General features: G+C 38.2%; 4 protein-coding genes and 3 long non-coding RNA genes across 18 annotated transcripts; 4 read left to right on the top strand and 3 right to left on the bottom strand.

The window, feature by feature from the left end:
- Nucleotides 1-5,737: 5,737 nt before the first annotated feature.
- Nucleotides 5,738-54,710, top strand: NPNT (nephronectin). 8 transcript variants are annotated; one of them, XM_068187451.1, is made up of 14 exons: nucleotides 5,818-5,851; nucleotides 6,016-6,097; nucleotides 8,101-8,201; nucleotides 15,450-15,500; nucleotides 23,742-23,834; nucleotides 30,607-30,726; nucleotides 31,533-31,652; nucleotides 35,815-35,949; nucleotides 37,164-37,286; nucleotides 39,182-39,535; nucleotides 47,974-48,069; nucleotides 48,461-48,559; nucleotides 51,932-52,188; nucleotides 53,612-54,710. In XM_068187451.1, exons 3-14 carry the CDS (start codon nucleotides 8,114-8,116, stop codon nucleotides 53,705-53,707), a joined length of 1,632 nt encoding a protein of 543 aa, XP_068043552.1. In that variant the 5' UTR covers nucleotides 5,818-5,851; nucleotides 6,016-6,097; nucleotides 8,101-8,113; the 3' UTR covers nucleotides 53,708-54,710. The 8 variants fall into 8 exon arrangements, with proteins under 8 accessions (XP_068043551.1, XP_068043554.1, XP_068043552.1 ...); XM_068187450.1 differs by lacking the exon at nucleotides 6,016-6,097 and having other exon boundaries at nucleotides 5,738-5,850; XM_068187447.1 differs by lacking the exons at nucleotides 5,818-5,851; nucleotides 6,016-6,097 and adding an exon at nucleotides 6,566-6,720.
- A 1,242-nt stretch (nucleotides 54,711-55,952) lies between these two features.
- LOC137472397 (uncharacterized) lies at nucleotides 55,953-59,029 on the bottom strand. Its single transcript, XR_010998146.1, has 4 exons — nucleotides 58,788-59,029; nucleotides 57,969-58,109; nucleotides 57,343-57,451; nucleotides 55,953-56,402 (listed from the first exon to the last, which is right to left on the bottom strand). It is a non-coding gene; the product is annotated as an uncharacterized lncRNA (long non-coding RNA).
- Nucleotides 59,030-72,787: 13,758 nt separating this feature from the next.
- LOC137472399 (uncharacterized) lies at nucleotides 72,788-76,782 on the top strand. The gene is made up of 2 exons (XR_010998148.1): nucleotides 72,788-72,906; nucleotides 75,339-76,782. It is a non-coding gene; the product is annotated as an uncharacterized lncRNA (long non-coding RNA).
- A 3,092-nt stretch (nucleotides 76,783-79,874) lies between these two features.
- Nucleotides 79,875-170,278, bottom strand: TBCK (TBC1 domain containing kinase). 3 transcript variants are annotated; one of them, XM_068187455.1, is made up of 26 exons: nucleotides 170,148-170,278; nucleotides 165,816-166,050; nucleotides 163,324-163,396; nucleotides 147,578-147,692; nucleotides 145,997-146,070; nucleotides 144,862-145,003; nucleotides 144,303-144,363; nucleotides 142,984-143,045; nucleotides 142,174-142,235; nucleotides 141,663-141,811; nucleotides 140,604-140,742; nucleotides 139,107-139,206; nucleotides 137,167-137,216; nucleotides 136,657-136,786; nucleotides 135,744-135,842; nucleotides 134,485-134,547; nucleotides 133,518-133,644; nucleotides 132,906-132,956; nucleotides 132,105-132,188; nucleotides 129,796-129,881; nucleotides 122,962-122,998; nucleotides 121,418-121,579; nucleotides 107,428-107,606; nucleotides 94,462-94,637; nucleotides 91,431-91,590; nucleotides 79,875-80,535 (listed from the first exon to the last, which is right to left on the bottom strand). In XM_068187455.1, exons 2-26 carry the CDS (start codon nucleotides 166,006-166,008, stop codon nucleotides 80,425-80,427), a joined length of 2,685 nt encoding a protein of 894 aa, XP_068043556.1. In that variant the 5' UTR covers nucleotides 166,009-166,050; nucleotides 170,148-170,278; the 3' UTR covers nucleotides 79,875-80,424. The 3 variants fall into 3 exon arrangements, with proteins under 3 accessions (XP_068043556.1, XP_068043557.1, XP_068043558.1); XM_068187456.1 differs by lacking the exon at nucleotides 170,148-170,278 and adding an exon at nucleotides 168,778-168,927; XM_068187457.1 differs by lacking the exons at nucleotides 163,324-163,396; nucleotides 165,816-166,050; nucleotides 170,148-170,278 and adding an exon at nucleotides 158,434-158,464.
- A 145-nt stretch (nucleotides 170,279-170,423) lies between these two features.
- AIMP1 (aminoacyl tRNA synthetase complex interacting multifunctional protein 1) lies at nucleotides 170,424-202,725 on the top strand. The gene is made up of 7 exons (XM_068187468.1): nucleotides 170,424-170,543; nucleotides 186,232-186,365; nucleotides 187,115-187,228; nucleotides 189,453-189,611; nucleotides 192,099-192,310; nucleotides 195,608-195,776; nucleotides 202,476-202,725. Coding segments are annotated over exons 1-7 (957 nt in total). The 5' UTR covers nucleotides 170,424-170,541; the 3' UTR covers nucleotides 202,643-202,725.
- Nucleotides 202,726-204,692: 1,967 nt separating this feature from the next.
- GIMD1 (GIMAP family P-loop NTPase domain containing 1) lies at nucleotides 204,693-208,074 on the bottom strand. Its single transcript, XM_068187446.1, has 3 exons — nucleotides 207,934-208,074; nucleotides 206,204-206,625; nucleotides 204,693-205,018 (listed from the first exon to the last, which is right to left on the bottom strand). The coding sequence occupies exons 2-3, from the start codon at nucleotides 206,594-206,596 to the stop codon at nucleotides 204,752-204,754; spliced, it is 660 nt and encodes a 219-aa protein (XP_068043547.1). The 5' UTR covers nucleotides 206,597-206,625; nucleotides 207,934-208,074; the 3' UTR covers nucleotides 204,693-204,751.
- A 47,348-nt stretch (nucleotides 208,075-255,422) lies between these two features.
- LOC137472388 (uncharacterized) lies at nucleotides 255,423-287,915 on the top strand. Of its 3 annotated transcripts, XR_010998141.1 has the most exons (5): nucleotides 263,274-265,868; nucleotides 266,775-268,087; nucleotides 282,615-282,752; nucleotides 285,836-285,912; nucleotides 287,104-287,915. It is a non-coding gene; the product is annotated as an uncharacterized lncRNA (long non-coding RNA). The 3 variants fall into 3 exon arrangements; XR_010998143.1 differs by lacking the exons at nucleotides 263,274-265,868; nucleotides 266,775-268,087 and adding an exon at nucleotides 255,423-255,573; XR_010998142.1 differs by lacking the exons at nucleotides 263,274-265,868; nucleotides 266,775-268,087 and adding an exon at nucleotides 280,993-281,345.
- The last annotated feature ends 443 nt before the right edge of the window (nucleotides 287,916-288,358 follow it).

Genomic DNA, 288,358 nt, shown 5'->3' with positions numbered 1-288,358 from the left:
GCAACTAGTACCAGAGGATGCATGTCATTACACAACTATAGCTGAGCTTAGGCAAGCAAAGATACAGCACCTGAAACCAAATGAAACCTGTTTTTTCTGAGGGAAAACCAGAATCAAGAGTGATTTATTTATTTTCAGCTGATTTACTCCATCCTTGCTAGAATTCATGTAGAGATTCAGGTTCATTATGAGAAAAATAAAACAGCCTAAAGGACCAGATTAAAGTAGTGCTTGATCATTTCTCTCTGTAAAGGCGTTGTTATAACTTATAATTTATATAGGAAGTCTGGGTAGCATACCCACACTTGCCCTCTCCCTCCTCCCCCAGTATTGGCAAAGAGCCCAAGGCACAGGGAGGAACAAAGTTATGAAAACTGTTTGAGAGTCTAAGCTGGTACCTTAGGCAGTTGTAAATAATTTTCTTCTGGTTTTGCATCTCCCAGTGTATTTCTTGCTGTAAGGACCATAATTCATGAGCAGGAACAATTGAATCCATGCTGCACCAGATTATTTGCTGCTTTTGTCATAAAGACAATTCTGGTAACTTTTCAGGTTGATTTATGGCTCTTCCTTATATATTAAAATTCTTATACAACCCAAGAAGTCCTAGCTTGCAGTTTTGGCTCATGAAAGAGAAAACTTAGCTGAAGTTCATATTTTTTTTCAGGTAACATACAAAACTGCTAGCCTGCTTAATTCAATACAGTTCCTATTAGAGTTATGATCAAGAACATGTCTTCATGCAAATCTCTTCTGTTAATGTTACCTTTTTTTGTTGAAATTATAGCAGAAATTGTAAGGTTAAGTTTGGTTTCAAGTCGCATATTTGTTGTTTTTGATTCCTAAAAGCTTTTTAATAGTTATCCTCTGCATGACATATGTGACTCTTTTCCTGTTTTATTTTATTTATATTTTATTTAGTTATGGAGATTAATCTGGTGATTACATTTCTGTTTCTTGGGTTGTTTTCTTTTTTAAAGAATCTGTCATCTGCCTCTAATGTTGAACAAAAGGTTTTTATGCACCTCTTGCCCATGAGAAAAACAGTGCGCTATTGATCCTAAGTGTTGCTGAGTATGTATTTTCTTGCCATATAAGCAATATTTCTTTGGTAAATTCCACTAAGGCTGAATGTCTTGCTTCAGCCTCAGTTTTGGTCTCTTCCCTCTGACTGCTAAATGCATGTGCATGCAGCCCATGGAGGCAATCATGATTTAAGTGACAAATTACTGATGATGTAGTACGGTGTTCTTGTGTTCAAGCATTTGCCTTCCTGAGGAAAGCAGGCAGCATCAGGCATTGACTGCACGGTGTAAAACTGGACATGAAGAGCTGTAGCATGATCTGAAAAATACATGCTATAAAGCTATAGGAGCTGTATTGGACTCAGTGTATTGCTGAAACAGTAGAACCTTACAAAAATTACATGGAAAAAAGTGAGGCAAAGTAGACTGACTCCCTAATGAACAGGGTAATGTTAAATTTGGGGGGTTATCATTCTGATGCCCTGTGCAAAATACATTTGGTATCAAAATTGGTAATGTGGAGAGTTAGAAATCTTTTAAAATTATGTATGCATATTTCATACATATGAAATTTTATAGAGTTTTGAAAGGCAAATTATTGTTTATTCACAGGGGAAGATAACTTCTTGGCACTGTAATGAAATGCAGTAAATTTCAACACAAGTACTACTAATAGTGTTTAAAGAAGGATTAAGTATATGTGGAAAAAACTTACTGGAAAAAACCAAATTAATTTGGAATACTTCATGCAGAAAAAGTATGTGGAAGCTTTTGTACTAGTATCCAAAGCACGGGGCCTAGCTGTATAGAAGGTAATTGGATACTACAGTGTCTGACAGGTTGGATGACTTTCTTACACTTTCAAGAAGGTTTGCTAAGAGAGAGCTGGAGTATAAGAGTGATTTAGCTGATTGTGTTGCTGTATTTCCTTGATACCTTATAGTTTTATTATTAGCATGGGAGTCATAGCGATTCTTACCTACCATGTGATGGAGATAATATTTACTTAATACATTTTACCTTTAAATATACCACAGAATTGCATAACCCCAGAGGAAAAGTAGTGACATTCAAAGTCTCATGGGCACTTTGGACTTGGATTCTTTCTTTCTGTTCCATTTCTTAAGAACTATACATGTTACATTAGCAGCACAAATACAGACTGTGATCCTGCTTGCCATTAACTGCAAATCAAGTGGTTTTTACACAGGTCGTGGTGTGATTTGGTGACTTGGGATAGTGTGGGATTTGTGGTCAATTTTCTCAGCCTCAACGAGGATGAAATACCTAGAAAAGAGGAAGGATGGATTTGTGGTTTAAGTATGAAATTGAAAAACAGGAGATCTGTTCCTGATTTGATGACATTATTTGATTTATGGAAAAGTAATTTTTCTGTTCCTTAATTTTTCTGTTCCTTAATTTCTGCTTATGTAAATAGGAGTGTTATTGACTGATTCTGCTGAATAGAGGACTTGATTTATTAACATTCATAATATGCTTTAAGACAAGGAGGAAATCAATATTAGGAAAGTGGATTCAAAAGAACTTAGTACTTTCCTCAAAGAAGTTACTTGGCAGTAGAATACCCTGAAAGCAAATATCTTCTATTGGTGTGTTTTTGTCTAGTTCATAGGTATTTGTAAAAATGAAGATAAAATTTAAAGTTCTTTCTGTGTGATTTCTGTCATATCTACCATAGTCTATCATCTACCATATTTACCAATATCTGTCAGCCTAAAATATGTGCCACTTATATCTTTATAGCTCTTTAAAAAAAAAAAAAATATTGCCTGTCCAGATGATGCCAGGGACTATTCTGGAAACTGTTTCTGTTCTGTTGGTTTACCCCCTCGGAAATGGTTATAGCAACAAAGAGCATACAAAAACCTAGAGTTCATCCTGCAGCAGAAGTTTGGAACACTGAGACTGCTGGGTACAGCCTACCACAGGTGAAGTAAAAGTAGTGCTGTTAGAGAGGACCAGGTCCCAAGCACACAAGGTTTATTTCACTAGACAAAACTGCAAATAAGCTTGTCTTCTTTAGAACTGGGTTTCCGGTTGTTTACATGTGTTTTTAGTTCATGTTCCTTGTATTACCAGTTACATAAACGGCTCATGACAGCGATTCTTGATTCTTTAATGGAGTATATACTGCAAATATACCCTGCACTGTACTGTTGTGGATTTTTGAAACATCACTACTGTCCTGAGCAGTGCACTGCACACATTCCCGCACATGTAGTTAAACTGCAGTGTGCCAGATGTCACTCTGTCACACTCGCCAGAAGCAGCAGTTGCCCTCACCACCTTTACCCTCCCTGCAGCAGAATTAACAAGCCCCTCTCTCAAAGCATTTTTTCACTCTCTGCTGCCTTATCACCAGGATTCAGATTTGTGTGCAGTCAGATGTGCCTTCATCACTTATGGTGCAGAATACAGGAACAGAATATGTACCTGGGACTTGATTCCCTCAGAAGTTATAGATAATTCAGAACCTAATGGGCTTGCTAATGGCATGGTCAGCTGTAAGTATTTTCAACTCTTCCTCTGCTGTCAACACAGTGTATCTTATCAAGTTTAGGGTCTCGATTTGCATAGAAAGCTCTCAATCTGAGCTCAGTATACCCATGAGACTAGAAGTCTGAGATGAAGATCATGACTGATAGTGTGACTATTTTGGCACAAGACACATAAAGATAATTATGGAGGAATGGAGAAGAGTAAAAAAAAAAAAAAAAACAGGAAGGATCACTGTGCTTGCATAAAATGATCACTTTTTCAGGCAAAATTCACCTTCCTATGAGTTTTGACTTTTTTATACAGAAGGATAGCAGCATTGCTGTTCAAAATACTGTCTTCCTCTGTGTTTCTGCTTCATTGTTGCTAATTTGCAGCTAAAAACCTGACTATCATGTTATGCTTAACCAAGTGTCATACCAGTATCTTTAAAGAAACTTTTTGGACACTTGTTCTAGTCAATCATCTGAGTTCTTGGTGCACAGCTGCTGGACTTCTATAGTTAGTTAAGTCTTGCTGGACATCAGGTCAGCCTACCCGATGGCATCAGCATTTTGTCAGACGTTCATACTGCTTCACTAAACATAAGGCACAAAAGTGCTTTTTATTGTCATACTGCCAACAACTTCTCCATCTCCATCTTCTATACAGTATCTTGATACATACTCACACAACTTAATACACCTTTAACTGATCAAGAGATCTGGTTCTTTGACAGTTCACTCAGTAATCCTTCTACTGTAATGGATATGAGAAACTGCCTTGTTAAGAGAACTGCACTAGTCATGATGAACCATTGCCAAAACAAATGAATTCATAAGTGAGTGGATGTTCAGTTCCACTGAGGGGTATGGAAGTGTAATATGTGATCTTTCAGTGACTGGTTAACTGGTTTTCTGGGTTGATGTTCCAAAACAAATTGTAAAGGCAGCAGAAGTCAACCAAGAGCAGACAATCTTAATTAGAGTAGGCACCATGTCTGACCAGCACACCAGTACTAACATAGAAGAGAGCCAAACAGGCTGCTGAGGAAGTCTTAAATACTCAGTGCAGTCTGGAGAGATTAAATGATCTTACTGCCATTTGTGAGTGAACATGCCTTAAAGGAATAGTATGTGCTTTAAAATTGCTGCGTACATTAAGTACCATTATGCAGCATTGCATTAAAGGAATTGATTTTATGACATGTCCCTTTGGACATGAGAGGGAAAGTGTCGGGTTGCCCTAGACCTTAATTCAGAGTGATGTTCAAATGTTGGTTTTGGCACTTGTCCTGGACTTGGCAGTGGTGTAATTTGTGTACACTTTGTTTTTTTTTTTCCCTACAAGATGGAAAGGCGCATGCAGATGCTGTTGCCAGAAAGAAATCCTTGTGTTTATCACCAATAGGTTATACCCCCTTTTGCCCATTAAATCTTGAGAACGATTTCACTATGCAAGGTCTGTTATACCACAACACACATCCAAGAGAAAAAAACCAATTATCAATCAGTCAAGAGCTGGCAATCAGCTCTATATTTCAGCTAGGATCTAATACAAGCCAGATGATCTTCTGTCTTTCCCAAACAGCACTGTGTCACTGCATTCACTGTTTGGCTATCAGCTTCTCAAGTGAATGGAGGGAACCAGGTTTGGTCCTCAGTGCAGTTTTTATATCAGAGTCCTCTAAGGGGGCTCGGATGTTATCTGAGCACAGGTACCAGCACCTCGCAGAATCATCCCCTTGTAGCTTCTACAGTTGTTTTTTCCCCTGTGTCTGAGAAGTTCTGAGCTGATGCTGTGGATAGAAAGTTTATCATGGGGATTGTATGGTCACAAAAAGATGAAAAAAAAGAGGGGAAGGAGCATTGGAGGAGATCTGCTCAAATGTGAGCAGAAAGTGGTAAAACCATTCTGAGGAGAGGTGTAATTTTTGAAGGCTTACTAGCACAATCTGTATCTTGTGCAAAAATTGGCCACCTTTGTGCAGTATAACTTGAATTATCTGTGTTTAGAGGGTGGAAAATGCTCTGCACAGAACTACCAGCTGAAATCTGAAACTTTAAGTCATGGTTGGCATCCAACTGCTTTCTGAAGGGTTTGGCTTTGTGTTATAGCATAATCCAGAGAAAATCCTTGTTTTCTGCTTCTAAGCTACAGCCAGACTCTTGTAGGAACAGCTGATGAGCTTTAGCCTTGATGTAGGCACAATTTAAACAAATGCTGCAACCCAGTCCCAGTGCTTGACCCCATCTGACTGTAATCAGAGAGATCTCAGAACAGCTCTGACCCTAAACTGGTGACAGGCTGCTATTAGAAGTGTCCTTTGGTAGGTCGCAAAGCCATAGTTCATAGAAACCAAACAAAAATAAGGGCTGTATTTTAACATGTTAGTGGTGAGTACAGATGCAGTAATTGCTGTCAGTAGCGGTGCAAGCACATTGCATGCTGTGTGGTTAGTGTTTAAACTTATCACTTGCTCTTCTGGACACGGGCTGGACACCTGATGTCACACATGCCAACACCTGAGAGCTATTAATAGGAGTATTTGAGACAGGAAAAAACATATACACCTCGTAAGTCTTTAAAAAAGCTTTGTTGTTGGGGTGGTTTCGTTGGTAAAAGAAGGTCAAATCGTAACGCTCTTGGTTTAGACGGGAGCTTTGCAGAGAGGAGGGCGTAACCATCTTCCTTCAGGAAGTTCAAGATACAAAAGCTCATGACAAGGAAGCCCACCCTTCTCAGTGCCCTCAGAGCGCGGCTTGTGCCTCGCTGTCCGCAGCAGCTGGAGCTCGTTGCCGCTCTCTCCCGCCCCAGGTGTCCCACGCACGCCAGGTGCCCCTGGCAGGGGGAGGCGGCCCCGGGCGGGCCGCGGGCGCCTCTGCCGGGGTCGGGCGGCGCTGCCGCTCCCCGCGCCGCGCCTCCTCCGCCTGGCAGCCAGGCGGGCGGGCAGGGAGAGGGAGAAGGAGAGGGAAAGGGAGGGCGCCGAGCTCGCCGCCGCTCCGGAGCTGTGGCAGCGCGGCCGGCCTGGGCGGCAGCCGGACCCCCGCCCGCCCGGCAGCGGGAGCGCCTCCGCCACCGCCGCCCGCCCGGGGCTGCCTCGGCGGCCAGCGGAGCCCCCGCCGGCCATGGAGCTCTCCCTGCGGCTGCTCCTGGCGTCCTGCCTCTCGCTGGGGGCGGCCGGGGAATTTGACAGAAGGTAGGCGCGGGGAGAGCGGGGGCGGCGGCCGGGACCGGCCGGGCAGGGCGAAGTCGGCGTTCCCTGGGGGAGAGCGGAGGTAGCCCGGGCTCTCCCCTTTTAGACGCGGGGCGCTGTGGTGGCCCCCGGGCTCCTGCCTGGCACCGGCCCCCGGGGCTGGCTCCCGGCGAGGCGGGGGCGGCCGGAGCCTTCTGCGGGACGCGTGTGGCGCTGCCGATCCCCGATGCGGGCGGCGGTGCCCGCGGGCGCGGCCGGCCGGGGGGACGCAGGTGGAGGCGCGGGGCCGCCGGTGCCGCTTCCGGGGCTCCCGGCACGGACCTGCCGGCCGCCGAGCCTCCCGCCCCTGCCCCGTGCGCGCCTTGCTCGGCAGCCTAAACACGGGCTTAGGTATAAGATAAGTTTATTGCTCCGCCGGGGCTGCGTCCCGCAAGAATTAAAAACAAAGCGCATCGCGTGCTGTAGAGATAAAATTAGCTTATTGACGCCCGGAGGCACTCGAAGCATACGGCGGCGGAGATCGCGGCTCAAGTTCTGACACGAAGCTCGGGGCGCGTGTGCCCGCGGGCCGTGTCGCGTCGTGTCGTGTCAAGTGTCGCGACCGGCGGCGCTGCAGGGAGCGGGCACTGCGCCGTGCGGGGCAAGTGGCCAGCGCGACCCCCGCCCTCCCCAGGGATTCTTTTTGGTTTTTTTTAATAGGATCTGTTCAAATGCAGCGCTCACGGGGTTTCAGCCCGTCGTTTAAAGACATTACTGATTCGTGTCAATAGTTTATAGCTGCGTGAGGCCGTGGTATCTTTTCCTTGGAACAAGGGAAGACTACCGGTCTCCTTTTATATTTAATTTCTGTTTAACAGTCCAAGAAGCTTTTTTTTTTTGCGTTCTTTTTTTCCTTTTATGTTTCAGTAAGAAAACTTTGTCATATATTGTGAACTGAAACAATGCCTAAACTTTATGATGGTGTTTATTCCACACTGTAGGTTCTGTTTCAGACTTCTGAAGTTCTGTTCAGTGCCAGCCTGGGTGTGGCAGCAATGAGCATACTGCAAAGCATGTTAGCTTTTTCAGGCTTTGCTCAGTTATCCTAACTATCATTTCCCCTCTCCACCTGTTGGCATTTGCATTTTTTGAACTAAACAAAGTGCTAATGACAGAAATATCCCAAGGCTCAGCTGAGAGCACTTACTCTCTTCAAAGAAAGTAAAAAAAAAAATTATATATCTCTATACAGAAGAGGTTTTTGCTGTTCTTGTCTTTTGGGGTTTTTTTGGTTGGTTGGAAGATTAATTTTTTTTTTTTTTTTTTTTTTTTTTTTTTTGCTCTAGGATGATTTGAGCTACTTTTAAAATGTGTTACCAGACTTTGTTGAACTGTCTTGTACAGGTGGCCCAGACAAATGGTCTCATCTGCAGGACTGTGTCGGTTTGGAAGCAGAATTGACTGCTGCTGGGGCTGGGCCCGAGTGGCCTGGGGACAGTGCCAACGTGAGTATCACTGCTGCTGGGGCTTCTAGTCACTTGTAGAGAAGGCTTGTACACACCTAGTCATGTCTTTCACGTGTTCACACACATCCTTACAATGCAGGGCTAGGCTTTTGCACGTGTGCGCCTGACTGACTTAGAAGGATGCTGTCATGTTAAAATTCTGTCTGTTTTTAACAGTGCTAAAAATTATTGCAGTCAAATAAAGTAAAATGGAGTTAGGGCAATGAGAATTTGGAAATTTCTGTTTGGTGTCTGCTTTGTTTCGTGCTCTGATCTTATTACCTGGTGTAACTACACTGTGTAATGTTACAGGTACTGCAGGGCGATAATATTTGCATCCAAGAAGGAAACCAAAATTACTGATATTTCACTTAGAAAATTGATGGAAATGTTCCAATAAGTATTAAGCGCAAGTATTCTTTCAGTAAACCCAAACTAAGGGGATAAATCTGCCTGACAGCATCCTTTTACTGGGTCACATGTGAAGAGAAACATCTCTGAGATGCTCACATCTATCTAGACTCTTTGATATGACTGCAGGATAAACCAATAGATAAGTCTTCATCATTAACTACACCTTCAATAGGAATTCTGTGGAGGCAGCTAGTACTGTGTAGAAATTAAAATTGTTAGGAGCAATGTAGAGACTTCAGCCTGTTAAAGTTACCACCTTTGATACTGAGGATGCTTACTCATGTGTTTGACACTCATACGTGAGGGACATCCTGAAGTTTTGTCAGAAGCAAGCCTATAAACACTGGTCCTTAGCTTTTTATTATTTTATTTTTTTTATTTAGACACAAACTTATGTGGATGAGATAATTTTGTGCCAAGCCATTTCCAAAATAAAACAGGTGTTAAATGCTGTAAGTTCATAGTCTGCAGGGTAAATATTTGGCAAAAGATAGGAAAAGCCTTGGAAATGCAACTCTCAGCAAAGGTTTTGTTCAAATCTGTAAACAGCAAGACTGGTTTCTCTCTTCCCAAGTATGTTAGAAGCCCACAAGGTTAAAAGATACATAAGATGACTAGTAAAAAACTATGGAAAGTACTTCTGGAATACAACATTCCTGATACTGTTTCTTTGATGCAGAGTTCTCAGGTTGATACCTCTCCAGCCATACCATGAATAATTTTGATTTTTAGGGCTCTAATTGGTAACATGTAATCCTTTCCTTGGCATGAATATTTATGAAGAAGGAAGAAAACTATTTAGTAGGTTGATTGAGGCTACTCCAGAGGCAATAGGATCTATATCCATCTTTTGTGATGCAATTTTATTTGAAAATCGTTGTGTGTTTAAATGTTTGAGGCTATGAAGGTTTAACTGGCAAATATCAATAATTTGCTTTGTTTAAAACAAACAAAAACCAAGAGTCCAGACTAGTGTGTCACTTTTCTTAGACAAGTTGTCTTCCATATTGCGACCATAAATTATAGCTCATGTTTAGGTGAAAGTCAGTTTCTCATTATTACCAAATCTGATTTATGTTTGCATTTTTATGATCTTGGGAGACAGAAGTTGCATAAATTTATACTATCAAAAGATTCATAATTAAAAATTTGAAATGAGACAAAAGTAATAATACACAGAAAGTATAATTTATTTGTTGTTCTTTGAATTCTGTCAGTAAGCTAATTTTTAGTGCTAGCTTTTCCAGATACTATAAATGGTTTTTTCTTTTCCTTAAGGCTAAAGGTAGGTGAATGCTCACCTCCTTCCACTGCATTTTAGTCCATTATGCACAAATTTGTCTCCATGCGCATTCAGAAGACATGTAGATAGGTATTTTCTGGGATCATCTCCAGTAATTGGGACCAGACTTTCAAAAGAATACCATTATCACTTAGGTGTCAAAAAGCATTTTCCACCTTTTTTTTTCTTTACATACTGATAGTTTTTGAATTGCTGGATCAGAAGAGTCTCAAATATTTAGGTGAAAATTTTACTGAAACCATCAGCAGCTCCTTCTCTGTTCTAAATGGGAGTCAAACTATTGGCAAAATAAAACATGAAAATCTGCCCCAGTTGCGGGTGGTGAAAATTCCAGACATATCACAAAGCAGGAGATTACACTAAATGAAAGGGAATCTCTCTGGTGCTTGGAGCCAAATAGAAAATCTGTAGTCAGCTCTCCACCTTGGGAATGTGGCACCCAGTATGTAGGATTAACCTGGCACGGAAGACAACTTTTCTGGCCTCAAAGGAAAACTTGGGTATTTTACTGTATAAAGGAATATCACTGAAAATTTTCCAAAAAGCCAAGTATGTGATTATTTCCTCTGCTTTCTCCCTAGTCAAAGGTAAAGCTCTTAGCCCTGTCCCCAAAATGAGTGGCATAAATAGGTGTCAGACTTTCTCTACTAAATGTACATTTTCTTTGGTGTTTTAGTACAAGTTCTGTTTGCACAAGGAAAACAAGTGTAGGGTCAGACTTAAAAGTTAGCAGTGAGACCCAGTTTATAAATGTGTCTAAAAGAAGCTTCAAATATTTAGGCAATAATGCTGAACTCTTTATTAGTGAGTTGGAACTGCTGTTTTTCAAACCACCTTGAGCCATCCTTGGTATGTCTGGAACTGCTACAGCACCTTTGGACTCTCACCTCCTTACTCACCCATAATTTACCACACGGGCACTAATTATCTCTGAATTTATCCTTCTGACAACAAATGTAAGGTGAGAGCTATGCTGGAGCCAGAGTGGAGCAGGCACACAGATACATGATAGGGTGGTCCCAGTTTGCAGAGAAGTCTGAACTGTGATGAGTCAAGGCCAAGTGGTCACTAAAATACCTGGATGTGTTTTCTGCTGTCCAGCTGAGCTGCTCCACCAAGCACGTGTGGATGTGCCCTCTGCCCACAGCTATTAAGAAAAAAAAAAAGTGTTTGTTTAAACCAGCTGTATAATTTAATTGTTTGATTGTGACAAATGCTTAAACCTGAATGAGTCAGCTCTAGCAGAGTATGAGTGTGGTGCAGCTGATGAGTGTCTTTAAGGCCTTAAGCCTTGATGACTCTGTGCTCCTGATCTTCCATCCATAATCCATCCAAAGAGTTGCAAATGGAAACTGAGCTGTGTTAGCTAAACTTGGTTTTGTGAAGTGTGAAGATATTCCTTTTATGTCCCTTTGACTGGCAAAGGAGTGCACATGGAGCATAATCTTGCTCAGTGCTGCTTAGCAACCTCACTCAGCATAATAACTCAGCTGTCTTCTGCTCGTATAAACATGGAGGAAGAAGTTGAAATAGGGCCCTCCTTTAATTTACATTTCTTTCTTTACAACATCCTCTGTCTCCTCTTTACACCAATCAAGACTTGTGCACGTAGGTCTCATCTGTCTGTAAGCTTGCTTCCAGAGCTTGTCAGTGTCAGCTGTAACATCTCAGCCTGTAGAAATATTCACTCTGCAGTGACAAGAAATTCCCTTCCCAAATGCTCTTTCAAATTCCAGTAAATGTGCTTAGAAGGTGTCCTTCAAACTGAAAGAATCAAGAACTTTGAAACAGGTTGGATTTTTTTCCTTTCTTGCAGGTTTTGAACACCCAAGTGAGATCCATGTTTAGGCAGCTAAATGCATTTTGAGACTGATAAAAACATAGGCATGTTTTCAAAGGCTCTGAACAAATGTAACTCAAATTCATTGGCATTTCTTAGTCCTTGTAAATTAAAAATCCATCCACACTTGTTTAGTGGCTTAGATTTAGAGCTGTGCATATCCTCCATCATTAACATAACTCAGCAGCTTTTCGTAGATTTTGATTTGGTATGTAAAAGATTAATTCAACTTGGTGTGTAGAAAGGCTAATTTGGAAGCAACAGAAATTATATTTTAACACCAACTATTAGCTCCTATGAAATACCCTCATCAGTGATAGAGTTGATCCTTTATCCTCTGAGAGACTCTCAGCATCAATGCTCTGAAGTTAGATATTAAATATCCCACTTGAAATTAGTCCAAAAATCCCATGTTGTTGCCCAGCCTGCAGGATTTACTTGCACTTTAATTAGTAGGAGTGGGAGTAATAGCTGTAAGTGGGAATAATCACACAAAAGCCTACCTCTCTGAAAGATGGTATGTTGATAAAGTACCTGATGAAATATGTGTAAAAATAAGGTTGTTGTCTTGCTTTATGACTTACTGTTGTGCACACAGCTGAGCTATAACCCAGAGTAAAATTGAGGGTAGAAGGAGTTGCTTCTGAATTTCTTTTCTCAGAGCAGAGGAGGTGACTTCCTGTGACACAGTATTTTTGGTGAAAGCAGGTATCAATAGTGCATTTTTAATTTCTAAGTGCTTTTTCATTGTAAGGCAACAGCATCTGTGGTACTGAATGTGTTGTCCTAACCCAGAGCCCATTCAAGGGATTTTAAAGGACACAGGGAAAACCACTCATCTGTCTAGGTTCCCTCAAAACTGTTCGTAAAACTAATGATCTGTCTGCCTCTCTTTTAGCTGGCTGACAAATATCTCTGTAGTTCTTTCAAAAGCTATAAAAATGGTTTCTCCGTGTGTGTGTGTCTTTCATGAACAAAATACACCTGCTTTGAACCTGGCTGTGTGTCTGTTTGTAATTGATTTGTACACCAGTTATATGTAGTCAAGGTACACTACAGATGTGAAGATTGTTTCAAAACTTTAGGTGCAGTTTAACAGCAAAAAACTGTGGAAAGAGATAATACTTTAACATAGATTTAAAAAGTTAAGCAGGATTTTAAAAGAAAAGCAATATGAAGTGGCTTGAATTCTCCTTCTGCATTACAATTTGGACAACTCCTTTGCTGGAGCTGAAGGCAAAAATGGTTCCGTTTGCTGTGTTAACTTAGATACAGAAGAGAAGACAAGATCTGCAGGTTCTATAAACAAATGCAGATCTACTGTCAGATCCTCTGCCGACTGGAGTCTGTGTGACTGTTGGAGTCACACAGATTTTGTCTGATGGATAGAAAGTTTGACCAACAGAAGATGCTTAATAGGAATAAAACTTAACTGAACATGGGTTTGATGATCAGTGATATTTGATGACTTCACCCATTTTTATGTGTAATTCTCCTTAAACAGTAAGAAAATCTATGTAGTCTGTCTCAAGAAGGGGTGGTGAAGATGAGTGTGCTCTTTCAGAGAGCCCATCAGTTGTAACTCCATCTGGTTATCTCCCCGTGCTGAGGTTTGTTTTACCTAGGAAGCAAACCCAGAGTAGGTCAACAAAGTAGTTTTCCACCACAATTGGCTTAAAGGCCTAGGGACAGAACAGTCAAGGATGTATAAAGTCAAACCATCAGTTTACACCTCCCCTTAGCTTAGCATCATTAAAAAAGTGTTAATTGAAGGATGTCAGGCTGGCATTTAGAGTTAGCCAAACCTGGTAGAAAGCATAGGATTTCAGGAAGTTCTAAAGAGGACTTGCAAGAGAGAGGAGCTTGTACAAGATGATGTATAGCAGATGCAGGCATAACTGAGTGCTTTGCTGGGAACTGTGCATGTTGCTGCCTTCTCACAACCCTTGGGAAGGCTCTTGCAGTGTCTGTGTTGCTGCTGCTGTCCTAATGAGCTCAAAGGCTGTGTACCTGTTCTGTGTAATCTCTTACAGGGGTGGGAGGGGGAGGAAGCAGTGGCTGTGCTCTCATTGATGCTTAGAAGGAGATTTTGTATTGGTGAAAATGAAGTTGATGGGAGTTTACCCATATAAATCATCCAACACATCAATGGGAGGAGAGGCCATGGGCAGCTTAGGATTTCTGTTTCCTGCATGTAACATTGCTGTCAGTGGAAATGGCAATTCTGTATAGTCCAAGATGCACAAAAATAAAACCATGATTGTGTCAATAATGACCAGTGAAAACAGTGGTTTCTAGGAGGCTGATCTGCTAGCAGAAACATCCCCAAAGTCAGTAAGAGTTTTGCTACTGAATTTAGGGTTGCAAGATCACAGTCTGAATTAATGCTTTGTGTTGGCAGTGTTTAATAAATACTGATACGGAGCATGTCTGCTTCTTATAAAATGACTGATATTTTTGTGCATCCCTGGTACTTTTCAAAGAAAAGGCATTTTATACAGAATTGCAATACTGCTTTACACTGCTATTCAAGAATAAAAATGAGGTTTTGCTATTTTTATTCATTTTTTCCCAGTTTAGAGCCTTTATGCCTTTAAAGCATGACTTTACTGTGTTAAAGATACAGTATCCTTTTTCATTTCCCTACTGCATTCCTCATGAACTTCATATACAGATTAGTAGTTTTGCAGCCTGCTTTTTTCTAAGGAAATGTCATCAGTAATCAATTTGAGCAATTGCATCTTCTCTGAAAGCCCAGCAACAACCTGAGGAGCTTCCTTTCACTGTAACCAAGGATAAGGGACTTCCTGGTTAAAACTAATTTAAACTAGTATAAGTTGCAATCATAGAAAACCCTGAAGTGTTGGTCACACACTACTTAAAATACAAAGAGCTGCTGTTGCTCAAGTCCCGGCCTGCTATCACAAGGCTGTGTAGCCTAACAAGCCATGCTGCTAACATTAAATTTATTGGCAAATACATTGATTTCAAATAGCCTGAAACATATATCTGTGTTTTCATCTTATTTAAGTTGTGTAGCATATCTTGTTTCATGTGGTAGCAAAAGCTGAAAAGGCTTCTAAGCATCACTTTTAATTTAGATTACTTTGCATTTTTAAATGTTATAAAAATGACCAATAAATTTGTATGCCAACATGTTTATTGGTTGCAGATGTTCAGATATATATTGGGTGTAATTTTAATTGCTCTCAAATTAGCATCCAGATGCTAGGCCTTTGTGTTTGAGCTGTGGAGACACAGCATTAAATTAAAAATATATACTCATACTTAAATGAAAGGATACTGTGTCTTTAAGAAAAGCATTTGTGCTCTGTTGATGGAGGTGTTGAACCTGAACCGTGAAACATGAGAATTTTTACAGCTACTTGCTTATGAAGATTGACAAAGTGTAGTTCCTTAGTTGATTGAATAAGAATAGCATCACATCATTAATTACTCTTATGTATCAAAATGTATTTGTTAAATCTCATATTGAAATACTGATGTAAGGTATTTCCATTTTTAAATGTGTACCAGAATTTTTTTTTATTTCAGAAAAGCTCTGAATGTTGAATGTATGTAATTCTCCAGGAATGTAACAAGTTGATAAAAACCACAGCCAAGTCCATCCTCCTTACAGAGAAAAAAAAAAAAAAAGCTGGAATTTCTCTTTTGGATATTTGTTTTGCAGCATTCTACGTCTTAAGGCAGAGAATAGCCAGCCTAAGGTGCCAGCCCAAAGGTTAGCTGAACATATTTCTTGAAATACTTTTGGCAAGTTTATGACTTGGAGTTATGGCCTTGAAGTCATAAGTTTACATGAAAATTTTACTATGTGACAAGAAGGTAATTTTTTGGGTGTTTTTTTTTTTTTTTTTTTTTTTTTTTCATTTTTTAAAGCATTTGATTTGGGGAAGATGATGGGGGAAAGAAATTAACAGGGCTATTTTGTCCCAGATGCCTCTACAATGATACACTTACTTTCTAAAATACGATGCTTTTTCCTTTTCACTCCTTTTCTTTATTTTACCCTCAAGCCCTGTGCAGTATTTTTCCCTTTCTGCAAATTATTTGTACTACCAGCAATGCATTTACAAGCTGTCAGACCTAGGAGGCCTAATTTGCTTTCATGGCATTGAATCATGTGCAGTGTGAGGTTATTTTGGGATGGCCGAGGCACTTATTGCCCCCCACTGCCTGCTTTGCACTTCCACTACAGGTTGTCCTTCCCAGAACAGGGAAACTTTACAGCCCTTGGTCTCCAGCAGTGTAGGACCTGGCACACTAGAGCAAAATGAAATCAACATAGTTTACTTTGGTACCCAGGGCTGTAGTCTGTTTCTGCTTAGGAATTGATGTGTCTTGTTTGTTCGTGGCTCACTGGTGAGGTTCCAGACGACTGGAAGCTGGCCAATGTGACACTCATTCACAAAAAGGGTGGGAAAGAGGATCCTGGTAATTATAACCAGTTAGCCTGACCTCAGTACCCAGTAAGGTCATGGATGGGTTTATATTGAGTGTCATCATGCAGCACTTACAGGATTGCCAGGGTATCAGACCCAGCCAGCATGGCTTTAGGAAGGATAGGTCGTGTTTGACCAACCTGGTCTCCTTCTGTGACAAGGTGACCTGCCTGGTGGATGCAAGAAAGGCTGTGGTTGTTGTCTGTTTGGACTTCAGCAGGGCCTTTGGCACTGTCTCCCACAGCACACTCCTGGAGAAGCTGGTAGCCCATGGCTGGGACAGGAGCACTCTTTGCTGGGTTAGGAACTGGCTGGATGGCCGGGCCCAGAGAGTGGTGGTGAACAGTGCTGCAGCCAGCTGGGGACAGTCACCAGTGGTGTCCCCTAGGGGTCTCTGCTGGGGCCCGTTCTGGTCAGTATTTTTACTGATGACATGGATGAGGGGATTGAGTCCTTCATTAGTAAATTTGGGGGCGACACTAAGCTGGGAGCGTGTGTCGATCTGTTGGAAGGTAGGTGGGCTCTGCAGAGAGACCTGGAATGGTTGGATGGATGGGCAGAGTCCAGTGGGATAGAGTTTAATAAGTCCAAGTGCCGAGTCCTGCATTTTGGCCACAATAACCCCCTGCAATGTTATAGGCTGGGGATGGTGTGGCTGGACAGTGCCCAGGCAGAAAGGGACCCTGGGGTACTGGTTGACAGCTGGCTGAACATGAGCCAGCAGTGTGCCCTGGTGGCCAAGAAGGCCAAGGGCATCCTGGCCTGTGTCAGGGATAGTGTGGCCAGCAGGAGCAGGGAGGTCATTCTCCCCCTGTACTCAGCACTGGTGAGGCCACACCTCAAGTGCTGTGTCCAGTTCTGGGCCCCTCAGTTCGGGAAGGACGTTGAGACGCTGGAGCACGTCCAGAGGAGGCAACGAGGCTGGTGAGGAGCTTGGAACACAAGCCCTGTGAGGGACAACTGAGGGAGCTGGGGGTGTTTAGTCTGGAGAAAAGGAGACTCAGAGGTGACCTTATCACTCTCTACAATTTCCTGATGGGTGATTGTAGTCAGGTGGGGGTTGGTCTCTTCTCCCAGGAAACAACTGACAGAACGAGAGGACACAGCCTTAAGCTGCATCAAGGGAGATAGAGGTTGGATATTAGGAAGAAGTTTTTACAGAAAAAGCGATAAAGTACTTGAATGGCTTGGGGAGGTAGTGGAGTCACCGTCCCTGAATGTGTTTAAAAAAAGATTGGATGTGGCACTCGGTGCCATGGTTTAGTTGAGTTTTTAGGGCATGGGTTGGACTCGATGATCTTGAAGGTGTCTTCCAACCTAGAGATTCTGTGATTCTTGTTGCACTTCCTGTGGCAGAAGCGTGAGAGTCTCAGGGAGAAGCAAAGCACTCGGCCATTCATCTGTCTGTGATATCAGCTTTGTTACTGTGATACAGAAGTTACATTGCTGAAGCCAGTGGATGTTTTATATTCGAATAAACAAAATATCAGAAGGACTCAGTTTGTCTTCAGTCACTACACAGAGACACTCATGTCACCACACAGAGACACCGGTTCTACCTGTTGTAATTCCGTGAACACGTAAAAAAATTCAGGTAACAGGCATTTGAGAGGATAAGCACCATACTTTAAGCAGTTTTAGTGAACCACTTGAAATGCAAACACAAAGTTTGACAAAGCATGAAATATTTCTTGCTTTTCTAATTTTGCGTGTGTTAGATCAGACTTCTGCTGATTTTTAAAAAATAGTATTTAAGTGCATAAGCATTAGTTTAACTTCTACTGACTTCATTAAATCATATTGATTTCAGTGTTACCCATGCTTAAGTTATGCATGCTGTGTAGTGCTGTTCTGAATAGCAAGGCATTCATAAACCAGGGTCTGGATTTGTCTGTGTGGTTTAGAAACACATTTGGCAGCAGTCATAGCCAAGCCAAGCATTCACTGCAGTGAATGGCCCACACTGGTTGCAGTTTGTCATGTTAATGTGCTGTTACCAGAATCGTAAGTGCAAACTGAGTAACTGATTTACCCGGGCAAGTGTTGGAGTTGTGCATGAAAAATAAGGAGCCAGTTACTTAATGGAATGTATGTTTCAGACAAAAACTTGAACATTTTGACATGAATGTCACAAATAAGGGCAAGTAATTTCTGGAAAAATATTTAGGCATTAGATACTACCATTTTGTCTGATGTTATTGTCAGTTTCTAGTTACTGAAGTTGGTCAAGGATATTTATTATTAAAAAAAAATATATATAGTAAGAAGTGTTGTGCAGATGAAATTAACTGAAAATTAATACCCAGTTGTCCTAGTCAGGCTTATTAATCTCTGCAGAGATACATTCTGTGACTCTTAATTCACTTCTTTGGGAAGCAAAGTCACTTTTTCAGAAGTAATTCTCTAATATGAGTTTTGGGTATGATGTGTTTTTACCACCTTCTAGTAACTTTGAGGTGGGATAAGCTTTATGCATTCTATTGCAGTTGTGAGTAATTGAAGTATGTAGTTGAACAAAAAAGAAATATGCAACTCTGAAGGATCTACTATGATTTATTTTACAAATTAGCTCATACCTTTGGGATCCTAGGTCAAAATGACTGTGAATAAGGCAGTTTCATTTTCCTGAGCATGTTTATGTGATTGCATAATTTACAAAGAACTGCAAAAAGTAAACAGAGATGCAGCTGACTCTGAGGGAGAGGAGTACTATGGAACTTGGTGTTGTGGTCTGTGAGCACCACAAGGAGGAAGGCACCCAGGTTCAGGTGGAGTAGGCAGCCTGGAGGAAAGCTTATTTCACCTACATGCAAGTCTTTTTAGAAAGCTGGCAGTGGGGGGAATGTAAGAAATGATCCAAACATGGGAAATGTGTTCTGCAATCAGCAGTGTAAGAGGATCCAATAAAGTTTTGTGGAGCTGATTACACTATGTAATCATTTCTGGGCTGCTGCACAAATTACTTGCTGTGCCTGAGCAAATTGAATTTTAAGGAGCTGGGATCTGGAGTCAGAATAAATAGGGGGGCTGCATGTTACTTGGGAAGAGAGGGCAGAAACAAGGCCACTCAGGCAGATGGTTAGCATAGTTTGTTTCAGATGTAGGTATTTCTGTGCATAATTTTAGGCTTCAGAGAGATGAAAAAGAAGCTCAGAAATTGGGAGGCAAAACAGAGAAAAAGAATGTAAGAATTGTACTCAATGCTGTTTTAATGAAAAACATAGCTAGGAGTGTTGGAAAACCAAAGAGAATTTTAATTGCTAGACATAGTCCATTAAGAAAGCTCAGGGATTTCCATTGTTGGCCACAAATGAAGAGGAGTTAGTCAGGTAGGAACCAGGTAAGTGCAATCTTCTGGTTAGGACTCCACCAAACAGTGTTTGGTAGTCAGTTAAGAGATCAGTAATGTTAAAATTCTAGAAGAGAAGGAATAGAGGGGACATGTGGTAGTCACCTGTGTCCATAAAAGTGGGCAGCCTAGAGCAGAGGATCTGACCGAGTCTGAGGCGTACTTCCAAAGCAGTTGCGAGGGAACGATGTGCAGTGAGAAAATACCGATGAAATGAAAACATCCCCCAGCATTACAGACCCATAATGAATTTGTGAAATGTGTTTTTCATTTGTTGTATTTGTGCAACAATTAAAAATAATAATTCAGAATTGTTGAGTAATGCTTGGATACCACCAACAGCAAGCAGTGGCTCAGTAGATTGGTGGCTTCTGGCTTTTGCACGAGCATAACTTGTGCTAGCAGCGTATGCATTTCACCAGAAATTCTTTCTTCCACTCTCCCACACTTGAAAAAAAGGAAAAAACAAACAACCCATCATAAACCCAAACCACCCATTCACATTTCAATTCCTTGTGTTATTTTTACAGGAAGTTTAATTTGTTCTGAAGTTTAAGTGAGACTTAAAATGTGGTATTTGTCACATTATTTTGGAGGAAAAAGGTAGTTCTTGCCAACCTTGAAAATAGGCACTCAGATTTATTACCAAATAAAAGGCCCTAGGGTACCTCCTTGAAGTAAATGGGAACTGAGAGCAAATCTTCACATCTGACCCAACAAAAAGCATTTTAAACGATCCAACTGAAATGAATAATCATGAGACCAGAGGTTTTTTTGCTGATTATGTCTTGAATGAATTGGTCAATAATGTGAAAATGAAAGTTTAGTTATAGTTTATTCTATGGCACAGATAAAAAAAGCAGGACTTGACTAAAGATGAAAATTGCTGTGTTTAGGATTTTTTTCTGTCCATGTCAATCCACATTCCTACCCAATGGGAGTGCAGCTTAACAGCTTTCAGAGAGTAATCCTTGGAGTTGTGGTAGGTCTGCTTTGATACTGATTCAACAGTAAATTAGCAGTCTTGTTTTGAGTGGCACTTGTTTATGCCAGTATAATTTTTACTTTTGTTTACAACAGTTACTATTTAAAGAATAGAAAGTTTTTAATGATTTTTGGCAGCCCTTTTCAGAACCTTCTGGATTTCATTGCCCTATATTCATCAGAGAGTGACTTTCTCAACCTGGTGTAACCCTTCTGTCTACATTTCCTTTTTCCCTAGTAGGGAAGCAAGTGTTACATAACAGGCTGAAATTCAGGGACATGGATTATTTCAGTCATCTGTATTTTATTTCAGTAAATGTGGGTCACTTGGAAGGAGATGATAGTTTATTGGTTATGGAGGAATTTTTAAATTTTCAAGAGGCCAAAAGTAGTAATTGGGAGACTTTTTTTTCTCCATTACTTGTGAGTCTACTTGTTTTCAAAAAAATGCAGAAACTCCATTTGTCTGTGTGTGAATGGAGTGACTGAAGTATTCTGCTCTGTTGTATCTGGAGCTTTGCAAGAAAACACATAGAGTGGAGAATTAAAACACCCAGTCACATCAGCACATGTAGTGTATGCTCTGACTCATGCCAAACAGCTGAAATAGTTGTCTGCTATTAAAAGAAATGCTGAAAGTCTGGCTTAAGCTTATTTTTGTACCTGCATCTGGTTGTTGCCAGTGTTCAAATAGAGCTCATTGGGAGTCAGTGAGTGGATTTACTGCCTTGTTTGGGCAGCTTCTCCTTTGAATAAAGATTTTCATGCTGGAGATGGCAGGGCTGGAGCTGACCCATCCCTCTGGGCCTGGTCACTCTGGTAGTGGTCAGTAGGGACCCCAGCCAGGCATGCAGACTTGGCTAAACCATCTGATTTTTTAGTCCTGAGCACCCTGCAAAGCCCTGATAAAATTAATAGGAAGATGCACACATTTTATCCTGTGAGTGGCTTGGTTCCTCACAGGAAATGCTATCAGATTTATCTGTGGTATTGGCTGAGCTACAGATGTTGTTAAACTTACTGCAAAACCTTTTTCTCCTGTATGTAGAAATTCTTCACTTTTAATATTGTGTTGAATTTCAGCTGTTTCTAAGTAAGATTCATAATGCTGAAGTAGTCCAAGTTCATAGAATGTACTCTAACAAACAGGTTTTCCTCAAGAACTGTGTTTGGCAGCAAATAAAGATTTCCAAATACCCATTTAATGTGCAAAACCCCCAGTGTATTATGATGACTGTCTTTATGGACAGTGGTTTGCTAGTCATTTGGAAGCTTTCCTTGGAATAGTAGAGATTTTTGTCTTCAAGTATGAGATTTTTTTTTCTCTATTTGAGCTGCTGCTAATGTACAATCTGTACAATTGAGGGAGGGACCAAGGCTTTAAAAAAATCAGCCTAAAGTTGCCACAGGTTCTTCTAACAGTTACTGAACTGTTACACTGTTACACTTTACAACAAAGTGATCCCATGGTACTTCTTGTTTCTTAAAAAGAACTGATTTAAGTAAGTGTATCCCACTTCACAATACAGATCTTCTCTAAAGTGCAGTTGAAAATTCAAACAAGTTTTCAAAAACATATTTATAGTAGTTTCTCTTTATCTTCTGTAGATTAGATCACAACTTTTGTTTTTCCCTGATTTCTTTGAAGTCATTAAGTTGGCCTTCATAGTTCTCAGTTTGCCAGCATCACCTCTGATTAGACCTGGGTCTGTGATGCCAGGAAGATAAGGATCTCAGCATCTAAATAGACTCTTAAGAAAGGAGAGCCTTTTTTCCTGTTTATGGCCATAGTGATTAAAAGAGCGGAAAATGTTTCCAAGTACGATGTTCTAGAAGTGTCTCATGGTGGATCATTTGCTCTTCACTCAGACTTGTCCATTACCCAAGGACATACTTCCTGAAACATACCCTTTTAGTAGTCTGGGAAGCTCCTTTCCCTTACATTTCCATTGAGAGATGTTTCTAAATCTGAATCTCATTTCTCTGTTTCCAGACAGTGTTAGTTAGGGGAGAAAAAAAAAATCTTGCATTTCTGTTGCCTTTTAAGATACTCCTTAACAATTTTTTGGGAAGAGACTTCACCATCATACTAGGAAGATCCATCAGTAGCAGAGCTGTAGATTTTATGGTCTCAGGATATATCACCTATATATTATAGGTATATACCACGCTTAAAGAAAAAAAACATGCCTGATAATAATGGGAGTCCTGAAACAGTCCTAAATAAAGGCAGTCCTAAAACTGGAGCAAACTCCTTCTATGCTAACAGCTACTTCTCTGGATATATTTGTGGGAATTGCCAGTTCTGGATGCTTTGAATCTTATGGAGAAGATTTTCAGAACATCAAAGAAGTACAACCAAAACAAATATCTTGTTTCTTTTAAACTTTTGTTTAATTTAACCCTGTTGAACAGCTTGGCTAGAAGGCAAATTACATTTTTTGAGTGCATTCTGGGAGATTACTGTTAAATTATGTCCTTGAGACATCCAGTTTTATGATACCGCCCGTTGTTGTCTGATTATTATTGCAGCAGGATCTAGTTAGTCACTTGCAAATTCCAAATGATACTGTTACTTTATAGAATGAACTTTAAGCTGGGGTAAATAGATAAATCCTGGGTACAGGGCATCCAAGTTATGCTACCATCTGATTTCTGCCTATTTTGTGTCTATCTTGCTTTAGCAAGAGCTCAGCAGGATTGTGTATCTGCATTTTGTCATATAATGATAAACAACATCTTAGAGCATAGTAAATAATGCATTTTTCCAGTATATTTAAAAAGTAGGTTTAATAATAGAAAAACATTTCTAATGCAAAAGACTTAGAAATGCTGTTTAAAATTTTCGTCTGTCAAATGTTTTTCAGTTACCCAGGAAAATATTCCAGTTGGCTAATCCTACATCAGCAAAAATATATCTGTGCATGAATTCTTATATTTCTTCAAAAGCAATGCTTTTGTTACTTGTTATTGAAGCTTTGAAAGTTTGTTTTATGAATTTTGTTTGTGTCGTATTGTGAGAGGTGCCAAAAAATGGCTTCCTATTGTTTCTTGGAGTTCTGTATTTATTTTCTGAATATGGCATAGACAGTACTTCTATTTGTTAGTTAGTTGCTGTTTGTTTCAAAGTAAAGCACTGTCAGCTGTGACTGGAATGGAAAGATAACGAGTGTTCCTCTGTTTGCAGCCATATGCCAGCCAGGGTGCAAACATGGTGAATGCATTGGGCCAAACAAGTGTAAGTGCCACCCAGGATACACTGGAAAAACTTGCAACCAAGGTAAGAAAGAATTTATTTTTGAAATCATGGAAGTATTGTTGATCTCTGTAGCCACCCCCACCAATGCTGTGTGTGTCCCCTGTGTTTATAGAGCAATGAACTCATATACCAGGTCTGTTACTGCTGCAGCAAGTCTGATATTTGGACTCACTTTTGGAGAGAGATTGACATCTGCAGTGGGATGATGCAGGGGAAAAATTGCTGTCATTCAGAAGATACAAATGAGATTAATGTATAGGATGTAGTTACCTGCTCTCCTTAATCAGAAGCAAATTATTTAAACCTTATGGTCAGGATTGTTTTTTATAAAGTCACAATTTTCAGATTCGAATAGTGGAATAATATTTGTTTCATTAAAAACCTCATAATTCATACATTTTCATTTTAGTGTTTCTAATCTTGAACTAACCAGGTTGCATTAAACTGCTGAATGATTGGTGTAAAGATGAAATTTCTCTTACTGGATTATCGAGTTTCATTGTTTGGGTTTTTTTTTTTTCTCAAAAGTTATGTCCTAAGCATGTAATGGTATAAAGATCATAGAGTATAAACAATTAGAGAATTGTAATATGTGATTTTTAGACTTTGATGGCTAAGACATGTTCACACACAAAGATATCTCAATTATATCTCTTTTGCAGTTGTCTCAGCCAACAGGAAAATTCGTGCATTTTCTCAGTGCTGAGGAAATTATGGTAGAAAAGTGTGATATTTAGAATGATTTTCTTCAAGGATGTACTCTGATGTTGCTAAATTTCTTATGACATGTTGATTTTTAGACTGAGTTATTTTCTTTAAAAATAGATACATCTTTATTTTCAGATTTACTAATCCTTCTCAAACTGATGTGAAAATGTGTGTTGTGTTTTTCAGTTTTCTCAAAATTTTCCATCATCTCTTATATTATCCTGTCTTTTTTTCCCCTTACTCTGGGCTGACATTTTAAATTATGATTTTATTCTACATGTTTTCATCAGTCCAAAATCTTTTTAGAAAACAGTGCAGTGAACTAACAGTTAGATGTATGTGTAACGGATTTTATATGTAGTAAATAGTTTAACAATATTGAAAGAATGCGTTCCAAACTACTTGAGGCTTCAATCTTGAACTAAACTATTTACTTGCCACTAAATGCTAAGGAAGGAAAAATGTGATAGGTTGTCAAAGGAAGCACTTTGGGCAGTATTGATGAAATATTCTTGCATGGTGTTGGTGACAAAGCTGCCCAGCAGATGTAGAGGAGGTTAGTGAGATGCCAGCTGACTGTGGTGCCCCAAATGTGCACCAGTTCAGGTGGCTGCTCTCCAGCATGGTGAGACCCTTGAGCTGGTCCTGGGGACATGATCTGTGTTCTTGCCATGTGCTGATTCAGTGTTTGGATGAGACTGGAAAGTGTGCAGTGAATGCAGAGTCTGCTTTTGCTGGGAGGAGATTCAAATGGCACAGGATAAATGTGACCAATGTTATTATAGCTTAATACAGCACCTGCCCTGCTCAGCCTGTGGCCCATTTTCTCAATCCTGTTCTAGAATAGTAACAGAAGTAACAATGTTGGCAGAGGAGATGCTGGAGTTTCCTGCAGAGATGGAAGTGGTTCTGGGATGCGTGAATCTGGGCTGTAAAGTATGCTCATGTTCTTGGTGAAAGGCTTTCTTTGAGTACAAGCTCTGATAAACAGGCTTTACATCTCATCTGTTCATGTGCCCCATGAATCAGGCTGTTTTCCTGGGACTGATCCAAGAGATCAGCCCAGCCTCTCAGCAGAGCTGTTCAGCCCTGGCTGTGTGATGATGCTGGATGCTTGTCCTTTTCCAGTGGTGCTGCAGCTGCCGTGACAATCCAGACCTTGCTTTAGATCACTCAGAAGTTAAGACTACCTGATACTTTTTAAATTGTGTTGCTATCATCAGCAATCAAATTGCAGTGACTGCACAAGAGCTAACCATGTGTTCTCCCTACAGCATTCATATCTCCTGAATGGCTTTAGTGTTTCCCTTCTGGCTTTTTGATCCCAGCTTTGCAGGTGTAAGCAGTGAAGAAACAAACAGAGCCACGTGAGAGAAAATGCCCTCTGCCACCTCTCTTAATCTATAGTGATAATAGCAGAACTCATACATTCCAAATGTGTTCATCAGAAAATTGGTAGCTGCTCTTGAAGAAAATACAAATAATATTCAGTAAGACAAATACAAACAGTTGTAATTTTTGCTAGCAGTCTCAAGCACATACAGGTTAACTTTCTTTGGCTGGAAAAGGTTGTCTTTATTCAAAAAAATCTAAGGCTGTTTTTCTGTAACTTTCTATTTTCTTACCTTGTTTGTTCTAGGAGAATGATGCAAAGTTCACTGCTTGAAATTCTTGTCAGCACTTGATATATATGTATATTTATTAAGTGAAGTAATTAATATTGCCATATTTTTATTGTGCCTTCTCCCTATCCTGTGAAGATGTGCAGCTGTACACGAGTCTACTTGGTCAGAGCAGTGAAGCTCTTGTGTTCCACCCCTTGGATCATCCTGCAGGAAATGTAGCAGCAAGGGGTGAGGTGGTCCTGTGTTTCAGGTGTTGTGCTCCTCCTTTCTGCACGGCTTCAAACAGGAGTGCAATTTCTTGCAAAGGGGGTGGAGGCTGATAGACCCATCAATGGCTGGGATGTGAAAGCAGAACCTGCAGTGCCCTTAGCATGCAGAGCAAATAATTGGTTGTATTTCCTTGGTGCTTCCGTGTGTATTCTGAAAAGTTGGGACTCTGCCATACTCATGGTTGTCACTTGCATTTGTTTTTTTTTTTTTTTTTGTCTGCTCTTCTTTCAGAGCCTGCCTTTTTTCTTTTTTGAGTTCCTGTGTAAAGGGATAGTGATGGAAATTGTTTATCAGGTTAGATAATGACAAAACTGTGATTTAGGTGAAGTTGAAAGTTGTAGAAAAGGAGGGTTAAAAAACTTCTGAATTTGGCAGCTGTTGATTAATCAGACGAAGTGAACAGAACTCTTCAGGTGATAGAAATCTCTTATGAGGTTGACAGGATAGTGTGATTGCAACTGCTGGAAATGAAAGCTGATCTACTGTTTATAGTATGGTGATAGCAGTTTAGTTTTTCTTCTTGATTTCTGGTCTTTGACTTTCTATTTTCAGAGTTGGGTAAATGTGGTATTGAATATTTAACTTCAGTGTTGCCTGATCCAAGTTACGTGATAGGCAAAAAAGGCAGAAAAAAATCTTGAGTGCTGAGGTCTGCAGAAGCTAATTAAAAGAAAATAGCAGAGGGTATTGAATCTGCCTAGAAATAAGTGGCTAATTGTTGGGTGTGCACTGAAGTTGGTCCAAGACCATGGGTGGTGCAGTGCAGCAGTCAAAGGAGTCACATCCAGGTTTGCCAGCATAACGCTCTGTCCTTCCCTTGCACTCACATTTCATTTAATTTCTTTAGATATAAAATACTTGTGCTCAGCAGCTTGTGTTTGTTATAAACCTGCTTCCCATAGTGGCCAAAAAAGTCAGTCTACTTTTATGTACTCTACTGCCTTGAGTTACTTTGAAATCAAGAGTGCTGGTTTTGCATTGACTGTGAAATTGTAGGCAATGTGGGAAATTAAAAGATTGAAAAATGAAATTCTCAAATGCATGACAATGAGTGGACATTCCCAAAAAGAAATTAAAGGGATTTATTAAAATTTTTGGTAGTGTTGCACTTTATACTATTTTCATAGTATGTTACTAATAGGTGTCTATTTGTCAGTACCAGAGCTTTTATTTCTGTACTAAGAATACTTTGTATCAAGTGGTGGTGTAGAATTCGGAGTCCTCTAAAAGGATCCAGTATTTTAAGGCTCATAATGTAATTTATACTCTATGCAGGGTGATATAATGACAACAGTTGTAAATACTTATTTTCAACTTTGAGTCTGTGGTCATAACTCTGGAAGTAAGTGCATGACAGTTCTTTAGTAGTCAGGAGTATCTAAACTTAGGAGCTGAAATGCAGTGGAATTTAAACATTAGAACTTAACACAGGGCACTGTTAAAATCATGCCCCGTCAATTTAATTTCAGTGTTACTTTTCCTTATTCTGTCCCTACTTCTAGTTAAGTATTTTATACTTAGCTCTGTTATGCCTTTATTTTGTAAAGCGATTCTTTTTGTAGAAAATAGGAAGAATACAAATATTTTAGACTAAGAGAACTTTTTTTTCCTCTTACTTCAAAATGATGCTTGTCAGTGAACTTCAGTATATTCAATACAATGTGTTCCTTGGGGATACATTTATGAATTGAAATCAAATGCTAACAGAGTTTTTTAATGCAACAATGGCTTTTTTTAACAGACACATTGCATGTGTAATAAATATATTAATACAGCTATAATGTCTGTCAGGAACTACCTACTTGTGGTATGCTTTACAGAAAAAAGAAAAAAAATTTTGTGCTGCCAAGAGAAGTTTGCCTTTCAAAATGTGAGCTTTCATCTGCTTATTATTTGAGATTTTTATGTAGAGCTTTTTTCACACAAAGGTTTCCACAATGAAAACTTGTCCTTGCCCTCTAGCATAATCATCTACTCATCTACTGCATTTCCATTTGGCCTAGGCATACACCTGTAGTCACAACTCCTACCAGAAGACCTGCTTTCACAGGGAAAAATGTACTTTCTTCTACAGCTGTTTCTCTCAAACCCAGCAGGTATTTTCTTGTGAGTGTGGCATTGGTGTCTGCTGTGAGAAGTATACTCTCCTGAAACTTCTCCCAACTCCCAAAGAGTGAGAGCTGTAGAAGGGGTGCTGTCTCTGCAGCACGCAGTCCTCAGGAAGACTGCAGAGGTGGTCATCACTCCTTCATGCACAGGTCCAGCCCTTATGGCAATCTTTCCTCACTGAAGTCCTGCTTAGGCTCACCTGATCTACCTCACCACTTGAGGAGAAAGTATTCCCCCTCAGGTTTCCTGGAAAAATCTTGTCCAGCCTTAAGAGGTAGAAATGGAATATCACATCTCTTACTGCTACCCTCTTGCAGAAGAGGGGAGCAGGAAATTTTCTTGTCCTTAAACATGCTGTTCTTCCCAAGACCTTGGAAAATGAACTAAGGGGAAGGGCTCTGGGGAGGGCCATGTTTGCATGATGCTCGCTACTCCTTGACCCCATGAAGATGGAAAGAAAGTAGGTCAGAAGAAATAAAGTTTAATGATACATGTAAACACCGCTAGGAGCTCTCAGGAACAGCAGTGACAAAAGAGACAACATCCTCGCAGCTGAGTTTGGATTGCATCAGTGACTTGCAGTGTGATACATGTATTTTTCTCTTCATGGCTCTGCATTTTACCAGTCAAATGAAAGGGAATATGTTTCTCAGTTTTAGAATGCCATTTAAAAATATTTTGCCCGAAAAGAGTAAGGTGAAGAATGTTACTCTCACAAACCAATGGATTACAGAGTTTCAGGACAAATTTAAAATCCAAACATTTCGAACTTGTAAAATTCCAGGTGTAGTTGTCTAGACTCAATGTTTTCTCTGACTTCACCTTTACAGTGAATGTAACTTTTCTCACTCCATTTACTATGTAGACCCAGTTAAGTTTTCAGCTTTACTTCTGAAAAGCAATCAGTGAATTATTGACTTCATTGCAACCAGAGGTCTATTTATCTTTCTGGATCAGCATCTTAAACCTGAGCCTTTGCCTCTAGTCTACAGGAGGCATCTGTCACCTCCTCAGCTAGCATTTTATCAAGTGGCTACTCTGTGTGTATCTATGATATGATGGGAACGTCAAGACTTACTTTTCTGCTACGTGGATTGAGTGACAATTGATAGGATGGTGCTTAGTACTGGGAGATGGCTCTTTGAAAACTTCTGGAAAAAATGGCAATTCTCTTCTGCAAAAGACCGCCAGACAGTATGGTGCAATATTAGAGATGACGGTTGATAACTCATTTTCTTAGGTCCTCGCTGGCTGGATTTGTGAATAGATTTATTATTTTCATCTTTGTTCTCATCTTTGTTCATCACTATGCAAAAAACTAGCAACAATAATAAGTGACAAATTGTTCTGGCTTACTCAGACAAAATCAACACATATTCTTGGAAGAGAGTTCTGAAGGAAATCATCTTGTTTGAAGGTCTGTATACTAATATGGAAACTGTAGGCTGAATATTTTCAGTTCAAGCCATGAATTCTCTATTAAATTGTAAGTCTGAAATGCTAGCCCTCTTGGATGGTCCTTGACAAATATAGCTGATGTCAGATGCTTTCTTTTAGTATTTTCTAAATGATAAGATTAAATTTTCTTTGTGAGATTATTTGAAGTAAGTTGGCATCAGCTTTCCTACCTTCCTCAGCCACTAATTTTGAAGCATGATAGTGAATCACTGAATTGCTATCAGAATCATGATAGTGATTGCAGAGTGATGTTTGCTTTCTCTCTCCTCCTTCTTCTTCTGAGTGCTGCCTGGTCCTGGACATGGCATCAACGTGAATAGTGGCAAGATGTCGGTAGCCTAAGCTTGTGTGTTGCCTAATGAAGCAGCTGCACTTCATCTAATGCTGATATTGTCATTTATGAAAAGACATCTATGAAACCAAGCCAAATAAGCTGCTTGGCTGGAGGGATGAATGGTGCTTCATGCAGGATGTTTTGGATGCTTGCTATCAGCTGAGCTGTGTATAAAAAGCTAATTGCCATGTTTTTCCTTCCTTCTCCAGCAGCTTGAACTGGCAGTTTTGCCATGCATGCTTTGTGCATTTTCTTCTCCCACCCTCTTCCCTTGTGCCCTTCATTTCAGATCTGAATGAGTGTGGACTAAAGCCGCGGCCGTGCAAGCACCGGTGTATGAACACCTTCGGCAGCTACAAGTGCTACTGCCTGAACGGCTACATGCTAATGCCAGATGGAACGTGCTCAAGTACGGCCAGCCTTGGTGCTTGCTCTTTCCCAGCTTCTCAAAATCCCTGCACGAGTTTCCCCGGAAAACTTCTGTGAAATGAAAATGAGTCCTCAAGTAAAAGATTAATCTTGTTGGAAATTAGGTAGCTGCACAAGATGAGCTACTTTTTTCCTAGTTAAATTAGGCTAAAAAGCCAGGAGCAATTGTTTTGATTTTAATAGTTTTATTGAAAGTTTCCCCCAAAGCATTCTTTGGTGCTGTAAATCACTTTTAATTGGCCTTTGAGGACAAGGGCTTGCAGTTTTCATTGCAGCAAGACACCTGCATTTCTGCTGCCTTATGGCCTTATGAACGTGAAATCTTTAATGCTGCAGATGTTGGTTGTTTGACTGGTATAAATATTGTACTGCCATCTCTCTGGGGATCAGGTTCTTACTTGCTCCTATAAAAACAGTTACTTTGAATATCTGGACAGAGGGAGAGAAATTACCTTAAATTAGAGATACCCCATTTTTAAAATGGCACTAACTGTCCAGGAGAGAGGAGAGTCTGTAGTACATATTAGGCTTTATATTCTGGGGACTGCATTCAATAACACAACTTACTACAATTGTGGTAGTTTTTTTTTTTTTTTTTAAATTTTCTTAGAGAAGTAGTTTGTGGAAAGAAAAAATTTAGTAGCAGATATTTTTCCTCTTTAAAGGGTACGAGCATTTTCCCACTTTTATCATAAATATGTGATGCCTTAATTCTCCAGAATTTTCAGTCATTTTGTAGTACTGATCATGGTCTTTATCTAAATGTGTTCAATTATTTTTCTCCAGATGCCCTTTCTTGCCTGATGGCAAACTGTCAGTATGGCTGTGACGTGCTGAAAGGGGAGGTGCGCTGCCGCTGTCCTTCTCCAGGGCTGCAGCTTGGGCCTGATGGCAGGACTTGTGTAGGTAGGTGATCAAATGTAGATTTAACAGTTTTAATTTTTTTTTTCCAGAATGCTTTTATCCTTGCACAGAATGCAGTTCAAGAGAGTTTATCAGAGGTACATAGAATGCATAGAACAGGCTGTTTAAAATTGTTAATCATGAGAATAGTAATAGGGCTGTTGCTCAGGTGCCCTCATGTCAGAGATCGCCAGTGTTTTCAGTCCTGTAAGTTTCATTGTCTGCCTAAAGCCCATACAGACTCCTTGGTATCCAAGTCCTTGGCCCTTGCCACTCCTGCTACTGGGTCATTTTAAACTATTGCTAACTTCAAAATATCTGCCCGCATAAAAAAAGGAATGGGGAGATCACCTTTCCCTAATACCCAACAAGGCGGTGCCTAGCTCAGTGGGTAGAGGGATAATATGTAAAAATCATTGATATGATAGTGGGGCAAGGTGAAGATCTGTGCTTGTTCCTAGTATTAGTGGGATTGAATGTGCTGTCTTTCTTCCATACTGTCAAAACTTCAGGTTAAAATAAACACAGGAGCTTAGAGTGTATAAAAGTGAAATGTTTTGTTCCCACATTTGTGAACATGGAAAAGGTGCTTATGGTTAATCAGACTCTACTATGGTCTGAAGAACAGTGTGACATGTGATTTCATCAGTCATTAACTGTACATCCTGAGTGGGATATGATGCTCCAGTGACTTCATTATTTATATTCTATGAAGTGCTACAATTCCATAACCAGTAACACTGAAAGAATGTAAGAAAATGGGGATGTCCTAATCATGCCTTTGGGTATCTTGGCTCTCTACGGGGTAGGTGGTTCTCCAAGTGCCTGACCCATGCTGACCAAAAATTTGTTGGCAGAGAAAGGGACATACTCTAGATCTTCTGACGCGAAGAGCAGGCTCCACACAAAGTCAGAGGCTTTCTGAAGTGCATGATTTGCACATCTGTGTATGGGAAAGATTGGAAAGAATGGGAGGGAAAAAACCTACCCTTGTTGCATACTGAAGGGATTAAGTTGTGATGAATCCCATTGTGGATATTATGGCAGAGAGATCTTTGGAAGATACTTGTGCCATACATGCCATAGTGAGCTGAATGATTTTAAGTACAAATTCAAGAAAGGTACACCATGTAGAGAAATTTTCTAGAAAAAAATGCTTGCAATATTCTCCTAGTATGCATTTTTCTATTCAGGAGCATTTCATACTTTGAAATAAACATAACGTACTTTAATGCCAAAGACTAACACTCAAACCAGTCCTATGAAGCTCTGTGAGTTCTTCAGTGCAGTTTTTAAAAAAAACTTGTTTTTTTTTTTTTTTTTTTTTTCCCAGAAAGGCAAAGAACTCTGTACCCACATTTTACTTGGGTATGCATCATTTAGAATGACCTCATAACCAATTTGTAAATTTTCCATAAGAATTTCAGAGCAGCCTTGTACAATACAGAGAAAATAGTTACAGCAAGAGATGCCTGTTCTTCCTGCATCGTAACATAATGTTCTCCCCTTTTTTGTTAAGAAGTGATTATGACATGCACCCTGTGTTATTTCTCTATCAAGTTCGAGTTGCAGTAAATACCTCAAAGAGTTGAAGCTACTTGGGACTAAGGCTTTGCTTTTTGCTCATGTTTGTACAAGCTTGTCACCGTTGGGGAAGTTGTTGGCTCCAGCAAGGGTCTGGATAATGCTGCAGTACAAATAGAAGTGTAGGTGGTGGTAAGAAAATTGAAGTGTGCAATTCCTACAGCTCATGAAATCCTTGTTTGAGGAAAGTTTGAAAGACAGCTGGGAATGCAATGTCTATTTTTAGCACAGGTGGAAATTCCTCTAGGCATTATTCTATTCTTAGTTTAACACTTGCTGATCATTCCCTTGTTTAAAATATTCCTTTCAGACAATCAGTAAAGAGCCACCAATTTGGCTATAAAGGTAAATCGTATAAACTAAATGACAACAAAGTGAAAAAATAATTCAGCAAAATATTCAGTGAAAATATGGATTAAACAGCTAATTAATTGATTAATGACTCTTGAATCAATAAATCAATTGGTCTTGCCAGGTTTTTGGATTGGGATTTTAGTTTAATGAAATGAGCCATATACACATTTCATCTTCAAATGTTCTGAAATTATTTGAGGGCTGAAAATGATTTTTTACTATAAAATTATTTCCTTTTTGTGTGTGTGCTTAGAAAATTGAAGATGCAGCCTTGTAAACTTAAAAACCATGCTATTTTTAAATTAGTCTCAAGTTATTTTGTGCTTGAGTTGGTAATGTGATCATACTTGCAACAAGAAAGAGAAGCAATTCTGCTTCTCTGGTGGACACTGACCATCACACTCATTAGGTGCTGACCATCACACTGCCTTGTGTGCCTTTGGAGCAGCTCCCTGATGCTGAGGTGAGCTCCCAATCCCCCCTCCAAACCCTGCTTTTCATAGGAAGCAGGTATGAACCACAGCATGTTGCAGCAGGCAAAGGGAAACAGCTCTACACCTTTTGGTCCAGGCGTGGATTGACTTGAAAGAAGCCACAGTCACTGTACTGTTTGAGAGCTGCAGGAAGCTGATCACAAGCACTGGCATATCACCTTTTGGCTACTGATCAAAAAATGGATTTCCCCTCAGCAGTGAGCATCCACGCACCTCTCCTTATATGCAAGTGGAAGGCTGTTACATTTTTCCATATTTTTGCATCAGTTTTGAACAGTGTATTGATTAACAGTTCTGTCCTATATCTCTAGGACACATAACTGCATGCACTGCTGCCATGATTTAACATAATTTTTTGCCTTATGTGAATTTTCAGAAATGTGAATCAATATGAATATGTGCAGAGGAAAAAACAGGACTACATGCTACATTAGGTTTTTAAAGATCATAATCCATGCCATGATGAAGTATATTCAGTGGCTAATCTTGTTCTTACTGAACTACTTTTTGAAGCTGTGATTTAAAGATTAAAAAACCCAACCAAAACCAACAAAGAACAGAACTAACTCTTAGTACAAGAGTCTTAAACTTGCAGCCTTGAAATAATATTTTAATAAAGGGTAGAAAATTGTTTTTTAAAAATTGTTGAAAATTATAGCTTGTTGATTAAATTAAAATAAGAAACATGGTAGAGTTGTAAAACTTAGTAGCATATTTAAAGCCTAAAATGTTAACAATAAATTCAAATCAAGAGACAGATTTATAGGAAGATTCAGGCATGTGGAGACGTGCCCAGTATTGGCCTTGTTTTCTTTCTCATTGAGGCCTCTACTGCACCATTCCAGCAATGCTCCTGATGGAGAGAGAGCAGTCAGGAGTGTGGGAGCTCAGGGGCTGAATCCCTGCTATCCTCAGTAATTCTTCATGCAGATTGGGACAGTGCCAGCAGGAGCTACTGGGACAACCCAGCTGGCCAGCAACTCATGGCTTTAAGTCACTTCTTTTGGCTGTGGGAGCACAGCTTGGAGAGAAGCTGAAGCTCCATCTCCCCCACCTCAGGTAGCTGCCCTAACTAACCAGCAGCTTTGTGATGACATTTTTCTCTGTGCAGTGGAAGAGGCTCTGCCTTGTTCAGGTTTCTTTCACAAGAGCAGCAGGGCATCAATCACTCGGCTTTGTTTTGTGCTCTTGACATCGGCAGCTGAAGTGCTCCTTTTGGGAAAAGAATGGCATGGAGAGCAAAATCTTGCTTTCCCATAGATCAAGAGCCTGATAGAGCTGCAGAGCAAAGTCTTGAACTGTGCCCTGTAGATAACCAGCAAGCACGAGGAGCTGCGTGCGTCAGAAGCAGCCAGGCATGGCAGGTCTCTACCTCAGTGGAGAATTAGTGTTTGAACACTCAGCAGCCTCAGCTCGGTGTCCAAGGGCTGCAGAGTGAGTGGCAGCGCAAACAGCTTTTGTGTGTCAGCCTGACCTCGTCTGAGAGCTTCCCAGGCAGGCAGAGCAGCAGTGGGTGAGCATCAGCTGCTCTGTGGGCATCTGCCTGTGACCCAGAGCTGAGCTGGAGGGCACAGACAGAAGAAGTGCTCAGGAATTACTGCTGGCTGACCAAGGGCCATATTTATGAAAAATACTTTGACTATTCTTTAGCTTTCCATTATGTGAAACCAGTTTCATTTAGACAGTGTATTTTAACTGTTATTAAGAATAATACAGTTCCTTTGTTTTCACAGATATTGATGAATGTGCTACTGGGAGGGTTCTCTGCCCACGATTTAGGCACTGTGTCAATACCTTCGGGAGCTACATTTGCAGGTGTCATAAAGGCTTTGATCTGATGTACATTGGAGGCAAATACCAATGCCATGGTAATAACAAGCTATTTCTCATGTGCATGTAATAGAGCTGTGTATTTGAAATTAAATTAATGGCTCAAAGAGGAATGTTTATTTATTACAGCTGAAATGTTGAACCAGGTTGTTTTACACTGCATCAGTATTTTAAGAAAGGGTGGATTATAGAAATAAACTGTGAAAGAGAAGGCATGTATTTGGCCCACATTCTTGTAAGTGGTTCTTATGTGGAAACTAGTGGGGAGAACAGAGCTGATGACCGCAGGAATTCCTTTCCAAAACCTTTTTTTCCTCAGGGTTCACTGTCACTGGCAGTTGCAGGCTTGGAGCAGAGTATGAGCTTATTCTGTGTCTGAGCTGTAACGCTGGTGTGCTCCATAGCATGTCCCAAGATCCAAGATAAGAATATGTGCACACCCTACCTCCTCCCAACCCAGACTGCCCAACTTTCCTTCCCCTGCAGACAGATGGGGAAGAGGCAGGAGTTGGGAAATAACCTGTTTTTGTCTGGACATGAGACTGGAATGCAGCTGGTGTATGTCCTTCAACAAAGATATTCCCAGGTCACTCTGCATTAGTTTCACAGGGTATCAACTGGTTATGATTCTTTCACTAAAAAAAAAGATCTTGTGGAGATAATGAGGCATTGCTTTATGTTTAGTTAAATATTTTTTTTCAGAGAAATTTGTGTTCAGAGCGCTGGAATTTGGAGATTTTTGCTTGCATCGCTGACAATAAATGTGGATATGGCATATGAAACATTTCCATATGAAACTGCTGGAACTGTTTCTACTTGATGTAGAAACATCTATACAGATGTACTATATAGGAAGAATTTTATGAAGAAAAACCAATTTAATATCTGTGTGATTAAGAACATGCATATTCCTCCACTCAGTTTGTTTTATTCTTATTCTGTCACCTGTAAGAAGTGGTTGTTAAAATTGTGATCTTAATGATCTCAGCTGCAAACTTCCTATGGCATGTCTGAAGCTGATGCTAAGGTAAAAGCTGAGAAATGCCAAAGTTACCCAATAGTCCCTGTTTTCCTTAATGTTTGCATCACCACATTGATTTGTGACTGTCTATTTTCCTTTTCCCCCTGGCAAAAGGTTTTTTTTTCTTTTAATAGTCAAAATTGTATTAATGTTTGGGTTTTTTTGCAGGGATAAGCAGAAAGTCAGGTTTCTATGAAGCAAATGATTTTTAATGTAAATTTCCTGTTGCAGATATAGATGAATGTTCCCTTGGCCACCACCAGTGTGGTAGTTTTTCACACTGCTACAACACACCAGGATCCTACAAATGCAAATGTAAAGAAGGGTACAGAGACAATGGAACAAACTGCATACGTATGTAATGCTCCTTTTATAATAGAGATTCTGAAAACTTATGTGTCCCATTTTGTAAACTTTAAGGTACAGCTCTGTCAGGCTCAGTTTCTCTTAACTATTTTTAATACTAAATAAGGGGCTCGGGAATGTAGTTGGAGTTTTCTAGGTCTTAGCATGCCTTGGTAAAAATATCTTTCCCTGAGACATTTTCATAATTAGAAAGAAATTCACCTCTCCCTATTCACAGCTTGATTCTAGAGATAGCTTCAGGATGAGAGCAACTGAGTAAGCAGGGTAGGTCTGATCAAACAGTGCACATTACTCATACCCTGTTGTTATGTACACTCCACAACCGGCCCGTTTCAGCAGCTCACCCTATCCACTCCCTGCTGCTTCCCAGATGTGAGAAGAGCCAGGAGGGAGGATTTCTCTGGAAGGATTTGCTGTTGGAAAATTCCCTTGGCCACCTTTTTCTTGGGAGAAGCAGCCACCCCCCTGGTACAGAATAAGGTGTTGGAGCTCTCCCATATTTGACGTCCCACAGTAGTGTGCAGCTCTGTGGCATCTGCTGGATCTTTTTGATCCTGCATTCCTTTGTGGGATCTGGTCTTTTCTGACTTACTGATCTCTTTAAAGAGCAGCACCATTTTTCCCCTTCAGCTGTAGCTGTCATAATAAAAAGTGTTCTATCATATCCTTAGTGCTTGCAAGTATATGTGGGCACATTTCATGTGTGTTACTTAGGACATAGTCCCAAGGGGTGTTTTATATTTTAATATACTATAAATGTCAAAAGTGCCTGGTATTCAAAGGGATAGTAATAAACAAGTGGCCACAGGGAAAACATTTTTACCTGCTATCATCAAACAATTCACTGTTTAATAAATAGTATTTCTTCATGTTAACTGTGTGCTATACTTGAAGGCTTGTACACAAAATATGTGACTAGACTTCTTACTGGGCCTTTTAATATCTCCAGTGAGATATAAAAGGCTTATTAAGCAGTAGAAAACAACAAAACATATTCTTATGCTTCATGTCTTCAGAAACTCTCCTTGTGAGACTAAATTCAAATTTGTTGTCCTTTCTGAAACATTGGAGGAGATGGTACTGTGGGCACTGTCACTGGGGTGAAAGTGCTCCAAGGTCCAGCACCTCATTTTTGTGAAGGCTGAAAAATGTCTCAGTTTCCTGGTGTTTAGCAAAGGGAAGGATCTAAATGAAGGCTGGCTTGGTTCAGTCTCTAGAATGATTACTGCTTATTGACAAGGAGAAATGTTTAGAAGGAAAGATCTGCAAGAAGTTTCTTAATCCAAAGGTGTCTGGCCATCTGTGACCAAAATGGTTGTAACATCAGGGTCTTTGTAAACTTGCTTCCTGTCCTGATTACAAACATGGCGAGTTTAGAGGGCTGCTTAACCAATGGCTTCCTGCCCATGCTTTTTTAACCAGCATGCTTTTGTGTAAGTTTTGCCGACTTAGAAAGAGATTTGATGCTTGAGAGGAGGTGGGATGGAAGTGTCTTGGCCTTCAGTCATTCTAAATTATCTCTAAACTGCTGCAGTGCCAAGTATGACATAAAGGGATGTGATAATTTAGTAGTGCTGATGCTAGAGTATGTTTCTAACTAATGGAAACCTTCAGAAGAATAAAAATTATTTTATCCAAATGTATCTGTGTCATAATGAAATAGACTGTTATGTTTCTGGAATGAGAGGTTGAGATGCCCATTTTGGTCCCATTTTAATTCTCTTTGCAGTTATTCCTATTGTTCTCATTGAACCACCTGGTCTATATCACATATTCAAGGCCAATAGCACTCTCCCTGAGGGAGGTAGTGGTAGAATGAGTAGGATTGTTGATGCTGAAGACACAACTCCTCAGACCACTGCATGTACCTGCTTTTGTTACAGAAAGGCCAGTGACCAGGCCAACACCTGGGCCAACAACTCGTCCTACACCTGGGCCAACAACTCGTCCTACACCTGGGCCAACTCAACTTGCACCCAGGACAACTCGACTGACACCCAAGCCAACCACGAGATACATGCCAGTGACAAGGCCAGTCACAACACCAGTGGTGAAGCCTCCGCCTCCAACAACACCTCAGCCTACAACGGTGAGACCTACACTACCACTACAAAGAACTCCTCTGGTAACAACTGAAGAGCCTTCACGTGTTCCCATTGAAACTACATCTTCCCAAGGAGTTATAGATGACAACAGGATCCAGCCAGATCCTCAGAAACCCCGAGGAGATGTGTTCAGTAAGTAATTTTCCATATGCCTTTGTTTATCAAAACTGTAGATGAAAGCATGCACTATACTGTTTGGGATTTTTGGAACACTATACCATTGAGAACACAGAAATTAAACTGAAAATGATTGTATGGTAAAGCTGCACAAGTAGTTGATTTTATTACCTATCAAAAGTTTGGGACAGAAATTCTGAATCAATTAATCAAAAAAGTTTTTATTTCTTCCCCCTGAAATTATTGAGTATATTGTCCTTTAGAAGTACTTAATTATGCTTTCAGGTGAAAGTTTTAAGGAAATGAAAGACATTTTATTAAAAAGTATTGAAGTGCAACATAACTCATAAAGTAGTCAATGGATTTAAATTCAGAGACTTGAGAGTCCCTCATAAACAAAATATTACTATAGCTTTAAGAATGGTAAAGAAATGGGATCATACCTGATTACCTGAAGATTTCTATGTGACCTCTTTTGTATGGGTTCAAATAGTCTCAGATGTTCATGACTAAACAATGGGAAAAATGCATAAAAATAGCATAGAGGGTAATTTTCTGGACTGTGTCTGTGGAAAGGGAGGCATGAAAAGCTGAAGATAGTAAAGATTCTCATAGCATGAACACATGTAACTTTAGGAGCTCCTCTGAAGTCTACAGCACCATTGTGCCAGCTTTAGTGCATACCACGGGAGACATTACTGGCACTTACAGAGCTGTGCATAGCTGCCAAGAAATACTCAACACCCGATTTCATCTTTAGTTCTGTGGCTAATTTTAGAGACGGGGAGGGTGTTTTGGATCAGCTCTCCAGCTTGTTGTACAATAAAGCTGCTGAAGCAATGCAGTAGGAGGAAAAGTTTGCTGTCTCAGAGCAGGTGCACAAGCAATGTGGGAGTTTTTTTCTGGTTGCTTTGGCATCTGTGTAATAATTTCTTGGGCTTTGTTGTTCTAGGTCATTACTCAGTGAAATATTTTGTTCCTTGTCAAATAGTTTTCCCTGTGACATTTTATCTGCTGTAAACAGTTAGAAAATGGAGAGTGAAGCTGACAAAAGTTAGAAGACAAATCCTGGTACTGCTTGGTAGAGTGTACTTTTAACTTCATATTAAGTTAAAAATATGGAGATATGTTTAAGTGGAATTCTAAAAGGAAATATAATAAAGATTTATGAAGCTTAATCTAATAGGACCCAACAGTTAAAAATACAGTTTTGTGGAAATTGTTGTAGACTCCAGGATTATGCTTCCCAGGTCTCATGTTGCAAGTGTTCCCTGGAATACTAAAGCAGAGGGAGAGTTTTCAGCCATTTTCATGAAGTCATAACAATCCTCTGTGTAAAGCTTATTATTTACAATTAGTCGTTCTGTATTGTCCCTAGAGGGATTTGGAAGGTAATGTTTTCAATACATGTGTTTCAGATATAGGAGTTTGGAAAATAGGAAAGTGAAAGCCTTTGAAGTTTGGCTTGGTCTGACTGCAGCTTACATTATGGTACATATAACAAACACAGGACCTTTGCAAAGTGTTTATCAACTGTTGGTTTAGGTCAGCTGCCACACACTGAGGTTTGTGATGTACATACATAACTTCAAAGGCTTCAGTGCACAGCACAGCAGGACCGAAATGGGTCAAGCACCAGCTGTTCCTGGCCTCAGCAGGTAGCACAGGGACAGAGAGTCCTCGGATCAAGTCAGCAGATGTCAATCTTCAATACCATGTAATTTTTAAAATTCATTGCAAGAGACGTACTTGATTCACATATGTGTGACTGAAAGCATATTCCACTTGTGCTCCAGATGATGCTAGTACTGTGATCTTCAATGAAGCTGGTGTCTTTTTTTCTCCCCTCTCTTATTTTTTTCTCTCCTTTCCACTCTGCTTTCTGCTCTGTTTTTCTCTTCTGGACACTTTGAAAGTATCATCTAGGTAGTGGTCACCGGAGTTCTCTCCTACTTTGTCTAGAAGTGTTTGTGTTGGGAACAAAAGCATTTGTTAAGGATTTGAAACTTAGTTTAATGCAAAACAGTTCAATTTCAGAAGAACGTGCTACTTTCTCAAAGAAAGCATTGCTTGTAGAGTAAGGTGTTTCTTCACCTTTTGAATCCTGTTACTGCAGAGGTTTGTGGGGAAGAGCAGAAGTTAATTTCCTCATGTGGGACATTTAGAAAAGCAGGTAGAAAAGTTATAGCCCACACACATTACTACAGTGGGATGCACAGAGCCTGGGTCTGCCTCTCCTCAATACCGCACTTGTAAGGATATCACAGAGATACTTGAACATCCCCAGATGCCATCACACCAGGGCTCAGCAGCATGGGAGCATTAAGCCAGGTGCTGCATTCCTGAGCATTAGCCAGGCTGCAGACCTGGCTGCATGAGCGCTCTTGGCCCATGGTAAATGTGAGGTGAGGTGCGTTACCTGAAACGCTTTTCGCGTTAGCTTACAGATGTGTGCAGGGAGGGTTGAGTTCAGGTTCCTGCTGGCCAGCCCTGCCCCTGCTCCAGGTGTGTGGGAGAGCAGTGCCTGGCTCTGTTTGGCGGCAGCTGCTCGGTGTGAGGCACTGCGAGCTCAGGACGGCAGCGCTCCCACCGAGTGTAAGCCAGTACCTCTCCAAAATCATTCCTCACAGCCAGACACAGTGGTAACAACCATGGTGTTAAGGCAATACAGGATTTCAAACTGGAATAACTAGTAACATTTAGCTAACCTTCAACTGCTTCTTAGCTGCTAGCTGGATGTGCCAAGCCCTCCAAAAAACATTCATGGATTTTTCACTTGCCTCTATATTTCTTCAGGGAAGGGGAGTTTTGAACTATTTCCTTCAGCTTCTTTAAAGCTGTTTCTGTTGTAGTCTCACCTACATCAGAAATCTTAGTAATATTCCTGGGTTGTGGATATGAGCTAATTTTATTTTGCTTATTTAGGTTCATTTCCTCACATTAACTGCTTCTCCAGATGAGGTAGTAAAGAAGCCAGTTTGCAAAAATTAATTAGCACTGTGGTCCCCATATGCCTGCCTGGAAAGAGAAGCAAAAGCCTTGCTCTTTCTGCCTTTCTTTGTTCCTCACTAGAGAATACAGGCAGCAATTAGTAGTCTTGTAACTCTTATTTTCTTGGAAAACAGAGGAGAAAATTGATGTTAGATCCACTCAGGTCATGAACTAGGATTTAACCTCAGTTTCATAAATCTTCAAAAAAATTTGTGTCTTCTTAGGTGTCTGCTTCCTCCCATGTCTCCAAGGGTTGTTGTACTCCAAAGAGTCACAAAAGGTAGTGTTTTATCACACAGGGATCTGCAAAACCCAGCACAGAGAGCACTGTACCCAGCAACCACTGGCAGTTCTGTGCTCCCAGCCATTAGCATCTGCTAAAGACCTCAAAGTTGTGTTTTCAGCTAGGTTATCTTGGGATGCATGGGCATTTCCCTTCCTTTTTTTTCCCATGGGGCTCTGCAGCCTTAGCCAGACTTGGAGGAAGCAGCACTGCTTTGCTCTGCCATTGAATACGTGGTACTTCTGTCAGGGAATCCATGGCAAAGGGGCCATTGGCTGCTGCACTGATGTCCTAGACCAAATCCTGCCAATCCTGGTGCTCTAGGATTGCTCCACATCAGGAGAAGAAACATGCTTGGGCCAAATGGACTTTTTTTCTGCAAGCATCTCTTAAATTCTAGGGTTTTTTTGTTAGTTAACCTTTTCCTTGGTGAGTCCTTGCTCCTTCTTTTCTCCCTTTGTTGTTATTTGACCTTCTGTTCCACACACTGAGTCAACTTGACCTAGGATTTCACTATAGAGCTCTCTTGAATGTGCTGCTCAACTTGAAATGAGCTGAGAAATTGCTCTGTTCAGCAGTGACAAAGAGCACAAATGATAAAAATGTTGATAATGTTATTTAAATGCCTTTGCAATTTTTGAAAGGTATTGGATTGTTGCTTTTCTTTAGATACTTTACTCCTTTTCTAAAAAAGCCTGCAGTGACTCTGGGGAGCTGCTTTTTTAGAGAACAAAAAATTTTGTATTTTTTAACATGGAATTCCTACACTTGGCCTTTGAACCACTTAGTCAGATGCAGACAGTGGAATCTGGCACCAAGGATAATCTTCTCCTGATATGGATATGGGGGGAATGGCAATGAGAGAGGAATGCAGTGATAGCTTAATATTTAACTATTTCAGGACTGATACAAACTACAGTGAAGTACAGAGAAATCTTTTCTAGTTATAAGTCTCTAACAAATAGAACAAACTTCTCAATAAGACTGTGAATTTCTGCTACCATTGAGATCTGGATGATAAGCACTAAAAGCATAAAATTAAGGCATAATACTAAATATCAGTATAGCGAGAACAAACCCCCTTATCTGTAATAAAAGGCAGTTCAGCAGTTTTCCTTCTTAGTCCTTAGTGGAGCCGAAAAGATTGGAGTTAGGAAATGTTTCTCATAACAGCTATTAAAAATGTAAAGATTGGATTAAAACTGGATTCTTTCTTTTCTCCCTTTCAGTTACTGCAAAGTCCTTAGTGCAGTAAGTGCAGTTTTGTGATCCTTGAAGCTGTTGAAAAAAGGGAAATAATAAAAATAAAGAATAGGGGTTTTGTTATTCCTTGATATCATTAGAGTAGCATTATTTTACGACAGTATTTCATTTGTCTTCACTGTTCTGGCACCTTTTAAAATGTATTTGCCTTTATTTTTAAGCATTTGTGATAGGTGCTTTGTTCCTGTTGGTACTCTGGAGTTCAGTCATGAAATATAGGAGTCTTACAAGTCTCACCCTCAATCAATCTTCCAGCAAGTTTTGTCCCCAGATCTGATATGCAAGCTTCTGTACACTCTTTGTTTTAGCTGTGTTTCCCTGAAACTCAGTTGGCCCTCTGCACCTCCTGAATGGATGTTCATACAAAAACAGACAGGTCACTTTGCAGAAAACCTTCTGCAAAGATAAATACCAAGATGCTTGATTTCGGTAGAACTTATTGAGCCTTGTAACTGCCCAAGAAGTGCAAGATTGGACTGCAGAGAGGTGGCATGCTGACACTGTTGTGTCTCCTCTCATATGTAAGTAGTGCTGGAGAGGGTGCCACAGTCCATCAAACCACTTCCTAAAATAATTCTTACTGCAGAATTTGAACCTGAAGAGTTTTAAGAAATATATCCTGGACACTGTGGGTGTCTGAACAAAAGGGTGAAATGTACCTCTCTGTTGCCTCTTTTTTTTCTAGCCCAGCATATATCAATGTCTTCCCTGGAGGAAAACAGGACTTATTCTTGTTTTCTCAGTCTGACTGACCTCTGGACTACCCTTACTTTTAGCTGTTTTCTACTAGTTGTGTATGAGAGCTCATCACTTGCAGGATTTTTTTGCAAGTGGGATTTAATAGCTTTCAGTCGTAACTATTCAGTCAAAAAATCTTTGTCCTTTTTTCTTATTTTTAGTGAATGGGAAGCTTAGTCATGATTACTGTGCAGAGTGGAATTGTACTTAGAGTGCAAAATCAGTTTTTTCTGTAAGCCAGAGAACTGCATCATTAATAGTAGTAACAATTGCTAATAACATGAAGTCGCACTCCATGTTTTGGTTTTGTAACACCAAAACAGCAATTATTAGTTTATTGCAAACAAGCTGATATATACACATGTACTTTCTTATACTCCCAATCTCAGCAATTAGCAAGTAAATAAAAAAAGCTGTATTGCTTTCCCAAAAGTTAAAAATGCCCAAAAGATATCGCTATTATTTAATATTTAATAATCACAGTTATTTAATGTTTCCCCCCAGATTTGCGCGTCTATGAAGAAGTTAGCTCATGAACTTTGAGAATAAGGTAGTGTGGGTGTATTGGCTCACTCAGAGCTTATAAAATTCTCCAAGTAAAAGAAGCCAAGTTTCTATTTAACAAGCTTTATCAAACCATTGAAGTTAAGTGAAAAGCACACTGATACACTATATAAAGTACACAGAAAGGGCTTGGGAAGCTTGCAGAAAATAATTGTACCAAATACTTTCTCCCACGATCACCACTCAACATACTGGTTGTTGTGGCAAAAAGAAGTGTACATGTGGGTCATATTTAGAGTCCTGCATCTCTTATGGTAACCCTTGTTTCAAATTGAGTGCACATTTCTGTAATTAGGTCCAAGCACTGAAGAGACTCTATTAAAGCACTGCAACACATTCTTCTAGAAGTTAGTAAAAAAAGTGTTCAGAAAAGACTCTCAGGGATTTTTTTTAAATATTTTGCAGAGCTTTAATTATAGGCAGATATACCAACTTGAATTTGGAGAATTCTTTTATGTGTGCACAGATGTAACTCAGGTTTATAGAAAATATCAGTGCATTAGAAGTGGTACTAGAAGAAATAAACTGAAGTAGTTTACAAGGTAAGTTCCTAATATTTTTGCAGTATTTTCCATAAACGTGGACTGTGACAGACTGGGAAGAGGGTGCACAGGACATGTACCTTAAAATTGTGACCCCCGAGTAGTATCCTACAAACCTTCAAGCATGGCAGAGTTTCCTTCATGCTCTTTACCACAGTGCTCATTTAGAACCTTCTAATTACCTGCCTGTGAGCCTGTGGTCTGAGACTTGGTGCCTGCTGTGCTGTGCACAGCAGTTCTGAAGCTGACTTGTTCTCCATAACATAGAAAACAAACAGTGTCTTCTTCCCTTGGCACAGTCTGAGGTGAGGAAAGGCAAGGTGGTGCTCCCTGGGTGTGCGGCATAGGTGTGCTTGTTCAACTGCCCCACCTACATAATTCCGGGTGAACAATTGATTTATGTGCCTGAATATAATATTTATTCATAGATGTTCTGCAAAGCAATTATTGGCCTAGGTTGTGTGGACTGTGCACATTTGTAAGGTTTCTTTCATGTTAAAGCTCAAGGTTTTTAATCACATAAGCAAAACAGCCCAGGTGAAATGAAGCAGCAGAAATGCTATTTACAATCAAGGTATCTTTAAAAATTAACTGTCCTCTAATACCCAAGTCAGCCTTAAATCTGCAGCTGTTTTGAGCATTAATATCCTAGACTGCAAATAGACATAGTAAAAAATCTGCAAAGGACTAAAAAGAAAACAAAATAAAGGGAGACTTAATGATTCAAATAATGACTTTTATATTTAGGAGTTCATCGGTTTACTACAGATTTTGAGCTTTTTAACTATTTGTTTTTATTGTATAAAATTTTTATTCAAGACCTCTAGCCTAGAATAGTACTTTAAAAATACATTAGAGTTTGCTTATTTTGTCCTAGTTTCAACATTTTTTTTCTTTTCTGTCTTCTGGCTTTAGAGGAACTCTTGTAGCAGTGCTATTTTCATATTGACCTAGTGCAAAAGAAGTTCCTTCTTAACCTGGGATTTGATTTTCTGAAAGCAACAGTCCTTTCAGTTATCTTAATTATTCTTGTTCTCACTTGTTCTGTAGAGACATTAATAGTTATTGTAGCACTGCAAGTGGAAAACATGCCAAGTTTTTAATAGATAAGACACTTACAAATACCTTAGATGTCAGAGGTGCCTATAAAATCTGAGGACATGTCTGAAACATATTACTACTGTTATGAATAATGCATTAGACCTGCCTCTGAAAGAGGAATTTTCTAAGACAGCTCTATTCAGTGTAATCTGTTTATCTCTAGCTGACAGCTGTCCATCAGGCAAGAAACCTGCGTGAAACTTACACAAACTGGCACAGCATCTTCAGAAATACGTGGGAGTCTTTGTAGCCACCTGACTTTGGCAGCCATCACTCCCACAAAGAGCTCATAAATTTCAGGTTGTCCTGGATGCTGAATGTCAAATAACCTCTGGGCCTCTTAATCACTGATAGCTGTTCCATCTCCTCCAGCTGGGAACAGCAGCTGAAGTACAGGTTGTGCTGGAAAGCAAAAAATATAATTACAGTTGAATTCCAGCTTCCACTAGAGCTCCTCCTTCTCAACTGCCAGTACAACCCTGATAATTGTTTTGGGAGCTCTAATCCTTTGCAGATTGATGGATGTACCTTCAGCTGTATTTCAGAGGTTAAGTGCACTTGGGGCCTCTTCCAAGTACTGCTGCCTCCTGTTGAGGTTCTCCTGTAAATGTCTGTGGAAGGTTGTGTGAGGACTTTCATGTGGCTTTATTTTATTGAGAAACCACTATCTCTGAAAATGCATCTGGAGAGAAATAGTGTGTTTCAAGGTTAAAGCTTTCCTCCTTGGTTAAAAAGGAGCTTTCATTCAAAGGGCCTTTAGGAGATTTGGAATCACCTTTTACAGTGCTTAGGTAAATGTTACAACAGAAATCGTAAATCATGTAGGCATAAAGTTTATGAGCCTTTGTGTTGAATACAATTAAATGTATTGAAATCTCCAGGAAAAGCACAATGCCCAGAGCTGCTCTGCTGGTTTTTGTTAGAGATAAATTAGTGACCTACTTCCTTATCTCATTCATTTTTCTTCACAGTTCCACGCCAGCCTGGAGTGAGCAATAATCTGTTTGAAATACTTGAAATTGAAAGAGGGATTACAGCTGATGAATTTGAAGCAAATGATGACCCAGGTAAAGACCATGTCTCCTACTTAGGACCTAGGGTTTATGATGTTTTGAGATTTCTTGGTGGTTTATACATTTTTCAGGACTCCAACATCTTATGCCCCTCTTTTAAACTATGCTTTATAAAACCATGTAAAACTAACCCTTTGCCTATATGAACCTTACACTTTTATTTCCAAAAAAAAAAAAAATCACCACAAAAATAGCATGAATTGTTAATAATACAAGGGTCCTTTTTATTGTTTTAGTATTTTTGTAGCTTCTTTTCCTTGGGCTCCTTCTTCTGCATTTAATTTTCATACTTACTTGCTAGTGTCAGCCACATGGGAAATTGAAAACCAAAACAATCTGAATCATTTCTGGGTTTTTTTTCTGACCTCCTGCTCTGCTCTCCTAGGTGTGCTGATGCACAGCTGTGATTTTGACAGTGGACTGTGTGGATGGATCAAGGACAAAGATGATGACTTGCACTGGGAACCAGTGAGAGATGTATCAGGTAAGTGATCTGTGTACAATCACATCCTGCAGTTGAAGGCTTGAGGTTGATGACAGTTCTGCTTGAGGACAAATTACACAGCTTCTGTTCCCTTTAGTTCTGGTGTATATTTCACACTGATGCCTCTTCTGTGTATAAAAAGCAAAACTGAGGATTCCCAGTGTGAAAGAGCAATTGAAAATTTACACTTTGAGCATAGCTGACATCTTTAAAATAGGAATGTCTCCGAAGGAGTAGTAAACATAGTCAGCAAAAGTTTGTCTAGTCCACATTTTTTCAGATTCCTTTAAGAGAACAACTTTTATTTATGGTGAAACAAAGCTTGTTTTTCAAACTACCATGTAAACATAATTATTTCCCTATCACTAGCAAAATTATAGAAGGTACTGGAAATAGTCTTTGTTTTGCTGCCAGACATAATGTTCAACGTTTCAGATTGCTGTAGCTTGCAGTAGAATCGGATAAAATCAATCTGTATATAGGAAAATTGTTAAGCACCTTGAAGGCAGACAACTTAAATGAGAAACACAGAGGCTTCTGAAAAAAGGACTGTTTGGCAGGCTGAAAAGTGCAATTACACCAAACATTAGATGGGACTGTGTAGTGGCTGCTTGGGAGGCTGAAAAGTGACATTACACCAAACATTAGATGGGACTGTGTAGTGGCTGCTTGCAGGACAGGAGACTGGCATCAGCACGGGTACTCAGCCACAGGAACAGCCCTTCCCTTTCTCCCAGCTCTGCTGTCCCAGGAGGTGGGATGTATTTTGTCCCCTGTTGATTCTGGTGTGGTGCTGCGAGGTTGCTGCCCTCGCCTGCCTCCCGTTCCCCCAGCAGTGCCGGGGATTAGACACACATCCCTGGTTCCCCGTAATGATGGGATTACTCCATGCCCAAGGAGCAGCCTTTGAAGTGCACAAAGCTCACATGGTGTAGGGCTGGCAGGTGGCGGAAGGAAAGGCGCTCTCCAGCAGGACAATGGCACAGGTTAAGATGAGGAAGGGTGAGGGCACTGAGAGCCATTTTCCTCATGCACCACCCTGTCAGAGCTGTCTGGCCACTGACGGGACAGTCATTTGCCACCGCAGCAGGTGACATGGCACCTTTTCCAGGCTGTTTGGCTGGCTCAGTGGAAGTGCTGTCTTCACTGCCTGGGCAGGGGTCCCCCCAAACAGGCTGCTCTGATACTTCAGGAGCTCCTTATGACACTTGAAAAGCCTTGGGAATGACTGGGAGAGCAGAGCTCCTTCCTCCTGCAGATGAGAAAACAGGCAGCTGTCTCTTGCCTGCAGAGTGGCACTTAAAAAAATTACGTGTAATTCATACCTTTTTTGAAACAACAGATTTTAAAATTCATTTTTTCTACGTCAGTCACTCAAAGCATATTCATTATGTGTACTCAAAAATTGTTGTTACTACATACTAAATTCCAGAACTATGATTTTTAAGTGGCTCTTTTTGTCAGACTTCTTCCCTGCATTGCTTCCCAGTAGTCAGGGACAAGCTCAGCTTTTTATTTCCTGTGTATGTTCTGCTGCTGTTGACATTACCTGTTAAAACTAGTCCCTTGAAGTCACCCACCCACCCCCTCCAGTCTGGAATACCTTGTTGGAAGGATTTATTTTCACAGCTTGGTCCTGACTGCTTGCTTTCACCTTGCAAAGTTTGCTATATATTGGTTTATCAGACTCTGCATTTTGAAAGGTGCTGTGCTGAAGCATATAAGCTTATCTTGCATGCAGAAAATGCTGATTTGAGGGCACCTTTTCCTGCAGGGGCTTGCCTACAGCTGTGTTTGCTTTGTGCTTACCTAAATCTGTTTCCTATTGATTGGATTCAGCCACGGTAACTATCTGAAAATAATGCACTTAATAAGTCAGTACTTTCTTAGTGGTATAATTGTATCTTCAGCAAACAGGTACAGTTATTTAAACTCTATTATGCTTATTTTAGCAATTAGTGACCTGGCTGCAAAAGCAATGCATTTAAAAAAAAAAAAAAACAAGAAAAAAAAAAACCAAAACAAAACCAAAAACTCCCTGAGAAAATACTCACCAAAGGGTTTTAACAGATTCTTGGACAAATGGATCCCACTTCATGGCTAAATGCTAATCTAGGGGCCCAGACAGCAGCATAATACTTTGCTTTGTTAAATCTCATTCAGACTAAAGAACTTAAAAACTTATGTAGAAGTAGTGAATTGGAGACAAGGTTGGCTTTCCTTTTAAGTGTGTGACAAGCCATGGTACATTGTAATTAAATTTTACAGCTTTTCAAGGGAAAACATTGTGACTTTCAAAGAGAAGCTTTCAAAAAATAATGCTCTGTTTGAGTAGTTACAGGGAGACAGTTAAAAATATTTTTCTATCCTGTTTAACTGTGTATGTCAACCATATTACAAACACCCTATATTTCTAAATCTTTGGTTTTAACTAAGGAGCCTAAAAATGCCACTTTCTTAATAAACCTAAATTACAGGTGTCATTTTTTAATTAAAAAATAAATGTAAAATCTGATAGTGTAAAGAAAAAAATAATAGATTCAGTGTAAGATAAGGTTTGGGGTTTTTTTTTATTTTTTGAACCTTTTCCCCTTTGGTAATTTCAGATTTTAAAGGTTTTACCCACCTTGCAAAAGTTTTAATGAAAAGTACAAAAAACTCATACAGGTCTAGGTTTTCTCCAAGATGTGAAGTCTCATTTAGTTTAGTTTTGAGTGTCAGTATGAAAGGTGCCTTTTTTCTTTCTAGGTTTAATGGATACCTGAGAGCCTTAGCTTCTCAGTGTTTTCTGGAAGGCACCTTTACTTCATACATGATAAGAGATAATAATAGGGTTTTGAATTGAGTATGTATGTTCACCGACAACTTCCTACTGTTAGAATTTGGGGTTAAGAGCCATGTGGAAATCATTACTGCTTCTTGCTTTCTCTATCTAATCCAGATTAAGAGTTTAAATTACAATTAAATAAAAGAGGCTATCAAGGTTGCAAATGGATATGCTTTGAGATTTACCCTGTTAACACAGTTCCCAAACAAAAGGGAAGGGACAGAACCATAGCTCAATTACATGATAGCGTTTATTCTGGTCTCTGTTATCTATCCAACAGCAAAACATTGCAGCTTGAAAGGTGCATGAATTTGCACAATGCTTTAATGTCACTGTGGGTTTAAAATCATGCAGTGAGCAAGGAGTTGTCAGAAATGACGGAATACACGAGGTTTTAGTTTTGGAGAGGGGGGTATCGTTTACTTATTTATTTACTTATTTGTTTACTTATTTATTTTTAATAACTCTTGTGCATTTGGTCCTGCAACCTAGTAGGGTTAAAAAAGCCAAACAACCCCCCCAACTAACTGCTCTTTCCATTGCAGGGGGGCAGTACCTTACCATCTCTGATCCCAAGGGCAAAGAAGGAGGAGTAGCACATCTTATCCTGCCGTTGGGTCACATGGCTCAGGCTGGAGATTTGTGCCTGTCCTTTAGGCATAAGGTGCCCGGTTTGCATTCTGGTGCCCTGCAAGTCTTTGTAAGGAAAACTGGTGCTCACGGCCCAGCTGTTTGGGGAAGAAATGGTGGCCATGGCTGGAGACAGACACACATAACATTACGAGGAGTAGGCATCAAGAGTGTAAGTACTGATGATTGTGTTGCTTTTTTAGGTTTTTGCATGAAAAAGCTGAGGATACTGAAATGGTGTAGCACTGCAGCATTCATCTTCTGGGTTCAGTTTCACTCTGTTTTACTACTTTGATCCCTGCCAATGGAATCACAATACAGATGAGAGTTATTGTGCATTTTTTAAAATTAGTTTTATGCATACAAAAAAAGAAATCCCAGCTATAGAAAATATAGTATAGGCTACTCTGTCATTTCCTGAGCTACCTGGTACAGCCCATTTTAAGGGAATCACCACCTACAAAAGAGCAGCCTCATGGACAGAGGCATACTCTATAGAGAATTCAAAAAAATACCTGTATCAAGATTGCTCATGAGCAATGCTTTGAATAATACTGTGCCACAAAATAGGAAGAATCCCCTGTGGATTAGTAACTGGCTAAACCAGGGCAAAGATACTGAAAATAAGTAATTTTTGGTAATGCAGGGAGATTACAAGTGCAATCACGTTTTATGGCCCTTTAGCCATAGCCTTTAGCCGTGGTTTTATGCCCTTTAGCATGCCTGCAGCTGATCAGACTGAGGAGGTGAATGATGACCTAACAATGCCCACATCACAAAATGGTTTAGTGCAATCAAAAGAAGCTACTTGAAGTGCCATAGAGAATCTTTTAATACCTGGAAATTTTAGAAACATTGTGTGATTAAACTGGTATCAAAAGCTCATGTTATTCTTCAACCTCTGAAGGCAGTTTTTATTTCAGATCTGAAGAAGTGGCTTGGGTATTTCAGGGCCTGACTTAAATATCAGGTGCTCTGAAAAGCTCACACATCATAATGTTCATGATGGGAGCAGGCTACAAGACATACACAGTGTCTAGCTCTAAAATGAATATTAAGGCTGATATTAAGGCAGATAATTTTCTAGAAAATTTACCTCAGCAACAGTAGCACAGACACTTGACTTTGTTAGTTGTAAATGAGAGTTGGACTGAGAATGAGGACATTTGTAACAGATGAACAATGTATCTGCTATATTCTTACCCATTTTCCCCCCCTAAATTTCTCACTTCTGGCAGTCCCCCTTTGCACTGTCCCTTGCCTCTCCTGACCCCCTGGCAGTAGCTGTCAGCATGGGCAGCCAGGGCTGCTGACCTGAACCACTGGGACACTTATCCAAAGATCAGATACTTATCCTCTTAATTAAGCAGGGAAGGCCTCTGCCAAAGAGAAATCAGGAAAAAATGTGGAGGCTTTATTTTGTAGCTAATTAAAACCCAAAAGCAACTAAATGATAGTGATTTTGGAGGAGTCTACTGGAAACCTGAGGAAAATTTGAATGAAGACCAGAATCCTTCATCACACTTTTTAATGAATTATTTCTGTGTCATTTTGTTTTTCATCCCCCACTCAAATTGTTCTATTTCTCTTTCTAGGTTATTTTCAGAGGTGAGAAAGGGAAAGGAAGAACTGGGGATATTGGACTAGATGATGTGATCTTGAGGAGAGGACGCTGCTCTGAAGAGCATTAACCAAGACAATGGACCAGCAGTCATCTCCTCTTGCCCCTCTCATGCAATTCCTTCAAAACTTTGAAACAGAACTGCATGGAAAAGAAGAAAAAGTGGGAGAGCAACAACTTCTTAGTGGTCTGCTAAGTGCAATCTCATGGAAATTTCACTTAAATACATGGAGAGCACCTCCCAGGATTGAGGAAATCCAATCTCAGGCTGGTTCTTTCTCTTAATCCTTACCCTTAAATCATATATTGTTTGTAATAACTTCATTCCTTGTTAAGTCTGGTGAGTGCTCACAGAAAGAGCACTTGTGAAAAAGGGAGAATTAATTACAAATGGTAGCAAATAAAGCTCCATCTCAAAGTTTGTGTTAACTGACAGCCATTATCATCCCATAGTGCTATCTTTCATTGATTAATTTGTGTGAGTCACATTGGATTAGTGAAAGCCTGGACCTCAGCTTTGGCTTACTGCCACTGACCTTTGAAGAAAGGTTTTTCATATATGAAATAGCATTTATTTTGCTGTTGCATCTGTATTAACCAAAACCAGTTAGAGAGAGTAGGCCTTGCATCCTGTAATATTGCTACTGCTGTGTTTTGTGTATATGTGTATGGTTAACATATTTATATTTTCTAGTATTTACAGACTGTAGATGCAGGGTAATTGGCAGCTGTACTTTCTTTTTGTTCAAGACAAAAGTTCAGCATCTTCTTCAATACTGCTGGTCATGCCAAATTATCAAAATCAGTTAATGGTGCTCATTGAAAAATGCTGGTGCCATTTTTCATGCTGTAATGTCCTGAAGGCAAAAGACCAAACACTCACCCGATGGAAACTGGCATCTGAAAATGCTCTACAAGTTTGCATCCAGCTCACAAGCAAGCCCTAAAGGGCTCTCAGTCCTGCAAGAAGCTCCTGGTTCAGCTGAAGCAGCCAGTAGAGGTGGAACTTAGATCTTGTAAGGTTGAGCCCACTGACACTGCCAGGAATGATCCCTTCCCACAGGTGGCACAAGCCTATGCACAAGGGAAAAGGGAAGCTGAGTTAACACTGTACAAACCATTCAGACCATGAAATGACTCCAGTGGTCTTTGGCAAATGTCCATACTCTGCCCAACCTTCTGTATATAATAAGCATTTTATTCTTTAGAACTAGAACAACTATTAGCTCTAGTGGGAACTAAGTATTTATCAAAACTTTGGACTAATTTTATAGTTATGTATCATGCATGTGCTGTGCAGTTTCCCAGGGAATTCTTCTGTTCGGTTTGGAATTTTTTAAGTGGGCATCATCATCACTACTAGCAATTCTAAAATTGACAAAATAATTCAAACATTTAAGAAAATGACAAGAGATTGGTAAACTACTGCTAGTGATGCAGCCTTAAAGTTTCAAAAAAAATTATTAAAAAATAGATCTCAGTTCTTTTGTGAAATGAATGTCAGCTGCATAGCATGTTCAGTCTTTTATAAAGTTCACAGACACAAATTTGAGACCATTAGAGGTCATATTCCAAATCCCTGTTCCTGACAAAGTACCAAGTCTGAAAATATTTTTTCCCATTCATCTCTTAGGACAAAACATGGTGTATAGAGCAGAAATGTATGTGATCAAACAGAAAGTCTCCTGCAAAGCTGTATCAGGAAACATTTCAAAAAGGAAAAAAGCAATGTGTTTGTAAACATTAAATTTTAAACTATTTTGCTTCGAATATGATTATGATCTTTTTCTCTTACGTTATTTTGTGATATGTCAGAAATATCTGTGAATAGTTGAAATACCTTGTCCTTATTTTAAAGTAATCAGTAAAAGAGACTGTTACTTGCTACTAACTGGGAATCTTGTTTTCATTCTAGATAGAAAGTCTCAATTTTCATTGCAGTGAAACGAAACAAAAGATGACAATCCTAGAATGAAATAGCTCTTATTACCAGTTTTAAACATCAAAATACATTTCACTATAATAGGAAGAGAGCACTATATTTATTATTCAGAAGGAAGAATGACAATTTTCAACCTAACTTTAAGACAAGTCTCACAGGTAATTTAAGAGCTTCTGCAGTATTAGATGTCCATTTTACAAGAAGGAGCAGCTACCATAGTTCCTCACTCTGATTCAACCAGCACAAAGTGCTGTTAGATGCCAAGGAATATAAGATTGACATATTTTAGTCTGGTTCCTCATATTACTATGATGATTAGATTAAGATTCCCAGGATAAAATGGAACTCCTGTTGATGCTAGACTGCCAGTTTTTTACCATTTTTACAAATGTTTGCTAGAACCCAGAATCTGGATTAATTCAGAAGGTAGACAGCAATAAGTACTCAGATGACAGGGGGAGGATTAAGGTCTCTGTTTTATCGATGCATTTCATTGCTACAATAAAACATGGACTTGTAGAGCCTTGTGACAGTTGCAGGAAAAGACAGGAGTTCAGCAGTGTTTTTGAGCTCTGGGGGAGCTGTTGTGGCTGTAGGTCACTCACCTCCAAAGCTGGTTGTGCTGTGACTCTGTGTGTTGCCTTCTCTCCATCTTTTGGATAGACAAGGTGAGGTCACTCAGAGGTTCTGTTGTGAGGATCCTTCTCCAGTTCTTGCTCTCCAGGTGCTTGTGAGGCAGCTCTCTCCAGCCATACACCTCAGCCAGGACTGCCCTTTCCATATGAGCCACAGGAAAGGGATGAAAATACGGCCTGAGGTCCTCCTATGAAGTAGATTATATAGTTTTGAATTTAGTAAATAGGTAATAGAAATTCCTGCTTAGATACTTAAGCAAGCAGAAGAAATTACACTAAATTAACATGAAAAAATGTATCAAATGTTTAACCTCTTGCCAGTTTATAACTGAATGTTCTTAAAAGACATGTTAACTCATTTCCCCAAAGAGATTGAAAATAAGATTCTGTATAAATGACAGGTAGTGGGACCAGTGGCAGTGTGAATTTATGAATTTGCTGACATCAAAATCTGCAGAATGGAAGGGACCGAGACAAGATTTTTGGTTCTAGATTCCATTCTATCCAGTGCCCTCATCTCTCATCAGAGCCATGTCATTAAATCACTAGTGAGTAATTTTAGTGAAGCCAATTCATTCTGAAGAAAAGCTTCCCTAGGTTTCCTTCAATAAATTACCTGAGACTTGGACGTCAACATTGCCTTTACAATAGTTGCAGATTACAATAACTGCCCTCGTAAGACTCAGGTAGTCATAAGACAACAACCCTGAACAGAAGAACATTTATGACAGCAGCCTTCATCATCCTGCTCTGTTCTGCTGGAGAAAAGCTGCCACAGTAGCAGCTGCCTCCAACCCATGTGCCAGGGGTCTCTATGCACCCCATTAGAAGTTATTTCTCCTTACAAATGAAGCACAGAATTTATCAGAAAGATAGCTTGATCTAAAGTCTCTTGATTTCAGCAATGCATTGTGACACTCACCTTGAAAACTGTTCCATCTGCTTTTAAAAACTTGAAACAACAAACTATAACTGTCTTTAAAATTTTAATTGTGAATGTTACACATACAAAATTATTAATTAGCAAGTGAGGTCCAGTTAAATACTATGCAAATTTTTGTTTATATAGATCTATATCTCAAACAGCATATTATCAAAGTTTTCCTGGTGCTTTAAACACTTTCTTACCTTCTGTTTTATCCTGACATCCTGTAGTCACACACGACTTCAGATTTTCCACATCAATTAAAAACAAAAAAAAAAAGAAGTTGAACAATGCATTGGTGCAAACCTGCGACTTTAAAAAGAAATGCAAAATATTTTAGTGAGTTTCAGCAATGATTTGAAAGATCACTGCATTAACTTTCTAAGCTTGAGGAGATTCTTTTCTCAGACCCCACCTACTGCATCAAGCAGACCTAGCAATACATCAGGAAATGCATTTGGAATGTCTGTAATGCTCCATTTGTTTAAAATGCCAACAGACCAAACACCATCAAAGACAAGTTTTCAACAGTACAGACTGAACCACCTCTAGATTTCAGAAACCAGCCCCATGTAAGTTTTCAGGATTGTAAATCCAAAATGAATCAAATCACATTCTAGTGGCTCTGCTCTTACCAATTCTCCTTGTGCACTTGTGTGATCTCTTCCAAACCTGTATTCGGTGTTTGAGCAAGGAAGCCAAGATCCATCTGGCTCATGGAATGAGGATGCTTCTCTCTGTGGCACAGCCAAATCCTGCTTTCCTCTGACTATGAGTTACTACAGCACTTTGCCAGAATTTTTTTTAACTTAATACTTTGGATTTTTACCTTCTATTCAGGCCAGGAATAGTCCTCTATCACACTTTTCTCCCAGGTTTTAACTTGCTGTGCATTTCAGCAGCCCACATTCTTATTTCAGACTCTTATCCTGAATACTCTTGATATATTCATTTTGAGTTTGCCAAACACCTGTAAAGACAAAGTATTCTCTGTACTCAGAGAATGATTTTACTGCATTTGCATGCAACACCAGTGCTAAAGTTTGAGATTGACAATCTCAAGGAATTTCAGGAAGACACCATCACTGTTTTGATACCACGGTGCCCCAGCAGAAACAGGGGACCACATCACCTTTTCACTTGCCTTTTGCACTGCCCCCATTTTAGGTTAAAAAATGATAGAAGTGGACTCAGCAGACTTTTTCCTCTATCAGAATGGTTCAAGACAGAATTCCTTACGTGTGAAGCAGGACTACTGTGGCATGCATACACTCCTGTTCAGTACCAACATCTTTGAAGTGCAAAGAATAGGAAAAAAGCCTTCCAATGAAAATTGACTTTGATTCTCATACCCCTGGGTTCAAGTCTAGCACAAAAGTAAGAGCTCCTCCTTTGGGAACTCATGCAATGCGTGCCACCTCAGCTGGTGATAACACCACCAGAATCCCCAGCAAAGACCATCCTGACATCCAGCACAATGAGTAGAAAACTAAATGCAAATAAGTAGTGAGCAGTGCCAGTTATGTTTTAAATTAGGAAAATAACTGCAAGAAATTTGATTAAGAGGATTCAGAGGGGTGTCCAGGAGACACTTTGACTTCCAGCCCTCTGAAGTTCTGAGTTGGCTCAAAGAATGTTGTTATTTTACCTCAGTTTCCTGGATCAGTTGGAGGACCAAAGCTGTTGGAGCTCTTCAAAGTTTCCATGTCCAAGTGCTGAGTGTTCTCTCCGAAATGTGCATGATTCTTGCTAATAGTCTAGGTGACTCCTTTAAACATTTGTGAATACACAAGGTTTGAAGCCACTGGAACTGCTCACTAATAATAAAGTCCACAACTCTATGGTGCACATCATTTTACATCGGAACCACGAACCCGTATTTCATTAGAGACGTCATTAAACTGTGACCAATTCAGTCACTCTCCTGTCATTTGCCACTGGTTCTGTCCTGATTTTAAAGACATTACAGTTGGGTGAGCTCTATTACTGAAGGTTGCCTCTTAGAACTGAGTGATGTTTAATTGCTTGCAAGGTACATCAGGCAGTTTTGTGGGGGGCTGGGAGACCTCAGCATTCTGGCATCTTATCTGTGTATTAGCAAACAGCCCTGGCACACTCACTGTGAAATTCACAGTGAGCTGCTCTGCCAGGTTTTTTCAGAGTAATTTGCTTCCCAAATAAAGAGATGTGACTGGCTTGAAGAAATACCACATTAATACAAAAAAGTAGGCAGAGAAAGTACATGGCACTTTCAAGGTACATGGTACATCAAGGAATGCCTTCATCACCATATGGCCTTTGATCAGATTACACTGGCAGTTAGAGAGCTAGATGGGAATTGTAAGGATTCAGCTACAGCTTGGCTGCAGAGCTCCAGCCCACAGCTTCTCACAGAGGTTCTTCATAACACTGTTCTTCATCCTTCATTCAGCCTTCCCCTCCGAGGGTACCATTTCATCCAAAGAGTGTGCTTGGCATTGCAGCAAACAAAAACGATGCACAAACAATGACTACCCCTCTCTGTGGCTGGCTGTGACCAGGTCATCCCTAATGTGTGGAGCTCTCTTCATTTTTCTCTCAGGTTTTGCCAGAGGTATCAGCTAGGTTACTAAAAAGACACTGGGCGACTTCAAACTTTCATGTGCCCTAATGAAGGTAAGGAACTTTTCCCTCCCTGATATGGAAGTTTGCCTCCTCTCTAAAGAGAGCCCCATTCCATACCACCCTCTGCACTTGCTGCTCCAGCTGAAATTCCGTGTACTGCAACTGGGTCCGAGTCTGCAGGTAACAAAACACACAAACTCCCCCAAATAAGAAAATATCCTGAAGATGCAGCAGACAGATTGGAACTGCGACAATTCAAGAAGCAGCTACGCTTGAAACTACAGGAGGCACAAATGGGGAATGCAAGAAACCCTGCAATTTGCACTCAGCAGTACACAACTGCAAGACAACTGGATTCCATTTCTGGTCCTGAGCTGACAAAGACTTGTGAGTTTTCTGACAGCCAGTCTGCCTGGAGCAGCCTGGGAACACAGCATCTCCAAACCACATGAGGCTGCCAACAGCAACTACAAGGTAATCCTGCAGTATGCAAAACATTATCTGAGGGGGATTTTCAAACCTTGCTATTAAAAATATCCTTGGAATGATGGCTCTGTCCTGACACTCAGTACATACAACCCCTGCTTCATGTTTCAGTGGCAACAACTCCCTTTGGGGAAGAGAAAGGGAACTGCACAGAGTTCCTCATAAGGGAACTGCACAGAGCTGCAGCAGAACAGGCACAGGCTCCTCCAGTGGTCTCAAGCCTTGCCCACCAGCCTTTCAGTTGGGGGGGTCAGGCTGCTTGTGAGCTCCCTGAACACATTCAAGGGATGAGTAGAAATTTTCCCTGTGCACGTCCCCACACCCTTTTTCATATTGCTGTAAAAAAGGTGAGTAAACTCACCCACATGACAGTTAAGAGAAGTGAGCAAATGCTTATATTGTACACCCAGAGTAGGCAAGTGCCATTCACTTGAACTCATAAATTCTCCTGCCACACACTGTCCTCTTGACACTCAGCCACAGAGACTCAGGTCAGACAGCCTAACCTGCAACAGCAGCTAGTTCAAAGCAGTAACACAATTAAAAGCTTCCGTTATCCAGCATTATTGAAGGGGAGAAACTTTATTTACAGGTCTTTGACTTCCAGAAGCCAGGACCTTTTTCACTCATCCCTTTTTCACCACCAGAGTCAGGCAAGACATTAAAATGCTGCTCAAAGAAATTCACCTGACATTGTCTCCTGAAGGAACAGCTGGACAGGGCATCTCAAAGCTAAGAAACCCAAAACAGGTTACAAAGGAACTTGGGCAGTCATGACACAAGCAACTACATCACACACTGATGAATTCACCACTCTCCCTGAGCTATTTGTATGTGATTTATCTCAGCTTCTAGCTAATTTTTAACAGGCCCCTGTCCCTTGCCAAGCAGTTGGGAAACTCACTGCATGTTCTCCAGAAACAAACATCCGAGCAGCAGTTCAAAGTGGACGCTGTAAATGGAGTTTTGACTCAAAGTAAAAAATATTGTTTAAAATCCTATTTCTCCTATATCTGAAAATAGACAATCTCTTTTGCCAACATCAAACAATTGAAATGCAACATCCCTCCCTTCTCTATAACATTCTACTGTGCACTACAGTTGATTTTCTTCCTACCTAGGTATAACATGTCATTGCTATCTCATATGCAGACCACTGTAAGGGCTCCAGAGTAGATTCTTCTATTAAACAAAGCTACCAATATTCGAAGACTTTAAACATTGCACTTACACCAACACAAACCAGAGCACCATGAGGACAAGACAAAGGGAGAGCTCTTGCAGCCTCACATTTCAGGACACTACTACTTTGCTGCAGAGTTTCCAGCCTAGCCCACAATGACATCAACCTATCAAAAGCTCTTCAACAGAGCTGCCAGCAATTGTATGAACACTACACTTGAAATACTCTCACCTGTAAAATGCCTCCTCAAGCTGCCTCGTCCAGTTCCAGTCATTCAGACCGTTTGGGCTGGTGGAGAGGTTGTGTTGCTCGCTACCAGCCCCAGCTGAGGCTCTGACTCTTGGCAGGACCCAATCCTGCCACTACTGCCCCAGCTTCGGTGAGGGCTGGAGCCTCCAGCTGTGAGCAGATTCAAACCAAGTCTCTACAAATGAAACTGGAAGAATTTCTATTTGCCTCTGAGCCTTCCCAGCTGGGCAGTCGATGAAGAACCACCACCACCAGAATTTACACAGCCCATCAGGCCTGCCCTGCCCTGCCACAGTGCCAGGGCAGTCCCTGCAGGAGCTGGGGGTGCTGGGGGTGCACTGGACTCTCAGCAGGCAAATGGACACTGGTGTTGCTTCTCAGCATGACCAAGTCTTTGATCAAGCAGCCAGGGCTGCGAACTCAGAGCTGGAGTGTTTCTGATCTTGCCTGTGGTAAATGTGTGTGTGAGTTTTGGAGCTGCATGTGCTCACCACAGCACACCATGTGGGGGTACAGCTTCCCACCTTCTGTATCTCTCAACCCCCACACTAACTTTTCCTCTTCCTCCTCCTCCTCCTCCTCATAAAGCTTTCAGAGTTTGTCCAAAAGCATTTTACCCTCCAGTTTGTTCCGAGACCTCAACTTTTTTCTCTCCATCTTCCAGCTCTCTGCTGCTGCTGTGGTCTTGAGCTTTTGATGAAAAACAGGCTATCAAAGCCTTTCTCCTCAGCTGCATACTTTTAAGTTTAGGCCTCCCCATCTACAAGGAACATTCAAGTTAGGTATCAAGCCCTGCACCTGGCAGTGTTTTCCAGATCCTGCCCAAAGAATAATAAAGTTTCTTTGCCTGAGGACTTGCTGAACCCAAACACTGTTTTCCTCTGGTATGAGAGGCCAATTTACTTCTCGAGATAAATATTAAGCAAACAGGATTTTTTTGACTTTAGGAAAAAAGAAGCTAGAACATTTTCCTGCAGCCATAGTCACACCCCTTGTGCCTGTAATGCTGAGCTATTTTTAAAAGTTCATTCCTGTGGTATTTTCCTAATAGCCATAAAGCAGCAGGGCATTCTCTAAAACACACTTGGCTATTATTACTCCTTCTATGCCTTCTGACTATGACCTTCCAAATTCAGATAGATTAGCCAGCTGTCAAAAGAAAAAAAATTGTTCTCTTTGTAGCCTTTCCTGTATTGCTTATTTTCCCCAGGCAGCAGCTCAGATCTGGCAGAAAACCAACTTAGTTCCTGCCCTAAGACTCCATCACATTTTCAACAAGTCCATGTCCTGAATGTTACAACTTGGGTCTTCTATATACTAAAACAAACAAACAAACAAACAAAAAACCCAAAAAACCCTTGTATCTTTTGCCAGTGTTTCAACAAACAAAACCAGTGAACCAAACCCAAGTGAAGAACTGTAGCCCATCCATGTAATAACACTCTCAATACCCTAAAAAAGTAAGATAAATATTTTAAATTGACCAAGGGGCACCAACATCAGCCATTTAACAATCATTTCAACAATCATGCTGTTTCCTTCATCCAGGAGATGACAGGTAAAATGAGTCTGTGACCTAGCTAGTATTTTTTTAAAAAAGCACAGAATCCTCAGCAAATGATGATACAAACCCATATCAGCATGAAGACCTCTTGTTAAAATAGCAGGCAGAGACACAGAGCACTTAGCTGTTCTCTCTCCTCTGTATTTGTTCTCTGGTATAAAATGTAGAACATTTTTTCTAAGTCTGTGTAAATATAAACAAAGATTAAAATTAGGACAAATATCTCTTTTTCCTGATTTCATCGTCTGAACCCTCAATTACACTCCTCAGTAAGCATCTATTTTATATTCATACCCACAATTTATTTCTACTTGCTGGGGTCCATGCTGGGGGAGAGCACTCCCAAGCAATCAACCTTTCACTCCCAGCTCCTGACCCCATTTCTTTTTTTTCCATCCTTTTACATGTTGGCCTTCTGGCCATCTCTTAATGCTGAAATCACCTTTTTGCTGCCTGAGGCAAGAGAAAAGGCAGCACAACATACCCTTATGAAGAAGGGATTGCCTCTTGCCATGCTCTCTACCTGCCAGACCAAGTCTGCAGCCATGTGTCACCCTTGCTGCTGCCCTCAGCAATGTTTGTGAGGCCACAAGACATGGCAAGCTCTGGAGGAGCCCCTCATGGCTCTGGTTTGCATCTTGTCACACTCCCCCTGCTACTGCCAGCACAACCTTAGACAAAAGCCTCTTTCAAGTAAAACCCAACTTACTGACACACAGAGTCCCACAACTGGCAATGGCAGATTTTCAAATTCAAATTTTTTTCCTTGCATGTTAATGCTCTTTTCCCTCTACTCAGAGTCGCCACCTCTATCCTAGGGAGGTGATGAACACAAGATACTGTGAGATAATTGCAGGTCAGAGCTTCACCTATCAGTACAGTCCACCCTTGTCACCTCCCTCCTGGAACTCGCGCTGCAGAGACAGCACAACTAAGCTGAGCATTGCTGCTGCTCTAGGAAAGCACAGTCACAGCAATTCAGCTGGCAGCAAATCAGTAATAAAGGTTTTAGTTCAAACCATGCTGTTTGGTCATCAGCTGACATTCTGGCCCATGAATTCCAGCATCATTCATTTAGTCGGAAATTATATTCAATTCTCATGTATGTCAGAATCACAAAATTTACTTTGTTTCTTCCATGTCAAAGTTAAGGGAAAAAAGAGGTAGTGAGTTCCAGAGCTCCCTAAAGCCAAATGCTAATAATTGCTGGATGAGAAAACAACAAACCAAAGGTTATCAACAACCTCTATCTAGTTTCAGAAGGCAAACAGGAAAAAAAGACTTCAACAAAAAAGAGCCAAATTCCATGAAAAAAAAAAAAAAACTTTTTCCTTCCAGTCGCTATTTTTTGCAATAAATCCAGCAATTTATCTACATTTCCAGACTCTTTATGTGTTCTCAAAGACACCAGGAATTAAAAAATAAAATAAAATCAACTTTCAACCTCCTCTGAAGAAGCTACAATAAAGTGCAACAGCTAACAATTTGAACATGCCTCTAGCAGGCAATCAATTCCAACACTACATATTTATTAATATAGGGGGAACAAGGCATATAATTTATGTATATCCTTATATATGAAAAAATATATACCCATTTATGCATCCAGGTAACACATGTAAGAAGGGTCACTTGAGAAGTATTGCCAAGGCTGGTCAGTGCAGGACAGCCCAAATCGCTCCCTAGGGCAGCAGGCACTACATAAGAAGGAAAGATCTCCCCTAGTGCCAGGTTCTCCCCATTTCACAGGTGCAAATCCTCAGCAGTTTGTCAGGCTCTGCTTGTTGTAACAAAAGCCTTCAGTCTCCTGACATTTAAAAATGGTTCAATGAAACATAACATGAGCTAGTTAAAAATACCCTGCGGAGTGCGTACACACACCCACCCTGCTCTAAGCCAAAAATCACAGAAAGCAAAGTTTGTATGGCCTAATAGCACATCCTACCTATCCCCCCTCTCCTGCAGAACTCCTCCAAAGCAGTATCTGCCCTGTGCCTTGCCTGGTGTGCTTTGAAAGCCCCAGTGATCCCCTCTTCTGCGCCTGGTACAACAGGGCAGAGCCGGCACCTGCAGCGGTACCTGATAGAAACAGAGGATGGAGGGATCACAGTGCACTACTTTTCCTGACCTTCAGCCAGAAGGTTTGTTTTACCTAATTTAAAGCTCCTCCTCTTGGAGACTACCCAAAATGTCTTTGTTCAGTTCAGGTTGTGCCTTAATCACGTGGCCAAACTTGAGTCCTGGGGCTCTTTTGATCTCTCGTGCTTAATCAAACTGCTCGCTCACTTCACCACAGTTGATGTTGCTCTCAGATGCAGGGACTGCTACAAAGAAGAAAAAAATTATCAAGAAATAAATGATAAATAACTTCCACATGATGGTAAACCACCACCACCACCATAAGTATTCTGTCTCTTTGCTGGGAAAATTCTACATGTCACAGATTTCTACTACACAATGTCATTTTATATTAAAAAAAAAAAAAGGAAAAAAAAAGAAAAGAAAGTAAATTGTATCACCTACCCTACTGTATAAAATAACAGAAGGCTACAGACTGTGCAATGAGTAGCCAGGCAACCAGGCTTCCTGCATGACAGTTCTGGGATATTTTGATACTGTGCCAGAGGCTGGCAGCAGCCCTAGATTTCTTCCACCTAGCAATGCCTCCAGGCTGCTCTTCCTACCATGCAATTCATCACTGTTAACACCAGCATGCTCTGAATGCCAAGTGTCCAGCTATGGGTCAGGGTGCATTTCACACCACCTTTGTGCTGATGCCACAAAGTGGCAGGAGAGAAGGCATTGGGCTCTCAGACTAGAAAACAGCTAAAGAATTGATGGAGAAAATCCTATGCCACTCTAAGAGAAAGACTGATTTTGGAAAGTCAGTGGTGCCCAAACAGGTGATGCTACAATAATTAATACTTTTATACTGTGCCATTATGATCCATGAGAGATCTTACACTAGATGCCATATGAACAAGGAGTTTTTTCCCAGGGGAATCCCACTGCTATGCCATTTGCTTTAACAGACAAAAGCCCCAAAACAGTCTTCTCGTCTCTTCTTTAGGGTGTTTTTTCTGTGGAAAGATTATTTTAAAAAAAAACAAAAAACCAAAAAGACTTGACTCTTGCAATACTGTCCTGACTGGTACAATGCCATCCAAAGGAAACCTCACTCAGATGAATTCAGCACAGCCTGCTACCAGCACTTGAAGGTCTTTTCATTCAGCATGATAAAATTGTTTTTCTCCTGAGTGCAAGAGTTTCACTTCAGGCCCTGCCAAGGTCAATATGCAAGATAAATACTCTCCCCACTCATGGCCTAGTGGGAGGTCTCTTAAGCACCTCAGGATTGCCATATAATACATGGGGAAATATGACATCCAAAGTTTCACATGCTAAATCATGTCAGATTTCAGAATACAAGCAGGATTTTTCTTCAGCTACTCTGTTCTTACCCTCTCTGATACAGAAAGAAGGGATTCTCTCTAAATCTGAGATACTTTGACTCAGAGCGGTAGACAAAAAGAAATCAATATTTCTTATAGGAATTGCTGCCAGCAAAGGTTTAGCTGAACAAGAGCTGTCACATCAACCTCCTCCATGAAAAGTTAAGTGACTGGAACAGAGGAGAAGGAGGGTTGGGGAAGTTGAGAGAAACACCATCAGTCACTCACCCCCAAAACAGAAAGAGATCCATTTTAAGAATTCTCTTCCCTAGAATATCTTCCTTAAAAATCACTGTTTTCCCCTTAAAAATTGATATATCTTTAATAGCAATATTATCAATATTTAATTTTGTTATCATTTTGCCATTATCATGTTGAATTATCATTTCTCCAAAGGAACCCATAAGTTTTCAGTGTTTGGCCTGGAATGATAGAGTGATAAAGTGCAGTGACGTTCTCTGAAATGTATCTACTGTACATTTTATTTGGCAAAAAAAATGTTTATAATTCAGAGATCTACATATTCCTCAAAACATCTTGGTTATTCAATTAAGTTCAAAATGAAAGAGGAGTCATTCATAGAAATAATCTGTTAACTCAAAGCAGGAACTTTACACCTGAGGACACACACCAACACATGCATGAAAAGATGATGTGAGTTTGTCTTGGTTGGACTCTATCTGTACAGTTTGTGTCAATCTGCAGCATTTCACTGTCAGTACAGCTACTGCTGTCTGCACTACCAAGCTAGAACAGACTAATTAAATCTAGTTAACTCTGAGTCCCGACCCCAATGTGTCCAACAAACCTCCAGACAGTTAAGGAAAAACTTGCTCTTTTTAATTTTCAGTAGCAGTATGAACTATTGAAACTTATCAGAGATGCTGACATCTAAATATGCTTCACAAACTTCTGAGTTTTGACTGCTTCACTGTATTTCCTGAATGCATTATGCCTGAAATTTTCCTCCTCTGAATAACACAACTCATCTGTGTCAAAATAAATTTATCACCTATTAATTTCCATTCTTCTGCTCAGACAGTTATTTCACATCTCCCAGACAAGGGCAGTGCAGTGGAAGGGCATCAGGTTGCTAACCTAACATCACAGAGGAGGTTACAGCATTTCCCCCCCACCCTTTCAGTATGTGCACTTGGCAGTCTTCTGAATAGATTTCTGGCAAAAGATAAAACTGAAAAAATGTGTATGGTTTAAGAGAGCTCTTCCCTGAGTTCATAGAGCTAGTGTCCACTTTGACACTTTCAGTTTAAGGAGAGATGCATTTTTCTTGTTCTTCTGTAATTAATGAAGACTATTTCCTAAGAAACATTGCATGGGGAAGTAAAAAACATTTAATGGGGACATTATACCATATACAGAAAACATTTAATAAATGATTAAAAGTTGTCAATTTTGACAATTCCTTTTTCAAGAGAAAACAACAACCCAGAAAACAACAAACCTGGAAACAAGTATATTTTAAAGAAGCAAGAGGCAATTCTTAAATGAAACTGAAACCATGTATCTGACACAGCAGTGATACAGCTGGATAGGGCTCCACTTCTCGACCATCCATGTCAAAGATTAAAAAAATAAAACAAGTCCAGATACTTTCTAGTGTGGAGTAACTCAATCTCTGACAGAAAAGCTCTCCATTTGATTGAACCACTGCATCCGGTCTTTCAGCCAAATTGAACTTAGCTTTGCTTTCACCATAATTTTACCCTAGGCTGCTTCCTTGCTAAAAGCAGAGTGGGTGCATTTTTCCACTAGAAAGTAGAGGCAAAAGTGCAAAGGAAATGTACTTATCATCGTGCTCCCACACTAATGCCCAACTGAAACAAAAGCTGAGCAAATCAGTTGTTTTCTTTTTTGGTAAATCAGGTGGCCAGCAACAGCTCTCTCCCAGCCACACCTCATTTGACACTGATGTCACTTGCCAGCAGCAGCACGGCTGCTCCCTGAGACAGCACTGCAGTGTCTCATTAGGACAACGTTAATTTAATTAAAATGTCTTTAACACAGAAAAAAGCGATTTAAAAGCCTGTCAGTCATTTTATGCAGTTTCCCAACTTCTGTCCTTTGAATATATGAGCTCATCACAAAGCTGCCACTGATTCATCCTTTGGGCTATCAGACCTCTTTATGGCACAGTGTCTGTAGCACACAATGAGTAACACCCTCTCTACCTCGTACATTTACTCAGCTCAGTGGCAGAGTCTCATCCCCCAAACTACTTTAAAAAGGTTGTTTCTTTTTGAAATTGCCTTACAATGTTCTCAGATTACAAAAAAATCCTGACCAACAGACTTCAGACATAGTTCTTTTTAAAAAATACACCTACAGGATTCCTTCTGAAAAGGGAAGACGGTTAACACCTAGGACACCTGGTGAACACAAGTAAAATCTTCCTCACATAAATTCAGGTTAACAGCAGTTAGCATTGTAACTTGAAGAGCTATGCTTTGTCTATAGCTTTCATCCCTGAGCCTTGAGGGAAGGTGCTCCAGGGGGACCCCGGCTCTGGAGGATACCTGTTTGCAGTCCTGCACGTGGACATCTGAACGCTGAAACAGCCCTCGAGTCAGCCAGGATAAACACCACACTGAAGTCAGGAATCTGCAACAGCATTGCTCTTCAATGCCCAGTCTGGTAAAATTTCACACTCAGCTCTGGGATTGTGCTATCAAATGCCAGATTATCATATCATCCCACTGATTTGCACTGGGATACACTCCCTGAAATGCATCCAAGAAATGCCATGAAAGCATGCACATCGAAATGGCAAAAATAATAACCCCAGATAACAAAAAAGGGAGGTAACAAAAGGAGAATTCATTGCAGGAACAGCAGCCTATCAGAGCAATGACAGAAAATCAAGCCCTAACAGCACAGAGAAGACACGCAGAACAAACATGACTTCTACCACTGTGTTAAGGATCTGGAAAGACAGACAAATCAAACACGGGAGCACAAAGTCAAGTTTCCTCCTACAGTTCAGTATGGAAGCTTCTGGCCAAAACAATGTTATTTACTATAAGCTTCAGTATTGCCTCAGTATTCATTCAGGGGCTAATCAGACTCAAAGTTTTCTTCCTGAAAGTGACTGTTGTTTACTCACCATGAATCCTTATAAAAGACACAGGGTATGAGACACATCCAGCAAATACCCAGCTTGGATTGCTTCAATTTACTTTTCTTCTTCTGTGTCCAAATCTACATTGCTGCTTTTGACCAATGTTTTTAACAAGAAGAGTGCCCAGCTTGGTCCCCAGCTAAAAATGCATTTTGGTGGGGATCTTTGCTGAGTAGGACTATCAGATTTACTCCACTGTTTGAGCAGTTGTCTAAGCTACTACACTAAGCATGACATTCAGCTTGCTGCATTAATGTCAGATTTCCTGTGTGCAATTTTAACTGTAAAAAAATTTGGCATGATCATGGGCTGACTGAAAACAGCATTTATACCCTTGGAGGTGATATAAAGAGAAGAGAGACAATAACTGGCTGGCACAAAACAGAATCTGTGTCACAGGGGAAAAATGGATACTTGCATCCTTCAGGATTCTAGTTAACACCCAGCCTTTCAGCTCCAAGCTGAATGACTGCCACTGGAAGACATTGAAGTCTTGCTCCATAGTTGTACGTAAATCCTAAAGACATTAAGTGAAACAGCAGGATATAAAAGGTGGCTGGCCCAAAAACCCTGGGCTTGAAAAATCAACACAATCAACATCAGTGCTACTTCTGGTGAATAACAATTGACATAGCTGAGAGTTGTAAAAGAGGGGCAAAGAAATCCAAAGAGAGAATCTGCTACATTCTATAATGCTCATTTCTGCTACATTTTAAATTGCTCATTTCTCAGGATACCCTCATGTCATGAGTATGCCACAGGACACTTAAACAACTGCCCATGAGACATAAATGTATATCTGATCATCTTTTCTTTGGCATGAAGTGTTCTGCATGTCATGCTTTGGATGCCTTCCGAGAATCTGAACTGTTGGCTCACTAATGAGACGTGTCCCTCATTTATGCATGACTGGGCCTTAGACTTCTCAAAGAGGCCAGACCTACCTGAGGGGCTCTGCAAAGCAAACACCAGCTTCAGGAAAGGCAGTAAACACAAGAATACCTCTTAAACAAATAATTACACAAGCGCAATACTGGGGGGAACGGATGCATTCCAGACTCACACTAGTTGAGAGTTTCTGGATAACAAATTAGTTCAGCAACACTTGACATTACTCCCTTTGTTCTCTGTACATACTAAGTTGCTCCCATGTTGTCTGTAGTTAATGGATAGAATGTGGGGAGCTGTCTGTTTCCTGGAAGTACTCTGAATACTGAACAAAGAGTAGAGTTTCTACTCTTTTTTAATAGCAAAAACCCTTCCATGCTGACAGTATCTTCTAAATGCCTACACAAACATTTCATTTGACTTTGCAGGCCTCCTAATTTTCCACAGCCCTTCTTTCCCTTCTGAATGGGTATGAAGTTCCAACTTTTCCAGTAATACCTGACTGCAAGTCTCTGCCAATATTCTCCAGCCCTACTGATATCTAAAGAGGCCCACTTGGAGACTGAAGACTGGATTTTTTGATTAAGCTACAGTAAAATATTCCTTTTAATTAAGCATAATTTTGTATAATTAATCTCTACAGAAAGCATTAATTTACCTTGTTATCTGAGATTTCCCCAGAGAAAACCTTTACAGTTCAAATGATCTCTCCATGTATCATCATAAATCATTGTACCTTGATAATGCAGCCTGCAAGTACAAAGAGCTTCCCACACACTGGTTCTGTCAAAACAGAATAGATATGCCACCTACAGCCTACATGTGAATTCCAGCCTCCAGCAAAACAAATCCTGCCACAAGATGCTCCAATGTGAGCCAATCTGTCAGCATTAGCAAGGCTCTCTCTTCACAGCTCTGGTGTTTCACATATGTCAGCAACCCAGGAATCATCAGTATGAGCCAACTCAACAACAACCTGGTGACTGGGCAGTCTAGTTTCCCAGATTTGCCCTCTTTGGGAAACTGGTCCCTAAATTCCTGTTCTTACCTACCTATTAAAATGAAGGCTGTCTTCCATGTAGGTGGAAAATGAGGCAGGGGAAGTAGGCAGGCAATGACAGCCTAAGTTCACACACAAAACTGGGAGTGTGCAGGACAGGCCTAAGAAAGAACCAGGGTTAGAGACTGAGCATTTGCTGAATGAGTTTCATTGAGCAATGGACAAATTTGAGTAGAACATCTATTCTACTCAGCATCTTTGTCTTCTGCACACTCCTTTGTTTTCACTGACATGAGCTTTCCAAAATTTAATCACAATGTAACTTCAACTTCCTTAGTATGTCACTGGTAAAAGCTACAATAAATAATGGCTTTTGGTCCAAATACTGGTTTTTTTTTTCTAAATATTTCAAAAATATGCTTGGATAATTGTTACTTCTTCACTAAAAATAAGAACAACCTTCTAGTGGAAGCACTTATGTATGAGAAATCCCATGATTTCCCAAGCTCCATGATGATTATTAAAAAAACACCCAAAAGAATGCCCCGAAGTCCAGGCACTGAAATAGCTGGTAAAAAAAAATAGAAGAGGGAGGGGAAAAAAACACTTCTAAAATGTATTAAATATGTGTGCATTCATACACGAAACGTACTTACAGCATGATTCTTCTGGAATTTAATTTAGAGTTTTAGAGAGTTTGACATGGCCAAAGGTTACAAGCCTTTCTTTCAACCAGACTTGCCTGCCTCTTCTGTGAAGCTCCCACTGAACGAGACTGGAGGTGGGGGAGGATGATTACTTACTGTTTTGCACTCTGGGCAGGCTTTCAACATCAGCCAAAAAGTAATCAGCAATTACAAATTGCTCTGTGTGGCAAAGACCATGCTGAGCACTGCCTGAGCATTCTGGCTGCACACCACCTCCTCGCCAAGAGTTAATGAGATAATTTTTCTCCTTGGAAGACAAGCCACTTCTAAATCTGAGTAAAGGCAGCCTTTACACAAGCAGTACCACCCCTAGAGCAGGTGCTACAAAACAAAACATCACCTAATTGTAGTCTGCAGCTCCATCACTACAGGCAAGAAAGGCTCCTCTGACCTCTGACAGTAACTGCTGGCAAATGGGATGTGCTACTTAACTAGGAGAAGTTCCAGGATTGGTGTGTGTACTCTCAGGGCTGCTTACATCCCTTCAACATGTCTGTGGTGGGTGGCCTTTCTCCATTTTGGTTTTGTTTTTACCCCCTCCTCTTTCCCTTGAAGTACCATCATTGTTATTCTAACAACTATTCCTTAGTGTGATTAAGGCTCTCTGGCTATAGGAGGTATTTTTACTTTTGGCTTAATAAAAGCACCAATGTGGCAGAAATCCCTCAGGTCTTTGAGTGGATTCAGGCAAAGCTTAAGTTTTGCTCATCCCTGCTAATTGTTTCTATCCAGATCAGAATAAAACATTTAAGGAACTTAAACCTACATCTAACTTAAAGCAAGGAGTCATGACATTGTCTTGAACTTAAAGCAAGGAGTCATGACATTGTCTTGAACCTGAAGGTGCCTCTGATCATCTCTGTAACTTGCTGAATCACTAAAATAGTGAAGAAAGCAATCTTCATGCCTGCTAATATTTGAATTTCTTAAGGTTTCTTATGAAAAAGCACTCCCCTGAAGATTAAATCTGAAACAGGGTCAGCAGAGACTTAAAGAGGATTTTGTAATCAGTCTAAGATTTCACAAGGAGAACAGGTACAGGAGATTTTTTTCTCTTTTAATAAACTAAATGAGATCAGTAAGGACAAATGCCATCAATGAATGCCTCATTTAGGCTTGTTCTATTGCGCAGGCAGAATGGGTGGTCTGCAAAACAAGTTAACAACACTACAGAGATGGCTCTGCCAGCATTTCCCACTGAAACCATTTACAGTGTATGTAAATTCTGACCCTTTTGAGGACAAATTTTCCAAGCTGAAGTTCAAATTTTCAAATGCTTAGCACTGAGTGTGGAGGCCTGATTTTCAGGAACTTGGGTCCCATCTGGACATTTAACAAAGGGTTAAGATTTTTCCAGACCTCTATGTAAGTAACTTCTAAAAACTATGTAAGACTTCTAAAAACTGGCCAGGAGTTACAAGAAGCTGTTTCTATAGCATGAAATAACCTTTTCTTTATCTGATGCACACCTCATGGCACAGACACAAGTCTGATGTTTCTGCACAAAACTACAGAAATCCAGTGCTGTAGTAATCTATCAAAGTGCTGTAAATTGTGAAGAGGTGAGGCTCTGCAACAGGACAACACAGTACAGTGGAGATCCCATTGTTTAGATACGTTTAGATTACTGCTATGCTTAGATTGTTTAGATTATGTTTATGTTTAGATTGTTTAGATTATGAAATGTAGTATGTTTAGATTACTGCTACCCTGACCGTTTATTGCACAACTTTTATGTGCAACACATACAGTAGAGCTGCTTGAATTTTTCCAGTGCCTGTCTTTTCCCACTACTTAAAAAACAAAAAGAGAAACAAACAAACAAACAAAAAAGGCAGGCACCTTGCCTTTGCCAGAAGAGAAGGTGACAGTTCATGACAGAGTCTCAGGAGGTGCTCACCCGAGAGCAGCCCCAGTCCATGAGGGACTGGTGCCCCTGTAAGGAGCAGTGAGCAAGAGGCTGCAGTTTGAAGCATGAGCTCTATGTGTCAATTATTCTACCTTGCCAGAAAATAGAGAATAACTCCCTGATGCCTTCAGCTCTCTCCTGCTGTCCCCACTGGTTCACATCCATCACTACGAAGACTTCTCTCAGTGATTCATCATGGGAGTGATGGCTTTCCAAGGGAGGCACTGAGAGAAATCTTCCACTTCTCCCACCCTCCCATCCACTGTGCACAGCTGGAATCTCATTTCATTACAAGCCCGGGATTCCAATGTCAGTGGCTTCAAGCATTTGCTAATAAGGAACAAGTAGCTTCCAGGAACAGTAAACACAATGAGTGCATTAAAAACTCTTCTGAGAAAGAAAACTCATCACATGTTTCCAATAGGGAAGGTGAGCTAAAGGTAAGGCCCTATGAAAATCTGAATGAAATCCTGGAAGGAGAGAGGAAGAGCCTGTAAAGTGCACAGTAAAAGCACTATCAGGCAGGATGACAGCAAAGAAGCTCAGGTAAATAATGGTTTATCTTTAGGGCTTTAAGAAGAAATGTAGGGTAAGTGTATATAGGACCAAGAGACACAAAACATTTCAGAAGAAGCAATTAGAACAACCGAGCTCAGGCACATTGCAACAGCACTGGGTTCTAACTGTCCATTTTGCTGGTTTCTCCTTGAAAAGTAATTGCAAATTTCTCTCTGAAGTGACAAGAGGACTTCCCTGGTTTAGTAAAGCCCTTGGCTTAACGTGAATATGTGTGCACTGCACACCTATACAATTACTGCAAAGGAGAAATTTTAATTATTACAACCTCTTTGAGCTATTCTAACTAAGTTGAGAGTATTCTCCAAAAAGAGCTGGCAGTTTTTAACAAGCTTGTCAATTTAAAGTAAGCTGCTTGCTAATTATATTGTATTCATACACACATTGTAGCCACATATAGACCCATAAAGTTTTATAAGTAAGTTCTCCACGTTGCTTCCTCCAGGTACTTATTGTACATGGGGCATCTCTCTAGACCTTGAGTATGGGCATTCCAGTTGCTGAAGAGCCGCCACTGAATTGAGGACATATCCACACTGAGGACATGCAAAACTTGAAAACCAGCAAGTTCCTCTTTTGAGGACAATATCCTACATGCGATGTCACCTTTTTCTTTGAGGCTGGAGAAATAATGTTGTTTGAAATAACGGCTTTACTTAAAGCAAAGGTGTAAAATCAGAGATATTAGCTCATTCAAATTTCAAAGAACTTGAGAAAAAACCGCCACATTTAGGATAGCAACCGAACCGAGTCAAATCAAGTTAACTGACAAAATGGCAAGAATGTCACTTAACTATTACAGCTACCTGTTCTGTACTCTCAGTTTTACTCTTTTTGCCCAGCTCAGCTGAAAAAGGTTGATACCACCAGGCACTATTTCTCTCTAAAATGAGGTAATAACAGATAATTCTAGATAGACAAGGAGGAGACATTTAATCCTGCTTTAGTTAGGAAATATTAATTAAACCAGTGATCTGCAACTTTTCCCTGGATTGTTCCCATTGAATCCAATGATTACCATATTGCTTTACTGTATCTGCTCTTTTAGACAGACTACTATGTCTGGAAACCTGGTGTCTCTGCTCCTAAAGCACATAAAGACCTATAACCAGGGAAGGAAAATATGTGAATTACAGGATTGCATGCACTGGGATCTCTCTACCTTTACATGCAAGACCACGATTAGAGATTTATCTGAACATGGATTTATATTATGGGTAAACAAATTTTGGGAAAAGGCTTTACAAAAAATACTTACAAATTAATTCAGTGGTAATAGTACTCTACAGATTCTATGTTTTTAAAGTTTAAATTCTGTATAACAATGGTTTATTAAATGCTGATATAATGAGAAACATACAACAAAACTATCTTCAATTGCAAATGCTTATGGCAGTACAAGAAGAATTTTTAAACCTAAATGAAAGGAATACAGATTCTGTTGTCATAGAACAGAGACTATTGTCCAACAGGTATTTTGGGGATATTATTTAAAAGACACTACCAGTGGCAAACTTAAAACTTCATGGTTACGTGAAAAGTAAATGAAACACGAGTTCCAAACAAGCCTGCAGTTTCTGGCATCAGCTTTCTACTAAGTCTGGAAACCTAAAAGATTGACAATACCAGCATTATAAGTTTAGGATTCAAAGAGAAAGGAAAATCTGTAATTTTGCCAGTCAAATATACAAATCTGATGTTAGCTAAGTCAGCACAGATCAAGTTTCATTACTTCTCCTGATAAGAAACAGTTTTGGGAAGAATAATAATTCTTACAGTCTATTTTCACAAGCTAGGCCCAATAAAAAGAATTAAAAATAGCAAGATAAGACTGATGACAGTAAAGTTTCTAGTGTAACAATGGGAGAGGCCAGTCTGACTCCTCAGCATGAAAAGATAACTGGAAATGGGAGATTAAAAGGCCATACTCAGTCCCACACAATTCCCAGGCCTCTTAGTAACTCAGTCTGAACACTGTGAAAGCTAAATAAAGACATACCAATTTTTTTATATTAACTGAAGGAACTTGATAAGCTACTAAAAGTACAAACATAAATTAAATCTTGAAAAGTGATATTTTGTACAACATTCACACCCTGTAAATAAGAGCAGCAAGTATGTCTCAGGCCACAGAACTAAGAGGCTCTCACAGTACCTCCTTCAATAATAACATCAGTGATGCAGCTGCTGAAAAACTAAGCCATGTCATTTGGGGTTTTTTGTTTTATTGAGTTTTGTGTGATGCAGTTTTGAAGTCCAGCTAAGAGATACTCTAATAAACATTGTCCTTAGCTGACTAAAATATCACAGGAAGTCTAGATACTGATATCCAGAAGGTCACAGAAATAAGATCATACCACTGTGTGATGCCTACACAGATTATGAATGCACAAAGGCTCAGGCAACACATTGAAGTGCAGTGGTCTTGTCAGTAAGCCTAAGGATAGATTAAAACCGGGAAAATGAAGGAAGGAAATTTAACCCTCACCCACTTTGACAAATTATTTAGCCCTTAGCAGTTAAGAGGTCACCTTGGAAATCAGAAAAATAAATTATCTAAATAAAAGACTACATACCAGCATCTGCCTACCTGCTATGGTTACTGCTTCTAGTTCAGATATACCAGGAAGAGTCTACCAAAACACTCTACCAAAAAGGACTACCAGTGGGAAGAACAGAATTTGGAAGGGAAGACTTATGCTAAATTGAGATAACAACAAAACACCTCAAAAATCAACAAACCAGAAATACCTTAAGTGAACCAGATTAGTGAAAGTTAGAGTGAAGTAGACACTGTAACTTCCCTCCTTTCTGCTGCTTTGTGAGTTGTTCCTGTGCTGAACAGGGAAGGTACCCTGGTCACAGAGAACCTAGGCACCTAGGAGAAACCAGGATGATGAAGGGGAAAAAAATGGGTGCAGGAAAGGAGGTTTCTTGGATAAGTACAAATAGTTTTAGTCTTTGCTTCAAAAGAAGTGAACCAAACAGGACAAATATCCACTTGTAAAAACCAAATAAATCCCAAGAAACTTAGATGCAAGCTGCAATAAAAAGCTCAAAGGACTCGAAGGACTGTATGCTGTCTGAAGAAGGACACTCCAGTGTCAGCAGCAACTGTTTCATAGTTTAAAATGATCAGTATGTTTATGGCCGCCAAAGAAAATTAATTCCTTTGCATTTTTAAAAGCCCACATGGGTACCCTCTGGGAATATGGCTGTCCTGGCAGGAAGCTATAGGCCCAGGTGGCTGGGGCAGATTCAGGACGTTTTCAAAATGGTAGGAAAAAACAGACTAAGGGAGGATCATTTTCCAGGCCCAACAGTGGGAAATATTTAGTTAGGATATTTTTATGCTAGTAGCAGAAGACACCAACATGGAACATTGTTTTTTTTTCTCTTACTAAATATTTATGGCATCCAATTGCAGTCTAAAACAGAGAATGGTAGAGCTGGACAAACCATGCTTCTAGAAATGCACGTTAGGAAAACTCAGCCTCCAGAATTCTTTCATGAGCTCTACAAACCTTCTGCTTGCCCCACCAAGAGAACGAACACTTCCTCTTTCAGCACCTCTCACAAAGTCTCATCTTCCACAGTTTCAGTTCAAAAAACCCCTCCCAAAACCACAAACCCCCAAACACCAACATTAAAAAACTCCACAGAACAAGTGATCAGGTTGCCTGTGATTTACAGAAACTGCTCCCAACCTTTCACTGCCCACCTCTCAGACTTCTCAGTTTTGGAAACCTGTTGTGACAGAAAAAACAAAATAGTTAGCTGCTGCAATATTCTGTTTGCCAGATTAAAACTATTCCCAATATAAAATTCTCAAATAAGGCCTACAATAATCCCATCTCCAGAGCAAATCCCCATTACCCTACAGTGAACTTGTGGAAACTGCCTTGTTTCAGATGATGCTCTAATAAAAGAGCAGGGTGTCAAATTTACAATGCAAGCTGATATGTGACTGTAACCAGATGAACAGGTTTTGGTGTAATTTTGTTAATTTTACAAAATACACTTTAATCCTCACACTTCAGTGATTATTAAGCTTCATGTCGCACCAGTTTTTTCCAGCTTTAAAAATGTAAAAAGATAAATCTAACACTTTCTTGTCTTGTAAAACACATTCTTCCACATTCCCATTTAATTTCAGTGCCATATTGACAGTCTTACATTATCATAACTAGTTTTCCTGGAATAAATGTAATATTTTCAAGGAGCATTCTTGAAGACAGATTATTTTATTTTCCTAGTTTTCCTCCAATCTCCAGCATTATTTTTAGAATAATGGACCTGACAAGATAGCAAACTTAACATGGGATTTTGAGGGGGAGGAATAGGGTGTTGGGGTTTCTTTTCCCCACATCTCTTGAAAGGTTGTAGCTGTCTGAATCAAGTTTATTTTTAGCTTCTCAGCAAGAGATAGTCCAATTCCTGTTTCTGTCAGTGCTTTAAATGCTTTTGGCTTCTTACTGCAAAGTAATTCCCACATCTTTACTGCACAGCCACCTTATGTCCTTTGTGGAAGCCTGCTTTCACTCATCTGCAGCACTTGCATGCAGCCCAGTCCAAAAGCAGGCTGTCCCAATCTGTGAGTGCTCAAGTTCATGTTCAAGGACTTAAAAAATCCCCAAGAAAATTGACATCACCAGCTGAAAGAGTAGAGGGCCAAAGAAAACTCTCAACTTCCAATTCATACAAGACTGATAATTCTAGAATGTTTTCACATGAAAATTAAAATTGCAGTATTTCCTTCCAAGGCTTGAGATTCTAAAATGGAAGCACATTATTATTTTAAGAAGAAATTATTTATACTCCTAAGACACAGTATTGTTGAAAGCCCACCTTTCTGTTAACTGTAATTGTTCCAGAAATTGTTACATTTGATATGACTATAGAAATAGATTGTTAAATTCACCACAGAGTAGAAGAAATTTTCCAGCTTGTGATAGATTTTGGATTGAATCAGCAGCTGCTCTTACAGTGACTTTCAATTTGGGACACATCTTTATTTCCAAACCCGATGAAAAAAACAGTTTTTCAGAAATAAAGCAAGTCAGAAGATACAGCAATTACTTTTCAAATATTAAGGAACACACTTTTTCACACAATATTCATGTTACAGTTTCATTTTGCTACTTTCAATATTCACAGTAAAATACTTTTTCAAATAATCTAAGTGCACCTTAGAGGCATCAAGTGCCAGTTAATTTTGTTTCACAGAAATATAAGCCACCAAAAGCCAGGTAAGTTCCTCTCTCTCTGTTCAGACTTGCCCAAGCACTTCTGCACTGCATCAGTGCTGAAAGGGGTTTCTTGGAAAGCTTAAAGCTTCAGCTTTGATCAGTTCCAACTAAGCTCTATATTAAAGAACAAACACAAAACTCCTGGGCTCTACAGCTGCAGGATAAGACACTGATCACCAGGATAGCTTGTGAAGATGCCATAATGCCCTTTAGGTTCAGGATATCTGTGTTGTAGGTAGGACTTTCCTCTTGAGACAGATTGTCCTGAACGTTTACAGTCACTTAGATTTGTGGAGAAGGAACAGTGAGGAGACCAGTTGGCTTGATCTTGTTGATTCCTCCATCAAGGATGCAGACCCTTGGGTACTTGTTTTTCACTAGATGAGCTGCAAACTGAAGCAGATACATCATTAGCCCACTGCATCTCATAGTCCTTAAGTGACAATAACTCTGTTACATAAGGCAAATTAAACAAAAAATATCAGACCCTAGGAAGTTCTTTTTTTTTGCACCAACAAGTCCAACACAGGAGCTCAGGCCAGAGTGAAACAGCTGAAAGTTAAAACATGAAAGTGTCACACTAATAACAATGAACTTTATTTATCTCTGCTTAGGCAGGTTTTTACCTCATTCTAAAAAGACTGTTTAATCTCAGGGCAATCACTGGAGCCTCTTTCAAAGCATGAACTAAAAAATATTCTTCTGTACACTAGCTGAACTCCCAGTTCTTTTCTGTAAGTTCCCAAGGGTACAAGCATCACAGTTTGAGGGTAAACTCACTTGCTTACCTGTCAAGCTTGTCTGATGTGATTTGATCTCACAGATGTCAGATATGAATTTGGGGTCTACCATCTCTAATCTTTCTTGCTCCCACCAGTCTGCCCACAGGCAGGTTCAATAGTATGAGCAGGTATCCCCCCCACCATGGAAAGCCTCTCTCCTTGAGCAGTTTGTGCCATAAACCAAGCAGCAATTGCCACTTTCCACATAGGAACTCTGTGAAACATTATTGCACTGACAAAGATATTTTGTATATCAAAATAATCATGAGTAAAAAAAAAAATCAAAATTATGTTTCAGAATACCAAAATCCAAACAATATTTTGTGCATTACATGTTGAACTTGCCTTCTATATACTGACTACAACACATTAAAAAGCAAGCACCAAAATGGACTTATCAGTGAGAAATTAATAGTTTTACTTCATTTCCAATAGCTGTGAGAGATTGCTCTGCCATCCGAGTCTTTGAGACTGTTTCTTCAAAATTGGTTGTCAAATCAGTACCAGTTGTAAAATCCTTGAGTGCTTCCAACGGGCTATGTAAAACATTTGCAATTCCTTTTTTGACTCTCTAAAATAATTAGTGATGCTATTTGAGAACAAGTGTGATGTCCAGGTCGCTGCCTTTGCACAAACAACTAAATTACCGGCTCAGGAACAGCTGTGGGCACCCCAATCAAACTCAATACATGGGATTTCTTTTTTCATTTGCTTTCCTCCTAATTACCTATTACAGCATAACAGTGCTGAGGCAGAACTAGATATACTACACGATTACCTGTCAACATTTTGGCTGTTAAATTTATTTCAGGTGGCTGCCTAGGGAAGACTCAAAGTTCAAACATCTCTTCCCCCACCAGTTTGGGTTATTCAGTACAGGAGTCAAAGAATTAAATAAAACAATTCCTGCAATCCAGCAATCAAAGCAGCTGACAGTAAACTTCCACCATATGTGGATGTCAGCTTTCATGAGAAAAGTAAATGCTATGCTTTTGGAAAGGTACTTGGCTGCACAGGTGGTGTAATATGTAATATGCACAGAGACATTACTAGGAGAGCCCAAATACCTCGTTACAATCACAGTCCATAAAGATGCAGTGTGCAGTAGAGACAAAGATAGCACTCAGCTGTGCACACCATGAACTGCAAAAATAGTTAATATTCCCAGTGAAATACTCCTACCAGATATCTCTACTTCACATGGACATATCTGTCACCTCACAGTGCTCTCCACCTGTGACTAATGGACAGTGCTGTGCCTTAGACACCAACGCTGCTCAGAGCCAGCAGCAATGAAAAATGACAACAAGCCTTCAGGCTGGCAGGAAGCAGCACGTTATTTCCTGAGTACAATGTTCCATGTGTCAACAGAGATGTTCCACTCTCTGACTACTGATAACTTTAAAATGCTGATAATAAACTGTAAATCCTGCTCCAAGTGTTTTGAATGCCCTAACCCTAATATAACTACCATTCAATGTAATCTTAAAAGAAAATACACAAAAAAATGCCTTGTACCTGGGGTTTGAGCATTAAAGCCTCTGTCCCACTGTATTTTAGAACTGCTTTAGTAACCAAGGCATGTCTAAAAATAGATTTTCTTCACTGCATATGACAAGGTTACTTTAAAACTTTATAGTGAGGAATTTGTTGCTTCTTGCAGAGCCTCTGGGAAGCAAGCACAGCAAAATCTGGGGCCGATAGCAATGATGGCAGAAAGCACAAGATTATATACCATAAGATGAACTTAAGATGATATACCATAAGATGAGCTCCTTTTTTTTTATTTTTTTTTTTTTAAGTTGTCACAGAACTGTTTGCTGCTGTCTGCCTAGTTTCAGTGAGAAATGCTGCAAATACAATTCAAAATATTGCAGCTGAACATCCAGCCAGGGAAAAACCACTGAGCAGGAAATGTGCTACTACCAGTATCTCACTTCTGTGGGAATCAGCTGCGAGTCAGGGACCTAGAGGTACACTGACATAAGCTCAGGGTTCCTTCCAATTCTCAATATCAGCCTCCAAGAGCTTTGCTCATACATCTGCCCAGGCACTGCATAGAAGACTCCAGGTTTAAGTTACATGGCAACAGGACTTGAGCTGATTAAAGACATTCCTAGTTTTCCCTTCTGCCTTCCCCCCTTTTTTTTCACTGGAAGTAGAAATAGCAACTTTTGGCAAAGCATAGACTTAGAAATATTCTCTTACTGGCACAGCAGTCTTCTTTATTAAAGGTTTGACTTTTTATAGTTCTGTTCCTCTGAACATGTCTGTGCCACCCTCTCCCAGACAGAGGAGCCTGTCTGTTGCAGACAAGAACAGGAACTTGTTCACCATGTGCCTGAAATGTTCCAATACCACCTGCTACCTTGCCTTGCCAAAATACACTCCATGAAGCCACTGTTTTCAAAATACAGGGGAGTGTTATTTCTGGTGTACACACTGATGGAGGGGCACGAGAGGAAGGACTATTTGAAATAGCTACATAGATTTTCTCCCCAATTTGACACTCAGTTATGCCAAATAGCACTAGCCTGAATCAAAGAAATAAAGATTAAAAAAAATTAATATTTCCTAAAAAGCTGGGAAAAAAAATCAGCAATCCAGAAAGAGCAAAATTTCATGCATCAAAAAAATCCCAATGTTCTTTTGAATGAATACCCCAGACTTTCTACAGCAGAAACTGCCATCCTGGAATGCAAACAGAAAGTGTCAACTAGAAGCTTACTAACAGGCACCTGAATACGTAATTTGTAGTTTACTAAATAATCCAATCTACAAAGATGCTGTTAAGACTGAAAATAACATGGTGAAGAGATAAGCCCATGGGCTACATCATCCTCAGCAACCTGTAAATCATCTACATCTTATACACAGATGTATTGAAACACATAAAGGTAGTGTACAATTAAATTCCATTATACAGAAATATATTTCTGTAAATAGAAATAAGCAGTACTTTATTATGTGATTAAACTTTCTCAAATTTATCAAATGTTTATGTTGACATAACTTCTGAAATATATCTTTCCCCACACCACCAATGGATCACACTCCTCTGTAATGCTTCTGCTTTCATTTACACAAGACGACTTGTTGGGGGAAATGGGAGTTGTTCCTATCTGAGGAAAGGCTTCAGGGGATACTACAAGACTTTCAGCTTTTTACTTTCTGCTTCAGGTGGCCTTTCCTCAAAATGAGATTCCCAAGTTCAGTTCCTGTGCTTTCCCTGGTTGCATCTAATGTTTAAACTGAACTTCCAAATTGAAATTCTTCTTGCTGCTTTCACAGCAAATATTACATCTGAAAGGATGAATAAGTGAGAAACTTTTTTAATGACTACTATTTGATGGCTTTGCTGAAGACTTTGGAAACACAGTTCCTCTATTAACTAATGCATCCATCAATTCCACATAAAACAACCTTCTTGGTGAGTATAACTGAGCCAGAAAGCTGCAATTTGCATTTGAAAGTAGTCAGTTAAGACTCTTCATGCAGATACAAAAAGTGAGGCTTCCAGACAAGATCACAGGAAATTCATACCAAAATCTGGGCAAATATTAAACATTTTACCCTGCCTTGGTGATGCTCTCAATATAAATGGCATAACAGGACTGCTCCTTTAAGTACCATCAAGAACCTTAATGATCTGCACATTGGAGAATTTATCAAAATGTTTCTACTACTCTGTTCCAAGCAGCAAAAGAACAGCTTTCAAGTGCTGCATGTCTCATGCCAGGCACGTCTCGTTTTCAGGCTGTCCACAGCAGAGTGTGAGAACACAACAGCGGGAGCAGCCCCACTCCCAGCACCCTTCGGGCCAGCCACGAGGGCTGCTATGTACACATTATTCACTTTCCCAGACATTCTTGTGACAGGCTGTAATTAAAGGGCACACTGGGAGGGAAGGAGGAGTAACATACTGCACCAGAATACCAAAAATGTTGGCTGTGACAAGTGTTACCATGGTATAAATATTAACAGCATGCTCCGAAAGAGTCAGAAGGAAAATAGAAGTCGAAGGAGAAATATCAATCAAATTTTGTAGTATTCATTCATTTCCACAAGATTATTTCTAGATTTCACTTGTAACTCATGCTACACAAATCTCTCATGAATTGCAGTCTATTTTGCTTTGTGATTTCAGTCCAAGAGTTCACCTACACCTCTCTGAAAGCTCAACAGTCAAAGTGATCAGTTTGAAACTTTTTAAACAACACTCTCCATATGCCACAACACAGATCCAGTACACAAGATTATTTTTAGCCAGCTACTTCTTACATTAAAGGGTTCCAGATAAATGAAACAAGACTTGAACACCATGGAAAAGACAGAAGTCTAAAACTTCCCACATCAACAAAACAGTGCCTAGTTGTTGGTTGTAGTATTACCATAAACTGAATGGAAGTTAAAACAAAAAACAACACAGAAAGGACAACTTAGTGCAAACATGTACTAGGGGGTGGGCGGGGTGGAACACAGAACCAACTGCTCTAACAAGATCAAGGGAAAATTCTCTATATGTAGACCTGGCCAAAAAGGAACACTTTCCATTCCATCAGTACAAAAACACAGCAGTAACTTAAAGTACTTAGATGCAAAGATTTGAAAATAAGCCTAAATAAACAGGTAATAATAGCTGGTTTCAGAATAAGTTTTACTGAGAATGAAAGTAAGAGTAAACACAAATTTCTTCAAGGGAAAAATTTTAAAAACCTGTCTTTTAAATTTTCCACCTAGAAATTATATACATTGAAAAAACCCAGCTGAAAGTGAGCACTTGAAAATTAAAGTCAGTTGCAGATATTTAGCTGTTGTAATACCGCTAATTTATACTGAGCAAAATAAATACAGTGCACACATTAGACATGAATGGAAAATAAAATGAAAATACAGAAGGAAAACTATTATATTTTTCACTTAACAAAATAAAAAAAGCTGTTAGGGAACATAAATATGTAATTTTGAAAAGAGGCATAACAGCTGGCTTGGATATAAAAAAAAAAGAAGTAAGAGTCTTTGTGAAAGATTCTACTACCTCCCCCCAGGTCTATGATCTTGAAAAATGGTCAAATAAGTACTTGATAATGAAAAACATTTCTTTCTGATTTGTAGTACTTTCTCCTAACACTACCCAAACTGCAATTTTTGTCCAGTTTCTACTCAACCCCTCCTGCAGCAGTCAGTCAGTCAGTGAGTCCATCCTATTCAAAGGCTGGCTCAGATACAGCTTAGAGAAATGCAAAACAACATTGATCCAGATAAGCACTATGGATATTGTATTTGCCAAATTCACCAGCACCATTCTAGCTGGTATATCCTTACACAAGGTCCCAAACCTATAACAAATATTTGTAGTTCATTACCATCTCTATTTCAGTTATCACCATTTCAGATTCTCTGAACTGGAATACCAGGAAACACAAAACTCTGTCTCAGAGCTGAGAAACAACTCCAGAAAGTGGAAATTCTATATCATAATGCAGTAGCCCTAAGCAACATGGATACAACCTAATCCATGCAAGCTCCATCAAGGACAAGAGTACTCTTTCAGAGGTTCAGTCCACAAGGACTATAACCACTGCCAAGACAGATGTCTGGAGAAATTCTGGAGCCTGACAGCACCACTCCAAGATTCAGGTTCACCATTCTCCCACCTTTCCTGTCCTCAAGAGATTTCCCAGGTGATTGAAAAGAGCTGACACCTTGCTTGCCAGCATCTCTCAGACATATTTTCATAGGTAAAGCAAATCAACTCCATGATTCCAGAGGCATCCAAACCTCTGCATATTAAGGAATACAGACAAGCCAAACAACTCCTACATCAAATAACTAAAATTTCCAGTGGCTGCTACCACTGGTCTCAGTAAAAAAATTAAAAAGATAATCTATTTTGGAGTTCTAGAATTAGCCTGTTTTCCTTGGCACTTCAGAGAAAAAAAGAACACAAATTCTGCCCCTAAAATCTTGCATTTTCTCCCTTCCTCTTTCACAGCTGGCTGTGACAGTGAGAGATTTAGGTCCTCACTGCTGTACCTGAGGCATTCAGTGCTCACTGACCAAAGCCAGGGGTAGGGGCAGAGTGACAAGAGCACACCACAGCTCCTGGCTGGCAGCCCAAGTGTCTCTCAGGCTGTGTGGAGAGCATGTACTGGCAACAGCAGCAGGGCTGCTCTCGCTCCATGAAGGAAAGCATGCATACATTACACTTGCTGCAATAATAAAAAGGGCTAAACTTACAGAACAAAATAAAGAAGACTTAGCCATGTACTGGGGAGAGTTACAACCAGAACGATCGTTGCTGATTAACTAAAATGTTTCAAACTTTTCAAAATACAAGCTTAATCTCTAAAGGCAACAAGGAGGCTCTGATGATTCCAGTAGGCTCTGAGTCTGAATGCAGATGGGAGAATGGGGCCTTAACAAAACAAACATGAAAGAGCCATTCTGGGAATCATAAGGGGCCCCTCCATCCCTTCAAAGATAAGAGTTTTCATTCCAATTGTTCAGTCACTTTTCTGCAGAAACTATTTACAGGGAAACAGAGCCTAAAATATGTACAGTGGAAACATCTCCAGAAGTTTATTGCCTAATTTCTGTTTACTTGCACTCCAGAGATTTCATTAGGCCCTTCCAAATAAAAGTATCTGTCTTTAGAAGCACCTGTTCTTTAGTATTCTGTGCAATACCTAATCTTCAGATCACCCTATCAAGCTTCATAGGCATCCATTTGTGGTTTTAAGACTAGTTTATAACTGAAGAAATCATGCAAGGACTTGCTTCTCTGGCAAAGGCTTTTAAAAAGGCCTGGGGAAGATGACAATAAAATCACACAAATTCAGTAGTAACCAGACACTTTAACCTATGTACCTCAGTCTTCATATAAGAAGAAATGCATTTTTGACAGTGCGCTGGGAGAGAGGAAACACTATATGCTATATCCATATAGAAAAAAAACTTTTTTTCCAAGGTAAGAATATGTTATACAAAAAGAATTTTGAATTTGACCCCCTTCCTCTTGCCTTGAAAAGGGTCAGAAAGATCTCATGTAAAATCAGAACTTCTTGTCTTTGTTTTGGAGATAATGAATGTATTTTATCTATTAGCTTTTGCAATGCAGTAAGAATGACTACTTTGCTTCAGTAACTTACAGAAGTTGTCTAGACAATAAATTTATAGCAGCATAACTTATCTAGACAAAAAGTAATCGATGTAACAATTAGAATTTACAATTTAGAATTTATTTCCCAGGTATAAAGACAGATTTTTTTTTAAGCTTTGACTTACAGCTTATCTGTCTTCTTCCAAGCAGAACATAAATAAGTTGCTAATTATTAGACAGATTAAAGCATCCTGTATATTTTATTCTGTTATAGCATTTAGCTGACAATAAAGCACATATATTAAACCACTGGGGGAAACACATTTATTAAACAACCATGTGACAGAAGTAGAAGTATGCCACTGTCAAAATTAAATTGCTAGAGAATGATTTAGTGTCAGGTAAGGCATTTCTCCTCTTCTAAATTCAGTCAACATTGCAGTAATACAGACAAAAGTTTGAAATGGAAATAGATAATGGCTTAGCACATCAAAGCTGACTGAAGGAGGGAAGATGAAGTAATGTCACCCTTCCCTAAAAAGACCTAAAATAATCCCTGTTCTACATATGCACAACTATAATCCACCATTTTCCTTGCTGTATCTCTGACTTCCAAAGTGACAAAAATCAGGAGACATGTTATTTGTCCTAGACCAAAGAAGAAACTACAGTTGAACACTTATTACTCATTTAACTATTACAGTCCCAACTGTAATGATTCTTTGTCCATAATGGAATTTACAAGGTGCTTATCTGTCTATGGAGGTGGGAAAGGGGCATTCAACTCACTTCAGAGATGCTGCCATTTAACTTATCCAAAAGTTAAAGATCAAAATAGAATCTGATTGATGAACTCCAAAATTATGCCCTTTATGTGGAGGTTTCCTGCTGTTTGCAGAGACAAACAAATACCTGCTCAGTTACCAAATGCCCAGAAAAACCTAGAAGAAAGGCTGGCACCAAGTGAGAAGCACCTGAGAGGAAGGAATATTCTCCAGAGAAGTGTGAGCCAAACACCACCACACAATACCTCTTTTGCAATATCTTCATGCTGCTAATGGTGCATTCAGTAAGCCTCTTGTACATCAGCTAATATATTAATTTAAATTTAGGGTTAGTAGCATCAATGGCTTACCATGCAGGATTGCCCTGTTTTAATTCTGTACTAAGGAAGTGTTCAACTTGAACCAGAGCTGTCAGATCCAGAGGCACCATGTGACACTGCTGGCTTCCTTATCCTCTTGCTGAAACAGTGCTGTGGTGAAGCTTTCAGTTTTCCCTCTTACATCTCATATTCTATTCAGAATATAATAATTCTAGACAGCATTTTCTTTCCAATTTAATTTTTTTATCATCTGGCACCAAATCAAATGTAAAAAATAGAAACAGAAAAAAAGTACAAGAAGACTTTTTCTATAGGTCTGTTCAGTATACTTCATTTTGCTTTTTAAATTATTTTTAAGTGATGCCAAGTAGGCTGTTCATTTGAAGCACAATTAGAAGATTCAACCTTCTAATTAGAAACAGTCACATAAACAATTAGTGGTTTTTTCACACTTACATCTGCCTCTCAGTCCTATATAAATTTAAACTAAACATATAGCAATCTCCAAATTTTTAGTGGAGTAAATATCAGTGAACAGTTGTGAAAAATTCTCCCTTATGGCAGAAGGTACAATTTTTGGCTCATCTCATTTAATCTGGAAATACATATCTCTGTTTAGAAAATATACATTTCAAGTTGAGCATCTTATAACATGGACAAAAATTGGTTTTATTTCCATGCATTCACTTCTAAATTTTTTCCTCTGATTGGATTACCTAGTAAAATTTAAAAGGTAATAACTATTGCTCTTGTCAAGCCTTGAGCTACACAGCTTGGGTGTGACAGACAGTTCTATGCAGCTGTGCAGAGTAAAAATGAAACTGGCCTTAAAAAATTATCCACAAAAGAAAGGGTTTTATCCGCACAGTCAAATTGAGGCTGGTGTTATATGTACTTTAAAAGTGTGACAGAGGTGCTCAGTTCCAGCCAGTATTTAGGCTTTAGTATTCAATTAATTTGTGGTCAAACTGGTCAATCCAGTATTTTGTTACTATTTAAAGCTCAAAACTCTTTTGTTAGGAATTCAAGAACCCTAAAAGCAAATCAAGAGGCAAAGCAGCATTTCTTTTCTGTATTGACAATTCTGGGTCAACATTGTCTTGGCTGCAGCAAATCTGGGCTTAGAGGATAAGACAGCACCTCCCACGTGACTGAAGTACTTGCACTAAGCACACGGCAAGATTTCTTTAGCTGCACAGCAAAGGAAACATTTCATGTTAATTTCAAAAATTTTGAAACATTAAAAAAGATGAACTTGCCTAGATTCACACACAAATCTACATACTAATTACTGAAACTGTGTGAGAGCTGGTTTACAGTCTCTTTCATGCCATCTCTGTTACTATTTAAGAAACCTGATACATATCACAACTTAATTTTCTAGATGATGAAATGCAGTTTAATAAAGGGGATTTCTCCATAAAGGGGATTTCTCCATCTACTTACAACTCCCTACAGGTACTAAATGAACATCATGTGCTGGGTTGATGCTTCTGCTGCTCCTGACATTAAGACCTTTTAGTGATTCACAGTCCTCCTTGTCATATCAGGGTTACAGTTCATGTCCTTTGTGTAAACAGGCTTAAGAAATGGGTGAACTAAAGGTATACCATAATTAAGAGTGTGTCTGAAAAAAAAAGGATAACTTTCCTTCATATGAGAGAAGTATAGTGAAATAAATACTTATGCACTTTCAGTTGTTACTCTGGCAGTTCTCAACACCATCAAATATTTTGTTATAGAAAGGAATAGGTAAGTTTGAATATTCTTCCTGTCTAGCTAAAGACACTGACAATAAATATATCATACAAAAGTTACCAGTAAGGATCATTCTCCTCTTCACTGAGCACAACTGCAGGAACAAGTGATTCTAAAAAATTGGGAATACATTGTTTCTTACTAGTAGGAATATGAATTATATCTTATTTCTTTTGCACTTCATAATGAATCTGTCCCCATCCAACTCACCTTATGTATCCTTCCTAACTCCACAAAAAGTGAATGCAAGCCAATTTTGAAAGCTCTTACTGATGCACATTAGAAGTGCCGATGTCCCTTCTCTGGCATGACAGCAATAAAGATTTTAAATGTAAAGCAATTTCATTTCAAAATGGACCACTTGAAGGGAAATGTCTTTATCTAGTAGCAGAAATGAGCAACAACAAAAACACCACCCCAAATCCTGTCACAAAATTCTAATCTAAATTTTCCAGACTCTGGCATTTATTTTATTACTGCCATATGCATGCTATTGATGTATCTCTAAGGATAAAAACATACATTACAGCAATATACTTACAGCAGCTGTGTTCTTCACTGCATTTCCTACAATCACCACAACTCTTCCTTTAAAGCTCTGCAGTGTGGCAGTTGCTGGGCACTGGATGAGATCCCCTTCTGCAGTAAATGCTGATGCAAAAGGAACATTGATGCTGCCAGAAATGTGGCCACGGTTAAAGCTTAGGAGGATCAGTTAAGGAGTTCTGAAAGGCAGAGAAACCTGTGGAACATGAATAGCTGTAGGGTGAACCTGCTCTTCATCCTGGCTGCCATGATATAACACCATTGGTCTTTTGTGATACAGTATTTTGACAAACCTCATTTACTGTTTACTCATATGGAGAAAAACCTTCCAACACAACAGATGAAAGCAAGCACAGAATGAAGAGCTGTTTGGTTCAAAAAAGGACACAGCACAGCACTACAGAAAATGACCTGCTAAATTAAATACTTAGTACTGAAGAGCCAATATCCCCAGTACACCTAATTTTGTGGCTTTCACTTCAACTCCAGTCTGTTAAGAGGAGCCAAATACCAATAAGCACCTCTTCCAGAGGCATTTTATGCAAAAAGAATGAAGTACTTAAAATGAGAACCAAAACTAAACGGGGATTATCAGGAATATCCTCAACTTCCTGTCAACCCCCACAAGTCCTCTACTATTTTGATCCAAATTGAAATTCTAATGTATATGACCTCAGATTCCCAGACAATGAGCACCATGTGTATTATCTGCAGTCCCACTAAAAGCAAGTGTGTAATGGGTATTGAAAAGCAAACAACTCTGAGACACCATAGTTAGCTGTCCTTCAGTTTCAGAGGATGATCATTCAATGAGATTTTATAAACAAATATTGAATGTGAAGGTCTCTTAAATAAAAATTAAGTTGGACTACTACTACCTAGCTTTTTATTAATTTGAAAATGAACTATGGCCTTGACAAAACTCTGAATTACTTTCTTAGACTGTACACACATGCCTGGAACACTCCCTTTCCCCAGCTATAAGCAAAAACAGCTTTGAAGAGGTGGGAATCAGTAAAGTTCTGCAAAAATATACACAATGTCAAATATTGAGATCAGTCACTCTATTACTGTACTTGCAGAAAGCTAGTTAAATTTATAAAGAAATCCCAAAATTCTATTAAATAAATGAGCTGCTTTAAATAGGGGTAAGACTTAACTGACTTAGAGTAATACTAGCATTCGTTTCTCATTATTTATGTAACAGTTTCAGTTTTATGATCATCATTGTTATAGTGTGGGAAAAGCATGGCTATATAAAAAACATTTGAAAGAACAAAAGATGATCATGTACCATTCATTAATGTTGTCAGTTTATTTCTATTTTGAATGGGAAAATTATATCCCTCCTTCACTCCCCTGTGCCAATCCCATTTCCCCAACCCCATTTATAACCACATAACTCCCACTGCTATTGAACAGGTTCTGAAATGATCATCATTTAGACAGAAAATAACTTTGTATATATTTAGTTACTTAAACTACTGAGTACAGCTAGAGAAACATGACCTAGTCTTTAAAATAAGTTCTAATTGCTAAGACAATTAACAAAAAGGCCAGGATTTTGTGCTACAGACTGAGAGACCATAAATATGCAGCTATAACTTCAAAACAGGAATGGAAGGCTGCCAATATATCTGCTAACATGCCTAATGAAATAAGCCTTAGAAGAATTGCTGGCCAACTGAAACAGTGCTGGTAGGTCTTGGCCTTGCAAGATGAGATTCATTACAAAACAATCCGTCAGCTTTCGTGTGGGTCATATTATGAAATATGAAGCGTGTTTGATACTTGTTGGAAGTCCTCTCATGCTTTTCTCAAAGCACTGAGAAAACAAAGCGAAAGCAAAGTTTAGCATGACAGACATACATGGTGAAAAAGACTAAAACCAAAATATACAAAATTATCATATTTTTGAAACACCTCACAGTGGTCTGTCACATTTTAAAACACACACCACAGAAACGAAACATACAGTCTGATCCTATCTTATTTTGTTGAAATTTTGTGACAAACACAAAGCCTGTTTCCTTATTGCAAGAATGAACAGGACACTGAATGCAGTATTCTTCTGGTTTCCAATTTATGTTCAAAACTGCTGATAATTCGATAATTTTCTACATACCAGATATTCTCTTCTGCAAATGATATACTAACCAGTACACTCAAGGGCAATTTTACTACTACCAGGCTGCCTTTCTAGTGGCACTTCCTACCTGTTAATACCAGATGGGTATTAGGGTATCAGTCCACATATTATATAATGGGCAGCACATTTTAGTCTACTATAAACTTCAAACATACCTAAACATCTTTAAGAAGGACTACCCCTTCCTAAATGTAAACAATCCCAGTCCTGCAATTACCCTATTTCAGGAAAAAACAAAGAATTTTAAAGAAATAGTCCTTATGCAAAGAACTGTATAATTGTATAAATAACTTGAAAAGGAACACATGTGTAAGGTGTAGACAGGGTAGTGACCCTGGTAAAAACACAGCTCCAAAACACCTTCAAATCTTTCCTGCTTATCAGCTACTAGAGGACTTAAGTTAGGATGGCTACCTGGTTGCATTACCTGACATAGCTAAAAGGCACTCAACAGGAATCAATTTTCCACTGAGGGACTGGCAAAGCACATCAGCTATCAATTTTTCTCTATCTCATTTCCATTTAACTGGAAAGCCTCACACCTTTCCAAAATATTGGTCATTTTAAATGGGGACGGTCTGCTGACAGCACCTGTTATAAAGAAAAATGTAACATTAAAGCACTTGTGCTACTGGTACAAAGTGATTTCACTAAGCCCACAACTTACAGTGGGAAGGGAAAAATACATTTGTCCTCTGCCCTGCAAACCAGACCTCTCCATACCAAAAAGCCCCTGGCCATCAGCACTTGCACTCCAGCTCTACCAGATCCCTCTCTCTCCATTATGCACCATTCTAACACAGCAGCCTGCAGACAGTGAGGAAGCAACTGGCACAAGCAGGATTCAGCAAGGCCAGCACTCAGATCTGAAGGATACTCTTCGCTGTTACGGATGTCCACCACCAGCAGCTTCGGCTTGCTAGGCTTTGTTTTCTTTACAGGTGTTTTGGAATGGCTAGGTCCTGTCAACTCACACAGGTCTATCAGATCTTCTGCTGAAATTCGTGGGGACACTTCTGCTTTCAGGTCATCCAACTTGATGGAGTCCCTAGACTTTAAAAGAAAAAAAAATAAAATTAGAGGTGAAAGAATTAGAGCTATGGTTTTTTTTAAAAACTTACACTTATTTGACAAACTCCAAGTGTAACAACCTGGTTAGATGGAAACACATCTTTTTCTTTTAACTCTGAACTAGAGTTTAACTATCCATACAGAAAAGCTCCAGAGAAGTGCCAAATGCCTGACTACTACAGCTCTATCTTCTGATAGAAGTTGTTAAAATAGAAAAAACTGGTTGACAATCTGCGCAAAAGATTTCAGTTTGTGATTTGTTAATGAATTATTCACTGTGGCTGATGAGCTCACAACATCCACAGAACATTTCTTACCATGAGAAATTAAGTAAAGTGGCTAGAAAACACTTTCTGAGAAGAGAAACTGAAATGTCTTGTGATTGGAGCAGAAAATATGGCAGCTTGCCACAGAAATTGCAGGGATATCTCTAAAAGATACAGAGCTAGCTAAACACCAGTTATTACCCCAGCCCAAAGACCAAGCACAAATCAGGACATCAGAAATATAAGATTTATATTATACCTAGAAATATAGTAATTTTTTAATAATCACAAAAAATTGTCCTTAGTTTTGTGGAACAGGAGAATTATATATTAGATTGAAAAATGTATTTTGGGGAACATGACAGATTATGACACACCACACACCACACTCCTGATAGTACTCAAGCAACTGCATGATAATACCTGAAATTATTTTTCATAAGAGAACATTCATTGTGAGTTATCCCAGAAATATTCACAAGTACTAGAATTTCTACACTCCACATTTTTAAAGAATAACACACTAACAATTTTTTGCTTCTAAAAAAAATATTCCACTTCTGTTATCTTGTTTTAAATTGCAGTAATGACACCAATACATTATTTGCTTATAGCCCATGATTCAAGAGAACAGGAGTAGCACTCTGAAGGAAATTGAGGCATTACTAATTGTTATTAGTCCAACTGACTGTTGTTAGCCCTAGATTTTTTTTTAATTTTTAAACATACTAGTTCTTCATCTAATCTGAGGACTAGTCCAAATTTAGGGAATAAGCTAGACAAAACAGAGAGACACAGACATTTTTTTTTAGTTATGTCCCAGGAAAGGCTTCTTAAGACAGTCCAGCACAGTAAAGAAAGTTAGCCAAAAGCCCTCAAAAATTACAAACAAAATCAGTAATTCTACTTCAGGGAATATTACCTCACGCAACTGCCTTTTCCATTGTATATAATAATATTCAAAACAGAAGAAGTTACAAATTGCCAATCTCAATACTCTCCTTCCAAGTTCAGAAAAATAGAGTCAAGATGCTTTATAATCAGAAGAATACATTATTTCTGGATAATGTCTTATTTGTTTCAACAGAATAGTCAGGACTCAAGGGAGACCTGTATCCATAAAAAAACCAGTATGACAGGGCATAGCCAACTCCCAGTTGCTGCCTAAAGCCACCTCCCACCTGAATCGCTGAATTTTCCCAGGAGGAGTCCAAGGAAATTAACTGCATTAAAAGGGAGAAGGAAGAAAAAAGTCAAGCTCTTCTCACAAACTTCAGACTTGCCAAAGGAATTCAGCAGTCCCATGTCTAGTGGATTCACAGCAGACACATTTGGGAGATCCAAGAAAGGCATTAATGTAGAAAAAATACTGATTACATAAATACAGATTTGGCTGACACAGCTTCATTTGCCTGGTGACAAACTGGTAGACATTGCTATCCTAAAACAACAGCTTCTGCCTCAGGAGCAGGTTTGAGCAGCAACACCAAGGAGGGAAGGGAAGCAAGTCTGTTGCAAAGAGTTCAGTCCTTGAAGCAGGTTCACATGATTACAGGTAACAATAAACACTTGGATAATGAACTCAGTGAAACTGGCTGAGATGACCCAAATTAAGTCTACCAGAGAAACACGCACATTATATTGGACTCTAATTACAAAACCACTTCCTACTTTCATTTATACAACTTTTGTCTATTCAGCTGATGGAATGAATGTCTCAGGAAAGAATGGAACCTTAAGAAGAAAGCCTGAAATCTACAGCAGAAAATAAACCAACCAAAATTCCCATAATCTGATATAAAAACATTTTCTCTTATCTAAAAGCATAAAGCCATACAAAGTGTTTTACAGGTACACACTATCTGTCCTGCTAATAGGTTTTAATAACCAGGACAAGCATTCTTTCCCTTTAACTGGATTGAAATTAAGGAGAAACACATTCAGCTATGAATTTTATAACCATCTTTGCTTTGACCTACTATGTCCAGATCTGACTTAATGGTAGATTCAGTGACACAACATCTGTATATAGGCTATGAACAAAGCTGAAGCTTCTCAACAGACTTGCTGGAAATAGCATTGATTCAGCAATTCTTTCTCTAACAACTTTTTAATGAGACTAATTTATTTCCTTCAAATTGCAAACTGAAATATATGCATGTGCTTATAAAATAATTTTGCTAATTACTGAAAAAAATTACTACATCTGCTGTATCTGGTAACAACTATATTTCCTCTCAGGTACTTTTTCACAGGAATTTTCTAATGAACTGTCTGTCTGCACAAACCCAACATGGTTAACATCAAGCTGTCGATCCTTCTACCCCATCCTCACACCTCATCTTCATAACTACCATCCTGCTACAGATACTTTGAAACTGCAAGAAGCTACTACAGAAACTGGACTTGAGTTGGGACAGCTCTTCAGGCTGCCACATCCACTGAACACACAAATCTTGCAGATTCTTCTGAACTTTTAACACCTTTCCCACTCTACACAACAGTGTTGCAGCTGCTGTATATCATCACCTCAGTGCCTACCCTCTTTACCTCAGCATGGAGAGGTACAAGATAAAGGCTGACATTTTAGGCAGGAGTCTTCACATTTGTCAGGACTATTTGCTTCAATTCCCTGTTCAGGCTTTACTATGTCATTGCAGGCACTGCCTTCCAGCTGTGAAGAGCCAGAAGGAAAAGTAGGTGAAGGAAGGAAGAGGGTTCACTGTAAACCAAATCCTTTAAGTTAGGTTAGCTGCACTCAGAAAAAGTTTATGGCACTGATAGTCTCTTAGTAATTGTTTACCCAACAAGTTGCAAACAGGGTGTAGTATGCAAATGAGATTTTGATTTCAGCTACATTAAGTGGCAGGTGGGCACATCTCAGGACAGCTACTTGCAATATCCTGCTGAATTTATAATCTGTAAATTTTTTTTGTTTTAAACAATGAAGCATAATGATTACCTCACAACCTAAATTTCCCATGCTAGTAATACTCTATAGGGAGTACAGACACGACAAATAGAAAAAAAAAAAACCCAACCAGGATAACCACTGGGAAAAGCTTAAAAAAAACCTTAGAAGCTTATCACATACATAAAAAGCTTGTTTCTTCCTTTCAACTATCTTCCTGCTGTGATCTATTTACTCTTTTCCAAGGCAAATATGGTATATACATTCTAAAAAAATCTGCACTTTCTTAAAAAAGGCAAAAGTTCTACTTTAAGCACAGTGCCAGAAGGTGCTAAAGTTAAAAGTCCAGTTACAAACTTATGTTTCAGCAATTGTGTAAGAAACTGTATACTGACAATACTGAATTGAGAACTGCATATATACAGAGCATACTCATACTTGCTGTCATTACTTAGGAAACCTAAAAATTATCAGAAAGACACTCACATTTTCACACATCCATGTATCCACGAGTCTACATGTGCTAGGATACTGAGCTTACTACTTAAGTTGCCTTATCTGTTTTCCTGCAAAGAGAAACTTATTTTAGCATATTCTAACTACAAGCATGAATCTTGCTTTAGACTACTGAGCTATAAGCAACTGTTTGTCAGGGAAGACTGCTTAAATCAGCAGGATGGCAACAGCAGAAAGAGTACCTAAGCTGAAGTCTGAAGTCTCCTTGCTGCCCAGAAGTTTCTCTGACAACACCCTATGTTCTTTACTTTCAAAGCACTTATTCTTCTCACCCCATTAATTTTCAAATAGGCCTGGGAATTGCTAATCCATATGCATTTACTGCTCTTAGTAAGAAGAAATAGGCATAAAGAACTTAATTATTTTTGTTAAATATTAGGAATTAAAGCTACTTAACCCTTCTCAATTTGGAAGCCAAGTTTCAGAAAGATTAAAGCACTGCAGAACATGAGGCTGGTACAATCACAGCTCCTATCTCTTTTCCCATTAGCCTGTAATCTCTTACAGGCATTTCATCATGGCTATTAAATGAAGATATACACTTTTTTTTTGAGAAAATAGCCAAGGATCCTTAGTTCTGCTGAACCTGAATTTAACAGTCCCATCTGATAAACACAGAAGCTATAAAGGAACTTTCTAAGGAACTTTCTATCCACGGAAAGGATAGCTTTATCTGAGTAGATGCAGGGTTTCTCCCCTTTGTCTTTGAAGCTGGCAAAACTTAGTGCAGTTTATTTAATATATTAGTAACTTCAGCCTGGAAGTCAGTATAAGTAAAATCTGGGGTTCAAGCAAAATACTCAAACTGTCAAGGTCCTTCATGAAGGAATATGTTTCATGAAAGATGAAAAATTTCATATTTTTCCAAAATATTTCTGCAATCAGTGTATGCATGTACACAGAAATAAGACTACGAAAACATTTCAAAAACACTTTTAATAGTTTAAGCTCTCCACTTGCCCTCCCCACCATTTTTATTACAATTACTAGCAAAGGCTCATGCAAAAAGGCTTCAGTGTTTTTTGATGTTCAACTGCAACTTTATAAAGGAGGAACAGCCAAAATTCCAGATTTTAAGAACTCTTTTCTACAAATTTTCAACACTTGAGTGCCAATGTTCTCTACACAATGTTCTCTACCCTCTAGAAAACTGATTCTTACACTTAGTTCAGTCCTCTGTAGCCATCATATTCTGCTTCTCATATTCCCTAGTCATGACACTGGTGTCTACCTTCACTATGCTCCCTCTCTCCCTCCCTCCACTTCCTATTTAAGTTTGCTCCATTTTCATTTTGCAAGCTGTACTCTTCCACCCCCTCCACCATCCTGACTCCCCCACAAAGCCCCCTACTTCAGAACTCACACCTTGGGAAGTGCAAACATCAGCTTCCAGCCAACTGTCAATCAGAAACATCCTCCAAATGTCTGCACACAACTTCATAGGCAGTCTACAAAAAATGGAAGTGAGCTCAGCTGGCCAAACCAGCTCATTACTAAGGAAACACAAGGACAGGTCCTCTCAATGGAATCACATAACTGAGTGAATAAACTGAGTCAGCAGGGCTGGAAGACACAATATTCCCCTGCATGCAGCGAGGCAGACATGCTGCAAACTCACTTATTGCCCCTGATATGACACAAAAAGGTAAAAGCTGCTCACCACTGCATAGAACCATTTCAAAAGACAAAGCTGAGACATAATCCAGTTATGCCTGAAAATACCCATAGGATAACTTAATGTGCAATAAAACCTGAAGTAAAAGCAGGAGCAAGAATGATCTCGCCAGCCTTGAATACTTTCCATCAGTGCCTCTTTTTCCCTCTTGACAGATGCTCTTTGACAAGGAATTGTATTCCTTTGATTTGAGAAAAATTATTACAGTATCTTTAGGAAACAGAAACAGAGATTCCCTGGCCCTCTTTAAAAAAAAACACAACAAAAACCAACAACCAGAATTTAATAACACATCTCAATGCAAACTGCAACTACTAGAGGAATTTCCTTCATAATGTGATCACATATCTCACTTGGTCAGAGACATTGGAGTTAGACAATCTACCTTCTTTCATCTGTAGTTGCTATTTATTCACATACCTGTTTTCTGAACTGGCATTAACAATGGCAGCACAGCTCTAGGGCATTTTTAGTCATTTACCACTGTGAAGCTTGTCAAAACATGTTTGTTCAGGTTCTCCCTTAACTGGTAACTATTAAGATGAGTACTGAATTTGAGTAATTTACAAAAATTTTGAGAATATGGTCAGCCAGACAGTCACCCTGTAAGCTGTATGTGCTTTTCACACAAATCCTGGATTTCTGCACCATTCCAGCCATTTTAGAGACCTGGGCCCAAGCTTTGTTGAGCTATATGAAAATCATCATCAACAGATACATTTATTCCCATAAATCCAAAATGTACTCATTCACATTTGCTGGATGGGCTCCATGACTAAACTTTGGCGCAGGCTCAACTCTACAACCAGTATGGATCCTTTCTTCCATTTATGCTGTCACACACATTTCATAATCAGATTTTCCACACCTAATAATGTCAGAAGAGTAAATATATATACAGAGCTGTAACACTTTTACTAGTAGATTAGGATGGTGTTGACACCATCACACAGGTAAGGGAGCTGTACCCAGAAAGTCTTTTCTATCCTCCAGCTGCACTTCCTAATAAAGTTACATCGTGATGACACTGCATCCTGACTCAACTGAGAAAACACACAGCACCTAGCCTGGCCTGAGGTGCACTAAGGAAGGAATGTGAGGAATCCTAAATTCAAGACTAGCCTAAGGCAGGCTCCTACAGAGGAGTACGGTGAGAAAATGAATAGGGCAGGACAGAAGACTGAGGAGTAGAGGGAAAAGGCACCTTAGGCTGACATAACAGACCTCCTCCCCACATCATGAAATTTGTGTTAATAATAACACAATATAATAATAATATATAATAATAATATAATTTGTGCTAACATAGGCACACAGCACCGTGCTCCAAGACCTAACTTTCACAGCAGCAGTGTATGGCACACACAGGAGTTGCTGCAAGCTGGAATTAGAGTTGCTGTGAGTGGCAGGAGGTAGCTATAGCTGTGTACCTGGGCATGTTTGTGTGAGAGACAAATCATTAAGATCCTTCAGTCTACTTCTCCTCCAAAACTTGACTTCAAAAATTTCTCCCAAACTCCATTGCTTCTAATGCTACAAGCACACAAATAAAAAATGTAACACTAAGTGTATAATTCCTCACTGCAGTATCTAATTGTGCTTCAGAAGCTATTTAGATCTGTACTGGTCCTAAAGCATACACTAAACCCACACTCAGTGGGTTATTCTGTTACTTCTCTCCTAAAGTAAATTTACATAAACACTGTACTGCTCTTTCATTTTCCCTTTTTTAGATGCAGGCCACTTTTTATTTTTTTTAATATGGATTGTTTAACAAGGCATGAAATAAAACTTTCACTCAGGAAACATGGGTTTGGCCTTGGTTGCTAAAATAACTTATTTCAACTGTAGCACTCCCTCTCAAAGAAAAACGGAGTCAGTTGTAAAATACATGAAAAGCAACAAAATAACAACTGTGCCTTCAGTCAGCTACCCAGATTTCAAATCAGGACCACTAGAGCCTGAAAAATTACTAAAACACAGAGGTGTGTAATTATTTCCTAATATTCTCCTAGAATCTGATTTTAAAACAACTTCCAATTTGGGAAAAAAATTAAAAAGAACATTCCTACAAGATGCAGAGAGAAAGAAACAGCTAGATTTTTTTTTTTTAATAATTAATTTTACTGGTACAGTTACCCTTTCCCCCTCTTCACATTTGTTAATCAGTCATGGAATCCCAATTGTGGGAGGACTAAAAGGTCAAATGCATCCAGCTTTCAACTTCAAAGTGGGTATAATCACAAAGGCTTATGAGGAAGGACTAGTGGACAATCAGTGAATCCAGAACCTGAGCCTAAGGCTGCAGCAGAGAGTGCTCTGGCTGCTCCAACTGCCCCATTTATTTTCAAAGCAGATGAACGCATCCCAGAGAGATCCTAAAACCAAGTCTGTGCAAAACAAGCTTAGAATCTTTAAGTATGATCTAGAGTGACTGTCTCACAAACTATTACAGTCTCATATAAATAATATCTAAATCATTACAAACATATTCCTTTAATTCTGCCTCAGTTCAGCAGTATATTTGTTTCAATAAGTTTACATTCAATTTAAATAATTGCAATTTGTATTACAACTTAAAAAAAAAAAACCCACAACATTCATTAGACACTTCTGAATTAACATTTAACATCAATTATTTCCTGTGCCTTATATTTTGTATTTTATCCACTCTGGTAACTTAATGCCTCATCTTCTATGAGAAAAAGTCTTAAAACTATAGAAAAACAAATACAGATTTTAAAACCCAATCTGAGTACACAAGGTGCTAAATATGGCTTCCTTTAAATAATTTAATCTGCAGAACTGAAGTTCTGGAAGCAGAGGTTTCCCTACACTCCCCACTTCCTCGTAGCTGGCTGCCTGGCTTATGAGTATCAGAAAAACCTTGAAAAGCTAACCAATAAACAGAGAACGTTTTGAAGGCTGCAACAATTGCTAAAGCATTTGCCAGAATATGATGGGCTCATGCCTAATTAAACAGCGATCTGTTTATTCACTCACAAGAGAGTGACATAGAAAGTGTATTTTAACCAACTCTTCTAAAAAATGACAACCCCAGCTTCTCACTCAAGCTGTTGGGCAGCTACAACCAGAAGAACAGAAGCATCAAAGGCAAATGGAAAATAAATTAGAAGCATTAAGTGAGACCCTGATCAGTTAATGCTTCACACAATTTGAACTAAAGACAAATTTGAGTAAGAGCTTTCTATTAAGTGTAAGAACAATGGAAGAGGAAAACAAAACCAAGATCCACAAAAACAGAAGACAAAAGAAACCTGAAATGGGTCAAGGTAGTCAGAAGAGCCTTTAGGCAGAATATAAGTAACAGCCATTATGGACAGCATGAGCATCACACAGACATTTCTTAGCTTGTACACTGGAACAGAAGTGTTGGTATACACTACTGACCATGCTTCTTTCTGAAGAATAAATGGATTTACACACCAGTTGTTTAATGGCTTAATATAAAACTAACCAATATTTTTTTTTTATGGACAAATACTTCCTAGGTGTAGACAGGAACTCAGAAGCAATTGAGTGCTGCTCTATGACAAATAGGCCTGAATTTCCATCTGTTGGAAGTCTATCACACAAGCTATCCTTAATTACTGGCAAAGGGAAGTTATCATCAGGAAAATTTGCTCATACCATTTATGATAAAAACATGTTTTTCATATTTGTGTTGCTTGATCAAACCATTAAGACACGTTGCTGCTTAGGTACTTCTACTACTTCATCAAAAACAAAAAACTGGAACTGCTGGCATTTAAATTACTGCAAGGATCAATAATCATCTGGTAGAATTTTCTCCAGTTGAATGCACTAATTCCTCAACATCTCTCAGAAACTCCCACCCTTGCAAAGAGAATCAGGAGTAGAAGAAGAAGGCAAAGCTGTAATTGTATCAGTCTCTGAATTTCTGTGAGTTCACCTGCCACACGTGAGCAGATACTGATAGAGAAGCTGCAATATTTTCTCCTTTTTTTTTTAGAATTATGGAAGTAGCTGTAGAGAATATATGTCTTCCATATGTGTAATAATGGAGACACAGATACAAGCAGACAATTGTTATATTACAGTGTTATTTCTCTCTGTGACTCCTGGACATTCAGGAAAAATCCTCCAGGAGTTTCCAGGGTATGAAAGGAAGTTTCAGGAAGAGTAAGAAGAAAAAAAATCAACGGTGGTAACGAAAAGTTACAGACACAAAATTGAGTAGATTGTAATGTAAATTCAGTAGTGAATTTAAAGGGTTTTTTCCATTGTTATTTTTGACGTTTTATCTTTCTCAAAATAAACAATACAAACCCATTTAAGATGCACATTCATTCTCTATGGAACTATTTCCTCCTTGAGATTTTATCTCAGTAGATAAACTTACTGGCTGAGAGAGTAAAAGATTAAGCAACACACAAGTCCAGGAGGAAAAAAGAGAGCACCCAAGCCTATTTACAAAGTTGCAAATAGATGTCACTAAAATAAAAACTAAGCAATACTAGTGATAAGAAGCAGTTTTGTTTTACTGACTGCTGATTTGGAGAGAAAAATGCACACCCAGAGGGGAAATACTTCTCCTGTTATTATTAACCAAAGCACAGTAACATGCAGATACACACAAATATTTAAGTTGCCAATAAAAAGCACTTAAGAAATAAACTGAAGCAGCATAGAAAGAAAATACTAACAGAGAGGTAAGAGACAGCTGGTGTTTACAATTAAAAACACTAAACATTTAACGTTTCAAGAAGTCATAAATTACCTTCAGAAGGAAACCCACGACTTTCTTCACAAAGAATTGTTTTGTACCCTACCCACTTTCAAATACAGAGGTGACTCACAAATATAAAACTGGAGATAGAAATGTAGTGTAAAGTCCTTGTCCAAAGAATGACCAACTAAATAGGAAAGGAAACAGAAAAGTTATTTTTTAAGAGCTAAACTGCAGAGCAAGGACACAATGGTATTTTAGAAAATCCATTAAAGGATACTGTGTGTACTAAAGACTGAGCTCAGATTTCACCCCTTTCAAGTAGATAAAAAGTTTCCCCATGGCAGCAAACACCAGCAGAGGACATGTTTGAAGAAAGAGATAATTCCAGGATTAAGGTTAAAAAAACACCAAACAAGATCAAACCACACCACCTTTGTGTGTAAATAGTGTTTTTCACCAATAATTTCAATTTAGGTTTTCAATTTTTCAAATTAGGTTTCAATATTGCTCTAATCCCCGAGAAGTGTCATTTTATGAAGAAAAACATCCAAAAGTACTGTCACAAGTGAGAGGTAGCTCATTATAGACTCATGTTACACAGGACTTTCCAAGTCTGATCTATGGCTCCTGACTGAATCATGACATACTTGACTTGCATCTATCTGTCTCAAAATCTGACACACAAAAATACAGCACATGAGAGCAAACAATACATTTACAGACTATGATTTAAGATACGAACAGTCTTTCTTGTGTCCAAGAAAGTAGTTTCCTCTTTGCTAACATATTTCTGTATAGATCCCCGAACCTATACAGCTCTCTTTCATATGATGAGCTAAAAAAACAAAATACAGCAGTAACCAAAAGATCCAATATACTTGTGCTCCAAAAGTATACTTTTTACTGTATTTCTGTAGTATTTCTGTATACTACAGAAGTATTTCTGTATACTACAGAATACTGCAGTGCAGTATTCATATACTGCACTGCAGTAAATGAAGAGGTCTTTGCTGTTAGGCAGACAGAGCTAGAAATGAAAGAAAAGTCAATAGAAGTTCCAGTATTTATTTATCTCCTCTTTAACATACTAAAAACATTTGCTTAATTTCTTGGAACTTATGGGATGGATGAGCCTAATTACTGGCTTTATAAACAAACACAACTTCTGGAATGAAAATAAAATGCAATCAGGAAAAAAACACCCAAAACATTTCTCAGAAAACAGAAGAATACTGAAAAAAAACTTGCTTGATCTGAAATAAGGATTTTTCTCTCCATTACAAATACAAATCTTTTCACTGTTTATTAGTTCAGCAGACCAGGGCTGCTTTTTCCCATCTCCCTCTTTGCTATATCCAAGTGCTTTGACTCTTGCTTTTACACATTAAGGCACAAGCAAATGCTTAGAAAACACAAGACTTGTTTTTATTACTCTTTTGCCATAACATTTGGGAAAGCTAGCACATACACCAAATCATTTTCACTGGTAGCACTGTCAGACATCTGACCAGACTGCCAAGAGAGACTGAATACTTTCCTCGGAAGTTTTCTTGATCTGATGGATCGAAGCCCTGGGCAAACTCACCTGAATTCATTGTGGGACACATTTTCTGCAGGAATTTGTACCAGATGACCTTAGGAGGTCCTATCTGAATTACTCTATGAAATTCAGCCCTTGGCTCCTTCAGAAAGCCTCTCTACTTATCTCCAGAGCAGCACAGCAACAGTTGTGCTGGCTATAATTCCTCGATGACAACAACGAGTATTCCCCTGGAATTTCTTTTTTTTTCACCATTGCCTTTCTAGATTCACCTGTTGTTTCTTAAATCCTGTAAGATCTTTCAAATTTCGTTTTATTCTTCATTTGCATATCTGCACTTGCAGTCCTGGATTTGTAGCTAAGGCTTCCAGAAATTACAACAGAAATAAAATAAAAAGCAAAAACCAAGAAAATTACTGAACATCAAGCTCCAGTTTAAGGATTAAAAAGTAAAGATTCACTTGAATGACAACAACATTAGTTTCCTAGTAGTTAGGAAAAACAAATGGAAAGACTAAAACCTAACGCAATTCACCAAATAGACATAGCAGGTCCATATATACTTCCCAGATTTTTGGAATGCTCATGAATGAAATGACTGCAGGAGAATGTGGAAGGAGAAAAACCCCAACAAAATAAAATTTAATTTTTAAGGGACTAACTAGATTTATAGTGTTAAGAGGAAGGAAAGGACTAATTTCAAATCACCTGTATTCAGATAATGCAGCTGTCAAGAGAAACAGCCATTAGATTGTACTAGAGAGAGAGAGAGGAGGAAAATAATTTTGCTAAACTGGGTATCTATTTAATGCAGATATTCTCTTAGATACTAGTTACTCTTTGCTGAGATAAAACCAGGCATAACTCACCTACTAAACTCTCAGAGTAATGTGTGGCATATCCTTTACCTGACATGCCAAGATGGAAAAAGCAGCCAGAACTGCCTGCATCACTTTCCAGTCACCTATTTCTCACTGGCACACTGCTCTTTTTACTGCTTTTCTCCTATGATGAAGTTCTGCAGGCGAGTTGTGGACATTGGTGGGCTGTTGTAAGAGAACTGAAGGAGCAGGAGTTGGCAGAGGCAGGAGAAACACGCAATCTGAATAATCTGAACCGTCTCCCCTGCTCCAATTCCCACATTGCTTACAAGGTCATTGCGAGGAGCTTCCTGGTAATCTGCAGAGAAGCAGGACAGGGAAGAGCTCCTGGTGCCGTTGCTGTCGGCGGCCGGCCGTGGGGGCTGCGCATACTGCCGGTACGTGGCGCTCTTGGGAGTCCAGCGGAACAGGTTGATCGACTCGCGAACACAACGTTCAATATCGATCTCTGGAAGAGATTTAAAGGAAATGCAATAAATTCAAGAGCAAAATATCAGTGAAATGAAGTAACCCAGCTACGACATTGCCAAATACACATATACCCATCTATACCTTTGTCTGTCTCTCTGTCCCTTGCTCAAAGGAAATGTAGATTTCCAAATATTTTCCCATTCAAAAAGAAAAACACTCCATGTTTTTTTTTATTAAAAACTAGTAAAGACATTTTAAGAATTAATTTAATCTGTTTAAGGGAAGTGTATGACAACTTTAACTAATGCAAAGTCAGGACAATAATTGAAACCTAGTTGTTGTAAGGCAATGTAAAGTCTTTACAAATCAAACTATTGACTATTCAATGTAAATTTGTGCAGTTCATCAAAAGTAGATTTCATACAGTGCACAGACATCAGGATTTTTGGATCAACTAAATGTCTTATTTGTCAGTTAAATCCTACTAACAGCCAGATTGAAAGCTTTCAGCTACTGAATTTTGCATCGCCTGCCATTTTGACAAAGCTACATGTTATCTGTTTGCTGGAAAAACAGGGGTTTTCAACATTAATTTGTGCTAGATGGCAAACATAATGGATTGTTGTAAAGATTTTAGAGAATTTTTTTAAACAAACAAACAAATAATACAGTCCCAAACCCAATCAGACATTCCCAGTGAACCATCCTAGCTGAAAGAGTGAAGTACCATTGTGATAATATATTACTCAACTTGAAAGGAAAACTGATACCTATCAAATGAAAAGCATCCTAAAATTAGATATGGTCAATTAAAAAGCAGGAAGGTACAATGAAACACATATGTCAAAGAAAAAAAAAGTAAACCCATAGGAAACATATCTTTTGCAGCCTGCATGTATGTATCTTCTAACAAGATGTAACATAAAAGCCTTTTTCTCTTTTACCACTATAAAAGGACTGGTTGGTTTTGCACCTCCTGTATGTGGTCTCGTGAAGAGCAAAAACAATCCTAGCTTGCATTTCATGACAAAACTGGTCTAGTGCGACAGCCAAACAGCAGGGATATCAGTACTTCTTGTGTCTGTGCCAAGATCTTGTGTGATTCATTACAACAGTCAAAATTTAGATTAAAGCATCAGCTTCTATGAAGAAAACAGAGGCATTGTAGCCAGGCTTTATCTGTAGATCTCAAACAGATTTGATGTACTGCCATCAATCACTCATTGCCATCAGTGGATTTGATGCCTTGCCATCAATCTGGGAGCTACTCCAGAAACCTCAGTCATTAGCAGGGTGGTGAGCAGAAGAAGCTGAATTTGAAGCTTCGGGCAGAATAATCTAGTTGGATGAAATTATTGACTGTTTAAAAAGTGGAAGATATGACCTATTACTCTCCCATTCAAAAAGCTATCCATGTTCAGGTAGGATACAATCTGCAGCTGATGCTTTAATCTGGTCAATAACAGGATGCTTATGTGCTATCTTGCTTCTACAATTCTGAAAAGTCTGAGAGTAGATCTGTGGCTTACCCAATGTTAATTCTAGCTCTAAAAACCTTTTTGTGGATGTGTGAAAGTAAATCGCAATTTTGCTTGACAATATCAGGTTCCCTAGCTGCTTGGGATAATAGGTGTCACAGATAAATGGACTACGTGATGTCTCAACAGCAGCTAACAATTTTTCATTTCAACTACACTGTATTAGAAGGCTGTTATTCAGCATCATTCCCAAGGAAAATACACACAACTGGAGAATTTCAAACAATTTCTTAATTCAGGTAAAGAGAAGAGATGCCTTCCATTGGTTATTTTTCCTCAAGCTCAGAAAACACACAAAAGCACCATAGTTTCTGTTGCACTTTTTTCTACGTTTCTGAAAACTCATTTTATTTATAAAAAGTTGAGAATTCCAGTTCACGACTGTAGTACATTTATAGTGGGGCTGTGGTTTCTTTTCTTTTCTTTTTTTTTTTTTTTTTTAAAGAGACTGCTGTAATTGAGTTATATGCCCCATTTCCTGAGATTCTTAGCTAAGGAAACATTAGTAGTACTTCTAGAATAAATGATATGAATGTAGAATTTAGCTAGTAAAAAAAAATCTGAACAACAATAATTAATAGCAGGAGAAGCATTTGGCTGTGAGAGGGCATAATAGCCAACACATATCTGAAACTGAAAACAGAACTGGGGGATGGAATAAGAACACTGTTTACAGTAAAGCTATGAAAAAGCTGAAAGCAGAAATCGAGACTGAAAGTGTTAAACACTGAAACAGGTCAAAATATTTTTCCTAGAAACAAGCTCTGTAATTCCAAAAGAAATCCATTTCAGAGAACTGGTAAAAAGGCTTGGCCACTGGAGCAGGCTTCTCAGGGGAGTGGTCACAGCACCAAAGTTGACAGAGTTCAAGAAGCATTTGGGTAACGCTCTCAGGCACATGGTGTGAATCTTGGGGTATCCTGTGCAGGGCCAGGAGATGGACTCAATGATCCTTGTGATCCCTTCCAACTGTGTGTGTCTTTGTAAAAAACATAATCAGTTCTCACACATCAGGGCGTAAGTAAAAAATGTAGGAGTCTGTTCTGTGATTTTGGAATGCTTGGTTTCTCATTTCTTCCAAGCAGCATTTCAGGAGGACAGTGGGCATGGTTGAAAATGAAACTCCATAGAACAAGAGAGAATTTTTAATGGTTTGTGGGGGAAGCCATCAAAAGCCTAAAACAAATTTACAGGCTGTCAATTAAAAGCCTAAAACAAATTCACAAGCTGTCAATTAATTCATCTGCTTCTCGGTAATGCAAAATAAAAATTACAACAAGGCAATTTTGGTTTCCACAAGTAACAATAAAAAAGCCCCACAATGCCCCCCAACAATGTGCAAATCATAAGCACATGCATGCATATAATATGGGAACAGTCAAAATCTAGCACCCACAAGAGAGACAAGACTACGGATGGTGAAAGAATTTACTCAATTTACTCACATTCTTTTGAAAAAAACAATTACTTTCAGGATATTGGAGTTTAAGACTACATTAAACTGGTATAAATATTTACAGAATACTTATTAGTCATGTTGCATGAACAGGCTTCACACTTGAGTAACCTTCAAGCCCTTCTTCATGATTTGTTTGCAAATTTGGTTTAAGAAAAATCACTTCCCGTCAGTAACTGAAATGCATTGCAATCTTGTGCACCCTTGCTGGATAAGATCTTTTCTCCTCTTTTTGGCTAATAAGTAAGGGTCTGCTGCACTACTTCAATCCCAATTTCTTCCCATGCCCTTTCAAATATATGACAAATGAGTCAGTCTCTGGTGAAATGTCCATTTTTTGTTATCTCCCCAAGACTTTGCATTCACACAGCATTAATCCTGCCTGCACTCTTCCTGCTCCCAAGTCACTGCATTACAAGCCAGAAAACATTAGAGCTTCCACATTATTAGATACATACCATTGATATGTCAGAAGCATAAATATATCAAGTCAGAGCCTAGATTCTTGAACAGGAGGACAGTACAAATGAACAGCGACTACCTCAGCAGAACACCAGAGTACTTGACACTTGCAAACAACTTAGAAGAACACTCTTCTGAGAGCAGGGTCTGCATAAATCTCCAGGTGTGAGCAACAAATGAAACTAACATTTAGAAAGGATGAAGAGGGCATGCTCGCTCATGGAGATGTATATGTAACACCTCAGTGCTCCCCAGGATCCCAACACTGGGGTATTTTGTAGTTTAAAAATTATGTGCTTTCTGTTTTTATTAAGACAAATTATTTCATTGGAAAATATGTAATGAAAACGTGCTCAATAACATGGTGTCATTAAATATGAAGTGTGGAAAAAATTTAAGCCTGACTTAAAACATAATAAAAATACTATAAATATAAGTTATCATTTCAAAACTTACTACATCTTCAAACTGTTTTTGAAAAATTGCAGAGTGCCTATATTTCAAAAAGTCAAAGCTGGAACCCAAGTATCTTAGGAACCAAAGTCATAATTTCACTATCAAACACTATATTTAGGAATTCTGGCTCAAATGAGCTCAAGTATTTCACAGTCAAGCAGCAATCAAGCCTTACAGGAAACAATCCTATGGCAGCAGCTATTGCTCAGCATCAAAAGGCTGTCTCTGACATTTCTAAATATGCAAATAATACAGCAGCTGATAAAGGCAGGAGTAGAGAAGGGAAAGAAAAGTGATCTAACAGCAGCATCTTGGTTTTGCCATGGCCCCATCCTAATATTAAGCCTACTGAAATGTTTTGTTCCTTTTCCGAACTAAACTTACTGTTTATTCTAAGATGCTTTTAATTTTGCTTTTTTCATGCTGAACTGTAACTTCTTACCAAGGATGCTGCCTGCCTCTATCCACAGCCTCAACTGAAAAGGATGGCTCAGCCTGACACAGCTACTTTTAAAGCCATGTAAGTTTATTATTATAGATAGAGGAGAGAAGTAGATTGCACTTGAAACAGATGTTGAAAAAAACATCAGTTTAAATGCAATACACCTGTGACAAAAGCACACAGAATTTTTTATTTTTACAGCAAAACTGGGTGTGCATAAGTCATTCACAGCAAGTGAAGGAAAGTATGTAAGATGAATGGTTCTTTCCTAATGAAAATCCACACAGACCAAGTCTTTGTGTGCAGTTAATCAATTCCAGAGCCTTTTCCTTGGGTAACAGGATACCAGTTAAGAAACTCAGCCAAAATAAACTGCTTCTGCATTTTGGGAATAGACCAGAATTATGAGCTTGGTTTGACATCTCCATCACAAATACTTTATTACTGCCCTGCCACGCAACATCAGCTTTCACCACACAGCCACATAAATAGGCCAGAAAATCTCTGTGCTATGAATGCTCTGGTACTGAATAGGTCAGTCAGTTCAGCCTCCTGATTCCTGCTCTTAGAAGAAACAGAGGTGAAAGGCCATAAACTCTTTTTTCCTGATGACATAAAAAAGACACACTGAGTGTGCATATTTAAAAGGACAAATCTAGGAAGAGAAGTGACATTTGTATCCCACATCTCTGTATCTATTACTGTGAGAAGGTTATTATAAAGGAAAAGGTTAATGCAGAACTATTCTTTTTACATTATTTATTTCATGCATTGCAGGATAGTTGTGTGACTCCATACTTTTGTGGACAGCAGTAGAGAGAAGCAGCAGTAACCACTATGAATTATTCCCTAGACATTAGGGTGCATAAAGGGCAAACACAGATTCTTTTCTTACTTGTGACTATAAAAGTTCCTCTGACTCAGCAGTTCACCGGAAAAGCTTGCTAAAGAACACCTTCCAGTATGGAAACGTGATGGTGTCAGGATTGACATGAGCAGGGAAGACACAGAATTCCAAGTGATTGTATTAAGAGTAAAGCTTTACTGTAAGTCAATCACCAAACGCCACATGCTATGTCTCATTGAGAAAGACAGAAATAAAGACTGGAGCTAAGCTCTGACAAGAAAGCACTTTTTAAACTTTGTTAGGAGGTGTGCCAGTGCTGTTGAACAACAGCCAGTTCTACAAAAAAACAAATTGTTAGGATAGGACCTGGAGCAGTCCTATCACAGGGTGGGACACTGGCCAATGACAGAAGCATAGGAATTCCCAATATATAATGGAAATAGTCAGAAGGAGGCTACTATGCAACACTTGAGACATACACAATGGGAAATAAAGCAGCTCAGCAGAAAAATGAACATTACTTCATAGAGAGATAATAACCAAAAGATACATTAAAAGAAAGGTTTACAAAATTGTAGGGATCAGCTCAGAGGAGAAACTCATGGTGCCACCAACACAACATCCAACAACAGTCAATTTTGGAAGGAATAACGCTTTTTCGGCTTTCCTCTGTTCTTTTTGTTATAATATTTGCTAAATATCTGTTAAGTCAGTTTTAGAATCTGAAATACTAGTGAAACTTACCTTCTTTATCCTAAATCCTCGCTTCACAGAAATAACATGCAAAATACTGAAACTCAGCAAGCAAAAATAGAGATCATGCTGTTACAGGTTTCCATCTGGGTGGTAACTATGAGCTACATCGTTATTTCCCAGGTGTAATGGGTATAAACTTGTAAAAAACTCTACAGTCAGAAACTGTGACCAGGCCAAATGCTTATAAAGCTGATGACTCTCTTAAGAGCCATAAGTAGAAGACCTTTGCATTAGCTCTCCTGTTAGCCTTCAGGAAATTTGTAAAGAAATAACATGAAGTAATTCAGATTTTCTGCTTTTAAAATAAGAAGGAAATTCAGATAGTCCTGAAAAGGAGTACCTGTTGCCATGAATAAAGGATGAAAGCCTTTAATTTTACCTGTTCATTCCCATACCAGTGATGGAAAAACTCTGGTTAAAGACAAATACAAACAGAGTATTTAGATCTGCCTAATGAGTATCCTGAACCATGTAACACTCTGAAACTGCTAGAGCAAGCAACATCATATTCAGGATTGAAATGTTATTTCCCACAAATACAGCAACTGTAAACAGGAAGGATAACCATCTTGCTTATGTCGCCATACTTAAAACTGCTTTCATTTCCAAAAAAATGCTCTAGCCACTTGTCACTGCAGTAGACAACTTACTGAGATCCAAAACTTCCCGTGTTTACTACTAGTCAAGTCTGTTAGTGTTTCACATAGCAAAACTAATAGTTTTAAGTAACTAACAGCAGCCCAACCTTGTCAGTATACATTTTCTGAGTAATTTAAAGCTTGTAGCATAATTAAACTACTCATAAGCCACAGGAAAAAGTTCCCTTATTCTGTGAAAGAGCTGTTAACACCTCCATTTGAATTTACACATGAAAGCATTAAAGTACATTCAAGACATAAAAGTTTGTCATTTCAGGGTTGCATTCCCAGCAGACAAGTTTGTGGTTTACCAGCTTACATGACTGCTTACATGATTTGTCTCCTTAGAATGGTGCTATGCTTTTTTTAGCATGAAGACTGAAGAACTAGCAGGAGATTGTCTAGCTCCTTGCCTTGCTCTAAAGTGGAATGCAATGTGTCCAGCCTCTCCCCTCTATCTCCTACAGATGCTTGTCTATGCTTCTTACATTTTTGAAGTGACAGAGGTGTCACCTGACACACCCCTGCTGGTTACTCAGGTATTTATCAGCATTTTCAGAATGCAGGCAACATTGTTCACATACAATGGGAGTTCTTCCCAGTTGGGATACCTACCCTTCCTGAACAAGTTTTGCCCTTCAATTTTAACAATGCAGTCCTGAAATTTATTCCAAGGTTGCAGTATCAACAAAGTCTTACCTTTAGGTACAAACCCTGCTCTAGTTCTCCATATTTAGTTTTGGTCTTCCTGTTGATTTCTGCTAAACTCCAGAATACTCTTAGGACATTAGGAAAGAAGAAACTTGGACAGAGAGAATCAAATGCTTCATGCAGCTTTATAAAGGCAAGAGTTTAAGTGAAATTTTATGTGAAAGTAAATCAAAGGGAATTGACAGCTATCCCAAAGTATAAGAGCACTGAGAGTTCACTTAACCTCATTTCAAAGTCCTTATTTTGACAGAAAGATTTTTCTGGCTCTCAGCCTACACTGCCATTCTAATCTGTATTTAAGTAATGTGTATCTCTATTAAAGTGCCAGACATACACTCCCCAAATATATCTACAATCATATAGAAATGTGGTGATAATGTACATTTCAATCAAGAATTTTTAATACTGCATTATTTGTGCAGCCCATTTAGAAATTCTCCTCAATTAACAGTTAGAGAACTAAAGATTATTGAGCATAAAAATTATACCTGTACAGGCAAACAAACATATCTAGCATAACAAAATTATAAACAGATACCCTATGAGGCACCTTGCTCTGTCAGCAACATTCTCTGCAATTGTGAAAGGAAAAAAGTCTAGTACTCAGTACTGCTTTCTAAGCATGAGTCTAATCCAGAATCAGTTGCTATGCTTGTAGTTTCAATGGGAAAAAAAGGAAATATTTTCCCAAGACACCTTTGTAATGAAGAAAAAAAAAAATCACCACATCTAGCAACAAAGCTCAGATAACAGCAGCCAGACTTTTGTCAGTTCATGCCTAGAAATGCTAGTATGTTTGATAGTCTACCTTCTTGTACTTACATTTTATTGCAGTGTAAATATCTACAAAATCCTACATGACTAACAGATGGATTATTCTATTTTCTGAAGTGCCTTTTCACTATGGAGAGCACTATCAGGGTGCTTTCAAAAAACAGGGGGCATAAGCTGTGAGTCAGACTGTTTTAAAGACATGGACTAGGAAAGTACTACTGAGGAACTCACTTTTCACCCTTTTTATGAAGCACCATCTCTTGTGGCAGACAGCCCTTTGCTAAAGGATATATATTTGATTTCCTTCTGCCAGTGACAACTACAGACTACAGTAAATTATTTCAGTACTTTTTTCCTTTGTGTGTTGCCCACACCAGCATTTCTCTTTAGCCTCAAGAGGGTAGAATATAAAATCTAGAACTGTTTTCTTTGTGTCACAAGGAGTGGAAAAGGTGAATAATTAAAGAATTCACAGCTCCAGGTAAAACAACATCAATCTTAGAGAGTCTGACACTACCAGACAGCCTTGGTGAGCAGGTGTGCCCTAGCAAATCTCTCTGCTTCTGTCCCAAAACCAATAATCTTGAGGAATTGCATCATGAAATACACCTACATCTCCAAAAAGCCATCCAACATAGCAAAGATGAGCACCATGCTCAGAAAAAGATGCTTCCATAAATATCAGCCTGCCCTACATATTTCAAGAAAAGAAAACTAGGAAAAGTGACTCCCTTTTAAATGTCTTTTGATATTTCCAATCAATATTTTTGTCATAGTTACAACACCATTATCATGTGTATCATGTGAAAGAGACCAAAGCGCTGTTTTTCTTCAGCTATACTGCAACTTGAAAAAGTAGCCAGCTTCACTAGCTCTGCAGCAAAATACTTTCCAGAACCATATTCCATGAATGACAACAGAGCAATATGTCAAACTTTTGTAGCTGAAGTTTAAAAAGTTTCGTTTTAGAAGAGCTGTCATGGCTTCTATTCCTCAGAGCCTTAATCTAAGCAATAAGATCATTTTCAAAAGTGCATGAAAAAAGTCAAACCCTAATCAAAACATTGTATTATCTTTCTTACAGCTCACTGGACTATGAAAACCCACTGTATCTCTGTAAGTCTCTTTGAAGGTGGTGTTTTAATCTCTGAAGTTACATTTTCCATGGAGGAGAGGGGAAACAAATGGGAACAGGCACTAAACACCCACAAACTCAATGTGGACTCGGTGGCCAACTGTCATTTTTTCCTCTTATCAGATCTCTGTTAGCTAAATGCTGAACCACCAGAAATTCCAGTACTATAAAAGCATATGGATCACAGATGTGGGCAGACAAAGGATTTTTAGGAAGCAAAACAGCAGAAAGTAAAATGGTAGCTACCCAGGGTCAGAAACATATCTGAAGTAGAGCCCTCTGATATGCGTCTAATTTTGCTGCTGTCAACAGAAATACATTATTCAAAATTGCTCCATACAATCTTAGCAGAGAATTTCCACTATTTTTTAACTTTTAGTCCATTTATAAGCTGGATGCAATCCTTCTAAGCATTCATATGGCTTCCACCATCATGGGATTCAGCATTTTGGCATATTACTGGAATGGCAATGGATATAATAATTTTTCCCACATTAGAGAAAATCTGTTCCCTGGAGAATCATTTATGTCTGTGGTTTGACGATAGGCAGATCTTGCATCTTAAAGCTACATGCCTGTGTCTCACAAAGTTTTCAACTTCAACCATTTTACTATGGCTCCTCATTGCACTGGATTGCTTTTCTACAGTCAGTCTGTATGAACTTCCCATCTCAGGCCAAGGTTCTTCCTTTGGAAGCATTGACTATCCTGGAGTCAGCAAAAAGACACCTTCCTAAGGTGTACAGCATTACAAGAAGGAACCCTCCTCTTGCTCCAAAATTACAGAAGATGAGCTTACTGAACTAACATAAAGGGTTTGTTTGAGTATGTTTTATCTCATGTTTAGGCTTGGTATTTCCCTATTGTCTAACAACACCTGTCCCCATCTTTTCATCAGTTCTCAGAAGTCCGTAACTCATCTCTGTATGTCAGTGCTGATATTGGCAGTGATCACTGGAGGAAGATCTGTTTGCCAGGCTCTATACTGCAGCCATTCCAGGTGGGAGTGGATTGGTTTAAGGATCCTTCAAATGTCTGCAAAGAGCAGTATATGTGTCTGGATGCTTCCTAACAAAAGCTGCAGTAGACTTTGTACTACTTGTACAGTGGGTAATGAACTTGTAATTGAGTCAAACTGCAATAATCATAATTTTTGAGCTGAATAATGGACATTATCACACAAACTTATGGCAAGATGCTAAAGACTAAGCTATAAGCAAAACTGCATGTTTTAAAGTAAACTTATACAGTTGGTTCTCAGGGCATGAAAAGCCTTCTGGGTTGTAAATTTGCTGACATATGAGGTTAAGGGATAGCCAGACTGGCTTAGTACAAATAAGCACTGGTCTGAAAGCAGAGTCCTGTCTGTTGTTGGCACCTCAGGAATCTCATCATAGTAGTGTTACCCACACCATTTTCATATTCCTGACACATACTGCTACATGTCAGACTTACAAGAAAAACAAAGGCAATGCATAATGTCTTTGCTCTCTCTGCATCACCTGAATAAGACAAAATTTACTAAGTCTCAAAACTACAGGTAAAATATTAGCAGCAAGTCCAGGGCTGGATTTGTTTGTCTGTCTCAAATATTCCTAAATATTCTCTGGAATCTATATTGCTTGAATAAAGTTTGTACTTAACAGAACTCCTTAAACAGAAGGAAAAAATATGAAAGAATAAATGACAGAGAATTTAAATTTAAAACCCCCAGCACTTTGGGCTAGTAATTTCCTAAACAACCTAATTCTATTTATTTAGTATAGTAGATACTAGATAGTATTTCTATTCTAATTCTATTTAATTCTATTTGCTTATATGCCCCCTTCATACAGCTCTATGGGGAATGAACTAAGACATTTGTTGCAGAAGGATTTCCCAGTATTCTTAATTAGCCAATTATTTTGTCAAAATCTTCAAATATCTTTCCTAATCTGCTAGGACATTGTTTGAACAACATAAAAATAAATTAAAATTTTCAACAGAGCTTCAAAAAATAGCAAGTATTTCCCAATTGTATTGGCTTTATAGGTAACATATGGCCAAAGCTTTGAGACAAGTCCTAGAAAGGGTTTTCAGAACCAAGTAATCAATGCTGACGCAACGACCCTTCATTTTCCTCACATCACTATTATTTTAAAACAATAATTCCAATTGTGTTATATACTGTGCACTGGAAATTAGGCAGTGGGGTTTTTGTTTTATAAAAAAGAAGAAATCTTGAAAAAGTCTTCCACAAAGTTTCAAGCAGTAAAATAACTCTATCAGTCTGGAAAGGAAGTTGCTTTCACTGGAAGCCTGAAATAAGCCATTCCAGTGCACACAAAGCTTACAAATTACAGGAGTTTCAGACTGTTGAGCAACAATTGATTTTAATTTGAAATTATCATAAATGTTTTGAACAACATAATCTCTTCCTGGGAGCGATATATTTTCAGATGAAGGTTATTTGTAAATTACTTTCAGAAAATTCTCAGCCTTGGCACACAACTTATCGGAACCAAAATAGCAGAAGTCTTGTTTGGAAGACACAAGTGACAAAATGCATAATGAGTCAATACTTTTTAATCAGAAATAGGACTCAGGTCAGAAAGAAAAGGCACAAGGCCATGCGAATTATATGTTGAAAACGTTACTGATTAAGCTAGACCAACAACATTTAACTTTCAAGACACACTAGGGTTGTCTTTCACCCTTATTCTTTTTTCCCTTAGTAGTTTTACTAGCAGTATTTTATGGTATGCTTTAGTTTAATCTCAAAATATTCAACTGTGCCACTGTTGACATCCTAAATATCACAGACATCACCAATTTAACAACAACAACAAAAAAAAACCACAAAAACTTTTCAGAAACCTGTATTTCCTACCAGAGTATCAGCAAAGCCATCATCACCTAAAACCAGCAGAATGCATGTACCTTATATCACTACAGATTTTAGTGATGTTATTATATGAACACATATGTATTACAAGAACTAATGTGTTCTTATACATGACCTCAGCATAAAATACATCCACTGTCAATAAATCAGCTGATTTGCGATAAATTGGAATCTATAATTTAGCACCCTTCAAGAAGAAGAGAAACAAGGAGAAATTACCTTAGGCAAGAAAATAAGTTAAATATTAGTGGATCTGTACTTAACTAGGACATACAGCTAACACATGGGGGAGGAGAGGGCAGGGAGAGAACCAATCTTTTAGTTTAGCACTCACATTTCAGCCATCTGTAGATATCCCATTAAATCTACCATGAACATTTGAAATGACTAAACATACATATTGAAAATTAAAATTCTACTCTATAAGAAATGGCCAAAATAAATTTCTTATAAATTGAAAAATACAGTAGCAAATACATAGTACATACAGACTAATAAGTAGGAGAGAAATTTTGAAATCCAGAGCTATATGGAAGGGTTTACAGTGAAAGACAATTTGTGACAACAGTATTTAAAGAGATCACAGAGCTTCATTTATGATAACTCAAAGTTATCAACTTACTGACTAATGCAACTGTGAACTCAGCCTCATCTGCTCGGTACCATATCCTAGAGTACTGCTAACCTCTGTAAACTCTGCAGTTGTGGAGACTGCAACACTTAAGAAGACCTTTTAAATTCTCCTCCAAACTCCATTCTCTCCTTCAGTTCATCTGAAGAAGAACAACTTCTGTTTAAATGAATTATGAATTACTGAATTGCACACATGGATGTTCAAATAAAGTTCACTAAATCCATAATTAGCCCACGAATTACCCTGAAGTTAGAGTTATCTAAAGAAAAGCCACATATTTAAAACAGTGCCAACCTCTTACCTAAGACCTGTATTACATTACTAAGATCCTGAGCAGGAGAGAGGGAATTAATACAAGAACATAATACAAGCACGTTCTGAGTGCCCCAGCATTCCTACTTGTGTTACTACAAACTGAAATACATCTTTCAGGTGACATGGCTTACTCAGTTCAAATGCACTCTACTGTCTTAGCAGGTACTTGCTCAGAAGTAAGCTCCAAACTTTGTGGTTAACTGCAATGTATTTTTCTAAGGGAACAGTTTGTATGGATAGGTTAATCACCTCCCACTGAGCAAAGACACAGAATGTCTGCACAATGATCATGCAGACTCTGATACAGTTTTGAAAGTTATTCAGAGGGCTTTAAATTTCAAATGGAAATATTTAACAGAGTAATTCCAATGGCTTCCTATACTGCTTTCCCTAATCCTTCTACATTAATTACTTCCACAGTATAATTATGTTCAAAGGGAAAATAGGCTAAAACCAGCACCAAAGAGGAAAAGGACTATTCAGAATTGTACTCAATTTATTTAAAAATTCATATAAACTGATTGTGTCTGCATGTGGCATGACTACAAACAGTTGCTTCTGAATTAGTTTAAATAGTTTTAAACTTCACAACAAAATACTCCAATCTTCACCTGGAAATAACAATCCTACTGCATTCTTGCTGATGACAGCAAAAGACTTCAACTAACTACAATAAACTGTAGTTAAGATCCACACACTCTGGCAGCGAGTTTGCCTAAACCTACCATGATTTCTAAGGATATATTTAGAAACACACTGGGGAAGACAGAGAAAAAAGGAAGAAACAGTATTCTCTGTACCTGGCAAGTCTGAAAAAAGGAGAATGCACTCATTGAATCCATTAGCCAGAAGACGATCCCTCAGCTGTTGAAGTATGGCAACTCCGATACAGAACGGGAAGGAGGAATTTCCAAGCAGTAATGTATCCCACAAGTGAAAAATTTTGTGCAAAGGAAAGACATCTGCAAAATGAATAAGCACAATAAATAAAACTCTATAAGCATATACACTCAATAACAGAGTTATTGAATTGCCTATGTAGTTCTTTCCTCTCCCATCTTGAGTGATTTCTTTTTTATTTGGGAGCAAAGAGGACTCAACCTGTTTAGGATCATGTTTGTGTTCACATGCAGTTTGATTACTCCGTAAATAACAGTCTTCTTTTCTTAATGAATACTTGGAAGCATGTGAGTTTTCATATTTCAAGTATGTCAAGAATTAGGCAATTTATTTTTCTTTTAGTACAGTACGATTACGTATTAAGGCATGCATATCAGTTTTTCACAATAAGTTGACATTAATGAGTTCATCAATAAGATCAACTTCTTATAATTAGACAAAAAAATTAACAGAATAAAGAAAAAAATGGCAGAGTAAAAGAAAGACAAAGAAAAAAGCCTATTAAAAATAGCAAGATTTTATATATAAAGCTGAAGGTGGCTCTCTTAAAATATGCTATCTTCCAACAAAATAGTTCTAAGACTTTATTGCACTTGATTGCTTAAGGAAAACATCTCCTTGGTTTTCCAAATGTGGCGATTCTCACGAAGGGTATAGAAACAGGAACAACTGCAAGTACCAGGGCTTTACAGGCAAAATCTTTAGAAAATGCAATCAAGAATCTCACATTAAGTTCTCTGATATTTCATGAGAGAAATAATCTATCAGCTCTTCATTCTGTCACTTCTTTGAAACTTTAAATTCAACATCTGGCAATGTTGATATGACATGAAAAAAATCAGATTTTTGAGAAAATAAGCTTTTAAATTGCTTTCTATACTTGATTTATTGTTCTTTTTAATTAAAACACACCAAATTAGAAAGCTCTTCTTTTTTTCCTAATATACGTGCACAAATACAGTAAACTAGTGCTACCAGAATAACAGCGTGTCAATGTGCAACAAAAATACGATTATCTTCAAAAACAAAGTCAATCTCTTTCTTACATTATTTGAGTGATGGCAGGGGATGGTGGTGTGGCTTTGTTTTGCTTTTTAACTATTATTACATCTTTTTCCAGTAGATAACAGCTTCCTCTGAATACACCCTAAATACTGCATGTGTAAAATAATCCAGACAATAATAACAATGACAATATAATACCTATATAATAATCTAACAATAAAAACAATTCAAAACCACAGGAGAAATACTAATTATTACCAAATCAGGGCAGAAAGTGACAGCCACTGCTGAGTTTTCCACAACACATCCTTGAAAATTATAAGCAGCCTACTAAATGACCTATCATACCAATTAAGAAAGGCTTTATCTGGAAAAGTGAGAAAAAGTAAGCTTAAGAAATAGAAGAACACTTAATCAGAGGGAAAAAAGGCATACTCACGTGTAAACATTGTAAGAAACCAAGGAATCGCATAAAGCTGCCAAAGGTGGTGATGGGGGCAAGAAGAGAAAAAAAAGTTTTGAGAACTCAAGTTGTCTATGGCAGTTGTCAACTACATTAAAAATTGTCTATTTTGCATTAATTCATTTAGAAAGGAAAATAACTGCAGTGGCAGATCTATCACACAACTCTTAGCCTCCCAGAAACTTTTTTCATCCCCAAATTTTTCAAATTATTAGTTTGTGACACTGTATTGAAAACAGTAAAAAAACAATCACCACCCTTACTAGGCTGGTTTGCATAATATAGCCTCCAAAGTCTTAAAGAACTCAAAAACCTGCTCTACTAAACTGTTGCAATTCTCAACAATATAAGCAAAAATTAGCCAAGGATGCCTGAAAAAGCGTAAACCAATTTGATTTATTATATCTTTTTGACTATGGAAGAAAATGGTTTCATAGAAATAACTAAAAGTTCAAATCATGATTTTCAAGAGAAAAAATAAGCACCTCTGTCTTTTTCTGCTATGCTGGTATTTATTAAAACGCATACTTGCCAGTGAAGAAATTAAGGACAGTCTCATTCTCAGGAAATGCTCACTAACATCCAGGCATTTTGGGGCAGTGTCACCCAGAGGTGTCCTGCTTCAGCACTTACACCCCTACGAGGCCCGTGCTGCTGCAACAGCTACAGAAAACCTTTAATGTCTGCAAACTTTCATACTCATGACATCATACAGAGGAAGAGCGAAGCATTTATGACACCTTAAGAATTTCTAATTTTTCAATGATGCATTTAGCAAGGCAAAGGCAAGAGGATCTATTTTCCTGAAACATCAAACTGCACAGAAAGCTTCCATAAATTAGGAATGCAAGAGCGAGACGATAATTGTTAAATTTTACTCAGCTCATACATAGCTCATGTGCTATGAAGATTTACAGTTAAACATAAAGCTTAATATATTACTTTTTAACCCGTAAAAAAGTGCAAATTAATCCTCCTATTGAGCTTTTCCTGGAAGTAAACAAATGAGTAGCAGAAAACATAATTGATATTATGTTAATAAATTACTTCTTATTCCATAAACTCTGAACTGGGTTATGCTCTGACTAAATAATGTACACATTTGCTAAAACACCTTCTTAGCACAGCTCTAAATTATATTCCTATGCCTTCATCTGAGTGACTGAGATCTGAACCTTCCCTAAGCTAAGGAAGGTTCAATGACCTGTTCACCAGTTTTAACAGTCAGCAGGCTTTTATGAAGCTTGACCTCCAGCCCACCAATTGATTTTAAATGCTCAAAATCCAAACCAAATCAATTTCTATCACCATATTAATCTTATAATACAATCATACTATTTCCCTGAGTATATCTATGTCATGTTTTAAATAGATGGCATTCTAGGAATAATAACATATCTTGTTCCCTGAAATATCCCCTGCAGTGGTTGTGATCAGATAATACCTGTTTATCTACATGTTTTCATGCAATACCTGATGCAGTAGGAAAACAGAGTGTCCTGAGGTTCCTCTTTGCTCGGAGGTACCTATTATATAAACCACTTTATTTCCTTGATATTTAGAAGCAATTATTTCCTCCTTTTCATATATATGAATAAAATGTTTTACCAAAGCAGATCCTCATTTTCTCCTAATTTCACAAATACCTCTATCATGCATGCATTTACATAGAAATAAACAAGAAAATACATGAAATGTGAAATTTTGAAGATTATTAAAAGGTAATCACAAGGAAAATCACTGCTTTTCTCCAGACCACCCCCACCAAACCTATCAGCAGTGACATGAAAAAGTAGGTCAAACAATTTAAGTAGAAGGTGTCAGGCGAGCTTTTATTGAAGGGAGTTTTTCCTCTGACTTTAACAAAAATAATGCTTTATGACAAGGAGGTGCTGGTAAGGCCGAAGAGGTTGTGGATGCTGTTAGGAAGCAAGGAAAGGGAAGGCACAGTGCGGGTGGCATCGTGGGAAGGGAAGGGAAGGGAAGGGAAGGGAAGGGAAGGGAAGGGAAGGGAAGGGAAGGGAAGGGAAGGGAAGGGAAGGGAAGGGAAGGGAAGGGAAGGGAAGGGAAGGGAAGGGAAGGGAAGGGAAGGGAAGGGAAGGGAAGGGAAGGGAAGGGAAGGGAAGGGAAGGGAAGGGAAGGGAAGGGAAGGGAAGGGAAGGGAAGGGAAGGGAAGGGAAGGGAAGGGAAGGGAAGGGAAGGGAAGGGAAGGGAAGGGAAGGGAAGGGAAGGGAAGGGAAGGGAAGGGAAGGGAAGGGAAGGGAAGGGAAGGGAAGGGAAGGGAAGGGAAGGGAAGGGAAGGGAAGGGAAGGGAAGGGAAGGGAAGGGAAGGGAAGGGAAGGGAAGGGAAGGGAAGGGAAGGGAAGGGAAGGGAAGGGAAGGGAAGGGAAGGGAAGGGAAGGGAAGGGAAGGGAAGGGAAGGGAAGGGAAGGGAAGGGAAGGGAAGGGAAGGGAAGGGAAGGGAAGGGAAGGGAAGGGAAGGGAAGGGAAGGGAAGGGAAGGGAAGGGAAGGGAAGGGAAGGGAAGGGAAGGGAAGGGAAGGGAAGGGAAGGGAAGGGAAGGGAAGGGAAGGGAAGGGAAGGGAAGGGAAGGGAAGGGAAGGGAAGGGAAGGGAAGGGAAGGGAAGGGAAGGGAAGGGAAGGGAAGGGAAGGGGGAACTGCTCCGCAGCACGGAGCTCGGGACGCGCTGGGACCAGGAGCGCACGCAGCGCTAGTCAATGGTGCCCTCCAGCGGCCGCAGCCCGCAACAGCAGCGCGCCACGCCTCGGAACAACGAGCTCCGGGAAAAGAGCATCTCAACCCTTCGGTGCTGAACCAAGAAACCCAAGGGGGCTCTGGTTTTACTTGACACTTAACTCTCCGGAGCTGGGAAGTACACCTAATATGTAATCAGAGTAGCATCTGAGCAGCCTGAGAGTAATCCACATTAAAAAAAAGAGCCTGTAAAACCAACACATCGTTTCTTAGAGAGACCTTGAGAGGAACAGTGCCATAATTATAATTTTGCTTTGCATCAGGGAGTAATGCCACCCATGTTTTGCCTTTCCTTTCCTTGCTTACTAATAGCATTCATAACTTCTTCAGGCTTACAAACACCTCCTTGTCTTAAATCATTATATTTGTTAAAATCAGAGGAAAAACTCCCTTCAACAATAAGTTATACAGAAAAAGCATAACTTCTTTTTTTCTCTATATACTTTAGCTGTACCATATATTGCAGTTTATATGAGGTGCCAAATCCAAAGATAAAGAGGTTTGGGGTTTTTTTTTTTTCTGCTGTTTATTAAATGCCTGTTTCTTTTTTTTCCTGTTGATGCATGTGTGAAACAGAGTTGTCCAACAATAATCGGAATTTTATTTTGCTGAGTTGTTCTAACAACTGTCCTAACTGCTGCTTTTTGCTTTAATTTTCAGTTGTTAATAAAAACTAGTTTTTTGCTTTCTACAGCTTCTTGTGGGGGCAGGGGGGATGTGGAGAAGGAAATGCTGAGCTCTTCTCCCTAGATCCAGTGACAGGATATGTTGGAATAGTTCAAAGCTGCACCAGGGGAGATTCAGATTGGACATTAGGAAGCCTTTCTTTACCAAGAAGGTGGAAACATTGGAAGAAGCTTCCTAGAGAGGTGGTTGATGCCCCAATGCTGTCAGTGTTTAAGAGGCATTTGGAGAATGCCCTTTATCAGCACACTAAGTTAGCCCTGAGGTGGCCAGGCAGTTGGACTACGCAAGCCTTGTAGGTCCTTTCCAAAGGAAATTGTCTATTCTTATGAACATCTTTCACCTTCCTGCTCCACATTTGAAAACCAGACACATGTACTTAGCTTCAATCCTATATGGTGCCTATATGGCGACAATCATATATTTAAAGGCTTCAGAAAGGTGCAAAAGATAAGGCAAATTGAACCACATTTTTAGTATTAGATTCTACCCACCTATATGTACCTACACAAACAAAATTTGAAGAATGATCACGTTCTTCACAAGATAGAAATATCAGCAATTCATTTTCAGATAATTGTGTAACAGGACAGAGAGAGTACTTCAAGGGCAGGATTTTTAAGATAAAAACCCTATTACTGACACACTGACACCTCGTGTGTATCACCAAAACCAAGCTAAGGTATCTACCTGTGCCAAGCAGCTTCAGCACAATGATAATAAGGAACTGCAATCAGTTTGCCTTCTATGTTAGTGGGTAGATGACAACTGGGTCTACCTTCCATAATTCACAGCTGAAAGTGCTTTAGAGTAATTTATGGCAATCGCTACACTTTAAGGAACATTGTACACTTCTTTGTTTTTCTTCATTAACATGGTCTGCTGTTCAGGGTCAGAATTGGTCAGTAAAATAAGGAATGTGTTATACAGCATTCTATAGGGTGGGGAAGAGTATAAACTTCCAGAAAGTGAGCAAAGGAGAACTGTAAGATTCACTGTATATATTATCCCTCTATTTATATGTAAATCACATAGCCACAGCAATGTACTTAATCCAGGCACCACATCAGCTAATAATATTCACGACTCAAGCTTCAGCAGTGTTCAATATTCTGGGAGCTACGTGACCTGAAGCAAATGAGAAGGGTGCCAGGAACACAATCTTCCCTGCAGCAGAGCCTGCGCTTCAATGATGAAAGATTAATCAGGGTTTACTTTGATAGGATTAGTACTCAAGCACGAAACTCTGGTTCAGATCTCATTACTACAGTGCATATCCTTCACCTTGATGGATCCTGTGCTGCCTTGTTACAGTCACAAAAAATCACCTCTCTGACTAATCTAAAAGGCAGAACAACTTTTACTTACTAAAAAGAACCTGAACCCTGACAGATAATTCATAAAGGACACACTCTCTTCAGAGGTTAATTTTAGAACTTGCACTTTTATTCAATGCAAGTATTTATAAAAAATATTCCTTTTTTGCAATTGTTTACTATATTACCTAATTGTCTATAGATTATCAGGTTTAGATACAAGGCTCATGTACGACTATGTACTCTCCAATGACTAGCAGAACAGAAACTAAAATATAGCAAAACGTGATTCCAAACTATTCCGTCTGACTTGTACCTTGGAAGGCTTCAGTGCAGAATTATAACTGCATAGGCAGACACAAGGAGCTGCTGAAATATCAGATAAGACCCAAGATGGGTTGCTGCTGAGCTCTGGCACAGATTAGTAGCCCACACAAGGACCTGCAAGGTGGTCAGGAAAAGTACATCTCTAACTCTTTGGTGGGAACTAGCATCCTGGACAAAATACACAGGATAATTGTTCTGGTCATCTGCAGCCTCTAAAAAATAAGCATCAAATGCATTTATATAGTGATGCCGCAAAATTGATTCTCCCTCAGGAACTTAAATGTTGCTGTTAACCCTTGCACTTCATCTACCCAAATATTTAGGCTTTCTGCAGATAAATATTCCCCCTTCTCCTCACTTTCCTTTCATTTTCCTCCCACCTGTCCTCTTCAGATGTGTCATCTGAAATACATGTGGCTTTCTCAAACTCCTCTCTTTATTAGGCAATACACTGGCTTTCTCTTTTGCTCATTTTAACTCCACTGTATGTCCTAAATTTTTATTAGTCAAACAACATTATTAAATTAAAAACACTCTCTACAAATGAAAATATGTACTTTCTTTTCTATTACAATATTAATAAACAATATCACAATAAGTGATAATGAGTATCTGCCAGTCTCAAACTCCCACAAATTCTTTTAGGAATGATGTAAAATAAAGGACTTTCAGAGGCTTGGTCTTGCTGCTTTAACTTAAAATATTTCCTAATAAGCATAATGCTTTTCGGATAAGCTAAACTTTGTATTGCTTATAGAAGTAAAGCATATAAATTTCTTACTTATGAAATTTGCATTTCTACATCAACATCTCCTACATTCAGTTATCCTCTTCCATTTTGACCTCTCAGTCATCATCTGTTCTTATGACCAACTGGTAATTACCAAATTTCTAAATGCCAAATATAGAATGATATAGACCATGTCAATTAACGTTACCACTATGGCTTTGCCTAAATCTGCTTTTCAGAAACATCAAAGCTTGTAGGCAGACAAACATTTTTATTTTGGCTTTCTTGACTATACACACCTTTCTAAAAAAAGGAGGAGAGTTTACTATTTACGGTGATAACTAGAAGTGAGGCTCTAAAGAAGGCCTGGTTTTGCTTTTTCCAACAAAGTCCATCCTCTCCACTATTTTTTGGTTGTGTTCTTAATTTTCATTTTCCTCCATCTAAGAGATTTTTTTTTTTCCAATGGGATTATAAAACTCGAGTCTATGTTATGCACTTGTCCCATATTTGAGACACACTCCAGCAAATGACTGCTTAGCATTTTCCAGGGTCTGACATATCTACAAGATTGATGGTCACGGACATTTTCTATAACTTGCAAAATAATGTGTAATTTGTGCTAATCAACAGCATTCAATTAGCTGCACTAATTTTGCTATTAGCACTTTATGAGTACACTAATTTTTTGTATATTAACCCAAATTTCAAAAATAAATGCATATATACCTTTTAAGATGAATCTTAGTTATAATAACTGGCTAGTAGTATTTTTCTTGTATTTACCATCCCAGCAGAACAGAAAAGACTAAAGCACATAAAACAAGAATCAAACCATTACCATTTTATCAGCATATTCAGGAAGGTCTATTAATATGGAAGTTTCACTTTTGTCAAAGTGCTACTGAAGCAGTTTGGAAAGGCATCTTATCCCACATTCCCTCATTTTCCATTTTTTATTTCCTTTGGACAATACTTATAAGGATCCTTAGCACTTACATCTGGAATAAACCCAATTTCATTGAGGTGGTTACTCAGCTCTGGATCATGGAATGCAATCATCTGGGAAAACACTGTCAGGTACTCTGAAATGACAAATCCAAGAATGTTGTCAAAAACACAAGCCATCACATGCTGCTAACTCACAACAGAGCTGTAGGAAAGCCACTCATTCTAAACCTACAATAAAATAGCAAGTGAATACCACTGTTGTACTCCCTGTTACCGTTGCATAAAATACAGAGGAAGAAACATTTAATTTTTCTTCTTTAGTACTTCTCAATTTGGATTTTTAACAATGGTTTAACTTGGCACACACTTAGGTTGTAATGTATGCTTGATATGCAAAGTTAAAGACTGTTAGGTAAGCAGCAAGGAGAAATACCCACATAAAAGATAAAATTTATTACATCTTCAGCCTGGCCTATTAGGTCGATGGGTACAATTTCATTAAGTTGTCTAAATAACACTTGCTTTTAATTGGAAGAGAAGCAAACAGCAGAACACAGGACTGACAGATTTTCTCTGATCTGCCCCTCTCCCAGTTTTGTCCACACTGTCACACACTCTGTTAAAAGAAAGCTGAAGCGGCAATAATTGCAATTTTGTAACAGATGGTAATTCCTTTTCCTCCATGTTCCCAAGAACAGAGCAGTTAGGGCATGGACAACCAGTCCTGGGGAGCAATAGACAGAGAATGCAAACTCTGCTTCCAGAACGTGCTGGCATCTCAATGCTCCACATAGTTTGTATCTACACAGAAGACACATAGCAGCTAAAACTGCAGTGGGTAGTTGAATGACATATTCTTAACCCTTTCCTCTACCTTAAAAAGGCAGGGAAATGACACAGCATCTTCCTTTAAACCTTTATTTATACATTGTTTTTTGACATACAGCCCCAGAAAGGATTAATTGGAATACTGAAAGAAACCTAAAGGGTCCAATCTTTCTGAGACCTTGATGATGCCAGATGTAGAACAGGAACTCAGGAATGCCTACACTAATTTGTTTCACAGAATTCTACTGACCTGTATTTCTAACTTTGGCTGATACATATTTTTGCAAAGCTCCTTAGGAACAACATCAGGAAAAGTATGGATCATCAGGACAGCAAAAAGTATTATTTTTTGGAGCAGGGGGAGAGAGAGCAAAAGTATTATTTTATGGAACAGTATAACCTCTTGAGAAAAATCTTTACCAAGCTATTAATTTTGAAGTCTAAAGTAGTCATCTCCAGAGGAACTTATTTATTCTTTTCATCTTTAGACCTTTGCTGCAAGCAATCTTTCTTTACAGACAAAAGGATGCAAACAAGTTCTCTGGAATAATTTTTCCTAATTTTTTATTCAGTTCATAACACCTCTTACCCATTGTCTTCCACACATACACTCTCCTAACCCTGGCATTCTCTTCTTACATTAGCTCTCTCCCAATTATCTAATATGTAAATGCCTTTAAAGTTTTGTTGATCAGTTCTTAATTACCTTCCTTGAAGACAAAAATGACAGACACTTTAAAGCTGACAAGTTTCACAAGAAATATATTAAAGAATTTATTTAAAAGAAATACAAGGACAGCAAGCCATGCTGATACTCAGTATGCAATAAACATTCATAACTGCTTGTAATTAAAAACATTAATTACCACCTGTTTCTTTTAATTACTAATGGCTTTTGAAACAGCTTCTTTTATTTTTTAAAGACTGTCTGGAAGACAAATTATCTTCCCAACACAGACTGTGCCAACGTGACTTTCTAGGCGGAGACAATTCCTTTTTCATGTTTCCATGAAATTTAAAATAACTTTTCAATTAGAACAGACATTCCTAGCTATTGTTTTAATTTATCTAAGTTACCTATATACTTGTTGAAGGCTAAACTATGGAACATTATTCCTCAGGGTTTTCCAACTCCTGTCCTGTATTGAATAACATCAGCTGCTCAATAAGAAATTCCCCTTGAATCCCTATTTTCCTGAATACTATAACTTTCAATTTCTGAAGAACCCCTAGTTTGTACTCTTCTTCTTCATTTTCCCTTATTGTCCAACAGCTCCTCTAACAGGATGACTCTGATCACCGGAAAGGTAAGCCTTTGCAATGTAACACTGGAAAGACTATTTGCTGCTTTCACAACTTTGCAGGATGGACTGAATGAATCCTTAACACTTTGTTCCAAATTTTCTTGCGCAGCAGTTACATGATTTTAACTGCATCCCAGTTTTGCAACCCCTTGAAAAAGTGTATTTACATATCCAGAAACAATCCTACTTCTCTTAGAACTACACCAAATAAAGGGACCGACTTACCTTGAATAACATGAGAATTATCCTTCAAAAAGAAGTTATACAAATACTTTGGAATAAAAGCAGACATGCAGGCATATGCCAGAGCTGAAAGAATTAAAAAAACAGATGCAATGACAGAGGCAGAATTTAATTACACCTTAAAAAGTTAATTATTAACCAGATAATAAGCATAAATTCTTAAATCAATCTGAATCAATCTGTACACAAAAATGATTGCATGCACAGTAGGTATAATAGGAGCCATCGTCCTAAGAAACTAGTTTTCCCACACAGAGACCTTATATAAAGAAAGCCAAGTACAAGACAGTAAAATCTTGGATTACACCTGTTATGAACAAATCACATTCTAAGAAGATAAAGGTCATATATCTAAAGCTGATCTGAAACTTTCAGGCAAAACTACCATCAGCTTTTCTGAACAAAGCTGTCTGACAGTTTAACACTTAGGTTACCAAATAATACATTCACCTGAAGCAAGGCTGAACTACAGCTTCACTGAAAAATACAAGTGCTACAGCAGCATTTCTTCCTTTTTCCATTCAAGACTGTTTGTGCTTTAAAAAAAATATCATTATTGCACTTGGCAACAAACAGTACTTGAACCCCTGCTTGAAGAGCAGTACACCACATGCAGTTTTCAAAACTCCAACCATTTCTTTTGACCTGTGACAACAAGAGCTTTAAAATTCCTTTGTAGATACAGAAACTTCCCATTTCTAAGTGGATTCACACATCTGTCTGCACATAGATACAGATGAGAGACTGTGCTTTTCTTCACTCACTGCAGAAAAAGGTACTCACCTTCATTGTTAAAATTCAAGTACAGAAATGGTGCACAAAGAGAGTCAAGACCTAAAGAGAGAAGAGCCATGAAGAAACAGCACAAAGAGTTCATTTATTTTAATGCACAAGATAAAGACATTAATTTATAATGAAAATTTGCACACTAGATACTGGTTCTGCATTATCAGGCCTTCACAAGTAATGGTGAGAACAACTGTGAAATATATGCATGAAAACAGCAAGGATTTCAAATTGTTCAGCTATATTGCCAAATTGATTATTCTGCCAAGGCATCCAAGAAATGCCAATTACTGTTCCAAGAACTCAGCAACTTTTGCAGTATTATCTTGGAGCTTACTAGCAAGAAACAGACTTTTCTTTTTAAAATAAAGTGACTGAAACTTATGAAGACTGAATATATAACAAAGAGTGGGGCAATATTTTATTCCAAATTAAATATAAGTTATTAGGATTTAAATTTGCAATAACCCACAGATTCATTCTTCAAAGGAAGCAGAAAGGAAAGCATCCAAAAAAAGGCTTATTGTGGGGGTGAAAAGCAGGAGGTACTTTTAAGTCAATCAAAGCTTTCCATTCAATTATCTGCCCTTGCCAACCAGTCAAACTCACCTTGCCAGTACACCAAATTAGGATGGGAAACAACCCAGGCCTTCAATACACGTCTGAACTTTGCATGACCCTCTGGTGATGACAGCAGTTCATCATATTGATGGCAACGAGGAATATCAACTTCAATCTGCACCACAGCCAAGCATACAAAGAGAAACTGGGATGAGTGGGGCAGCACTACAGCAACCTTGCAATACTAGAGGTAGCAGTCAGCCAAAATATGTAGGTCAGACCACCATCATACACGATCTGCTTCCTCCATCACTCTCAAAACCAAAACTGACAGGGAACCTAACACACTTGTCAAAGTTTAAAAATAGAGATTTCTTTTTCTTCTCCTTTTCTACACTCTTATTTTTAAAGGGTTCTAGCCCTTGAAAAAGGCAGAAAACAGATGACAGTTACAGTTTTTTTACTTCTCATTATAGGTGGTAATATTGCTTTGCTCTGAAAGGTAACCAAGTCAGAGTTCTCAATGTTGCAACCAATTTGATGGAAAATTTTTCTTCACCCAGCTGAAAGGAACAGTTGTTGTTTGTAATGTCTTTTTGTGTCTGGTAAGAGAACATTTGAGAACATTCTCTTCTTGGAGAACCAAATTGCTCAAACACCCACTTCTATGAAGTACAGCTCACATTACAGGACCTCAGCATTATGGCTACAAGGTCCAACAGGCACAACAAGCATTTGGTAAACCCAGGATTTTTAACAACAAATCATGAATATTGTTCACTACACTGCTTGCTGCTACAGAAACAGTGATATAAAGTAAAAAGGGATTTCAGCTTCCCCATTTTGCAAGTTGAGTTAAAGTACTTGTGTTGATCTGTTTTGCAAGATTTTTGCTAGAGTGTAAGGCTGGAGGGCAAGGGGAACCATATTGCTGTTATCCACCACGTGTGCTGCAATAGGCAAGTGTTGAGTGGGAAAGATCTTCAAATGACAGTATTTGGTAACATTGTCTTACTTGTCTGTCTGTAGGAATCGGTGTGTCTTTATCAATGGCATCATATTTTGCTTCTATGGCACCCTAAATGTGGAAGAAGAATATTTGAATTTAGAAAGCCCCTGCCAACATAAGTGCATATGACAATGTACATGCTGATATGAGAAGCTGACTGTTTTTGCTAGGAACTTTAGTTAGCAGAAGAACAGAAGATTCCAACAGCTTAATTTCAACGAAACCATCTTTATTCTGTTACTAACTCAAGACATACAGACCTTCCTATATAGATCTCCTCAGCACGATCTTCAGTCATTTTCAGTTGTTTACACGGAAAGCTATGCACTTTCTAGTTTCCCATTTTCAAGTCAAGAGATGCTCTCAGTTTAAATACAGTGCTTACCTCAGCCACCGGCAAGTGGCTTTCAGCATCATCTCTAAAGGCACTGAATCCAGCTGCCTGTTAATTGATATTGCCAAATTGACTTAAGTAGCCAGTCCATGCATAAAACCCAAGGCACGAATATTAACAAGTCCATTTTAATGTTATGGGACAGGAAAACACCCATATTTTACAGATGGCAAGTTGCTGAAGCATGAGAATTGATTCATTTCCTAAGACGCAGGTTACAAGCCCGACCAGCAGTTTTTCTTCACCTTTACAGCTTTTTTTGTTGATCATATTATGTAGTATTCAGAAGATCACATCCTAAGCTAAATCTCCTGAATAACCTAGGATGTGTTATCTCTAAGAATCTTTATGATCTGCCGCTGCAGGGTTGCAAGCAAGGTAAATCCAAAAGCTGGGTAGTCCAGCAACTCTGTGAGGACCCCTTATTTTTGGGACATTCCATTGTCCAAAAGAACTGTCTGTATTTGATTGACTTTTTCTCCATTCTTTCTGGGAAGTGTATTGATTGGTAGGTAAGAAAAAGACATTTCATGTGTTTTCTCCTGTTTTGTTCAACTACTGCTGGAGCAAGACTGTGAACTGCATTTGTCAAAATATTAAAAAATCAAAACAAAAAACCTCAGTTAACTACCAAATGTCAGGATATTATTTTCCACTGAAAATAATAATCAAAATTAAAGGCAGTCGAGTTCACATACGCTTTCTGAAATCAAATAACCTTACTTTATTTGCAAAATTTCATTACTCATTTTGTTTGAAATTCCAGTAACCTACCTGCCAGATCTTTAAACACATTCCAGCTTCCTTGTCAACCCCGTTCCTAATGCACTCCATCCCCAGTCAGTACTGGAACTTCTCTGAACACCCTTACCTCAACACCCAACAAGGCAGCCCAGGTTATGCCTCTCAAAAGGGGAGGGATGTCAATCCTGGCTTCTTTCCAAATTTGGTTTTTCTTGTATGGGTAGGCCTTCAAAGAGAAGAGATTAACCACAAAAAAAAAAAAATGTTATCAGGTAACTGAAACAATTCAAATCCCAAACCTGGGACAGTCTTTCCCCAAATGAAAGCAGCAAATACAAGCTTCACAAGAAGTGAATTTAATCCCTAACTGGAAGGCCTGGATGAAAGACTACTGTTTGATGTTAAAATATCTGCTCTTTCTCATAAATGGATCCATGTGCTTTGGTATATACTAGATAGATCTAGTAATCCAAATTTGTACAATTTTCTTCATTTTTTCTTCATTATCTTTCTTTTCATAATATATATCCATCTTGGTTTTATTAAACATTTTTAGTTTATCCTTGATAATATGCATCAGCTCTCTCATTCTTAAACAGGCTATCTCTCTGCAGATATGTAAATTAGGGGCTGCTATTCCTTTATCCAGTATAAACCTCACATTTATAATATGGCATTGCCATGCCTTTGCCATTTACTGCTTGGAAATGCAGAAAAGTTACAGACATATTTATACCTATAATAGCTTAGTCTATTATGAAATAAAGGATGTAAAATTATTTTCATCAGTAAATAAACAGTATTAGCAGCAGCTCTATTTCCATGTGGATACCTTAAAATACACTTTTATATTCACCAGTGCTGAGAATAATTTGTTCTATTTTTATTGTCAATCTTCTTATACTTCGGAAGGGTTTTTCCTTCCCTCTTTTCTACTATGGTCTCTTGTACTTCTGCTTCCTTTTACAATTACTTGGTCTCTCTAAATCTTCCAGTTAACAGACCAAATGCAATTATCCAGCATCACAAGGACTCCATACCTTCAACAGCCTGTCAAACAGGACAATTCTATTTAGCTGGTACTCTGTGTCCCTCTCCCGGATGATCAGAGGAAGAGTAGCAGCTGCAGAGAGCTCATTGCTACTATTGGAATGAGGTAAAGCTGGCTGGCTGGAAAAAAATGGTAGTAATAGTGAACAGCAAGACAAAACAAATCACTTGAAAGAATTAATACATGAAGCATTTCATAGTTAGAAACAAGAATAAACTAATAATTTTGAATATTCAACACAAAGAATTGATTTCCAGGACAGAGGCTAAGATCCTCAGTTTGGTATCAGGGCCTGAAGTGCAGCATGTTTATCAGCTCTTGACTTTCAGAGCCAAACAAAGGCATGTTAGTTTGGCTTTTGGGAGGCAGATGCGTTTATCTATGCAGTGTGCCACTCAAATAAAACTAATAACTCAAAATTCAGTGTGTTACAGATGTACCAACTTACCAACTTACCAGCTAACAAACATTACAGTTACCAACTTACAAACATACTTACTCATCTTCCAGCAATGGATAAAATGCTTCTCCACCAACATCCTTCAGTCTCTGAAAGGAGAAAGAAAAATAATTTGTTATCAGAATGCTGGTCAGAATTCAAGTGGAAATCTTAGTGGAATAAAAAAGCTATTAAATAGCAATTAATTTGTCAAATTCAATAACTTGCCTTGAGACCCAAGCATTAGCTCAGTCCTTTGCCAGCAATGAAGCGTATTGTCCATTCAACAATAAAACCTTTTGCTAATACAAGCTTTCGGAGCTGATGGAAGTTCTCCTGCCTAAAGATATCCATAAACCTATTTCCACACAAAAAATCATTTATAGGCACCATGGATTAATAGATCTATTGTATTACACAGTTCATTATTTCCTCATTTTTCTACATCGACTTCCTATCCAAGTAGCTGCAAAGCAACTGCCAACTTGCTTTTATGGTTCTAATCAGGTCAGAAGTTATGCAAACTTGAATTCCTTGTAGGAAATACACTCAGCAAAGGTGACAGACAAACATGGCTGGATTTTTGACTGAAGTTTTCAGACCTCTTAGGGTGCATGATTAATGTTTAATGACATGCTCCCTGCAGTGCTCTGTTTTGTAGTTCAGCCCTCAACTTGCAGGCACACAGCACACAGCCTGCTCCTCTTGGGGCTGACAGAAGAGTTCATTCTCTGTTCACTCAGTACTGTTCCTCTTTTGATTAAAAGCATCATGCTCTGCCCTATAAAAGGTGTCTGAAAAATTGCACAAGTTGAAAAACTTATTTCAACTAAAGCTGCAAGGTTCAGTCTTGCATGTTCCACAAAATTAAACTTCAGTATGTAATTATTTCCTGTTGCATTTATAGAAGTAGGCAGCAATATCTAAAATCACAGATCAAAATGTTTAAAAAAAGCCTTAAAAACTGCCCTCTAGTGAGAACAACAGCAGAAGCTGCAGTGTGTATTATGTTTAAAATAGATCTTGCATATTTTTAACCTCCCTCCTGCCTTGCAAGCCCCACTGATCAACTGAAGAAAATAACTCAGTTCTTTGGTCTGCCTTGATGCATTTGTCTGAAGCAGTGCAAAGTTCTACTGAAGAGATGTGTTTACACAGTGTTTGACACACTACCTCCAATATTAAGGTGGCAGAGTCAGGAGTCGCCTTCTTTTTTGTCCTAACCCCTGTATTATGAAAAGGGTTTTTCAAAAAGAACCTGACAGAATTGAATTTGCTACTATAAAAAGCAAGCTGCAAACAGTGCAGTATAGTTTCCCAATTTGACAGCAATAAAGCTCTACATGAGCAAAGCCATGTAAACAATGAAAACATTTCAGTGATATATGCAGTATTTCTTGTAACTGATCATTACATCAATCAAAATCATGAGTTATCATGTGTTGATTTTCCCAATGAAGATGAAGAAAACAGCATTACAGTATTTTTGCAAAATGCTTCGAGGAGATCTTTTGAACTAGCCATTTCATGCCATATATTCCAAAAATTAATGACCAACTAGCGGAAAATTGGTATCCAATGTTAAGTATAAAGCTTTTGAGGAGCTGAAACTGAAATGAATTGGCTTATTTTTTATTTTGGATAATGTGAGCCACTGACAGACAGCAATTAAAGCATACAGAAGACATTCCCTGAGCAAATAGTTGTTGCAATCCTGGAGAATACCAAGTGGTACAGAACTATTTGCACTACACTGGGACAAAGCAGGTAACAGAAAAAGGAAAGGGAGGGATAGAAGACAAATCAAATTTGCTAAGCTTTTGCAGGCAAAGCAATTTAACAGCACAAACCAGAATCTGACTTGGACACTAAGAAGTGTTCTCTCGGAATCAGTGGCACTTCTGTTGGTAGAAACAGCAGTAGGAGCTGCTGTTACACATTCCCTTTAAAGAAATGTTTCTGCAGAGAAGAATGTAAGAAATGCACAATATCACTCGTACGTTTCGGAGCTGGCACAGAGACAAAGTCACAGTTGTGTCATCTAGGAGGGAACTTCTATCTCGTCCTTGCCCAAAGCTCTCACCATCTTCTAATAAAAAGCTTCAAAAACAAGAACAAAAAAATCAGGTTATTTTATAACACAGGACTTGAGCTAGGAAAAAAATCTCTTACATCAAGAAGTTTCCTCTTTAAAACAAAGTATTAGGTCTTAGAAGTATACTGTATTGACTCTGCATGGCATGATACCTGCTATCTAGGGAATGTACAATAACCTTAAGTTATTCGGATAGCTTTTCCTGTAAAATGGCACATTTCATTTTTTCTATAACTTTGCTTTGCACATAAAGAAATAGTTATGAGATACGGGATTAATAACCCCTTTTATGCCTTGATCTCGCACAGAACAGGCCTGTCATTTATTGTGAAAAGCAAAAATAAAATATTATTATCATATGAAAGGCAGTTCCCATCATGACAAAAAACCCCAAGCAAAAGTCTGACCTTTTCACCTGCGGTCCATCTAAGGATACAAATGTATCCAAGATAGAGTGTACTGAAATTTTCCATTATTATGATATTTTTAAAATAGACCACATGAAAGAGATTTTCAGAATTTAACCTAGCATTCAGTGTCACTTAGAGATACATTGCATTTCTGAAATTAACTCCTCATCTTCAAGATAGATAGTATGGTGGAAAATATTTGTCCCTCAAAATTGAAAAGCACCTGCATTCACTTATGGGCAAAGAAATAAGCAACTCCTCAAAAATCTCACACTAATTTTGATACCAAAATAACACTTAAAATCTATTTCCACCATTTTTCTTTTAAAAGATATTGCATTTTGGCTGTACACATACTTCATCTGGTTTTTAAACACAGAAACAGTAAATTGATATATATGAGCACTTAATACTTAATTTTGCTATTAAGATCAGATCATAGGATTAAAACATCGATGTTCTACATAAAATTGCAACATGTGCAGCAGTAAGATAAAAGTAGCAATCACTAAAATGCTGTTAAGGAGTTCTAAGCCATAAAACAAAGCATTTTGAAAAAAGTAATTAGCTGATCTGCTGAATAACTGGGCTCTCCATTCAGTAATGCTGCTCTGTGAAAGGGAATTCAGAATATGAGAATTCGCTAGATAACACATTAAATGATAAATATCCCTCTGAAGCACAGTGAGACATTATTACTAAAACTTAATGCTGTTGCAAAGTGTGAAAAATTTAGAGACTCCCATTTCAGTATTTTCCACTTCACTAGCATATTTTCAAATCTCAAAAAGCAATAGCTAGGTGACAGATACAAGGCATTCAAGAATTGCCTTAGACTGGGTAAGAGGTAAGTTTCCTTCAGTTCAAAAATGCCATTTTCAGTGTTTTTCATATCTACAGGTCTTTAAGTATGTTCTCTTGCAATCACTAGTGTTCTCCATCCATCCATCCATCCATCCATCCATCCCTTTAAAGTGCTTCTCCATCCTTACTTGGGAAGTGTGCAGACAGGTGGCTTTGATCGAATTATTTCCTTGTTGACAAGTTCTTTCTCCAAGTCTCCTCCAGCCAAACACCAGAGATAATAAACCTCTTCAACTGATCTTTCTGCTAGGTAATCATTATCTTCATCTGTTGGGAGAAATGACACAAAAATAAATTACAGCCTTTTAGGCAGTTTGTACTTCTTTCTACAACTCTAAACACATACTGTTGAAAAAAAAATTGTTCTGCTTGAAAGGTCATAACCTTAATGTGAAGTTAGAGGAAAAGTGATCTTTCCTTTGCAAGTGCTCTTTAAGGAGATTTGAGGAAAGAAGTCATTAAAAATGCAGGTATTTCTGCAGTTTGCCATGAATCCCTTACATGAATACCTTGAGTGTGGATTTTTGCTTCCTGTGTGGTTTTAAAAAAAATGTAACAGTGTTTTGTACATAGCACTAAGACTTAAAATAAGAAACAAGAGATTCCTACTGAGTAGCTGTAACCTCTCTTCCCTTCACATACCACACTCACTCTAACATGGCAAAAAATCTTTGTCTAGATGAGATTTTCTAAACATCTCCAAGTTCATAAGAAATAAACTAATCAGAATTTAAGAGCCATAACATTTTCAACATACTGTAGTTTAAAACTTAGAACTTTAATCTTTTAGTCCAGAATGTGACCTCTTTCACAATGACTTTGCTTTCCAGTACTTCCAAAAATCACCTTAAGTTATGATCTAGCAGAATTCAATTATCAATAGCAGAAAAAAAAAGACTTTATACATGCATGTGTCCAAATTCTGACACTGCTTTTGCAACATGGACTTGAATACTAATGTTATTTTTTCCCCTGAGTTTGAAGCATAAAATTAAGATTTGACGCCTTTCACTTGCACGCATCCCTGAAAACACATTTGTCCATGTCTCCCTCCATTAAACAACTCATTCCATTAATCTAGTATTGTAACATTTAACAGTCTCTGTCAATAATTTGTTGGAGAGAAAATGCAATAACACTATTTTCCTTCCCCCTCCAATGACATTTATCCCACTACCTGCTTTTACCTTTACATAATTGACTTATGTCTTCAGGTAGTGTTAAATTGGCACACCTTGGAGAAGATGAGAACAGACCAGCAGGTTTGTGGAAGGGAGGATATAGTGGGGATACTTCACTGAATAAACTGTCATGTAGCAATTCCTCTGGAGTTGGCCTTCAGTTAAGAGAAGAGGATAAAAAAATTAGAGCAAAGTGCTCCCAAAAACATTGCATTTCAGCAATAAAGGTCCCCAGTAATGAATATTAGCAAGGTATTTTAAATTATATTGGGTTTCAGAAATTTTAATAGCAAAAAATGTCTACCAACGTTTTTCAATTCATGCAGCACAACAAACTAGTCTGTTTACAGCTCAAATTCAGACCTCTAATTCTTCTCTTTTAAACACTGCAAAGCACAAAACGGAGAATTTCTTATAGGTAGCCCAAATTCAGTATTTCAAAAAAAGGTTCAGCAATAGTTCTTCTAATTTCATAGTAACCCACAGAGTTCACCAGGCCCTTGGACTGAATACTTGCCTCTTAGAAGGCTGGAACGTAAGGCATTTCTTCAGTAGAGCTATGACATTTTCAGAAAGGTCCTGGAACATAAGAAAAATATGGAGGAGGTCTGCTTATTACTGTCTTAATTCAGCACGTCACTTGGCTCATACTTAACTTTTAACATACAGGATATTCCATTGAGGGCAATAAAATTTCACACCTATGCACATGAGGTTGGCCGTGTGAGACCAAAATTCTGGGGAAGCAATTCTTCTAACCTCCTAATCTTACATTTAGGGGGAAAAAAAAAATCGGAAAAAAATTTGCAATGTATGCAGTCTTTTACTTACTTTTCTAATTTAGATATTCTTTTCCCTGCTGGAAGCAATGCAGTACCACACCACTTCCTTCTGCTAACAATCAGAACTCTTTCATATAAGGTCCCAAAATATACAGACACTAAAATTCAGTAATAATTTTTGTGGGTAAGGAAATGTTGAACTATATAAACATACACTATCAGAATCTGTAAAGTGGACCAGACAGAAGACTTAATTTCTGGAAGAAAAATACATAATCACCAAAACTTTAAAGAAAATGTATAGCTTATTAAACTATTCAGCATTAACATTTACTGAGACTGACAGCAATTTTAAGAAACAATATTACCAGTGCTGGCTATTTGAAAGGATCTTAGGTATGTACTTTGGACTTAAAAATTTTTCATCATACTGCAATACAGTAAGTGACCAAATGAATTAAAAAAATAAATATGCAAATTACTATGCAGCAATAATAAATTATTCTGGGTAAGACAGCGTAGAAAAGCAAATGAGTTTCACAAACCTTAACAATATCAAGGCAACCATGTTCTTCAGCCAACACAGTTACAATATCATCTACACAGCCTTTGGAAAACAAACAGAACAACAAAAAGTTAAAGATTATTAATAAAGTGATAACAATTAAGCAGGATAACAAATAAATGCCCCCTCAAATAAAAAACACTTAATTTTGGCTTTTTACTGATGCTGCCACATCACTTGAAAGTGAATTATCAAAATCAGAAATGAAAAATTTTATAACCTATGCAGACAGAAGCCTAGGAAAGTTAAGTAGCACTTCTAAGGTAACAGTGAGTACCTATTTACAGAGGCCTAGTACAGAGTGTCAGTCTCTGCCAAATAAAGTAAAACAGTCTTTCAACTTATAAATAAAAAAATTTTTTAAAAAAGAAATCCTTGGAAGAACTTAAGGGTAGCTACATGAATCTTGAAGTAATTTTTGCCTGTGTTGTTCCTTGCAGATAATATTAGCAGTATTTTAGAATTTCTTGGCACTATTTTATTGAACAAATAATTCCTAAGTCAAGACCTGAATGCTTTTCAGCAGATAAACCAACAACTTGAATTCAGATTGAAGTGTATGGAGATACCTCAGGAAACCTTGTTACCAAAACCCCAAAACAGTCAGAATGTCAGCACTCACGCACTAGCTGCTGGATGAAAAAGATATTTCTCCTGAGAGCAATTAATTTTAACAGTATTGCTGTTTGCCCTGGATAATGATAACTGCTTCAATTTGCAAACTCATGCCTTTCCCCTTCCCATGGTTTATACATAAATACCACCAGAAATCAAGTTTTAAAAGCTGCAAGGATAGTCCTACTTCTGGACTCATCTACATTAAGCCAAAATTCACTTGTGCAGTGATGTTTTATAGTTTGAATGCAAAACCAGAGACAAAAGCCTGAGTTCACTAAAGCACTTCTCATTTCTCTTTATTTCTGTCTTCCTATTTGAGTCCTGCTTCTCCCTACTTGGCCATTACTACACAGGCATTGTAGGAGATAGTTTTCCTCAATTCCTAACTCATTTCAGAAACCTCCTGCAACACAAACCAACAAATAAACATGAAAACAACCATCATTCTTGAGGATGTTTTCTTGTCTTTTATTTTTCCTTAATAGTTTGCCCTTACTCTAATATACTGCCAGCTCTTCCCAAGTTTTTTTCCCTGGCATCCAGCTCCATACTTCCCCTAGGGAAGCAACACTCTACAAATGTCTATTTAAATCTGTAGATGAAAGATGACAAAGGTAAAGTGCTTTAGGTCTGACCATCATAAGCTGATTAGTCTTGTAAAATTGATTTTGTGCTACTTACCTAACATAAGTATAAATTTCAATCTTTCTGCTATCTCCAAACTCTGAAATAACTTTCTCCCCTAAAAAACAACAAAATCAAATTACACTTGAATTTGAAAGAAACAGTTACTACATTAAAATATTTAGATAACATTGTAACCCATCTTTATACAAAACCAGTGAAATAAGCTTCCACATGTGAATTTTAGACATATCAAAACTATATGTAAGAACAAAAAACCTTATTTACCCCAACTATGGCAGAAAGAGTTTCACATCATGATATAGCAAAAATGTATCACTGATAATTTCTCTTAAATGGAACTGCCTTGCAGCCAAATTCTTGTGGCTCCACAGGTAACTATCCTTCATGGTTAACACATACATCAAGTATCCTATATACTGAAATGCATGCTATTCCTTGAACAACCAGTGCTGTCCAGGTAGGAATGCTAGCATATTCTGATATGTGGGTTTGGGTGATGGGCAGGGTGTCATTAACCCCACATTCAAGAGCAATCAAGTTACTGAAACTATTCCCCCAGAGTCAAAATCAAGAGAATTTTTCTTTTACATACCATGCAAAGCTCAAATAATATTATACCAAGAGACCATAGATCTGATTTAGGGCCAGAAGGCAGAGGCTTCTCACACTGGGTGTGATCACTTGGTTTGCCTATTCCCTGTGCAATTACTTCAGGTGCCAGATATGATGGGTACCTAGAAAGATGTAGCAACATTAGATACTATCCTTCTGTCCAAAAAGTGTGACTTCCCATTATACAATCAGAATAATTTGGCATTCTGAGAAAACAGAATACTGCCTATTTTATTCAGTCAAAATCTACGCATCACAGCAAAATTTCACTCCAGCTTAGTGTTTACTACAGAAAAGGTCAAATCCCAATCACTAGCTCTGTCATTTTGTGAAAGGAAACCTCAGCTTTCAAAGTGTTATATTTCTATATCTTAGGGAAAACACAGATTGAGTTTCAGCATTAGGATATTAAATAAGTGTATCCTAGGCTCATACTTTGGGAAGGTGGCAGTCGGTTTCCACTGATAGTGTATTCCCATCAAATAACTTTTGAATTTGCAAAAAAAAGTAACAAAAAACATTAAGGACATATATTACCTTCTACCGGATGATTTAAAAATAATATTTTCACTATTATTTTTGTCAATACTTCAGTGTAATACCTAAAAAAAGTATGCAATCACATTTTGAAAGGAAACATCAGTTCCTTTTGGCCATGTGTTTAGGAATCAGCTCAGTATTTAATTTGAAAACAACATGACACCTCAAAAAACCAAAAAGTGACAAAAATCTCACTGCAACAAAGCAGTGGTTTGTAATACAGTATGATCACATGAAAATAAATCATAAAATTATAAAGAGACAGAAACTGTACATTGGTGGGCAACAGTGAAGCACTAATTGTGCATTTTCCTAAATTTGAAATTAGGAATCCAAGTCATAGGGAAATATTAGTATCTGAAGGCAAATCTAGGGAATAGAGACTCACATCACAGAGTTAGGCTAACAGACTGGCATGGTACACATTCTCTATTTTTCATTCATCTCACCTAGTCAGATGACAACCTCTTTAGTCACATTATCAGAAGCTTCTGTATAAGTGGTGATCTAAACAGGATTTATTTCCTGAAAAATTAAATCTCTGATATATTTGTATTGTGTAGCTACATCCTTACCCTATAGGAAAATCAACATCAACACCTTGAGCAGTCATGTGGTAGAGTCCAAATTTAGCCAACTTCACATGTCCCTGCAAAGGGAAAAATAAATGATCAAGAGCAGCAGAATCCAACATTAGAAGAATCTGTGTTCAAGTTAAAAAACGGTAAAAACAAAATTAAAAAATAATTTCAAGCTGTGTTAGCTGTCAGAGGACAGAAACCTACAAAAAGCACCTTCTTACGTTTCTGCCTCATCTCTTATGCAGAAGTGCATCTCTTATGCAAGTTAAAGAGGTGTTTATTTCTAATGCTTTTACTTCTCAAGAGCATTAAGTAATCACTTTCTCTGGACCACATCAGAACTTTTTAAGTTACAGCATTATTTTCAGTAAATTAAAAAGGCTTAAATACTCCACTGAACATTTTTTTTGATTGAAAACTGTTCAAAATCCTGTTTGAGTCCCAGAACTCCCTAAACATGAGCAGTATTTCCACAGCTCTTCCCTTTACCCAGCCTCGCTTCTGCAGACCTCCCATCAATTCATTACCATCTTGCTCCCCTTAACAGTATTAATACGTATTTTAAACAGTTTTTCCAGGTACTTTCTTTTCATTTGTGAAGACAGAAAGCTAACACCACAACAACAAAAAATTAGGCACAGAAGTTAAACTGAAGCCTTATTTCTGCTGAATATTGAATTACACTCAGCCAGCCTCCAGATGGTGCAACAGAGAAGGCTACATCAGAAAGCTTTCAAAGGGCAGGAGAGAGCTTAGAAGTTTATTGTCTCACAGCCCTCTTCTGTTTTTTTTTATTGATTTTAGGAGTATCTTAAAATCCTAGAATACTTTTGCATGTTAGAGCATTATTATGATTTTCATTTGTTTACAAGCATACAAAAATATATGTATTCCTTCTTTTTGGTGTTCCTTATTTTTGTCCTCTCCTTTCTTTGTCTTCCAAGGGGAGGATCTAGTTATTCTACCAAAAGTGAGTAAAAAAGGATTGACAGAGGAGTTATACACATAGGTTAAACTCTTTAGCTGTTGGTTCTGATGAAGAAACTGCTCTGAGGACAACAGCAGCTATTAATTTCTCTCAACTTTTATGACCAGAAATTGTATTCCTCTCTGCCAACTCAATAGCCTGTGGTAACAGAATTGACAGATACTTAAATTTGAATATTTTAACAAGAACAAAAAAATATCTTGGTTTCTTAAAAGGCAAGTATCATATCACCATGGAACACAAGAAATATTACTGACAGCTAATTAGCCATGAGAAGTATTCTTCTACTCAAATAGCTAGGAAGGCTTTGTGAGTAGTTAATGATGACAAGTAGACTTAGATTACCACTTTGAGAAGAGAGAAAAAATGTGGTTTGGGATAGAACAGAAAAATAAATTCAGCAAAACATTTGAAACTTAAGAAATGAGGGAAAATTGTAGTTAAAAAAAATAAACAAATCGAACAACTTTCCAGAGCTGTAATTTTTTCCCCATTGAAAGGACTCTGACTGTCCAGTCTCCATCTATGACAAAGCACAGCACTTGCTAGCAGCAAACAAACCCATAGATTTATTCCTGTAGCTGTACCTTTCGATCCAAAAGAATATTGCAAGGGGAGAGTGCTCGGTGGACCATTCCATGCTTATTCATATACTGTAAACCTTCCAAAACCTCATATGCTATGCATAAGATCCTTGAAGAACTGAAAAAAAACCAAACAAACCAACAACATGTTATAGTGAATGCTTTCCTTTTTAATCCATAAAAATGTAGTGTTCCACGGATATTCCAAACAAAAGTGAGACATTTACAATTCCAGAACAGTTTAAGGGATCAGCATTGAATGTGGTGGGGTATGTTCAGTGCCATACACACATCTTCTCAAAATCCCACAACTAGGTTTCTTCACACTGAACTGGTCCTTAGGAAGTGTAGAAAATGCTGACAAAGTATAAAATACTCTCTTCAACAGAAACTCACCTAATCGGGAAATAAAAAAAATCTCAACCCTCTCTTATTTTTATTTGCTCTTCTTTAGTCTCCTACTGATATTCATAAAAAATTCACCTGAACAAAAGGTTTTCAAAACTTGGAGAGGAACTAGAGCTTATTCAGAAGACAGCAGAGAGGCCTAACTAGATTGTACCTATAGTCTTCAGTCATCTCAAAATCTAAAATAAGAAAAAAAAAGGCAGAAATCTGCATTTTCAGCACATTTTGTTTTACAACCTTGGGAGAAACAACCTTACCATCTTCGTAGAGAAACAACAAAGCTTACCATGCAAAACATTTTGACAGAACTATGTATTTTGACAAAAATTACCATTTCCTCCATAGACTGATGGCCTTAAAGAGGAGTTTCTGTGAACAACTGATCAGGAATTTGTACACATCATCATAACAGGCTTCCAAAGTGCACTCTAAATAAGAACAAAATGTACAGATCTCATGTCTCATGTCACCTAGAGAGATTCTATTTATCTTTCTATTCTTCCTCATTCTGTCCACTCCCTCTCAGCCATTTCAGGTCTTTTTGGTAACTTTTCCTCTGCAGGCACTGGTTTTTACACAATGTCCAAAAATCAAAGCATATCTGATTATAAAGACTTAACTTTACATCCCATTTTTTTTTTGTATTTCATTGCTAAAGAATAACATACAAGTCTTAACAGATAACATACACGTTCTCTTGCTTATTAAAAACTTGTGTAACTGAAAAATGAGGAATATTTCAGACTGATGACAGCAACAAGCCAACTATCTGACTAAACACCAAAAGTAATTTATTTATTCAACTTCATCAGCTGCTATTCATACCTGATGGAATGACAAAAATTTTTTTTACAAGAGTAAATAGCTAGATTTTGACAAAAGTCACACAACAAATTCTGAGACTAGTGCAATACAGAAATACAGAAAAAAGCCATGACCCTGCATGGAGCTATTCTCTAGATTCTCTCCTTTTTCCCAGAAGATCTCTGTACTAATTCACAATAGTTGTGAATATATACTTTTAAGATAAATTTTAAACACAAAGGGCATTGATTCTTAACATGTCCATGCTGCTGTATCTTAGATCATAGTATTTGAAAGTGATTCTCAAGGTCTTAGCAATTTGATCAAAACCTCATGGCTAATAACCACAAAACCAAAACAAAACCCCACAGCCATTTAGTTCCTCCCTCCCTAGCACCTCCCACCCACAAGTTAAATATACCACAGCATCAGACCCTATTAGCTGTGTACCTTTCCTCTCAGTCATTCTTGGGCAGAAATATGAATGTAGTAAAAAATTACAAGTCTGCAGCTTTCATGCATTTTTTTTGCCTTCAATGCAAATACTAATAGTAATGGTGGCAAACAGAATCCCCTCTCTCATTTTCTGCCCAGTTTTGCAAAAAAAGACATGAAAAATAAATTATGGAATATTCATGTTTCCAGTAAGGAAACAATTGCATGCGAACAATTAGTACATCATGAGGTATTCTAGCCTAAACATTGTTTCTCTGTGTTAAAAAATAAAAGTAAACATGGCATATTAAAAGAAAAAAAAAAAAAAAAAAAAAAAACCAACTAGAAGTAACAACTAATAAAAATGAAATTTGGTAGCTGTTTGCTGGAGGCAGGCAGTGTGCTCTACTGGCACCAGGGGGCCTCAGACACCCATTTATTCTCCATGTTCTGTTGCAATTCATTTTAAAAAACACCCCAAAACTCGGGCAAATACATGAAAATACTGCTTTGGGATTCTTTGCTCTTCAAGACAAACCCTTCCCATCATTCCAACGACCAGAAACACAGGAGTGGTAACTATTTTTCAAAGTGCATTCAATGCTCAGTGCTCTTAAGCTCTTGATGCTATCCTGCTGGGCAGAAGTGTAGAGCCAAGTACCTCACACTGGTTGTTCAGCAGAGAGAGAACTCTGTATAGCACGCTCTGCATTGTGCTGCTGCACCTTGTGTAGCTCTTATTTATTAGGGAAAACACATGGTGTGGTTACAACCCATGAGATGTGCATTTAATTCCAAAGGGCCTGACACCTACACTTACTCCTGTTATCAAGCCCAAGAGATTTTTCTCCTTTATACTCCCCAAGGCCAAGTTCAGCAGATGCTCCCAGCCTCACTTGAGATCACTACCAAGGCTGTCCCCTTGCTTCAGTGGGTCTCAGTTCTGTCCCAGTTTCTACAGCCACTGTCAACACTGCAAGCATTTCATCAGCCTTCGGCAAATGCAGAAGGCACACTCCTAAAGCTGCTTCCAGGCTGCAGTGTAACTTGACTTTGAAAAGCCCCTGTAAACAGAAAAAGAAAATGCTGTTCAAAATGAGGAGGTCACTTATAAAAATCCAGTGCTGGTGGGAAGCTCTGAGCACATTCAGAAACTTTTTTGCCAATTAGCTGGAAGTCTGTTTTTCAATAGACTAACTACTGTTGAACTACAATAAATGTAGCCCTTTTTAAATACTGGGCCTCTTGAACTGCAGAGGTATCAGTACCCTCCTTTAGCAGGAGGTTGAGGAAAAAAAAACCAAAACAACAACAGCAAAAGCACTAGAAACAACACAGGAGACGAAGTGGCCAAATACAAGTGTGCCAGGTTTGACACCAATTACACCGTGGACCTAAGGAGGGCCATAATGGCAGCTGTGTGGCATGAAGCAGCCTCTTCATCTCAACAGCTGATGATCATGGTTGTGACTTCACATTACAGTAAAACAAATCACTCCCCTTCTTAAGGCAATACTCTAGGATGCAGCAAGGAAAGCAAAAGTGTGAGATGCACTGGAATTTCCTAGCTCTTCCAAAAAGACTTGTTTTAAGGTTATTTTCCTCCCCACCAGCAAGAAAAGAAACATAAAATTCTTTGCAAAAGGAACACATGTTCAAGAAGCTGTCTGCATTTTAATCCTCAGTCTAGATACCAAACAATCTATTCAGCTGTAGCCTAGTCAGCTAGGCCTCTGAACAGGGGCTCTCTTCAAGAGAAAGGACTGCACACAGGTATAAAAATCAAACTGGTTAAATTCAATGGTTGTCCTGGTTTGGAGAAGAACCAGCCATGAAAAGCGGTTATTTTGTGTTCCTTCATATTAGAAATCATGAATTAAAAGACTTTAAGGATTAAAACCCATACCAGATTTGGGGCATATAACTTTAATGCATAGAAAAGGAAGCACTAAGGAGAACTGTATTCCTCCCTCAGATCCATCCTCTAAATCGGATGAGGGAAAAAAGTTCTCTACAAGTTGATATGAGCAAGTTCAGCCAACAGTACAAAACCCAGCAAGGTTAAGAGGCACGTGCATGGCATTTGTGGGTGGAGAGAGAAGGGAAGTCGAGTTAAAAACCCACAAAAAGGAGGATTGTTTTATTACCTCTAGAACTTGTCAGACCAAAAGCTATACCAGACAAATTACTAATTTCCACACTGTAATAGTACACAGATGGCTGCATTGTGCCTTCACAAAAAACACTACCTTTTCCACTTAGCAGCCAGCCTGATCTCCAGTCTATTGAGTTCTTATTGCTAAGGACACAAAAACATTTTCTGGAAGTTTATTCAGGAATAATGAACCTAACCTGTCAAGAAACAGATGTTTCAGCAGAGTTTCAATCTCTTGTGGTTCTGCAAACCCACTGATGAAATAATCTGATTGCTTAGGAGACTGTTGTCACTTTTTGGATTCATACTGGTTGGGTGGGGAAGAAAAGCTTCTTAGCGCACCCACTACGCTCCCTGATCCGAAAGAGAACAGCTTCTGAGCCAGGGTGAAAGGGATAGTACTAGAAGAAGTTGGCATACCCAGAGTCTTACTTTTTTCAAAAGGATCAGATTTTAGCAGAGAGAGTGAGAAAGATGGATTATCAGGAACCAAGTAAAGACAATGAGCCCTGAAAACAACCAGGGTATCGGAGAGCTAAGAGTGAGCATACTCACCCTGTAGGGTCTCAGCATATCTGGGAAGAAAGTGTTGATTAGGACTGCCCAAGCCATAGGTCAACAGAAACACAAGATCAAACAAAAGAATAGCTTTATTCAGAAATCAAAAACTTTACGACAAAAATGTGGTATGCCTGAATTCCTGCTAAAATAACCCCAACAATATTATCTATGTATTACTCAGTTTCAGTGGCTAATTTTTAACTTATAGTTTGTGATTAATGGGAATGATAATGCAGCTGCTTGCAGAAGTGGGAACTGGACTCCAAGATAGGCTGCTCTAGGAACAAACAATTTACTGCAACTAATTATTTCCATTTTAAACAAAATTACTGGTCTTCCAAAATCCTAAAAATAGTCATATTAGCTCAGACTAAAAATTATTTCAGACCACTACCCTTTTTCCAAAAAAAAAAAAAAAAAAAAAAAAAAAAAGGCAAGCAGATGCCTAGGAGAAAGGGAATACAAAGCAAGCACATATGAAATTTTCTTTGATATTTTCCTGGCTTCCAACTTCCTCTAATTCAAGATTTCTTCTGGGTGAAACAAAAGTTTGCCTCCTGAACATCATGTCTGGTAATATCATCTACTAGATCCTGTGGCATTCCACAGCCATCAAGAATTCTGTTGGTAAAATCTCCTAGCTATTTTATCATTGCTCGACTCTGGAGCAGGAAAAGCAATTGTGGAAAAATGCATTTGACAGCCAGCAGTATGGTAGTTGCTACATACACCACAGACTGCTGAAGGAAAAATAAAAACTACTTCATGCATGACATATTGAATACTGAAGAACAAGAGGACTGCAGATCACACAGTTGGAAATCAGAGATGGGTGGGGTCAGGAGGCTTGACTTATTAAACTATCTGATCAAAAAAAATCCAACATGAGAAAAGAAACAATGAAGTGATGAATTTTCAGCACTCATGTCAATATCATGGAAGTTACAGGTTTAAAGGAAAATCCAGTTTCCCTCCAGTTTAAAGGAAAATCAACGCCAATCCGCATACAAATTCACTCCATTATTTTTAAGAGAAGTGCATTCATGGCATTAACTGGAAATACATCTTCTCCATCTTTTCATATTAAACTATTTTACTGTAGCACTGAAAAGAGTAATTGGGTATCTCAAAAGATCTTCCTGTCTTTTTACTGTGTTCTGTCCTACTTTCTAGACTACATCATCTCCCCTTTTGATGCAGAGGCAGCTATTACAGTGTAGGTAATCAGTATTTAGTGATTGTGCTGGTTTTTCAATAGTTAATTTTTGGTGAAGAATGTGGGCATCAATTCTGCTAACTCTTGTAGGTGCACTGGCATCTGGCCAGTGTCAACCCATCACATTTATGTACCTGTACAGCAGGACCTGTACTGCAAAAACAGCAGGCTGGAACAAAATGAAGGCAGGAGCAAAATCTTGAGGAAAGAATAAATTTTTCTGGCTGTTTCAAATATATTTGTGGTATTTTTAACTGGTTATGGCCCGTTGTAAATTTAATTTCCTTTTATGCTTTTGTATCAGTCAACACAGAGCTTCCAATCCAGTTTTTAGAAGGAAGCAAGCTTTGCCTGGAAAGTACATTCAGTACTTACTGGACTATTTTGAATAAGAATGTTTCATCAAGTGAAGTGAACAGAGGCCCTACCAGAATCTGAAAACAAAACAGGACTGGTACCAGAAAGCAAGCCTCCTCATCATCTACTTAAGTGCACAGAGTCCTGTAATTTTGTAGGTACTAGAGATGTGTATGTGGATTAGTACTAAGTCATGTTTATTGCAGTGGCAATTTAAGGAAAGAGGAAATTGATAACAAAAACTGGAACCAGAATAATTTTGACTTCTCTTAGGAAGGCAGAGCAAGACCAAACAGAGGAGGAGTATGCTGATGATACCATGTTTCTAAGTTTCTTTTTCTTTAGACTTACAGTTCACGGGTACATACACTGCAATGCATGCTTAAATAAATCCTTTATTAAATTGGTGCATCTTGTTCTAACATTGTCATATTCCTGTAAAAAGTCAACTCTAAACTAAGAGAACCTCAACAAACAGGAGCCTTAAGAAGCTTGTAGCACTGATACACAGGTGAGAAAACATGGGTTCCTCTCCCAAAGCAGAGTGTCAGACAGGGTCTGCCCTGAGGAAGCACACCAGAGCAACACAAACCAGCAACGTCATCAATCACTATCCCTGAACTTGTGAAACTAATACACATTTGGAATCCAGGAAGGAGATTCATCACAAAAAACTGCGTCTGTTCAAAGTGAAAGGGAACCAGGTTGTGAACAGATGTAATGTTTCTGAACTCATAAAAGTGACAATATTTCAATACAAGCAAAACTATAAAACAAAAAAATGACATTTGCAGTTAGTTCCATTACTGCCAACAATGTGGATAGACTGGTTGGAAGTGGTGTGGCCAAATGGTTCAGCAAAGGATAAAGTTTGGGTATAATCCCAGCTGAGACAATCACTACATTGACCTCAAGAAAGCCATCTGACCTCTTTATTCCTCAATCAACCAGCTGGAAAACGGGATAAAAAGCAGAACTGGATTGAAAACCAGATGTGCAGATAAATTGGGTCTTCCTGGGTAAATAAATTACAAAATACCCTATACAGAACATAAAGAGTTTGATGCAGGTGGGAATGGTTTATTTAGCACTTTATTATGTGTTTGATTAAAAAATGGCACTGGGGACCAAGACTGTAAACACTGCCAATTTACTTGGAAATGCATTCACATTACCAGAATGAAATGAACTGGAAAGGAATGCAACAAACAGAGAATAAGACACACACACAAAAAAAGAATTTTATAGACAGAGTCCTCAGAAGTCTCTAACTCATTCACAAGACTATTTCACACAGGATATCTTCAACAAGTTCATCACTCACCTGAGGAAACTCAGAAATCCCTTTCATTCCTTTTTAAAGTTCTAAGCTGCAAGCATGACTTTAAAAGCAACACAGATGATGTTACACTTTTATGAAGGTCTCAACTTGCAATGTATGATAAAAGTCCATGAAACAATAGATGAAAGCACAGATAAAGAACAACTTTATATACAGAGCAGATTGAATATAACAATTTTATCAGACCAGTGATTTTCAAGATCATTATCACTTTGAATGATTTAAGCCATAAACCAAAAATTTTCAAATATTGCACCTTAATTTCTTTTGCACATCCAGCATTCATCCAAAAAAAGGGAGACCAAATGAAGAAAGTAGTTTTGAAAAGTAAGTACACCTTATAAAGCAGTACTTTAATGAAACTTCTAGTGCCATCCTGTTTAATGCACAGAACGGGAAAGACAATCCACATTCCTAGTTTTTGATCTTGCCCCTGATCAACTTTTTAAAAGTTTTTTTTTGCATCTTAGCCTCAGCTAGCTCATATGTAAAACATGTAATAGTGATACTTTACATTGGACCAAAAAGTGCAATGAAATAAATTATTTCAATCACTAGATACAAATAGTATCTAGAACACTAGATACTAGTAACATAATAGAACTAGATGCACAGGTGGCAATAAAAGAACAAGATCTAACGGGGGAGGGGGGGGAAGACAATGACCTCAAAATAGACAATAAAGAAGTAGCTTCAACAGCATTATATACACGTACTATATGTCACAAGGCCAAAATTTCATTGAAGGAAACAACACATCTCACATTCTCCTCTCCTTTTCCAAAAGGAGTGATCACATAAAAAGTAGTAGAATTAAGAACAATTGAGGTCAGATCTCCAAAAAGTTTTTGCTTTCTTTTGGACTCCTCTGAACAAATGCATGCACCTTTAAAAAGCTCTACATTGTGATTGATACTCTATCAATTCTCCCTGCTGCAACTGAGGGTAAGGTATTGATCTAACATTTTAAGATCATAGGAGTGCTTTCTCCCATTTGAGGTTATAATGTACAACTGCATATATTACTTAATTTTTAAGGAAGACCTATATCTATGGTATGAGAATAGAGTTTTACTTAACATCAGCCATGCTGACTTTCTCCTCCACAGTGCAAGAGAAGTGATGGGTCCCTAATCTCAGCATACAAGGAGATAAATTCCCTCATTTTTACTGTGGTGCCCTAGGTGGATCAGAAAAACCTGATCAATGAAAAATTTTAAAATAAAAGCTGAAAATGAAGGGTAATTATTGATGCAGTTAACGTTGTTGCAGCTGTGTGGCAGTACAAACAGAACAGACAGCTCTAGAAATCATAACTAGCTATCAATAAATAATGCTCTCCTTGCAGTCAGACAGGATTGGTTTTTTTAAATTAATTTCTGTTGGCATCTCTATGAGAGGATTAAGCACTATTAACAGACCACTTTCCTAATTAAAACCCCTTCTCACCCATTTAAAAAATTTTCAACAGAACTTTTAAAGCTATGAACAAATCTTGCAACACTGTACAGATCTTCTGAAGCCAGGCACTCTATGTAAATTATATGTTGCAACAGTGTTACTTTAACCAATAACTTGGCCGTAGCATATTAAAAAAAAAAAAAAAATATCTAAGGTCAAAAGCCTACCTAATTATGTTTTAGTGTTTAGCTCAAAAAATCTGGATCCCTCTACAAATGGTATAGACATTGCTAAAAAGTGAAATGGAATGGGAAGTTTCAAGAAGACCAGCCTGCAAATTCAAGTGATCAAAGGGACTTCACAACTAGGCCAATAAGCAGTGGTGCTGCTAGGAATTTCACAGCTAACAACTGATCTTGCAAAAGCTGCTAGGAAGTACATCACTTTGATCTAAAAACCAGTGCACATCATCACAATAGGCAGGAAACACCTATCTGGAGAGGTAACCATAAACTTACGTGTAGACAAAGCAGATGCCTGTGACTATAAATTAGGAATTTATCAATCACCATACAATTAATACTAAATTTTCTTCAAAGTGATAAGAGAAATGTGTTCACCAAAGGGGGAAATAGAGAGGGCTGCAGTTGCATGTAGGAGAAAACCACATACCAATATTTGTGAGACTAAAGGGCAAGAGAAGCAGAACCAACTCTAAATATGCAGTACATACTCCCAAATACATAGGAAGGATGACTGGCAAAACATAAAATAAGCACTACTGGAAGTACAAGAAATCACACTTTGCAGAGGCTGGATAATGCTGATTACATAAAAATGTCAGGCATTAGATAATAGTAGAATAAAGACCAGCTCATGCTTCGCTTGAAAACCTCTCAAGCTTTACCACCTAGACTTTTAAGAACCACAGCTGCCACTGTTGACTGCACAACACCAGTCCCGTGGTACTGGATACTCCCAGCTAATTTACAGTAAATATCAGTTCTGTCTACAGAGTGATGAGTAACAATATGCACGAGACAACCTTTAGTAAGATGTGTATTGCTAATCAATGAATGAAACCTTAAAACTAGCCTGATCTGCCAGCCTTCCAAAAACACTCCCATCACAACAATATCCAAGATCCTGGTACCCAAGAAGAGACTATCCATATGCAGAGAAGAAACAAATCTCAAACCACAGTGACATTAGAGATGTTTGCAAGCATATCAATGCCTCTAAATAAACCAGCTGTCTGATCCCTAATCTGTGACAAATGCTCCCTTGAAGACATTTCTCAGTAGTCTAAAAGCAAGTACTTGCACTTAAGAAAATAAAGTCCCTTTCCAGAAGGATGCACTATAAAGCAAGTCTAACAAGCACTTACTTTTCCTTTTTTTTTTTTCTTTCTAGAAGCAGAATGAAGTGTCAAACACTGCATTTTGTTAGAATAACCATATACTAACCACATCTTGTTCTCACAGTCTACAGCAAGTTTTATGCTAAACACAACTATCATAAATCAACATTAGGATTAATAATGTGCTTTAAATCCCCTAAGATCTGCACAATACAACTTTGACTTTTGGGTTTTCAGCCATTAGCTCATTAGTACCAATTTGCTTATTAATGCAGAATGGAATTTTAACATGACTCTTACACAATTCCTTGCAGAAATATTTTTGCAGGATGAAGCCACCCTCCTGCTGAGGATGGTGTTCTGTCTGTTTGAAATTCAACATTCTCTTTCACTAGAAACTGTAGACTCAAAACCCTCCAGTACTTTTGCTCTCAATTAACTCAGCATAACTCATCTTGTGCTTAAGATCTTTAATACTGCTTTTAGCACGGAAATCTGTATGAAGTGTCTACAAAGAACTACAGAAAAAGCACAGTTGAACAAAAGGTTGAAATAATCGTATACTTTTCCCCCATCCACAGACTTTATATTGTCATGGTCTAAGCCCAGCTGGATATTAAGCACCATGCAGCCACTCACTCAGCCTCCCTCTCTCCCCCCCACCTCAGTGGACTGGGAAGAAGATCAAAGTAAATCTTGTAGGTTGAGATAAGATTAGTGGCATAATTGACAATAAATTAAAATACAGTAATAATGGTAAATGATAACAATATTGGTAATAAAATGGGAAAACCCAGTGATGCACAGTGCAATTGCTCACCAGGCACTGACCAATGCCAGGCCCCCTTCCCGGACCCTGGCTGCCCTTCCAGGTGACTCCCCCAGCTGATGCTGGCCATGCCGTGGTGTGGAACATCCCACTGGTCAGTTTGGGTCACCTCCCAGCTCTGCCCCCTCCCAGTTTCTTTTGTGTACTTTCTCACTGGCAGAGCACAAGCCAAGGTAAAATGTCCTTGACTCAGGATAAACATGACTTAGCAAAAACCCCAAAACATCAGTGTTACCAACACCACTCTCATTCCAAATCCAAAACATGTACTGGAACAGCTACTGAAAGGAAATTAACTCTACCCTAGTTGAAATCAGGACATTACATAAAGCTATCATATCCACATTTTAATAGCAAGAGGCAGACACTACCAATCTCAAAGAGTAGGATTCTTCACTTTTTTTTTTCCCAGAAGACAAATAAGAAACAAGCATGCACTCACTGTTATGTTTCTCATATAAGGAGGAAACGTGTTCTGAAATGTCCTTGTGCTGCCATCAAACAGTGCAGCCAACTATGCAAGCAAAAAATTTGGTTCCATACCTAAAAAGATCACTCAAACATCTCGAGCAACAATGTTCAACTCTAATGCCTCATGAAAGCTGCACCCCTTTTCTATTCCAAACAATTGTTTTCTTGTGAGAGTAAAGGCAATCACAGGAGACAACCTAGGCTAAAAGGAATGCTACAGGAAGACTTGCAGTCAGGCTAAAAATTACTTACAGAAATAAACCAGTGCTTCTATATGAAGAAAAGCATAACTGGACAATATATAAACAATTCCAGACTAACAGATAATCTTTAATCATACCTTTGCAAGCAAAGCATTATCAAGAATGTAAATAAAAAGTCTATAAATACTAAATGTCCAAACTACACAACTTCACACATGCTTAGGGAAAAAAACCCTTTAAGTTTGTTTATTAATGCTACTTCATTTTACTATTACATTTGCCAAATTCAGCCTTATTGTGATATATGGATTTCTCATGTGAAATTCCAACACAGATTTGATTCTAAGCAAAATACACTCATCCCATGAAGCTCTGCTCATATGCAGCTCTTCACGTCAAATCATGTAAAACCTTTGGCCTTTTTATGACTTGCACCTGTTTTACAAACATTTTTGAAGAACGCCTGGCTACTCAGCAATTGTTTTCCTCCCCACTTAATAACTTCTGTACCACAGTCTCACTTGAAGTTTGCCAAAAGCACACTAACAGCAACGATGGCATGAAGAATTCTAGTCCAATCAGTGAACAGACAACTCTTTAATGTAGCCAAATAAAATGTACTCATCCAAATCCATCAGATCATGTTTTCTCCAAACTAGTAAACAGCTGCAGACACAGTCTGCTTCCCATCAAATGTTCCATGTATAACAAACTATACCTTGTATCTGATGGTTCACTAGTAATTTTTCAATACCATGACTTTCAAAACATATGACAACTATATTTTATTGAAGAAAGGAATGGACTTAGACTGTCCAAACCACAAATTGAAGACCAACCCAGAAACTGTACTGTAGGTGCCAAAAGTCTGCTGAATGTCAGTATTTTTCTGGCATTTTTATTGTTATGAATACAAGTGCAGACCAACTTCTTCAAAGAAGAAACACACTTGAAGCATGACAGAAAAGGAAGTGCTCACAACTCCTTTTATAACAGCACAGGAGCAGAGAAAATAACTCCTTTAACACTGTCTGGAAAAGGTATCTCAAAAGAGTAGTTGGAAATGCATTTAAAAGATGGAGAACCTTAAAGACAAATGTACATCCTACATTCTGGTCTTTGGTAGCAACACTAACAACCAGCAACATGGAAAAACTAAAATTTTGATTGCCAGTTGAATGAGACTGTTAAAGTATAAAACATCTACCCACCATAATTTTTTGTGACTTAGTTTCAATTCATTCACAAGAAAAAAATCCTTGTATGCACAGGAAGACAGAGGAAACCAGCTAGACTGAGACATTTTCAAATCTCTGAACAGCAATAAACCATTGTGAGCTTAAATCAGGTATTCACTATTTTTGTGTGACTGTACATACATTTTCAGCCTTTAAAACATTTAACTGACTCCTGAACATACTTTAGAGAGCTGATTTTGCACTAGTGTGACTGTTATAAACTGAAATTAAGTGCATCCTTTCAGTGAGCACAACAACAATGAGGATACTAAACTGAGAATATGCAAACAGGAAACAATGACCTGGACTACAATCTCTCTCAGGGGAGACAGTGGACAGTAGTCTGGTGAAAAATGGGATATCATTACCTAAAATTCTTATCCTACCCTTATCATACCCTCTTATCCATGGTTGCAGCCTGAATTTCCTGTGGCACACAACTCCAAAAGAGCTCCCCTGCTGTTGCAGTGATGCCCAATGGAAGCACAGTAAAAAAAACTGGGATTAATGTCACTTTTAGAAGCATTAACTGCAGTTACTATGTCCACATGGCTATCCACTGGAAAAAAAAAACATTAGAGAGCTGTAATAAATTCCTTTTCAGTACCTGCTTACTTGTGGTAAGAATTGTAAAAAGCTGACACTAATTTCCTCCCTTTGACAGCTCTTGAAATTTACCTGATAAGAGTTTTTATAGCAAAAGGGAAAATTTACCTGAGAAGAGTTCTCATAGCTTATTCCAGGATCCCAAATATGCAACATTCAAAGCAGAAAATAATCTGGCCATAAATTACCAAACACTTACTTGCATTAATCTTTGAAAATGAAGTTGAGCGTATTAACTTTGAGGACAATGACAAACAATCCCTGCAATTCCTGGGGACTGCTGACACAGTATAGTTAGGTAATGAATGAATGAATCCTTGAATATGTCACAACTCCAATTTCTAGCAAACGTTTGATGGTATGCTCAGTAAAAAGACTTTCTGCACTGTGACAGAACACAGCAGCAAACACTTGAAGCTCTAATTTCCAGTACTTGGCACTTACATGCAACTGATCTATTAGAACTAGAAAACCTGGGGAAAGTCTGAAGATAATTGAAGAAAGAACATGGCTACATTTATTTTTTTTTAAATATAATTCATATATTAAGGAATGTATGCTACACCTGATGCATGACTTCAGCAAAGATTAACTGCAAATAACTATCAAACAGCTGTATGGCCTGTTTTCCAAAATGTATAGAACGATAGACTGTCCATAATGTAATGTCTTGAATTTCAGCACTGACATAATAGAAGATTTCCTGCTGACTTTACATCAGCTTGTAATACAGGTGCAAAAGACTTAGGTTACTGGCAAGCATAAGGAAAATTAATCTAGAAACCAGAAGAGCAGTTTCTCACATTCCATAAACAGTTTAAAGAATTAATTGCAATAGCACACGCGTCAGCTCCGGATGTGTAGCCAGCTATGCTATCACTGACCAGTGTAATGAGAATTCATAAAATAGCCAAATGTTCCCTCCAAAGGTAATTGATATAGACAGATCACATAACCAATAAGTGGGAATTAGTCCTCCCAACTTATTTCTGGAAGTTTCTAGGTCTCCATAGGAAGAGAAAAAGGAAAATTTCAGTCTTGTAAGAAACATTATTTGAAGTGAATATAATTTATCCTTTACATAATTTATCCTACTACTGCAAAACTGTAATTCACAGTAGATGAAACTTTAATGGCTCTAAAAACTGTGGATATGCATACAGGCTATATTGTAGCCCTTATCCTCAAGTGTTACAACATCCAGAAGAAATCCCAACTGGCTCATTAAAAGAAAGATCCAATAGTAGAACAATTTACTACAGCAAAAACTCTCTCAAGACAAGAGGAAAAAAAAAAATAAAGCCAGGCTTTGTGCTACTACTTTTAACAGAGCCACAGCCCAAAGAGCTGAGGTAGCACCACAAACTAAGGAAGTAACTTCTTTCAACTGGTCAAAACCCAAAGTTGCATACCTTACCAACTGATCTAAAAAGCCCTTCTGGAGGCCACAAAAGCCATGCTAGTATAAAAGGGCATCATGGATGTGCATATAGACCACACCTGCTATCTGAGGAAGTTTTGTAAGAGAATCTATGTAAGTATACTGCATCATGCAATTCAAAGCAAATTAAAATAGCTACATGGAAGTTTTCTCCAAAACATTCTAGAAGGAAGCAGGCAGTCTGGGCTGCTTCTCATCTGACACCAAGACACACATGCTCAAAGAACAGCGTGAGAACTGAATTAAAAAGGAATGAAAAGAATTTCTGCTTTAACTGTTTCTGGAACTTTGCACAATAGGAACCTGATGCAAAACTTTGTGAAGAACTATATATCACACATGAAAAACCCTTTACACCTAATAACTCTTTATTTTAAGAAAAAATAGAAGCTAAATTTCCCTAACATTCCTCAAGCCACAGCCCTCTGCAACACTCACTGTCATACAAGTCCACAAAATGCTAACACAAACACAGGGCATATTATCTGACATCTTGTCCACTTTCCAGATGATAAATTAATAGATTTCTACAAATAAAAAACACACATCAAATTCCAGCTGTTCTAGTGAAAGCTGTATTTCGTCACCTAGCATTCTTAACCTTCACATTAATTCTTAGAAAGTTCCATATCCTGTCATAGGTCTGATTTTATTTTTAAGAGGAAACCCCAAAACTACAGTATTTTCTGAATTACAAAGTATTTCTTTCAATTGTAAGCAAGTTCCCCATAACAAAATTTCACAGAAATGAGTACTCCCTCTTTGGGTGCATATTTTTATCTGCTAAACAATGCATTTAGGTTAAGAGAGTTTAACAGAATAAAATTTAGATAAACCAGTAAAGTTAAAAGATGGTCCAGGATTTTGCCATGATGATATGCGAAATAATGATGAGTGGATTTGAGTTAGCTTGACACCTCACCTGACAGGCTTTCTTTCTCGTAGCAAATCTTCCAGACTCTTCTCACAGTGTTCAGCTGCCACAACCAGTCTCTCTAATTCAGAACAAAAAAAAGTATAAGAGGACTGGAATCCAAATGAAACTCTGAGAGTAGAGACTTCTTCTACCTATTTGGCAATGTTGAAGGATGTTGAAGGATTTGGACATACATTGTACCGAAAATTACACATAATTAAATGCTACAAGATGTACAGCTTATGGATAACACCACTATTTTTTATTTATGAAATACAGAAAATTATCTTCTCAGTTTCCTCATGCAAAGCACTGTCAATCCAACCATCCAGTAATCTCCTAAAAAATACCAAAGCCCTCAGCCAATGTCAGTCAGATTCAACTAAAGAACAGAGGTCTCAAAGATAAGTATATATAAATTTGCAGAAATACGTGGCTGGGTTGATGAAGAGACTCAAAGTAAGCCCAGCTTTGAGAAAAGGGACTCGGGGTGAGCACAGGAGCTTCAGTCCTGACAGACCAATGAGCATATTGCCAGCTCTAGCACCTCTTGCCCAACGTGGAGCTGTAGGGATGCTCTGAAGATGGATGGGCTGCCTCTGAATATGGAGGGGAAACCAAAACTATTGTTGCACTGAAGACAACAACCACACAGTAGGAAAAGACAAAGGTGTAAGATGTTACAGGGGCATGTGAGGAAACTCCCAAAGCACCTTTGCTACTTTCAGTAACCTAGCAGTCAGTGTTCACATTCAAAATCAAATCAAACTAAACTATCCCAAACATTTTTGTAACATGACTGTTACAGTAAGATAAAGATGGAAAACTGAGGAACACAAGTCATCACATTATAGCTGGAATGCTTGTTACTCAACTCTGTTTTTCCTTTTTCCATTCAAAAGGCCATTTAAGCTTGCTTTGGAAGAAAAAAAATTGAGATTGCCATCTACAAAGCTAGCATAGATCTTAAAAAAGTTGAATTTTGTAAAAAACCAATTTGAATGTATTTCTTTTATTTTTATATACCCCCTTTGAAAGCCTTTTGTGGGAGAATTTATACATCTAATTTATTTTTGCATTGTTTTCCTAGTCTGCTCTCACATTTCTGTGCAAGAGTAGGAACTGACATTTGCAAGCAGAACTCCAGAAACATTAAATCATTAGGCATAGAACTGACACATGGAAAGCTCTGCCAGTATCAAAATGATACAATATACTGCCAAATTTCCCATATTATAATCAAAATTATTAGCTAGCATTCTAACCATTGTTAAAACAGAACACTCTCCTGACTTCATGGTTAGACATTTTATTTACTATCCTTCAAGTTACTTCAACTATAAGAAGGAATTTTTTCCCTCATTTTTATACACACACATAAATCTTCATGTCATTTACTCTTTGTAATCAAAAAGGCCATGTTTTACTATTTATTTTTTATTTACTAAATGTTATGCTAGTTAATACTTCTCAACCTTTCATCACAAACAATATTGTAAGAAAATCGCAGAGTTTTTTTCAAGCAGTACTAGTAAATACAAATGAAAGTTATTAAATTTTCTAGACCTCCTGACTGTGTAAGTGAAAAATTACATGCTTGAGGGCAAAGGAAAACACATAAGGAACTCCCTGACCTACAGAATACTTCAGTATCTGGAGTTGGCAATATCCTATTTTTGTAAAAATCTGAAACATTCCATCATACTGCATTCTAAAAGGGAAAAAAATTACCTGCCCTACTTTATGAGACCCTGTAGCTAATCAAATACATACAATGCACTTTTGTATGAGAACAGTGTTGATTTAAAAGTTAAAGGTGGCAATGACTTAAATTGTCACAGGTGTTGCAGCCTTTTTGTGGAAATTAAGTGCTGTAGTCCTGCTGAGCTTGCAACAGAATATCTAGAGCAGAAAGAAAGAACCTAAGATTTATTTGAGCTAACAATAACAGGTACTGAAAAAAACCTTTTAAAACTGTACTAGAATAAAGTAACCACTAGTGGGAGAAATCTTAAAGAAATCAAAAGATAATAATAGAGGAAGCTTACAGCCAGGACATGAGATGATGACACCAGCTGCAAAGCAAGTACAAGAAACCTAGCCATCACATGAAAATGTTCCCAAGATTAGAACATGGGTGTAGGAGTACACCATCAAAAATACTCGTATTTCTATATTCTACACACAGAAATGGCAGAGCAATCGAGTTCAGGAATTTCAGTGAGGTATAAAAAGAAGGAAGTTCTAAGCTTTTATTCGTTAGTGTAACACGACAAGACAGGACAGACAACTAATCTCTGCTTTGAGTCTACAGAGAAGGAAAAGAGCCTACACTGATGGTCATAGCAAAGGTATTCAGGAATTTGGAGACTGAAAACTGGCCACTTGCTGGTGCTTTGAAGGCAGTATTCTGCTCAGACACCTTAAAATATATTGTCACCAAAAAAACCCCAAAACCGTAATCATACAAAAAACTTGCTTATTAGACAGATACTCACCATGTTTACCTCTGGTAATGTCAACGTACTGGCAAAGTCTGGGATGGGTGATTGTTTTAAGGATTTGAAATCTCCCCAGAATTTTTATGGAGTTAGGTGTTAGAGGGAGGCCATTACTTCCACAGACATCATGTGGCAGAGCCGAGGCAAAGAAGGTGGAGGCACCCATCACAGTGTCTTTTAAAGGAAACATCTTTTTCACACAATCTTAAGCCCTTCAGAGCAATTCGTGTTCCTTCAATAGAGAACACAGAGTAAAAATTTATCAGCAAAAGATACAGACTCAGATTACTAGTTGTTTACAAAATAATACAATTAAGTTGGTTTTTTTTTTCCTTCAGGAAGTCACACAGGAGAAACAGAAGACTTAACTATTTGGTCTCAAAATTATTCTTTCTCTAAGGGAACAATCTTGTTCAAAGCACAAAATTACCAGTAAAAAAATACTAAATTTATTTGTGAATACCAACTGACAGCAACTCCATACAGGTTGCACAAAGATCCTTATATACTAAACACATTTACTAGGTCTATACAAATGGATATAACAAAAGATACCTACTGTTTTAACTAATATAGTTCAACCTAGGATTGTAAAGCAAACATAAAAGACTGATCTCATTTGTGGTTTTTTTTTTCCCCGGAAGAAACACAGACATGAGATATGTACTTTTAAATTCTAATACATATCAAAATAAATCATATTGAATATGAATGTACAGTGTAAAAGAAGCAAACTTAAAAAAGAAGAAAAATCCAAAACAGCTTTGATCATTGGAATATTTATATTAGTATTTGTATTAAAAGTCTTATTTATAAAGATACAATACTTTCATATCTCATGAATATTTCATATTTTTTTGCAGATGATTTATTTTAGGATGTCAACAATGCACATTACAGTTCGAATTTTCCACTGGAAAGACATCAGTTGGACAGAGTGCAAGCACAAAGATTTACTGGCGTGTAGCAGGTTCCAAATGGAAACCCTTAAGTGTGTATTTATAATAAGAACCCCCATTCCTATAAAAACATCTGCCAAATAAACTACTCAACATCAGAAAGAAAATATATAGTAAACACTTAGAAAAAATAGCGTAGTTTACAGATTAAATTATAATCTGTATAATTAGTACAATGATCCTCTAATGCTTGCTCTAAAATAGAAGAAAACCAAGTTTTTAAGATTAGAGTGGAGGGGAGGGGGAGTAAGATTATGCCTAGCAGCAAGATGCATCGTGTCTTAAAAAGGGTACATATGTAGTGTACAGTATATTTACTGAGGTAAAATGTTCTGATTTTTACTGTAGAAAAATACTGTTAATGATACTTCTCTAATACTCTGTACCTGCATTCAGCGAACACTTAGCAAGGAATTTTAATTAAAAGGATTATTAAATCCCATCAATTCAATAACCATTTTAAGTGATTAAACTTTCCTTGCATTCCAGATCACTTGGCTTACAAGGAGGAATTACAGCATCTGGAATTTGTTCAAGTAGGCACCTGCACACTTATCACTTGCCCCCTTTAGCTGGAAACCAGATGGGCAAAAAGCAAGACATGAGATAAGCAAACAACCCTTCCTGTCACCCACCTAAAGGAATCAATAAAGAATTTTAACATGTATACAATAAAACATGTTCTCTTACCACAGAGTTAATTACAGGCAATCCATGAAAGCAATGAAAAAGGTTTTCTCTGATATCAGCAGCCAGTTCTGCCAATTGCTACCCTCACAGTCAAACTCTGATTGCTCCTTAATTCTCAATTTACATAAATTCCAGAGATCGAGTTGAAAAATAAAACAACCCCAAACTTAAGCCTTCCACCACCTTTAGAAAGGGACACATATTACAGCTTAAATGAAAAGGGTTTTTTTAACAAACATTTTTCAGTCTCAACACGTCTCTAGTGACTTACTGACATTTCTAAATTCCAAAGGAATGATGTAGAAAAATATAGATATTTTAAAAGTTCTTCTGAAAAAAGCTCTTCTCTTTTTTAAATTGAGGAGGTTTGCTTGTTTGTTTTTGGTATCTTTTTTCACTCCACATTAAAGTCTGGCAGAACTATAAACAAGGAGAGTGCAACACATTGTCCTTACTTCAATGCACACAATTCTACACCTCAAAATCACATTTACTATATAGAATAGACACATACTGCATTAATTTTATGATTTGAAGGAATTAATTATATCCTGCAGAACTTCCCCATAACTTTGAAATAAAAACAGGAAGAGGAGAAGAAAGAGTCATTATTTTAAATTGACACCACAACCAGTTAACACAAATTCAATTTTGGGGTTGAATTCTGGAAATTCAATTCTGATAATCCAAACCAGTAAGGATGGAAGAGGAAGTAAAAACTTGTCTTATTAGTGTCATCTAAAATTACTGAGTCATTGTTTCCAAAGCACCATTTATTGCATACAAGAGAGACAGTCTGTCACATCTCTGAAACATGTCTGGCATAAAGATTACAATTCCAGGAGTAGATTTGTTGCATCCCACCTCTGAACAGCTTTCTTCAGCTCCCTACTTTCATCCGAATCCCCCTTTAAACTTTTATAGTACACAAAACCACTCACAACATTCTCAGCAAATCAGAAAAAAAAAAGACCTTTAGAATTTCCTGTTGAATATTCAGATTAGCACTATTTTGAAAATCTTGTAGGTTGCTTTTTGATGTCCAAAAACAAGAAATAAAATACAAAGTGGAACTCCACCTCTTCAGCAATTTATTTGCTCCTCCAAATATCTACTGCTTTCAGAGGAAAAAATGTTTTTTCTTCAGAAGTCAGACTTTTCTAGAACCATCATTTCCAACTTATTCACTGCAGCAATGCTAAGGTGACTGAGTTAAGGGACACTAAGAACTTTGCCCTTAGGGAAAAAACAGTCAAAACATAATAAATCTGATTCTCAGAAGGAAATATTGCACATACAAAGAGACCAACATGAATGAGCCCATCCAGTGAAACACATGCATAAACTTCTAAAGCATCCACATCCAGAAATAATGGCAAGTAGCCCCATTAGGAACTTGAAATGCCTACTTACTTAAATGCCTCCTGAGTACTCAGGTGTAAATATTCCTCACCTTATGAAGGCAGCTTTTCTGAATTAAAAGATAATTATACTGCTATTAAATTATTTTTAAAGCAATTGAGAGCAATTTCAGGAGAGCAGGTAATCTAAACATACTATACTTAACACTTTTCCATTAAATCATGGTATGTTAAACAAAGTGGGCCATTTCATAGGAAGAAATTCTTCCACAAAGTAACTTTGCTCTTAAGTATTAAAATATTCCTGCTACAACTACAATAATTATTAATTTGATAAAATAACTGAAATAGAATACACGATTCTAACTAGTGTTACTACTTCACAAAAAACCCTGAAACTGAGTGATTTCACAAAGTTTATTAAAATGCAGGAGAAGTATTGAAGAAAAGTTGAATTCTGCTACATCAGTGTCCTAATGAAGACCTAAAATGGGGTTTGTCACCATTTGATTTATCCGACACACACGTCTGTTCAGGAACTAAACCTGGCACCAGAGAAATCACTTTTACCCGGTTCTCTAAAGGACTCACAGAAATGCTGGGAACCCTGATCAGCCCTGTGCTGCTACAGACCCACTGGCCAGAGAGCCCCTGGGGAAAGGGAGGGGATGGGGGAACGGGGCGGGAACGGGCAAGGCCAGGGGGATGCGGAAAGGACGATGGGGATGGGCAACAGGACTGGGACAGGGGAAGGGGGTGAGCATAAGGACAGAGGGGCGGGACGGGCACGAGGATAGGGACAGAGGCTCGGGAGAGAGGAAAGGCAAAGGCTCCGGTGGTACGAGGATAAGGACAGAGGCTCGGGAGAGGGGAAAGGCAAAGGCTCCGGTGGTACGAGGATAAGGACAGAGGCTCGGGAGAGGGGAAAGGCAAAGGCTCCGGTGGTACGAGGATAAGGACAGAGGCTCGGGAGAGGGGAAAGGCAAAGGCTCCGGTGGTACGAGGATAAGGACAGAGGCTCGGGAGAGGGGAAAGGCAAAGGCTCCGGTGGTACGAGGATAAGGACAGAGGCTCGGGAGAGGGGAAAGGCAAAGGCTCCGGTGGTACGAGGATAAGGACAGAGGCTCGGGAGAGGGGAAAGGCAAAGGCTCCGGTGGTACGAGGATAAGGACAGAGGCTCGGGAGAGGGGAAAGGCAAAGGCTCCGGTGGTACGAGGATAAGGACAGAGGCTCGGGAGAGGGGAAAGGCAAAGGCTCCGGTGGTACGAGGATAAGGACAGAGGCTCGGGAGAGAGGAAAGGCAAAGGCTCCGGTGGTACCTGCGCCAGCGCCGCCGCCCCCGGCCCCTCCCCGCCCGCCCCCAGTGATGTCACTGCTCCCCGCCAGCCGCTCGCTGTAGGGCCATAGGGGCGACCTGCACAGTGCCTGAGCTTCCTTTTTTTATCGGGTTATTGAAAATAAAATTTAAAAACCCAACATAAAAAAAAAAAAACAAAAAACGAGAGAGGGGGAGAGAGGTTAACACCCTTCTCCCCGTCTGTGTGCGTGCTCTACCAGTGCTCCGGGAAAGACGCGTTGGCGCCTAAGCCCTGTGCCTGTCGCGGGGAGCGAGGCTCTCCCGAGAGCCTTCTTGCAAACGTCAGGCGCTCGCTGGAGCAGCCCCGGGAGCGGGTCCTTCTTCCCCGGGCGGGCAGCGGCGGCGGCTCTCGGTTCATGTGAGTGTCCCGGCGGGGCCGCGGGCTCGGCCGGGCGGGCTCGGCCGGGCGGGCTCGGCGCTCACCGCGCTCTCGGTGCCGCTCTCCGCGCTCCGGTGGCCTCGCCTCGGTGCTCCCTCGGCAGCCGCTGCGAAACGGCGCTATGGGTGCCCTGGGGCTGCCCCGCGGGCCGGGCCCCTGCGGTGGGTGGGAGCCAGGCGGGGCCCCGCTAATTTGCCGCTGCTAATGTGCCGCGAGCCGCCGGCGCAGCGCGGGGGCCCCGTGGCGGTGGTCGTAGCGCGGCCGCCCTTGTGGGGCAGTGCCCCGCGGCGGAGGGGCAGGATCGGAGCGGCGAGTGGTTCAATTCATGCCGGGGATTTGATCCCGGGGCTCGAGGTGCCCTCTGGCCGTAGGGCGGCGTTGCAAATGCAGATCCCGCGCTTTGCGTGGAGGACGCGGCCGCACGTGAAGCGTTCATCTCAAAGCGGCTGTGGTCCTTTATTCAGTGCTGTCGCTGGGATGAGCGTTTGGAAGCGGTGGAGGCTGGGGGGCTGTGCGAGGAGATGCTGTATTAGCCTGGAAAGTGCATGCACAGAGTATCCACTGACGTTTGCTATTACTAAAGGAAACGCAGATGCTGCCTCACTTTTGGTTAATTGTATAGCAGTTATACTTTCGCCTTGTGTGAAGATCCGAGAATAACCCGGTATTTGGTCCATCCTAGCAGAGGTACGAGGTTTAGCATACAGCACGTGTTCTGTGCAGGGATGCCTGCATTGGATCGACAGGGATGAGCTTAGGGCTATGCTGCCAGCACAGCCGCCCAGCATATGGCACCACTCCTGAAGCACTGTATCTGTTGGTATCTATCAGTATTAAATCAATCGATATCAGTACATTCTATATGTACCTGGGGCTCATCAATAAGTGGTTTTGAGCTGGGTTTAGCCGCTGGCACAATAAAGCAATACTACTACAAACTGAGTAATACTTGCATTTCTTGCTCTTTCTCTTTCTTTAACTCAGATTTTTATTTTCTTTTGAGCAAAGTCATTGCTTTTCACAAATAGTTCTGGGATTCAGGATACTTAGATGAAATCTGCAATAAGATGAGGCAGTAGGGAAATACAGCCTCCTGGTTTGGTATGTCCTTACCATTCACTTGTTATATTATCCTCCAGTTATGTTTAAATTTTATTACACCCTGTTGGAAAGGAAGCCCAAATTCTATAAAATTAAGCAAAACCAAAGTCTGAAATGTGAGTTTTTAATACTGGATGTTACCAAAAGGTATAAGGCCTTAGAAATGACTAACAGAAATAATTTTGACAGATGGGAATAAAGTGGGATTTTTAGCTTTGGGTTTTTTTGACTTAATTTTTGCAGGGGGGCAGTGTTGTATATTTATAGGTAGTCTCAAGGGTCATTGCTTATCAATACAGCTTCATCATAATACATCCTCTCCACCCTGTCACTCCTTAACAATATATTCCTGTTGCAGTAATTTTGACTTATGACAACATTATGCAATATATTTGTGAGTTACTTTGATGTTTTAGCAGCACTGAATCCTGAAGGTCCAGGATGTTGAAGGCAGAAATTATTCTTAAAACTAGTTTCAGCAAATTTGTGCTCTAGAATATCTCTTTCCTGTTGTAACTATATACATATTTTCCATACATTGTTCTAGGTATCTTTGTTTATTTTGCACCTTTAAATGTAAAGAGAGAAGGAAACAACTTCTCATTCTCCAGATTGAAAGCAGTCGATTGTGTGAAGAAAATGGTATTAAATGAAAAAGGATATTTGCTAAAAAAAATTTGTGCGAATCTTAAAATAGTCCATCAGATTGTAATAATAGGACTCGAGTTGCCTAGAGCCTTGAAGACTTGATGCTTCTGATAATGAAGCATATTTGAGTGGGAAAACAATCTGAAAAATAAGTTTAATGCAGAAAGCTATGATGATATAGCCTTAATATTGTTGTAACTCTAATTTAGTATGAATTTACTAGTGGTAAGTTACCCTAGGGTCTTTTTTATTGAAGGAGGCTAAACAGTCTATGGATTTTTCTTACTCCTATCAGTTTCTCAGCTTCCCTGCCCTTTCCCCATTAAAGTAGAGTAAATAATTTTATGGATGTCATGTTACTCTGAAAAAGCTTGATATCAAACTGAAGGGTGGATCTTGAATTGACAAGAAAAAACACATATTGAGATGCAAAATAGGAGATAAATTCTATCCCAGACCTGTCTAGACCAAGAATGAAAGGAAGAATTGAGTTCATGTGTGCCTACAAATCCCACATACTTTACAAGTTCCCATGAACATACTTGGGAAATACCTACATAATAAAAATGATGTAAAACAGTTGTCATTAGAGGAATTGGTCAGGTAAAAGACACATTGGTCACAGAAAGACAAATCTGATATTGACCATAATATTTTTAAAGTTTCCTGATTATGATCTGATTGCTTTATGTCACAGCTGTTAATTCATGTTTGTCTCTTCTAAGGGAGTGTTACCTAAAACCTAGAGAAGGTCAAATGTTAGCCAACATAGACAAAAGTGAGGAGTCAGCACAGAGGGCAGCTGGTAGGAACATCAGATGTGAGCAAAGCAAGCAGCACCTCTTCCTTCCTGCAGTGGTATGAGTTATATGATGTCAGTCCAGCAGAGACCCCAGAAACCCATGTGTTCTCCTGAACAGTTACCTGCATAGATCTTACCTTCACCAAGAAACATTTCTGCTGTTCAATATCCTGTCATGCTGGGGGTGAGGGGAAATCAATGTTTATTTTTCATTTCTATGGTTACATTAGTATTAAACAGCAGGGGGAGGAAAAAGGTCTCCAATGGCTTTTTTTCCTCAGTGCAATGGAAGCCGTCCTTACTCATAATTTAATATAGTTTTAAAAATATTTGGATACTTCTCAAAGCAGCCTTCTGCTGTCTTTTTTCTATTAATATTTTGTAATATTGAATTTTATATTTTGCTGTGCTTGGGGGAAAGAAAGCTTGTGCTTTATAAAAAAATCCTTTAAGGAAAATCTTAAAATGACTGCAGATCAGTAAGTCATCAGTTTAACAATTTTTTCTCTTAAAGGACAAAAAAATGCAGTGCTGTCTGCATTATGATGTTAGAGGTTAATTTATTCAGAGTGAGTGTAAATTTAATACATTTGTAATTTACTTCACAGGTGGTTTCTTTATCCTGCTTTCACACTTAACAAATCTTTCATGTCTATTATGTTGTCCCAAATAAACACACTTGAATATGTGGAAATATCACAGAAGGGCAGGTTTTTATTGCATGTTTTTTTAAGTTAAATAAAACACAGGCATGTAAAAGACAGAAATGTGATTGGGTTTGTAATACCAATTGTAACAAAAGGACCTTAGCAGAAGAGGAGCAAAAGATCTTCTCATCTACTGTAGCTTAATCACTTCTGACAGATGTTTGCCTAGCCTGTTTTTAAAACCTTCCAGTGATGGATATTCCACAGCTTCCAAAGGCAGCCTGTTCAGTCTATTACTCTTACTTGAAAGTTTTCCAAAACTTAAATCTTGCTTTCTTTTTCATGTCTGCATCAGACCTGGTGAACAGTTTAGTCCCATTCTCGTACCAACTTGCTTTGTCTTTGAAGAACAAGACCAGGTCTCCCATTTATCTTCTCTTCTGTAGACTAAACAACTGCATTTCTTTCAAGCTTTTTGATCTTCTTTGAAGTGTCTTGAAAAAGTTGCGAGACAGGAAAGGGGAATTTGAACAAAGGCAAATCTCTGTGCCAGTTGTCGGGGGTCTTGAGTATGTATGAATTTAATGTGAGTATTGCTTGGGCAGCCTCTTGAGCAGCTGAGACAGTTTACCTATAAATAAAATGTGGCTGGTCAGGCCTTTCCTGACTTGCTTCTCCCTTATTCCATCCTGTGTCCCTCAGACTTGCTTTCTGGAGAAATTAGAACTTTGAACTTTTTTTTTCTTTAAACTGGAGCAGACAGGTGTGGCAGGGTAATAGACTCCCAGGAGAGAAGTTGTTCTCTGTAGTTTTTGTGAGGTAATATTGTGTTAATTGATTGAGTTGTTAGTTGCCTTTATGCCTTTTGGGCCATAAAGTTTTCTAATGATGAAGTCCATGACAAGCTTGAAACATATTGCAAGAATGTATTTTCCTCCTGAAAATACAGCCCCTGTGGTTTCAGTCAGTTGAATAGATTTGATAGATGAAGCAAGAGAAAATGTTTTTTTTGAGCATAATAAAAATGTGCTAGTTTGCTTGGGTAGCATGATGACTCCAAATGTTTTGAGATTGTCACCATGTCCATTTCTGTATTCCTAAACTTTCTAAACATCCATGTTTACATTTAAATACGAAAAATTCCTTGCCTGACCATGCTCTGTGCTTCTAGCAAATGCTTTTAAGTTCAGTACTGTTAGAAATTTCTGGGCAGTTATAACTGGTTTTAGGCATGGCAGTTGCTGTCAGTCTTGATTACAAAGTTCAGTGTGCCAGATTGCTGTTCTTTTTAGTGAACAGTTGCTTATGATGCAAATCTCTGGGCAACCTCAGCCAGTGTCTCACCACTCTCAATTCTTAGGTTCTTATGTCACTTAATATAAATTAACAGCCTAGAAACTGTTCTTTGACTTCCAGAACTGCATAGAGGGAAGATTAAACTTGCATTCCTATTAGAAAACAGCATGTACTGTATTTAATCATCGTCTGCTAAACACAATTAATGTAGAACTCATTCTTTCCTCAGAATTCTTAAATGCTGACAGAGATTCTATTCAGGATTAGGAGAAAATTGAATTCTTTGCAGCTGTTAATACATTAAATATCATCAAAAATTGCCTCAAGTTAGTACATGTATTCTTAAGGTCATTTGTTTCAATATTTTGGCATAAAACCACCTATTATGAAAGCCTTCTATTTCCATTTCCTTCTCATCAGGAGCTTTCCCAACATAGCTGAGTATGAATTAATAGTGTAAAGCTTAGTTTGTGACTTCAGGACCCTCTCTCAGAAACTATCTATGGCTATTGGATCTGATTTCTATCCCAGAGTGTTTCTCAGTTACAATTTAATATACAGCTTTGTAGTGGCATCTTGTTTCAGACTGTCAAGATAAGTGGACAGATCATTTCAGCAGCTCATTTGTCCAGGGGAGCTGGGGACTGCTGTTCCCCCAGGAATGCAGGAGCTGGTGCATGGCATGCAAGAGACTTTGCATTTGGCTAGCTGGCAGCTGCTCTGGAGGCAAGGCCCTAAGTTCACCCCTGTGAACACATCTGCTAGTCCTACTGTAAGGTTTGAAACCTTCTGTGTCAAGGGCTCTAATAATTGGTAACAGTCGCACACTGAGGAAGTCAATGTTGCCAACGAGGATATGACACTGAATCGTACCCCAGGGAAATTAATCTTTTCTTAGGGGTTCAGTTGCCCTTGCTGCATCACAGTGGGTAAGTAATTTCACATCCAAATGACCCTCTATAAAATAATGCTTGTGATAAGACCTAGGCACACACAGATCTTTTCTTTTCCTTTGCATTTTACTGAAAACTTACCTGCAGATTAGCACTTTTGAAGTCATTAAACCAACATACGTCAATTGAAAATAATTGTTTAAAAATTATTGGATTTTTAACTGAAGAATTTGGAACACAGCAAAATTAGAATTTAGCTGACTTGTCTTAAAACTTCTTTTGTTTCTATAGTTTTAATCCAAAATTGAAAAATGGCTATTCCCCAAAAGCTACTTGGAGGATTCTTCTGTCAGAGACTATCAGTCTTAACAGCTGACATCAGCCCTCTCAACATCCAAGATGAGTGCACAGGGAGTTAGTTAGCTTTTGTGAATTTTTATTTCCCGCTGCACAGATCAGCATTAAAAGAGGGGAAATAATTTTCATTCTAGAAGTTTTAAAAGCTGTGAACCTCAAGTGCTTCTCAGTGCATACAACTACAAAGAAGTGGTAGATAATGCTGGCACGTGGTTTTGAAGTGACATGAAACTGCTTCTGGCTGCTGAGGATTAGTTGTCAGCCCACTTTAGGTACAAAAGTTCATTTAGACTTTTCATTCCACAGCTGAATAAGTAATTTTCTCTGCACAGGATTAGTTAGTATCTTTGTAGGTTTTCATTAAAATATCATCCTGTTATGTGAGTAAATTCAGCATTGGAAAGTACAATTACCTGTGATGTGTGAGGGTATTTTTGGTGTAAATAAGGTGCTGCAGCTGCAGGCTCAAAGTTCATCAAGGACTGCTCTTACCCTGAAAATTTTGTTTGACAGCTTTTTTGCTCCCTATTAAGAGATGTTTGCACACATTGGTTACACACAGATGTGCACACAAACATGCACATTTTCAGTTTTTTCTTCAGGTGTTATTTGCCCCACATAAAGAATGCCTAAAGTTTCTGCCTTTGTAAATACCACCAGCTGCTAATGTGTCTGAAGTTAGAGGACACTGATTCTTTCGAAATAAATCTGCATGAGGTCTGCTCAGTGCTTTTGTGAGTAAATAATTGCTATTTTTAACCTGAGCACTTGTTTTAATGGAATGGTTAAATCCTGTTTTCCTTTGGCTGTGCTACAAGATACTACTTTTACATGTAGAAAAGCTGATACTAATGTAAAAATAGTAAATTTCAAGGTTCTTTTTTAACACACTTGGATGATGTAAGATAACTAGCAGACAGGTTTCAGATATTAAGAGCATTAGGAACTGAAATGGAGCAGGGGGATCAATGTTTCTGTGAACTACCTAACCAATACTATTATTTTGCAGACATAAAATACATTGTTTAATGATATTCTTATTCCCAAACTTTAAGTTTCGAAGGAAAAGATATTTTTGTAGTGTCTTCTTAGCAGATAGGGTTTTTGACAAGGATTTTTATCCTTGTTGCTATGACAGACCCAAAAGATGAATACCAGATTTTGAGGGATATTTTAAAAATACATCTTTGTTTGCAACTGAGACTTCTCTTAGGGAGAGAGTGTAAACAGCTCTTTCTTTCTTTTCCTTTCTGTAACTGCTCTACTTACTCCAAATTAAGGAAATAGTGTTAATGTTCACCTTTTTTTAGGATAAAGTTACAAAAATCAGTAAAATGCCTAAGAAACTGTTCTACTTGGCATCAACAGATAGGTTTCAGTGCCGTTCTGATTCTTCTCTCTGATTTATGAGTAGTTTACTCTGTAGTTACAACAGTAATCTAAAGCTTTCACTTTACTTTCCCAGTAAAACCCCAGAGGGCGAACCACAGTACAGATTCTTTGAGTTCCTGTGACATATGCTGACCTTGCAGACTTGTCCAGATGCAGCTGAGTCCTCTTAAATTTCTGAATTTATGGGCATATGTGTGTGTCTGTAATTGTAAAGTTCATCACCTGTCAGGGAAGTTTTATGAGGATAATTTGAGACATGGATAACAAATACTTTTTAATATATATTTTTTTATTTGTATATGCACACACATATATGTATAACCACCAAAATACCCAACAGAATGAACGAAAAACAAAATGAACCAAAAACCTTGTCAGTTTTTGATGTAAGGTTTCTGTTCCAAAGACCTGGATGTATTTTGTGTTTGGAAATCGGTCATTACAAAGACTTGAGGCAGCATGTTGTGGGTGTTGCATCTTTTCCATCATGGGATTTATTGTGGGAATTTCTTGTGCACGTGGTGATCATTTACTGAAAGATTTTGATAGTATTATTAAAATATTAAGGCAGTGGGATTCGAAAGAATAATATTGTTGAAAAATACATAAGGCTGTCCAACTGTTTTGGCATATGAGCTGCTACTTAAACTGCAGCCTGCACTACAAAGCCGAGCCAGATGAATCTCTAGGGCACTTGCAGGGACCTGGCAGATGCAGTGGATGTGGAACCTGGTGAGACTTCAGTCGAGCAGCTCAAAGAAATTGCTTTCCTTGAGCTGTGTTGTGAGCCATCCTTGGCTGCTCAATTACCGGGCAGACTGATCAGGTTAATAAATTAAGGTGTAAATTTTGTTACAGACTGCATCCAAATGCTTAACTGCTGTCTTAACCTGGGCAGAACTCCTTAAGGGTGATCATGTCTCTGCTTTGTTTAGTCCTTGGAGTGTCTCCTCAGAGGTGGGAAAGAACACAAAGTTGATTCAGAATTGGGCTGAAGCAAGCACTAGAAGAAATTTCTCCCTGAATAGACATTTAGCACAAGTTTACATCAGGGATGTGAATGAAGCTGCAAGTACTCTTAACCTTTGGGTGTTGCAGCTGTAGTGTGTTAAGGTATGATGCAGTTTATTAATACAATGTGGCATCAGCTAAAGTCTTGAAATAGCAATTGAATGAAAATGTGTTTTACTTCTGACTGAGTTTCTAATGAGCTCTACCATATCAATCCAAGACATGAATTTTAATGCAAATTAGGCCAGTCAATTTCATTCATTATGTCTTGTAATGTATGCCTTACTTCCTCATTCATTGCTTCTCATAGATTTGATTTTTGCCTGTCTCATTAATGCTACGACTTACTCGTAACTTTGGTGCATCACTCCCTTTCAAGGCAGCTTGTATTCACGTTTAAAAATAGTCATTAGTAAGTAACTTCTGTTGTCTCAAAATTGGTACCGGCGGATGGCCCTTTTGTTGTGTGATGTTCCATCATATGTTTCAAAAATCTCTTTCATGCTGCAGTGTTTCTCAGTATGAAAAAGTTCAGTTTTCTGTGTTTTTACTATTTACAGCCCTTTAAAATTGGGAGGGGTAGGCTCTTAGGACTACTAAAAGGACCTGTCTGCAGCTGGGAATGAGCCTGATTTATCTGGCAGCCAGAAGGGTTGGACTGTAGTCTCCAGAGCTAGCAAATCATTCCACAGAGCTGACATTCTTACTTGGATGGACTATGTTAAACATTTTGGTGTTTGAAAATCTGCAAAGCAGTTATTCTAACTTTCTCAGTGCCAAAGATGTGAGTTGAAATAACATATAGCAAAAATGTGCAACTTTGCCTACTAATTTGGTGCTTGGCAAATTCCTTTCAATACTGACCACACAGAAGCTTATAGACAGGGAATGCATAATAAATTGTATTTAAGAGCTAAAAGAAAAAAAAAAAAAAAAACTAAACTGGGTTGTTTGACTGTTTAAAGCCCCAGTTACAGCAGTCACAGTTTGGGGAGAAAGGAAGACAAGATCTGATGTCTTTCTTTAATTATGAATCTTTAAAACTGTGCTGACGTATTTTGTAACACCCTCTTATCATTTTAGGCTGTAAATTCATTTTGTTCATGTTAAAAAGACCATTCTTATTTTAGAAAAATTAATTTTTTCTAATAAAATTTAGAAAAATTATTTTTTTAGAAAAATACCAGGGTAGTAGTTAAAAATTCATTTGATCTTTTGTTGTACCCAAATCTCTAGTACCTGGCAGGGTATCGCTGGTCTAGTACTATGAGTCAAAAATCAGGTTTCATGATGATTCCTTTGATGATTTCTAGGTTTCAACTTTTTATACTTCAATCTACTAATACTACTCAAATTTTGGAAGAAAACCCAAAACCAAACCAGTTTTTGTTTGGGTTTAGGGTTAGGAGTTGTTTTGTTTTGTTGATTTTTTTCTTTACTTTTAAATTTTTTTTGTAAGTTATTTTTGTTTCTTTTGGGGGTGATTTTTATTTGTATGTTTTCTGAGGGTCATTTTGTTTTGTGGCTTTTTTGTTTGGCTGTTTTGTTGTTTTTTTTTAAATTTGAATTTTGCTGTTGCTTTTCAAATGTTTGCCATTGTTCTGCCAAAAATGTTTTGATAGGTCTCCTTTGCATATGTGGAGAAGGACCTGGGTGAGTGTCTACATTTTGAATATTTACACATATTTGCTTAAGGCCTAGGATTGTATTTTTAGATGTGTGAACTTTGTGCTATTCAGGAAACATACATTCTTCCCTTACAGAGCTAACAATAAACTTAATTCGGAAAGAGCTGGTAGTTAAATCTTCACTGATATGTGCATGCCTCAAGTGTGCTTGAAATGATATTTAAGTGTAAGTGCACTATGTCTTTTTTTTGCTCCATTATAACGAAGAAATTACATGATAGTAATGCAGTGCAAAAGTACATAATACTTTAAATTCTTTTGTTTTCTCTCTCAGCATTATATTGGTCATTATTGATAGCTTTGCCTATTTGTAAATGGATTTAAAAGGCACATTTTTTAAAACTGTTTATGAACAGCTCCATATTTGACTTTGTTTTTGATTGAGGAATTTTTTTTATTGAAAAAAATTATTATTTATTATTTCCACACATAAAACAGTGGAAAACCTACATTTCCAATAAATAAATATGATTGTTTTCCGTCTGTTAAGGGTGGAATCACATGATCTTTTGGAACTTCATTTCCTGAGAAGGGATATATGGGTATAAAAGGCCATGATTGTGTTTTACAACATATAACAGGTATAAAGCCAGTGAAATACCCAGCCTTTTGTGGTGGTGATTAGTATAAGTGCATGAAACTTACTAAATGTACCTGATTTCCAAAATGTCCTAGCAACAGAACTGTTTAACTGAAAATTTATAACAAAGTGTTACAGTCTATTGCTTCCCTAAGACAAGTGGGGAACAGCTGCTGATTTTTTTTTGCATTGCTTAGAGTGAAGTGTGGGGGTGATGGAGTGAAAACTAAGATTTGATCTCAGAACTAATTAGTTGTAGCTCTCCTGTGTTTTGGCTTGGATTTTTTTATATACCTTAAATTTTTGGAGGTTTGAAAACTAAAAACTGTCTTAAGTTTTTCTTCCAAAAATGTGAACTCATCAAATCAAGTATTCTATATCTTAGCAAAAGGTGCTGACAGCATCAGGCCTAGAACATTTTATCAGAAGTTAGAAGGAACCTTTAAGAAAGATTTGATTTATAAAGCATGGATCTCTGTTTTCCAAGATGAGAAAATATGGGATGAGTTACAACAATTGCCTAGTTGCAGTGATACTTTGGTTCAGCCAAACAAAACATACTTCTGGTCTGCTTTCTTCTGGTTTGATCTGCTAACTGTTGTTCCTTCCCTTGCAGAATAAAAAGGTGTGATGTGAGTTTCTCAAATCTGGTTCACTGTATCCTCACAGTTCATAGAACTGCAAAGCACAGGAAAGCAGAATCTGGCAAACAGCTGGCACATTCTGTTATGTTTATGGGTTTTTGTAAGATTGTGTGCCAGAAAGGACCATACTCAGAAAAGATGCTCAGATAGAAGGATTTGAACACACTTCTTGTAGAAACAAAGTGATTGTTGGTACTTGTTCTTTTACAGAGAGTAGCATACTTTGCTATACAAGTTGGTCACAATTCTGCAAAGGAAGAAAAAGAGTTTAATTTGAGATCTCCTTAGGATTTAAGACCAAAAGCTTAGGAAGAGGAACTAACATTAAGTACTTTTATATAGTTTAAATTATTGAACTTTAGTTAGCACTGGAGAAATTACCTTTGTGGTGTTGATAACTTTTATAATATGCCACTGGTTCTGTTTGATTTGAACAGATCATCTCAATTGAAAAGCCAGCATGTCTTTTCGCAGATCTTTGTTTTTTTCCTCTAGTGAGAAAATGAAATCTTAGGTCTTGGTTGGCAGCCATTCATTAACATACCATAAACATTTGCCTCACAGAGAATGCCACCTGGGCCATTGTGTGGTTGTTACCTGCTCTTTGTTAAAGATTAATAGAATTAGATTTGCTATAGGAATACTTGATTCCTCCATGGCAAGCACAGAGCAGCAATGGGTGAGAGCAAAGCTCCATGCAGAGGAGAATGCTGTCCAGGTGTGTTGGGCTGTCAAAGTTTGCCCTCTTACTGTGAAGGAATTAAGTGTGTACTGGGAGAGGAAGAGAGGAGAAGGAGGCACTTGTGGTTAAATCTCCTGCAGTTGTAATCTTTCTGTGTTGATATTAGCAAAGCATTGCAAGAAAAAGCTGAGAGCTTCAAAGTACTGAGCTTTTTAAAACTACCAGCTGGAAAAAGGAATGCTCAGAGCTATTAGTTTTAGGCTTTAGCAGTCAGTTGTTTTCCAAAAGGTGTTGCTTTTTATTTTGCTTGTTTGTTTGTGTTTTTTTTTTTTTTTTTTGTTTTGTTTTTTTTTTTTTTTTTTTTTTTTTTTTTTTGTTGTTGTTGTTGTTTTCGGTTTAATGGTTGCTTTTCCAATAGTGGACAGTAATTGGTTCCATGTTCGGACTAGGGATAGATTCCAAAACTAATTTTTAGAGTTTTAAGTTTTAAATTTTGTCATTAATTTTAGAGGGATTTTGGCTTTTTCATGCTTTTAACAATAGACAACATTGAAGAGTAAGCTAAAATCAGGTTTTTATTTTTAGTGTCTTTTGTTCAGTTTTTGATTTGGATATATGCTAAGGTTGAGGCCAATGTTGATAAAGTATTTGTAAAACATGTTAAAATTTGGGGGTAATTTATACTGTACGAGAAGTCTTGATTTGTTACAGAGAGTTTGCCACTTCGGGGACACTTCCACACTACTTGTTTTTGAGCAACAAAGTGGGATAGTGCCTATTTTCTCCTGCAAGGGTACTGCAGCTACTTAGAAGACGGCAGCAGACAGTGCCTTCAGTTTAAAAAAAGATGGGCAACTCTCTTAATCAACAGGTAGAATGATGAGAAATTAAACAGCTCTTGTGTTGATGTGCAGTATAATGCATAACTGTACAGCTTGAGTCTTTCATTTCAAGATTGAGTTCCATTGAGTGGAGCAAGTGGGTTTTGGAGTGGTTCTGAGTGTCTTGCAAATAACACAGCAGTGCCTAGAGGTCTGAGATAAAACAGTTTGCCTTAGCTAAGCAAGCAGGTAACTTAAGGACTTTTCCAGAATGTCTGAATATAAATACGCCATACCTGTTTTTCAAAGCAAGGGAAAGGAGCTCATTAGGCACAATTGGATGAAGTGTCTTTACTTTCAGCTGCTCTTTGGGACATTTTTTCCTAAGCAGGTCAGAATGTATCGCCAGGAAGCTATGATCTAGTTTTTAAGCTGTATTATTTCTGGTTTTCTTTCCAATTTTTAGTTTGTGTATCACCAATAAGGATTGGTTGTTAGAGGATTTTTTCTGTGTTAGGGTGACAGGATAGTAAAGGGCAAAGAAAATAGGGTAAAGGTTAAAAAATAAAAAAAAGAAGATTGACTGTAACCTTTGATAGTTGCAGTTCTCATATTTTTAATGTGTTTTCTATTCTATAATAAAGCATGGATCTTACTTTTTTTCTTTCATGTGCCCTTTTTTGGTTACAGTTTTATCACTCTGCTGTGTGGGTTCCTGTATTTGTTCCTGCAGCAGTTCATTTCAGCCTGTTGCCTTTTTATATTAGCATCGGAAATACCTATTCCTTTGTGTTATTGTTACAATACTAGCTTTGCAGAAATTTATTTGACAAGTGGGAAAATTGTAATCATGTAACTTCATTTCCAGATCTTCAGTTCATTAGCCAACTTGGCTAAAATCTATAAAATGTACCAATTCTATTAACTTTGAAGTTTTAGTAGCATTTTTGTTGTTTTTGGAAAAGTTTCCACTGTTAGTATTGTATTCCCCGAGAGAAATTGTAGCTTGCAAGAAATCTTACTGGTATGCAGACTGTAATATCCCCAGCTTTGTATTAGGCTGTGTTGTGCCATAATAGTTTTATGTCTGTTTCCATTTGACATCTTAATTAGGAACTTATTGGAATCACTGTTTTCCTTTTTGAAACTCTCTGTTTTCAGTCTGCCCATGAAAACAAAATTATATTCTTGTTAGCAGACATTAATTTGAATATAAAAATTAATTTAGTTGTCCTGGGGAGATTTTTCTGCTCTTTGCTCCAAGAGAGTTTCTTTCTTTTAAAATAAAAATCTGTTGTGGGTGAGTGGAAGGTGTGATGGCCATAATACTCTCACATCTTTAAGTGAAACAGTGTGTGTAAAACAGGCTTTGATTGTATTGCATTGCAAAGATGGCAAGATTTTGGTTCATGCATCACATTTGCAAGATACCCCATGCATCATCTGACTATTACGCCTCTCTCTGGTTTTGCATCATCTGACTATTACGCCTCTCTCTGGCTTTGGGAATTTTACTTTGGGAATTTTTAAATACACTATTCCTTTTAAATACACCAATCCTGAATAATTGTAGTTAGTTTTCTGGGGTTTTTTTTACTATATTTTTTATTTATTTAAATATATTTCTGTGGACATTTGAGTTATTTATAACATAAGATCAGATTAAAAATGTGTGTTGATTTTTAGAGTGCAGCAGAGGCAGTATGTTAACCCTGGCATGAGTGTGATTGTAGCTGTTCACCTTTCAGTTATTTCTAATCTCTTTTTTTCTTCAGCATGACTTTTGTTGCCTATCCCAATAGGGAATATTATTTGTATGTTAAAACCAGATTTAGATCATAGTGTTACAATAGTCTTGGAATAAAATAGGAAGTTATTTGCCAATTTGATATAAGAAAAGGCATTTTTGGATTTTGATAAAGTTGAGGAGCCAATACATGTGCCTGGATATCCATTTTCTTATTAATTCTTTCATTTGTTGCAGTTCATGGACAAATTTACAGGAACTGAATTGCCTCACAGGAATTAAATCACCATTGCTTGTAAAGATCTTTTTTTCCCCACCTGTAACGAGTTTTCTTGATTTACAGAAGAGGCAGGTGATAGTACAGATTCTTTTCTCATTTAGATATTGAGTGGGAGGGGAAAAGCACTGTCTGCTGCAGATATGAGTGATTGAAACTGTTTTTCATCATTCTGTTGCCACTGTTTGAGCTCCTGTGTTTAGACACAAGTGTTCCTGAGGAGGAAGGTAGGCCAGATTTGGTAGCTTTCAAAAAATAAAGGCTGTACACAAGGCATAACTACTTTCTGGGGCATTAGTGAAACATTAGTAAATGGTGAATACCATAAAAGAAGGTTAGACAGCATTTTTTTGTGCTGTTTGCTGGTCTATTCTGTTCCCTCCTTCTTTGTTATCTGTGTGCTGGCCCTTCCATTTCAGTGGATGCAAAATCAAACTATCAAAATTTGTGCTAAAATAACTCTGAAGGTGTAAACCTCTAATAAAAGTTTTTTTTTTTTATCTGAGATAAGTAAAAATACTCATGAATTATGAGTATTAAAAGTAAGACATTAAAGTCTTAATATATGCACAAGCACAATCTATGAAGTATTCACTATATTCTGAATAAATTTATTAGAAACATTTGGAAATTTTTGTGGGATGATTCCATTTTCTTAGTCTCAATAAAATTTGATATACACTTAATTTTTTTTTTTTTTAGTTAAGCCCAGGATACAGTGTTTTCCTGTCCAATCTTTTTCCTTTTAGTTTCTTCAGTGTCCCCCCGCTTCCCCCATGTATTCATACCTTTCTTTCTGAGAAGGTAGATTTTTTTTTTTCTGTTTCATGAAGGAAGAATACATTTCCTGCTGCTGTGAAAAAAATAGCTTTTCTTCCAAAACACTTGAAAGCAGCTGTCAAATATCAGATTCTGTTTAATGTTGCTTTTTGTTTGGACTTTGCGTTCGGAGGTAGGAGCCCAGCTTCTCACTTAAAAAAATTTTTTATTCAGCAACTGATTTGAGAACTGCTTGACGTGGTAAGAGATAATAATGTTATTGCATTAAGAAGTCATTAATTTTAGGCTGTTCTTTGTCTAGGTTTTTATCCCGTTTTTTGGTAAAGATGGCAGCCAACAATGCAGTGCTGAACAGACTGGAGCAGAAGGGTGCAGAAGCTGATCAAGTTATTGAGTACCTCAAGCAGCAAGTTGCCCTGCTCAAGGAAAAAGCCAGTAAGAATTTACCTATCTTATGCTAAACCTATTAACCAGATGGTTAACAGTAAATGCACATAAGAGAAAATGAGAAAATGTGGTGTGTCAGCCTTTAAAACGTGTTTCATGTTTTCCAAGAGAAACCTTACAATCATAGCCCTACTTGACTGTCTTGTGGGTTGTGGGGGTTTTGTTTTGGTTTGGTTTGTTTTTTTTTGAAACTGCTTATTCTGAAATAGAATAGGTATGGATGAGTAAGAATTAATACACAAATTATGGAAATTTGATAGGACATGATTCTGTCTGAGGGGAGCAAGGGAGTTGGAAAGAATACGAGACTATGCCTTATCCTGAATTTATTACTGTTTTTTCACAACTATGGCATTCTCTCAAGAGTGGTTCTCTCAACCTTCAACTTCGATATTTTGTACTTAACTGTGTCAGTGCATAAAGGTGCTCTGTATTACAAACCTCGTCAAGGTTTTTCTGTAGGTTTCTCATTTCTTGTGATTCTGTTTAGGGGACTGAGAAGATAGTATATTGAGAGGCAATTTGATTATATAAGTATTGTAAAAATGTCTATTTCAACAGCAAAGAAAATAATTCCTAAGTATTTCTGATTATATATTCCTTGAACATTTTCACTTTTGTGCTGTTTGGCTCACCATGTTTCACTTTTCTTTAAAAATAAGCCTCTGTGTGCAAAGTGATGAATGCTAGTTACTGAAACCTGTTTTTTTTTTTTTTTTTAAATGTGTCAACTCTAGTCTTGCAAGCATCTCTCCGAGAAGAGAAGAAGCTCCGTGTAGAAAATGCTAAACTGAAGAAAGAAATTGAAGGGCTGAAACAGGAGCTGATTCAGGCTGAAATTCGAAATGGAGGTGGGGAAAAAAAGTGCTCTTCTCATACAATATTGATGTAGTTAGCACAAAACTGTCTTAATTCTTCTTGATTTTTATTGTTCTGTATGTGCCTCTATGGTATTTCTTACGAATTCTAGATTTTCCGTGATTCCATGCTTATGACAAGTTAATTGATTCCAACATTTTAATAAGCTGCAGGCCTGACAAATCCATATACTAAACTTAATCAGACATGGAACTAGTTCTTTATATTTTTTTGTTCAGAGTTTCATAGTAAGACGTGAACCTCACTGATGACATTGACTCCTTGTAATACTGTAGAAATTGCTACATGTCTAACTCTTCTTGCTACTTTGAATGTTTAATCTAGCATGACTGAAAAATCACTAAGGGAAAATCAAGCCATGGTGCAAAGTACAGATGGTCAGGGACTTACTAGGAAAGCTATGGTAATGTAAATTTAGAAACAATGTGTTCTGAATTTATGATTCCACGCTTTAGACCAGCCTTCCATTGGACTTATTCTTTCTTTGCTGTCCTCTATGTAGTTCTATTCAGCTTGTACCATCATTATATACTTCATATTAAAAAAAGAAAAGAAGAAAAAAACCCCAAAACTGAAGTGTTTCAGATACACTGTGCTGTCTTTTAAAATTATTGCCAAAAAATCCTCTCCTGCCCTCAACAGTTATTGCTGTTAACCCATGCTATCAGCATTCTAAATTGTTTAAGATAGTATCTAGTGTGTCTGGATGCTGGCATTTAACTGCACTGAATGTTTTACTGGTGTAAAAGCACATTCAGTCTTCAAAAAAAAATTAACATATGAATACAGAGAATTCTTTTTCTCCGTTTGATACCAATAAAGCCTTTTCGTGTTCTAAACCAAACCATTACTTACATTTCTCTGTTGTCTCTTAGTCTGCAACAGTTCTTGACAGGTGTAGGATATTTCACAGAATCTGTTGTGCTTTAGAGAGGTCTCAAGGTATATTGGTCCAAGATGGCAAAGGAAATACTTGATATGCATCTTCCTTTAGTTAGCTAGTTCATCTAAGTGGTAGTAGGACTAAATTCAGATCTTTTCTTTTGAAGGAAATAAGATGTTTGTTAGCTTTGAAAGGATTAAGTAGTTGAGCACAGAAATTAGATGGACACAGAAGATCAAAAATACCACAATATATTTTTTCAAAAACCTGAGAAACAAGGACTTTCCCCAGCTAGCAAGCAAGTGGTTGTTGGTACAACAAATCTCATATTCAAATGATTTTAGAAAGTTGTTTATAAGAATATAATTTGTGCAAATCACTTCCGTGTTGAAGAGGACAGGCATCAACTAACAAAATGCAGTTCTTCAGGAAAGTTAGTAAATATCTGAAATGCAAAACAAAACATGTATTCAGAATGGAGAATTCTGTCATGGTGACATCAGAAGGATTTGTCAGTTGTTAATGGTAAAACATTGAACAGATTGAAAGGAACTTCAAAAGATCCTCTCCTCTATCGTTGCTTGAGGAAGGGAGCCTTGATGATACTGCCTACTGCACTGATGATGCTTACCCTGTACAATTATTGGGTTAAAGCCTTGATGAGATTCTTGAAGAGCAGAATGTAGAAGAGAGGTGCTTCTTACACTTCTGTCTATTACGATTGATAGTGCAATGTCCAGAATTATGTATCAGCAGTTTAAAAAAAGCTGTTAAAGGTAATGTGGAGAATTTAGGGAAGGGAAGAGAGAAACCAGTAGATCACATTAGGGCTACAGGTAATTTTGTTTTATTCAGGCTCAGTTTCTGAAGTTAATCATAAGAGTTGATGGATGATCTGAATATGCTATAAAAATGATTTTGTGCATAACTCATGTATGGAATAGTCTCCAGTATGACAAGAGCTAGTAGCTAGAAACTGAAACTAAACAAATGGGAAATAGGGAATTGGTAGAAAAAATAACTAGATGTTATTTTATGATAAGAGATGTTGTTTGCTTACATATTTTCTTGTATTTAGGACTCTTTCACATTTAAAAATATCTAATCAAACACTTTGTTTTAATTGATCATAATCATATATAGATTAAGTTCTGAAATGTGTTTTGTAATGTGGTTCACTACTCAGCAGTTGTGGTTTAGTATATTAAGCAAAATTTTCAGTTCTCTCTGTGTTTTCATTTATGTTGTGAACTTAAAAATGTCAGTATTCAAAGTTCTGGTACTGCCCCTAACTTTTGTGGTTTTGATTTTAGTAAAGCAGGTTGCAGTTCCGCCTGGTACAACCCTTTCTACAGCTTCGTTTTCAGAGGATGTTCCACAACCTACGGCAGTTACAGCATCTTCTGGTTCCAAAGATCAAATTAAAGGTGAAGATGAAGAAAAGAAAAAGAAGGAAAAAGTAGAAAAAAAAGGTATTTCACTTTACTTATCTCTGATAGACACTTGAGGTATTTAATTTATGCAAATGCCTTTGCATGATTTTGAGCACAAAAATAAAGCTTTCATACAGCTATGGTAGGAAGAGTCATGGTGCTAGCTCTTAAATCTTGAAAATACTAGAAGCTAATGAAGGTTGTCAGGTAAGCTACAGATTCTTCCTTGCATGGGATACATGCCAAATTCTGTTTAATGTGACTGCACTTCCTCATTTAAAAAACCACCACCAACAAAAAACAGGGCATGTCTGTTGGACACCTGTACTTCTTTGCAAGTTATCTTGTAACTTAAACCTATGTTTTGCAATCATTCTCTTATGCAGATTATTATTAATTTGCTATGATTAGATTTGTACATGTTTTCGGAATTTGGATATTATGATAGTGTGCTGTCTCTTTTTTTTCTGGTGAGCTGTAAAGTGACTTATAAGCTATTTTATATTTTTTAATGTATTTCAGCCTTTGACACATTAGTATTCCACAGAGCTGTAAATACAAAAGCAGAGGCCACATGTCGTAGCAGATTTAAATTTTTTTCTCAAGTATTCAGCGGCTACAGAGCAAGTATTCAGTTGGTAAGGAAAAATAAAACTTTCTATATATGATGAGGGGAAGTACAATACAAGTAGCTTAAATTCAGTCAGACAAATGCAGATCACAGAATATCCTGAGTTGAAAGGGACCCACAAGGATCATCAAGCCCACCTCTTAAGGGAATGGCCCATACAGGGGTTGAACCCACAAATTTGGTGTTACTACCACCATGCTCTGACCAACACAGCTCATCTCATATGGAAAGCATAGAGACTTTTGCCTTATGCTGAAATAAAGCACAAACATTAAATAGTAGCCCTGCACAGGCTATTTCCGTGGAGTTCAGCATCTGTTGAAGGTATTGCATTTAACAGTTGAAGTAACCAAAATGTAAAATTTGTTTTTAAGTCTAGAAATTGATGAAATGATGGACTGTCTCAAATCCCTTTGCTTTCTGTCACCTATGTAATCTCTTTCCTCTCTGATTATTTTAATATTCTTCGTTCTACTTCTTGCAAACCTCATCTGTATAATTTTTCTGTATGTTGATTGTGGACTGACACTGGCCAGAGGAGTGCATTTTTCTCCTTAGCCTCTGGCACTGAAATGGATATGTTCTATCTATCTGTATGTATACAGGCCATGTACACATTTGCTTTGTTCTCTTTGGAGGAAAGAGTTAATTCTCTTGTAGAGAAATGTCATGGAGAACAGTGTGGAGTTATACCAAGGATAAACTTAGTGCGTCTTTCTAAGGATCTTAGATATTATATGTTAGCTATTTTGATTGGGATTTTTATCCAGTTTCTCTTATAGTATTGTATATACAATTGATTTTATTAATCAAATTGTCAATTACTTTAAAAACCCAAGTCATAATCACTAGAGCTTTTCATTCATCATAATTGAACAAATATTTTTGCAGAGCTGTTGCTTGTATTAAAAATATTGCTTTTTTATTATTGACTGTATCATTTAATTTCATGCCTGTACTAGAACAATGGTGAATGAAATCAAATTGCATTATGTATCCACTTTACCTTTTTTGCTCCTTTAAGAAGGGAGTTTAATTTACATTAATATGTAAGTTATCTTGATGAAAGAATAACAGAATATGCTTATTTAAAGTAAGCACATCTTAGATTTTTTTAATCTCCCAGAGATTATAGCTGTTAAAGAAGTCTTGAACATCTCCTAAACAGCACAGTCTTACCTATAAACTGGACGTAACTTGCTCATCTTGAAAGGAATGTTGCATATTTTATGATTCTATGATTTATACAAGCAGCTGTGTATGGGAAGTGTTGCTTCACTGTTGTTTTATACTACACAGTCTGTGTGTGTGATGATCATGGGCTAAAGACACCACACCAAGGGAATCTTGTAAGCCATGAGCATTTTCATGCACTGTTGTGTTTGGGAAGTGCAGAATGTTGGCTAATGTCATCTTGAAGGGTTGCATTGCAGCTGTGACAGTGCAGCTGCAGCAACTTCACAGCTCCTGGCTGTGTACCACGCTGATAAGCACTCATAACCTGATGGACTGTGATTCCCTAGCTTCCTTTCGCTGGTGAAACACCATGACAAGACTTACTGGTAGTTGCTAATTATTCGAATGGCATGATCAGGTAATTGATGTGGCCTTTGTCAAAGTATGTGTGTCACTTACACATGTTAGCAGCACTTAAATTCAGGATGACTTTACAAACAAGAGGTGGTAATTAGTTGAGGTAATGACGTAAATTGAAGTGTGTATGACAATTCACCACTGGAAACTGGTAACAGAGGTGCTAACTCTTTACTCTTCTTTTGTGTTTTGCACAGAAATTATGCTTATTTCTGAGACTGTAGCTCACTTTTCCCTTGCAGCAGTTATATATGTTGTGTTTTTTTTATGTTTATTTCATGGAACAAAATGTTCTCTAATAGGTGAAAAGAAGGAGAAGAAACAGCAGCCAGCTGCTGGAAATAGTGATGCGAAACCTGTAGATGTTTCTCGTCTGGATCTTCGTGTTGGCTGCATTATTACTGCTGAAAAGCATCCAGATGCAGACACTCTGTATGTTGAACAAGTGGATGTTGGTGAAGCAAGCCCAAGGACTGTTGTCAGCGGTTTAGTGAAACATGTTCCTCTGGATAAGGTATTGACAAAATTATTTACCGATAGCTTTTCCTTTCCTAAAGTATCTTAAGGCATTCATCTGTTTATAGGATATGTTTTTATTTTGCTACAAGATTTGTACAGTCATGAAAACAAATATAAAATGCAGATGGAAGTAATACTTAACAACATTTGCCAGAAACCAGAGAAGTACCCTTACCCCAGATCAGTTTCTGATTGCAGTGCTTCTATCCTGGGATCTTATTCCAATTCCTCTGCCAGCGATGCACAGTGAACTCCTAAACTAAACAGATGTTACTCTTCCTTTAGGTTTCCTACTATGTAGAAGAGAAATCATAGTGACTTTTTTGTATAATCCAAACTTTTGAAACCTTTGCCTTCCAATTCTCTTTTATAGCCTGTTGAAGTTTTTGGCATGAAGTAAAGCAGAGAGCATGTAAATTCAATTTAGCTGACAATGAATAGCTTAAACAACAGTGGAATACAAAATGTGTAAATGCGTATTTTTACTTCCTTGTGCAGAATAGAATGTGTGTCTATGCTTTTTTTTGTTGATATACTTTGTTGTTTGACACAGGTGGTTTATGGGTGCCTTTAAACAACCTAAGACTTCAAGATTTAGTTTTCTTTTCACACCTCTTCTAGAGGGTGAGAGGAATTGACTGAAGGCTGCTCCTAAATTCAAATGCAAGCTTGGCATTTAAAACTGTTGTGTAGAGCAACTGCAAAATGCATCATGAAGGAATTGATCTTAGTTGGGAAAGAGCTCCACTTTCTTAAATGTCTTTTCGATCCTTATTTGCACACTGTCCCCATGGTAAGACTGTAAGCATAGGAAACAATTAAAATTGTGATTGCTTTTTTTATGTTACAGAAAGTTACTGAAACAAAAAAACCCACCTGAATATAGTAACTATTCTGCACTGATCACCTGATGGTGTCCACTTACTGGATTTGCACTGGGCAAAATCTCAACTTTCTTGCTTTAAGCAGTCTGCTTTCAAGAAAGCATGTAGAGGAAAACATCTTAAAAGCCATTCTAAATAGTCTAACAAATATGAAGTGTATAGAATGAAATGTCAGCAGGAGTCTTTTCTCTTTGACCTTTTTTCTGAGTGGAAAAATAATCTGAGGTACTCATTAACAGAGAATTAGGGATCGTCCTTGCATGTTCTTTGAGAACATTTTTGTTTGCGTGTCTGTCTTCGGTTTTGGCAAGTCTCTATTAAGACAGTAAATTTTTAGGGGCAAGCTTCCATCTTTTTGTATTTTTTGAAGTGCTCAAAAATGTGAAGGCCTGGCATGTGTCTACTGCCATATATTGAAGTAAAAATATATACATCAGATCAAGGACCATAGCCATAAATTTCTTCACAAAAAATTCAGCTGTTTATGATTTTGGTGTTTGATGTGGTAATTTAACAGTGTTTGAGGCTGTAGTATTTGTATCATCTGATTTTACTTTTGGTTAGGAAACACAGTATGTATCTTCACTAACACTTCAGTATGCAGTGCAAGTTATTTATGGGTGTGAAAACTTCTGGCATGCCCACTTTATATGTGAAATGCTGTGGTTTTTTTCACGTGGTGGTGAAGCCACATCAGAAGTTGCGCCCTCTGTTGTCATGAGCAGTTGTGTCACAAGTAACAGGGATATGGAAGGATCTTGGCACAAGGTGCACCATGCCATTGCTGAGCTGTTTTTGGCTGCTGGGGACAATGGGGAAATTTCTGAAATGTCAAAAGGAATTGACACCTTTTCCACCACTGCATTTGGCTTTTTGAAGTGGATCTCTGTGTGTTCCTAGCATCAGTACCTGTTTCAGGCAATTGTTCTTGAAATTCAGGCAATTCTCCAGTGCCACTTTTTGTCACTCCTCCTCTTTAACCTAAGAGAACCTCATGTCAGTGATCAGAAGTGAAGAACAGGAATGCAGGGACTGTATCTTAAACTTAACAAGAAGAGAAAAGGCCACCATCATCCTCCAGAAATGCTATTCTACAACCATTTGTTGTAAGAGGATACATTACAGTTATATCTATTATGAACGATACACTCTGATCTTTGTAGCAAAAGCCTTTTCTTCAACTTAGATGCCTTGGAATCTTCTTTTTCTAGATCATTGTGATGTCCATCCAAAAATTAGCTTTCCATTCATTAATTGTTATTCAGTGCTAGATAATGCTACAGCTTGCATTTTAGTCACTGACATGTTACAACCATTTTTTTGTGTTTTGCGCTACTTATTTCCATAGCAATAACTTGAGAAATTTTCAGTCAGTGGGCTGGCTTGAAACTGATGTAAGATGACTTTTTCTTCTCAACTGCTTTGTTTTGGCTGTTTATGTTTTTGCTTTTTAAGGTGTTCTCCCTGGAAAATATGCAGTGTTTGAAATAGCTGGTCATATGAGTTTTAGTAATTATTAATCCTGCAGGTTTTGTTCAAAGTTTGTACTGTGATACACAAAGACCAAAATCTAGAGATATTAAATACTTAGATATAATGTGCACTAGTAGCATGGGAATTAAGATGTCCTTACTTTGTCTCTCTTAAGAATGTTCAGGGTTTAATTTTTATTCCATTTGAAAGTGTGGTTTGTTTTAGAGTCTAAAGTGTGGCAGTTTTTCTGAGCAAAGAGTATTTTCTCTGGCTTACTATTGTAATTATTAAAATAAAACAACAAGTGGAGGAACTTAGTTTTACAGGTTTGCACTAACAAATTCAGGGTACAGTATATACAGCCATTTTCAGTGGTTAAAAAACATTCAAGGCATTTGGGTTAACTAAGATAAAATTTAAGATTCAAGTGAGCTCATTATGTAAAAGACCTCTAAGCTTCCAGAATACAGTCTGAAATTTTTACCTATAGGCCTAATTTGTAGACTTGTTGTTGTTATTTTTATTATTACCAGCATTAAATTATTATTATCATTAAATAGAAATTGTTTAGTTAATTGTGCTATATTGAAAGTGGACTAAAGTGGTGGTCTGTAATGAATAAAGATGGAATGTGAGTGAAATGCCTCGCCTGGTTTTTAATTTTCTAAATTGCATATTTTATATTTTCTTGATAAATATGTCACATTTAAGCATTTAATCCCTTATTCACTGGTCAGCTATTAAGGGGTTTATATGTTAACTTACTGGTATCCAGCCATTAAAATTGTGAGTCTGTTGCTATGTGCTTGTCTTACGCTTCACTTGTCATGGTAAGATCTCATCACTGTAATTCTTTCATTATAATGAAATAATAGAAGTCCCCAAAGCCACATGCCTTTTTAAATACTCACATCCTTCTGTTTTCCTCCCCCAAGATGCAGAATCGGATGGCAGTGCTACTCTGTAACTTGAAGCCTGCAAAGATGAGAGGAGTGGTATCCCAAGCAATGGTGATGTGTGCCAGCTCCCCAGAAAAAGTTGAAATTCTGGCTCCCCCACCAGGAGCGGTACCAGGGGAAAGAATCACTTTTGAAGGTTTTCCTGGTAAGTAGGTAGTTGGGAAAATGGTAGAAACAAGTATGCCAAAGTAACCTCAGTGTTGAAGCATATAAACCAGCTTTTTTTAAAGCTGGTTGGGTTTTTTATTTAAATTTTCTGAATTAATTCTTGTTTTAAATTTTTTTTATTACGATGCTAATATTGTGTAAATAAAGGATTGAAAATACTTTTTCGTCTGTCAAAAACTTTTAACTTGATAAAGTTGTATAGAGCTTTAAGTCTCAGTAAGTATTTCAGTTTTGAAATATATGGATAAACATATTTGTACTTAGCAAATTACAACAAACAAATGTAAAGCATCTTTCACAGTGTTTCAGTGGAAGTGATAAAGTATTAAATTCCTCCCTGTAATGAAAGTGTCAGAACTTTGAGTAGATTTTTTTTTTTTTGAGGAAGAAGGGATGGAGGGGGTAGAAGGGGTTGGAAGTCTCCTATTCATGAGAGGAGCCTGTAATATTCAAAATACTAGGGGTTTTTTGTTTGTTTGTCTGGGACAAAATGTCTTTTTAGGTTTCCCAAGAGAAATATTTGACTTAATAAAATCAACAAATTCATCTTTTTTCAGAATATAAATGAGAATTTTACCAAATTAAACTTTATCTAAAGATAATTTTTCATCCATTTTTCAATTTCTTCTCTATAAAAATGATTAATTTTTGACTGTATATTGGGAAGTCAAAGAAAGCATCATAGGTTTATCATGGTGATGAATGCTTCCCTCCTACCCAAATGCCAGTTCATTATTCTCAGTCTGAAAGGGATACAGTCAGATCATCTTCTTCTGTTGCTGTATTTATTAGCACTGTTATTTTGTTATTTTTATAATGGTTATGAGTGGTTTCATCAGTAAGTGCTGGTTCATTATGATCCCAATAAAAAGGGCACTCATACTCTAAAGTGCCTTTTAAAATGCTGTCTATTAGAGCTGAGTCTGAGAAGAGAGACTAGTATAAATAATCTTACATGGCACAGATGAGGGGAATGCACCTGCAGCATGCTGTGCACTCCTTGTGCATAAGGGGACTTTCTTCCCTTTCCGTTGTTAGAGTTTTTGCTGTGTTTTTTTACTCATTGTGGCTGTCAATCATAAAGGAAGTTTGTGTGAGGACTTGGTGCTGCCCTGTTCCATAAAGGTGAGGACACGCCGGTGGCTCAGTTGCTCGTGCCACATGGGAGCTGCCTGTAGGCCTGTAGACTCCTCTCTTACAATCAGCTGCCTGGGTTTATCCTGCACCCTAGGAATTTAGGAATTTGTTCAGCACAGCCCAAGCCCAGACCTACTCAAGTCAGCTGTTAAGTGGATCACAGAGGTCTTGGTGAACAGTGCTCTTCTGGTCAGGATCACTCCATCACTTAAACTTGAAAGAGCATGGTCCAACTCCCAGTATTTCCCACACTGGGTGAAAGTGTATGTGTGTGCATTTATCAGTTAAGTATTCATCTTCAGGATGAATTTATTATTCAAAAGTTGGCTTTCACATGTGAGAAAATGGTGTAACTTTTATTTTCTGCACAGAGCCATATGAACCTTTATAAACTACTGCACTTCTGACTATTTCTAGCTGTACAACAGAGTTTTGATTTATGAACCTCTTGGCAAGCTCTATGCTTAAACATATTTGCAATGCAATACCTTTCAGGAATACATATGTATGTATATATGCATATTTATACTTCTCAAGAGTGAAATTGTGATGCTTTAAAAAAAAAAGATATATTTTGGTTAGAATATGATAAAGGAAGCAATGCTCTATCTAGGTGCTTTATGAAACAGAAAAATAGCTGCTTGCTGTGATTTAATGCTCCAATTGAAAATACTTTAAAATAATACTGTTTTAAAAAGAAAGCAGTCTGGCAGGTTTTTTTTTTCAGTTTTAGTTTCCTGTATATAAAACATACCAAGCTTGCTGGTTGAGATGCAGAACTCATCAGCTGTACTAAAATCTTAAATGCTTCAGCAGTCAATTGCATTGACTAAATTGTAGGAATACTCATTCATGGCTTCTAGTTGTTATCACATATAGTGAGTAAAGATGGATTAAATGTTGGAACTTTGTTACCTGCAAGAATCACTCTCACACTGCTATCTGTTGCTGTGGAAATGGATGTGCAAGAGTGCATCAAGTTGCAGAATAAACACTTCTAGTGCATAAGCCCTGGAAAATGATGTACAGGTTCACCCCTCAAAAATGCTCTTTGCCCAGGTTGAGGGTCTTTTATTGTTGGCTTTTGTCTAAGATACAGCCTTCCTCCAAACTTACATCTCAAGTACCTTCATCTGCCTGGCATTTGAAAATGTGAGAGCTGGTAGTAGCGCTGTTTTCTGTCCACCAGCATAGCTGTTCTTGCACATGACTGAAGTGAGTTCTATCAAAATAATTTAACTATTTTTACAGTGGCAAAAAGCTTTTCCTAGAGCAATCAGTTATATAAATATTTGTTCTAAAATTATTACCAGGTGTTATGGTATGCAGACACCATGTTGACATTTTGATCCTTAAAAGATATAGAATAAGCTAAAGGTGGTATCCAAGTTGTTCTAGTTCTGAAGTTACAACTTGTAGCCAGTGAGACAAGGTTTTCTGTGGATTGTATCAGTTTCCTTCTGGTGGAGAACCAAAGACACAGGGCTCTGGTAAGTGCCAAATGAAGGTTTTTACAGCTCCTTTGCAAGGTGTATGTATCCAGGGCTATAGATTGTAGTCTGAAATGTGGCACTATATTCTAATGCTTCAGAAAGAGCTGCTTGGAAAATTTTGTAGGGAGGAGATTTAAGCTAATCATTGACTTTGAAAATTTGCCTAATGCTTAATAGTACCAAGTGGAGTGATCTATCTTCTTCTTACATAAAACTTATTTGAAAGAATTCTCAGACTTGTGATTTTGCTATCTTGAGTAGGAAGATGCAAAAGAAAATATTGGTAGATGCAGACCTACAAAATCATAGTGACATCTGCTGCTGTAAATTTATTTGTTGAGTACTTGTCTTTTCAAAGTTGCTATTGTAAACTAAGTCAGGGGGAAACTCACTGGGAGACTGGAAAACTGTTTCTCAGTTTTTAACGGGGTTGAGCATCTATCTTCTACTCACCTTTTTTGTGTTAAAACCTTCTGCTTCTTGGCTGCTGCTGTCTCCTCAAAGACCATCTGGTACTTGCCTGATGCTGTTACCAGGAGGATAGACTCCTTGTTGTGTCAGATGTCATTTAATTTCACTGCTTAATTGTAACCATTTATATTCTGATCAAATTTTTGTTTTAAAAAGTAATTGTAAAGCATAAAGATTCAGTTGGAGTCCTTGAAGTTAAAATAGAAAGGACAGCTGGGTCTTATTTAAGTTTGAAGTATGAAAGTCTGTGAAGCAACAGAAGCACCACCAGCAACAATAAAGCAATTCTAAAATGCACACAGCTGTCTATCAAACAGCTTGGAATTGAGCTATTTTTAAGTCTTCTCTCTCCATTATACAAAATATTCATGAGATACAGACTAATTTTCTTTGGCCGTTTTAGTCAAAGTAAACAAATGATATCTTGTCTGAAACCAGTTAATTTTTTTTTTTCTGTAGCAACTGGAGTGTTTACCTAGAATTATCCTGATTTTTATAGAGGAGTAATTTGATCAGGAATGTTGTTGCCTAGAGTACTGTTCTGTTTTGTTTATTTATTTGATGTCTTTGCCCTCAGTGGAAATTTTAATACTGAAGTGTTTTATACTCCAGTGCATGAATCTTCAAAGTCTCTTGAGCCTTTTTTGCATTAAGAACTTTATCAAATTTTTATCCATCTTTACTGGAGTGGTCTGATTTTTAAACCATAGAAGAATTCTTCTATCATGTGTGTGTAAATTCTATGACCTTCTACACAGTAATTGCCTGAAGAGAGCAATAATACTTGAAGATTTATAGCTAACTGTGAAATCTCTTTTCTGATAGAAGTATCAGATAATTTGATGCCACAGGAACCAAAAATCTATTACTTAAATTATATAATTAAATTATCATTCAGATCTAAGAATCACTAGCAATTTAGTGAATTACTATCTCTTTAAAAGAATAAAAAGTGGTAAAGCTGGAGTGCAGTGGTTAGCCTGTAGTTAGCACGTTTTTTTAATCAAAGCTAGAGTGTATGGATGGTTTCTTTCAGCTGCATGGTTACAATCCACTGTGGGGTAAGTGGCATTAAGTAAAGTCACACATCACTGTGTCCTTTTGCCCCTTGCTGTGCTGAGATACATTCTTTCAGCAGTTTTTGAACTGTTATAAAGTGGAGAGGTTTCTTGCTTATTATGAAATTTTTTTTTAATAAAGCTGTGAGATGGAATGATATGTTTAACAAAATTTGGGACCTCTTATTTGGCCCATTTTTGGTAAAGAGAGTGGAAAGCTGATTAAACCATTAAAAGCTTCAATTTATTTTATTTATAGAAACTCTTCTAAAGAATATTTTCTGGGAAGAAGGAATGCAGTGAGGAGAAGGCATAGGAAAATGCACAGTCTAAAGCTCTGGTAGTGTTTAAAATTGGTGCCTATGCTAATCTAATATGAGCTCACCACAGATCCCAAGGGAGCTTGACACAGGATTCCAAAGAAACTTATTAACATCCAAAGTGTGTTTTTTATAATAAACGTCAGGAGGTTTTCTTACGGAAAGAAAAAATCATGTGCTTTTTATATTTGACGAGGGGAAGGAAAATGTACAATGGATCTCTTAACATTCTGTTTAATGATTTTATTAGTTTTATGCATTCACTGTGGTCTAAATCCATGAATCTGAGCATTAAGCTAATTTATTTTTGTGAAAATGCACAATTAGCTGTAAACATTTAATAATTTTTATTTAATAGTGCAATTATTTAAGTAATTAGAGTATTTAAATTTCTTCCTTTGTTTAATATTAATTATAAATATTATATAAAGAAAATTATTCATGTTATGACTGATTTTTCTTTGAAATACTAAATGCACTCAGGTTTTGAAATAACTTGACTGCATTATTAAATACTGCTTTGTTGAGGCTAGCTTACTTCACAGAGAAATCTGGCTTAGTCTGCTTCTCTTGCATATATAGAAACTACAGAATACAGACACCCAGACACTGCAGAATACCCATACAGACAGAAATAGCTCAGGTTTGCAGGCATTGAGAATGTGAGTAGGCTGAACTATGGAAAACATTTAAAGGAGAATACCAATAAGGCATAAGGCAGGCTGGAATGAGAGTAGTTTATTTAACCACTGGTTGGTCAGTCAGTCAGGACTTACCAAGCAGTGATGAATTTCAACCAACTACTAGAAAAAGATATGTTAAAATCCCTGTAGTCTTATAGTTTTTCTTCCTGAACCTTTGGGAACACTTTGTAGTGCAACACTAGACTTTCTGCTCACTTGGAGGGCTCTTCCTCAGAGAGGATCTCAGGGAGGGTAAGATTCCTAGGATTTGGTTTTTGATTCTTGCTTGTTCTGGAACTTTTGATTTTGATCGTTTGGGCAGAATGGTGCCAATATGGCACTACAAGGAAGTAAAAACATAGTGAGTGTAACAACAACGAAATAGCATGAGATTTCTTTGAGCATTTAAATCTGCAGTTCTTGTGGGGTGTTTAATTTGTCTTGCCAGTGTGACACGCAAGAAGTCAAAAGCACCCAACAGTCTTATGATTAAATTCTTTTTAATGAATTTTAATAGAATCGGTATTGTATTAGAATTAAGAGATTAAACTTACTTCACCTTTGAACAGAAAATAATACTACAATGAATTGGCTGCCTAGTTTTACCTAGATTATGTCAGTAGGCAGCAGTTAATCTTTGCAGCAAAATTAGTTATCTTCTGCATCTGTACTTTGCATTTCATGCTTATTGAAAAAATAGGAAAAATATCCTTCACTATGCTATCTAATTTGTTGACAATATTTCAAAACATTAATAGAAGAAGCCTGCATTTTGTGGTCATTAGAGATCCTTAAATAATCAGATTTGCTAATGTTGTCAGTTACTGTCAATACTGTTAGGGTGTAGGTGTCTTATCATGATGTATCCATGGAAACAGGAAACTGAGGCTTATCAAAACTGAGGCTGAAACTCTTAATTGCTGAAACTCTAGCTAATTTCTACTGCTTCTGTTGTTTTGAGTACCAAAACTTGTTATCAAACAAGACAAAGCATAGCAGAACGGTGTGTAACTTGGGGCTAAAATTATATGTCAATATTCTACCTCTGGACTATTCTTGTCTAAGTTCAGTACTCCTCAACTGTAACAGCATCTGCTAAATGCATTTAATTACTTACAAAAACATCATTCATTTCTAAAGTTAAGATGCTGACAAACCTGTCTTGGTGAACAGTGTACTTCTGTGGTCTGTATGTACTTAATTCTTGGGAATTCTTTTGGTCTGTAGTATAAACTAACAGTAGTGGTTTAATTTCTTCCTTTTGACAGTGCTTGTTGTCTGATACAACATTTTTACCTTGAAAGATTCTCTTTTTCAGACAGGTTCTGGAGGCATTTCCTAGACAATTCCTAATTCCAATTAAAGTTTTCATTTTGAGAATCAAAAGGAATGTTGGGGTTTTTTCCCCTTAAAAGTGTGTGCAGTGATGCTCTGTGGGCTGTCACAGATGTGTAAGTACATAGAGCTCTTGCTCTGAGTTGTGTGCTATGAGGTTATTCTTTGTTTTGAAACAGGAGATCCTGAGAAGGAGCTTAATCCAAAGAAGAAGATTTGGGAGCAAATCCAACCTGATCTTCATACCAATGACCAGTGTGTTGCTACATACAAAGGAGTTCCATTTGAAGTGAAAGGGAAAGGAGTGTGCAGGGCAGAGACCATGGCAAACAGCGGAATTAAATAAATAAATGGTTATTAGAAACTTTTACAGATGTTGAAATGGAAAGTTGATGCAAGCAAAATAAAAAATATGAAATGCATGGCTAAGACCTGTTTGTTTGACTTCTTTTCCATAATATGTTACATCTCCAACATTTTGACAATTCACTCATTCACTAGGCTTGTTGTCCTTGAGGTTGTGTGCTGTCAGCAGTTATTAACCACTCAGTGCTCATAACTTAATTGCCAAGGCTTGTTTGTGGTGGGACCACTGGCAGGCAAGTAAATTTTCTGGACAGCTTGAAGGTAGAGCTCCTATTTAGCAAGAGCTAAAGGAAATAAGGAAAATATTCTGCCATGTTCTTTGTGTGCTAATTGCAGGACTAGCAGTTGGTTAGGGAAGACCACAATTGTCTTTATTCTTCTAGTCACTTTGTAATAGTTTTTCTGCTCTTCTTCCAAGCAGTTTTCAGATGTATTTTAAGCCTCTGCACCTTTGTTCTTGCCTGTGTTCTCTCTCTAGTCTGCAATCAGTTGTAACTGGAAGATTAAACTATGGTGGTTTATGCCCTTGGATGTGCAAGTGGACACACTTTCATGTCCCCACAACTAAGCCATTATAATTTCATTAAGATCAAAGCTGCCACTTTGCTAGAGTAGTTCTTTATCTAGTCTACCTAGGTATATCCTTCCAAACCGATAGATAGGACTAAGAAATAATTAATAACAGATTTCTGGCACTAATCAAAAACTAAAAAAACCCTCAAATTCCAAAAGACCAACCCCCAGAAAAACCCAAAAAGCAACCAAACAAAAAATTCCATTTCCATTGTTCAAACAGGTATAAAATTTGATTTTGTGGTTTTGTTTCAATGTGCTTTTTTGCAATGATGTTTTATATGAAAAGTGCTTTGGTTTTAACAGAAATAGCTTCTTCAATTTTTAGAGTTAGAATTATTTCATAGTAATAAAAATACTGTGTGTTCACAGAAATGAAAATACTATGTATTTGTACATAGTAATGTACAAATAGTCATGTTGCTAGGCTATTAGCCTCAAATTAATTCTTTTAATTCTTTACTTTCAGTAATATGAAAATAAATATTTTGGATCCATTTACAATAACCCTTTAAAGTATATAGAATATATAAAATATATAGAGATACTTCAGATATTTTTGCATATAATATTAAATTAAATTGTTGCTGTATAACTATTGAAACAGTAAATACTATTTTAACTACTGAAATTAAAAACAAACTTGAGCCTTTCTAAATATCGCAGGCTTTGAACTTCATCCAGTAAGTAGAGAGAAAACAAAATGACAGTGATATAAAATTAAAAGGAACATGCATAAAGAGGAGATGAACTGATTTTCTTTTTGAATGAATTTTGTTTGTGCCTGTAAACTGTTAGTTTTTCATGCATCTGGCAATAAGCAATAGTAATTAGTTCTTTTAAATGTGCTGAATAGCATTAAGCACATGGAAGCCATTTTATCTGCCTTGTAAACTGTATATCCTGTAATGTCTTATTAAATAAAATCATTGTAGTTCAAGAACTCAATTATAACTAATCTTGAATCATTGTAGGGAATGCTTTTACAACAGATAATTCTTAGCTTTTAGTACCAGAAAGCTCCTTTTTAGAAATGGAAGTTCAGAGGAACTTTTGAAAGCTTGAAGAATTGAGCAAAGAGTTCCCCCAAGTCTGAACTCATTCCTTTTTTACTTCTATTTTTACTTTTTTTTTTTTTATTATTATTATTTTTAAATTTTATTTTATTCTTCCAGATCTTATTCTGTCTGAACTGGGATATAGAGTCTGGTGTAGTGCAAAATCCCATTTGTAACTACACACATATTAAGAGCATGATTTTGGAGCACGAGCTTGTTCTGATTTTGTGGTTGAACCTAGGATTCTGAATGCAGTAGTGTGAGGTACTCTGTGGAAGGCAAGTAGTTTGATAAGCTAAAGAGATTTTTCTAATTGTGTGTTCAAAGGTGTTTGGTATGGTTGTGGAGTTTTCCAGTTGATGGCTTTTAGTCTTTAAAAGGTAACAAAATGTAGGTAACATTTTTATCAGATGTTACCTACTTTAGAAAATAGACAAGTGAGCACCTTAAAGCTAATTTTATTCCTTGCTGTGTTTAAGTACTTGATAATTATTTCTTCGTATAAAATTCAAGAGCTTTTTTAGGACAATATTTCTTTCCTCCTTATTTATACTGTTGTGGTTGTCTAAGAAGATGTATTTATGCTGTACTGAGCTCAAAAGTGACAACAGGGTACTTGAGGCGCTGTGCAAATACGTTTCCTCACTGTATCCAGCCTCTTCTGCCTTGTCTGCATGAGTAAGTAGGACTGCAGTGAAATCCTTCCATGTGGGACCCAGAAGTTCCTGTAATGAAAAGCAAATCTTAACTAGTTAAGAAGAAATCCCACTTCTTAACTTATTTCTTTTCCCCACTCCCATTTCATATACTTAGTACATTACCAGACCATTTACATGTATGTTTTTTTTTTTTCCTGGCAGTAATCCAGTTCATGCTATCCAAGTTGCTGAAATTTCTGTGTCTTTTTTCACCTTTCTGAGACATTGACATCCACTTTCAGTGGAAATAATGTGATCATGCAGTACTAGCAGTTCTCTGTTCCCTGGCTACAGATGTTAACAGAATGTCTCCAGTTAAAAAGTGTTCATGGAAATAAGGAAGAATGGTTGTTTAGCCATGTCACATGTTAGTTTGAAATTGGTAGTCACCACATATCCATATTGCCTCATTGTTTAGAGCTCTTCAAAAATAAATTTTTGAAAGCACTGAAGCACCTTTTGTTGAAAAAATAAATGATGAATTTCTATGTAACATCAACTTCAGTTCCAGCTGTAATCCATAAAACTGACCTATTTTCAGCAATTCAGGAACAACACAAATCAAATGCAACATCTTAAATAATGGGCCAGAGAGCTTTTCTTCAGCTTCTGTGATTTATCTGATGAAGGAGAATGGAGAGAACAAGCTGCTTTTCTTTAAAAAATTACAGAAAATTTTAATAGGAATAAGAGAGGTTGGGCTTTAATTTACAGGTGTAAATGAAATTACGACTTCGGTGCAATCCTGCTAACTCCTGTGTATGACGAGAAGCCTGCCTTGGTGATAAAGGACACTGCAGTGATCTTGACTCTGTAACCTCAACGCTAAGGTATATAAAACTACTTTAAAGGATGTCTGTCTACTTCCAAGGTAAATGGGGTGTCAAAAACACCTGGTGTATTAATAGTGATTAATCTGTTTTATACACTAGGGATGAAAAATATGAAACACATACAAAATTTTGCCTTAAGCTGCCCAAGGACGTCTTGAGTTACCAGTTTCACAAAGAGAGGAGGGAGCTTTGATTTGCTGAGGACTCAAAATCAGCTACAGTCTTTGTTCTGGTATTAATACCTGCCACTCACAATGCATTAGGCTGTTAATTGGAAAAAAAATAATTCACTTTTGCAGTCAACTCTGCTATAGCTATTGTCACCTGAAGATGAAAGAGTTGCTAATAGGGCAGAGACTTCTACATTTTTTTTGGTTACCTGGATGAGCTGAACTGTGTCATCGCTTTCATCTGGACACACAGGCAGGTCAGCCCTCAGGACCAAGAGGGCCAGGTGCAGGCCTTCCACCCCAAAGTGCTGAGCCAGGGCTGCTCTCACCATGTCTCTCACTTGCTCTTTGCTCAGAGCACTGTGAGGGTAGCTGGGAGTGTCCAGTACTCGAACACAGAGAGCTGACTCGCGGCCGTTTCTCCGGATGAGCCCCAAAATGCGGCCGCTGCGTCCCAGGCTGCAGCACGTAGTCACAGAGCTGGGGCAGAGACGGCTCTCAAAGTCTGCACTGCCCAGCAGGCTGTTCCCAGCAGCACTTTTGCCAGTCTGACTTTTTCCAAGGACAACAAGGTTGATGGTCATCTCATTGCTGTCTGCCATTGTCTGCGCTTTTATCCACAAACCTGTCACTAAGTGCAAATAACATCAGGTGCTTCAGATAGCTTCGGGGGCTGGGGGGAAAGAAGAGGCAACAATTTCCCATATTCAATGCCTTTTGAGTTTTTCCCTGCCTGAAATCTGAAAAGAGTTTTAGGAAGAAGCAAATAGTGCTGTGGAGAGGCAGCAGAGAAGGGAGGAGTTGGGAAACAACTGTGGAAAACACTCTTGCCATTCTGGGACAGTAGTAGGTTAGGAGAAGGAGACAAACTAGTGAAGGAAGAAGAGAATGGTACAAATAGGTGCTGCTGTTATTAAGTGACAATGTTTCAGGATGTAAATATTACATGTTTTAGGAAAAAGAATAATCAAGGAGAAGTAGATTTTAAGGGAGCACTTTTTCACAGCTTAAAATACGTCTTTCATCAGCTGCCACTGACATCGAAATAGACAGTAGTCTGAAAGGGCTTTCTGATGCAGAAAAATATCTCAATTTAAAAAAATAAGGAGAGCTGAAATAGCCAATCTCATGAAAATGAGATTTTGGAAATGTATACTAAACCAACTTATTAGCACAGTAAGTGGAAAAGTAAGCCATGAACTGGTGGATAGAGAGGGAGCTGGCTTGGTATAATTTCCAGTTACTCTATTTGTTAATAAACAAGACCTCTCATTCTCTTTGTACTTTTCTGTAACCCAGTATCTGAAGGGGTTTTGGTGTGTGCTGATCATCTAACAGGAAAACTTGTTATTTGAATAAATTGAGAAGTGTTTGAAAAGGTAAAACCATAGTGGCAAACAGTGGATTTTAAGTTTCTGTGACATGTGAACTTCAGAAAGAAATTGGTTTTTTTTGATAGTATGTTTAGGTACTCATAGAGAGATCATGGATAATTTCAGACTGAGTTTTCCTGTGATTAATTTATTTAGATTCTTGCTGTGCAGTTTAAGCTTCCTCTCTCATATTAATTACATGCCTAAATCAATATTTTGAAATAACTTCAGTACAGCACCAGAGATGCAAGAGCTAGTAACATACTAATTTTGTTACAGTCAGCATTGAAAATGTATCTGATAATCTTCCTTACTGGATTCACAGTGAGGTTTTTGTGGATTTTTCAATGATCAATTTCCTTTTAAGAAAGACATCTTATGAAATGGTTGTCTTCAGTTATTCATCAGTCTAGATATGCATTGTGCATTTTGTAGCATAATGACAGGAAGTAGTGGACATGGATTAATCCGTTCCTTTTTTAAATCTTAATCAAAGATTTGTGGTTTTTTCCTTGTAAGCAGACTACGCTTAAATACTTAGATTAGTTTCATTTTGGGTCACTTACCTTATTTTCCCTTAATTTCTTCTTTCATTTAGGCTTCATTCATAAACCACATGTGCAGTGTAAAAAGAAGTTCATATGTGAACTTTGAAACTAACAGCAGCACTGTACCACGCTGAGACTGTTACGTACACGTTCATCTGGTTAATTTATTACTGATAGTTCCTCATTCAATTGCATATGTTTGGTCAGTAATTGGCATGGTTGAATTTTTGTAACGTAGCTGCAAATACTGGTTTTGAAGTCACTTCAGTGATTGCATGACGTTGATATTTTAAAAGTAAATTAATTCCACCAGCAGTTAAACGTGCAAATGATAAATGTAGTAGTGGGATTCCTTTGTATTGCAAGTCCTTGAATGTGTCTTCATATGTGCATGTGAATAGCAAATGCACTCTCTTATTATTGCAATGAATTATTAATTGCAATATTTTCATAGCACAGTGTAAATCATTTGCAGATATAAATATGTTTGCTTAACAAAGATGGATTAAAATAATAACAAAAATATTAAAATACAGAAATTATTTGTGAACCAGGAAGAAAACTGAAGACTTCTTGCAGAACTGCCAGTCATGTGCACCTAGCTATTGGCTGTTAGCCTAGTAATTTTTCTTGCAAGCATCATTATTTACCATATTATAGTAGCATTCAAACCAGAGATGGAATATTGTCCAGAAGGACCTATCACTTGCTTTTTTCCAGTTTTCCACAAGTGGGAAAGTAACTGATTAGACAATAAATGCAAATTTGTGCTTCAATGACCAGGTTGTAGTTTTAGAATGGGAGAGTGGATGAGCCTGTCCTGTCTGTTCACAAGGATCAGGCATCTCTCTGTAAATCCCAGGGGTGCAGGCACAAGTTTACTCCAAGGGTATTAAGAAACTTGTCAGTAAGAACACAAATCTGGTATGCAAGCTGTATGTGGTGGCAGGAAAAGAGGAATGTGCTTTCCAGAGCCCAGTCCTCCTGGAGATGTTGTCTTCCAAGGTGTAGTTCCATGTGGGAGCTTGTAAAGGTTGGTTTACCACAGTTCCAGGGCTGTTCCTGCCAGCCACAGCAGTGAAGGGGGGCTGCAGTTCCTCTCTAAGCCCGCTGTGTCCTGCTGTGGAGCCACAGGCACAACCAGTGCTCTGGCAGAAGGCAGGAGCTCCTCATGTAAATTCACATCTTTTGTCATGAATGAGTTCATCGTTTGGGTTACTGGGCTGAAGGTGGCTGTGTAAAAAATGTTGTTACTGAATGTTTTTAAGAACATATAGACAAGTGTTCTTGGGCCTGGCTCTTCTAGTGAGAAGTCAGACATGAAAGCTGTCCCTGTATTATGTGTACCTGAGGCAACTTCTCATAGCTGCCACCGCATTAGAGCTCTGTGCTGTGCACAGCCTTTGTGTCTCAAGGCACATTTATGTATAAAGAGTATGGCAAGGTCCTTCACGTGCTGGTGAATACAAACTTAAAGAAGACTGGATAGAGTCACTCAATTTCAAAGTAAGTTTCATAAAATTATGGATCTTGACTTTGGTTAAATTGCCAGTCTAGATCTGTGTTTTTCATTGGCCTGCTCCTTTGCACAGTAATGCCCCTTATGACATCTGAGGTCATATATGTCCTAGCAGTCACATCCAACTAGATAATTTAAACTGGCATGGACAAGGATTTAGACTACCAAAAAAACTAGAATACCAGAAGCAGGGGAGTGTTGTATGCAAAACACAGCTTGCCCAGCTAGATGCAGAACAGGGCTTTTATAATGGCAAGATGGCTATAAAATTAAGAGTGGTGTAAAAGAGGCACTACCAGAATGAGCTCTAAAACTTGGCTAAATTAAAAAAAAATTATTTCCACTATTATTGTGAATGGAATACAATCCAAGTTGCAACACATCTGGAAGGTCTTACAACTGCATGGGCAGAGGATTTAAAAAAGTTGTCTTCTTGGGAGGATATGACAGGGAAAAATCAAACTGATTTACATGACACTTGCGTGGGCTCCTGAAACATGGAAAAAGTCCTCCCCAAGGTGGCAGTATCAGCCTGCTCCACAGGTACTGTAAAAGTCAGCTGGGGTCCCCTTGTTCTGCAGTCCTATGCTGAAATAAAATACCAGATCAGAAATCAGCTACAGCATTAGAAAACACAGGATAATTACAGGACTCTTCAAGCATCTCTTGAGATAAGAAATGTAAAAAGCATTTTTCTCTCTTATGTCAGCAGAAACATTTTAAATTTACATATAAAATACAAACAGTAACACCTTCATTAATGAATTTGAATGTCAGTAATGGAAAGGTAGCAGTTAGGAAACAGAAGAGTTATTCACTGTTCCTTACATGACTCTTGAAAATCAAGATCTTTTGTTTTCATTAGCTTTTGAGTCAGCGACAATTATTATGAGGCTTTAGATATAAGATCTTAAAATCTACCGTCAGAACATCATCTTGTAGAGAGTACAATAAAATTGCCTAGGATGCTTTTTAGCATTGCTTGCTTCCAGTGGGTAACCTATCTTTTTTGTTTGCATTGTTTTTGTATTTCTTTATTTTTGAAATGGCAAAGAGAAAAATCAAAACTCTGCCTATTACAGATTGGCAGGCAGACAGGGTTCTCGCAACTGATAAAGGAAGCCTTGTACTGCTCCCATGGAAATACCAAGCAAGTCTAGTGAGGAATTTTCAGGAATCTAAGGAAGTAAAATTCTTAATCTAATTAAACATAAGGATCATTTATGTATCTATCATCTTTATTTGTCTTTGAATAAAACAAGGATAAAATACTTTTCAAGTAGCCATTAGTTTAGTATCTATTGAGTTAACTAGGGTTGCATTTTAGTCACATTAGTGTGTCAGCTGCTGTTCTGTTGTAATCCCTGTGATCATCCAGTTGGTTTGCACACACCCTAAACAAGATCTCCATGATGCTTGTTAGGGTATGCCAAGCAGGCTAGATCTTGTAAAACTGAAAGAGCAGTTTCTCTTTAGGCACATGGTATCTCTTACCATGTGTCGTCTTTCAGTTCCCACGCCTTCCCATCCCTTACAGCTTCTTTCCTGATGTGGGCTCTCATTTTAGCCCTAGATGATGCCATAATAAGTAATTTAAGATGTGCTTTGATGAATTTCTCTTACTTAGAGGAAACCCAGTGAGGCCATTTTATGGATTGCCACACACAAAGACAGGCTCTTAGCCTGCCCAAACAATGTGAGAAATCCAGGAAGGTATGCAGTCCACATAGTCAGTGTGGCTTCAGTTCTGTTAGATGTGTAAATTCTAAGATACAGCAGGCACATCACTGCTGAGAGAGAAATAGGACAGATTTAGTGGTGTTCTTCTCCTTTTGGACTTAATTCACACAAAAATCTTCTGATTCCAAAGGAAGCAGATGATTATTTTTTCCCTTGCTTAATGCAGTCCTTAGTATCCATAGTATTTCTAAACATAAGTAATCAATTATCAGCAGTCTACAAGATCATTCTTCTTTTTGCAGTATAGGTGGCTATGTAGGTTGTGTGCCACTACATTGGCATTGTTAAGGGGAAAGAAGGTGGCATGTAGCTGCAGACTAAAGTCGAAATTGCACCAGCTTTTGGGCGCTGTCTGTTGGTACAACTGTGGAAGCAGCTCCTCAAGGTCCCACTGTACTTCTTACAATGGATTATGGGTTCAGGATAAATACTGCTTGCAGAAAGGCAGGTCAAGGACTCACTTTGTCTTTGAAAAAAAACCAAACAGAACTCTCAGAGCAGGGAAAAAACATCAGCTGGACTTCCCACCCCCCCCCCCCCCCCCGCCTTTATTCTCCAAAAGAATCACTAAGATCCAGAAGATATCTTTGTCTTTCTGTTGTAAATAATAGGCAACTTCAGATTAGAAAGCAGCGTGTTTGACATGCTCATCTGGTAAGACTCTGCTGTGGAAGTAGTGCAGGAATTCCTTGCGTTGGCAGGAATGATAATCCTCTAAGCACTCTGCTTCTCCATGTGCTTAGAACAGCACTGTAACAAGCCACAGGAACAGAGTCTCTTCTTGTTAGTATGGTTTGGTGTGACATGGCTTTTCAAAATGTGGGAGAATGCAATGTAAAGTAGGGCGTGTCCATTACTGCTGCAGGCTGCCAGCTTCTTAATTCTCTTAACACCCCCCACCTTCTCCATCATTTAAGTGATGATTTTCCCCATGGCACCATATAAATTTGTTTTTTAATATGCAAGGATTGTTTTTAATACACCATATTTTGCTATTCTGTCTCTTGATCAGGTTACTTAGAGATATATCAACTACTTTGCTTTCACCTGTGTTGCCACAAAATGCTTTCCACAATATAAAGGTTGGATATAAGTGCACAGGTCTGGCTATAAGACTGTGCCACAAGGCAGGTGTGTTTGTGTCTGTTCACAGCTTCATGTGAAAAATGGAAAACAGGCCAAGAAACCAAGGTGACTATACACATATAAATAATATTTAAAAGCAACAACAATAAAATCACCACCAACAAACCAAATTAATAAACTATTGATTTCAAAGGCACATATTTGGGAAAGAGGCAATAAGCAGAAAGAATGAAAATACAGATTTAAGATTCCTTTTTCTCCTTTTTCCCTTATACATACTTAGTTGGATTAATTCTGTGACTTGCCTCATACATCTCCTGTTGAGAGCACATGAGTCAGGATACCAGACTCATTCACTTTCTTGTGCTTAGCCTCAAAATATGTCCATGTGTAAAAGCATTTTGCCCCTGAGACAAAAGTCCTGTGAACAGTGAACATATTTGGAAGCTCAGGAAAACCAGATCTGGCTGTTATTTCTGTAACACTCATTCCCTAATTCTGAGAAGCTGCACAGTTTCTCAGTTTCCTCATCTAAATAATATGGGGAGTATCCACCTCTTTTGAAAATGTGTAGTGGGAGTGATTTAGCTGATGGGAACAGATTTCTGTACAGCAATAACAGCATTTCTTACATTAAAAAGAAAAAAGTGTTTTTATCATATTGTAGGATGCTCTGTAGGGACTGAAGACATACTTTCCAAAAATATTCTCATGATGCCTGGAAAGGCTATAATCGTTGTAACACGAGTATGCACAGAAGTTGTACTGATGCACAGAGTTGAACTGGTCACACTGTTACTCTTATGCACTCTAATCCTTAAGAGATATTTCATAGAGTGCCAGTAATATGAATCTTACAAAGTTTCAACTTAAGGATGTGTAAAAATGACACATTTCTGCTCAATAACACGGGTATCTGTGTGTATTCAGGACAGATTCATTACTCAGTTCCTTTATTTTCTTATTTTCCAGGTTTTCTAGGGTATTTGTATTTCTATATATACAACATATGTTGAGGACTTCTTTTAAAATACACAATAGATAGCAACTTGATATTTTTTATATTTTATTCTGATTCCAAATCTCTCCTGTCTTCTCTTTGTATACCTACCCTTTGGAGGCAATGTGCTGAATAGCAAAGAGCATTTCTTAGAAATATAAGTCTAAGAAAGTGGACTATTAATTAGAAATACTACACTTGATTTTTATAATCATAGTACTTGTGGACATCAAACCTGCACAGGTGCTTTTTCTATTTTAAAACATTTCAAACAAGCTGAATCCGAGGTCAACTTTCAATAAATTTCATGCTGTCAAGCCACTGAACGTGCAATGTCAGAATTATCCTGTAAAAGTTGCTTTAAAAGACAATGTGGCTTGCTTTGGAAACAGACTTGTTTGGAAAAGTGAAATTGCTGTAGATACTTCATTAAAATTCTAATCAGGAAGGGGCAGAAAGTAGATGGCTACAGAGCTGGTATGTGGTTTGGAACTGAGACTGCCACACTTGGTAATTAACTTCAGTGCTTGTAACTTTCTAATATTAACTGTCACAAAATACTGTGAAGTTGGAGCTTTTGAAATTGATGCCTTTTCTGCGTGAGGAGACAAAAGGAACAAAAATCTCTACCTGCCTTTCACACTGGAAAGAATATAAGGAATCAGAATATTTCCTTTCTTCAATGCTGTGTGTGTTGTAGCATCTGTAATGTGCTGCATTCAGGAATGTGTTACCTCTATAAATTGTGGAATGTGTCTAGGATCTTTCAGTCCTTGAAGTGTGACAGACCATTACCTTATTCAGTAGCTGGAATTTGCTGTTGATGGAAAATACAGAGCTGCATCACTACCCACTCCCCTGAAATTAAAGTTTTGTCGGTAGAGAAAAAAAAATGAATCTGTGCAAATGCTGCAGACCTGAAGCCTACATACAGAGAGCACTGACACAACTAGGAGCAATGGAAGTCACACTTGATCTTCAGATACAGCAGAGGCCTGAGAAGTTGCAGGATGATTGGACTTTCCCCTGAGTTCCTCCATGGTTTTATATCAGTGCTTGACAGACTTCATCATCTACACACAGTGGAAGCCTTCTGCTGAGTATCCTCAGATAAAGTAGCCCAGGTCTAGCACTACACATGACACACAGAAAATGTGAACCCAGATCCTCCTGCCATCCTACACCTTTTGTTAAGTCACCAAAACCAAGCCTGGAAATGTTAAAGGTAATAATGGTACACAGAGAAACAAATATGGACTAGAAGAACGTTTTCAGAAGTCTGACATTGTTTATTATTTTGGCAGGAGTTTTTTGTGGTTTTTTTTTTCCCTTCTTGAGGTCTACAAACCAGTTTGCCACTACAAATTAAATGGATTCAGGTCCTCAAAGTCTTGCTGTGGCCACCCCCTCTTTTCACCTGCTTCCCTTCGCATCCACACTTGGCTTGTTTCCTGATGGTCTTTCCTGTCAGAAAGAGATGGGTGCAACTTTTGTGCATTTGATTCTTTAGTTGACACCAGCCTCTCCACCTCAAAAAAAGTTTTTTGGGTTTTTCTTTTTTTTTTCTTTTTTTTTTTCCCACTATCAGACATCTGGTATCCTGGAAGAAGTTTTCTTGCGGGTGCTTCCAGTACTGATGCAAACCTGAGCTCCCTGTACAGAGTGGGATAAAGGGTCAGAAGGGAAGACTGATGATTACATGGCCTCACTAACCAACTGTCAGGTTCATGGACTCTGATAAAGTATGTGAAAGTATTGTGTCCCCTTCCTGTTCTCAGCTCTGTTTTTTATCTGAATAGTTAAGCCTCTGATGTATTTTACAATAAAACTGCACAAAACCATGAGATGAGTTTAAAATGTGGCATCACGCTGTGAATAACTTCTGTGGCAGAGATGAGAGTATTCCATCTGCAGTGCAATGCAAGAGGAGCACTGCTGGTGGAAATCCAGCTATAAATTGCTGTCATGCAATGTTCCAGAGCCTTTTCTCAGAACAGAGGTGTACAGGGGACAGCTGTAGAGCAGAAACCAAAGGGTGAGTCCCAAGAAGTTCTGTCTCCCAGTTAAGTGAACCGGCAAGAATAATTCAGGGCTGCAAGTGAAGTACAGATTTGAATTGGAAAAATAAAATTATGTAGTGAATTTATATTCTTGCATTATCTCCCCTTGTAGCTCTAACAGTGCTTGTTCATTGTTGCAGCTAAGATTATATAAAACTTCTCTTTAGAGTCAGCAAAAAATCATCAAAGGTCCATGAAGAAAAAAAAAAAAGTAGCAATTTTTTGCACCCACATTTCTTTCTTCAGAAATGGCATTTGTCTCAAATGAGAGAAAGGCTTCATTAAAAAAAAAAAAAAGAAACTGTAATGCTGGAACAAAAACTTTTAGCCATTAGCATTTCTGTAACCTCACAAGACCCAATTGTCATGTTCTAATTTATAATCTTGGTGTAAAGAGAAAATATTTTGTTTTTCTTGTTTTAGACTGGAATAATGGAAGGATTATATATATAAATTTACTGCATTTACATAGAAGATGTGTTGTTTTTAACATCTGTCAGAGAGATGCATCTAAAATTGCTTTTCATGATCATCTTTTAGATGTTAATTTCTGGAGAGTTGGGGACTTCAGACTGGTTTTGAGAATTCTTATTCTAGCAAGAGGACAAATCCATCCTGATTTTAAAAAGTGCTCTCTATTTACCATGTATACAACTGGAATTCAGTGGAAAAATTATCCAGGGAATGTGTCAGGAAAGGTGGTCTTTTATGAGAGCATGCAGAGAAAGCTGGGGAAATCATAAAATGGAAAGAGCTTGCAAGGAAGGAGTCAGCTTTAGTAGGTTCAGAGATTCAGGTACTGTCTGAAATATGCACTGTATCATACTGGCTGGTGCTGCAGTGCTCAATATTAGTCCACAAAACTTGTCATGCTGTCTCTCCCCATGATATTCACTGTTATGGAGGACTTGGCTTGTGGAGCCTGGCAGCAGAAAAGAGGAGTTACCCAGATGACTAAACACTGTTTAGAATTTCTGCATTTGGGGGATATTATGGAATTGCTAGCAAATTAGTCTATTTTAATTGCAGTGGCATGTATGTATTTCCTGTCCCAACATATCCATGCCTATTCTTAGCACACCAAAAGAGTTGCAGATTTTTTTTGCCCTTGAATACAAAGAGCATGAAGAAAAGTTATTTTCTAGACATCAAAGAGAATGAAGTCAAAATGACCAAACACAAAAAATTGAACAGAAATCTAAATATTGGTTTGTTCTATGCCATTTAATGATATCAAGACTAGCTATTAAAGAAAGCAAAAAGGGAAAAAAGAAAGGGAAGATTTCCCCAGAGTTCATATTTAATCATGGACAAAAGTAAATTATAATTTGGACTGTAATGTGGTGAAAATAGCCTACTTAGGCCTTAGTACAATGTGGTAATTCAGACTGTCATTGCAGTAAGACATATTGGGTACTTAAGTCTGCACTTGCACATGAGTGATTTTTATTTCTAGTGTTTCACCTTTCAGATTTCTTGTATCTGAACATATCTAACCTTACTGAAATACAAATTTAGACATAGGGTTCCCTTAACTGCAGCTATGTCATCAGTGTAATACAGAAAACCAACAGTTTGGAGTCAGAAGTTAAATATATCAGAGGAAATGGGAGAAGTGTACAGGCAGAGGGTAGTTTCTTACATGGAATATTGGCAAGGAATACCAGATACCTGATGGCAAAAATATCATGTGAGCATACTTCTCTTATTTCTTTTTCCCCAATACTGGGTTTACGCAGCATAAAACAAAAACTAAAACAAACAAACAAACAAAAAGGAGTGGTTGCCCAAACTGAAGGGGAAGAGTTCAGGCATATGGCACACAGTCAAAGTGCAGGACAAAGTGTTCCACTGGTGAGGAAAAGGCACCAAAAAGCAGGGCAGAAGGAGCTTCTTGAACACTGGTTAGTTTATTCGTTGGAGGAGTCTAACCTTAGGTACATATGAGGGAATGGACTTGGTGAAGCAAATAGCAAGGTTGTACATCTTTGCTTAGTGTAAGTTAAAATAACCTCTTTTTGGAAGCCTTAGAAAACCTGTGTGTCTTTTTGCATCTGGTATCAGGAATGTAAATTCATATTCACTGCAAGATTAGGAAAAGGTATTTTCCTAAGGCACAGATTACAGTGGGCTCTCTGAAAAGAATATTGGTCCTGGAGCAAAAAGCAGCTGAAATCCCTGAGGCTTAGGACGAGAGCATTACAGGGATGCTCCAAGCATTCTGCTTCTTCATTGTCTTTTGTGAAAAATAACATCTCTAGTTTTCAGAAGTGCTCAACCTCCAAGAATTCTCATTTGTGTCTATAGGAAGAGAGAAAAGTAGACGTTTTCAATGAGAACTTTGAATTTAAGTGCTTAAACATGGATTTAAGAAACAAATGTTTTTGTCTCTTTCTTAAAAAAAAAAAAAAAAGATTAATAGAAAAAGAAAAGAAAGTCCCATGTCTCTGTTCTTAACTGGTCCCAGTTACCTGTGCAGAGGTGTTCTCTTGGAATCTGGATGCACCTCCAGCAAATCCTGCAGCATTTCTGTTGGAAGCCTTTGCATAAGTGTATTTAAATGGCGAGGCTTGCTTGGAGCATAAGGCCATATGTTTAGAGGAACTTCAGTCCAGCTTCCACTGGCATAGATGACAATTCTAGTACTGAATTTGCCAGCTTCTCCTCCAAATCACAGGGGTTTTCTCCTTTTCTTGTGCATGCAGGTTTTTCTTTTCTTTGGCAAGGCCCCAAATACAAAGAGCATACACTGATTTCTAAACTGTGCCATTGTTCAACTCTTTCCTGTGTTTTTCAGATTCTCTTGAGTTTGCTTTGAACCTTGTAGACTCTAGTCTGCAGATTTTCACATTCACTGACTGAAAAGAGTTTAAGAAGGGTTAGAAGCATAAAATTTTGACTGTGGCAGTAGCTGAAGAACAGACTTTAATGTATGAAGGCATCAAACAAGGATGGAAGACTTGTGGGTAGGCACTGTTAAGTTTATTGATGTATAAAAAAGAGTGCATTGCTCTTGCACTGAACCAGTGGAACATGGCAATGGTAAAATGTCATTAAGATTAATTTGATTTCCAAGCATAACAGTAACTTAGGGCTCTTTCAGATATGGCAGATCCAATTCCTTTCTGCTGTATCCCCAAATAACTTTGTTGGCTTCATTTGCTTTAACCATTATAGTGCTCTCTTGCTTGGGCATGCTTATAAATCATTTGAGTAGTGCAGGTTAAAACTGAAATAACATTGATGTAAGCGACACCTTTCACTTCAAATTGAGATGGCAAAATATGTTCAGCCTCTTGAGAGGAAATGACAAAGAGCTATGGCAGACTAAAGGAAAGCTGAGCATTGTAAATCTTGGGATTGCATTGAGAAACTCTTTGTAGGGCCATGGCCTCTCACTTCATATTTTCAAGTGTCCAAACTGACTTTTATTCTGTTCAAAAGGAGGACAGTCAAACTTTTATTTTTCCCGCAAGTTTGCGTTCTCATTTCTCCCACTTTCACAAAGAATGTTACCTCAGAAACATTAAATGGGAAACATGTGCTTCAGGGCTAATGGTATTGCTTCTTTGTAAGGTCAGCTCCAAAGTCTCAACATAAAGGCTTTGTTAATCTAAAGTGAAATAAAAGCAGCTGTCATAAAGCATGTGATATATAAACTCTCATTTAAAGTTGTATTATATTCCTCTTATTATTTTTAACAGTCTGAATAAATAGAGAGAAAAATATTTATTGAAAGGATAAAAAGCAGCACTCTACTAAACTTCTCAAGAAAGGGGAGACAAATATTTTGTCACTGATAAAAAGCCAGTATCTTTAAGTGCTTTTTTCCCCCCTTGGTTCTCATTTCTTTTAGATCATATATACTGCTTACAAAAGAACAAGGAGTGTTGGTATTCTGTAAGTGAGAATGGCATACAAGAAAGATAAATTTTACAGCTTTTTAAACCAAAGAAAGAACATTTTGTCTTTTATTTATTAAGTTCTCATTTCATGACTCCTCCACTCAAGGGTTTAATTTTGCTTGGTGGTCCCAAAGAAAGGATTTCTCCCATGTTCCTACTTTGTGTATCTGAAAGTTGTAATCAATATTGACGAGAATCAAGTGTTGCAGTTCATGTCATGAGACCTCTGTGTGTTGATGAATACTGTTTTTTCTCTCAATGCAAATAGAAGTTGCTTCTGTCTATCACTGACCCCTCCAATCCTTTCCTTATATCTCATTAAGATTAATGCAATTTGTGAGGCTGAGTTGGTCCCTGCTACAAATGATCATTTGCTCTTTTTTTTTGGAATAACTTTAGGTGTTGTATGTCATGACCCAAAGAAAGTGGTTCACATCACAGAATCTTTGTCTTGGATATACACTGGGGAAAATTACTGGCCCTGTTGGGTTGCTTGACAGACAGTTCCAGCTAAGAAATCCATGGATTCTTACCTGCCAGGGCACATGAACATTGGCTGCTAGATATGAAGAGTTATCCTCATGCTGTTCATTTCGTGATAGCATCTATTCTGCTTTTACAATGTTTTTAGTTATATGTAGGTGCCAAGAAAAATGCTCCCATTTTAGAAACGATGAATCACTATGTGTGACTGATTCTTCTCAAGATTCTTTTGCAAGGACAGGTATTACAAATCAGGACCCATAGAAAACTTGGAGGCAAAACTATTTAATTAAGAAAATTAGAAACTTTTTGACAAACAGTTTCAGCTGTCTTTTCATTTTTCTAACTTCAAAATTAATTTCTGGGTTTATTTTATTTAACATCTGTTTAATATATTTCATATTTTTGCTCCCCACTCTCAGCAAATTTTCTGCATTCATTGTAGATATTTTTATTTAAGTGTAGTTTTATGACAGGATAAAAATCCTCTGTTTTCGGTGTACAATTATAGCTATTCTTTATAAAGCCTATATCTATTTCATAACGTACATATTGAGATACTTCTTTTTGTGAACTTTAACTGGAATATCCTAAAATCTATTTTATAACTCTTTTGGATATCTTTCTTTTGTTTTTATTCTTTATTTTCGTCTCTGGAAAATCACAGTTTCTCTTTTTACAGTTCTTCAAGAAATCAGAAACCTTATTAAGAGCTGTCAAAATTAAAAAGGCATGTTCTGTGAAACCAGAATATCTGTGTAAGTGTTTTTATTGTCCGTTCTTCCTTTTACACAAGATCAAAGCATCAAGGGACAAGAAAATAGGGTGAGAAAAGTCAATTCAAGCTTGCAGAATTAATGCTCTTGCCAAATATTTATCCAGTGATTCATCAAAATTGTTGCAAAATGTAGTACTGGATTTTTAATGATTGCAGGTTTCACTGCCAGTTCTTGTAAGACATCCTGTTTTTGTGCAGTGCTTTAAACAAAAGAAAAAATCAATACCTTAGTTTGAACCATAATTCAGGGGCAACTGGAAGCCACTAATGGGATGGACATAGCTCATTATGAAGTGGTTTTTAAAGGAATGTAAATACTTTATTTGGTGGTACTAGAAAACTCGCATTTAATTTGATTGTAGGGAAATGTCTTGTAACTAAACCAGTTTCTGTTTCTGCTCACAGAATGAAGAGATTCCTTAAGAGTGAGATAAATTCTAAAAAGAAGTGGCACAGGCATGACAAGAGTAATTTCTCTCATTTCAGTTAGCTGAAATAAAAGGTGAAATTTCAGAACTACAAGCCATGAGATAGCAACAAACAGGCTGCTTGTTGAAGAGCACTGATGTAGTTGATAGGAATCCTTGTCTTGTGAAATAAATGGACACACAGGAGATGCCAACAGACCCGGACCTCTGTTGGAAAATTAGGCATTGCTTAAGCAAGACACAGTTGTCCTGGTTTTGGGCAAATGTGGGAGAAAACCTCCGGGAGGAGCCCCCAGAAAGTAAACCCCCACGGCCCCTCCCCCCACCTGGTTCAGGAAGAACTTCCTCAGAGAGTAGTGGAAAAAAACTGTTTATTTAACAGGCAAAGCACTCCCCAGCACAAAAAAAATGAACAACACCAGATGACAAAACCTCTTTCACTGCTCTGAAGAGATGACAAATTCAGAAAGTCTCTCCTGGGAGTGGTCACCCAGTTCTGGGTCTCCGGCTGCTGCAGATCACAACATGCAGGCTCTCGGTGGTTCTTGGTGTTTCCCGGATCCCAGTCTGGAGCAGGTTCGAATGATATTCAGGAAAGGGAAAGAAAACAGTCCAGGGAAAAATTGGACTGCCTAGCTAAACTAACTAATAAGCAAAAAGCAAAAGCAAGGGCAAAAGCAAAAGGCAGGAGCAAGAGCAAAGCAAAGCCAGCAAGCCCTAGCCTCTCTCCTAGACACTGACCGTGGTGGGAGGTGAGCCGGCTGATAACAAGACAAACCAAACCTTCACTTTTCAGAGCCAGTCCTGAAGGCACAAAACATAACATCAAGCATAACCAGAACACATGATTAGGGATACAAGCACCATAATGTCACCCTAGGACACAGTGAAAGTAGAAAAGAGCAGAGGAAACAAGGTAAAACAGAAAGGTATGTCAATAGCAAGGAGTTCAAGGACAAAATAATTGTGAATGTAGTCAAGGTAATATATAACTTATCAATTGAATCTGAAACTTGTCTGCATGAAATTTGTTATTTTGTTGAACTTCAGCATGCACAAACTGCTAATATGAAAGTGTTTGTTCCAACAATTTCTAACTACTGGGAATTGCTGCTTTCCAGCTGCTAGCCTTGTTCCCTTTATAGGTGGCTGTACTTCAGATACAGGCCTGTTCCTATTTTATAAGGAGCAACACTGTAAGAGGAGCTCAGTCAATGAAGAAGAGGAGAGGCCTTGAGAGGCTTCAGCACCTGAAGCATTTTCCTGAGTGCCCTTTCCACGGTGTTCTGCATAAAAGTGAAGCCAGTCCAAATACCTCTCTTTTTCAGCGTAACCACAGGTACTTTCTACCATGTTTCCTACCATATAATATATCAGAAACTTACTTAAAAAAAAAAAAAAAAGTAGGAACAGCAGAATAAATGTACAACCATATAACCTATATATTAATGACATCAGCTTATAGATAGCAAGAAAAGAGAAGCAGATGCTGAGAGGTAACTCTAGAAACTCAGTTTTAAGGAGCAGAACTGCTACCAAAGATATATTTTGCTGACAAAGCATAGTATGTCTGCTATTCAAGCTGCATAGCATGTGTCTATATGAACAGCTTACTCTAAAATTTATTTTAAGACTGACCCATGACCTTTTTTTCATATGACATTCGTAAAAGTGAGAATGCATAGTTCAGTGCAATGAACTGTAGTGTACAACCACATATAACCACAGAGGTTCTATATATACTAATGAAGGTATAAGATAGAGAACAAAGTTGGAATGAAGTACATGGGAAAACTTTGGCTCTCATACTACACAGAAAAAGGCAGGCAGATTTGTGTCTTGAGAAACATGAAGGAAAACACGTAACTAAAATTTTAAACATACAAGTTTTTTGGCTTCTCTTCCTTCCAGGATTACTGAGGTAATGAAGATGGGATTCTACTTGTACTTTTAGAAATGTTATTAATGGCATTCCTGATTGCCAATGGAAATAGCTTTGGTGACTCCTGATGGACTGTATTAATTTCTTTTGGACCTGTAAAACACTGACTGTTCCAAATTACGTTAAAGATGCCCCTTCTCAGTCACTCCAGGAGACGATTTCCAGCAAAAAATCCATCAAGCTTAACACATGTAAGCGAGGAGAAGTGTCCAGCCTTTCGAGAAGGAACAGCAGAGAACTGGGCACATGCTGCTCCATGGCACTCACACCCTTTTCTAGTGCTGCTGCTTTGGCAGTGTTTTCACGCTTATCATACAGCACAAAGAGTATTAAAACATATAATCTTCACCCTTCTGTTAAAAGCATCGCTGACAACAAAATATACATTTTAAGCAATTGTCAGGTTCTTACATGACCATGGTTTTCTACATCAGAAGGGATGTAGGGAAGAGTGTAAGAAATGCAGCTCAGACTGAGCTGAATAGGAATTAGAGTACAAGAAGAAGAGGACTAAATGGCTTTGGTCTCTTGCACAGATCTGTTAGACTGAACAGCGGACAGACAATAGAAGAGAAGATTTGCTGGAGAAAGGAACCTGAAGCCCAAAAGAAAATCTATAGCCTTCTTGCAATGTTTTTCTTTAGATTACACACCAAGTGGTTCCAAGGAAAGGTGTTAGAATTTAGAAATCTGTGAGGGAAGTCCCCCTCTCTTCCCTTCTGAAAGAAAAGAATTTTCAAATTCTCTAGCAAATAAAACAATAGAAAGAAAATATGTGATTTGTGTTGAGGTGTGCACAGAAGCATTTACAGCAGCTGTAAAGCATTGTTGATACGATGCTGTCATCTTTTTTAGCCAGCAAAAATGTGACTGAGTGGTGATGTAGGCTTTGATCCTTACCACCTGTGTAACACAGGTGATGGAATCCAAATGAGGTTGCTGTTGGCATGCCATGGGAAGGTTTTGCTCCCTTTTATGAGGATGAGTGTGGGTGAGCATGGATCTGTTCTGCACGGGTTGATTTTTTTCTAAACAACTACAGTAATGCTTGATGTACAATTAGTTATTTTAATTCTTTTACACTTCAGAACTAAAAGAGAAGGTGACTTCTGATGAGCAGCAGCTTCTGATTTTCTGCATTGAATAATGGAGGTGAGTGCCTGGGTGCTGAAACAAAGTTTCTGTTGGGGTGTGGAAATTATTTATTAAGGTACAGAATGAAGGAGTGTTCTAGATGTAAGCTGGGGAAGAAGAGAAGATAGACTGGCATAGTGGAGAAGTGGAGTTTCATAGGTTAAATGGAGGATATGGGAATTAAATCCTGTTTGCTGCTTATAGACGCACAAAAGGATGCGGATCCCCATAAATATATTGGTATTTTATGGTACTTGTTGCCTGTGGAAGATGCATTTGTCCCTGTTTTTCTTAATATGTCAATGCCTTTTTGATTCTCTGCTGAATGTATTGAAATTTAGAGGCTCTAAATCTGATTAGAAAAGCTTTTTTTGGTCCAGGCTTGGGAGAGTTTCAATGAATCTGTTTCTGTGCATGTCTAAGAAATTCATCCACTCTCTGATTGCTATGTGAGCTTTCTGGGGAAGCAGTTGATGACTCAGTTTTCAGTTGGGCTCTTATGGAGATACGGATGTCATTTGGATATGGATCCAGTGTATATGTGCCCTGTGTTCTGGGGGAAATCTGGAGGAGAGGAAAGTATCAGCCTCACTGCTTCTTGAGCCTTTCTCGAAAGGCCAGATTGTGTCAGGGCCTGGTTGCCATAATATTTAACTGAAACCTGGCAGAGAGACTGGTTTAGGTCTGCATGAGGAATAGTGGTTTGTTTTTCAAGCTCCACTCTGAGGTAGGTTGTATGTGCTGTGTGGCTTTAAGTCATTCACGTGTTTTGCTATGTGGACTGTCAGAATATGAATATATGTCATATTATCTTCTCAATATAACTAAATTCCTCCCCCTGAGCACTAGTGACACAGAGATGAATCCAGTCCTGGAGGTACTGAGTTGAAAGGGCTTGGTGTTTACAGGTATGTGAAGCTCTGCTGTGTGTTTTGTATCTGCTGATATGTAGGGAAGAGAAAGCCAGTGATGCTGTGGTGGAGCTGTTAGAGGAAAGTAGTTAATGTCTGCTGCTATAGTCTTCACTGTTCACCATGGACTTCTCTGGTGAAGGAGCTGATGCAGCTCAAAACCAAAAATGAACCTCTACTGGTGTGTGTGAAAGTTGTTGCTTTTCAAAGAATTACTCCTTGTCTACTCATGCTGATCTCAGAATGCCACATATGGATGTGAAATGATTAAAGAATGTAATTTTAAACTCCTGTATGCACTTCATTTTGAATTTATGCAAATAGGCCAACTCCATAAGTAGTTTCATTTTTTTTGTTCCTTCTCACAAAGAAGAAAGTGTTTCACCAACTTTAAAGGAAAAAGGGAAGTTTGTATGTAAAATCTGAGGCTGGAGTCAGTTAGTCTAACTATTGAAATGGTCTTTATTATGGATGAAGTTGCACCAGATTGAAAGCCAGTTCCTGCAATTGGCATAATGCAGGTGTGCTCAGGATTAACGTGTGGAGGTGAGGGTAGTTCAGCTGCCTCGGTGGATCACACTAACTCTGGGAGGCAGGGAATCAGCTGGTATCAGTTAGCCAGCAGGACATATGCCTCTGGCTGGCTTGCTGCCTGGCACACGCCTGTGCAGTAACAAGAGACAGGCAGGACTTAGGAGCACATTAGGAGACAATTTGACACAGAACCGAGCAGGCAGCGGAAGATGAAACAGAGAGTTTTAGAGGTAGGCGTAGAGTAAATTACCAAAGTCTTTCTCTTTTCCATGTGTTTAATTTGAAGTCTGATTTCATAATAAGTGATCCCATGTGGTGCTTCCTTAAAGTAATACTTACCTATTGTAAGCCTTTAAACATTCTGAGATGCCTGAAGTATGAAGTAATTTTTATCTATTAGCTGCAATGTACTAATCTCACTTAACAATTTTTTGACTGCTATTGAATATTTGAATGCCATTTTTCCTCCTTGTTCTGTTCCCTGCCCATCCTACCAGGGACAGGGATGTTACTGTTCCTGAAGCAACCCTGGCATAGACACAGCTGCATCATGTATGGTTGAGTTGGTGGTGAATGGTGGTTGAGAAGAATATTTTAGCTGAATGTGTATGTTTAGACAATATAAACCAATGGTCTAGTATAGTAATATAGTGAGTAACTTTCTCCCCAGTTCAGCTGTAGGGTTTAGGAAAAGCATTACTACAGGGATGGTAACTTCCTTTTCTTTTTTCTTTCATTTTTTTCTTTCTTTTTTATTTTATCTTCTTTTTTTTCTTTTTCTTTTTTCCCCCCTTCTATCAGGATTATGATAAACGTGGTGAGGTTCCCTTTCACAAGATAATCTGGCTTGACTCTTGGTAACAGTCTTGAAATCTCACTCAGTTGATTGTATTTACTTTGGTGATTTGAAACAAAAGAAACAACATTCCATGTTTGTAGGTTTTGTTGCAAGGAACAGCACTGAGAATCTGAGGAATGCAAGAGTTTTCCAGTAAAAACATCACAGTAATTGCTTTAAAGGAATGATTCATACATGTAATCTTTTAAATATGCTGGCATGGATTTTGTAAAGACAGATTGACTTGGCTAGCGTGATAGGTGCTATTCTTCAGAAATGATATCTAATGATAATAAAGATATCTTGTCTGATCTCAAAGCAAGGTAGGGCCAAGTAAAGCTAAATCTTGGATGTGAAACTTTCTGGACACAAAGGTTTGCAGAAGCAGATGCTTTTTATTTTGAGAGATGCTGCACTACTAGAAGTGATCTCTTAATTACCATCCTGACAATCTGGTGACACTAATGTAAATCATTCAGGTTGGAAGGAACCTGAGGAGGTTGCCCAACAATGAATTCAGAGACAGTTGGAAGTTCCATAATTAAGGAAACTTAATAATTTTGTTAGAAAATTGATCATTCTCTGGTTGGTACAGCCACATGTGCTGTTAGCCTTTGTTGTTGCCAGATCACAAGTCACTAATGCTTAGAGTCCTGTCCACCAAGACCCCAGAGACTTTGCAGTGGAGCTGATCATTCACAGGGCCTGTACAGCTCTTTCCTTGTGAGAAGAGAACCAGGTTGCTTGAGAGATGAAGTTCCTGCTCTAACTCCCCCAACTGATCTGTGATTTGCATTAGTAGTCTACCACCTTCTTCTGATTGTAATTGTCTCTAAAGGATTGCTGCTGCATGCTGGTTAAAAAGGTGCCATGTCCACCTTCAAAAGGATTGGTTTTAGGTCAAAAGCAATGTCTGTATAGAAAAAAAAAAACATTAATTAAGTACAGATAACCTTGGGGAATGCTCTGAAACTTTACATATGAAGAACAAATATGCAGGATCTATTTGACTGGTGTCTCCAGTGCTACTGTTAGTAGTAAATACTTTTCTCAGTTTTCTATGAACAGCTGTTGGTCAGGAGTAACCCTGCTAAATATCACACTTGAACTTACTTAAAAGATTTTTCACCCTACCTTTTTTCAAAAAATGTTTCTATATTACCCTAGTTTTTCTAAGGCTCAAGGTTATGGGATTCTTGGCATTTTAACTAATATAATTAAAATTTTCATTTGAATACATTATTACCAAAATCGGTCGTGAAAGGAGATGTACTTGCACTGAATAATAAAAAAAAACCACTTAATTAATCCTAGGATCAGAATGTAGGTTAACAGTGTTATACTAGTTATTCTATATACTCATATAAACATAAAGTTATACTATATCCTATGACCTGTTCAATGCATAAAGATTACTAAACTAAATATTATGAGCTTCACACTTTGTGTTGCTACAGGGTACAGCATCTGATTCCCTCCAAGTGAAGCTGAAATGCCATCAAAATGTGGACATCCATTTTTTTGTTTGCCACACACATCCAGTGATGTTGTAATTGTGGAAATATTTTGGGGTTTTCCTTTCCTCCACTTTATTTTTAAATAACACACAAACCATGCTATTTCATCTTCCTGTCTCTTTTAGGAATATATTTAATTCAAATTCTAATATGTAATTCTTGATTTGCTCTTCATACTGAGGGACAGGTGTAAGCGGATTCTCCAGAAAAAGCTAGGAAACTTTCTGGCTTTTACTTTTTGTGTATGACTGTAGAGAAATATTGAGGTGGTAAGGGCTCACAGTTGTTTACAGGAACCTTCTGCCTGTGAAACCATGCTTGATCATATTCAATTTCTTTGAAACAAGAAAAAGAATTTTAAAAATGTGGTTTTTTTGGATGCTTCCTTTCTTTAGTATTGAGGGCAGCTTATGAGCTTCAGTCCTCAGTTTGTGCCACTGAAAAAATCTCAAGCCATAGACATAATGCACATGGAAAACTGACACATTCAAGGACTTTTTTCAATTAAAAAGTAAAAAGCATTACAAAACTGTCTCCTTTCAAAGTTTCTCAGAAGGCCCAGGTATGATGAAATCACAAGCCTTGCAATTTTCTGTATCTCAAGTATTTATTAAAGTGCATTTATCAAAGGCAATTGACTTGTGTTCCTCCCACATTTTGATCTAGAACTGATTTCCCAAATCTGTTCTTCCTCTTTTCTTTTCCTCTCTAACTCCACGTTTTTCTCTAAGTGATTTTGATTTAGCAAGACACAACAAATGGTCCTACTGCTGGCACTTGTGGCAGAGGGGACAGTTTTACTCCATGGTTTTCCTGCCAGTAGAAGGCTGTATTTTGCTTGTATTGAAGACTTCTTCATAGTGAATCCCAACACGTATCCTGAGTCTTTATGAACAAGACATCTGTATAGATACTTCATGACTGTGAAACAAGCTGAAGGATATCTTTATCAACTGAGAACATATTCCTTCTGAAAGAATGTGCTGCTAGATTATGGCTTTGACTGCCTTTGTCCCTTAAAAAGTAAATATTTGCAGGGTGTGGTGCATCAAATAGTGGCAATTATTGGTTTTTTGACTTTTTAATAAATTGGTATTTAGAGGGACTTACAGCTTTTTTAAAATGGCAGAGAATGTATTTCTTCTTGCACCATTTTTGGGACCAAGTGCTCTCTATGGTGGCTTAGTTTTGGAAATAGCTGCTATTACTAATTAGGTGTAATGTAGTAGAGTAGCTCAAATAAGGGAGAGTTTCCTGTGACCTAACTGTTAATCCTTGGTTCATGCAAGTGCTAATTAATACTTCCTCAGTTCATGCAGTTCCCTGCTCTATGGATAGTTCAAAAAACAACAATGGCTCTAAATTGGCTTAAAGAATACTGGGAAAAAACACCCCATGTCAAACCCTGATGTTCACTGGATTATCTTTGTCTCCATTTGACATTGTTTTATGTTGTTTTATAGTGATGCAAATAACTACTTGGTGTTTAGAGAGGGAAAAGAAATGGGAAAACTTAACATGACTTCAGTGTTCAAAAAAACCTGGAGTTTAAGTATTTGTTCCAGCTCTGCAATGACAATTCTGCATTCCAGCTGACTATACAATAGCATTTTCCTTATGGTCTTTTAGAATAACAAATTCTATTAGATCTTAGATTTTTTTTTTAATTTTCTAAATATACACAGGAGAATTTTTATGATATTTGTCTAGTTAACTTATTAAAAAAAAAAATGGTGGGAGTGGAGGAGAAGAAAGTAAAACACCCCAAACCATCACCACCCCCATGCTCTCTGCAACTGCCCATGCCTTTGTTTGTATTGCATAATAAAAACAGAATGTTGGCTTTTAATAGGAAATTAGGAAAGCAATCAATGAATAACATGATAGTTTGCCTTCATGTTGAGAAATGCCTCAAGAATGGCTGAAATACAATGTTACTCTTGGAAAGCAAACAAAAGATCAGTCCCCTCTTATTACAGAGGACAGACGCAGTCACTTGCTGAACAAGGGAGAGTGAGGATTTTTGTAAATTTTGGATTCACTCAAGAGTAAATCAGCTGGGAAGTAGAGCAGGACTGTGAACCTGATGTGAGACTGAGAATTACAGAGCTGGTGCTGCCACAAAAAAGACATATAGGAGAGGGACTCTGGCTGGCTGGCTAGCCTGGCTCCAGGGTACTTTGGGGTTTATTATGTGGTAGACTGAAAGTCCTGGCACACAAAAACACATTAGCAGAAGTGTTAGCCTGTCCTAATGAGAGTGTGGGTAACAGTTCCATCTACTCCATCTGGGACCACTAATTACATTTGTTTAGAAATTATTGAGGGGAGGGGAGAAATCCCCAAGCCCATACACTCTTCTTTCTTTTGTATTTTATTTGGGGAATTACTGAAGCAGCCAAATCTCACCCCCAGAAATGTACATGCATCCAGTTCCTGAAAGTTGAATTCCTGCAGAATTTTATGTAATTGGAAGGAAAAGAGGCTGGTCATTCTTAATTTTTGATGAGTGATTGGTGAATCAAAGTCTGGCTGCCATTGTGCTCTTTCTTTTAGGTCGCTGAATTTCAAATAAAAAATAGCCTTTAAACTATGCCAGCTGCAGAAGTTGTCTTACCAGTATAATTGCTAACCTGAAATATCTCAGGTAACTTTATATATATATATATATATTTTTTTTTTTTTTTTTTAAGCAGTGGAAGAGTCTTGTAAGAGTGTGTAAGGATACAATAGGCTGCCAAGTGTCTTCTGAGGAAAAGTTGCTTGTAAACTTTTTCTTTTAACTAGTGTATAATGATAGTTTCGTAATGAATAGATTAGATTTTTTTATCAGAGTAAAAAATGCTTTTCTGTTTAATTTTATTTCTTCTTTTAAGCAAGAGAGATGGATTTAATTGATATTTGTTGGCTCAGCAAAGCACTACCAGCCAATGAGCCAACATTTAGGGAAACAAACTGAACAGGGAAGTTGCAGGCAGTAGAAAGCAGCATCCCATAAAGCTAGTGGTCTTTTAGCTAGGTTGGCATAGGAACTAGTTTGCAAGAGCACAGCTTAAGTACAGACATATCTTAGTATTTTCAAGTCTCTTTCATCTGGAAACCTCAAAAGAGCAAATGCATGAGCTCTTCCAGTATCTTTCTCTTTTATGGCAGTGTTATGAGCCACAGGGAAATAGAGAGTTACTGCTTGATCTGTCTAAAAGCCAGAAGAGAGTTGTGTTGCTATATGACAGAAATAATTCTGGAGCTTCCACCAAATTCTTGGTCATTGCCACTAGCAAATTCTTCACGTCACTTTATGTGCTTTGGACAAGGCCTTGATTGTGACAACAGTAAGACCAGAATTGGAAGAGTCATAGCTTCAGTGCTGATTGACCTCCTTCATTTGCATTGGCTGCATCCTAGCCACAGGTGGGATTTCTTGACAGAAAGAAGAGAAGCTCCTAGAAGAAAAGGGTAACAGCCTGTGAAGGAGATGTTTGGAGTTACTGTAGAAACAAAGACAATGACCAATGCTGTTTCAGCAAACTGGTCAAGTAGCAGAACATAGGTGATCAGTACTGCAAATACAAGATCTCTGTGACCTCTCATCTTCCTCTGTTGCAAACACAAGGTGTTAATTAGAAAAATCAATGATATTGATAATGCAATTAAAGCAACTTAGTGTCAGCTTAAATGTTTACTATAAAAAAATCACCAAACATCATAACTGGGAATTGTTGTACTGTGTTGTTATATCTCTGTAATAGTTCTGTAATGGTTTGCCCCTTCACCCCCCATTTTCTCCTGGTGGTTCCACCCCGAGCTTTCCCACCTTTCCCTCAATGCCAATCTCCCTGAAAATGCTCAGTCATTCCCCTGTCCCCTCCCTGGTACCCTGTCCATCACTCGGCTCCTCATCCCACTCTCCCAGAATCTTCCACTTTGGGCTTTGAGTGAGTGGACGAGGGTCAGGGGTCCCTCCCTTAAACTTCCCCCACTGGTTTGTGTGTCTGTCTGTCCTTCTGCCTTCCACTCCCCCAAATCCCCCCATTTGGTGGTGGGCGTCCCTTCCCCCTGGTTACCGCCCTGGTATTTGAGCTGTTGCGAAAGCCTCAGGGGCACTTTCGGCTGTCGGATACTCTGGCCTTCAGAGCTCCTTGGAGCTCAGATTAAACCTGAGACTTTTCCCCGGCCGTGAGTCGGCTCCCTCATTACCTCCTTGGACACCACCTCTCCTCCATACAAGGCAGACGGCGCAGCGCTCTGTCGTAGCCGCTCCCCAACTCTCCTCGAGACACAGGGCAGTTGCCCCCTGCAGCTGACCGTGCCTCTGGTGGACAGGCGAAGCCAGGGGGCTTCAGGGTGGGCACGGAGGCAGGGAATAATATTTTTTCTTCATGTTGGTAATGAGACAGGTTAAAAAATTAATATAGAATTTAACTGTGGTGTTTGGACAGCATCAACTATGGCTCGTTTAGGCTGTTTAGTGGTGTGACAAAAAGATCTGCTTCAGCAGCATATTACCTGTAAGTGAAAAAAGCTGAAGTAGTAACCTAAAAGCTGTTGTAAACTCTTAAAAATTACTGTAGCTACTCATATCCAAGTTTCCCAAGAAATGTTTGTCACAAGTAATGCTAAACAAGGGAGATGTAGCCACTAGGAGTTTCATCTGTTTGAAAAAAACCCAAAACGACAAACCAAAGAAAATGACCACCAAAACTACATTTTGATTTCCAAAAGCCTGAAATATTTCATATTACTCAGGAGAAGAAAAAGCAAGATGCCAGCTGATTCCAAAAAGACTGTCACAAAGACTTGAGGTTTAGTGAATATACTGGGTGTTTTTCAGTCATGCCTTTGAGGTTCACCCACTAACAGTAGTTCTGAAAAATGTCTTTAAAGTCTGCATCTTGTTCTTTTGATGGATTACCAGAATCTCCAGCTCATGCCTCAATGTAGTGCAATATAAACTGCAACTAAAGCAGAGAAGGAGGAAATTAGATGAGAATGCCTGAAGAAACTTTGAATGTCCTTGCTTTGATGTATTTCACAATGTTAGCATGGCTTCATAGCTGGCAGTATACAATATATATAATACTCAGAGAGCCAGCACGGCATGGCAGCCTGAAACAGCAGTATGTATTATATATCAAGTGAAAAGTGAACTAAATATGTCAGGAATAACTGCAAAGTTCAAACAAAGCTGTTATGAAAGTGGTGATTGTGGCTCTATCGTTTTGAATTGATCTGTTAGAGTTTTTTTATTTCTGAAGAAGGTATTAGATCCCTGTGATGTCTAGAAAGTATTCGAGCATTTTCACTCTCAGATTCTAGCAAAGAATTAATAGAAGTTATGTTGTTTTTATGTATAGTGGGTATACCTTGTAACTAGATCTAAGATTAACTGGGTACCTCACTAGACAAAGTTACTGTGAATAGAGATTGTAAGACAACCTAAATATTCAGGGAAGAACAGCAGTGAGCTGTAATGCGTCTTGTAAAGTAAAAAAAGTGAGGATTGCCATGAAATGAGTATTAAACAAGTGCTTTAGTACCACTTCAAGGGCTTTTTTCAGGTATGTGTTGCTGTGATGGATGCCTCCACCAGGGTTTTGCTGGCAAAGTTACCCATCAGTGTGGAGTAGTAATGACTAATCCTGGGATGGCCTTGGACACTTGTGTGCCAGAGACTGTTTTCTGCCATTGGTAAACCTGGGCTAATCATGAAAAGTGCTTAGAAAGATTTTTTCACTACTTGCCTGAAGGGGGAAGCACAGACAAAGGCGTCACCGTGTCTGTCCCAGAATTCAACAGATCTTTTCAGAGTTCAGGGCTTCTGAAATTCACTCCTGTCACATCATAGAGATTTTGGGGTTTTTTTTGTACTTAGATCTGATTGCTTCAGTGACAAAAATGTTGGTGTTTTAACCACATTTTTAAAAACTCTTGCAAGCACTGGAGAACTGACAAAAATGGCAAGAAGCAGCTTCTTGACAATCAGTGGCAATTGTTACAGCATCTATTTGCTTGCTTGTGTGCAAAAGGATGTATTCTGGGAACTTTAGAAGTGAAATTAGAAGAAAGGCAGTCATTTAACTAGCAGAATTATTATTTGGAGGGTGGATGACTGTCTTGTTCTTATTTTCACATCAAGTAGAAAATGCAACTCTATTTGGCAACTTTAGAAATCTGAGCTATGACTACTCTAGTTTCTTTTTCACTCTTGTATCTGTGTGTACTAAAATAGGTGTTGGCAACCTAACCACCAAGCAGAGTGCAGTCTTTTGGTGGCAGAGGCAAAGTAAGGTCTGTCCTGGTGACCTAAATGGATACTTGCATGATACTGAAAGACAAAGGACCAAGATCTCTGCTGGTTTTACTTTACAGATGATAGTTTTGTTTCATCAGTAGAGAACTGTAGTAGTAGGCAAGGCCCAAGGCATCCTGGCCTGTATCACCAATAGTGTGGCCAGCTGACCAGGGCAGTGATTGTCCTCTGTACTGGGCACTGGTGAGGCCACGCCTCAGGTGCTGTGTCCAGTTCTGCGCCACTCACAACTAGAAGGACATTGAGGTGCTGGAGTGTGTCCAGAGAAAGGCAACAGAGCTGGTGAAGAGTCTGGAGCACGAGTCCTGTGAGACTGGATAGTAGGAAAAATGTATTTCCCAAAGAGGGAACAGACATTGGAACAGGCTGCCCAGGAAGTGGTGGAGTCATCAACCCTGGACATGTTTTAAAGGTGTGTAGAGGCAGCACTCGGGGGTTTGGTAGTGCTTGGTTAATGGTTGTGCTAGATGATCTTGAAGGTTTTTCCAACCTAAATGATTTTATGATTCTAATTTGGCTTCAGGAAGGAATGAGTGGTACTGAAACAGTACAATACCTGCACAAAGGATGAGAAGTGATCTCAGAGACAGGTCTGCTATTGCACTCTAAAGCTGGAATACTTTTTTGTTGAAAGATTATGATGCTGTCTGTAACCCCATACAGTAGTACTTACAGTTTGAGTTTCAGCTTCTCAGCCAAGTATCTGTTGTCAAAAGCATTCATGACTAAGGTAAAAGAATGAAGGATTTTGCCAAACAAACAGTAGAAAATGAAAGGCTATCCATGTTCATTGTTGTTCCAGATGAATATTATATTAAAGACATGCCTCAGTAACATGGTTAAACTTGGCTTGGGTCTTTTATTTTTATTTGAAGTGTGTTGCATTTATAATACAGCTTTTTTAATTTGCAGGTCACAGTCCATTGTCATTGTTTGAGAAACAGCATATGATAATTTGAAACAACTATATATAACAACTTGAATGTAGCCTTTAGCTCCCTTACATGACATGATCATGAATTACAGTATCATACTGACAGTGGGGGTGATACTGAGAGATGCAATGTTGAGCAATGTACTTTCTCTCTGAGTTGTCATCTTATCCTTTTTATTTGTAGTTCTAAATTTATAGCAAAGATATGGTAAATAGTATTAAGGTGAAAATGGAGTCAGCTGTACAAAAACTGGAGCCTGATACAAGTGAGCATGGGCAGACAGAGTAGAGTCTAGGTCTTGGCCAAAGACTATCATCCAAAGCATTCCCTTGATGGAACTGAGACATGTCTTCCTCATTTCTGCTTTTGCCATACCTGTATAGGACTTAAAATGCAATTGTTTAGATAATAGAAACTCATGGGCAGCTAACATCTGAAAATGAAGTAAAGGGTTTAAGGGGTCTGACATGGATTTAGGGTGCAGTAATTTTATTTTTAGCACAGATTCTTTGTATACATTCCTTGTCTTATTAGTATTCATCATTGCAAGTAATTTCTCATAAATTGCCATCAATTCATTTATAAAACTTTAAGATAGATTAAAATAATACTAAACAACACGGGCTAATTTGTAGTTCTTGTAACATTGCTCATGTGCTTCACTTCTTTAGGATTTCCAAACGAAATCAACATAATTTGACAAAATAATGCCATCTTGATAAACAAGGCAAATCAAATCTTCTATCTTTCTATTTGAACATTCTCTGTTAACTCATTGACACTGATGTAGATTTTTTCCTCAATAAGATAAATAGAATTTGCTCAAATGAGAAGAAATAATTTTTGATTATTCAATTATTATTATTATTATTATTATTATTTTGGATTAAGTCCACGAGGAGCTATTCAGAAAGTGTTGCATCACCTGACACACGGCTATGCGATGACTGCAAAATAATTACAGAAGAGATTAATAAAGAGCATTTGTGCTACGAATTAATCAAATGTCAGGATCCAGTCTAGAGGAGTGGGGAAGATGGTTTGCATGTAGTCAGAGAACCATGCCAAATGTAGTTTACATCTCTCTCTGTGGACAGCAAAGAGCTCAGCTTATTTCAGAGTGCCCCCGTAGGTCCCTTTTAAATGATGTGTGTGAGATCTGGACAGATTGTTGAGCAGACGGTGCTAGTGTGACATGGTGTACTTCTTCCAAAGCACTGTTTGTTGGGAATGGCATGCTGGCAGAGAGGGTGTGCTGTGACCTGCCTGCTAGAGAAAGCAATGATGTGAAAACTCTGTTTGGAAAGAGGGAGCATTTGAGCCCTCTGAAGAGTTTGCTGTAAATTTCGATACTCATATTACTATTAGATTCCCAGCATCACCATGTTTTGTGTACCTAAAATGTCTTGTAGCGTTTCATATGGCTTTTCAGTGTATGTGCCTTTGGTTCATACCATGCTGCTGCTAAAAAACCCAAAGGTTGCTTTTTCTCTTGATTTCCTCCTCCGCCCATCCTCCTGTATGGTGTCTTAATGCTGTGCTCTTTCGCTATCGAAATGTAAAATCTCTGCTGGGAGAAAACATGCTGAAAATTTGAATGGTGCATTGTCCCACCCCACAGGCAATGTTTGGCAGCCTCAGAGTGACTGTAATCACAACTGCTTTCAAACCTGCTTGCTGTCAGAGGATCTCCCACAGGCCTTTGTGAAACCAACATTAAGATCAGAGCTGGAGCTATAAACTTCTGTCTTCTATGGTTATAGACATCCCAAATCCTACTCAAAGGTGTGCTTAAACTGCAGCCAAAATCATCACTTTTCAGTTGGAGTTGCAGAGGCAAAAAAACCCCAAACCTTTCTCTTGATACCGTTAAAGGGTCAATGCTGAAGAACTACAGAGTGTAGTGATTTACTTACTATATTTAGCATCTGTCTTCAAAATTCTTGTATTGGGCAATTATTGATTACACCTGAGACCCTTTCTCAGTAGGTTCAACAAAATAACTTTTTGCGGGGCAGGAGATTATAGATTTCTGTTTGTAAGTGCTGGACCCTATATTCTCATCCTCATACTTGCAGAATTATTGGTGTTGTGTTGTCACCATTTAGTAATTTTGCTCCACAGGAATGTCATGATGAGACCCATGGATAAGTGAGACTCTTGCAACACATTGAAAATATAAACCAAACAGTTAGTCCTTCTGAAGAGCTTGTGAAGTTCAGACTGGGTCTTGAGAAATCCACACAAATGTTCCTTTTTTTTTTTTAAGGAGTTTAGTTTTATAGTTGTTCTCTTTAAATAAATTTTAAAAATAATGAAAAGGGATCTTTTTTTTTTTTTTTTTTTTTTTTTTTTTTTTTTTTTTTTTTTACAAGCAGTTTAATCTCACTGCTAGAGAGGATGTAATCCAGATGACATTCTCAGGGGATAGTAAAGACTTTTGCCAATTTTCCTATATTGCTGAAAGATTCACCAGGCAGCATTCCTAGCTGGGACAAAATGCATCACTATTAGTTTTACCTCCAATTTCCACCCCAAAGCCCCCTTTCTTCAATCTTTTGAGAATCAAAAAGGCAGAAAAGGTTCTAGTGAAGACTCCAAAAGTAATTCCCCATTAGTTTAAAGGGTAGCTTTGCAAGCTTTTGGTAAAGTAATTAACTGAAACTTGACATTATACAGCTTATTTTAATTTAGTAGTGTAATGATGTGGTGATAGAGTATTGCTATCTACCCAGGATGTATCTTTAGGAGAATTCCAGGAGTTTTGATCTGAAGAAATAAAAGTTGTTCCAACTTAACAGCTAATAATGTAGATTTTGAATAGCAAATTCATGTCTTCATGTAGAGTTACTTCTTTCTCTAAAATATTTTTTCCAGATTTTATTTTTTTGGCATTATTTATTCTATGGATTATTCTAGAGGTTAGGAGGGCCTTGTGTCATCAGAAATTCTACCAGATGTTGCATCTTTCAAAAATTCACACTTTCTGAAACCTTTTTATGGTTACATGACCTCTTTAAAGCATTGTGATTAGTGTCCACATACTGCTCATAAATTACACTTTCCCTGTCAGGCTTATCTCTGCTTACATTTTATTTATTCATCCTGCAGTGTTACCAAATACTAGCAGCATCCTGAAAATGTACCCTGCTAAAGCTTTGTTTGTGTAAACTTTTTTGAAACATAGACTTTAGACTACCTGAGTAAATTGTGAATTAATGTATAGCAAATTTCAGTTTCTTTCAAAATCCTTGGTTTCAGAATGCCTTCACAGTTGAAAAAAACCAGCCGAACAAAAAGTTTCTGATATCATTCAGCTAAAAAGGATTATTTTTGTTCCCTGTGGGACTACACAGCTGAAAGGACCCTATTCTAGATCTCTGCTGGCATAACAGCTGACACACCTACAGTTACAACAGTAGAGATTCATCCAGAATCTCTTTCCTAGAAGCACTGGTCTTTCTAGACGTTCTCTTGCATCCTTGGATACTGTGCTTTGAATCACTGGTTTTATTTCATTCATATCTGTTGCTGTGTGTATTTGCTTTCTCCCTTTACGCAGGGTTCTGTGCTGAGAGGTAATCCCTTGGTTAGCAATACAAAAAATGAACATTCACGTGACTGAGTGCTCATAATCTTGTCCTCTGTGAATTCAGAGGTGAGATTACCACAGATATATATATCCATCCAGCCCATCTCTCCATAGCTAGGCATTATATGAAGTATAGTAAATAAATGCAGATTTCGGGTTCTTCTCAGTAGACATCAAATAAAGTAGCTGGAAGAGCACAGGCAAATATCTGATTTCATTCTGGCATTACCTCACACAGTTCATGGGCTATTTTAAGAACTTTCTTTGTATAGTTGGAGCTGAGTTTCAAACAGTGCTTCAAAGTAACGAGTGGTCTTGGCAGACGGAAAAATTCCGCCAAATTAGAAGTGAAATTAGACTAGTATAGTGTTACAACAATAAGGTTAATCGGTTAAGGGAATAATTTGTGGGATAGGATCATTAAAATGTCAGTGCCAGAGATGTTCCTGGACTGCACATAGTGTAGAAGATGCTTCACTGAAAAAGGAGGAATAGGAAAGTCTGTTCTTCCTCAGTAACCGTAACAAAAAGCACTTCTGCTTTTGTGCTTGTACATTCTTTTTCGTTTAACAGCGAAGTTCTCGGTAAAGATCAGAAAACTCTTTAAATAACCACTTCCTGGTATGTTCTTGAGCTGCTGATAGCTCAAAGGAGAAACTTCTTTTTCAAGTGTGAGAATTCTGTTCCTGATCATGGCTTTTGTTGGGACTGTTTGTGACTGATTAATATATATAAAGTGCAAGTAAAAATCTTAATGATTTGTATACGTACAAAACTATGACCAATTGCCTTTTTCTGCTGTTGAAAGTTGTCACACAGGAGCACTTAGAAATGGCCATCTGGGTTAGAAATTGACCATGTATCTCTTTATTCTGGTACTCTGTCTTTGCTTGTGACTAATACTGGACTGAGAAGGAGACACACAAAATTTTTGTGTATGTTAAAGTAGGGCAGTTTCAATTTCCTGTAGTAACTGTATGTCTTTTACTGAAATCTATTCTAAATATACTGTATTATTTCAAGAGATAATACTGGTATTTTGCACAAAGTTGCATCACCATTTTATAAGGAGAAATGAAACCAACTTGTCTTAAATAACAGAACTTTGCTGGTTAAAACTGGCAGGAATTGATTGTGTACATGAGGAATTCCCAGCAGTACTTCAGCTGAAAAGTCAAAGCACTGAGTTGATAATTTTTTCAGCTTTTACCTATGTCTTTTCACCTCTCTGGATGAATAGCTGAGGAAGAGCTGTACCTGTAGTATCCATAGCCACTCCTGAATATCTGGCTAAGGCTGCTGAGTTTTTTTTCTCAGTGAAATTGTACTTCTGTATTGCTAAAAGTATGTCTAAACTGCACATCTTTGGAAGGCCTACAAGCTACCATGCCACACTATGTAGCTGGCTGATTTCGAGCCTCTTTGGGCTAGAATTGGGCATGTGGAATTCTTCCTTCCTCTTCTGCATCTAAAGGAGTCCAGGCATATGGGACAGACATACAAAGTGTGTCCAGATTTCGCTTGGTCAGGAAAAAAGGAAAAAAAAAATATCCCTTTTAACACGTGGTATTTGTGTAACAGATAAGTGAATAAAAATTTTTAAAAAGACAGTTGTCTAGGACTTTTAGTGATTCTGAAAATGAATGTGAGTTACTAACAAGCATTTCTGTTGTTGGCTTGCTAGAATCCCTGACTGCTCTTGCACATCCATGTTAGGACTTTCAAAATGGCCTAGCAAAACTGGTTCATCTTTCATGGTTTTTAGAAGGCAAAGGAAGATTAGAAAAGGACATTTTCTTTTGGAAAAATCTTTTGACTACTGATTGTCCTACAGGGGCTCCAACAGTCCATCTGGCAATAAAGCAGGGAGAGATTACAATGTAATTAGGGAGTTCTAAAAGAAAAGTTGAATATAAGAATATTTTTTGTTGGTGTTTTATCTTCTTGTTTATTAATTTTGTGCTTTAATTGTGAAAATGGAATATGGTAGTGATAGGGATTTATCTTCTCTGTTAATGTGAGCTGCAGTTAAAACCTCACAAGAGCTGAAGGACAGATAAAAGAAGGTCAAACAGACCAGGAGCTCATTTGTTTTCATAACACAATGGGTTGTGGTAGTACCTCAGATAGGACAGAGAAGAAGGAAATAGAAAACCAGGACTACCCTCAGCTTGCTGGGGGTGGTGAGGGTAGAAAGCTGCAGGTAAAATTGCATTCAATTGTTTTATATGAAATTTATACCTTGGCCAGAATCCCTTATACAAATTCTTCACACTGGAAAAATGTTACTCAGGGGAATCCATCTTATTACTTTTTTTCCATTTTGATGAAAAAAGTAATGATATGAAGTGGAAAATGTCAAGTAAAATTAATCTAAATATTGGCTTCGTGCAACACAATAGAAAACACATTTTACTGTGTAGTGGTGTTATTCACTGAAGTCCTTAACTACGGGTGTGCCAAACTGTCAGGACATTTTTATACAACTGATGGATTTTCTTCTGCTAGAAAATGCTACAATCCCCAGGGTTTGTTCTCCCCTTGGACCATGACCTAGAAAAGTTTCTAAACACTTGCTGCACAAGACTCTCCACTCCTTTCCCTCTGTGGCTGTATCCCAAATGGGGATATTTTCCATCTGTGTAGTGTGGCCCTATTCCTGCAGCACCTGAGGATCTCATCTGGACCTTTCTGCTTACTCCAAGACAGTGGTGTGGAAGTGCAAGGCAGACCCCACAGAGCTTGTGTGGCAACTGCAATTTAAGCATGGGTACAGTTTACTTTTGTTGCATGTGTGCAGGAAGTCTGTCTGTGTGTCCCACCCCCAGCACATGGAAGAAAAGCAGGAATGGGATCACCATTTGGAGTGGGTGATGGAAGCTTGCTGCCCAGGCTTCCAGAGGCTGTCCCTTGGGGGTGCCACTAGAAGATAGTTGTCCATCTGTGGTAGGGCTAAGATGTCATTGTTTTACTCTAAACCAGAGAGTTTTATTAATTGGAAGCTAGGAAGCATACATGCTGATGGTCTTAGGTGCTTCCAAGTCAAGCAAATACTCTCTGATGAATATTTGATGCTAAATTTGTTACCAAGTCTGATTTTTAGATTTTTGGAATCCCTTTGGTAATGTAAGCCAAGATACACTGGAAATCCTTGTGAGAGCAAGAAATCAATCCCATATTTGCAAGCCTTGGCCAGTTTCCTGAAAGTTTGAATGTCTTCCTTCTTGGAGTCTAGTTTTCTGAAACACAGCACTCCTGATTATGTGCTGTTTGGATGACAGCTTGAGAAATTTGTAAGAGTGAAGGGTGACCTACTTGCATCTTAATTTTTTATGTGTGCTTAATGAAGATTTTCCAGTTTAGAAGTTGATTTTAATTTAATCACACATTGTCTAAAAGCTCTTTGTTTACCACAAATAGATATTTTCCAAGTAGAAATCAAATAACTATTTAAGAAGAATATGTTTATATCAAAACAATTGAGACTGATATGTTAGTAACACAGCTACTTAGTTACTGCTGTTTATACACACTTCCCATTATTTTGAAAAGTCATATTGTCTCAGGTCACCTATAATTCTTGCTAAAGAATATTTTGGGCCCTCACTCTTATGGAAACCCATCTTCTTTATTCTTAAGTGTTTTTTTCTTCTTAAATTTTAAACTTTAGTCACATCTGTACACACATGTATTAATTGTGGTCAATGTTGTATTTTAAGAATTAAAAATAGCATGTGGCCACTGAATTTAGCATTTGGTTATTTCAAGGTTAGAAGGATATGTAGTGCCTGTCAGCAATGTTCTCTGAGGTATCTTTGTTTCAAAGTCCATGCATTTGTTCATAAATAAACATTTTAATGCATATTATTTATGTCTGTAGACTTTGTCTCCCACTGGTGAGAATAGCTGGCTTACTTTCAATACACAACATTCAATTTAAATACAACTTAAGTTTGCTTCTGTTTCTCTTAGCTAATGAGTAGCAAGTGATTTGCCAGCCCTAATTATGGTGTTATTGTGTTTCCAAGATGCACATTGACGTTAAATTCTACAGTGGCTTAAAGCAGCTTGGTGTAGCTGTGTCTAAACAGAGCAAAACACAGCCTCTCTTTATTACATGCAGCCAGTGACAGCAGCTGAGGCTTTTTTTGTATGACACAATGCAGGCAAACTAAATGTCAGATTACAACTGTTCTGCAGAAATCCCAGAAAATGAGTTATTTTTTTATTTGGGTTTTTTGGGACTTTTTTTCCCTCCCACAAACTTATTCTCCTTGGAAATGCAAACGTCAGCTCTGATGGCATAGTCAAGATGGTGCAATGAACTGAGCGGGGGTTGTGTAGAAAGTAAGTTTAAAAATTTAGGTTCTTTCATATGCTTGAGTTGAGTGCCACAAAGTAAGAGGGCAAAGATAGGTGTGAGCCTTTTTCATTTTAGATGGTTGTTAATTTTGGTTTTTTGGCATTTTCTTTAGTGCACTGTTGCAAAATTTAGTGACAATCCCATTGCCTGGAACTGGGTTGCATGGCATTTGAAAAACAGCCTGTGTAAGTAGAGCAAGTCCTTTCAGAGGGTACAGATGGCTTGAAATGAGGATTGTTGCATACAAAAATCTCTCTTTTTATCTCTCCTTTTATTGGAAACGTATTATAAGCACTGAGTTTGAGCTTTCCTTGAAAGCTTTAATAACTCTTACACTCATATAGAACAACTTATGTTTTCCTTATGTAGCTCCTGGTGCCAGAGGAATTTATAAAGTGCTTTTAGCAGCTTAAAAGCCTGCAAAGTGTAGGATAAACCTTCCCCTTCTTTAGCATCGTCCATTACACCTTCATCCACTGTCCTTGTGGTATGGCTCCTTACTGTGGCAAAACGCCTTCTTCACTGCGGATGTGCTCAGGCTTGCAGATGAGTTGAGGCTTGTTCTGACAAATGTTTCTTATTTTTCATTTTACTCTTGTCTCTAGAAGGTTGAAATCATAAGAATTTGTAGGATCTTTCTGAGGCTTACCTGCTAGCACCAGTGTGTTGAAGCCATTTGTTTATACACAATGATACAAGAGTTCTCCTCACTTCTCCCTCAGTTTGTCACACCAGTTTACAACTTTTCAAATGTATGATCTGCTGATATGTGCAAGTGCTGATATGTGCAAGTCTCAACTATTCTATGATTCTTGAACTGAGTTAAGACTCCATCACCCCCTTCTTCTAGAGGGTGATTTTTGCAGCTGGTTCACATAATTTTCTTTTACTATTTGGATCTCTGTTCTCTTCCTGAAAGTTCAAATTGAAAGCTTCATAATTGTGTTTTTTCAGTGCTGTGGTGTGAATGGCCAGGAAAGTAGCTAATGGTATGTCAGAGCCACATTTGAAGTTCTGTCTCTATAAGCTTAAAAAGAAACTAAAGCTGGAGTTGCGCAGAAGGTATTCAGGCACTTAAGACAGCAACATGAGATCTTGGAAAATCTGATTCCCAATCTTGTAGGAATTTCTTCTGACCTTTTCTTGCAGTTTTCTGTCCATTTTTATAGACTGAAAGGAAAGCACATGAGTTGAAATCCTGTGAAGGATTTCACAGAAAACCACATGATACTATACAGTGCTTCTCTGGATTGGGATGTTAGCCCTTAAATCCAATAAAAGTTTGATACTCAGAAATCTTTTGAAGATCACTGTGTGAGTGACCTGTCTGAAGATGGTGCTATACAGCACTAGGATCAGAAGTTCTGAGACTCTGGTTCACCCTTGTCTATCAACAGTAAATAATAATGTCTCACTCCTTGTTTAAACTGAATAATGGTGGTGACTTTTTCACTGCATAAGGAAAACCCATTTCATGCTTTGTCTTACCTTGTATTCCAGACAACGGTTGTGGAAAGACTTCAGAGCAGAAAATGCAGGAAAATTGGGTTCTGATACTGATCTGAACAGAAACAGACAGGAAATACCATATTCTAAGCTTAGTGGGTACTGACAATTTTTTTTTAAGAACTCTAGTCTTTAATATGACCCACATTAAGAAAATATCCTGTTAACTTCATCAGCTTTTCCCCACATGGTCTTTAAAACACTCTCCAAAAAGGTATCTATGAGTGTAACTTTTTTTATCTCAACAGATTATTTAGTTTTAGTTTTCTTACTTTTACATGTCCCAGAGTTCAGTGTTTATCTGGAAAGGAAAAACTCTTTTATAGCTGGTTATAGTCCCAGGTTCAGATAGCATCTCTGAATTCAAAACTTTATTAATTGATGCAAAATAGAAGGATATTTACTAGCATCAGGTTAAGTGGACAGAATAGTATCCTTTTCGACCTTAAACCAAATTATAATATTACATTTTGGACAAATGAATTTTCTGATTGCTTCAAAGTAGTATGTTCTACTTTTGTTATCTTTAACACTGAGAAAAGACCCCTCACTATTTTCTGAAATTAAAATCTAGTTTTATTTCAATAAAGTGTTGCATTTTTTGTCTGGCTCAAAAAGCCTTTAGGCAACAGATACCTTTCAATGGGGTTGCCTCCAATTTACAAAGAAAGTACTGACTCAAGGCCAAACAAGTTATGAGACTGCTTTTCTTACAGCTGTCAGTGGCTATAACCAGGAAAAAAGCAGAAATCTTCCAACTCTTTTGTGTGTTACTAAATCACCTTACTACTGTGTCATCTATAGCCTCTTCTCCAGCACCTTCCTTTTCACTGAGCATGGACAATAACCTTTACCTGATATTCTGTTTGGGTGGTCCTTTTACATATGGCAGAGAGATAAACAATGTGAAAGTTTAGCTGGTTTAAGGAACTATATTATGTTACAATGCTTGGTTAGTTTAACTTTGGCACATGATCCAATACAAAGGGTAATTATATTCTGGAGTTATTCAGTATTTGAACAGCTTGGAAAGAACAATCTTTAGGGAGGTGGGGGGCTCAGTTTGACTATAGAGCTGCCTTATTTATGCGTTATGGGACTGCACTGCTTGCTGTCTTGTCTCTGATTCACGGTGCAAAAGAAATAAAATACTGACACAAAGGTTTGAATTAGAGTAACACCAATAACAGTATTTTGTTGAACATTGAATTTGATGAAGGCATGGTCTCACTGTTCCGCATTGTGCAGCTTCCTTTTCAGCATGTGTAAAAAGAGAAAAAGTCTTTTTTTTAAAAAAAAAGAGGCTATTTTCATACTAAAAAATCAAATAAGCATTCATTCTAGGTTTATTGCCTGCCACCCTAGGTTAACTTCTTATTTCAGTTCTTACTGTCAACTTATGACTATAATTTTCTTTCAATCTTAGCTTTATAGCCCTTAAACTATCACTGGAAATTTATGGGCAGCCTTTGACCTGTCAAGCATATTTGAAAATTAATGAATATCTAAATCATCCAGGCAGCTCTGAAATCCCCATTTTTAATGCTTCTGCACTATTGGCTATCTCAGATGTGATAAGATGCTCTAATGATGAGTACTTGAGGGCCTAAGACAGATATCCATCATTATTTGTCTTTTGTTTTATCTCCATAAGGTATGTTGCTCTGTCTTGGAGCTGTGTTTAATGTGTGTTAAAGTTCACTGCACTATACTGAGCCACAGCCTCTCTGACTAACTCTAGAATAACACCTGTACTCATCACAAAAGGCTTTGAATGGCAACCACAAGTAGAACTCCCTGCCCAGGGAGACCTATGCTGAAAGGTGGGAGTCTGTAAGAGGACCTGGAGAATGAGGACAGTAGCAGGGCCCTGTGTAAGGAAGAAAAATCATCTTTATTATTCCTGTTCTACTACATAGGAACCACCTGGTTTTGTGGGTACAAACCTGCCTGGTCTGTAGATTTTGGTGAAACCTAAGACTGTACACTGGGAAAAAAAAAACACAACTTTGTTCTTCACTTCACTGAAGCTATTCACAGCTTAACTGGCAGGCAGACACAGCATTTGGGATTCCTGATCACTCTCACCAGCTGGACAGCTTTTCTCCTAGCTGTTCTGAGAACATTTGATGGCAGAAAGCTTTTATTCTGCTCTGACTGTAACTTGATTATACAAGAGGGTAATCTATTCGATCCAGGTCCTAACTGTTCTGCAGATTTTTTTAATTTTCGGAGAAAGAATTATCTTGTAAATGCTTCCAAGGATGCAATCAATGCTCCTGCCATTCTAAGACCCAATTTTGCTGTAACACTAGTGTGTGTGCATATGAGTGACCTTAGGCTTCTGGAAATAGAGATGTGTTAGGCCAGTTGATATGGCCCATTGTGTTCTTCCAGTTTCTGGGAACTAGCCATATGGGACTAGGCAGTAGATGGACCTTTTCCCTAAATCCAACAGCCAAGTCCCATCATCGACAGTGAGGACAACCCCCTTCCTCCCAGGTGATTCTTTGTTCTTTACACAGAGAATCCCATTCCACTGCAAGAGAACTTTCTGTGCTCCCTGAATAGCAGCAAGACTGAGCCATCAAAATCAGCTTAAAGCCCTTAAGCCCAAGATGTCACATCTGCTTTGCAGAAATTACAACAGGAAAACAACATGATTTTAAAAAGAATCATTTCAAAACAAACATTGTAAAAACTTAGTGGAAAAACATCTGCAGTTTTCAGACCATTACAGCAGTTTGTCAGGGAGGTCACGGAGCATTTTTGCATTTTTTTCCTTGAATTTATTATTGTTGCTTTATATTTCTAACTAGCATCATTTCTCACCAAGGACGTTATGCTGATGTCAGCAACAGCATGTAGCTGCTAGGCAAGGTACACAAGATGCCTGAAATACTGCAAAGAATGGGATAATTTGGAAAGCACAATAAATATGAGAGGCAAAATTTACAAGGAATTGTTCTTGTAAGTTGACTTAGAGAATGGAGATGCCTGGGAAAATAAAAAAAAAAAAAAGAACAAAACAAACTAAAAATTCCTTTCCAAAGCTGCTAGAGCAGTTAGTGGAAGAAGCCAAAATGCCTTTTTATGTGCAAATAAAAAAATGCAAACACAGTCTCATTTTGGATCAGGAAAAACAGGGCTACAAATATGGCTGCACTAGAAAGGGCAACATCACGTAAGGAGTTATTATACCTATATATTGTTGGCCAGGTATTGGAGCTAAAGCTGTATGGTGGTGGGAGAAGTGTCTGTGTGAGGTAGTGATGTCAAGAAGCAGAGCTGACCTGAGCTCACTGAACTTGACTGGAAATGCTCTCCCTACGCTATTTTTGAACTAGCTTGCAAAGCTGACAAGGTGTCAGTTTTGTCTTACCAAAACACCACTTTCCTAGAGAAAGGAAGCAAGAGCAAATGCTAAGCAGGATCACCTAAGAGCTGACACAAGACCATTCATGATGTTAATATTTAACACTGCAAGGACTTTGGTCCTGCATGCATTCCAAAATGCTTTATTTCTTTATGAACTCTTTCCTAGCTGGGCAGGTATAATTGAATGGCCAATAATTTTTGCCATTGTGACAGAAATGTTTGCTCTCTCCTTCTGTCATAGATTGGGGAAAGATGGAGGATAGCCAAGGTTCACAGAAAAACCTAAAACAGAAGCGTAAAAGCATGAGTGACTTTGGTGGACTCTGGTGTATGTTCAAAATATGCTTTGTTGTCATTAGCACTTGAATCGAAGCGCTGTTCCTGTAGGAGTTGAGTCAGTTGTTAAGAGACAGTTTTGTATAACAGCCATAATTTGAAATTGTTATTCATTCTCTGTGCTACCTATGGAACATAAACCAGCAGATTTTGTTATAAGTAATTATGTTAATTGACCAGTGCAAACATCTATACCCATAGACTGAATAGAAGTGCTGTTCCTGTAGGAGTTGAGTCAGTTGTTAAGAGACTCTTTTGTAGTGCCTGGCTTAAATCAAGTCTAAACTTCTGGTGTTATAGAACAAAGTCCTGTCCATGATTAATATTAAGCTAACCTGTCTCTTCATTTGTGATACCCTGAATATGTGGTGTAACCTATGAAAATACCAAACTTGTCTGCTTTCTAATGCCCAGTGTCACATATGGCTTCCTGTATCTGACAGAAGGCAGATGCTGTCAGACTTAGACTACAAAACTAAACAAGGATTGATTGCAGTGTGAAGGATCAGTGTAAATTTTGCCCAGGTCTAGGTTATGGGAGCATTCTTTGGGATTATTAGCTCAAGGCTCTTCCTCAGACTTCACATGGCAAGTGGGAGGCCTGTAACAAATCTAGTAGGATGCGCTTTAGTTGTTTTACAGCTGCAGAAAAGAGCTGAACCATCAAACAAGCAAGATGTGGGATGCTAGTGTTAGTGTTTTATTCTATTACCCTGTAATCAGGCTACACCCACTGATGCAAAGCTCCAAATAACTTGGCAAGTACAGAATTCGTTCAGCGTGGGTCTGAAAAATCATCTGAAATTCCAGAGCAAGTGGGCTACTAAGGTTTGCCCAGAGTTACCCAGGTAATGCAAATACACTCTGCAAATAGTTTGCTATGGTAAGCTCTGTAGCAAGTAATGTGAATGAATGGGAAAATGTTAATAGCTCAGTCTTGATAGCATTGCATAGACACAAAGCATCTTTCCAGCTTTTAATGTAGCCAGATTGAAGTAATTTATGTTAGCTGTTTCTTGGTGGAGATGCCTAATTTCTCTATGAGTGAGCAGGGGTAGTACTCTGCTGTTAAAAAAATAAATCCTTACTCTGATATTTAAAATTAATTTAGTCTAACATCTATTTGAAATTTGAGTACAAGTATAGATATTTCTTTGGTGGACAGGGAATATTTTATGAGTCAGAATATTTTATAAGTCAGAGATGTGATTGATCTAATTTCCAACCCAGTATTCTGTAGTTAATAGGCTTTCCCCTCATACAGAATATGCCATCTCCAATCTCCACCAGTCTGCTCTCAGGTTGTTCTTCTATATTTTATAGCCAGAGTTTGGATGGTGTAGACATTGTTAAAAGGCCTCTGCCAAATTCTCACCCTCCCATTCTCTTTTGTTCCTCTCTTTCATTCTTTCTCTCAAACCGATAGTGCAATTCACAGTCAGCAGTAGATTATAATGTTTTCCCTTTCTGTGGTTTGGACGCTCCCCGTGAAGAGATGTACTGAAAAAAAGCACCATCAAGAAAGAACCTGGAACGAGTACTTAAGCAGAGTGTATGCTCGTGGGAGTAGCACATGTAGTAAGCTACACTGCAGGTGATCTTTGCCTCTAGTGATCCATCTGGAGTTGTAGGTTGGAACTCCTGATTTCTTTGGGGAAAGTCAAAAATGCCCTCAAGAGAGAGAAAAATCACAGAAACACTCCACAAGTCAAAACTGGTGGAGTTTCCAACTTGTTGACTGTGACGTATTCCAAATGGAATGAAAATTCATAAAATTGCAGTTGTTCAGAGGTTTTTCACACAGTTATCCAGATCCTTCATACTACAGAAGAAGCTGAGACATCTGAGAGCATCCATTCAAAGTGAATAGATTGACGAATTTGAAAAAATGTGTACTGGAAAATAAAATAGCTGCTCAATGTTTCCACAACTTGGTACTGGAAAATAAAATAGCTGCTCAATGTTTCCACAACTTGGCTTGTTAAATAATTAAAACTTAACCTTTAAGATTTCATTTCTGGTATGGGGGTCATTTATCAGGAATATCATAGGAAGGTTAATGTTGAGTAACAAAACTGTCTGAGATTCCACATAATGTCTTGGGAAAAATACTTTCCTGTGCTGTGGATGTAGGGAAATGTGAACGTGTTACGGTGCTCTTGTGGGAACTGTGAATCTTCAATTATATTCTCTCTTCAAGGTCTAATAGTTGGACCTGGCTTGCAGTAGGTGCTCAGAAAAATGTCAGTGAGTCCTGTTGAACTGGTGAGTTCTTGGGACAGAGGTTATTGAAACCATAAATAACACACAAGCAATGACCTCTACCGTGAGGGAGTTGTGGTTGTCTGGTTGGGTCTCAGTGCGTGAACAGGTCAGCAGAAACAACTTCAAAACCTTTCTTGCCTTGTGAATCCTGTTTGTCTCTGGCTGTAGAGTAGTTTCCACATCTGCACTTCTGCAACACTCTGTGCCAAGTCCTGTGCACTCTGTCCCTGTGAGACATCACATTGACCTCAGCTGGATGGCTCCTGTGTGTAAAATGAACACAATCTGGGCCACTGCCAGCACAAAAACTAATAGCCACTGTAGCTGGACTTCAGTTTCCCTGATATTTCAAGGTACCTTTTACAGCTGCCAAACATGGAGTATCTGAAACCCTTGTGCATTGTTACTTGAAGGCCAACCACCAGGCAATCCTGAGGACTTGCACCATGATGGTTATCCCAGAAAATGTTCCATGTTACGCAAAGACCAAAGATTCCATGACTTCTGTTGTGGGCTCTCTTTCAAAATATGTTTTTTATTTCAAGAAGACAATGTTTCCTAAGAAAGCTTTTAGTGACATGTTTATTCATGTTGGTCAAATGAAAGTCATGTGGCACACCTCCCTTTCTGCTGTGGTGAGCCACAGTGTGTTTGATATAATCCCACTATCTTGTGTGAAAAAAAGCCAGCTGAATATCAGATGTGCCTGGCTTGCATGTCAGTAAAACAGAAAGCATGTTACACAAGTCACCACACTTTGTAAACTCTATTTTTATTTTGGAACAAACCTTCCTTTAATTTTTCCAATCTCTTTTCTTAGGCATAGGGTGAATTCAGGGCTTTTCCTGAGTTAAATGTATGAAAAGAAGACATAAGCATCAGGGAAGACACCAAAATACCCTGACTTTGATGTGGCTTCCTATGTTTCTGGGTTTAGTGTACTGACTGGTTAGCTGGTTTTATACTCTGCAGTGGTATGAACGTGATTTCAGTAAGGTACTGTTGAGTTTTCTGTTGACTGTTTTCTGCATTATCAGGAATTCAAAACTCAAATGAAACACCATAGCTCCAAACAAGTATTTGAAAAATCAGTACATTTGTTTACATTTAAAATATAAGTATGACTTAATCAAAGTTATCCACTGCCTCTAAAATAAAGAATTCAAAGACCTTCACATTAGAACAGGTAACTACTTGGTAGAATTATTCAGCTTTACTTCCCTGCTTCCCTCAGACCAGTGAGAGAATTTAGGACTGAGAAAAAAAGACGCTTTTTGTGTGCATTCAAATGCATACAGAGCTGGTATGTGCATCTAGTAGGCACATCTACTAAGCTAACGAAGAAAACTGTGACAATGCTGTGCAAGTGCGTAATCACTGAGCTGACACCATACTTACCAATTTAATCTGTTTTGCCTTTTTCATATGCATATTTAACTAAATTATTTTTTTGTAATGTTATATATTTAGGAATTCCATTCATGGTGGCTGAACAGTCAAGTGGCACCAACATGGCAACAGAAATTGTTGGATTAATAAAGCTTACTAGTGCATGTGAAGTGGGAGTATCCCAAAATTATGGCTCAGGCAAATGGCTAAAATGTAGAGTGAGAGGGGCTTTTTATGAGAACAGGGGAAACACATGTCAGAAATGAGAAGCATAAGGTGAGAGAAGTCCATTTATGCAGAGGACATTGATGCATGTGCTTAAGGGGCACACAATAGCTGTAGCACCTTTAATCTGAATTGCTTCACTGGTGACTGATTTGAAGGAAGGGCTGGAAAAGGCCTCTGTGTGGCCCCACTGCCCAAGGTGTGCCTTCACGGAAGGGCCTGTATGACCTGGTCAGGCAGGAGAGACATTTGCAGCAGTTTTGATTGCCCCAGAAATCTGCATCTCCCTCTCAGTTATTTCAAAGCAAATTGGATCATATTTTAAGTGCTGTGTGTCTACACATGAGCCCATTTAATCTTGGGACATTGCACAGTATTTCTTTCAATGCAGAGTTTTTCCAATGATGTTTATTCCTGAAATATCTATTTCATACAAGATATTGCTGCCTTGTTTGCAATGGATATCCAAGCCTAAGTCAACAGGTAAAAGTGCTTGGCAACATAGAATGAAGAGGAAAACTTCATTTGTTTCACCCAGAGCAACAGTGACTTGCAGTTAGCAAAATTAAAAAACTCTGCCATCCTGTTAGTGGGAGCTTAGGAAAAATCAGATATAGAGAGAGACACAGGAGAAGAACAAAGGAGACAGCTCATGGGAACACCAAGATTCTTGTTCTGAATCAAGTCTGTTTTGCTTCCTTATTTATACCATGCCTGAAACTCACAAAGTTTCCTGAGAAGAAGAAAATTAAGTGAACTTAAACACAGCTGGATGTCCCTCTAGGTACATTTCGTTGTAATGTGCTAGCAAAAAGTGAAGGATGTTTTGTTTGACAGAAAGCAGACAAAAAGAGGGAATTAACGAAAGAAACACACTCCCTCTTAGCCATGGTATTGTGCTACTGCTTTCTGATGTGAGTATTGCTGCTCATGATGTTCCCTGTCCTGAGCATGGCCTGGGCAAAGAGCACAGGAAAACACAGCATCACAAATGCTGCCTCTGGTGAAGAGACCTGGAATAGCCTGTCCTGGACTGGCCTGAAGGGAGCTGCCCTACCCCTGCCTTTGGAGCCTGGAGTGGCCTGAGTGGCCAGGTGACTCCTGCTGTTTGGGCATATTTTGTCGTTATGTTATACCTGCTTTAGCCAGAAATCTTAGCTGATTATGCAAAGCAATCTGAAATCACTTTTCTTTATGGTGTTCTTGCTTTCCTGTCATTTAATCAATCTGTGCAAGCCACAGTAATTTTACAATTTACAACCCATATGCAGTTTACTTCCTCCATAAGCAGAAGGTGCTGCCACCCTTACAAAGACCTTGTCATTAGTTAATAACCAAGCAGTCATGGGCTTGTTCTTTTAGGACTGGGGTTTATTTTCTTTCTCTACCTCCCTCATCCCTAGCCCACCAGTCCCTTCTCTTTTACTCCTCCATGGGTGTTGGAAGGAGAGGGCACAGCAGTCTTTATGCAGAATTTAGCTTTGGGTGGTTTTTTCAGTAAAGGTCCACAGAGGTAGAAGTGACCTGATACACAGTAGCTGCAATGTTAGAATATTTGAAGAACAGTTCTGAGCAGAGAGGTAATTTTAAATGTGACTGAATCGCTTAGTCACAAGCCCAGGACATGTCCTAGTGGTCTTGTGACACTTGAGTAGTTTCATGCAGCACTTGTGCAGTAAGCAAAAAGAGGAAACAAAGTGGACTCAAAAGAAAAGTTATCTAAATAAGAGGAGATTTACAGTTTTTCAAACTGCAAACACTTTGGTAGTTGTAGTGTCCGTGGAGCTCCAGGCTCTGTGGTTTATTCAAGCCTGACCCTAAGCTGAGCAGTAAAATCAGCATTTTCTTAGGCTGAGGTGCCCAGACCATGGGACGTGCCACAGAGCACGGTGTGGAGGAAACAGCGCCGGGGCAGTGCTGTGCTGCCCTTGGCAGGTCTTCTGTAGTTGCAGCATCCCCGGAGCTTTGGGCTTTGTGGCTTTCTCAACCCTAATCCTGAGTGTAACCCTAATCCTAGGCAGAGCAGTAAAACTAGCCTTTAGCTGAGGTTGAGGTTCCCAGCCCATTGGTGCAAAAGTGAAGAGAAAAGTTGTTTTATAGCTGGAAGCATATCCAGAGCTGGATGACTTGAGTGGCTCCAGGAAGTCAGAGCTGCTGGTCAAGTCCGGTTAATTCTGGAGGTTTTTTTCCTTTTCTTTTTTTTTTTTTTTCCTTTTTCTTTTTTTCCCCCTACCCTCCCTCTCTTGCACACTTCATCAATTTCTAATATAAAACTCAAACCATTTCCTTATTTTCATCATTTAATTTTGAACTGGATGAGAATTCTCTCTGTGTCCTCATAATGATGGGGGCAGAAAGCTCATTTATCAAAGCTCTGCAATGAACAAAGCCAGAGCAGAGCAGCATAAGCATAATTAACAAGGAAAAAATGGAGCTTGTGGCTTGATGTTGATGGATACAAAATGTGCCACAAAGGCAACAAAGCTTTGAGAATGCTTTGAACATAAAACTAGTCTCACGGGATGAACAATTCCATGCCAGAGAGTAAATTCAGGCTAAGATGGATAAGCTCAACTATCATGATGACCATACAGCTGCAGCACTAGAGGATCTAGGTCCTCATTGGACATGTTTTGGGGCTGTTTTGGGAGGGAGGAGCCAGTTTATTTACTTATTTTATTTTGGCATGCTGTAGTTGGATAGAGCATCTTTGTTATTTTTACTTTTGTAATAGCACAAGTGTGTGCCACAAAGGGAGTTGTCCATAGTGAAATGACAAGTATTTGCTTGAGCTGTCATCAGCTCTGCTCTATGGAAGACCCCAAAGACAGGACAGATGTGGTTTCTCAGGCTCTGTTTGTATACACGGTCACAAACCCACTGCAGCATCTCATGCAGCTGAGCTCACTGTTATGGGCAGCACGTCCGACATCTCACCCCAACACTCCTTAGGGAAAGGAAAAGTAAAATCAAATTCCACTTGACTGCTTCTATCAAAATCATGTCATAAACGATCCAGGGAAACAAGCTTTGAAAAGTGTGTGTCTTTTCCCTGGAAAGTGTTTCTTTTACTATATCCATATTTTTGTTTTCCTGTTGACTTAGAAGACTTTTATATTCAGTTCCCGCAAAAATGTTCTTACATATTTTTAACAATATGGTCAAGTGTTGGACTAACTAGAAACAGAATTTCAGCATGCACAGTGGAAATTATCTTGGATAAGAATAAACTAAACTTCTCTCCTGAATAAAGGCACAGATACATGAGCATGCAGGACAGAGCTAGAAAGTGCTGGTTCTCCTCTGTGGCAGTCTGAGCAGGACCACTGAGGGCTACCACAGAAGCCTCTGAGACTCCTGAATTTTGAGATTGCTGGCAAGATTTAAGCAACAAAAAGGGAAGGACATGGATCTCACTCCTGCATCTCTTTGTAATAAAAATGAATGGCTTAAATATAGGGTTGTTTCTTTAATGTTGTAAAAGGTGAGGAATTTAGTCAATTTACATTGCCTTGTTATTGGTGTCAATTTTATATGGATTGCTGCCTGGGTCAAGTAAGCAAAACAAACATGACTTAATCATTAACATCTTTAAGACAAAAACCACTTCTTTACAGAGCAAATTGGTTGAACAATTTGACAATAGACAATTAGAAGTGATTGTATTACTGATAATTCCTTAGTTACTGCTGTTCAGCAGGTATTTTTCAGTGCCTATGTACCTGTTTTGTGGCTAGTGTGAAAAAAAACCCCAATATTAATTGATGGATTCATAGCTGCTCTAGCATAGGCCAAGATATTTCATTCTGCAAATTCAGTGATCTAAAACTCTACACCTTAAAGCAGTAACTTTGTATGCCATATGCTTTTCTGATTGCTTATGAAACAGGATAAATTTTCAAGAAAAATTATTGATCATCTAGAAGGTAACTTGTTCACAGTACTGGAGAAAAATAATAAATTTTTTAAAATATTGCAAGTAGTAAAATGCTTGTGTGTTACATTTTTTGTTTTATATGTATGTTTACAGATTACACATGTGTTAATGCCCAGCTTGAATTACTCTGAGGGGCCTAGGCAGGACTTGCAAATTCATTAAAGCTTAGAAATTTTCATTCTTGTCTAAACGATGAAAGTGTGCTTCTTCCTGTTTTTTTTGTTTTTCTTTTTTTTTTTTTTTTAAGTAATGCCTTTAGGCTTTTCATCTACTGTAAATTTTTGTAAAATATAAGCTTGTTTTTGAAAGTATCTATTCTCAGGCTAGCTTGCAGTTGCAAATTTGACAGTCTGTTTTCTTTTGCCATGTCTCTTCTTTTCCGATTCCCACTAATAATTTCTGAAAAATTTCATAATTATTTTCCTAGCGTTTATTTATCATTTTTGAGAATGAATGCAAACCATATGTTTTGGCGAGGTTATGTAACAATATGCTCTTCCTTTATACAAAACCAGACAACTTTCAGTTTCGGCACCTTTCCACAAGGAATGCTTTGTTTAAATCTGCATATATTATTATTTCTTCCTCTGTATTGTAGTAGTTTTTGTTATGATGAATATTTGGAAGATCCAAGTCAGGATGGTGGAATGAGAGAGGAAAAAAAAAGAAGATATTATCTTTCTAGTCATAGCTATGGTGCAAGCCATGAAATGGGAACTCATATTTCCTTTGCATACCTCTGACCTGGGAAGATGACTGTCTCTGGGGGGAGGAGATAATTTAATTTCCATTCATTTCAGCTTTCATTTTTTTGCAAAGAGTCAACAGATATGTTTCAGTTTCTGTGGGATCACTTATTTTGCTTTGCCAATATAGCATATCTCTGCCATGGGACTTAGGTTAGACCACCTGGTTTCCTTCTCTTCAGACCCTTGGGTGGGCCTGAAACCAGTGTAAGTTAAAAGATTTGCCTAGTACTCTGTCCAGTTACCCACTTAGATTTTACTTTGATTCTTTAATGAATAACATAATACAGCAAAATTCCTCAGGAAGGATGAAAACTAGAGGAAAGAAGAATAGGGTAGAAAAGAAAGGGGTTTCTGTCTTGTAGTCCGTGTGTAAAGCAAGGGTTAAAAAATTGCTTACCTTCAAGGCTGGTGTTCAATAAGTGAAAGCTATTCAGAAGTGTTGTGTTCTCAACATGATTCTCGAAGAAACAACATGGTTTGAATTACTTAGGGAAAATAAGATAACTTCATTACCATTTAGAGGGTTTAGAAACAAAAAAATAATTTGTGGAATCAGTAAACCTCAACAAATTTAAAATATTTCAGTCTTCTCAGACAAATTGTTAGATTCCTAGAATGAGTTTTAGTATTTTTGTGAACATTGATAGATCTCTCTTCGATAACTTCAAACTGTGTCATTGGGTTTTCTCTGACTCAATGCAATTTTTTTTGAGTAGGAGGGACTCTGAAAAATAAACATGCTATTTTCTGCATGAGTATGTGACTTACAGACTGCCATGTTCTGTTTAAAACATGTAAGTAACTTGTATATCCAGGAACACTGCTATCTCTTCTCAATGAGAGCACTGTTCCTCATCATGCAGGTCCCATTTAATTAACATATATACTTAATGACCATGTACTCCTGTACATGTCACTACAAGCAAGTGGTTCTGAGTACATGAAGAAAGCATGCTGCACTTTGGCCAATAAGGTGGCTGTCTTTATGCCAAAGCCCCAAATTAATTTCATATGCCAACCACCAAATTTTGCTGGGAAGAGGAAGAGGAACCCAGAACAGAAAAACTCAAAACATCAGTTCTGTACCACCTCCCTGCTTCTCTGACAAGACTTGCATCCATATGAAAATTAGCATGTTTAGGTGAGAAATCTGTGGCCAGTTTGTGGACATCCAGTTGGTGCTCACCTACTGCCTCACAGGTGAGGCTGGTAGGCTTGATATGTGTAAAATGTCAAATGTGGTTTTGTGTTTGACATGTTGCAAGTGAGCTCACAGTGGAGGTAAAAGTGAGGAGATAACCATGGTCTTCTAGAATAGTATGGAAATGTCTGATTTGCATTTTTCTCCTTCTGGCTCACATGAAATACAGACAGTTTTTGACTCCAAAGAGGGTTGTCATATGGTGATAAGCATGAACTGTGTATCAGCACTGACCAATGCTACAGCATATTTTTTGCATAGCTTTTTGTCTTTAACCATTTGGTGGATTGTCACTTTGAAAGTAAATTGTTTCTTACATCTCATAGTAGGATCTATTTTTCAGAGTTATTCAAATGAAAGGAAAATCTAATCAAACTTTAATACATAAATCCCTGGTATTTCTTTATTCTTCTTTCATGAGGCACATTAGATGCTTGAGTCAGTGAAGTGGAGGCACTGTGATCGCATTTTACTGAAGAACCATACTCCTGAGGAAATGAGTCTCCTGAGTATAATCTACTGATACCTTTGTGCTGCATTTCCCTGTGGAATGGTATCACCCTCCTGGAAGACCCCTATAGCTGTGACTGTTAGAATGATCTTTACTTCCTCTTTGTAACCTATTGGCCCAGAGCCAGATAACCCAGACCTCCCAGACCCTAGATAAAAAACCCCACAGCCATTGTTTGTTCTCTTTTTCCTTCTTCTCCCCAGAGAATAAGCACTTGAAAACTGAGCGTCTGTGAATATCTCGCCTGGTTTCTGAAGCTTCGTATCCCTGAATGTCCTCCAAGGCTGGGCTAGCTTAGCAGTTCAGGGGGGCTGACAGGGGGGAAAGCTTCATCTTTGGGTCAGTAGGACTCTAATATTCAGGAATAATGGAGAACTAGTGAGCATATTGGTGCCATGTCATGTCTGACCCTAGAAAACAATGAACTGGGCCATTTGGAACAACAGCCAAACTCTAGTGGGAAATAAATGCAGCTGCTTCATTGTGTCAGCTTTCTGACAGTACCTTCTGACTCTTGAAGGAGCTTTTGTTCTAACAGAAAGATTTCTAAGGTGGCCAAATTGTCATCAGTGTGCAGCTTCATTCTGGGTGCAGGTTTCATCTTCCTGAGTGGGATCTAATCTAATGTAACCTTAATATTATACCGACAATAGGAGGCTTGGGTGCACTTGCGTGATTGTTTAGTTTTAGTTGGATTTTGATGCTTTCCCCCACTCCATTATTTTCTGGGAGTGTCTTATAGGGTAAATTTCTTAATAGAATTCAGAAAATACACATATAATACCTTATTAAAATGCTGCTGGAGGACTGCAACTGCCCTCAGGCATAATGCAAACATACAATGTATGTATTAGAGATCAGTGAGGAAGCAATAACTTGCTATGTTTGGAATGCACAAGTATGCCAAGATCAGGTGTTCAAAGCACTGGCTTTTGTGTACCACTCAAATTTCTGGCTGTACCTGAACAGGTTTGCTTTCTGGACTCATGTGTTTGAAAACTTACTAGTTGCTGCAGGACTGGATTTTCTTGTGTGTATTCACACTGAAACTCATGCTGTAAATCACTGTGGGTGTAGCATTATTCTGTTATTTGGAACAAGGCCTAGTCTTATCAGTAGATAAGACTTTTTTGTATTGGGGAAAAGCTTCTCTCAAAGTTCGTGTACCTTCTCCTAGTTTGTTTTGGCTTTTGGTTTGAGTTAATGACTTTTACTCCAGCAAAGATAAGCCACTATTGCCCAGCATTTTCCCTCAACAGGCTGAACACTCATGAACGGTGACTTGAGCTTTCTTTGTGTAATGTAGAGTCAGGTCATAAATTCTGTGAAGCTCTGCTTTCAGAGTTGCCACATAGAGTGATGGGGATACAAATAAATGTAAGCAGTGTTGTCTTGTCCTATAGTCCCGCAGAAAAGAAATATACATTATTAGGGTTTAAAATACTAGTTTCATGCTTCTTTGATTGTACAGTGATGTAACCAAAAGACTGTATGTTTTAGCTGAGAGGAAAGTAGAAAGAGGATATATGAATGGCATTTTGCTTTTGTTAGTATGATTAATAAGTAATTATTGAAGTTAAGGCCTGATCTGATTTTGTACTATTGTAAACATGAACAGGAATCAGACTTTTATTATAATTTATGTTTTATTCAATATAAAAGAGAAAGGCAAATAATCATTTGGTCAAAAATGTGTTCTGAAAAGCAGACAATGAGAAACTAGATAAATTAGAAAACTAGAAAAATCTTAAATTTTTTCACGTTGGTATTTAGCAATGAAAAGTGGGGAAGCCATAGAAAGAATGTTTGATATAAAATGGTGTTGTCTTTCAAGAGTATTAGACATGGGACACTTGTTATTTGATCACCCTACCTTAAATTATCGGGGTCCTAGACCCATTGCAAAAAGGTAGGAATTCCCTCTTTCTCTTCTCCCCCACTTCTTCCAAAAGAAGCTGCCTTGCTGAAATACTGCTGGGGGTCAGAGGTCAGAAGTATTCTGCGCAAATCCTTTGTATTCATCTATGCATTGGGAAATGCAAGGCAGGAGCATAAAATATTTCAGTTCTGGCCAAGCATGCACACCACCATTGAAGATTACATATTCAGGTGTGGAATCTGCAATAAAGGGAGAAACAAATGCACAAGTGAAACCACATGAGACCAGGCTGTCTGTGCTCCAAGGCTGGCAGAAAGATAACTGTGTCAAGCAACCAAGGTGCCTTTTAAGTGGTGGGCAGCCATCCAGTTAGAGACATTCTACATCAGTTGAAGTGTCGTACTTTTATGGGATAGAAAATTGAAAGAAGATTCCCAAGGAAATGACAGAATGCATCATAGCTTAGAAATGACATTTTAAAAAACCAAAAAAATTTCTTTGAATTCTGCTCCAGTGCACATCACTCCTTATCTAAGGTGGAAGGATGGTGTTATGATTTTGGTTTTGCTAAGAAACCTCACACCTTTCTTGTAATCATAGCTCATGCATTTGGCGCATTACAAGCAACTAATTTTGTTCACTTTTGTGGAGGAAATGGTAGGTGCTCTGGAGGAGCTGTTAAGGGCTGATGCAAGTTCCCCATTAGTAGGGATGGAATGAGAGGACTACAGAACAGAATGTGCCCCTGGGAGCAGAGTTCTTGGTCATCCTGCTGGCTTTGCAGACATGTTGATTGGTGAGTTGTACCCCTCAGTCTTGGTTCTGCCCAAGTATTCATTCCCCCATCTTCATTTAACTTTACTATTTTAACCCACCAAAGAAAAAGATCCATTTAGAAGTTTTTCCTTATAATAAAAATACTTGGTTTGCTTTAAAGAAATATTCTTTCATCTATTTTCCATCTAATAGAAAACTATTCAGCTACAGCCCATTAGTGTAGCCACAGCAAGACAGTGAATTATTTTGTAGATGTGTGAATGTATGTCTGCAGCATTAACTGCTCAGTGAAAAAGCAAATGTGTTGTGAAGGTAACTGAAGAGGTATTTCTTATATAGACTTGGGTTCTCTCATATTAAAAAAACCATTAAACGTCAGCAATCTGTAGAATGGTGAGGAACTTCAAGCAGTGTGAAGAAAAATCTCACTATGACCATAAAGCGTCATGTCTTATATCAAAGAGCCTTTCCAGAGCAGTTCCTCTTGTGAATTTCTCTCCATATCTAACAATGTTTCTTGCTGATTGCCTCTTCCATTCCTGCTTGTCAATGATGGTTGAAAGGCTTCAGCTTAATTCAGCAAAGAGGGAATTATCCCTCTTGCGCACAGTAAATTTAAGTTGTGTGCTTCACGTATCTTAGCCTTTCCAGCAGTTGTAGGTTGGCTTACATTTTGATAAAGCCACAAGTATTTTGAGGAAGCACAAAGGTAAATTTCAGTTATCTAGAGAAACTACTACAAGCAAACATATGTTTGAATGGAAGATCCTTGAAGTTGATATTTGTTTCTATATTATCATAACTTTATAGACCTTAGTAAAACAAACAGCAATGTGATGGTGATGTAGGGTTGTTAATGTTCAGTCTGCTTCTGTGACAGCCAAGTACAGAGGTGGATAGTAGGGGGAGAAAAGTAGTGATGTCTGTAGATATTTTGTTAATTAAGAAATGAAGAATTGGGCAATGCGACTTTGATGTATCCTTTTTAATGCTAATATTAGATTGTGTTCATTTATGATCTGATTACGTGACTTAAGAGCAAAAAATGCATTAATTCTCAAGACAGGTGGTGAGCAGAGACTTTCAGAATATAGGATATTGAAATGATGGTCATGTTCTGGGGGTTTGGTTTTGTTTTTGGTTGATTGCTGGTCGTTGTTTTTCCTCCAAAAATTTCTAGATTGATTTTTGCTCCAAAGGAATTGAGTCCTAGGATTTCAATGTCTGGAAAATATGGGGACTTTCCAATTTCTTCCATTGAGCAAGGCAGATATGATTTTTGCCTAGTTTTTGTCCATTAAGAAGTAGGACTTGTGAGACAGGCTTATTGTGAAGTGGGGATTTTAGACATGGAGAGCATGAACTGCATACATACATACATACTCATGTGTCAGCTCTTATATTCTCTAAGTGGTTTTCATAAGCAGGGATTTGATAATATCCCAAAGCCTTCCTTCATCATTATTGAATTTTTTTTTGTTTTCTTCTGTTTGCAAAATGAGCCTTCTCAATCATGGTTAACCTTATAAGCAGCAAAGCACACATTAAACCTAATTTTTTGAATCTATACTTTGAGTGTTCCAGCTGCTACTGGATATGTTGGCCATTCTTTTAAGTACAAAAGCCATAGCTGTGAGGTTAAGTTAATTGTGGTGTGTTCTCAGATACATAGACTGTAGCAACCAGCAGCACACTGTGGCTGATCACAAGGAGGAAGTTAAAAACTACCACAATCAATAATGGTCGCACTTTGCCACAGTTCAGACCTCTCTCATTTCATCTTATTTCTCAGATCTGAGTGATCATTCCTTTTCTGTCTCTGTTTAACTATCAAGACAAGAAGAAATGTTTGGGTTGGGTCATTCAGTTCAGGTGGAGGGCAGTGAGAGCATTATTGCAGGCTTCCTTTTCTTTAGTGGGAAGGAAAAACGAAGCAAAGGAGCTAGCGTAGTGTGGTCAGTGTATGTGTGTGCATTACAAGAGGTCTTGTTTTGATTAAAGGTAGCCAATAACAGGTTTCTTAAAATTTAAGTGGAACTGACTTTTAAAAAAAGATTCACAGGCCATGCTACAATTTCTTCTCAATGTCACAAGCACGGTTTATTCATTCCTCTGAAATGATGTCAAGACTGTGTAGAAGGGGCACTCATTTTCCCTGCTCCTTTTCATGGCTGTTTAGATGGAGTTAAAATCTGAATGACTTGACCTTAATTGTAACTTGAAGTCTAAAGAAAGATGCAGTACTGTGTTTTCTGACAACTCCTAAAGAGTCTTGTGGTCCTCAGAGCTAGGAACAGGGTAGCTGTTTTTCACTGACTGCTTCATTTTAATTCCTGGGCAAAGCCTGGGAGCCAAATAAACAATTGAGGCTGGTTTTTATGTCTAACACCTGATACATACGTCCTGCTTTTTCCTCAAGGGTAGTGACTGCTTCTTATTTACTGCTTAGGAGTGGATAATTAATTAACAGGGGTGAGAATGTGCATGCATGACTAGACACTCAAAAATCACAGAACTAATTCCTGGGTTTGAATAACATTATTTTAGTATATAAAGCAGCCTTGAACTGGAAAAATTCTATTGTCAGAAGTATGTGCTAAAAGTTTTATGTCTATGCCATAATTTATTTTTATTACAAATAGGGCTTGTCTTGCTCAAGGATATTTAATCTCTACCAGTAAGAGAATAAAATCTTTGCCATAGTTATTGGTGACACTTTGTTGCATATAGTATTGGTGTTTTTTTCACAAGCTATCTTAGTAACCAGTTTAGGTGTATGGAGATAGGTACATGAATAGGATTGAAAAGCTTTTTGCTTAACTCTTTTAAGATGATCTTGGTGGAGTATATGACTACTTAGACAAGTAGTCGAAGCCATCAGTTTGCCATGTGATGTTCCCTTTGTACTTAAAGGAGGTTAATGATGGCTATTTTAAAAATATGTCTACTAGAGCTATGTCTACAACTTTTTTACTAGTAGAATTTTCTTCTTAACTTATAAGAAAAATATGTTATGACTGAAGGATTTCTTACTTTATTTAGTATAATTCTTGGTCATATTTGTCTTGAAACCTACAGTATATAAATTCAATGAAGAGTCTTTCTGTAGGGGTGAATCTTCTTATCCTGAGTGTATTCAAAGGCTGCTGATAATTGCTAATTAATATCCAAGACGCAGGAAGCCATGAGTCTGTGGCTGAAGACTAGAGTTCCACCAGAACACTCTGAATGTTAGCTTTAGTTAATTAAGCATTGTAAAATGTTGGGTTTAAACCTCATTGTTCTTGCATGATCTTGTTTCATTGTTGCACTCTGCAAACATTCTCTAGAGAGCTGTATACTGAGAGCTTGTCTGTGACACTTCTCTGGCTGTGTGTTTCCAAACAGGCTGTTAGAGTGTGCATGAAAAAGCCGGGGTGAGCTTGCAGGGCAGCAGGTCAAGCACCGTCAGTCATGGACTTGTGATGTGAGAGTGCTCTCTGGGCTTGGCGGGCCGTGTCGGGTTCCAAAAGGATCCATCGCAGATGTTGCAATGGTGTTTATGACATAATATTTCTTCCCAACACAGATCACTGAAAGTGGCCATCAGTAAGTGTATGCATGGGGAACATTTGCATGTGTGATTTCATGAGGGAGGCAAGTCAACCATCACATGCTGGAGGAACTTGGCCAAGTAATATACATAAAACTGCACTCTGTCTCGGTGCTATCCCAAGAGGGCCTGCATGCAGATGTTAGTGGGGCATTTGCAAAATGAAATCCCGTCGAAGAGAGCTAAATCAAAGCTGCACTGCTGAGACATGAAGCTCAAGTTCTTTGTGGCACCGTTTCCTCAAGCAGTTTTTATAAACACTTCCTAAACGTTTTATGAGCTATGAAAACAGTTGGGGAAACTGTGGAGCCACAGAGAGGTCACATGCTAACTACATTGCTGGAAAATACTTAGTGAAGTTTGAGAACCAGCAATTCTCTGACAATATTGTGGACATGTGACAAACCTCTCTTCATTGTCTTCTGCTTACCTATTTTCATTAAGACTTATCTGTTGGTATGTATTTCTCTAAAGAAAATGCTGTACTCACTAGACATTTACCTTAATTTGGGTTTTTACCTTAATAATGGGTTTTTTATTTGACACCATAAATTGTCCTGAATGAGAAAGTGAAAACGGATGGGTTTCTGCCTGTGCCAGTGTATGGTCTAGATTATGGAAATATGTTTTATTAATAAATAAAATTCTTTTTTAAAGTGTTATTTTCTTATTTGATTTATGTTTGTAATTTCCGTAAATGCCAGCAGCTTATATTGTGGTCTCCCACTCTTTCAGTTACTGGACTTTCTGCTGACTTCTTTTGGGTTGACTGAGAATATTCTTTGATGTGACTGGGCAGAATTATTCAGTGTGCCAAAGCATTCTCTGTGTTCAGCTTTAGCTGGCTTTCTCTGCTGTACAGGTGTCTTCTCCTGGACATCTCACTGATATCAGACAGATCCATTTCACTGGACTGTGAACAAAGCTGTGCTCTCTGAGAAGACTGCAGTGCTTGGAGGCTCCCAGCTCACTCTCTTTCTGCGGTGTGTCTGTACAGGGAAACTTGGCAAGCATGGCATACTTTATTTTAATAGAGAATAAGCTAAAACCATCCAAAGCTAAGTACTAATCTGAGACAATGGACACAGTGCTCATCTGCCCTGTTTTCTTGAAGATAAGGCTGTGAAATGGTGGTAAGTAAGCTAAAGGATAAATCAGCAGATGTTGGCAGTTTCAGGAGCAGAAACTATTAACTGTACATTAGGAATGGTTTATACTCATTAACAGAGTTTATACTATGGAGCTGTGTGGTTAGCCGTCACTTTCCCCTCTAATTTTTGGCCTTACTGCAGAAGCAGTGATGTTAGCTGTGGCCTTTCTTCACCTATAAAGGAAGGGGAAAGCTGGAGGAGGGTGACTAAATGTCTTTTGGAGTGATGTCAGGGGAGACTTAATCATCTTCAGATTGGTGCCTGTTATGTCAGTCTGTTAGTAATTAGGGCAGACCCCACTTGCCATGCAGGATAGCTTTGGAGTGCCTGCTCCCCACCCCTAAGGAGAGCCAGCGTGAGGCCCAACTGATGCACAGTTACCCTCCTGGATCTGTCTCTGAAGTTCAGATCACAATAAAGAAAATATTTGGGAAGGCGAGGGGGAAGAGCCCACCCCTGTAACATCTCAGTGAGGCAAAAAGGCTGTCAAAGAACCCTGTGCGGCTATTCAGGAAGTCATATATTTTAGGCAACTGGGTCTCAATATTAAGCTGAAACAATACTGAAATTTTCAATAAGTGGCTTCTAAAAGAGCCATGTCACGCTATGTAGAAAGATGAATATGCAACAAACTGGGTAGAGAGGCTCAATTTCCTTTCACGCATAAAACCTATTATTTTCTTTGATTATTATCAAAAATGGATATGTGTGAGAAAGGAAAAGGGATATTTGGTCAATATTCTCCTAATTGCTTTCCTCCCTGTATGGTTCCTTTATTAGTTTTTCCAATTACTGTAGTCTTTGAGACTTTTGCTCACTCAACAAGCAGCAACTACCACATACTGAAACAAATGTAAGCATATTTATATCTCTCTGACTTTCTCCAAGATGTTCTGGCTTTTCCTCAATTCTTGCCTATTGAAGAGATTCATAAATCAAAGGAAGTAAGATACTCAGTGGAACCTTGCTGAGTGTTTGGAAATCTCTAGGTGAATGCATATGGGACTGAAGCATTTGGGAAATAAATTTTTGAAGTTGTGGCTGTTGAACTGAAATGGAATGTTGAAGGTGAGCATTCATGCTTAACTCTGATGTCAGCGTTCGGTATCTCAGTAGCAACAATTCTTTCCAAATCATCCCTTTAGGGCCATTTGGCAATACTGACACAAACTTTTAAGAGCCCAGCTATGCTTCAGCAAAAGTCAATGGGGGCAGAGATCCGCAATCTGCATTTTCTATGTGATTTATAACTATTGATGCAAATACATGAAAACAGGATCTAGCGTAATTCTAACCAAGAAGGTTATGCACCTAATTACTTCTGGGATAAAAGGGGAATTATCTATCTTTGTTGCTTTATGCTTTTTTGAGGATCTGACAAGATCTTTTCTTGTATCTGTGGGTATCCCAGTGTTTTTTTGAAAATCTTTAAGTTCTTCAGACTATGGAAGGCTTATAGGAGTTCTCACAAATATTTAGGGACTCTATGTCCTGCCACACCCACAGGAGTCTTAGTTTGACTGTGCTTCCACTGCTTTTGCAAATATGATGGGAATGAAGAAAATGAGAGGATCCTGTAGTGACAGAAACCACCCCTGGCAAGACTTGCTCTTCTCTAGAGCTGAAGAAAATTAAAATCATACACAAATAACTCTATGTGTATCTATAAACAGCTTGGCTGCTTGGATCCCACCATGCAGGGAGAGGCAGGAAGCTGACAAACATAAATGATTTAGTGAGGACGGAGTTGTTCAATTTTATACAGAGGGCAAAGGGGAAGACAAAAACTACTACTTGAACACGACTCAATTTTAACGTAAATTGGGTCTTGAATGCACTCCCGTTGACGTCAGTGAGTGTTTTATCATTGGCTTCCTGGGGAGCGTCTCCTCTGTAAACAAGAGAAATGTGAAGGTTTTTTCTCCTCTCTGTTTATAAGGTTTATTTGTGGTCCTTACCATAGCAGTCTAAACACCTACACTAATGTGACTGGAGTCATTCCTGTTCTGTGCCTGTGAGTCAGATGTGGTGGTCTGCTACTTCAGAGGATGGGAAGTGAGGCACAGAAAGTTTGTGATGCTGTCTCCTGTAGATTGCACAGAAGGAGTCTGGCTGGCTCTGCTTGCCTTTTTGCGAATTGGAATTGGCAGACTACTGTAGTTATCCTCAGTAGAATTTAAATGTGAAAGCTGAACTTGGAGGTGAGAAGCCCTGAATATTTTCTGCGGTAAACTCTGGACTGCTTGCTTCATTGCTTAACTGTTGACTTCATCGCTTAAGGAACTCAAAGCTCCTACTCTCTCCAGCAGAACCAGGATTTCTCCCTAAAGATTTCATTCAAAGACCATTGAAAGAGATTTTTGGTCTGTTCAATTAAATATGGGTCCAAACCCCTCAGTTTATTCATCAGTTGGCTGCATTGTTTGTGCTAAGGCTGACATTTGTTTCAACTCTTTTCCATCATATTTTAGATTGAAAGGCAGTCCGTACCTTGACCTCTCTTTGAGGCATCAAATTAAGGCAACTGAGACTTAGTGGCTTGGATAGTGGAGTGAGAACTGGGAGACCTTGGCTTTCCTTTTAGGTTTTACTGCCTGTTTTAGACTTAGGGAGAGGTTAACTTCTGGGTTTTTTTCCCTTCTGTAAACACTGCAAGTGTCAACCTTTTTGCAGTAAGTGTTGTTTTGGTGGCATTTTCTTTCTCCCTAATAATTTTTTTTTTATTGTGATCTCCTCAGTAGGAAAGGGCACTTGGATCTTTTCAAGTTCAAATTCTTATAGAGCATTTAGAAGGACTAGAAAGCATAATCTCAATTATTTCTTTGCTAACGGTTGTTGAAGTTTGGAGACTTAGATCACAGAAAGTAATAGCTTTAGGTGCTTTGTGGAGTTCCAAGTTGTAAGAGACAAAGCCATAATGTGACTATATCAGCATTTTCTGGTTTTCATAAAGTCAAAAATAACACAAGGGTCAGTCTATTTTGTGACTTTTCATATATTGACTTTTTGGGGAAAACCAGTAAGTCACAAACATTTGAAAATGGCCAGAAAAGAGGTACAAACTACTTTGGAAAATAAAGACAGTGATTTTGTGTGGTCACTAGATGGGAAGTCTTTATCCAACATGCTTATACTGGCTGAAGGGTCTATAATTTTTTATTTATTTGCTATGTTTAATACCTTGGAAAGAACCGTAACAAAACTTAGAGTTCATTTAATGTATGCTTGGACAGAGTGCAGACATGACATTGCTTTACTGCTTCTTTGTGTATATCTTGATGTGAAACATTTATGACCTTTATTTACAGCTCCTTCTTATTTGGTGTTCCAGACTTGTAATTCAATTTGTATGCATCTGAATCATAAAGTACTACTCACCACTGTTCAGTTCTTCTTGCCCAGTTTTTCTTTTGCCAGGAAATGTCATTGTTGAACAGCCTTTGCCAAACCCTGGTAGCTGCAGAGAAGCTGCTTGGGATGCTTGAAGGGAACTGTAGTATAGCCTTGGTGTGGACTTTTTGTGTACATGAGGTGGTTTTGGTTGTAGTATTGTTGTTTTCCTTGGGAACTAAAAGTATTTGAAATTGGTACAGCTGATATTCTTAGCTACTTGGCTTTTTTTTTTTTTTTTTTGTAAGGAATGGGTGCAGAATGAAGGCGTTATAAACTTATTGCTCTTTTATATGGGCTTTGATTGCTTTACAGTCCATGTGGGATGGTAAAAAATGATATGATATCAAGTTAGAAAAAAGGTATTTAGACAAAATATCCAGTTGCTGTCCAGCCCCACCACGAAGGAAATATTGTGATTTTCCATCTGAATTTTGAGCTACTATAGGCTATCAAGGATGTGATGCGAGTGTAAATTTATGAATGACTTTGAAGCATCAAACAGCAGACACCCTTGCCTCTCCCACTAATGTTACCAATTTTACCAGGGAATCATTTGGTTGATTCCTCTAAAAATAATTTTTCTTTTTAAACCAGAAAGCAGCCTCACCTATCCTACTCCTAATTTTTTTAACATGTTGGCCAATTAATGTCTTAATTGAAAGAAGACATTACACAGAATTCATCTGTTTTTTAGATTATATGCACATAATTTATAACATATGCTGAATTCATAACAGTTATGAGTAAACACTTTCAACTCTTAAAAGCATTTGACACTTAAATTAACAGTGTCTCCACTGTAATCCTGCCTTACCCACAATATTAGATGTTTTGCTTACAAAATGCATACTCTGTTTAAGACAGAGACACCATCTGTGGTCTTATCCAGGGGGAGTAACTTTTAATATAAGAAATTAGTTTATTAACATAGATTTTAATTATGTGAAACAAAAAATATCTAGGTATTAGTCCATATTCCTCAAGAAAAGCAATTTTTTCTGTTTTGATACTGATATCATATTTACTGAAAGATGGAATTATTCCACCAGAATCAGTAGAATAGACTCAGTGTAAGCTTGGTGCAAAACTCATGCTGGACCTTAACTGTTAAAATGCAAATATTTCATCCAAAACCAGAGGATACTTTTTAGGAGCAATTTAAGTTATGGGTAGTGAGGTAAGACTCAAGTGCTTCCCTTTTTTTTGAAAAGTGAAAATTGTATCATAAATGTCAGTTTTGTATCATAAATGTCAGAAACACACTTACTTCTTTGAGTGGTAATTATTGCCACAATAAACATGCAAAAATTATGAAATATACCCTTCAATAATTTTTCCTCGATTAAAACAATGTACACTCACTATCTAAATCCTAAGTGAACAGCAATGTCGTCATTGCCACCTGTATCTTCATAAGGAACCAAAGAGGGGGAATACCCCAGCAAAGGTGGCTGGTTCCTAAAAAAATGCTTGAGAAAGATGAGCAGTCAAACAAAATGAAGAAAGCTTGCAAAGACACTGGGTACAGATGTTCGTGGTGTGGATTATATATTGTTTGTAGTTCTCATTCCTTGCCTTTGAGACTGTGAGTGAGAGTTGGTCTCTTGAAAGCTCTATCTATCACTGCAAACACTCAGGGGTAAATCTCACAATAACTAGGAAGGAAATTCTGCAGATGAATGTTTTGGCTGGATGCCTTATGAAGAAGTAGCTGAAATATTGGTCTACAGAACTTCCTTTCCTCAGCTTTGTTCAACCTGTTAAAGTCCCTGCTCAGAAAATACTCAACCCACGATGCACTGAAATTAGATCTGGAAAGCTGGTAGTTCCACCTGGAGTATGGAAAGGTTTAAAGGGCTGAGGTAAATGGAGTATCCTATTGACTAAGAAAAATTAGTTTTCCACAATGAAGAGCAAATTTGAATTTTTTAAAGGAAGTCAGAAGCACTTACAGAAAGGTGTTTTTAAAAAGTAGTGTGAAAGTAACAACTGAAGACTCACCCAGTCATAAGACAGAACCTAGGAAGAATGGATACATTTTCTTTTTAGTTCTCTACTTGCTTTTCTTCATCTGACTTTGTTAAGTGTTAGAAAATGCTACAAGATTTCCATGAAAATGTTGTGACATTGTAAGATTCTTTTTTTTTCCCCCAAAGAGAGACAAGTTTGCTAAATATCATGTGGATAGAATAGTAGTGACCATGGGGACTATTCCTTGCTCCCAGCTCTGACAGGGTGCATCATCACTGTTCTTATGATTGTTTGGTTTCTGAAAGGTCAGATAAAGAAATTAGAGATAGGAATGATGATGGCCGGTTATATTCAGAGGTTAACTGAAAGGATCATACCATTTCCTTAACTGTAAGAAAAATTATTAGTATGGGATGCTTTTCAAAGGAGCCTCCCTTCCTGTATGGTATTTAGTCCCAGCATCCTCCATGTTATCTATTAATACTTTATCTTTAAATCTAAGTCTCATCCCCATTGTCTATATAGTTTATCTTTAAATCCGGTGAATACCAAGCTCATTATTTTACTCCCCACTCAATCTGAAAGATAAAGGACAAAGGGAAATGAGGAGAAAGCCTCTACAAACCAACCAACAGGAAAAAAAAAAAAAAATCCACCAGGACTGTGGTTACAAGAACGTTTGCAAAGGTCTTAATAACTTCACTGACATAAAGCATTCTCTCTGCACTCACTGCAGGTGCAGTATTCCAGCTCCCTGGAGAAGCTTGTCTTTAAGTCTTTTCTCCTTGAGTCTTTCCACTCAAGTGAGAGGTGGGAGGCACAGCTTGAAAGTGTGTTCCCCTAAGATTCCCCCCCAAAGGTAAGAAAAATATTATGTCTTCAGGGTTGTCAGATGTTTTCCTTGGGCTTTTCCTTAGAAAGTTGACCGTAAGGTAGGACACCTGCTATTACGTGCAATAACAATGTATCAGAAGGTACATGAAATGTAATGGAAAGAGGAAGGAAAAGGAGGAAGATTTGAGCTGCCACCCTGAATAACTGCTCAAGCAGTCAGCTGATTTCCCTCTGTAGAAACAGGGGTTTCTGCAGCAGAGGGACCATTTGTCCCTATAAACTCTGACCTTCTGAACTTCCTGTATGAGCTGAACATCACCAGATCTTGACACTCTCCTGTGGATCTTCTCTTTTTTATCCTTTTTTTTGTTCCTTCCCACCCACCTTGTATATTAGAAAATAATGAACTCTTCCTGCTCTATCAAAGGACATGGGCATGGAAGAACTTGTGAAAAGGAGTGATAGATCTTACAAGAATTCGGAGTTCTTATGATGACTTGTTAATGATAAGTTTTCCCTGATTCCCTGATTATTCCATGTATATCACAACAGTAGCCCTTTTGGTAAAGGATTTTTACAGTGCATTTTCTTGCATTTTTCCCTGTAATAAGAATAGAGAACTACAGAAAATAATTTTTTTGCTGTTGTAAGAGATATTGATTTTTTTTTAAAGAGGCTTACTGAAACAATGAGAAATGAATGGAGAAAGGACAGAAGATTTCCTGTAACCTTTGGTCACTGCAGGCACGAGAAGATAAAAAGATGCTCAACAATTTATCTACTAAATAGAAAGTTGCACATGAGTCATGGCCCATCTTTACAAAAGCTCTGGTGTTTGGTGGTTAGACTAAAGAAAGGCACTTTTCTCCTCTCCCTGGTCTGATTGATGCTGACACTGTTGCCATTAGCAGCTTTCTTAAGCTACAGAAAGGAGTTTAGCCTTGAAGTAAGTCTTCATTGCCACTTGAGTAACGCCTTTCTCTTTGCTATGGCTAGAAGTTTTGCTACAATTCTGTGGTATCTAAACTTGGAAAACAAACTATTTTGAACCCTTCAGCTAAAAATCTTTTCTATTCTAAGGCATTTTTATACTAACTCTTAAAGATTACTGGAAAATCAATGCAAACAATTATAAAAGTACTTGAGGCAGAGTTGTTAGGAGCTCCAAATAGACAACCATTACATTAAATTGCAGCTGGGATGGATTTCACTCAAGTGTGGAAATATCAGATGAGGATAATCTTTCATTGGACTATTAATCATTTGCCTGCTTTCCTGCGTCATACACTGCAACACCTCATTTGTTTCAACTCACTTAGCTTATCCCTGCCAGGATACACACACTCTGTATCTGCTACACAGTATGCATTAGGTGGCATTAGGACTTCTTTTGAAGAGTGACAAGGAGTGAACAGGTGAAAAGTTAAGTAGTTATTGAGCGCTGGTGTCCCTGGAAAACAGGATAGTGAGCACAGCTCACCATAAACTTTATCCAGCAAAAGCTGTGTGTGGCCTTGTGAGCTACTTACATCCCCAGAGGCTGCAGATGCAGGTTCCCCAGCCAGACACTCAGCATAGCAAGGTTGGGCTGCTGCACAGCCAAGCCTCCCCCTCTGCTCACCCTGGCTCTGCTGCCTAACTTAGAGCTGCCTGAATTTGTGCTTGTTGTCAATTTCCAGCTTCAGGCTGATAGGGATGGGTTTTAAACCACTGCCAGCCTAAGCAATCTGTTTTTCTTCTCTTTAGGCTTCTCAAGGCTTTTAGCCTTGGTTTTTTTTTGTTTTTTTTTTGTTTTTTTTTTTTTTTTTTTTCCCATGGTATAGGAATAGCTCTACACAGCAGATCCTCTGAAAAAAATTATCACATGGCATTTCAAAGGGTCTGTTCCCTATCTTTAGAGCAAGCTGGAGACAATGATGACAGGACTTCAGGATGCTGCAACAGAGGCTCCAGGCCTTGCCGACCATCAGAGCATGTGTGCCATACCGCCAGTTGCCAAGTCATCACAGTCCTGAAGACCATGCTACTGGATAATCTGTGCTGGTGCTAGCTAGGTTAAGTTATTACAGCAGGAAATTCTATAATCATCTTTCTATTTGGCTGTATGTGCAGGGGAAAATTATATTTAAGAGCTAGACAGCATGCTATCTTGTTATTTTGACATTACTTCCTTATTAGTGCAATTTCATTTCTAAATTTGAGATCCTTCTTCAAAGAGCTACAATATTTTCAATAAACTTCAAAGAATTTTGCAGATACACAATATCTGTAGAAGTTTTCATAGCATAGACAATAAGAGAAAGCAGCCATTATCTTCCCATGCTGAAGCAGACATTTTAAATAACTGATACTAGAATGCCTAGCTGTTTCCAAAGCTAAATTACAACAGAAAAAAGAAAAATCCAAATAACCCAACAAAAAATTTTGTCTGTTTGAAAAGTGGAGTGAAATACATGGCTTGTGTCCACTTAGCCTGTGTTCTTTTGTGTACCTACATAAGATTTTCTTTTTCAGGACAAGTAAGGGGGAAGTCACTTCATTAATACTTCATATGACTTTTAGTCACAATACATTCCTTCTTTTTATGGACTTGTCTTGCGTGATTGACAACGTTGTAGCCTACACATCCCGACTTTTTCAGGCTTTTAATTTTTAAAGAAAATGTTAATGCTTTGTATTTTTATCCCTTTATGCCAATTATATAAGTCATATAATATTCCATGTATCTGAAAACCCGTCCTTCAATTTCTGCCTTGAAACTGTCATTGCTGGAACTTTTAGAGCAGAGTCGAAGTTTATGGTAGGTTTTATGTGTGACTTTTGATGCCCAGGGCCAGAGCATAATTTTCTGGATATCTTAAATAAGGATGTAATACAGAGAAAGGCAAGGTAATCTTCTAAAAATGAAAGCCAAAATAAAAGCCAAAGTATTAAACTTTATTTTTGCCTCAGTGAGGTCTAAGCACTGTAGCAAGTGATTGATTTCTCCAGCTGCTGGAATTTGTCTGCCACTAGTCCCAGGTCTGTTCCCTGTGTTGCATCTCAGGTACTTCTTACCTGTTGTGAATGATCACCACCAGCAGCTCAGCCTAGCTTCTAACAGAAAGCACGTGGGTTTGGTGGTGTTCTTACCCACCTGACTCATTAAGTTGCTCACAACAGTTAATCTTGACACCTTGTGCTCTGACCAGTGTTGGTTTGGCTCCTTTGTTGCTGGTAAAACAAACAGGAAAAGCAGCTAATGCCTATTCCTGAGCCAGGCACTGGCAAATGCTGCTGGTGACTTCTTTGCTCTTCCGTGGCCAGTGAGGACCTCCAAGGCTATGTTTCCCTCTTTACCGTGTACACATGCCAGAACAATGGAAATCTGAGAAGTCACATGTTTTTGTCAGGAGGTGTCTGACCACAGACACTTGAGCCTTTAGAAAGGCTGTCAGGAGCATTTTGTTTTCAGTTTTTTGTGCCAGCACAGTCTTCATATCTGATATTACTGAGTAAACTTTTTAAGGCATGGGGAACTATAGGCTAAAGAAGTGCCTGTGCCTGTGCACTTGTATATCCTCAAAAAGTTCAAAAACAGGATTCTCCACTCAATGGAGTCTGAAATAAGGTGCTTGTCTAGGAAAGATGATTTAAAGTGACAACTTATTTTTCATTTTTATGGTTGACATGTGGAAGTTTCATTCCAACACTTAAAAACCCCATTGTTCTGAAGTCACACAGGTATCCTTTCCAAAAATATCTCTTACTGACATTAATACTTCTACTCACATTTTTGGAGTCTCAAGACACTTCTGTTACTTATTAATTAATGTTGTACTGGGATGTGATGCTTCTTCTGTGTCTCCCTGCCTTTCCTCCTCCCTAGGTTCATGTAAATCTTGATGTTTTGTAACTGGGGAGAATTAAATCTGCTATTGAAATGGGCTTCCATCCATCCCTAAGAGTACCATAAAAGTTTAATGTCTTTGTTATTTAGTATGCTGTGTAAGTTAGGAATAATTTTCTGTTTTTCATAACACTGGACAATTTCTTTAGTTCTGTAGGATTCCTACTCCCTACAGAGTTCCCATGTCCCCTAAATAAACTGGTGCTGTCTTGTGGCTACAAAACTATTCTTCTGGAGACAGACAGTTTCAGAAAGTATACAGTGTGTGTGGTTAATATTCATGGCACATACTTCATTTATAATTTATCATTAACTTACTCAGTTTAATTTCTTCCCAGCGGGTCTGTAACACACCAGTGTAATCCAGTTTCTTTCCCCTACAGCTCAGGCCATCTGGAATACTCTTGCCACATGTCTTCACCTCAGCTACACTTTCCCATTTCTTAAAACATGTAAATAAATAGTATCAGATACAAGGGCCTAACATTAGATACCCAATAAAAATGGCTTAGATTTCAGAGTGAAGGGAGCTCCTGAAGTTGTCACTGAAATCCAGAAGCCTGCCATGCTGGCCTGCAATCAGTGAAGAAGAAAGCTGCACATTTTGTGCCCTGGAGTCACAAGTTCTAAACAAGGCTTAGGTTTATGCTCCTCTGTGTTTAGCATTTCCCTTAGTATGTTGGTGAGCTTTGAAACACATCATCCACTCATCCACACTGAAAGTGCATTGTTGTGCTCTGTGGGGCAGCCTGGCAGCATGTTAGTGGGATTTCCTTTGGCTGCAGCTAACAAAAAAATACATTCCAAGCTGCTAGTGGGCATTCGGCTCCCAGGACCAGACTGCTGGGCACCAGAAGTCACTGAATGTCCAACACTGAGGGTATCTTATCTTCACCACCAGCTGCTTCTCTTTATGGATGTATTTCTATCATGCTGCACCACTTGCTTAGTCTATGTTCTTAATCCTACTAGTTCATACCTTATGAAGACCTTTCAGGGCTTGGAACATTGAAGAAAACTTGGAGGAAAATATTTAACCCTTATCTTGTCCATCTAGCTGAAATAATTCATGTTGGTACCAGTGTTTAAAGAACTACAATATTCACTTGACTTCAGAGCACTTTTTTTTTTAGCACACCTTACCTGTTTTTTCTGTCAGCAGGACTAATGCACTCTAGGGTGCTGGATTTCTCCTCAGCCGGTAAACATTGGTTTGATGACAATGTTGTAAAGACTTCCGTCTATTTTTCTGGTGAAATGATTAGTCCTCACATTTGGCAGTGAACCTAGAATTAAAAAAGATTCATCAGAAACATGTTATGAAGGATAAACATATTTAGACTTTGGCTTAGCAAAGTCTGTGACAGGTGCTGTACTTTTTCACCATCTGTAAATCATATATGGCTATATAATTATGTGTTTTGAGAAATAGTCTTCCTCTAGACTATTTGACAATTAAATTTGGTTCTTCAAGGTCTTTCTTGCTACAAATGCATAAATCCTACTAGGAATTCATGCCACCACACCTGTGCTTGTTCAAAACCCATCAAAGACTCTGTTCTTTTCCTGTGCAGCTCACCCCGCTTGGGTCTCCTCCCAGCTTTCATGTTGTATAGATGTATTCCAGGTCTTTCCTCCTCTGGTTTTCAGAACAAAATGTTCATGTTGTTGGAAGTGTTGTAGTGGACCTGAAGAGGTTCAGTCACAGGACTTTCTCAAGATGAAGTAAAAACTTGTTTGGATGCGTTTGGGAATTCTGTTATAATATTGGCCAGGTGATTTGATTCTTGAACTTCTGAAATATACCCTGGACTCTCCTTCAATAGCTAGTAACAGTATTCTTAACTTGTACCTCACTACCTTTTGTTTCCTCCCTCTGGCTATAACTTTGTCAGTATAGTATCTTTATTTTAGGGCTGGTTTTTGCACATGTGGAATTTTATTGGATGATGACACATTTGGGGCACACTTTGCAATGTCTCTGTGTTTCTTGTAAAAATAGAGGCAAAAATAAGAGTTTCTGTAAGTGGGAAAAGGAGATTTTTTTGCTCTCCTACCTAATTGGAAGTAACAAAAAGGGGCTTTTAATTAAAAATTTGGCATGACTGTTTTCAAGTGTACTGTATTTCAGTACTAAGGCACTCAAGCATAAAATATGACACGTTGCAAAGGTACAGAAGAAAACTGCTGGGAGCTTATTTTCAGAGGATATTTCAGCCAACATAGGCATGGCAATGCTTCAGGGATGCCTGAATTATGGACCTTGCAGCAGCTGGTATTTAACAAGAACCTTCAGTACAAGTTTTGTTTCAAATTATTCTCAGCCTAATTGAACAGGTGAAGGAGGTTTTCCCAGGGAGTGATCACACATCGTTGTGTAAAGACACCCAAATGTTCTCATTTAGTCAATGCTGCTTAGTTGGAACAGGGCGAAGGCTGTCAGAGCAAAGTTATGGAAGCTTGGGCAGGACACAGCATTAAGAAGAGGAACAATCTAATGGTGTTGATGGTACACAAACAAAGGAGAAAACAGATGGCCTACAAATGCCAAGTTATAGCCAGAGGAGGTCCTCAGAGACTGGTAAGAGTAGTTGGGACAGCATAAGGAAGAGCTATACTGGAGTTGCTCTTCTCAGGTTTCAGCCTGCTAGTAACGACTGCGTGTTGCCTTAGTCTGCAGAGGAAAGCGTGACCCTTTGCAAGGGGGATCAGGACTGTTTTATAGAGGGAGAGCTGTGGATGCAGCTGGAAGAGGAAGTACGATGGTTACTGGCTGCTCATCACATCCTTCCTCCCAAAGGTTTTCACTTTTTCACAGCTGCCAGCTAGGTTGGTCATGTGGATGACCCCACACCTGGTTAAGCAAAAAGGATCTATGCTAGGTTAATTAGTTCAAATTGTGTGTCTTTGGTAATCTGTCTCATGTTGATTGGAAGTAGTTGGAGAATTCTCCTACAGGCTGACCAGTGGGAGGATAACTTCTAGCAGCAGCAGATTGTAGGAGACTGTAAGCTCTGCAGGTGCAGTGCTACTAAGAAAACTCAAGCAATTTGATGGACCAAAACTGCATCCATGTTTATAGACAAAGTAAAGGAGATAGGTAATAAGTTACTAAGGTGGTCAGGACAAGGGTGGGTGAGAAAATAATCATTACAGGAGGAGAATGGAGGTTAAAATTGGAGAAAATAACACATATTATGTAAGTACAAGATTTTGATGTGTCCCCTGAAGGGACACCTCCTCAGAATTGTGAGAACTGTGAGAATTATGGTGCTCTTGTGACTTACTCTAGATGTGTATATAATATGTATGTATATTTTTCTAAACTTGGTATGCTAATGTTGTCTATATTAGCATAACAATTGGAAACACTTAGGGACTTAATTGGAAATGCAATAAGATTTAGCTCCTGTCAACAACTGAAAACTCAATTTTCAGATTGAATTCTCAGCATCTGACTGTGGTTAGAAGTTTCACTACTGTCTACCTGCTCCCCTTGCTGGTTGTGGGAAGATGTTTCTCATTCTTAGCCTGGCCTGCAAAGCCACCCCAGGTTCTAAAAAAGCATCCAAAGTAATCTGTCACCTACCTAGTCATGGCTATTCAAGTCCTAATTATCTTCCAAATATAAGGAGTCACAGGAAAGGAGAGCCAGCACTGCTTTGCTCCATATGCACATCTTGGTGGGTTTGAGCATCATCATGCATCACATGGGAGACAAGCAGAGAACTGAATGAACTTTTTCTCTAAAGTTATGATCTTTTGCAATCTTTTAATCAGTTATTACTCAGTGATTTCCCCCCTCCAAAAAACTTATGGATTAGTGTGACCTATTGTATTTATTTGCACTGGACCTTTTTACAAGGAAAGCTATTAAGAGGAAGAACTCAAACTCAGTCCAATTTACCATGTATCCGGAGGCTTAACCAAAGCTATTATTACATGAAAGAATGAAGGAAATTAGGAACAGGGCCTTCAGAATACCAAATGCCAGTACAATTTTTTTTCTCAATTTTCTTTCTGACTAATTTACTCTGTCAGGAATTTGAAAACAATTAGGTACTAAAAAGAAAAAAGGATGAAATACCTAAATCTCGTGTGCATGCTAAATACTTCCATACTGTATTGCAGGCCTTTTCTGAACTGTAAAATAAAAATCATTAAAAATAGTTAACATGAACTCTAGTGGTGCTTCTGGAAAAATACTGTCCTCAGTTACTGAAAAACATCATAACAATCTCATAGATAACAACAGAGAGGGTTATAAATGCTATGGAGGGATCTCATTTAGATGGTATTACTCAGAAGAATATGATTTTTGAAAATAAATATTTTTGTGTGACTTCTTCCAAAGGCAAAAGATGGTGAGAAATGTTTTTTGAGACCCAGCATATTTTCTTTTGTAAGATAATCAAGAGTAAGTTAAATTAGATGGAAATTATAGCATCTTGAGAGCAGGTAACCTCTTTGTTACTAATTATCTGGTTTACTGGATAGTGATGTTGTGATTTTGCTTCGGCTCCCATCCCATTTTTTGCAGACCATGCCTTATACAATCGCAACATCTGCACCTACTTTGATCATAGCAGAAAGATTATGGACTTAATTTAATGTAATGGTAATTGTAGAGAATTTCTGCACGGATAATAATGAGAGCTGGTAGAAGAACAGACTGCATCTTATCCAAGAGTTAAAAAGATGCAGTCTGTTTGAATGCCTCTGCTTTTAAGCTTGATGAAGTATGTGAAAAATCTAATTTCCAGCAAGATTTTAATTACATCATGGAAATTTGCCTCTTTGTATCAAGTGCCAGCTCGATATGGAAAACAAAGGAGCCTGGGAGCAGCCAGCATAGTCCTGACTGATGTTAAGAGGTAGTGAGTTTAAATTCTCATGCAACCTTTTGTTTATTATTTTATTGCAAGAGCAGCCAAGTATTTCTATGAAGACATAGATACCCCTCTTCTAAATAAGCCACAATGGCCTCTGATGCAACAGAATGCTTCCTACATGAAGTCTTTTTCTGCTACTGTTTTCTGGAGTGCTTTTGTGGGTGTGTGGCCTTTGGGGCAAAAGGAAATGTCAGAAGTTCACCTGTCAACAAAAAATTTCTTTTTCTCTCTGCATTAACTAAACATATTGAGTACCCTTGACACAACTATGATGCGTCATTTTTTGTAGTTTGGAAGTGTTGGTTCTTTGTCCTTTGGCTGTTAATTGGGAGTATTATTACTCTTCTCTTTTGGCTGGGTACAGCCTGCTATTGCCAGACATAGTGGGTTGTAGGTTTCCTTTGAAGAAATCTGTGAAAAGGAGGAAAGACTACACATAGCCTCAGCTGGCAACATAACTAGAGAAAACATAATGTGATGGTAAGGCTTACTACAGTGCCACTGTGCTGAGGACTGCCATTTTTTTTTTTTTTTTTTTTTTTTTTTTTTTTTTTTTTGTGTGTGTGTGTCAGGAGAGACTTCCTTATAAAGGGAAATGAGCATTTTAAGGCTTGTTTCTACAAACTCTTACTTTTAAGTTATGGACTGAAAGGATGCCCTGAATAGATGATGCAGTACAAAATGCAACTGAGAGCCGCATCACCACAAGGGTCACCACGTGGACCCAGTCTCTGCTGGGTTAGCTGTTTCTGTTGTAGCAAGAGTCTTCGTGTCTGAGCGTGGTGGTATCCTGGTGGTAATGCCTCATGGCATGTGTCTAAAAGTAAACAATCTTCATCCAAGAGTAAAAGAATAATAGTAAGAATAAAAGAAAGGATAGTAAAAGAAAGATTCTGACAAATCTTAATTGACTGCTAATTTGTGCATTTTCATTTAACGTCAAGTAACATTTTGATTGCTGTTTTGGTGACCGGTTTATAACTCTTTATCAACCCAAAACATTGAACTGAGAGCAGTGGTTACTCATTGCTGACTCAAAAGCAGAGCCTCCTTACAGACTTTTCCACTCTCCTCCTTTCCATGTATGGTGAAGGGAGATGCCTTTTGAAAGTGGAACAGTAGATATTAGTAGCCTCTGTGTATATCAGATTGATCTGGTTTTTTAAAGATGAAGAAAAAATGGTTAAAAAATGCAATAAGCCCAAGAATTAAGAAAGCCTGTTATAAACCATAGTGCTTCTTAGCTGATGAACTTGAGTATTATTGATTTTCAGCTGTTAAAGTGCTTGTGTTTTGTGGAGAGAAAAAAAAAAGTCATCTTGAGTATTTGCACATCTGAATAATCAAAATATACTGCTGACTTTGCAACCCATCTCCAATGTCTGTTTCAAAATTTCCAAAGAAAAAGTGCAGACAATGTTATCCCCAAAAGCTTACTATTCTTATGGTCTATAATACTCCAGATTAAGATGATTTAAAATTCTTGAGAAAAGGTTTTAATTGTTGTGGCTTCTACAACAATGATATTTATTGCATGAATTCCTAGATTTGACTCTTAAAAGCTTTTAGACCCTTGCCAAATCACCATGGAAAAAAAGAAAAAGTTTCTAACCATCTAACTACATCAGTGACAACTGACAACTATGGGTCAAAGAATAGAGGGACACCTGGGATCAATTATTAATGTCTGAATTTGATTTTAATCATCTTTGCATGTGAGTGTGGACTAATTTATTTGTCTTCTGACAGATGTTTTCATTGGCTGCTAAACAACACAGTTCTGATTTATGAAAGGTCGTAACAAACTGTTGCAAAGAGGTTGCAAGATGTTTCTGCAGCTAATTGAATCAAAAATTATTTTCTTTCCTCAAGGTATATCTGGGAAAGGTGTGTGACATTTTAGCTTTAAAAAATATACGAATATACTGAGTCCAGTAGTGTGCCTTGTGAAAACCTCCCTACTTCTCACTTGGCTTAATTGTGTACATGATGTGAATTGATGTGTCAGCCCAATAAAGTGATACAAAGGGATAAAGCAGAACTCACAAGGGCCAGAAATCTTCCTGAGTGGTTGGGTATAGAACTATATTCAGCAGGCATAATTTTACTGAGTATCATCACCAGTATTTTTTAAAAATAGCCTAAGGAGACCAAATAGCATATGCCAATGAGGATGAATTCACTCTAATATGTGTCTCAAGAACAGGGGGTGTTGTGTGTGTTCCAACCTGGAGAGAGGAAAATGTTTTTTCTGTAGAATTCTTGTAAGTAGCAAAAATACTTGTTTTCCCCTCAGTTCTGCATGATGGATAACTCCTGCACATTTTGCTCCTTTCTCTAAAGATTCTCCATTTCCATCAATACATTTACTTGGTTAAAACAAACCAGGAGAACCCAGGAGAGTGAACTGTGTGATTAACATCTGCCCTTTTTTTTCCCAAGTTGACATGGGTTACTAATGAAGTACTATAAATTTATTCTCATTAACTCAGTGTCACTTTTGCTTTGTCCACACACACAAAAGAAGGAAATGTAGATGAAGGCTTAATAAATTTTTACAATGGTCTGAAATAATCATAATCTGATTGCAAAGGACCCTAGTCACTATATAAAATACCAATCCTGTTCCACAAATCAGTACATAAAAAAATACTTTTTTTTTTTTTTCTGGTAGAAAGCTCTCAGCAGCTCCTACTAAATTATTTGTCATGTAGGTTGCTTGTTTTGTTTAAAGAATATTTACTGGCTCAAGTAAATTAGGATTAAATTTTTGAATTTCTTCACTGTGTTTTCCATCTTAAAATATTTCCTTGAGAGCTTCCATAAAGGAGTATATTAATAATTTCAAATTTTTCTTTAGCAATTTTCTAAAATATATTGTTTCTTTTCCTCAGCAGGCAAAGTTCAGTTCTTTACCTTGCACTAAAGTAAAGTGTAAGGCATTGACATGATACTGTATTTTTCAAAAATGGACTAGTTGTGCCAAGTATAGGAAGGAGAGACAGAAACCTCCTCAATCTGAATTCACCAACTGGAAAACAAACTGTTTCTGAATAGCTCTGATGGAGAAACAATCTTTAAAAATGGAAAATAGTCTTTGTTCTTTTATTGCATTTAGTTTACAAGATGAACAAGAAACAACAGGGCAAATAGCAACTCTTAAGCGATCCCATTTGCTTTATGTTTATAGTTCCACAAAAAAAATACAAATCCCTTCCTTTGGGAGGATTTATATAACCTCTTACTATCCCTAGAGCAGCTATATTATACAGGATCTTACCCTTTCTTGGCAAAATTTGCTGTGCCTTAGTCCAACTATAAAACAAAGGGTAAAAGAAAAAATGAGCAATTTCTAGATAATTTGATTTTCAGTTAATAAAGTCTTATTCTAAAAACCCCCTCCAGTGTTTAGAACTCCTACTCCAAAATCATAACTAAAAGTCATATTATATATCAGTTTCCACTGTTGATCCATATTTTCCATTTATTCAATAAAATTATTTATAAATTCAGGGTCTTATTCTTAACTTACACATTATATTATTATTATTCATATAATTGCATAAATTCCACTATTTTGGGACTTTTTAATTGGCAGCACCTGATGTGTGGTGTAAAATCCTGGCAAACCTCCTTTGACTTACCAAGCAGGGTCTCAGTTTTGAGGTGCAAGGTCTGGCCAGTTTCTCCTGCTGAAACAACTTCACAGGTGCTGGGTGGGATGACTGCCCACCCTGCTCGAAGGGGACTCGGAGGGCGGAAAGCCTAATAATGATCATCAGCCCCAAGCAAAGCAAAGTCAATGCAAATAGCCATGGGTAGGGGGTGTGGCTGACCTCTCCCTTTCAGGCTGTGACATTTGTAGGGATGTGTAGCCTTGAAGAACTCATGGAGCCCTTTCAGCTGTAGCTGAGTGTGCTGGAAACAGCATTATTTCTTTTGTGTTGATTACAACTGAAGCTGGCCAGGAGGCCAGTGGTTTTCCTTAGGTGCAGATCTTATGGCTGTGATCCATCTGTGTGATACCTTTAGACAAGATAACTCCGTGTAGAACATAACCATAAACCTCCCCAAATATGAGTGGGCAGCAGTATAGCTTATGAGCACCATATGTTAATGGTGCTCTGTGATATGTGTCATCTGCCTGGGCTTTGAGTGCTGTGTGAGCTGGTGATCCGTATCGATGTGAAATCCATCACATTTGAAACATTTCTGAGGCTGTAAGGGTAAAAAAACGTTTATGTTAATGATTTTACTCCTGTAAGTATCATTTTCTTTGAACTGATGCCTATTAAATGCTCTGACTCTTCCGAAACACTCCTGCTCCCTCCCCAAGGAAGAATTAACCTGAATTTGATGAACCAGTGAGCATGTTACTTTTAGGCAATTGTTGCATCCCAGTTACAGAACAGAACAGGTTCCTTGAATTCCCACAAATTTGTCACACTCAAGATGTTACAATAGGCAAAAAGAACTCACCTTCTATTCAAAGACAAGAATTTATCATTAGTATAATTAAAATCTCAATTGGCCCGTCAAAGGGTTTTTATTTGTCCAGTTACAATAATAGTGGCATTTATACATCAAAGTAAATGCAGACAAAATGAGGCATACACACATTTTCTAGTATGTATAGAATTATGTAAGTTTTTTGTTATGTATCTCTTTCTTTTAAGTTATAATTTCCACTGTCACTCTGGATCTGGAGGTCAGTATTCTCAATCTTGGCAGAAGTGGTAGTTTCTGGTGATTTGTCTGCATCCTGAGTATTCCAAATACATCCTTGGAAGAACTCATTCCCCTTCACTTTAGGATCTGCTTGCAGGCATTTTTGCATGGTCTGCACCTATCTTATTCTTGACTGGTTTGTAGTTCCACATAGCATTTGGATATAGTCTATATGGTGGTTTTGACATGTGTTTGACACTTGTTCTTTGCTCTCTTGGTTACCCCTGGCTGGTTTCACCCAGCTCCCAAGGACTCATCCTTCTCTTGGCTATTCACTGACCACAGTTTGCCAGTAGCTTATAGCCCTTGGACCTCCAGGGTAATCCTGAGTCCACATCAACAAGGCTGAGCTTCTGTGCTATGCCCCCCTACATTACTTTTTTGGTTTAGGATCCCAAGCAGGACTTGGTGCTGTCATTTACTACCTTAAAAGAAGCCTCATGCCATGCAGTTAAGCAAAGCTTATATGTATCTTCAGATGTGGAAGTGTAATCATCTCAGTGCAGAAGGGTTTCTGGTATGAAAAGTTTTAGAAAACAGAGTGCTTGGTATGTCTCAGTTACAGGACTGTGGTTCAGCAGGGTATAGACCAAATACTGAAGAACAGCCAGTTTCAGAAGTTCTTCAAGACTGTCTTCAGCATGCCTTGCTGCCACCCAGTGCTTCTTAGAGTGCCTTCTCTTTGTGTTTTCTGTAGAAGACAATAGTTGTTCTGTGACCTGCTGAGATTTCCTCCCACCTGGGGGAGGAGAGTAGTCTGCACAAGTTCTGTTCCATTAGTTAGACCAAAAAGTGTGCTTTGCTTCAGTAAAATACTTTAGCCGAAGGAATCACCAAGGGGAAAATTAAGGCTTTCAAAAGCACTGCAGTATTATTAATTTTTTTTCCCCATTTTATTATATTTTGAACAAAATACTGATTCCATGGAAAATTTGCTTAGTATTTGTAGAAAAACTTCTCCTTGAAGTAGTTTGTCCACCATCTCTCTTGAGGAGAAAAATCTGAAAATTAGCTGACCATGCTGGTTAGGGAAATCTCTTCAGCAGTATTTCCCCTGGTTTAATCAATCTGGTTTCCAGCACAGCTTCAGCCAGAATGTGGTTAGCCTGCAGTTAGTGCAGCTGCTGTTCGAGAACAGCAATAGGAAAAGATTTCTAGTATTTAGAAGACCAATTTCATAGTTTGGAAACTAGGCTAAAAGTCCCTGTTCTACTGCAGTTTTCCAAAGTGCCTCATTTCCCTAGCTCTAAAATGCGAGCAGCAGTACTTTATTTTTTTAATAAACAATGGTTTTTTGAGTAAAAATAAAGTTATCAAATATGCCGAAAATTTCAACGGGAGAAGAAATCATAAAATATATTTGATTGGAATTTTTTTTTTTTCTGGGCCAAAATTCCACCCAATTTTTTATTAACTCAGCAGTCTTTCTTTTTTCTTTTTTTTTTTTTCCTCTCCCTCAACCAATCATTTCATCATTACAGTTATGATCAAACTTGGACCAACTATGAAGAACCTATTACGACAGCAAAGTTATAAAAATTCCAGAAACCCAGGACCTGGAATTCATCGCCACTAAATTATAACCCTTTCAAGAAATACTTTGAGATACATGGGAACTGATGAGACTGCTCTTTAAAGAATAAAATCAAAGATGATGAGTTCTATAGGCAGTGTTGAGCTAGTTGTCAGTAATTAGCTTCAGATGAGATTGTTGTCTTTAATGTTTCTTGACTACTCTTGGATGAGTTGGAACATACCATGAAAGTGTCATTACAGCCTTTGATATTTTGGTGGATGTCTCAATGCATCCTGGAAGTACTCCAACAGGTTGTTTGGCCAAGTGGTTTGTGGGGTATCTAGTCCTATACAAAAAAATAAAGAAAGAGAAAAATTTTTAATTGTTCATGCAATAATCGGTCTCCTCATATACATTTTATGATGTGGTATTTTAAGTGCATCTAAGCAAAAGTCAATCTAATGAAAGAACAAATGCTTTTTGTCTTTTATGTGGATTGTGTTACTTGTATGCTTATTGTGTTTTTTAAAGTTCAGGCTTTTTGATGCTAATTATTAAAACAATGATTTCAGTGTGTCTGGAGAGGAGGAAAATGAGCAGTTTAAAGAATACAGTCTGTGCAAGTGGATTCTGATAGGATGCGCGTTGGTTTTGGGCTGATGTAAGTACTGCCACTCAGATTACATCTGTGCAATTGCCAATCAGGGCATTAATATATTTTTTTTTTAATTCTAGGTAATTTCAGAGAGATTTTTTGCAGTTTAGTAGAACAGCAATTCTAAAATAAGGTCTTAAATATAAAGGCACTCAACATTTGAGATTTCTTTGTCAGATTCACATTTAATAAGGCTTCAAATAGGATATAAATTTGGTAGTGTGGACTAGGCCTAGTAAGCTGTAGGAAGAGAAAAAATTAAATTTTAGAAACTGGGAAAAATTGTGACAGAAACACAAGTAGCTATATACCTGCTGGTATCAGGCAGAAGGGAGTGGGGAGAATTATCTCAGATTTTCTTCTGGAGAAGGTCTGTGAAGGCAGGGAAGAGATAAAGAATATCTCCCTGGGTGAGCTACCTTAGAACAGCATCAGAATATCTGGAGGTAGATATCCCCACTAAAACACCATGGGCAACCATCACCTTCTTGTGAAGGGCAACTTCAGCTCTTTGGTGGCCAGCAGATGAAGATCTGGAGATCCCCCTCAAACTTATTTTTTATTCAGGTACAGTAAGTTGGAACTGTAAACCCA

Source organism: Anomalospiza imberbis, chromosome 4, assembly GCF_031753505.1.
Source record: "Anomalospiza imberbis isolate Cuckoo-Finch-1a 21T00152 chromosome 4, ASM3175350v1, whole genome shotgun sequence".
Taxonomy (NCBI): domain Eukaryota; kingdom Metazoa; phylum Chordata; class Aves; order Passeriformes; family Viduidae; genus Anomalospiza; species Anomalospiza imberbis.
This window is presented reverse-complemented; position numbering and strand designations above follow the sequence as displayed.

Coding starts and splice junctions, on each gene's coding strand:
- TBCK (XM_068187455.1), bottom strand. CDS start 166,008: ATGTTTCCTTTAAAAGACACTGTGATGGGTGCCTCCACCTTCTTTGCC. Junction 142,236..142,983: donor GTTGCCTTGATATTGTTAAG/GTTTGTGAAACT, acceptor CTTATGTTCCAG/GACCTTTCTGAAAATGTCAT. Junction 139,207..140,603: donor CCTGTCTGCACACTTCCCAA/GTAAGGATGGAG, acceptor TTGTTTTTGAAG/CTTTTTATTAGAAGATGGTG.
- GIMD1 (XM_068187446.1), bottom strand. CDS start 206,596: ATGGCAGACAGCAATGAGATGACCATCAACCTTGTTGTCCTTGGAAAA. Junction 205,019..206,203: donor ACACAGTTCAGCTCATCCAG/GTAACCAAAAAA, acceptor TTTTCATTACAG/GAACTTCTGGGTCCCACATG.
- NPNT (XM_068187447.1), top strand. CDS start 6,650: ATGGAGCTCTCCCTGCGGCTGCTCCTGGCGTCCTGCCTCTCGCTGGGG. Junction 8,202..15,449: donor GGCCTGGGGACAGTGCCAAC/GTGAGTATCACT, acceptor TTTGTTTTGCAG/CATTCTACGTCTTAAGGCAG. Junction 37,287..39,181: donor CAATGGAACAAACTGCATAC/GTATGTAATGCT, acceptor CTTTTGTTACAG/AAAGGCCAGTGACCAGGCCA.
- AIMP1 (XM_068187468.1), top strand. Junction 186,366..187,114: donor CCTGCTCAAGGAAAAAGCCA/GTAAGAATTTAC, acceptor TGTCAACTCTAG/TCTTGCAAGCATCTCTCCGA. Junction 189,612..192,098: donor GGAAAAAGTAGAAAAAAAAG/GTATTTCACTTT, acceptor GTTCTCTAATAG/GTGAAAAGAAGGAGAAGAAA.